The sequence below is a fragment of the Ovis aries genome, chromosome 5, assembly GCF_016772045.2.
Source record: "Ovis aries strain OAR_USU_Benz2616 breed Rambouillet chromosome 5, ARS-UI_Ramb_v3.0, whole genome shotgun sequence".
NCBI classification, from domain to species: Eukaryota; Metazoa; Chordata; class Mammalia; order Artiodactyla; family Bovidae; genus Ovis; species Ovis aries.
The window spans coordinates 47,157,886-47,362,508 of record NC_056058.1 but is presented as its reverse complement, the minus strand read 5'-3'; the positions used below and the strand labels follow the sequence as shown (position 1 = coordinate 47,362,508).

At 41.0% G+C, this 204,623-nt stretch overlaps 7 protein-coding genes, 2 long non-coding RNA genes and 3 other non-coding genes across 25 annotated transcripts; 7 read left to right on the top strand and 5 right to left on the bottom strand.

Annotated features, from left to right (window-relative positions):
- The first annotated feature begins 1,987 nt into the window (after positions 1-1,987).
- GFRA3 (GDNF family receptor alpha 3) lies at positions 1,988-52,404 on the top strand. 2 transcript variants are annotated; one of them, XM_060415815.1, is made up of 8 exons: positions 1,988-2,147; positions 10,512-10,799; positions 14,451-14,543; positions 15,840-16,152; positions 18,357-18,460; positions 18,627-18,761; positions 19,175-19,263; positions 50,317-52,404. In XM_060415815.1, the coding sequence occupies exons 1-8, from the start codon at positions 2,075-2,077 to the stop codon at positions 50,572-50,574; spliced, it is 1,353 nt and encodes a 450-aa protein (XP_060271798.1). In that variant the 5' UTR covers positions 1,988-2,074; the 3' UTR covers positions 50,575-52,404. The 2 variants fall into 2 exon arrangements, with proteins under 2 accessions (XP_060271798.1, XP_004008880.1); XM_004008831.6 differs by lacking the exon at positions 50,317-52,404 and adding an exon at positions 19,476-28,521.
- On the bottom strand, positions 7,730-19,629 carry LOC132659824 (uncharacterized). The gene is made up of 3 exons (XR_009600693.1): positions 19,538-19,629; positions 17,246-17,408; positions 7,730-13,952 (listed from the first exon to the last, which is right to left on the bottom strand). It is a non-coding gene; the product is annotated as an uncharacterized LOC132659824 (long non-coding RNA).
- Positions 10,000-10,071, bottom strand: TRNAE-UUC (transfer RNA glutamic acid (anticodon UUC)). The gene has a single exon. It is a non-coding gene; the product is annotated as a tRNA-Glu (tRNA).
- Positions 52,405-59,610: 7,206 nt separating the features above from the next.
- CDC23 (cell division cycle 23) lies at positions 59,611-81,034 on the top strand. Of its 4 annotated transcripts, none has more exons than XM_042250925.2 (16): positions 59,611-59,791; positions 59,877-59,949; positions 61,726-61,863; positions 63,225-63,267; positions 63,790-63,895; positions 63,990-64,122; positions 65,902-66,079; positions 66,163-66,260; positions 66,400-66,481; positions 75,494-75,647; positions 75,902-76,021; positions 76,623-76,698; positions 77,003-77,064; positions 78,454-78,532; positions 78,610-78,729; positions 79,928-81,034. In XM_042250925.2, exons 1-16 carry the CDS (start codon positions 59,631-59,633, stop codon positions 80,024-80,026), a joined length of 1,722 nt encoding a protein of 573 aa, XP_042106859.1. In that variant the 5' UTR covers positions 59,611-59,630; the 3' UTR covers positions 80,027-81,034. The 4 variants fall into 4 exon arrangements, with proteins under 4 accessions (XP_042106859.1, XP_004008879.3, XP_060271793.1 ...); XM_004008830.6 differs by lacking the exon at positions 79,928-81,034 and adding an exon at positions 78,931-79,879; XM_060415810.1 differs by lacking the exon at positions 59,611-59,791 and having other exon boundaries at positions 59,884-60,409.
- LOC114115099 (small nucleolar RNA ACA64) lies at positions 62,135-62,249 on the top strand. The gene has a single exon (XR_003589596.1). It is a non-coding gene; the product is annotated as a small nucleolar RNA ACA64 (small nucleolar RNA).
- On the bottom strand, positions 80,363-88,747 carry KIF20A (kinesin family member 20A). The gene is made up of 19 exons (XM_004008829.5): positions 88,638-88,747; positions 88,004-88,186; positions 86,583-86,672; positions 86,362-86,481; positions 85,377-85,515; positions 85,089-85,276; positions 84,874-85,003; positions 84,500-84,694; positions 84,283-84,394; positions 84,110-84,178; positions 83,748-83,891; positions 83,440-83,605; positions 83,164-83,328; positions 82,895-83,034; positions 82,650-82,752; positions 82,182-82,377; positions 81,845-81,936; positions 81,475-81,612; positions 80,363-80,924 (listed from the first exon to the last, which is right to left on the bottom strand). The coding sequence occupies exons 2-19, from the start codon at positions 88,163-88,165 to the stop codon at positions 80,607-80,609; spliced, it is 2,667 nt and encodes an 888-aa protein (XP_004008878.1). The 5' UTR covers positions 88,166-88,186; positions 88,638-88,747; the 3' UTR covers positions 80,363-80,606.
- Positions 88,748-89,201: 454 nt separating this feature from the next.
- BRD8 (bromodomain containing 8) lies at positions 89,202-109,927 on the top strand. Of its 4 annotated transcripts, XM_042250921.2 has the most exons (22): positions 89,202-89,229; positions 90,403-90,499; positions 94,514-94,583; positions 96,183-96,232; positions 96,468-96,590; positions 96,706-96,786; positions 97,229-97,293; positions 97,928-98,064; positions 98,602-98,820; positions 99,214-99,358; positions 100,214-100,423; positions 100,804-101,084; positions 101,407-101,859; positions 102,172-102,268; positions 102,474-102,520; positions 103,299-103,513; positions 103,692-103,784; positions 103,972-104,040; positions 104,982-105,159; positions 107,327-107,431; positions 107,908-107,952; positions 109,553-109,927. In XM_042250921.2, exons 1-22 carry the CDS (start codon positions 89,211-89,213, stop codon positions 109,610-109,612), a joined length of 2,859 nt encoding a protein of 952 aa, XP_042106855.1. In that variant the 5' UTR covers positions 89,202-89,210; the 3' UTR covers positions 109,613-109,927. The 4 variants fall into 4 exon arrangements, with proteins under 4 accessions (XP_042106855.1, XP_042106857.1, XP_060271791.1 ...); XM_042250923.2 differs by lacking the exon at positions 98,602-98,820; XM_060415808.1 differs by lacking the exon at positions 98,602-98,820 and having other exon boundaries at positions 107,908-109,927.
- Positions 109,928-111,035: 1,108 nt separating this feature from the next.
- LOC121819719 (bromodomain-containing protein 8-like) lies at positions 111,036-123,449 on the top strand. 4 transcript variants are annotated; one of them, XM_060415811.1, is made up of 8 exons: positions 111,036-112,062; positions 112,498-112,773; positions 113,567-113,833; positions 114,450-114,607; positions 120,856-120,945; positions 121,044-121,112; positions 122,317-122,494; positions 123,046-123,449. In XM_060415811.1, exons 1-8 carry the CDS (start codon positions 112,054-112,056, stop codon positions 123,094-123,096), a joined length of 1,098 nt encoding a protein of 365 aa, XP_060271794.1. In that variant the 5' UTR covers positions 111,036-112,053; the 3' UTR covers positions 123,097-123,449. The 4 variants fall into 4 exon arrangements, with proteins under 4 accessions (XP_060271794.1, XP_060271795.1, XP_042106862.1 ...); XM_060415812.1 differs by having other exon boundaries at positions 111,036-112,773; positions 113,567-113,773; XM_042250928.2 differs by having other exon boundaries at positions 111,036-112,773.
- Positions 123,450-123,806: 357 nt separating this feature from the next.
- Positions 123,807-148,021, top strand: NME5 (NME/NM23 family member 5). 3 transcript variants are annotated; one of them, XM_042250930.2, is made up of 6 exons: positions 123,807-123,863; positions 124,298-124,469; positions 130,057-130,262; positions 131,219-131,319; positions 138,044-138,162; positions 147,800-148,021. In XM_042250930.2, exons 2-6 carry the CDS (start codon positions 124,341-124,343, stop codon positions 147,872-147,874), a joined length of 630 nt encoding a protein of 209 aa, XP_042106864.1. In that variant the 5' UTR covers positions 123,807-123,863; positions 124,298-124,340; the 3' UTR covers positions 147,875-148,021. The 3 variants fall into 3 exon arrangements, with proteins under 3 accessions (XP_042106864.1, XP_027826080.1, XP_060271796.1); XM_027970279.3 differs by having other exon boundaries at positions 123,840-124,469; positions 138,044-138,136; XM_060415813.1 differs by having other exon boundaries at positions 123,840-124,469.
- Positions 148,022-169,944: 21,923 nt separating this feature from the next.
- On the bottom strand, positions 169,945-176,533 carry WNT8A (Wnt family member 8A). Its single transcript, XM_004008823.5, has 6 exons — positions 176,267-176,533; positions 176,137-176,170; positions 175,768-175,906; positions 174,500-174,625; positions 173,380-173,522; positions 169,945-172,192 (listed from the first exon to the last, which is right to left on the bottom strand). The coding sequence occupies exons 1-6, from the start codon at positions 176,470-176,472 to the stop codon at positions 171,647-171,649; spliced, it is 1,194 nt and encodes a 397-aa protein (XP_004008872.4). The 5' UTR covers positions 176,473-176,533; the 3' UTR covers positions 169,945-171,646.
- On the top strand, positions 171,667-181,637 carry LOC114114879 (uncharacterized). 2 transcript variants are annotated; one of them, XR_006060058.2, is made up of 4 exons: positions 171,667-171,923; positions 172,697-172,796; positions 176,082-176,200; positions 179,380-181,637. It is a non-coding gene; the product is annotated as an uncharacterized LOC114114879 (long non-coding RNA). The 2 variants fall into 2 exon arrangements; XR_003589439.3 differs by lacking the exon at positions 176,082-176,200 and having other exon boundaries at positions 179,380-181,636.
- A 5,479-nt stretch (positions 181,638-187,116) lies between these two features.
- LOC114115088 (small Cajal body-specific RNA 11) lies at positions 187,117-187,251 on the bottom strand. The gene has a single exon (XR_003589586.1). It is a non-coding gene; the product is annotated as a small Cajal body-specific RNA 11 (non-coding RNA).
- Positions 187,252-204,623: the final 17,372 nt, after the last annotated feature.

Here is a 204,623-nt window from a genome sequence, read left to right as displayed (position 1 = left end):
ACAAAGGACATGGTTGGTGGGGAGAGAGTGTGCTGGAGGAGCTGTCAATATTAGTCTTGGAGTCGTATTTATTTGCAGAGGCTTCCTCAACCCTCCACTAGCCTTGGTTACCAATCCTCATTAAAGGCCTGATGATGTCAGGCTCTTTACCACAGTGCCCAGACAGAATTATGCTCCAAGCATCTCATTTACTCTCAAACAGAGGCTGGTCTTTTATGGGTGGCTTTGGATATTGCTTTCAGCCCATCAAGTTGACCTTGTTCCTTTTGCTTTCCTGGTTCCTTTTGTGGGGAGAACATTGCATAGACCCACTGAGTAGGTACCCTGAGCAAATGCCTTTTCTAAGCCTGCCATCCTATCCCAAACTGATTTGCCTTGGTTGCTGAAGGAGAGAGCGGAGGTGACACCCCTTGATCACCTCCCACATCTTTGTTGATTCATAGCACCCTTTCCTAGCATCCCAATCACCTGATGTTGTTACATTTTGCCTTGTAAATCCCATTTTGGAACTATTGCCAGAGCGAAGCGGAGAGTGGGGTCTATCAGCTCCCTAGCCAGAAGTTTCCTAATCTTACTGGAGGGAAGGACTTGGGAAAGGTACACAGAGGTAGGGTGGGACTGGTGGGGGTTGGGGGGAATAGGCCCTGTATAAAAGCTGAGTAGCCAGATGTTCACTTTCACAGCTCTCCTGTAAGACTGGCAGGGCAGATATAGATTAAAATGAAGCACAAACTCCATTTAAAGTGCATTACAGCCCAGGAATCAGCTCCCCCTGGGCAGGAGAAGGGAGGAAAGGGCACAGGAGGCCACATAAGTCTCTTTTCTTATCTAGCACCACATGTCTCTCTCCTAGCTTTGTGAAGGGTGATTTACACCCTGGCTGGAATGACTCTCTTTCTGAGCTGATTACATTGGCAAATGCCCCCCAGAGGCCACAGCAGGATGGCCATATTCAGAAGCAGCAGCCAATAAATCTCAGAGGTATATATTGCACTTCTCAGTACCCTCCCTCCTGGCCCTCTGCCAGGTGGGCTGTGGAAGTAGGAGAGGGCTTGGTTGGAGGAATTGGGGGAGGACACCCTTCAATACCTTTCATTACCATCTTCCCTAAGTACTGTTTAGTTCTCATTCTTACATGCCATTCTGCCTCTGTCTTTATCCAGGGAGCAGGTGGGAACCAGCCCAGTAAATTGATCTAATAAATAACCCTTATCTTTATGGGTAGAAGTCCTGGGTTTCTTCTAGGTATTTGCTCTTGATAGAGTAGCTTGCTCTCCTAACCCTCCTCTGAAAATGATAAGGCTCCTAAATGATCTCTCCAACCACCTTTCTCAATGATCTTTCGTCCAGGGAAATCTCTGCAGTTTAGTCTGAGGGAGGTTTGATCCTTCCATCCTTCCTCATGACACTGAAGGGGCTGAATTTTGGAGGCGTCTAGTCTGGCAAAGGTCCTGGGATCTGGCCCCAGGTCTGTCCCCAGCAAGGTCATTTCACCTGTCTGCAGAATCTTGGGGTTAATAATACAACGGAATCCCACCCCTGAAGATACTGATGTGGGGAAATGATATCAGAGATGTGCAAATTCTAAGGGGAAAAAAACCCCCAAAACTTGAAATGCAAGTGCCCTCGTGCGTTTGTTACAAGATCTCATTTGGGGTGGTTGTTTCTTGGTGGTAGAGCGGATTCCGGAAAGTGAGATAGGATGCTTTTTTAAAAAAAAAACAACAAATATTTGGACCCCCGAGATGGCGAGTTTCCAGTGGCAGCTCCTACAATGACTTGGTTGCTCCACGGCGCGTACCCTGCCTGGCTCGCCCCAACCCCCGCAGCCCTCTAGGCCTAGTAGGAGAGGCTGCGTGGTGCGTCCCTTGGCTTTGGAGTTGGAGGGCGGTGCCCGGGACCCTGGTGGGAGAGTGTCGGCTCCGCCCTCCCTGCGAGGATGGGCGGGAGAAGTGGTGGGAGGTGCCGGTGGAGGAGCCCGGTTCTCAGAGCTCCTGTGCTAAGGAGAGAGGGTAACGCTGAGTCGGGTGCAGGCAGAACACCCGACGTCGACCGCTAGCACGCGCACCCCACCATGGCGCGCCCGCGGAACCCGCGACCTTTGCCGCCTGCGCTCCTGCTCCTGCTGCCGCTGCTGCTCCGAGCTGGTGAGTGTCGTTGGAGCCGCCCCGGCCGGGGAGCGAGGGGATGGGGCTGGTGGTTACAGTAAGTGGGGTGCTGGCACCAGAGCCCAAAGAGGTCTCAGACCCCACACTGCTGCCTGGTGCCGGGCGTCCGTCCTAGCCTGGAGAACTGGAGGAGGAAGCCTAGGGTGTCAGGAAGGGCTGGGTTCTACGCCTAGTCCAAGTGTCTGAACTTTTAGACTGAGTGTCAACCGTGGCCAGGGCACCCAGGCATCTCCTCGCTGCCGGTTCCCCCTCTTCCCTCTTTTGATGTGCTCCTATACAGTCACGGAACAAGCTGCAGCCAGGCCACTACCAAGACAGCATTTCTAGGAGGCGGGTAGAGTCAGAAGCAGGACGCCTTTTGCTCCACATGGGCTTTACGACTTCCACCCTGTGTAAAGACTGGGAAAGTGGCCACTAGGTACAGATGACAATATTGAAGTTTTTGTTAGAACTAACTTGTCACTGGGAACTCCCTGGTGGTCCAGTGGTTAGGACTCTGAACTTTCACCCCCCCCAAAAAAGAAAGAAAGAACTGACTTGTCACAAATTAGGGTTGAAAACTGCTGCCCAGAAATCGCCAACACCATTACTGAGTGGTTGAGAATATTGCTCACCATCAACAAACCCCCTCTTCAGGATGTACTTTATTATTATTTTAATTGGAGCAGAAAACTCACTATTGGGTAAGATGGCCTTTCTGTATAGGCTGCCCAGCACAGTGCCTTGCCCTGTTATAGATCCACAATAAGTGTTTGTGTAGTACATGGTGCAATGCCTGATTTTAGAACTATGCCATTCCTCTAAGAAATCTCACTGTGGGGCTCCCGTCCAGAGCCTGGCTGGAGGGACTCATGAGGCAGAGACCAGGTACTTATCTGCACATGACCTCTTCCACAAAGTAGGACTGCAGAAGTGCAATCTTGGCTGAGAGACAGATAAGGAAGGAAGGAGGGAAAGTACTGACCTGTTCAGACTGACTTTGTCAGTAAATCAGAGCAACAAGACATCACTGATCTGATTGAGCTGCCCAGGAAATTTCACTACCCTAACAGTATGGCTGTATGTCAGAATCCGGTAAATTTTCAACACCTTCATCATGACCAATTTAGTGGAACAAGTTACCCTCTGTTAGTGATGAAATTTAACATGACCCGCACCTTCTTTTGTGGAGCTGCAATGCCCCCACATCTACCACTGCTCAGACTTGGTGAACTGTATCAGCTAAGAAATTAGAGAGGTTTACTTTTGAAAATTGTTATGACTCAATATTTAATATTTAGTCTAGTTAAAGCAATGAGACTTGAACCTGCTACATTTCTTTCAGCAAGCACTTTCTGGGTACCTACTAGAAGTAACATCTTAAACATGCAGCATTTTTCAAACTGTTTAAATCCATGTCCCTTTTTTGATAAAGATAAAAATCTTATGTCTTCCTTAAATAAATTTTGAAATTTCAAAAGTCCTTTTGTTCATCTTTCACATATAAAATTGTTATATATGCTTTTTTGTTTTTGTTTGTTATCATTGTTGTTTTGGCTATGCCATGATCCTAGTTCATGTTTTGGCCATGCAAGATCCTAGTTCCTTGATTAGGGATTGAACTTGGGCCCTCAGCAGTAAAGGCACAAAGTTTTAACCACTGAACTACAGGGAATTCCTGTCAAACATGCCTTTTTGAACCACAGGTTCCCTTTGGAAATTCTGATATGTCCCTAAAAGGGTCCCATCCTCTCTCTTTCTTATCCCCTGCATTGAGAAATTCTGGTTTAGTCCAATCCCCTTTTTAAAAATCAAAATTATGGACTTCCGTGGTGGTCCAGTGGCTGAGACTCCGTGCTACAAATGGAGGGGGACCGGGTTTGATCCCTGGTTAGGGAACTAGATCCCACATGCTGCAGCTATAATCCTGCATGCTGCAGCAAACATTGAAGAGTCCATGAGCTGCAACTAAGGCCCAGTACAGCCAAATAAATAAAGAAATTTTTTAAAAAGTCAAAATTAAGGACTTCTCTGGTGGTGCAGTGGATAAGAATCTGCGTGCCAATCCATGTGACACGGGTTTGATCCTTTGGGAAGATTCCACATGCCACAGAGCAACTGAACCTGTGAGCTACAACTACTGAAGCCTGCACACTCTAGGGCCCTCAAGCCACAACTAATAAGCCCCTGTGCCACAACTACTGACGCCCACATGCCCTAGAACTGACAAGTCACAACTACTGCACCTGCATGCTACAACTACTGAAGCCTGTGCATCTCGAGCCTGTGCTCTGCAACAAGAGAAGCCACCACAATGAGAAGCCAAAATACTGCAACAAGAGAGTAACCCCCATCTCTGCAACTAGAGAAAGCCTGCATGCAAAAATGAAGACCTAGCACAGCCAAAAATAAACAAATAAATAATGACTAAATAAATATAGCAGTGTGTACATGTCAAAAAGTAAAAATAAATGCCAAAAAATCCACAATGAACAAAATACCAAAATTTTAAAGGAAAAGTAACAATGCCATGTTGAGGCATATTAGAGCCTGAAGCAAAAGGAAAAACCAGTACTGCTCACCCTGCCCTTTTTTGCACATTGGATATGGCATCAATTGTCAAACTTTAAGGGGCATCATTCTCTCTAGTGAATTTGCTAAAATTCAGATTCCCAGGCATTATCATGAGAGATTCTCGTTTGGTAGTTTGGAGCTAGGGCTCAGAAATGTACATTTTAATAAGTAATCTAATTGATTATTATATGATTGGAAGAGACTGTTGGACTAACTAAACTTGGAGGCCCCTCCTAATTTTGGGACTCTGATTATAAGTAGAAGGTGCTCAGAGAAGTTATTGGGGTGGCTCATAAAATATCTGTTATCTGGTTATTTTTAAAATATTAGCGGGAGCTTACAAAGAAAAAGCACTGTTCTAAACACTGGTAACAGAGTGGTGATAAGACAGACATGGAAATCTAGCTGGGAAGAAAATTTTAAAATGGAGTAAAAATATATCAAATGGTGATAAGTACTATGCAGAGAATTGGAATAACAGTATGTTAGAGTAGCTGGGTGTCTATTTTACTTTGGTTGGTTGGGGGTAGCCTTTGTGAGATGCCACTGAATGACCAGAAGGGTCCAGTCATGTGAAGATCAGGTGGAAGAGCATTCCAAACAGAAAGGTTAGGTGGACACAAGCTTGTCTCATTTAATGGCAACCAGAAAGAAGGCCAGTGCAGATGTAGGGAAGTGGGAGAGGAAGAAAGAGCTAGGAGGGAAGGTTAGAGAGTTGGGCAGGGCCAGATCTCTACAAGGCTTTGTAAACCAGACTTCATAAACTAGATCTTGACCTAAGTGCAATGGAAGCTGGTGGAAGGATTTAAGCAGAGAAATTAGATGATCTGATACACAGTTTTTAAGTTGATCAGTTCAATCACTCAGTCGTGTCTGACTCTTGAGACCTCATGGACTACATGCCAGACTTCCCTGTCCATCACCAACTCCTGGAGTTTGCTCAAACTCATGTCCATCCAGTCGATGATGTCATCCAACCATCTCATCCTCTGTCATCCCCTTCTCCTTCTGCCTTCAGTCTTGTCCAGCATCAGGGTCTTTTCCAGTGTTGGTTTTTCGCATCAGGTGGCCAAGGTATTGGAGTTTCAGCTTCAGCATCAGTCCTTCCAATGAATATTCAGGACTGATTTCCTTTATGATTGGCTAGTTTGATCTGCTTGCAGTCCAAGGGACTCCCAAGAGTCTTCTCCAACACCACAGTTCAAAAGCATCCATTCTTTGGCATTTAACTTTCTTTATACTCCAACTCTCACATCCATACATGATACAGGAAAAACCATAGCTTTGACTAAACGGACCTTTGTTGGCAACATAATGTCTCTGCTTTTTAATATGCTGTCTGGGTTGGTCATAGCTTTTCTTCCAAGGATCAAGCATCTTTTAATTTTCATGGCTACAGCCACCATCTGCAGTGATTTTGGAGCCCAAGAAAATAAAGTCTCTCACTGTTTCCATTGTTTCCCCATCTATTTGCCATGAAGTGATGGGACTGGATGCCATGATCTTTGTTTTTTGAACGTTGAGTTTTAAGCCAGCTTTTCACTCTCCTTTTCACTTTCATCAAGAGGCTCTTTAGTTCCTCTTTGCTTTCTGTCATAACGGTGGTGTTATCTGCATATCTGAGGTTATTGATCTTTCTCCCGGCAATCTTGATTCCAGCTATGCTTCATCCAGTTCAGTATTTCACATGATGTACTCTGCGTATAAGTTAAATAAGCAGGGTGACAATATATAGCCTTGACATACTCCTTTCCCAATTCGGAACCAGTCTGTTGTTCCATGTCTGGTTCTAACTGTTGCTTCTTGACCTGCATACAGATTTCTCAGGAGGCAGGTAAGGTGGTTTGGTATTGCCTCTCTTGAAGAATTTTCCACAGTTTGTTGTGATCCACACAATCAAAGACTTTATCATAGTCAATAAAGCAGAAGTAGATGTTTTTCTGGAACTCTCTTGCTTTTTCTATGTTCCAACAGATGTTGGCCATTTGATCTCTATTTCCTCTGCCTTTTCTAAATCCAGCATGAACATCTGAAGTTCTCAGTTCACATACTGTTGAAGCCTAGCTTGGAGAATTTTGAGCATTACTTTGCTAGCGTGTGAGATGAATGCAACTGTCTGGTAGTTTGAACATTCTTTGGCACTGCCATTCTTTGGGATCGGAATGAAAACTGACCTTTTCCGGTCCTGTGGCCACTGCTGACTTTTCCAAATTTGCTGGCATTTGAGTGCAGCACTTTCACAGCATCATCTTTTAGGATGTGAAGTAGCTCAACTGGAATTCCATTATCTCCACTAGCTTTGTTCATAGTGATGCTTTCTAAGGCCCACTTTACTTTGCATTCCAGGATGTTTTGCCAAGAGAACAGTTAAGAGATGATCCCATATAATGCTGCTGCTGCTGCTAAGTTGCTTCAGTCATGTCTGACTCTGTGTGACCCCATAGATGGCAGCCCACCTGGCTCCCCCATCCCTGGGATTCTCCAGGCAAGAACACTGGAGTGGGTTGCCATTTCCTTCTCCAATGCATGAAAGTGAAAAGTGAAAGTGAAGTCCCTCAGTCGTGTCTGACTCTTAGCGACCTCATGGACTGCAGCCTACCAGGCTCCTCCATCCATGGGATTTTCCAGGCAAGAGTACTGGAGTGGGGTGCCATTGTCTTCTCCCATATAATGCTAGTTAGCATTAAAATTATGTTATATTCACACAATGGAATGCTATACAGCAATGAAAATAAGCTATTTGCAACTATACTTAACAGTTTGAGTGAATTTCAGAAACTTAATATTAAACAAAAGGAGCCAAGACACCAAAAACACATGTATGATTGAAAAACAGGCACGACAAATTACTAATGTCAGAAATCAAGATGTTGTATTTGCTTTGTTAGGAAGATGGTGACTGGCAGATAGCTTCTGGCATGCTAGTAATGTTCTGATTCTTAATCTGGGGATCTGGTTACACAGGTATATGTACTTAGAAATTCATTAAGCTATACATTTTTGATTCATGTATATTTCTATGTTATACTTTATTAGCAAACATGATATACAAATGACTAACAAAAACATGAAAATATGCTCAATATCATTAGTTATTAGGGAAATGCAAGTGAAAACCACAATGAGATACTAGCTTACATCCATAAGGATGGCTGTAAAAACAATAAAAAACAGAAAACATGAGTTAATAAGTATGTAGAGAAATTGGAACCACCCTCATGCACTGCTAGTAGGAATGTAAAATGATACCAGCTCCTGTGGAAAACAATCTAGTGGCCCATCAGAGAGTTAAACATAGAATTATGTGACCCAGCAATTCCACTTCTAGAGAAATACCCAAGAAAAATGAATACAGGTGTTCAAGCAAATACCTGTGCATAAATGTTTACATAGCTCTATTCACAGTAAGCCAAAGATGGAAACTACCCAAATGTCCATCAGCTAATGTTTACATAAACAAAACAAATTATGGTATCCATGCAATAAAATATTATTCATAAGAAAGAGTGAAACACTGATATATACCACAATGTGGGTGAATGTCAAAAAAAGTATGTTAGATGAAAGACTCTAGATACAAAAGTATATATTTTATGGTTCCATTTACATGAAACATGTAGGATAGGTAAGTGTGTAGAGACAGCTGACTACCAGGGGGAAGTGAGAATGGAGAGTGACTGTTTAATGGGTATGAGCTTCCTGTGGGGGTGATGAAAATGAATTGGATTTATGAATTGGAAATGAAGTGATGGTTGTACAACACTGTGAATATACTAAATGCCATTTACTTGTGCCCTTTAAGATGATTGATTTTATGTTGCATGATTCTTCTCTCTCTCTCTTTTGTCTAAATAGTTTGCATCTTTTGACTACCTTCATCCAGTTCTTCCTTCCAGCCCTCTGCCTCTGGTAGCTGCAAATCTGATTTCTTTTCCTATGAGATTGTTTGTTTTTGAAGTATAATTGACTTACAATGCTATGTTCCTAGTGAACAATATAGTGATTTGCTATTTCTATACATCTCAGAATGATTACCAGACATGAATTTTACTTCAATAAAAATGTTTCACAACCTAAAATAGTTTATTAAAAAAGATGGATGCAACAACAGAAAATGGTAATTATGTGAAGTGAAAGATTTGTTAACCAATTGTGGTAACATTTTACAGTATATACATGTATCAAATGATCATGTTGTACATCTAAAACTTAAAAAATGTTGTATGTCAATCGTATCTCAATAAAGCTGGAAAACAAAAAAGATGGCTGAGTGGTAAGGAAGAATGAATTTCGAAGATGGAATCATGGAGACCAATAAGGACTCTCACGTAGTTCAGACAGGAATTGATGGTGGACGCTTACTCCTTGGAAGGAAAGTTATGACCAACCTAGATAGCATATTCAAAAGCAGAGACATTACTTTGCCAACAAAGGTCCATCTAGTCAAGGCTATTGTTTTTCTAGTAGTCACATATGGGTGTGAGAGTTGGACTGTGAAGAAAGCTGAGTACTGAAGAATTGATGCTTTTGAACTGTGGTGTTGGAGAAGACTCTTGAGAGTCCCTTGGACTGCAAGGAGATCAGCCCTGGGTGTTCTTTGGAAGGAATGATGCTAAAGCTGAAACTCCAGTACTTTGGCCACCTCATGCGAAGAGTTGACTCATTGGAAAAGTGATGCTGGGAGGGATTGGGGGCAGGAGGAGAAGGGGACGACAGAGAATGAGATGGCTGGATGGCATCACTGACTCGATGGACATGAGTCTGAGTGAACTCCGGGAGTTGGTGATGGACAGGGAGTCCTGGTGTGCTGTGATTCATGGGATCGCAGAGAGTCGGACACAACTGAGCGACTGAACTGAACTGAGCTAAGGAAGGAGTGATAGATATGGAGAGAAATGGAGAGGTTCCAGATATGTAGTGAAATTGACAGGATTTGCTGGATTGAACATAGGATGTGAAGGAAAGAAAAGAATTCAGAATGACTCCTAGATGTCCTGCCTTGAAAAACTGGGGGATGATGGTGTGTTGTTGCCACTAGACAGGGACCCTAAGGCCTAGAGCACAGGGCCTTTCTCCAGGGCTGACCTATAACCAACCATGATATTCTTGAGTAAGTAACTGAATCAGTAAAAGTGCCCTACCCCAATCCCAGTAAGTTCCCACTATAAGGGTTTTTATTATATATATTTTTTAAGTTTTTAATTTTGTTTACACTATGTTATTTTTAAGTGACTTTTTTTTTTTTTTTGGCTGTGCTGCAAGGTTTGCAGGATCTTAGTTCCCTGACCGGGGATTGGACCCGGGCCTCAGCAATGAAAACACTGAGTCCTAACCACTGAACTACCAGGGAATTCCCTTAAGTGACTTTTAATGGAAACTGAGAGTTGTTGCTAACTGTCCTTTAGCACTCCCATGTACATTCTCAACTCTCTGGTTATGATGCTAGCCTTGTTCATAGCATAACTCTGCTCAGGGCCCTCTTCCCAGTACCTGGCAGGGTCATCAGGCTCAGCTTCAAACAGTTGTTCCCCTTCCCTTCCCAGGAGGCTGAGCAGCCTTTCTTTATCAAACCTCTACCCTTTCTTGAGCCTGATCTCTTCTGTCCGGATTGTGACCACGGCAGACCCTCCTGCTGGACTTCTTGTTCCCCACTAAAGGCCTCTGTGCTACCCCAAAACTTTCCTGCTAAAGATTTCATCCAGAATCCCCTCATCCTACCTTATGACTCGGTTTTCTCAGACAGCTAGTCTGACCTTATGTGAGCCTCTCTTGACCTCTCTCCCTCCATAGGGGACCATCTCCCCACAGAAGGCCGACTCACAAACAGCTGTATCCAGGCCAGGAGGAAGTGCCAGGCTGATCCCACTTGCAATGCTACCTACCACTACCTGAATTCCTGTGCCTCAAGTATAAGCACCTCATCACCTGCAGAGGAGCCTTTGGTCCCTGAGGACTGCATGGAGGCAGCACAGCAACTCAGGAATAGCTCTCTGATGAGCTGTACATGCCATCGGCGCATGAAGAACCAAGCTACCTGCCTGAACATCTACTGGACCATTCATCCTGCCCGCAGCCTTGGTGAGGCTCCCATCCTAGAGTGGGCTAAGCTAGGGAAGATGGCTCTTGGGAGTTGATTTTTAATCCTGTTGGATATGGGCCACATGGTAGATTCTGACAGGGCTGATAATGAAGCTCTGCATTTGACATCGGTAAGAAATGCAAGGAGCAATTGGCTGTATCCTTTGGGTCCCAGAATACTGCCCTCCCTTCCCACTACTTCCCCCTTTCTTTTACCTGGAAACATGTGGCTGCCTCTTGGAAGATCTCTGAACCAGGCTAAGGCCCAACATGGGAACTCCTGAAACAGATGGATATGGAGAGGAAGTGGAGGGAAATGGTCTTAACCCATAAATATAACATACAAATACAAGATAATCCATAGGTTCAGAGAGGCTGGGAGGCTGTGTCCTGGTGTAGCCTTTAACAGAGAGGATACTCATTAACCAGACAAGAGATGGTAAAAGACAAAGGGCACTGGAAGACCAAAGAGGAGCTTCCTCTGACTCTAAAGATCCCTTTTTATATAGTCAATTTTACTGGACTATGCCGCAATAATGAAATGGGGTCTTGTAAAACAAAGGTTAAGTTCTTACTCAGGTTTTGTCTTGTCTGTGTCATGTGTCGTTTTTGTTCTGGGATCCAGTTCAGCCTCTACCTGGGATGTTCCTTTCTGATGGCAGAGGGAAATGAGCACTGGCAGAATCATTCGATGCCTTTAAAAGTTTCTGCTCAGACATCACATGAAATACTTCTCACATTCCATTGACAAGCAGATCACACGGTCAAACCTGATGTCCTCTCCCAGGGGACTCTAAAAATCTCATGGCAATAAATGAGGATGTGTAGTCTTACAGGAAGGGTAAAAATAAGTAGAAACAGTACTGCAATCTACTGTAGTTCATCACTTGGTCAAAACATTCATTTCCCTACCTTCCACAAGCAAAATATGACTACTCACTATCTAAGGAAGGTGCCTAAGTATTCTATTTAAGCAGAACATCAGACTCCAAGATCCCCGACTTGGATATTATCTTGTGGCAATTTCTGTATAATGTCTGAATGTGTGGTTCCTCTTAATCTAGAAACCTATATACTAAAAAGTCATCTGCTTCCCATATATACTCAATATATAGTAAACAGGGACAGGAGAGGCACAACAAACTCAGAAAGAGGAATAATGGGAAGCACACAGCAGACATTGATTCATAGCAATTCTGAAGTCCTGCCATACAACTGATGCAAGGGCTGTCTTCCCTGGGAGTAGGAATTGCTCTTTAATAAGGCCCTGCTTTTGCTCATTGGGGAGCAAAAGCCCAGGAGTTTCTCAGCCCTCTGGGACGTCCTTTCTTTTCCATTATTTTCTTGGGCTACATCTGAAAAGGGCATTGGAGACTATGACCTCCTTAGGGACTGAATAGCATTCTCTGCTTGCTTCTTAGTTGAGGAATGTTGGAGCATCTTAAGTCTCAAATAGTCAGTCTCTTTTAATCCAGGCTGGTGGCTCTTAGCAGTACAACTCTCTCAATACATAATTGTGTTTTATATCTTTTGATTTCTGTCACCTCATGTGCCAGTAGCTGTTCCTATAATCCTTTTCAAGACATACATCTCTTTCCAGACCTAATTAGAGGTACCTTGCCCTTATCAAACTTCTGTGCCTGAGCCACTATCTCAGTCTTTTTTCCCTGAGCATATTTGTCCAACTGGCAGGATTTATTGGATACTGTCTTAATCGATGCGATCTCCACAAAGGGCATGATAGCCACGAACTTGAATTTGTCTTTGCCCCAAGGCTGAGTTATAATTGAGCTTATTACTCAAAGAACTTTTCAGTTTTATCTTTTACCATTAGAATATGAGAAGCAGTTGCATTTCTTAATCCTGCAAGTCCTAGAATTTCCATATTCTTTCTTCTCTGTTTGCTCCTTATTGGTTAACTGGTCAGTTCTCTAAGCTTTTATCTTTCTTGTGGTACCTGGCCAAATATGAGCATTCACGACATACTAGTAATCTTCCTTTTCTTAGCTTCTTCCTCTTAAAGCACAAGCTCACTGGTACATCATCTTCCTTCCAAGTTATTGCAGGCAACAATTTTACCAAACATTGTGCCACTGCATAATGAGAGCTGCCAGCCCCCAATAACAGCTTATTCACTGCCCAGTTCCAAAGCTAATACTGTTTATTTTAGATTTTGTTACTTCAGCACTGCGCTTCTAGATACCAATTACATGTTTAATAAGAGTTTGCTAAATTATTCAACCAACCGCAAAATCCTTGGCTTTCACCAACAAAAATGTAACTTTTGTTCATGTTACACACATCTGCCATGGGCTTCCATGAGTTGGCTTTGTTTTTGCTCCGCCTGTCTTCTTCATTGAGGATCCAGGATGGTAGGTGGAAAAGAACCACAGCAGGACCACGTGGTAGTTATTAAAAATTCTTCTTAGAGGTGATTAAGTCTCTGAAGCTCACAATCCACAGACCAAGGCAAGTCACATAGCCAAACCTTACAGTAGGGTGGGAAAGTACAGTACTCTCCTAGGGGGCCTAGAACATGGCAACAGGTAAGGATATATAATCATCCTCCAGCAAGCAACTGGAAACAGTAATGCAATATACCACTCTCCTTGTTCCCTAATTTCCTCTCCTCATCCTAATCATCTCACTTCTAGAGCTTCACCTGAACCCTCTCCCTAAATCCTCTTGCCTTCCCCCTCTTTTCCCTTGGGAGCTCCCAGGTCTCCCCAGGCATTCAAATCATCCTTTCCAATTTGCTTGATACTATCCATATCCCTTCTCTACTGAAGACATACTCACAGAATGTCCCTGCAAGCTCACCTCTGTCTTTAAACAATAGCTTTTAACCAGCATTTATTAAGCACCTTGTGTATGAGCTATGCAGTGATTTTCTTAAAATTGAGGTACGGTTGGTTAACAACGTTGTGCATGCAGTGATTTTATAAGATCCTGTACATCTCTCAGGAGCCCACAGCCCCATGAGGGCATCTGACAGAGATGTGTTTCCTTTGAAATCATTGTCTCTCCCTTCTCTGCTTTTCTCAGTCAGTTTCATTCTGGGCCTGGTCACGTTTCCATCACCTCAGCATGTGATAAATCTCCATAGCCAAGTGGTTGGTCCTGGAACAGAGTTCACCATGGCCCCTTCCCCAACTGCAAGAGCAAACAAGACAGAATCCCTTTACTTGTTTACATACCCACAGGCGATATGTGTAGTAGTTAAGAGTGGAGACTCTGGAATCAGATAATCCAGATTTCAAATCCCAGCTCCACTTAGCTTATGTGAGCCTGAGCAAGTGAATTAAACCTCTTTTATCCTCAGTTTCCTTTTACCTACCCAAAGACTTCTATGAAGACTAAGTGAAATTGTATATATATAAATATATAGCATATTTATATATATAATACCATAGTACCCAGTATACAGTGTGTACAACAAACAGTAGCTTTATTATTCTTACCATTAAACCCAGTTTATTCATCAAGCCTAGCCTGTACCTTAATGGCCCTGTTTTTTTTCCTCTCTTCCGCCCAGGATGCAGCTAGTTGGGTAGAGATTGTGCCTTTGCCTTTTCCCCAGGAGCTTCAGCCCCTCCTACTCTCATCCCAGCCCAGTCCTCAGGATTCTGATGCATCCTACCTTGTCTCTAGGTGACTATGAGCTGGATGTCTCTCCCTATGAAGACACAGTGACCAGAAAACCCTGGAAAATGAATCTCAGCAAACTGAACATGCTCATACCAGGTGTGCAGGGCCAGCTGGGGCTGGAGTATGGGAGGGCCTGGACCCTGCGGGAAGGGTGGCTAGTGGGGAACACAGCTGGGTAATAAGAGGGGAGAGTTCTAAACTGCCAGGTGACTAAAGAAGCCCTGTCATGGTGAGAGTCTGAGCTATGGGGCATAATCTAGTCTCACAAATCAACAAAAAGCAATAGTTATTAAGGAGATAATCGAAGAGAGCCTGTTAGAGCTTCTAGCTTCCAAAGGGTGGATCACTACAAAGGGTTAGAAGGGAGTGGCAGCAGTTCCAGGGAAAAAATGTGCTGAAATGGAGTATTTACCCTAATTTGAGGCAGCCAGGAAAGTAGCTTGTGGTCCCTGAAGACCAGGAAATTGCTTGTTTTCAACCATTCTAATGGGATGGGCGAGGTGTTGGGCAGGGAATGGTGAGAGAGAGTGTGACTCCTCAGGAGTGATTCAGGGTGGGGAGCCATCTGTCTGGCAAGGACTATGATGCATGTTTTTCAAGAAAGTGAGGCTGTTGTGTTAATTGGAGAGGAAGACACACATGCACTCTCTTTTTGAGAGAGATGTGAGATTTGTTGTACCGTCAGTTCTTCATATTAGAATTTTGAGAGAAAAGTATAGAAATTTCTATATTAGAAGCTCTAGGTTACAAGGAATCTGGGAATAACCTATTCCAGTTACTTCATTGTTCTGACTGCTGAAATATTCTGTTAATAGAAATATCACCATGATTTCCCAAGACTCAGAGTATGGGTTTTTTTATGCATGCATCAATCAAAGAAAAATGGACAGAATACAGATACAGAACCAAAATCCTAAGTAGAATTTGGTTGCATCTGTTGCAGACAGTTCAGAAAGTATACTTTTCCACACCAGGAGGATTGTGGGATCCTAGTTCCCTCACCAAGGATGGAACCCCTCAGAAGTGAAAGACTGGCGTCCTAACTGCTGGACTTCCAGGGAATTTTCCAGAAAGTACTTTAGAATGTTGTAGGGCCTCTTGGTTACAGTTTCCACCATGGGATCTCACTCATTGCATAGGATTGTGAAAAGGATTTGGTTAGATGTATGTGGCTTAAAAGCAAACAAAACAAAACAAAAAAACCTAGGCAAGCAGAGGAGCAGGATTGGGGAGGCTCATGAATACCAGTGTTGTTTGAGGCTAGAGGGCAAGGCCTTTTTCAGGGCAGTCCTCCCTGACGGTCATGCCCTCCCACTACCGCCCTTGATAAATCAGAGGCTGGGCTGCAGGTCTGTGAAGAGGACTGCTGACTTGCTTCCCCTCTCCCCCTAGACTCGGACCTTTGCCTCAAGTTCGCCATGCTGTGTACTCTCAATGACAAGTGTGACCGGCTGCGCAAGGCGTACGGGGAGGCGTGCTCTGGGTCCCGCTGCCAGCGCCACACTTGCCAAAGGCAGCTGCGCGCCTTCTTCGAGAAGGCCTCAGAGCCTCACTCGCAGGGCCTGCTGCTGTGCCCGTGCGCGCCTACCGATCAGGGCTGCGGGCAGCGCCGGCGCAACACCATCGCCCCCAGCTGCGCGCTGCCCCCGGAGGCCCCCAACTGCCTGGAGCTTCGGCACGTCTGCGTATCCGACCCACTGTGCAGGTGCGGGTGCTATATGCTGGGCTCTAGTGAACGGGGTGGGTGCCACTCCTTCCGGGCTTCTTCCTGGGCAGGGTTGAATCTAACCTAGCCCAGGGATCCTGGACTGACTTCACCACGTAGCTACTCTCGATACCTTTTGAAACTCTTTTCTAGGGGTAAATGTGTGTGTGTGTACACACACACACACACACACACACACACACGGTATAAAAACCTTAGAAAATATAAAAATGTCTTAAAATATCACCCCAAACCCATCACCTGGAGTTAATCTAACATACTTTTGGAGAGCATTTCCTTCCCATCTTTCTTCTCTATAGATAAACAAAATCAGACAGTTTGAGAATATATTTGTCTTGCTTTTCTTCCGCTTACGGTACATATCTGGTGAGCATTTTCCGATGGAAGCAGTATGGAATAGAGATGAAGACAAGCTCTGAAGTCAGACATATGTGAATTTAAATCCTTGTCTGTGTGACCTTGCATCTATCACTTAACTTAAAATTCTGTCACTTAACCCAAGGTTCCACTTGCTGCTAAGTCGCTTCAGTCGTGTCCGACTCTGTGCGACCCCGTAGACGGCAGGCAGCCTACCAGGCTCCTTCGTCCATGGGATTTTCCAGGCAAGAGTACTGAAGTGGGTTGTCATTGCCTTCTCTGAGGTTCCACTTACTCCTCTGTAAAAACTGGGATAATAATGCAGACCTCTAGGGATTCTGGTGAGAGTTAAATTACATAATTTATGTAGAGAGTTAGCTTACTGGTGCAGTTAAGTAAGCACTCAGTAAATGATGGTGCTTATTTTGTCATTTACTGTTCTTTAACAACTTACTTTTTAACTGTGTACATTGTATTTCACCTTATAGATGCCCCATATTTTATTTAATAATTTCTCTATTTATAGATATTTAGGTTGCTTTCTTTATTGCTATAAATAATGCTGCAATAAATATTACTGTTATTCATTCATCTTTGTGCACAAATCTAATTATTGCTTAGGTTGTGTTGCTACAAATGTCATTACCAAATCAAAGAACATGAAGAATTGTAAGGTGTCTGATCAAAATTTAAGCAAAATTTTAATCTGGCTTACTTTGACCTTCTCACGCAAACATTCATCAGATTGAAGTTATCATCCTTTCAAGTGATATTTGTTGACAGTGAGAGTCACACCAACTTTGTGTTGCAGCTTGGTTCTACCACTTAGTTCTCTGTAACCTTGGGCAAGTCACCTCTCTTGAGTCCCACTTCCTCTTCTGTAAGATATTACATAATAAAAGCTCTTAGTTAACATAATATTAACACTTAGTAATTACTATGGGCTAAGTACTGTTTTAACTACTTAACATCTAGTAACTCTTCTAAAATTCATAAGAACTCTGTAAGATTGTTGTTATTATTATTATTTTTATCATCCTCAGTTTACAAATGAAGAAACCACAGCAGAGAAAGGATAAATAGCTTACTCAAATTCACCCCTAGATAGTAAGTCAGGTTTGTTAATGAAGTTTAGAATGAAAGAAGTCTGGCCTAGAGTCTGCTCCTTAAAGGCTCTGCTATGCTGCCTGTTGTTATGCTGGTAGCTGTTACTATTACTATCACAATCACATAACAAGTGCTGGGCTAGATGACTAAGATATTGTCCCTCCCTTCAAGGAGTTTGCAGTTGAATGGGGATGACAGAGAAGTAAACCACTGATCTAACACAAGGCAAAATGCAAGGAAAACTGCACATATATATAGAAAAATATATTCATAATTCCATTGCCTAAAGATAACCAGCTTTACCTATTGTAGGATGAGTGTTAAAATAATACTATCTGGCATTTACTGAATGCTCACTGTATACCAGGACCTAATAAATGCTGTACATTTAATGCTCTTACTCCATCCTCACAAAAATCCGCAAGGTAGTGCTATTTTTGTCTCTATTTACTGTCAAGGAAACTGAGGTTAAAGGAACTGCCTGAGGTCTCATAATTAGAGATTTTGGAGCCCAAGTTAAAAGTGATATGCTGTGGAGACTGGGGTGATAGTATATTTGACTGTGACAGGAGCAGGTCTCACTCAGGAGTCCATGGCTTAGGCTCTGAAAGGCAGAGGATGATTTGGTATGAAGATAGGCACGTCAGCTAAAGGGGCAGCAAGTTGATGGCTGCAGGCCAGACTGTCAACAGGGACTCTTGAAATTTCCTTTTTTCCAGATCACGTCTGGCAGATTTTCAGACCCACTGCCATCCCATGGACATCCTAGGGACCTGTGCAACAGAGGAGTCCAGATGTCTGCGAGCATACATGGGGCTGATTGGTGAGGCTGGGGGACATGGGTAGGGAGCCAACAGGTTGGCCAGCCTGGCGGGTGAAAATGCTCTCAAGCTGAACCCAGATGGAGTGGTCCTGAAACAGGTGGGAGACGGATGGGAGCTGAAGGTGGGGTTGGCTTAGTCACCGATAATCTTCTCTTCACCCCATAGGGACTGCTTTGACTCCCAATTTTGTCAGCAATATCAATGCCAGTGTTGCCTTAAGCTGCACCTGCCGAGGCAGTGGCAATCTGCAAGAGGAGTGTGAGCGGCTGGAAGAGTCCTTCTCCCACAACCCCTGCCTTAGTGAGTACTTGCCATCTGCTCCCAGTCCCTGTGGCTGGTTCAGCTCGACCCCAGGAGAGTGAAGGGGTCAGCTCTGTGGTCCAAACTGGTTCCATCCATCTTCTGCAGATGGAGCAGCCCCCTCCTCAGCCCTTAGCATAGGCTTACATCTCCTCAGCCTGGGCCTTTCTGCCTTCTCCCATTCCGTAAATGACCACCCTCCTGCCCCTGCCAAGCTGCCTCTTCACCTGTCTGAGCCCCAGGGACACTCTTCAGCTCAAGGAATAGCAAGCAGAGTGAGATAATATCCCATTCCCACCTGCCAAACACCCACCCTCATATATGCCAGGATCCCTGAGACATTTCCTTTCCTTCTTTTGGAGCCTAAGAAATCTCCAACATCTGCCTGCTCTCTGTCTTCCTTCTCTCCTCAGTGGAGGCCATTTCAGCTAAGATGCGTTTTCACAGCCAACTCTTCTCCCAGGACTGGGCAGCCTCTACCTTTTCAGTGATGGAACGCCAGGTAGGGGCTCCTCTGTTATACCCCCTCCTGCCTTTTCTGGACCATCAGGGGAAACCCAGACAAGGGGGACAAGAGACTGGGGGTGGTGTGAGTTCCTTTTGGTCATGAGGACTGTAGGCCTCTAATGGACACCTCAGGGGAGGGGAACAGGCCTTGATGGAAGCTGAGGTGGTGCAAAGGGTGGAGCTGACTCCATTTCATTTTTTCCACAGAACAAAAACCCTGCTCTGAGGCTACAGCCTTGGGTGCCCACTCTTTTCTCCTGTACTCTTACCTTGATTCTGCTCTTGAGCCTCTGGTAGCTGGACTTCCTCAGGGGCCCTCTTCCCTTCTACCACACCAGCTGACCTGCTGCCTGCAATGGGTGAGGAAGGAACAGCATCAGGAAGGAGGTTCAGTCTACCACGTGGCAACCCTGACCTCTGTCCAGTCAACTCCAGATGAGGTCATGGTAGAAGCTGACTAGCCGAGTTCTCATGCCCTTCACTTCTTTTTTTATTTTCTTGTTGTTGTTTGGCTGTACCACACGGCTTGTGGGATTTTAGTTCCCCAACCAGGAATTGAAGCTAGACCCTCCCAGTGAGCACTCAGAGTCCTAACCACTGGACTGCCAGGGTCATTCCCGTCACTTCTTCTCGGGCTGCCCCTTCTTAGGACTTCAGTGTATCATCTGGTGGCATCCAGCTCTCCCGGGTTCTCTCCTTATTTCTTTCTCCTGCCCACCCAGGATCACTTAGGCTCTAACAAACCAGTCACAGTCTCTGCATTCTCCAGGTAGGCAGAGTTGGGTGTTCTGAAGTGACCTGGAAAGACATTCCTCATGGTAAGGAAAGCTGGAGGAAGACTCCTATCTATCCCTTGATTTCTCCTCTGAGTGGGGGATGGGAACCTACTGCCAGCCCTGCCCCAGGATCCTACACAACACTTGAGCATCGGGAGCTGGAGCATTTGGGCCTTGCTTTCTTCCTGTTACTGTCCTAGAGTCCCCTTAGCCTCTTGGATTATGATTAAACATTTTGACTTAAAACTTTTCTGTTTTCCCATTGTCCCACATTGTGAATTTATATAGAATGAGGGATGTTACAGACACAAGAGCACAGGCCAGGTTATCTAAGAGACACAGTGACCCTGCCACCAGGTTCTATGTGACCCCTGGGCAAGTTTCTCAGCCTCCCTGTGCACTTGACATGGAGTTGGAAGAAAAGTAACGTATGTGAGGCTGTGGACCAGGTGCTAGTCCCAGCTGCTGCCTAGGATCTGCTACTCCCTGTACATCTGTGCACATGAGAACCTATAGGTATGTATAATACTTTGTAAGTAAGATCAGGCACTGCCTGTCAAAGTGTAAGTCACAGACCCCTTTCAACATCCATGAGAAGAGCTTGAAATACATCATCCTTTTCATCAGCTGCGTGACATGGACTTGTATGAATGCATATTCCTACATACATAGTTTATTTAACAGTTCTGTATTGATGGATATTTGTTTGTCTTCACATTTTTCTCTGAGCCAAGTTTTAAGGCAGTGAGGAGGTGACTGGGGGTAGTATGTGCAGAAGAGCTGCCAGAGCAATGGGTGGCATAGGGAAGCCACTCTCTAAACATTCTTGTATCCACATACCCCTGTCCCAGGAAATGCCCAGCCAACCTGCCATCCTGTACACTTCAGTGGGGTACCTGGTGGACCTTCCTTTTTCTCCCCTCCCAGGAAGATCTCTGAAGCATCAGGGCCTCTCCATTTGCTTTGGTTCCATTGTCATGGGGCTGAGGAGTTGAATGGTACAGTCATTCCTTGCTAAGTGCTTGAATTAGACTAATAGGTCATCTGTACTTTTCTCTGAAGGAGGTCCAAATTCCTGGTAAACAACCAGACCACTCTCCCAGCCTAGGGCCCAGAGCTAGGACCGGTGTGGGGGTGCACAGTGGCTGGACTGAAGCTTTTAATGGTATCCTGGCTGGCCAGGGTGGTTAATGCCATTAGACTAGTTTCTGGGTAATGAGGTGGGAAGGTCTGCTGGCAGCAGTGGTAAGCAGAGAATGCTGAATTACAGGTCTCTGCGTGGCTGCGGTGGAGCAGACTGTCTTTTAAACAGCTATCTTGAAATTGACCCATTCAATCTTGTATTCATTCAGCAAACCTTAGCAAGTGCTTGGTCTGTTCCAGGCTGTATTTTTCAAGATCTGTCCCTTCCTATTCATGAGCTAGCATTTTGGTGAAGGGGCAGCCTACCCCAGGACTTTGGCAACTGGACCTCGGCTTTAGGCACTTGGGACTTTTCAGTTATCCTGGCTGATTGTAACACTCAGCTGTTTGACCTTGTGAAATACTCTTTATCCCTCTGAACCACCATTTCCTCATCTCCAGTAGGGATGCCCATAAGAGTACTTAAAGGGTTGCAGTTTTGCTTTTGCTTTTGTTTTAAATAAATACATTAGCAATTTAATTTCAGTTAAAAAAATTAGCAACATCAACTAATGTTTATATCAATTTAAATGGTTTTGGTTGGCAATGTTTTTGGCTTCTTATTTCTATAAAAGCTTATAAGCATGAAAATTTTATGCTTATTTTTATCTCCATGTATATTTGTTAGATAATAGTAAAAATATTTAGAACTAACAGGGTTGTTTGAAGACTAGAAATAATTGTAACATTTAACATAGTGCCTGATACAGGATGAAGAGTCAATAAATGGCAGCTGTTACTATTACTACTTCTGGGAGGGGATCTGTGGGTACTATGTATTCCACTCCCAGCCCTGGAACCATGGCTGGCTCTGCCATGGTGATGATGCTGCCTCTGCCTCCAACTAGGAGCTGAATTCTGGGTGGGGCTGCTTCTGGGAGATTGGCTATTCAAGCTGTGAACTCCAGGATGGAAACCAGAGCTCTGGGTTTGTAGCTCAGGCCCTGAGGGACCTTGGATCAGTTGTGGAGTCAAAGACAGTGTCTCAGTCAAGGATCTTATGGCTGCAAGTAACGGAAGATCTCCTGGAGGAGGAAATGGAAACCCATTCCAGTATTCTTGCCTGAAAAATCCCATGGACAGAAGAGCCTGGCAGGCTATAGTACATGGGGTCACAGAGTCCAACAGGACTTAGCAACTGAGCATGCACGCACACAACAGAAACATTAGAATTACTTAGTAAAAAGGGAATGTCACTCGATGTAACTCCAGGAAGTTCAGCTGGACCTTGGCGAGCTAAAAAGTCAGGAGCCAGTCTTCAGCTCCAACTGTTGAAGGCCTAGACATGGGCCATCGACTTCATTCTCTCTACAGACCTACTTCCTTTGCATAACCTTCCAGGGCCAGCATCTTCAACCAAATGACCTCCCATCCCAGTTCCAAATTCATGAAAAATCTGACTGTGCATAGGTTTTAGATTGGCTTTTCTGGATTGAGGGTCCATCCCAGGCCTATCAGCTGGGTAACAGAAACACAGACACACATGCAACTAAAGTAATTACAGGGTCCCAGGCCTCTTAGCCAAAAGCAGTTCTCAGAGAAGCAGTGTGTCTCAGCAAGACCCAAGAGCATAGACACTTGGCAGGGACTTGAGGTAGATTTTAATCACCCAAGGTCCAACTTTACTGTTTTTGTGGCTTCCTTCCTGGTGTAGGAGTGTCTTTGAGCTTCCTTCTTGGATGCCATGAAGGATGGGAGTTAGGGACAGAGGCCCAATGTTGTGGCTCCTTTGGGTCTGAGAACTATCCTGAGAACTAGATGGAGGTTCTTTATGGCTGCAGAAGGAGGCTTGGCTACTGTGGAGCTTGCTATCTTTCTGGTCCTGACAGTTGAAGAGTGAAGCAAAGTGAAGGGGATCAGAATATGCCACTTTAAAATATGCCATTTTGGCATAAGGATTATTTTGATCTGAAGGCAATTAAGAACCAACAACAAGGTCTCTGTCTTCCCCTTAGCTGCCTGAAAGGGCGTAAATGAAGATGAGGAGTCAACACCAAGATAAGCTTGCACAAACAGACCTTACAAAAATAACTGTTACTTCCAATTAGTTTCCCCCATGTATTTCTTAGTTTCTTCTGCACAATTTATTGTTCCTTGGGGCCCAAACTCTCTATCCTTTGTTAAAAGGGTACATAAGGCCCCTAGTCTAATCTCAAGTCTTATACAAGTTTCATTTCTTTTCTGTAAACTCCCATGTAGGTGAATATTAATAAAAACTGTACCTTATCTCTTGTTAATATGTCTTTTGTTAGCTTAATTCAAAAGCCTCCAATTACTGACCGTAAGAGAGTAGAAGAAAAGGATTTTCCTCCCCAACAGAAGCATTGCTACTTCTCTGGCTGATAACCCTCCATTTGTGCTTCTATATCCCATCTTATTTCCTATTTGGAACCAGTCTGTTGTTCCATGTCCAGTTCTAACTGTTGCTTCCTGACCTGCATATAGGTTTCTCAAGAGGCAGGTCAGGTGGTCTGGTATTCCCATCTCTTTAGGAATTTTCCACAGTCTATTGTGATCCACACAGTGAAAGGCTTTGGCATAGTCAATAAAGCAGAAATAGATGTTTTTCTGGAACTGTTTTGCTTTTTCCATGATCCAGTGGATGTTGGCAATTTGATCTCTGGTTCCTCTGCCTTTTCTAAAACCAGCTTGAACATCTGTAAGTTCACGGTTCATGTATTGCTTAAGCCTGGCTTGGAGAATTTTGAGCATTACTTTTACTAGCGTGTGTTCAGTTCAGTTTAGTTACTCAGTCATATCCGACTCTGCAGCCTCATGAATTGCAGCACGCCAGGCCTCCCTGTCCATCACCAACTCCCGGAGTTCACCCAAATTCATGTCCATTGAGTCGGTGATGCCATCCAGCCATCTCGTCCTCTGTTGTGTGAGATGAGTGCAATTGTGTGGTAGTTTGAGCATTCTTTGGCATTGCCTTTCTTTGGGATTGGAATGAAAACTGTCCTTTTCCAGTCCTGTGGCCACTGCTGACTTTTCCAAATTTGCTGGCATATTGAGTACAGCACTTTCACAGCATCATCTTTCAGGATTTGAAATAGCTCAACTGGAATTCTATCACCTCCACTAGCTTTGTTCTTAGTGATGCTTCCTAAGGCCCACTCAACTTCACATTCCAGGATGTCTGGCTCTAGGGGAGTGATCACACCATTGTGATTTATCTTGGTCGTGAAGATATTTTTTGTATAGTTCTTCTGTGTATTCTTGCCACCTCTTCTTAATATCTTCTGCTTCTGTTAGATCCACACCATTTCTGTCCTTTGTTGAGTCCATCTTTGCATGAAATGTTCCCTTGGTATCTCTAATTTTCTTGAAGAGATCTCTAGTCTTTCCCATTCTGTTGTTTTCCTCTATTTATTTGCATTGATTGCTGAGGAAGGCTTTCTTATCTCTCCTTGCTATTCTTTGGAACTCTGCATTCAGATGCTTGTATCTTTCCTTCTCTCCTTTGCTTTTTGCTTCTCTTCTTTTTACAGCTATTTGTAAGGCCTCTTCAGACAGCCATTTTGCTTTTTTGTGTTTCTTTTCCATGGGGATGGTCTTGATCCCTGTCTCCTGTGCAATGTCACGAACTTCTGTCCATAGTTCATCAGGTACTCTATCTATCAGATCTAGGCCCTTAAATCTATTTCTCACCTCCACTGTATAATCATAAGGGATTTGATTTAGGTCATATCTGAATGGTCTAGTGGTTTTCCCTATTTTCTTCAATTTAAGTCTGAATCTGGCAATAAGGAGTTCATGATCTGAGCCACAGTCAGCTCCTGGTCTTGTTTTTGCTGACTGTATAGAGCTTCTCCATCTTTGGGTACAAAGAATATAATCAATCTGATTTCAGTGTTGGTCAGTTGGTGATGTCCATGTGTAGAGTCTTCTCTTGTGTTGTTGGAAGAGGGTGTTTGCTATGACCAGTGTGTTCTCTTGGCAAAACTCTATCAGCCTTTGCCCTGTTTCATTCCGTATTCCAAGGCCAAATTTGCCTGTTACCCCAGGTGTTTCTTGACTTCCTACTTTTGCATTCCAGTCCCCTATAATGAAAGGGACATCTTTTTTTCGTTTTAGTTCTAAAAGGTCTTGTAGGTCTTCATAGAACCGTTCAACTTCAGCTTCTTCAGCGTCTTATTGACGGTCAAGCCTCTCACTCTCATTCCTCTCATGGAATCTCAGGTTCTCAAAAATTCGCGACTCTTTTCAGCACCTCTGCTTCTCTCAGGAGGAAGCCTATTCACATGGGAGACTTGGTCCAGTAAAGTTCTGTCCTCAGAGCAGAGCTGGTCAAGGCTTTATCTGACATACTGTGGGAGTTGTGGAGGTGGAGGAGAGACAAAGACAATAATAATAACTAATATTTATTAAGAGTTTAATGTGTGCAAAGCACCAGGCTAATGGCTTAAAGAGCATTATCTCATTTACTTTTTAGAAGTATCCTCTTTTATTTTCCTTGTTTTACAAGGGCATTGTAGCAAAGCTAAGCAACTTGTCCAAGATTACAGGGCTAATATGTGTCTGATCCAGGATTCAAACCTCAGTCTCCCTGACTCCCAGGTGCAATCTTAGATCCAGTGATCACGTTTGTTGGGGTGAGATCCCACTACCTAAATTTCAACAGAAACCATGATGAGCAGCGTGGGGTCTCATAGGGCTCTTTTAGGCTCTAAACATGACTTCCTCAAAGAGAAGGTATTTGGACTGGATTTTGAATGAATAGGGTTTATCAGGTAGAAGTTGGGGAAAGGGCACCCCCAAAATCAGAGTGGGCAAATGCAAGCTGGAAAGAGAGGATAACAAGATGTCTGCTGTGACTAGAATTATTTGAGGGAAGGTGCTCTCAGGTCTTCCTGTCACTCAACTCCATATCCCACTGTCCTGGGGAGGGTTCTCCTCAGGGGACATACCCAACTGCAGAGCTGCTGTTGTGAAAGCCAGGCCCTATGAAGCAGGCAGGAGTCTTGGGGAACTGGTGTGCAGAGTTCTGGCTTGGCATGCTTGGCATCTCTGGTCATAGGGAGCCCCATAGCTTCTTGACCCCTCGGTGACATCCAAGGGTACAGAGGTCATCACTGTATAGGTCAACAGATAAAGTGAGACTGTGTCTGGCCTGGAACAGTGAAAAGCAGGAAGGGATAGCCCATCCCCTACAGAGGGATACCAGCAAATAACCACTCCCCACCCTTCCCAACCCCCACACCCATGATCTTCCAGTTGCTGTAGTCAACTGCAGTGTCAGGGCATTCATTTCAAGAGTCTGGTCTTCCCAGACTTTGGTTGGCTTTGGGGTTCCCATGGAGGCTTCTGCCTGCTGTACCTACTGTGGAGTAGGTATGGCAGGCAGTAGGTGTGTGTAGAAATGAAGACAAATTTTGTGATGGAGATGAATAACAGAGACAGCATTATTTGAGCACTTGATATGTGTTGAACATTGCACTGAGAGTTTTGCATGTGTATCTTTTTAAAGCTAAGTTGCCTCATGGGCTTGTCTCCACATGGTATCATCTGGTATCCATAATATTTGAAAAAATTTAAATAATTATTGTGCAGTCTTTTGAAAAAAAAAAAAATTCACAGCAAAACTGAAATCCTTTCCCCCATCTGTCTCTATTGTATACACAAAGCAGCAGCCATCTCCACAGAATCTCTTCTCTCTCCATGAAGCTCAGAGGAGAGATTTACAGCATGAATATATGTAGTTAATATTTTGTCTTTGTCTCACATATGTAATACAGTTTAAATTTCCTCATGTCTCTCTAAGGGCCGACACTATTATCCCCATTTTACAGATGGAGAAACAGATGTCCAGAAATGAATTATTGCCCACGGTCACATAGCTAATCACTGGCAAGTATCTTTTAAGCAGAATTTGTGCTTGCTGTGAAAGTACATGTGATCTAGGGTCTGTGAGGCTCTTGAGGAAGAGGCAGTTCATTCATTGTGGGGGGCTTCATGGGGAGGCAACATTTGAGTAGAACCTCAAAGGATAAAGAGAAGCTCAACAGATAGAAAATGACAGTGGAAGTGTTCTTTAGGAAGGCAGGAAAACCTGAGAGGTGAACATAGCAAAGTATGGGATGTCAGATGAGAGGCAATCTCATTTCTCCCTATCTCATGCCTCCCTCTCAGTAGTGGTGGGTCTGGCATTTAGGAGACTTGCCTCATTTCCCAGCTTTGCCCCAGGCACATTCTGCCTGTGCCCTTTAAGAGCCTCCATCACAAAGCCTCCTTGTGTCTTCTGAAAGAGACCATCTAATTCACACTGGTTTCCTACCCACCATTCCCCTCCCTAACATAGGGGAAGAGAGAGAGATGTAGTGATGGAACACAGAAATGAACCCCCTCTTAGGCCAAATCAAATACACTTATTTCTTTAGGAATTACATGTCAAGAGTGTCTTAGGGAACGCAGCTCTCTAGCTGTTCAGTGGAAGCATGTTGTAGTGAAAAGAGCGCAGTGGAAAGTGGATTCACCCTTTGCATCTCAGCAGAACTACTTATCAGCTAGATGACTTCAAGCAAATTGCTTAACTTTGCCAAGCTTCAGTTTCTTGATCTACAAGAATTATGGGCCTTATTGTCAAAAAGTGGTGTCAGAGAGGGAGAAGAAATGGCTGGCTGGGAATATACTGATCTGATAGTTACTTTAGTACTGGGTGTCAGGGACTTGTTAAATCCAGATTTCTCCTGCAGGAAGTGGACAGTATAGGCCAGAAACTTGCATTGTTACTTCATGTGTTTAATTTTTAAATATATTTTTCATATTCTCCCTTAGCCCAGAAGAGATTTGAGGTGGCTTATACAAAGACACAATACCACAAAATGAAAATAAAGGCACAAAAACCAAGATGGAGAGAGAACAGTGAGTGATAGATCATTTCAGTAATCTGTAATGCATGTGAGCAGATCTTGCCCAGATGAATAACACTGGCACAAAACCCTTAGTGTTAACATATCATGCTTGCAGGCAGTAGGGCTTAGAAAGTATATCTTAATGGAGCTAAAGGTAATACTTCTATTTTAGAAATGAAACTGAGGTGAAGTCCTGCCCTGGTTCCAGCATATACTGTGTGTGTGCCTGCATGAGGGAGCAGGAGAAGAAACCCTTTGTAAATTATACAAAGTTTGGGTGCCCTGTGTTTGACAAGAGACCAGAGGCAGCTGCCTCTGCTTTCTCTGCTGCCCAGGGAATCACAAAACCTGACCACCTGATTGAAATGGCCAGCCAAGAGAGGGGAGGCAAAAGAGAATAAACAGAAATTAGCATTTCAATAAATTATCCTGCCACTGAAATGTGTGGAGTGTTTGTTATTCAGCCTGCTCAGCCCTTCACATTTAGTATATTTCATGTTAATGTTGTCTATATTACATGTTAGAGGGAGCTAGCCTAGGAGCTAAGGGCACAAGCTTGGGTAAGAGGGGTAGAGCCTCGTCTTCCTCACTGGCTTGCTGCAATCCTTGGTTGATTATTGCCTATGTTCTTTCACCTGCGGACCCCACTTTATCCCTTTCTTGGGTCGTGGTAGCGAATCTGTAAGCTAAAGCATGACACAATATTAGTATGCAGTAAACAACATAAACAGCGGCAAAAGTTTTTTGCCTTTTAAGGATGGCAGGAACATCCAAATCTTGAAACACTACCCCCCTCCCCCCCCCCCCGCCACCTCCACTACCCCCACCTCCCAGGCCCCTCGGTTTGGTTAGGGTGGTAACAGGCGCGGGTTCTCCCCCCCACCCCCACACACACCCCCGAGCGGGCTCCGCGGGGCGGGAGGCAGGAGGCGTGGGAAGCCGCAGGCGGCGTGCAGAAGAGGCGCGCCGCCTAATGCAGTTGGCAGTTAATTAGAGGGAAAGGTTATGTCATTAACGGTGGGATCGATGCAAAGGGAATTAAGAGGCTCTGGCAGTGCTGTTGCCGCGCTCTGTGCGCGGGCCACAGGCCGAATTCAAGCAAAACTCAATACGCATTAGCGCACTATCTGTGGCTGCTCCGGGCACGGGGGCGGCAAGCACGGGAATTGCAACATCCAAGTTGGGAGGCCCTAGCGGGACCCGGTGCCTTGCTGGGAAGCGCCAGTGCCCCAGCCTGGGCTGCCTGGAGCCCCTGCGAGGGGTGGGATGAGGGATGTACCTCCCTGGGGAGGCTGGGGGCAAGGCGGCTGCCTCCTTCCAGAGGCCCTCCCGTGACCTTAATCACAAGTAAGCCAAGTTGACTTTCCCAGACTAGGCCAGGCCATGGTGTAACCCACCCTCCCAGTGCTGACTTCTTCGTGGCCTTTATCATAGCGTCATTACATGGTGCTCTGTACATTTTTATCAATGTGTTTTCCCCAACCAGACTGTCAGCTCCAGGAGGGCAGGGACTGTGAGGGTCTGCCTTGTTTAACTGCACTCACAGAGCATGGCATGGCAAGTGCTTAGTGAATACTTGCAGATGGAGTGGATCTCTAAAGCAACCCAGTGAGCTGTAGAGTGAGGAAACTGGGCCTGTCACTTCATTTCCTTGTGCCTCAGTTTCCTCACTGTATCAACTCATTGGGATCCCTGCACAGACTCTTTCCTTGAGCAAATGACCTCCTCTGCCTGAATCTTATTTTCCTGTCTAGGGAAAATTAGTTGCTGCTGCCTCCGAAGTATGTTCCAGGGACTGTGTTAACACTTAGATTTGTTCCTTTAATTCTCACAACACTGTAAAATAGAGATCATTTTATAAATATGGAATTTGATCATTTTATAAACATGGAGGTAGGCCCATCCTTTGCCTGTTCACACTCAGATCCATTGCTCCCCTACTGATAGTCCATGTCACAAATGGGTTTCCCTGCCAGCAGGCTTCATTACCCAGGCTTCCTTGTCAGCTGAATTTTGTTTGGGAGCCACTGGCTCGGGATTAGGGGATTGAGGACAGGAGGAACCAGTACGCCTTCAGCCTTGGCAGCTTCTGGGCTCCGTCCCCCTTCCTTTGACCTCCAGACCAGGGATGGTAGTGGCTTCCTGTTCTTGCTAATCTCTGGGTCACCTCACTTTCCTGTTTGGCTTCTCAGTTCTTCTATTATGTGAGTGGTCATAGTATTAAATTGTCTGTATTAAATTCCCTCTGTATGAAATACTTAAGAGTGAATTCATTTTCCTGATTACTCTAAGAGTCATGATTGGAATCCAGATCTGTCTGACCACAGAAGTGCACTTAAAGTTTTTGTTTCTTTTTTTTAATGGAAGATGATAGTGGGGCAGGGCACTAAAAGTGATAACCATTTAACGACCTGCCCAGAGAGCTCTTCCCAGGTCCCTTTTGTGAGAGAAATTAGTTTTAGAGATGGTTATCCACTCATAAAGCCTATTTATAATTTATTGTGTTTAAGAAATTCTAAAAAAAAAAAGGAAATCCTACTTTGCATAGCTAAAATATTGTTTATACCCATAAACAAAGATTACTTACCAGAGTTGTTCTGAAGATTAAATGAACTAATGTATGCCAAATACCTGGTACATGGTGGATGTTCAGTGATAGCTTTAAAACCTGGATAATTTTTAGTACCTTCAGTTTTCTCAGCTTGGTGATCCTGGAGTGTGGAGGACAGCAACTCTGTCTTTCATTCTCTCACATTCTCATTGCACAGTAAATTAACCTTGCCCATTGGAACAGTGAGTGAGAAGTAGTAGTCAGATGGCTGGCCTGGCAGCTGCAATACACAGAAGATGTGTGCAATGAATGTTAGATCTAAGAGAATGCTTCTAAATCAATTGGACCACCCTAGAGACTTGGCTGGCAATGAATGAGGGTGTGAGGTGCTTTTGACACATGCATCCAACATCTGATTTGAGCAAAGATGTCTGCTCAGTGGTCCCGAGGGCAATTTTCTCCTGATTGATTTGGAACTTTCAATCTTAATGGAAAAGAAGCCAAGTATAAAGGAGGTAGTTTTCTCCATGGATCAGAAATCTTTGTGCTTTCCTTTCTAAACTTGGGTACCATCTCCTGTTAGCTGCAAAGGGGCTACAGAGGCCAAAGCTTACTAAGGAAGGGTGTTTAAAGGTGGGGGTGGGAGTTGGGGAAAGGAGCTTCTTAATCCATACAACTCCCAATGACTAGGGAAAACCAGGAGACCAGAAACTGCCCTTGATGCATCCTGGTTGTAGACAGTAGTTTAGGTCTTCAGCTAACATAGCCTAGAGCCTGGGGCTGGGAATCCCACCTGTGCCCTTGGCCAAGGCACTTCATTCGAGCCTGCCTTGATCACTGCATAGGTTGCTGGGGCCTCATATGAGTCACTGATGTAAATGCAATTTAAAGGAGTTTATTGACCTTACAAATGTATTTAAGGTTATGGTTTTAAGCTAGATAAGTAGCTGAAAAACTGCTTTTTACCATAATTGCATAAGCCTCCTACTCCTAGAAGTTAAGAGCACAGGATTTGGAGTCAAATAGACCTAGGTTCCAATCCTAGCTCACTGTGACGTGACTACTTCCCACTTACCCTTTCTGTGCCTCAGGTTCATCTATAAGACACGAATGATAATACCTCTCAGGAAGGGTTGTGAAAATAAAATAAGATACTAAGGTAAGGTGAGAGCTTAAGAAATGTTAGCCATGTTAGAATTGTTCACAAATTTATCTGCCAACTAATATTTTGGGACAGAATAGGGAATCTGGACCATTATAGTCTTCAGGATTTTCTAGTATACATGCTTTGGTTTGTCATCTATGGTCCACTTCTCTAGTAACTGTTCCCAGTCATTGTTGTTCAGTTGCTAAGTCATGTCCGACTCTTCACGACCCCATGGACTGTAGTATGCCAGGCTCTTCTGTCCTCCACTATCCCCTGGAGTTTGCTCAAATTCATATCCATTGAGTCGGTGATACTCCTAACCATCTTATCCTCTGCTGCCCCTTTCTTCTTCTGCCTCCAATCTTTTCCAGAATCAGGGTCTTTTCCAACGAGTCAACTCTTTGCTTCAGGTGATCAAAATATTGGAGCTTCAGCTTCAGCAATAGTCCTTCCAATGAATATTCAGGACTGATTTCCTTTAGAATTAACTGGTTTGATCTTGCAGTCCAAGGGACTCTGAAGAGTCTTCTCCAGCACCACAGTTCAACTTTCTTTATAGTCCCAACTGTCACTTTCATACATGACTACTGGAAAAACCATAGCTTTGACTATAAGGACCTTTGTCAACAAAGTAATGTGTCTGCTTTTTAATATGCTATCTAGGTTCGTCCTAGTTTTTCTTCCAAGCAGCAAGTGTCTTTTAATTTCATGGCTACAGTCACTCTCCATGGTGATTTTGGAGCCCAAGAAAATAAAATTTGTCACTGCTTCCACTTTCCCCCCTTTTACTTACCAGGAAGTGATGGGACTGGATGCCACAATCTTAGTTTTCTTTTGGATGGTGAGTTTCAAGCCAACTTTTTCACTCTCATTTCACCCTCAACAAGAAGCTCTTTAGTTCCTCTATACTTTCTGTCATTAGAGTAGTACAATCTGCATATCTGACCTTGTACTTTGTTTAGTCACTCAGTTGTGTCCAACTCTTTGCAACCCCAGGGACTGTGGCTCACCAGGCTTCTCTGTCCATGGGATTTCCCAGGCAAGAATACTGGAGTGGGTTGCCATTTCCTCTCCAAGGGATCTTCCTGATGCAGGGATCAAACCCATGTCTCCTGCATTGCAGGTGGATTCTTTACCACTGAGCCACTGGGAAGCCCATGATCTGTGTATCTGAGGTTGTTGATATTTCTCCCAGAAATCTTGATTCCAGTTTGTGATTCAACCAGCCCAGCATTTCACATGATGTACTCTGCATAGAAGTTAAATAAAAGGGTGACAACGTACAGCCTTGTCATACACCTTGCCCAATTTTGAACCAGTCAGTTATCCCATGTCTGGTTCTAACTGTTGCTTCTTGACCCTCATACAGGTCTCTCAGCAGACAGGTCTGGTACACCCATCTCTTTAGGAATTTTCTACAGTTTATTGTGATCACCACAGTCAAAACTTTAGCATAGTCAATGAAGCAGAAGTAGATTTTTTTTTCTGGAACTCCCTTGCTTTTTCCATGATCCAGTGAATGTTGGCAATTTGATCTCAGGTCCTCTGCCTTTCCTAAACCCAGCTTGTACATCTGGGAGTTCTCAGTTCACTCACTGCTGAAGCCTAACTTGAGGGATTTTGAGCATAACCTTACTAACACGTGAAATGAGCACATGAAATGTCCCCTTGCTATCTCCAATTTTCTTGAAGAGATCTCTAGCTTCTCATTCTATTGTTTTCCTCTACTTCTTTGCATTCATTAAGAAGGCCTTCTTATCTCTCCTTGCAATTCTCTGGAACTCTGTATTCAGTTGAGTGTATCTTTCCCTTACCTTTCCTTGCTTCTCTTCTTTCCTTAGTTATTTGTAAAGCCTCTTCAGACCACTTTGCCTTCTTGCATTTCTTTTTCTTTGGGATAGTTTTGGTCACTGCCTTCTGTACAATGTTATGCACCTCCATCTATAGATCTTCAGGCACTCTATCAGATCTAATCCCTTGACTCTATTCATCACCTCCACTGTATAATCATAAGGGATTTGATTTGACTTAGGTCATATCTGAATTGCCTAGTGATTTTCCCTGTTTTCTTCAATTTAAATCTGAATTTTGTAATAAAGAGTTCATGATCTGAGACACAGTTAGCTCCAGGTCTTGCTTTTACTGACTGTATAAGCTTCTCCATCTTTGGTGCAAAGAACGTAATCAATCTGATTTTGGTATTGACCATCTCATCTGGTGATGTCCCTATGTAGAGACGTCTCTTGAATTGTTGGAAAAGGGTGTTTGCTATGACCAGCATGTTCTCTTAACAAAACCGTTAGCCTTTGCACTGATTTATTTTGTTCTCTAAGGCCAAACTTGTCTATTATTCTGGGTACCTCTTAACTTCCTGCTTTTGCATTCCAATCCCCTGTGATGAAAAGGACATCTTTTTTTGGTGTTAGTTCTAGTTAGGTCTTGTAGGTCTTCATAGAACCAGTCAACTTCAGTTTCCTCGGTATCATAGACTTGGATTACTGTTATGTTGGATGGTTTGCCTTTGGAAACAAACTGAGATAATTCTGTCATTTTTGAGATTGCACCCAAAAACTTCATTTTGAACTCTTGTGTTGACTATGAGGGCTACACCATTTCTTCTAAGGGATTCTTGCCCACAGTAGTACATATAATGGTCATCTGAATTAAATTTGCCCATTCTCATCCATTTTATTTCACTGATTCCTAAGATGTTGATGTTCAATCTTGCCATCTCCTGCTTGACCATGTCCAGTTTACCCTGGACCTAACATTCCAGGTTCCAGTGAAATATTGTTCTTTATAATCATCAGACTTCACTTTCACCACTAGATATATCCACAACTGAGTGTTGTTCCCAGCATTGCTCCTGGCTGTTGGCTCAGCTGGAGCTATTAGTAATTGCCCTCTGCTCTTCCTCAGTAGCATACTGGACACCTTCCAACCTTGGGGGCTCATCTTCTAGTGTGATATATTTGTGCCTTTTCGTACTGTCCATGAGTTTCTCCAGACAAGAATGTTGGAGTGGTTGCCATTTCCTTTTCCAGTGGACCACATCAGAACTCTTCACTGTGACCTGACCATCTTGGGTAGTCCTGCCTGGCATGGCTTATAACTTCATTGAGTTACAAAAGCCCCTTTGCCAGGACAAAGCTGTGATCCATGAAAGGGGTTCCCACTCATAGTTCTTCCCCCAAAGCTAGACCTGGACAGCCATGTTTGTGCCATATGACCCTGTCCTCTTGGCCATTTTTGGTGGGACCTCAAGTGAACACTTAAGCTGGACAAATCAGATTCCTCTCCTAGGAAGTGGGGAGTCATGTAGAATCCAGAACTAGTACAGCTGATGGAGGAGCTGAGGAAACTGATGTGGAGAAGTACAGAAAGATGTACAAAGAAGAGGCAATTTATCTTGTAAAAATGATGGAAATGGCCTTGTTCCTGATGATTTTTCAGTTCCATAAGGCCTTGCTATGCTAATTTCCTGTGCTTGGAGTCTATGCATTCTGCATACCCAACTGCTAGTGCCCACCTTTTCTTATACTGGCACAAGTGCACCTGTTTTCTTTGCAACTCAAAGAGACTATTCTAGGATAAAGGTGTTGTCCCTTTATAAGATAAAACATATTTCTTTAAAAACCTGAATGGTTTTCTTAGAAATGATCTTATACACTCAAAACACACCTATACCTCAGTTAACTATATGCCATGTGCTAAGTTGGTTCAGTCGTGTCTGACTTTTTGTGACCCTATGGACTGTAGCCCATCAGGCTCCTCTGTCCATGGGATTCTCCAGGCAAGAATTTTGGAGTGGGTTATCATGTCCTTCTCCAGGGGACCTTCCTGACCTGGGGATCGAACCTGCATCTGATATGTTTCATGCATTGGCAGGCGAGTTCTTTACCACTAGCGCCACCTGGGAAGCCCCTCAGGGCCTTCAGTTAACTAGTAAGCACAAATCAGTGAGAGCAGTTATAAACCAGAGTATCAACGACAAATTAGTTGAGAAACCTCTTTTCCCCCCATATTTTCTTGAATATCTTGTCATTATACTGAAAGTCTCAAAATGTTTGATTTGCAGCAGCACCTGGATATTCTAAAAAATTCCATTATATGATCATGTAGTTTCTAAAGGGATGTTGAGGACCTAAGGGTGGTTGGGATTATAGGACTGAGTGAAGGCTGAGTGCTGAAGAATTGATGCTTTTGAACTTTGGTGTTGGAGAAGACTCTTGAGACTCCCTTGGACTGCAAGGAGATCCAACCAGTCCATTCTGAAGGAGATCAGCCCTGGGATTTCTTTGGAAGGAATGATGCTAAAGTTGAAGCTCCAGTACTTTGGCCACCTCATGCGAAGAGTTGACTCATTGGAAAAGACTCTGATGCTGGGAAGGATTGGGGGCTGGAGAAGGGGACGATAGAGGATGAGATGGCTGGATGGCATCACCGACTCAATGGACATGAGTCTGAGTGAACTCCGGGAGATAGTGATGGACAGGGAGGCCTGGCGTGCTGCAATTCATGGGGTCGCAAAGAGGTGGACATGACTGAGCGACTGAACTGAACTGAACTGAACTGAAACCAAAGAAGCAGGGAAGGGAATTTCCTGGCAATCCAGTGGTTAGGACTCCACACTTTCACAGTTGAGTGCTCAAGTTCAGTCCCTGGTCAGGGAACTAAGCTGTATGGTGTGGCCAAAAAAAAAAAAAAAAAGGGAAAAGAAACAAACAGGGAAAAGGAGGGAAAAGCTATCTAAGCGTATTATCTTTCTACCTATCTATAATAAATGTCTATTATCCCTATCATAAAGTGGGGATAATAATGGACCTACTTTGTGTCATTGATCCAAGTAGTGAATGAAACAGTGCATACAAAATTCTTTGCTGCCTGGCATATAGATTAAAACCCATAAATTTTTTTAGCTATAATAATCATGAAAATGTGACAAAACTTGGTGCTGGAACCAGGTTTTAAAGGAAAATGCTCTAAAATCAAATTAAAATTAAAGTAAATGCTTGGACACTCAGTAGCTTTGTGTGGGTAGGTACTGGGTCTTGGTTGCTGTGGTTTTCTTAGAGCTTAGTGCCTATTCCATAAGTAGTTTTTTGAGCAACCACTGAGCCCTCAAGAGGACATCACAGGGCTGAATAGCAGTTTGAAAGCACTGGAAAGTAAAATGGTGATTTTGAAGAGGATTCTAAATCTGGGGTAGAAGTATTGAAAAGTAGGTAGATGAGAAGAATGGAGAGGAGGAGTTCATGGACTTAGAAAGCCATCATGAAGACACACACATTCTTAAATTTTCCAGAGTCTGAGGTCATGAGCTTAGTCAAGAAATAATAACATGATATGGGTTGTATTGCACTCCCTCAATTCATATGTTGAAGTCCTAACTCCCCAGTACCTCAGAATGTGACTTTATTTGAGCACAGGGCCATTTCAGATATGGTTAAGATGAGGTCTGCAATAGCCAAGATAAGGAAGCAGCCTAACTGTCCATCAACAGGTGAATGGATAAGTAAGATGCTTTATATACATATATATGTATATACAGTGGAATATTGCTTAGCCACAGAAGAGAATGGGGCTTCCCTGGTGGCTCAGTGGTAAAAGAATCCGCCTGCCGAGCAGGAGACCTGGGTTCACTCCCTGGGTCAGGAAGATCCTCTGGAGGAGGAAATGACAACCCTCTCTAGTATTCTTCCCTGGGAAATCCCATGGACAGAGAAACCTGGCGGGCTACAGTCCATGGGGTCACAAAAAGTCAGACATGACTTAGTGACAGACCTTGACTTTCATAGGAGAGAATGAAAGAATGCTATTTATTATTTTTTAAATTTGTTTATATTTATGCTTGTGCACACAGGCTTTCTCTGGCTGGGGGCTACTTTCTAATTGCAGTGTGGAGGCTTCTCACTGCAGTGGCTTCCCTTGTTGCAGAGCATCAGTTCTAGAGCGTGAGGTTCAGTTGTTGTGGTGCACGGGCTTAGTTGTTCCACAGCATGTGGAATCTTCCCAGACCAGGGACTGAACCCATGTCCTTTGCATTGGCAGGTGAATTTTTATCAACTGTACCACCAGATAAGTCTGAAATAATGCTGTTTGCAACAACATGGATGGGCCTGGAGATTATCATACTAAGTGATCTTATCATACTAAGTCTGATAAGTGATATCAGACAAATATTATATCACATATATGTGATATAAAAAATGATACAAATTAGCTTATTTTCTAAACTGAAATAGACTCACAGACACAGAAAACAAATTTATGATTACCAAAGGTGAAGAGGGGGCAAGGACAAATTAGGAATTTGGGATTTATAGATATACACTGCTGCTGCTGCTGCTGCTTCTGCTAAGTCGCTTCAGTCGTGTCCGCCTCTATGCGACCCCACAGACGGCAGCCCATCGGGCTCCGCCGTCCCTGGGATTCTCCAGGCAAGAACACTGGAGTGCGTTGCCATTTCCTTCTCCACTGCATGAAACTGAAAAGTGAAAGTGAAGTCGCTCAGTCGTGTCCGACTTTTAGCGACCCCATGGACTTCAGCCTACCAGGCTCCTCCACCCATGGGAGTTTCCAGGCAAGAGTACTGGAGGGGAGTGCCATTACCTTCTCCGAGATATACACTACTATATATAAAATAGATCTACAAGGACCTATTGTATAGCACAGGGACCCATATTCAGTATCTTATAATAACTTATAATGGAATCACTTTGCTATATATCAGAAACACTGTAAATTAATTAAACTTCAATTAAAAAATATGAAGTCAAACTGGAGAAGGGTGAACTTCTAATCCAAAAGCTCTATGTCCTTAAAAAAAGACAAAAACTGGACATAGACAAGCACACAGGGAGAATATCAGGTTAAGATGAAGTTAGAGATCAAGGTTGTGATCCTAAAAGCCACGATCACTGAAGATGACTAGCAAATCACCAGCTAGTGGAGAAGCCTGCAACCCATCCTCTCACAGCCCTCAGTTCAGTTCAGTTCAGTTGCTCAGTCGTGTCCGACTCTTTGCTACCCCATGAATCACAGCACGCCAGGACTCCCTGTCCATCACCAACTCCCGGAGTTCACTCAGATTCACGTCCATCCAGTCAGTGATGCCATCCAGCCATCTCATCCTCTGTCGTCCCCTTCTCCTCCTGCTCACAATCCCTCCCAACATCAAAGTCTTTTCCAATGAGTCAACTCTTCACATGAGGTGGCCAAAGTACTGGAGTTTCAGCTTTAGCATCATTCCTTCCAAAGAAATCCCAGGGTTGATCTCCTTCAGAATGGACTGGTTGGATCTCCTTGCAGTCCAAGGGAGTCTCAAGAGTCTTATCCAACACCACAGTTCAAAAGCATCAATTCTTCAGCACTCAGCCTTCTTCACAGTCCAAATCTCACATCCATACATGACCACTGGAAAACCATAGCCTTGACTAGATGGACCTTTGTTGGCAAAGTAATGTCTATGCTTTTGAATATGCTATCTAGGTTGGTCATAACTTTTCTTCCAAGGAGTAAGCGTCTTTTAATTTCATGGCTGCAGTCACCATCTGCAGTGATTTTGGAGCCTCAAAAAGTAAAGTCTGACACTGTTTCCCCATCTATTTCCCATGAAGTGATGGGACCGGATGCCATGATCTTCGTTTTCTGAATGTTGAGCTTTAAGCCAACTTTTTCACTCTCCACTTTTACTTTCATCAAGAGGCTTTTAGTTCCTCTTCACTTTCTGCCGTAAGGGTGGTGTCATCTGCATATCTGAGTTTATTGATATTTCTCCCGGCAATCTTGATTCCAGCTTGTGTTTCTTCCAGTCCAGAGTTTCTTATGATGTACTCTGCATATAAGTTAAATAAGCAGGGCGACAGTATACAGCCTTGATGTACTCCTTTTCCTATTTGGAACCAGTCTGTTGTTCCATGTCCAGTTCTCACTGTTGCTTCCTGACCTGCATACAGATTTCTCAAGAGGCAGGTCAGGTGGTCTGTATTCCCATCTCTCTCAGAATCTTCCACAGTTTATTGTGATCCACACAGTGAAAGGCTTTGGCATAGTCAATAAAGCAGAAATAGATGTTTTTCTAGAACTCTCTTGCTTTTTCCATGATCCAGCGGATGTTGGCAATTTGATCTCTGGTTCCTCTGCCTTTTCTAAAACCAGCTTGAAGATCAGGAAGTTCACGGTTCACGTATTGCTGAAGCCTGGGTTGGAGAATTTTGAGAATTACTTTACTAGCATGTGAGATGAGTGCAATTGTGCGGTAGTTTGAGCATTCTTTGGCATTGCCTTTCTTTGGGATTGGAATGAAAACTGACCTTTTCCAGTCCTGTGGCCACTGCTGAGTTTTCCAAATTTGCTGAGCCCTCAGAGGGAACCAACTCTCCTCATACCTTGATTTTGGACTTCCAGCCTCCAGAACTCTGATACAATGAATTCCTGTTGGTTAAACCACCCAGTTTGTCGTACTTCGTTACCACATTTGCTAGGCAGCCCTAGCAAACTAACATTAATATGTGAAACAAACAAATCCAGAAATGCTGCCCCTCTAGCTTTCCCTGTGGCAATTCCTGCCCAAGCCCAGATAATTAGACCTATATGAGCTTTCCCCAAACCACTTCTGTTAGAACAACTCTTGCCAGGTAGGCTTCCAAGCAGCAGGCAGAATGATGTGGAATGCCGTTGACCTATTAGTCCCAAGGAACACAGTAGTTTTAAGTCTGATCAACTGCAACCATGCAATTAACAACAACAACAAAAATTCCTGCCTAGGTCTGAAGAGCTTAAAAAAAAAGTTTGCAATTTAGCTATTTTATCCTAATGGTATTTTAATAAGTAATAACTGCTATACATTGATTGATTATTATTATGGGTTAGGGAGTTTGCTAAACACTTTATACCCATCATTTCTTTAAACCTCTCAACAACCTTAGGAAATAAGAATTATTATTATTTACATTTTATCAAGGAAGAAACTGAGACTCAGAGGATTAGCTTGTCTGTAAATGCCTAGCTAGTCAGTAATGGAGCTGACCTCAGACCCAGAGTCCATGATTTTTCTTACCACACTCTTCTGTCTCCTGAGAGGGTACTGGGCCTCTATGCAGAGAAAGCATATGGAACATTAGATCCCTCTCCTGTCTCCTTGTAATTGACATAAAAGCTACTGCTTGTTTTGCCTGCATTTTCAAGCTCAAAATGAAAGAAAAGTGACTGGCACATAGTAAGTGCTCAGTAAGTGTTAGCTATTATTACTATTAATATTGCATTATACATATTCTTCTCTGGCAAGGGAGGTGAATCCCTAGTCTATTGCTAACAATGAGTACTTAGAATTTTTCCTGAATGAACAAGACAAGTGGAGTGGGGGCCTGGAAAGTTAAGTTGATCTAGGAAGAAAATGAGAAGTGAGGGTAGGGAGCTTAGGGCTGGGGATGGGGGTGGTGAGGGACAGAGAAAGTAGTTGGCAGAAAGCCAGATACCACTTTGCTTTTGGTGTGGCTACCCCTGGGATTTCAGAGGTGGGGGTTGTAAAGCCTTTCTACTTCTGATTGGTCAGTTCACCTTGTTTTATCCTGTATTTTCTCCCTTTTGGGGTATTGAGAAGGCTGCAGCTTGAGGTTACTTATAGCTTCCTGGAAGAATTTCAAGAAGAGGAGACATGCATGGGGTGCTGACAAAGGTTCTGGGAGTGAAGGACTGTGTGAACAAGAGTGATTGTGCACTGTCCATCTGCACCATGGCAAGGCCAGAGGGCAGTGGAATCGGGCAGATTTAGGTGGAAATTCCAGCTCTCCCATTTTAGCAACTGTGTGACTTATCTTCTCGCGTCTGTTTTCCACTTCTATAATAAAGATGGTAATGATACCTATTGCATAAGCACTTAAAAGCCTAGTTGAATGCCTCATAAATAATAGCAGCTACTACTGTTATTGTTATTAAGGGTCGAGTTTAATATCCTCTCTGTCTCCCAGCCTTCTCTCCCTCCTATTCCCTCAGTCCTAAAAATTTGAGTCAAATACCTCCAAGTGCTCCTTGATACCTCTGCTTTCCCCTGGTCTTTCCGGTAGGGCCAGGCCTTCAGGCACACTTGGGCAGCCCCAGGATAATGGAAAGCATCCCTTCATTACTCTGGGATGGTCCTTTCTCCCTCACAGCCTAGGGAGGGTTGATAAAAGTCTTATCTGAGTCACATTCCATTACAGGATTAAATCAGACTTGCTCTGGGGCCTTCTGTCTGCTACCCTAGGCTGCATACCGGCAGCTCCTTGTTACTGCCTTTAGCCCAATCTGAGGTCATCACACTTCTTTGGGCCCAAGGGACCCTTGGAGGCAGAGGCTGAGGAGAGGCTCTGGTCGCCATTTGGGATCCATTTCAAGTAGCAAGGATTGACTAAGCATGGAGTTCAACAGCCCCGCACATACTAGGCACTTTGGTTTGCAGACTAGGAGGAAGGATGCTCACCTAGTCAGGTCCAACCTGAGGAGAGAAATGGCAGGCTCCACGAGGGCAGTCGACAGGGATGAAGGAGATCAGCAAACAAGAGGTAATGGGGCAAAGGAATAATTGTGTGACTGCAGGCCAGTTGCTAAATTTCTCTGAGACTTAGTTTCTTCAACTCTGAGCTCATAATACTAGCATTTACTGCAAGAAGTTAATTTAGATGGATATACGTGTTAAAACAACCAGGTTTTAGAGATAAACCTGAGTATGGATTCTGGCTTGGCCACCTTGTGCCATAGCTATTAACTTCTCAGAACATCAGTTTTCTCATGGGTAAAAAGGAGGAAATAACACTTCCCTCCCAGGGTTGTACAGGTTAGAGAAATTTATGCATAGCAGTTAGTACTTACTGGTGCACATGCATACCCTATCCACTGTGCTAGAACTGCTCAATGAATGCATACTCATGATTCTTCTTAGGCAATGTAGGCGGGAGTGGGTTCAGCCTTCTGGTCTACCTTCTCAATTAGAGAGGCAGCAGAGAAGATCCATTTCTCTTGCCCAGGTCTCAAGTGTGTATGTATGGGAGATGATGGGGTTTGGGGGAGAAGGTTGAGGATGGGATGCATGTCTCTGTGTGTCCCCTGGCAGAAAGAGCCTGGACTGAGCCAGATGCCACCTCAGTGTGGGATCAACACCATGATATGTATACTGGACTTGGGACCAATCTCAGCTTGGAGGGCACAGCAGGAAGAGAGAAAGTGGGATTTCATTAGCCTCCAACACCCAGGAGGGCCTTAGAATGAGTGTGTACTCAGTCATGTCCCATTCTTTGCAACCCCATGGACTGTTGCCCTCAGGATCCTCTGTCCATGGAATTTTCCAGGCAAGAATAGTGGAACAGGTTGCCATTTCCTCCTCCAGGGAATCTTCCTGACCCAGGGATTGAACTCGCGTCTCCTACATTAGCAGGAGGATTCTTTACTACTGCACCACCTTGGAAGCCCAGGGCCTTGGAGTGGACAGATGAAAGCTGGAATCTGTCTGTGAGACTATCCAGCAACAGGGAAGGCCTGAATGCTCAGCACCCAGCTGCCCCAGCAAGGGCTCATTCCCGAGTCTGAGGTGCCACCTTAGGAGCTCCCAGCTAGTACTTCAGTCTCTCTTTGCTCAGATCTTTCATCTTTCTGGCTCCCTTTTCTTTCTTACTTCTTATTTTTATTTGCCACCAATCCATAATTTTATTGTGATTCTTTCCTGATCTAGGCCAAGTGGGTATCTGGCAAATGTGAAGGGACATCATACCCTATGCCTGTGGGAAACACAACAATCTTGGTGTAATGACTGTCTGCATGCCATCACCTCATCTCATTCTCAGAGTAACCCTATGAGCAAACTTCTATTAATACCTTCCTTGTAGTTGAGGAAACTCTCATTCTATGAGACAAAACAACTTTCTCATGGTTATTTGGTTACAAAGTGGTTGAAGCAAGACTTGTTCAAAGATGGAGTGATTTTTCCACTCCAACTCCAGGTAAAGAGCATTCTCAAGTCTAAGCTGCGCTTTCTACACTCATGGATCCTGGGGAAGTGTGAGAGCTGAGCTGTTTTCTCAGGGGGACACCGCAACCTCTGTGGAGTGGGCACTGTGCCTCTAGAAACAGTGGGTTGATGGAGGGTCCTCTGATGTCTTCCTTAGGGGGCACTGAGCTCACAGGAGTGGGTATGCTGAAAGTGTAGATGTCTTCATCCAAGTTTTAAAAGGGAGCCCAGAGGTTCCTGAGGAACAGAAGAAAAATAAAGCAAAAATGGTGGAGGCAGTGGGTTACTTTGAAGTGAAGCCAGTGAATGCCCCCTGTTGTGGTAGCGATAGGGCTTCCCTAGTGGCTCAAACAGTGAGCATTCCATGAACAGAGGAGCCTGGAAGACCACAGTCCATGGGGTCCCAAAGAGTCAGACACGACTGAACGACTAACATACACATGACGGTGGTTAGGCACATGAGCCTTGTAGTCTAACATTTGGATTCAAGTGTCACATTGGCACCTGCTTCTGTGGGTGATCTTTTTACAAGGCATTTAAATTCTCAAAGCCTCAGTTGCTCCATCTGTAAAATGGAGATGATAGTGGTACTTTGTTGTTAAGATCAAATGATATCATGTTTCATAAAGCTCTTAGCCTAATGCCTGGACCTCAGTCAATTTATTTATAAAGATATTACTATTAATAAAATTAGACTAAGAGTAAATACCTGTCAGAAGTGTTCTTTATCTTGATCTGAGTGACGGTTATATGAGTGTGTGTCTATGTAAAAAAAAAACACTTTGAATTGTACACGTAAGATCAAATTACTTTTCATGTGTGAAAATTAGTACGTTCTATATTTTACTGTACATATCTTATACCTTATCAAAAAAAAAAAGAATGAGAAAAACAAAAGGAAGCTCTTACAAGCTAGAGTTAATAGAATGAAATGGTTCAAATAAAAAAATATTGCAGGCTAAGATGTAGAAAAAATGTATTGTGGAGGTATGTCAGGAAGTTAATAAAAACATTTTCTTCTCCTCAGATTTTGTAATGGTTATGGGATTTATCAGGGGTTTTTTTGTGTTTTTGACCACACTGCATAGCATGTGGGATCTTAGTCCCGTCCCCTGCTCCCAAGGATTGGACCTGTGTCTCCTTCAGTGGAATCAGGAAGTCCTAACCACTGGACCACTAGGAAAGTCCCTGTCAGTTTTTTTTTTTTTAATGTGTAATTTCGTGTGTTTTCTTTTATTATCCTAAGTAAATATTCACTGTTGTAGTGGAAAAAAAAAAAAAGTGAATGAGCCCATCTTTGGTAGTGCTGTGCATGGGGCCCTCTTGGGAAAGGAGAGAAAGCAGAAGTTGCCAGGCTGGATAAAGACAGAGTCACACCCAGCCTGCCCTTATCCCTCAACTGGTTGGAGCCAATAAATGGCCTGGATGTGGCGTCCTGTGGTTGTCCTGGGGGAAGCCTGCCTGATGGGAAGCCTGCTGTGATCAAGCTCAGCTTTTTGCCCCTAGAGAAGGAGCTCCCACTGTATCATCTTCCCCAATGGGAACAGCATAAGCAACACTGTGATGTCAGCCCAATCAATTCTCCCTCCTAACAGCTCTCAACAGCGACCTGGGAGGTGAGGCATCCTTAGGGGGACTTTATTGAGTAATAGGAATTAAGAACACTGAGAAGAGGGGTCACCCAGGCTCTGGGCCCCTGATTAACAGGGCTGGTAGCAAGGCCTCCCATTACATCCTGGAGCTATTACCTCGGGGAAATGGAACTGGACAAGCCTGCCTTCCCATTATGCAAAGAAAGGGCTTTTCAAGTAAATTTCCATTTAAGTATGAGCTTAGATCAGTGAAGATGGGGCCATAATAGCTGAGATGGTCATCACGGCTATTAAAAATACATTTTTTAACCATGTGCTCAGGCTGCCTTGTCATCTTCATATCATTTATCCCCAGAAGACTGTGACTCAATCTTTCCCAAGTTTCTCAGAGGCAGGTTAACATCCATCTGTATTTTCAACTTTTTAATTCTTTGACATACATCCTGAGTGAAATTTACATCCTTGACACAGCCTATGGATATATTCAGAATGTGATAAAAAATTGGCCCTGGATTGAGATGTAGATGGGTGGTGGGCAGTAAGTAAGGCACTCCACTCACTGGTCATCACCTGTGGTGCTGGGCTTACCTCTCCATTTAGACCATCTTGTTCTGCTGTTCCCTACACAGGACCTCAGACATACATAGTTCATTTTTAGCTCAATGCCTTCAAATGGTTGTCTCTGCTGCCCTGGATACTCTTCCCCCATGCTCTATCAGGCTGACTCCCACTTATTCTCCAGGTCTTAGCTTGAACCTGTGTCTTCAAGGATGCCCTCTGACTCACTCCCCACCCCCAAACATGGTTAGGACTTTCAACTGGTTTTCTATCTTTGAGTAACAAACTCCCCTGAGCCATTTGCCCATGATTCTGCAGTTTGATTGGCTCAGTCTTGCCTGGATAACCACTGTAGCTGCAGTGAGTTATTGAGTTGATTGACAGCTAGCTATTCCTGGGTAACTTTGCTCATATGTAGGGAGCCTCAGTCAAATTGGTGTAAGAAGCTGGGACAGCTGGAATGTCTGGGAAGCTAGGATGCTAACCTGGGGCTTCCTTACATGGTGGCTTCAGGGTAGCAAGAGAGTGTAAGTAGAAGCTGCCAGATTCCTTAATTCTGAAGTTCAGAAGTCACATAATGTCACTTCTACTGCATTCCGTTACTTGAAGAAAGTCCTAGGGCCAGCACAAATTCAAAGGCAGAGAAATAGACTCATTTCTTGATGCAGAGTCACCTTGCAAAAGGGCAGGTATCCAGGGATGGAGGGCTTACTTTGTCCATCATTTAGTACAGACTTAGTTCCCTAAGCATTTCCTTCAATGCTCTTATAACTGGTGTTGACTAATATCTTGTATGATTGTTTACTTGTCATTTTTATTTCCTACTAGACAATAAGTTCTATGAATGTAAGGACTGACTATCTTGTTCATCACTCTATTCCCAGAGCCTGGAACATAGGGCTTAGTTGCTCAGTTGTGTCCGACTCTTTGTGACCCCACGCACTGTAACCCGCCAGGCTCCTCTGTCCATGGGGATTCTCCAGGCAAGTAAACTGGTGTGGGTCACCATGCCCTCCTCCGGGGGATCTTCCCAACCCAGGGACTGAACCCAGGTCTCCCACATTGCAGACAGATTCTTTACTGTCTGAGCCACCAGGTAAGCCCCAGTGGAAACTAAGTAGTTGTTAAATTAATAGATGGATGAATGAATGAATAAATAAGGTTCCAGGTGTCCCAAAGTTGCAGCTAAGGCTTTGGAGATAGTCTTGGGTTTAAATCCTTGTTTTATCACTTCCTAGGTGTTTGACCTTAGACAAGTTAACTTGATCTCTGAGCCTTAGTTTCTTTATATTCACAGATTAAAATAAACTGCACCTCAGAGTCCAGTCCTAACCAGAGGGTTTCAACTCCATGCTTGCTTTCTTTCCTCTTCTTTGTGACCCTCTTAGCTTTCATACTCAATAGGTAAGGTTTCAACAGGTGCTAGTTTCCTTTCCCCAACTCCCAAGCACTGGAAACTGGGCTTTCAGGGCAAGTGGCCCTCAGAGTACCTCCTTTGAAGGTCCCCAGGAGTCTTTTTTTGTTTGTTTGTTTGTTTGCAGTGCCGTGAGGCATGTGGAATCTTAGTTCCCTGACCAGGGATCAGACTAGTGACCCGTGGAATGGAAGCACGGAGACAGGAGTCTATTTTATATAGACCATTGCCCCAAGACTATTAATGGCTATAAACCAGTGGTTCTCAACTAGGAGTGATTCTGCCCCTCAGGGGATATTTGGCAATGTCTGAGACATTTTTGGTTGTCACAGACATTTTTGGTTGGGGAGAGGCATGCTCGAATCTAGAGGCCAGCAGCTAAGGATGTTAAACATCTTACAATGGACAGCCCTCTCCCAGCCCCAACAAAGAATTGTTGATCCAGGGGATCTTCTCAACCCAAGGATAGAATCCAGATCTCCAGCATTGCAGATTCTTTGCCGTTTGAGCTACCCGGAAAGCCCCAACAAAGAATTAAATGGTTGAAGGCAGGAGGAGAAGGGGACGACAGAGGATAATATGGCTGGATAGCACCACCGACTTGATGAACATGAGTTGGAGCAAGCTCCCGGACTTGGTGATGGACAGGGAAGCCTGGCGTGCTGCCCTCCATGGGGTTGCAAAGAGTCGGACACGACTGAGCGACTAAACTGAACTGAAACTGAAATACCGTAGAGCTGAAACCATGATAGGAACTGACTGTTCTTTCCATCCTGATAGGGTTTAGATGTACTAGATTTTACTTGGTAGTAGTCAGCCTTCATCCTTCTTTAGCTCTGGTGTCTGGTGATGGCTGCAGTCCTGGACCTCACAGCTTTTGATTAACGGATTTTCTGCTTGGCAAGTTTGTTGAGGGGAAGGAGGAAATGACTCCATCTACTGGCCACAGCTGGGATCACAGAAGGAGAAGGCAATGGAGTTTTTTTCTGGCAAAGGCCTCATGTGTGTCAACCTTGAGTTCAGTTCAGTCACTCAGTTGCATCTGAGCAAGCGTCTTTTATGACTGCAATCACCATCTGCAGTGATTTTGGAGCCCAAGAAAAGAAAGTCTCTCACTGTTTCGATTGTTTCCCCATCTATTTCCCATGAAGTGATTGGACTGGATGCCATGATCTTAGTTTTCTGAATGTTGAGTTTTAAGCCAACTTTTTCACTCTCCTTTTTCACTTTCCTCAAGAGGCTCTTTAGTTCCTCTTCACTTTCTGCCATAAGGGTGGTGTCATCTGCATATCTGAGGTTATTGATATTCAACCTTCACCGTGTTGCAAACCCCTAGGGTTCCTGAAGAATGTTAGTTGGGACAGCACACAACTGGACGAAGTTGTTACTGAAGATGTCGTGTGTGACAAGCTTGGGGTTAGAATCTAGAGTTGAATTCAGTAACTTCTTGTTCTTTCTTTTTTTTAAGAAATTGTTTTAAGTTATCCCAGGGGTCCAGACCCAGGAATGGACATGATCCTAGAACTTCATTTTCTCAAAGGGGGTTAGTGTCCTGGGTTTAGCAGCACTTCAGCCAGGAAGGTGCTCATAGCTGCCTAGTGGGTGCTTGGTACACAGTTGCTGAACTGAATCCAGAATTTCGGCGAAACTGCACCAGCATGCAGCTGCTTTTAATAGCCCTGTTGGGAAGAACATTTACTCAACCAGAGAAAGAAGAAAAGGATAGAGGGAGGGAAAGGTGTTAAGTGATGCCTGGGTACTACATGTGTCATTTCATCTGATCCTCGTAACTACTTTGTATGGTCAATTACTGACCATTACTATCATCACCCCCATTTTATGTAATAGATGGAGAGGTTTAGTGACTTGCCTTAAGCCACTGCTAGTATATAATGGAACCACAGTTTGAATCCAGGTCTTTCTGGGCCAAAGAGACTAAAGTCCTATTTCCATTATACCACAAAGTTCTTCCATAACAGAAGTGGTGTTTTTTTTTTTTTTTCATTTTTATTTATTTTTTTGACCGTGCTATGTGGCAAGCATGAATCTTAGTTTCCCAACCAGGGATAGACCCATGCCCCCTGCAGTGAGAGTGGGGAATCTCAACCAGTGGACCACCAGGGAAGTCCCAAAATGATTTTTAAATAATAATAAAAATGTAAACAACTACTATTTATTGACTTCCAACCATATGCCAAGGTCTGTACTAACATTTCACACAGATTATCTCATTTGAACCCTCTTATTAAATCTCACCATGAGCCTGTAAATTAGGTATTGTTCCTATTATTCCCATTTTATAGATCAGGATACTGCTGAAGTTCATAAGAATTCAGTGTCTTGCTCTAGGTTTCATAGCTGTGAAATAGCAGAGTGCAGGGGAAAAAAAGGAATTTTTTCAAAGGATCAGAATGGAAGAAAGAATGTAAAGAAGAAGGAAAGGAAAAGAGCAAAGGGAAAGGAGGGGAGGTGGAAAGAGAGTGTCACTGGAGGGGCTTCTCAAGAACTGGTCACCTCTTTGGTCTTGGCCAGAGGAGAGGTGAGGAAAGCGATATCAACACTGGGAAAGCATCGCAGTAAGGTGCACACACTGCTGCCTCCCACCTTCAGAAGCTGACCTGCGGCAAATGTGGCTACCTGGTCAAGTGGAAGAGAAAATACAATGGAATGCCAAGTCTAAAAGACGAAATACTGCCTCAGCCAGTGAATGAGGCACCTAAAAATTGTATGATGCAGATTCAGGCATGAATTCCATGAAGGAACACTACCTAAACCTAAAGATGGCACCTTTGCAGCATCTTTGAAGCAACTTTCGCGTTTCAACAATTAGTCAGGAATTGAGTGTTCTGATTTTAAATTTTAAAAAAATAAATAAAAATGAAGATTAATTGTTGCTATATACTATATGTTATGTATAAGCATATTTATATACTATATCTGATATAATTGTATCATATCCATAAAATAGGGATAATAATATCTGCTTTGCAGGGTTGTCATGCAACGGATGAGCTTCCCAGGTGGCTCAGTGGTAAAAAATCTGCCTGCCAACGCAGGAGCCATAGGAGATGCAAATCTGATCCCTGGGGTGGGACGATCGCTTGGAGGAGGAAATGGCAACCCACTCCAGGATTCTTGCCTGAAAAAGTCCAAGAACAGAGGAGCCTGGTGGGCCACAGTCCATGGGGTTGCAAACAGTCAAACATGACTGAGCAACTGAGGAGACACACATGCAAACAAGTGATCTGATATGTAAAGATGCCAGCAGAAAGTAAGTGTTCAGAATAGCTTACATGTATCCAGTGTTCATTGTGTTAACAATTGTTCTGAATATATTACATGGATTATCTCATCCAGTTCTTACCCCAAATGAATAGCATGAATTATTGTTAAGATCCTCATTTTACAAACGAATGACCTAAAGGACATAGATTAAATGATACTCCCAAGATTTTCAGAATGGTGGAATTAGGGTTTGAACCTAGTAATATGGCTCAGGGCCTGAATTATATAGCTCTCCACTCAACTTGGAGAAGGAAATTATATAGCTCTCCACTCAGCTTGGAGAAGGAAATGGCAACCCACTCCAGGACTAGTACCTGGAAAATCCCATGGATGGAGGAGCCTAGTAGGCTACAGTCCATGGGGTTGCAAAGAGTTGGACACGACTGAGCGACTTCACTTTCACTTTCCACTCAACTATCTTCCAAAGAACTCACTATTACCAGCATTTTACCTCCTGAGAGAGAAGAAGGTAAAAGGAAGCCTAATGTCAATTTGGAAATAAAATACCTTTGAACTGGGCTGAGACTGGTAATGCTGGAAGTGCAAGGAGACAGAGATCAGGAGTTCACAAAGGTGTTGGGAAGGGGTCCACATTACTAAAGCTGACGATCATGATTTTAATTTTTTAAAAAACATTTAACAAATAAGATAATTATTTAAATTTTTTCTCATGATAAAAGGGAACAGTTTGAGTCTTGAGTGAATGAAAGAATGAATGTGGGGTGGTTCCTGGTGATCAGAGGAACATGGAACAGTTTACAGCTGACCCTTGAATAACATGGGGGTTAGGGGTGTCGACCCACTAGTCAAAAATCTCAGTATAACTTTCGACTCCTCCCAAACTTAACTGGTAATAACCTACTCTTAACTGGAAACTTTATCTGTAACATAAGCAGTAGATTAACATATTTTGTATCTTATAGGTATTATATAGTGTATTCTTAGAATAATAAGAGAATAAGTTAGAGGAAGAAAATGTTATTAAGAAAGGAAGTGAAACACATTTTACAGTACATATATATATTTATTGAAAAAAATCTAAAAAAAAAAAAAAAAGATTTGCATGTAAGCAGACCTGCACAATTCTAAACTATGTTATTAAAAGGTTGGCTGTATTACTCAACTGAACACTGGAAGCCTCCATGGTGGTTTTTACTGTTGTACTGTTTATATCATATATACATTAAAAATTTACCATCAATGGATAATGGTTAAAGTCTCTAAGCATAAGGAACCCTGATACTGAAATACTAGTTAATGAGGAGTTTACAAGTGATACTGCTACAGATTTGCCTTAAGGTACTCTTCACATATATCTGTGAATTGTATTCATCTAAAAAAAAAAATCTTGTGTAACACAAGAAATCTCTGGGGCTTAACAAAGCAGTGTTGCAATGAGAAATATATCCAGGGTCCACAGGGAGGGGAGAGTGGGAAGTGATGCCAATGGGTAGGAGGATTCTTTTTGAAGTGATGAAAATGTTTTGGAATTGGATAGTCATCATATGCTAAACCACTCACCTTTTTACTCTCTCCTTAGTTTTGCCTTTTCCAGAATGTTACATAGTTGGAATCATACAATATGTAGGCTTTTCAGATTGGCTTCTTTCATTTAATAAAAGGCATAGAAGTTTCCTCTCCAAGTCTTTTCATGGCTTGATAGCTCATATCATTTTAATGCTGAATAATATTCTATCTTCTGGATATACTAGTTTATTTATTCATTCACCTTCCAGAGGACATCTTGTTTCCAACTTTTGGCAATTATGAATAAAGCTGTTATAAACATCTGTGCACAGTTGTTTGTGTCGATAGATGTTTTCAGTTCCCTTGGTTAAATACCAAGCAGCAAGACTGCTGTGTCACATGGTAAGTGTATGCTTAGTTTTGTAAGAAACTGCCAAACTATTTTCAAATGTGGTTGTACATTTTGCATTCTCACCAGAAATGAATGAAAGTTCTTGTTCCACATCCTTGCTAGCATTTGATAAGCAGAAATCTAGATTTTGGCCATTTCAACAGGTATGTAGTGGTATATTTATTTTTATCCATGAATACTGTATTTTTTAAGTTTTCTGCATTGACCATACATTATTTTTGTAATAGAAAAATGTGCTATCAAATAGTAATCTGCAAAGTCTTTGTAATAGCAAGGAGTGGCGGCATGGTGGAGAAATAAAAATTATATAGCATTACAGTGAGAAACATAATACAAAGTAATGATAGTATCAGAACAACTATGGCTTTAAAAATGGTTACAAACATGTGACAGTTATATCTAATTTATCCTTTCATTCACTGGGACAAAACACTCATTCACTGGCTACACCCAGAATGTGTTGTTTGTAGAGAACTGCCTGCCAGAAGCATATTGAAATCATTTCTATTTTCTTGTTACTTAAAAACAAAACATAAAAATTATAAAATTATAGACAATTATAAAATAAACAATAACATATTAAAGGGCAAAGTATAATAATTATAAACAAGTGATAAAAGCATTATCTATCTTACTACCTATAATACCATAAACAGTTACATTTCATATTTATTCAATTTATATTCAGTACAGTCCATGGAATTGCAAGAGTCGGACATGACTTAGTGACTAAACCGCCACCACCACCATATATCTATATCTATATCTACACACACACAGGTAGATATGTGATATACTATAATTTTTGTGTTTGCTAACAAATCATTTTGTTAAATTATAAATTTAAAACAAATATAAAGTGTGCAACACTTGAAACAAGAAAAAAATAGAATTTTGACCTCATTTACTATATAGTATGGTGGGAAAAAGTTGACTTTAGAATAGTCTTTAATTATACACGTTAGGGACTTCCCTGGTGGTCCAGTGGCTAAGACTCTGAGCTCCCAGTGCAGGGGGCCGAGGTTCAATCCCTGGTCAGGGACCTAGATCCCACATGCTACAATTAAGACCCAGAGCAGCCAAAATAATAATAATAATAATAATAATAATAATAATAATACAAGTTAATCTAAACATGCTTTACATAATTTCACTTATATATAACACACAAAGAATGGGTTCAAGACATTCCCAAGGGAGTTCAAAAAACTATATATTACTATGAAAGTGTTAAAGATAAAACAAGGTTGAAAATGTTCATGTAATACTTAGTAATGTTCATTTAATATTTAAGGGTTTTGGAATCAGAGCAGGGTTATAATCTAAACATTCTCCTTAGAAGACTGATTGAAATTCTGAACTTTCGTCTTGTTTCATCTGTAAAATTGGGATGGTGCAAATCATGCTGCTGCTGCTGTTTAGCCACTAAGTCGTGTCCAGCACTTTGCGACCCCATGGACTATAGCCTTTCAGGCTCCTCTGTCCATGAGATTCTTCATGCAAGAATACTGGAGTGGGTTGCCATTTCCTTCTCCAGGGGATCCTCCCAACCCAGGGATCGAACCTGGGGCTTCTGCATTAGCAGCCAGGTTCTTTACTGCTAGCGCCAGCTAGGGAGCCCTCAACAAATATTAGTTATCTTCTCCCCTGCCCCGGGGTAAGAAAGAGGCTGGATAAAAATAAAAATTCAGACAAACTGAAGAAAGTAGGGAAAACCACTACACCATTCAGGTATGATCTAAATCAAATCCCTTATGATTATATAGTACAAGTGGGAAATAGATTCAAGAGATTAGATCTGAAAGACAGAGTGCCTGAAGAACTATGGATGGAGATTTGTGACATTGTACAGGAGACAGAGATCAAGACCATCCCCAAGAAAAAGAAATGCAAAAAGGAAAAATGCTTGTCTGAGGAGGCCTTACAAATAGCTGAGAAAACAAGAGAAGTTAAAGGAAAAATATATCCATCTGAATGCAGAGCTCCAAGAATAGCAAGGAGAGATAAGAAAGCCTTCCTCAGTGATCAATAAAAAAATAGAGGAAAACAATAGAAAGGAAAAGACTAGAGATCTCCTCAAGAAAATTAGAGATACCAAGGGAACATTTCATGCAAAGATGGGTACAATAAAGGACAGAAACTATATGGACCTAACAGAGCAGAAGATATTAAGAAGAGGTGGCAAGAATACACAGAAGAACTGTACAAAAAAGATGTTCATGACCCAGATAATCACGATGGTTTGATCACTCACCTAGAGTCAGACATCCTGAAATGCGAGGTCAAGTGGGCCTTAGGAAGTACCACTACGAATAAAACTAGTGGAGGTGATGAAATTCCAGTTGAGCTATTTCACATCCTAAAACAAAATGTTGTGAAAGTGCTGCACTCAGTATGCCTGCAAATTTGGAAAACTCAGCAGTGGCCGACTTCCCGGGCAGCTCAGATGGTAAAGTGTCTGCCTACAAAGAGGGAGACCCAGGTTCAATCCTTGGGTCAGGAAGATCTCCTGGAGAAGAAAATGGCAAACCACTCCATTATTCTTGCCTGGAAAATCCCATGGATGGAGGAGCCTGGTAGGCTACAGTCCATGGGGTCGCAAAGAATCACACACAACTGAGCAACTTCACTCACTCACTCACACCAGTGGCCACAGGACTGAAAACATCAATTTTCATTCCAGTCTCAAAGAAAGGCAATGCCAAAGTTCAAACTACCATACGGTTGCACTCATCTCACATGCTGCCAAAATAATGCTGAAAATTCTCCAACCTAAGCATCAACAGTACATGAACCAGACATTCAAGCCAGATTTAGAAAAGGCAGAGGAACCAGAGATCAAATGGCCAACATCTGTTGGATCATAGAAAAAGCAAGAGAGTTCTAGAAAAACATCTACTTCTGATTTATCAGTTTAGTTCAGTTCAGTCGCTCAGTCATGTCCGACTCTTTGTGACCCCATGTATTGCACCATGCCAGGTCTCCCTGTCCATCACCAACTCTCGGAGTTTCTCAAACTCATGTCCATTGAGTCGGTGATGCCATCCAACCATCTCATCTGCTGTTGTCCCCTTCACCGCCCGCCTTCAATCTTTCCCAGCATCAGGGTCTTTTCAAATGAGTCAGTTCTGTGCATCAGGTGACCAAAGTATTGGAGTTTCAGCTTCAGCATCAGTCCTTCCAATGAATATTCAGGACTGATTTCCTTTAGGATGGACTGGTTGGATCTCCTTGCAGTCCAAGGGACTCTCAAGAGTCTTCTCCAACACCACAGTTCAAAAGCATCAATTCTTCAGTCCTCAGCTTTCTTTATGGTCCAACTCTCACATGCATACATGACTACTGAAAAAACCATAGCCTTGACTAGGCAGACCTTTGTTGGCAAGATAATGTCTCTGCTTTTTAATATGCTGACTAGGTTGCTCATAACTTTTCTTCCAAGGATTCCAAGGAGCAAGCATCTTTTAATTTCATGGCTGCAGTCACCATCTGCAGTGATTTTACTACTAAGATTTGCTCAGTCGTGTCCAACTCTTTGCAACCCCGTGGACTGTACCCCACCAGACTCCTCTGTCCATGGGATTCTCCAGGCAAGAGTACTGGAGTGGGGTGCCATTTCATTCTCCAGGGGATCTTCCCAACCCAGGGAATGAACCCAGGTCTCCTGCATTGCAGGCAGATGCTTTAACCTCTGAGCCACCAGGGAAGCAGTGATTTTGGAGCCCCAAAAATAAAGTCAGCCTCTATTTCCACTGTTTCCCTATCTATTTGCCATGAAGTGTTGGGACCAAATGCCAAGATCTTAGTTTTCTGAATATTGAACTTTAAGCCAACTTTTTCACTCTCCTCTTTCACTTTCATCAAGAGGCTCTTTAGATCTTCTTCACTTTCTGCCATTAGGGTGGTGTCATCTGCATATCTGAGGTTATTGATATTTCTCCCAGCAATCTTGATTCCAGCTTATGCTTCTTCCAGCCCAGCATTTCTCGTGATGTACTCTGCATATAAGTTAAATAAGCAGGGTGACAATATACAGTTTTGACGTACTCCTTTTCCTATTTGGAACCAGTCTGTTGTTCCATGTCCAGTTCTAATTGTTGCTTCCTGACCTGCATACAGATTTCTCAAGAGGCAGGTCAGGTGGTCTGGTATTCCCATTTCTTCCAGAATTTTCCACAGTTTGTTGTGATCCACACAGTCAAAGGCTTTGGCATAGTCAATAAAGCAGAAGTAGATGTTTTTCTGGAACTCTCTTGCTTTTTTGATGATCCAGCAGATGTTGGCAATTTGACCTCTGGTTCCTTGACCTTTTCTAAAACCAGCTTGAACATCTGGAAGTTCATGGTTCACGTGTTGTTGAAGCCTGGCTTGGAGACTTTTGAGCATTACTTTACTAGCGTGTGAGATGAGTGCAATGGTGCAGTAGTTTGAACATTCTTTGGCATTGCCTTTCTTTAGGATTGGAATGAAAACTGACCTTTTCCAGTCCTGTGGCCACTGCTGACTTTTCCAAATTTGCTGGCATATTGAGTACAGCACTTTCACAGCATCAGCTTTTAGATTTGAAATAGCTCAACTGGAATTGCATCACCTCCAGTAGCGTTGTTTGTAGTGATGCTTCCTAAGACCCACTTGACTTCACATTCTAGGATGTCTGGCTCTAGGTGAGTAATCACACCATCGTGATCATCTGGGTCATGAAGATCTTTTTTTGTACAGTTCTTCTGTGTATTCTTGCCACTTCTTCTTAATATCTTCTGCTTCTGTTAGGTCCATACAATTTCTGTCCTTTATTGAGCCCATCTTTGCATGAAATGTTCCCTTGGTATCTCTAATTTTCTTGAAGAGATCTCTAGTCTTTCCCATTCTATTGTTTTCCTCCACTTCTGTGCACTGATCACTGAGGAAGGCTTTCTTATCTCTCCTTGCTATTCTTTGGAATTCTGGATTCAAATGGGCACATCTTTCCTTTTCTCCTATGTTTTTCAATTCTCTTTTCACAGCTATTTGTAAGACCTCCTCAGAGAGCCATTTTGCTTTTTTGCATTTCTTTTTCTTGGAGATGGTCTTGATCCCTGTTTCCTGTACAATGTCACAAACCTCCGTCCATAGTTCATCAGGCATTCTGTCTATCAGATCTGTCCCTTAAATCTATTTCCCATTTGCACTGTATAATCATAAGGGATTTGATTTAGGTCATACCTGAGTGGTCTAGTGGTTTTCCCTACTTTCTTCAATTTAAGTCTGAATTTGGCAATAAGGAGTTCATAGACTACACCAAAGCTTCTGACTGTGTGGATCACAACAAACTGGAAAATTCTTAAGCAGATGGGAATACCAGGCCACCCTATCTGCCTCCTGAGAAATCTGTATGCAAGTCAAGAAGCAACAGTTGGAACCAGAGAGGGAACAACAGACTGATTCCAAATTGGGAAAGGAGTACATCAAGGCTGTCCATTGTCACCCTGCTTATTTGACTTATATGCAGAGTACATTATGTGAAATGCTGGACTGCATGAAGCATAAGCTAGAACAAGACTGGGGGAGAAATATTAATAACCTCAGATATGCAGATGACACCACCCTTAAGGTAGAAAGCAAAGAGGAACTAAAGAGCCTCTTGATGAAACTGAAAGAGGAGAGGGAAAAAGTTATCTTAAAACTCAACATTCAAATAAACTAAGATCATGGCAATTGGTCCCATCACTTCATGCAAATAGATGCGGAAACAATGGAAACAGTGAGGCTTTATTTTCTTGGGCTCCAAAATCACTGCAGATGGTGACTGCAGTCATGAAATTAAAAAATGCTTGCTTCTTGGAAGTAAAACTATGATCAACTCAGCTGCTGTTGCTGCTAAGTCGCTTCAGTCGTGTCCGACTCTGTGTGACCCCATAGATGGCAGCCCACCAGGCTCCTCCGTCCCTGGGATTCTCCAGGCAAGAATACTGTTGTGGGTTGCTATTTCCTTCTCCAATGCATGCATGCATGCTTGCTAAGTTGCTTCAGTCTTGTCCAACTTTATGCGACCCTCTGGACAGCAGCCCACCAGGCTCCTCTGTCCACAGGATTCTCTAGGCAAGAATACTGGAGTGGATTGCCATTTCCTTCTCCATGACCAGCCCAGACAGCAGATTAAAAAGCAGAGGCATTACTTTGCCAACAAAGGTCCATCTAGTCAAAGCTATAGTTTTTCAAGTAGTCATGTATGGATGACAGTTGGACTATAAAGAAAGCTGAGCACTGAAGAATTGATGCTTTTCAACTGTGGTGTTGGAGAAGACTCTTGAGAGTCCTTTGGACTGCAAGGAGATCCAACCAGTCCATCCTAGAGGAAATCAGTCCTGAGTATTCATTGGAAGGACTGATGCTGAAGCTGAAATTCCAATACTCTGGCCACCTGATGTGGAGAACTGACTCATTGGAAAAGATCCTGATGCTGGGAAAGATTGAAGGGAGGGGTAGAAGGGGAGGACAGAGGATGAGATGGTTGGATGGCATCACCCACTTGAAGGACATGAGTTTGAGCAAGCTCCAGGGAATTGGTGGACAGGGAAGTGTCTGGCATGCTGCAGTCCATTTGGTCGCAAAGAGTTGGACACGACTGAGGGACTGAACTGAACCGACAGAGGAAGAACTCACCTGTGGCCATACATCTTACTTCTTAAAAAAAAAAAAAAATCTATAGAGTATATCAGACATCCTTGCTAGACACCATACCTCACTGTCATTCAGCGGCAGAGAATCTGCCCAGGAAGTACACTCCATCTTTAGTCCAATCACATCATCCTTAAAGTGCAGGGTAGGGCTCTCTCCCCTCTGCAAATTCTTGCCCTCCCATCCCTAGTTTCCAGTCCACCTTCTCTGTCCACCTTTCCATTCACTCATTCCTCTCTGCCCCGCCCAGAAATCGTGGCTTTGCCCACTCTTTTTTGTTCTAACTTTCCCGCCCCAGTAGTTTTTCGCCAATCGGAGACGTAATTGTCTCTTCCCTCCCGACCTCTTAGTGACTTTACGAGAAGGAAGGTTTCTGATTGGTTTTTCTGTAGCAAGAACTCGCCAATAACAGACAGACTTTTTTGGTTCAGCGGATCAGGCAGTATTTTCGCTGATGATTGGTTGGGGTGGCCGAGACAGGAAAATGGCTGCGAGCTCCTCTATAGTGTCGGTGGCCGCGACGGCTTCCTCGGTTCCCGTCCTGCCATCCAGCTGCGATTTCTCAAATTTGCGGGAAATTAAAAAGCAGCTGCTACTTATCGCGGGCCTCACCCGGGAGCGGGGCCTCCTGCACAGTAGCAAGTGGTATGATGTCGCGGTCCGAGGGGACCAGGGTTGGATCCTCGGCCTTGGGGGGCTTGGGCTGATTCAGTTTGTGTGGCTGTTCTAGGTCTGCGGAGTTAGCCTTCTCCCTCCCGGCATTGCCTCTGTCTGAGCTGCAGCCGCCGCCGCCTATTACAGAGGTAACGACGTATTCACAGCGAGTGCTCCCCAGCATCAGAAGAGATACTGAGTGCCCTGTCACCAGAGGGGAGCACACTGTTTAGCAGGGATGTTTGTAGTGGAAGTTCAAGCCATTCACAGAGATGGATATTTTAAGCAATTTTATCTGTATGTGTTTGCTAAGCTTGGAAAGACTTGGTGCTCCAACTTAAGCTTTTGGAGGAATTAGTAAATAATGCTTGCTTAAGATTTCAACCTTGTAGATTTTTACAGCTCAACCTCGACAGTATTCATAACGAGGAGAAGCATCGAAGGTTTTTACAACAGTGCGAAACCGATTTTGGATCCAGACGGTTCAGGGCTCAAATCTCAGCCATACCAGTGACTTTTGTCAGTTTACTTAATTAACCTCCTGAAGCACAGTTTCCTCATCAGTGAAATGTATATAATAGTATTTACTTTATGGGGATACTGAGAGAGGTAAATGAGATATGAATACATTTTATGTATAATCTATAGTACATATGTTTACATAGTCTGTGTAGTCTGAAAGATTTTTGTCATAATCCATTGTTTTTCCTGAAGACGCCATTTCTTAATTCCACTGCTCCTCCAACCACACACACACACACACACACACACACACACACACACACACACTTAAAAGCAGTAAATATTCATTAATCCAAAAGGTACAATGCATGACATATATACACTACCATGTGTAAAATATATAGCTAACAGGAAGATGCTGTATAACACAGGGAGCTCCACTCAGTACTCTGTGATAAATAGAGGGATGGTATGGGAAAGTGGGAAGGAGACTCAGAGGGAGGGGATATATGTGTACTTCTGGCTGATTCACTGATGTTGTATAACAGAAACTAACACAAAATTATAAAGCAATTATATTCCAGTTAAAAAAAAAGTCACACAGAAAATGTATAATGCAAGTGAGAGAGGTGGAAGAAGAAATAAGCAAATGATGAGTATATGTGAAAAGGGCCACCAGAATCCTAAGCTTGAATGGCCACATTTAGTACATGTTCATCCAATGAAGAAAACATGAATGTAATTTTGGTTCCAGTTTTGTGCTGGCAATATTTGGGCAGGAAGGATGAAGAGAAAGAAATTATTAAAGTTTTAATCAACTTATCCCTAGAATTTGAGGGAATTGTATGTTTTTACCTCAAGCATGTATCATTTAACTTTTTACATAGAGAATGTAGCTGTGTTTTTTGCTTTTACAGTATTAATATGTCAAAACTTGAAGACCAAAAAATACAATTAATTCCACAATATATTGCATTTATGTGGACATTTAAAAGTCTGGAGAAGGAAAGGAATGTCAGATATTAATGCTAGATATTTTATCATGACTTTTACTTTTTCCTTATATCATATGTGTATTATTGGCTCCATTTTACAGAAGAAGAAGTGAATACTCAGAGAAGCTAAGTAAGTTCCCTACTAACATCTTGAATCCAGGAAGTCAAGGAGTCAGAATTTAAATCTAGGTGCCTAACACTAAAGCATATGCTACTTCTCACTACATTTGTAGAGACAATACAAATTTCTGAGTGCTGGTTTAGTTTTTTAAAGTTCTTTCCCCAACTTTTTATTTTGAAAGAATGTACTTTTACCTTACTTCATAAACTAATAAATAAGTATTGGGTTTGGGGGAGGAGGAAAATAATTATTGTTTCTTACATCTTGAATTTAATAAATATGCTTCTTGGATTTGAACTTTTGTTATCCTGTTCTTAATCACTAACATAAGCTTGTCTCTTTTTTAGGAAGATGCCCAGGATATGGATGCTTATACCCTGGCCAAGGCCTACTTTGATGTTAAAGAGTATGATCGGGCAGCACATTTCCTGCATGGCTGCAATAGCAAGAAAGCCTATTTTCTGTATATGTATTCTAGATATCTGGTGAGGGCCGTTTTAAGATGTCATTCAGTTATCAGCAAAGCATCCATGTTTAGAATACCAATAGAAAAAATTTAATCTTCAATAGTTTAGCAATAGTCTACTTGGTGAATATACTTTATAAATACTTAATAATAATAAAGAAGACATCATAAGAAAAGTAAAAAGAATAATGGTACGAAAGAAAATATAAAAATATTGACAATATTCATTATTGATAAAGGCAGCGGGCAGTAGACCGTCTATTTCAGGAGTAAAACTATATAGTTTTGGCATTGGTTGAAAATCACCTGTGACTATGGGTGAAATTTGCTGCCCAGAGCCACTGGTAGCCTCAGCTCACCACCCACGCCTCTGTGTGGGAAGGTGAAACCCAGACCCTGATTGTGGACTGCTCCTCTGGGCATGTGTGCATGCTGTGTGCTCAGATGCTGTCGTGTCTGACTCTTTGCGACCCCATGAACTGTAGCCTGCTAGGCCCCTCTGTCCATGGGATTACCCAGGCAAGAATATTGCAGTGGGTTGCCATTTCCTCCTTTAGGGGATCTTTCCGACCCAGGGATTGAGCTCATGTCTCCTGCTGCTCTGGGCAGATTATGTCAGTTTGAAATACTATGCCCAAATAATTCTTGAAAAAACTTCACTTGTCCAATAGAAATACTTCAGTATGTGTACAGGGATATATGTACAGAGCTGTTCATTGAAGTATTTTTTGTAGTAGGCAAAAAAATTAAGAACCTAAATAACCATTAGTCAAGAAATTCATTGTTAATTTTTGCCTGAAGTTTTCCTTATTATAATGTTGTGAAATGATCTACTCCAGGACTCTCTTGAGAAGTAAATTCTACTCTAAGCAAGACCCTAGGATTTCCCTGGTGTTACAGTGGCTAAGACTCTCTGTTCCCAATGCAGGGGGCCTGGGTTCAATCCCTGGTCAAGGAACCAGATCCCTCATGCTACAACTAAGGGTTTGCATGCTGCAGCTAAAAATCCCACGTGCTGCAGCTAAAAAAAAGATCCTGCATGCTGCAACTAAGACATGCTGTAGCCAAATAAATACATAAATACTTACTTTTTAAGCATATTTTTCCCTTCACTTATTTATGTATTTATCTAGTGTCAGTATGGACTCAAGGATACCTATTTTTTTTTAATGGTTTATAATTCATTATTGTACTTTATCGTTTTGGTACTCAAATTATTCCAGATTTGCAGTGGGAGCTCCTAAATAGTTGTTTAAAATCAGTGACCAATAGTAGGTTTCATTTTGGACTTGAACATTTCAGGTCAATTCAGGCTGCTAATTTTAGAACAGGTTTCAGAATAAACTGAAAAAAGACCTACTTACTGATTTTCTCTTACAGTCTGGAGAAAAGAAGAAGGATGATGAAACAGTTGATAGCCTAGGTATGAATTTCTTTCTCTTACCTTTTGGACTAAAGCAGAAGTTGCAAATTCTAATTCCTGTAGGAGCCAGGCAGGTAATATAAATGTGGGAAGTGGACTGAGGAGAAGTCTGCAAGCTGGAGGGCACAACTGACTGGTTGTCACCCAGCTGCCTCTGAGGGCTCCCTTGTGGGAATGTGGGCTTGGTTTTGTCAGGGGCTTTCTTCCCTTGGCCTTACCCTGTTCCCTGCAACCTGAACCTGGAAATTTAGATTTTTAGTTGAGGCTTCTGATATTTAAATATTGATAATTAACTCAAAATTTTAAAAACCTGGTGAACCTAACAGAATATGACTGCAGACCAATTATCAGTTGCAGTTTCTGTAATAAAGTAAATGGACTGTGTAAGATGTCATTGGCCATTGGTGAACGTTGGCTGGAAGTTCCAGTTGTAACTTTGGTTGACGTCAAAGGGAGTATCTGAGTCTGTGAAATAAAAAGCAGCAGTCTACCCTTAGGTCAGAAACTCTGTCTCTTTCCTAGGCCCTCTGGAGAAAGGTCAAGTGAAAAATGAGGCTCTTAGAGAATTGAGAGTGGAGCTCAGCAAAAAACACCAGGCTCGGGAACTTGATGGCTTTGGCCTTTATCTGTAAGTGTTAGAGTAATTTGGAACTTCTGAGAGAGATTCTTCTGAGTAGAGGGGAGATGTTATTAACTTCTGTGATCATTCCCTTCTTTTCTAGGTATGGTGTGGTGCTTCGAAAGCTGGACTTAGTGAAAGAGGCCATTGATGTGTTTGTGGAGGCTACTCATGTTTTGCCTTTGCACTGGGGAGCCTGGCTAGAACTCTGTAACTTGATTACCGACAAAGAGATGGTAAATTTGAGATGAGCTATGTGAAAAATCTTTTGCTTCAAGTCTTATGTAATTCTTTAATAATCGGGTAGGGGGAGAAAAATTTTGCTAAACCTTTCATTATAGCTACCACTTTGCTCCCTCTCCTATGGTCTGTTTCACTGTTGGGATTTAGGTCTTTATTTGAAAGACTAATGTCTAGCTCTTGTTTGGTAGATGCTGTTGGATTTGCATCCAGTTGTGTTAGACTATCTTTTCATATTCATGCTTTGAGGTTCAAGTTTTACTGTAACTTGTTTTATAGACTAAATGCTATTATAGTTTCCTAATTCCAAAGATGCTATAGGAATAATTTCTCTTAAATCAAGAATTGTATTAAAAGCATATTTAATATCTCTTCTGAACTGCCATAGGACTCTGTTAAGATTTAGAAATTTGTTAATTAATGAAAGAACGTATATGAAATTGCTTTCTAAACTGCAGTTGTTTTATTAATCATTGTTAGAGAACAGTGTCTACAGAGTTGTCTACAGAATTTATTTTGCTGTTCTTCAGTAGTTAATAGAAGCAACAACATACTTCCTTTTGTTGACTCTAAGGGACCAAGGGCTGGGTTGATTTCCCTTAATAATGACACATGCTACTGAAAAGTCTGAAATCTTAATCTTGGTTTACTTCTATTCACTTATCTCTAACTGCCTACCAGCCTTTCACTGAAAGTTTGTTTAGCTCTGAACTTAAAATACGTAAAACCACATTTCTCATCTTGCCTCTTCAGTTCTCTTTCTTCCTCTCAACGTGATGGACTCTCAGTTACATTACTACTTCTCAAAATGTACTCAGTCTTGATGCCTCAAAGTCATATTTTGTCTCTTCCCTTTTTTTTATCTCCCTGTATCCAGTCAGTCATCAGACATTGCCATGGTTTCCTTCTTGTCTGCATCTCTTTCTCTTGGTTCCCTTTGCCATCTTGGTTATCATCTCAAAACTAGATCACTTAAAAGGAATAGACACTTTCTATCTAGCTTTCCTACTTTTGTACTTCCATTTCCAAGCTATCCTGCATACTGTTTCCAAACTTACCTTAAAGCACTCATATCATCATGTCATTCTCTTAACAAAAATTGCAGTGTTTTCACATTGCATCCCATTTCTGGTTGTAGCATAGCACCCACTCTTAGTTCAGTCTTTTTTTTTTTACAGCTTCCCAACACATAGCCTCCCCTCAAACTGAACTAGTTGTCTCATCCTGTTTACCTACACTCATGACTTTTTCCTCTGTTGTTATCCTTATCTAGAATGTTGTCTTTTTTCTCTTCCTCTCCCTTTTTCTATTCAGTTTCTACCCATCCTCCAAGACTCACCTCAAATCCTATCTTTTTGAAGCTGGACCATTCTTCCCTATTCCCCCTTTATGTTTGTGAGTCCTATTCACTTAATCGAACAGCATCTCAGGTGGTGCTAGTGCTGAGGAACCTGCCTATCAATGTAGGAGACAGAAGAGATGCGGGTTTGATCCGTGGGTTGGGAAGATCCCCTGGAGGAGGAAATGGCAACCCACTCCAGTGTTCTTGCCTGGAGAATCCCATGGACAGAGGAGCCTGGTAGGCTGCAAACTGTAGGGTTGCAGACTTCAACTTGACTGAAGTGACTGAATACACGCACACACCTGCTCATTATTAGGTGCTCTAATAAAATTTTGGTGATAAATTCTTTTAGAAAATAAAGATAGTTCCTTGATGTTCATTTGGGGGAGAGGTCACAGTATATTAAGTATCTCCCTCTCTCTCCTGCTGCCAGCTGAAGTTCCTGTCTTTGCCAGACACCTGGATGAAAGAGTTTTTTCTGGCCCATATATACACAGAGTTGCAGTTGATAGAGGAGGCCCTGCAAAAGTATCAGAATCTCATTGATGTGGGCTTCTCTAAGAGCTCATATATTGTTTCCCAAATTGCAGTTGCCTATCACAATATCAGAGGTGAGTGAATAAGAATAGCAAAGTACCATCAAATCCTGAAGGTAGCACTGTATTGTTTTCTGAACTCTGTCTTATTTCTGCAGATATTGACAAAGCCCTCTCTATTTTTAATGAGCTAAGGAAACAAGACCCTTACAGGATTGAAAATATGGACACATTCTCCAACCTTCTTTATGTCAGGGTGAGCTGCTTCCTTTGCTTGGGCTTGATTAAGCTCTTGTGCTTTGAATCTCCTGGGTTGGATTATCACCTTGTAGCATTAGATACAAGAAAAATAAGGGTTTCTTTTTCATGCTTAGATCATCTTTCTTTTCTTTCAGAGCATGAAATCTGAGTTGAGTTATCTGGCTCACAACCTCTGTGAGATTGATAAATACCGTGTAGAAACATGCTGTGTAATTGGTAAGAGTCATTTTTTTCTTTCAAGATTTATGTTTATTGTAAGTAATCCAAATAACAACAATATAAAAATATCAAAAAAAAAGGGGGGGGGGCAGTAATCTGGCAGTCCAGTGATTAGGACTCAGATTCCACTGCAGGGGGCATGGATTCAACCTCTGGTCAAAGAATTGGGAGCCTGCCCGAAATAAAAGTGTCAAAGGTAATAAAATTATATACAGTAGAATGTCGAGGATCACTATAATCCCACTCCCAAGACTGTTTGGTGGATACAACTCCAGAATATTTTTCTGTGTAAATAGTAAAGATGGTATATGTGTAGGTATGATTATTTACAAAAATTGTGTCATTATATACACTGCTTTGTAATGTCCTTTTTTTTTTAACCTAAAATATATCTTTTTCCATCTTTTCATGGTATTACATCTAGAGTTGTATTATTTATGATGGCTAGGTAATATTTTATTATATTGATGTGCTTTTTAAAAATTTAATTAACTTTCTATTGTGTAAGTTGTGGCTAGTGTTTCTCTTCAAGAAAATTAGAGATACCAAGGGAACATTTCATGCAAAGATGGGCACAATAAAAGACACAAACGGTATGGACCTAACAGAAGCAGAAGCTATTACGAAGAGGTGGCAAGAATACACAGAAGAACTATACAAAAGAGATCTTCATGACCCAGATAATCACGATGGTGTGATCACTCACCTAGAGCCAGACATCCTGGAATGTGAGATCAAGTGGGCCTTACTTGAAGCATCACTAAGAATAAAACTAGTGGAGGTGATGGAATTCCAATTGAGCTATTTCAAATCCTAAAAGATGATGCTGTGAAAGTGCTGTGCTCAATAGGCCAGCAAAGTTGGAAAAGTCAGCAGTGGCCACAGGACTTTAAAAGGTCAGTTTTCATTCCATTCCCAAAGAAATGCAGTGCCAGAGTATGTTCAAACTACCACACAGTTGGACTTATCTCACATGCTAGCAAAGTAATGCTGAAAATTCTCCAAGTGAGGCTTCAACAGTATGTGAACCAAGAACTTCCAGATGTTCAAGCTGGATTTAGAAAAGGCAGAGGAACCAGAGATCAAATGGCTGACATCTGTTGGATCATAGAAAAAGCAAGGGAATTCCAGAACAGCATCTACTTCTGCTTTATTGACTACGCCAAAGCTTTTGACTGTGTGGATCACAACAAACTGGAAAATTCTTCAAGAGATGGGAATACCAGACCACCTTAACTGCCTCCAGAGAAATCTGTATGCAGGTCAAGAAGCAACAGTTAGAACCAGACGTGGAATGACAGACTGGTTCCAAACTGGGAAAGGAGTACATCAAGGCTGTATATTGTCACCCTGCTTATTCAACTTTCATGGAGGGTACATCATGTGAAATGCCGGGCTGGATGAAGCACAAGCTGGAGTCAAGATTGCTGGGGAAAACATCAATAACCTCAGATATGCAGATGACACCACCCTTATGGCAGTAAGCAAAGAGGAACTAAAGAGCCTTTTGATGAAAGTGAAAGAGGAGAGTGAAAAAGCTGGCTTAAAACTCAACTTTCCAAAAACTAAGATCATGGCATCTGGTCCCATCACTTGTGTCAAATAGATGGGGAAACAGTGGCTGACTTTATTTTTTGGGGCTCCAGTATCACTGCAGATGGTGGTTGCAGCCATGAAATTAAAAGACGCTTTCTCCTTGGAAAGTTATGAGCAACCTAGACAGCATATTAAAAAAAACAGAGGCATTACTTTGCCGACTAAGGTCTGTCTAGTCAAGACTATGGTTTTTCCTGTGGTCATGTATGGATGTGAGGATTGGACTGTAAAGAAAGCTGAGCGCAGAAGAATTGATGCTTTTGAACTGTGGTATTGGAGAAGACTCTTGGGAGTCCCTTGGACTGCAAGGAGATCCAACCAGTCCATCCTAAAGGAGATCAGTCCTGGGTGTTCATTGGAAGGACTGATGTTGAAGCTGAAACTCCAGTACTTTGGCCACCTGATGCAAAGAGCTGACTCATTTGAAAAGACCCTGATGCTGGAAAAGATTGAGGGCAGGAGGAGAAGGGGATGCCAGAGGATGAGATGGTTGGATGGCATCACCGACTCAAAGGACATGAGTTTGGGTGGACCCTGGGAGTTGTTGATGGACAGGGAGGCCTGGTGTGCTGTGGTTCATGGGGTTGCAGTGAGTTGGACATGACTGAGCGACTGAACTGAATTGAACTGGACTACAAGGAGATCAAACTAGTCAAGGAAATCAATCCTGAATATTTATTGGAAGGACTGATGCTGAAGCTGAAACTCCAATACCTTGGCCACCTAATGTGAAGAACTGACTGATTGAAAAAGACCCTGATGCTGGCAAAGATTGAAGGCAGGAGAAGGGGATGACAGAGGATGAGATGGTTGGGTGGCATTACCAACTAGATGGACATGAGTTTGAGCAAGCTCTGGGAGTTGGTGATGGACAGAGAAGTCTGATGCACTGCAGTCCATGGGGTCACGAAGATTCAGACACAACTGAGTGACTGAACTGACTGTTTGTTAATATATAAAAATTACTTTAGGAAGCATTTTTGTATGTATGCATTTATTTTGTTTGTTTATGTAACTGTTTCTTTTTCAATTTTAATTTTTATTTACTTACTTTTATTACACTGGGTCTTTGTTGCTCTTCATGGACTTTCTCTAGTTGTGGTGAGCAGAGGCTACTCTTCTTTGTGGTGCACAGGCTTCTCATTGTGGTGGCTCCTCTTGTTGTGAAACACAGGCTCTAGGTGCAGAGGCTTTAGTAGTTATAGCACATGAGTTCAGTAGTTATGGCTCACCGGCTCTAGAGCACAGGCTCAATAGTTGTGGCACATGGGCTTAGTTGCTCCTCAGCATGTGGGATCTTCCTAGATCAGGGATTGAACCCGTTTCCCCTCCACTGGCAGGCAGATTCTTATCCATCGTACTGCCACGGAAGTCTTTTATGCAACTCTTTCTGTGTAATAAGTTCCTTGCAGTGAAATGCTGGATCAAAAGGGTGTGCATTTTAAACTTACTAATATTACTAAAATGTTCGTAAGAATTTCCAATTCTATGAAAAAAAAAAAGAGATTACCTCTTTTTGCTATACAAGGGTGTCTCAAGCTTGGCTCTGTTGACAGTTTTGGTTTTAATTTCTTTTTCGGGAGGCTGTCCTATACACTGGGGCTTCCCCCGTGGCTCAGTGGTAAAGAATCCACTTGCCAATGCAAGAGCCTTTGGGAGATACATGTTCATTTCCTGGGTTGGGAAAGTCCCTTGGAGAAAGAAATGGCAACCCACTCCAGTATTCTTGCCAGGATAGTTCCATGGACAAAGGAGCCTGGCAGGTTACAGTCCATGGGGTCACAAAGAGTCGAACACGCCTGAACGACTGAGTCCACATGCATGTCCTGTACACTGCAGGGTGTCAGCAGTGTATCCAGCTTCTAACCACTCAGTGTCAGTAACCTCCTTCTGGCAGGTGGGACAACCAAAAATGTTTGCAGGTAAAGCCAAATAACCTCTTGGGGTTAGAATCATCCTCCACTGAGAACTGTGGTCCCATGTATTTGGTCACCCTAGTGTAGCGTGATAATCCGTTGACACAAATAGATGAATGGCCACTCTTGGATAAAAGTAACCTTGGTTGTCTGTGATTGAAAGCCCAAGTTTCCTGGAGATGAAAGACCTTGTTTCTGGGTCTTCGGTGATATGGCGCTGAGAACGTTGTTGTTAATAAAGTGATAGAATTTCAGTTCAGTCATTCAGTAAGCATTTTTAGACCTTGAAGAAGTTGTAGTCTAGTATGGAAAATAAACATTAAAAAAAAAAACCCTAGACCTGGGTTTGATCCATAGGTTGGGAAGTTCCTCTGGAGAAGGGAATGGCAACCCACTCCAGTATTCTTGTCTGGAATCCCATGGACAGAGGAGCCTAGTGGGCTACAGTCTGTGGGATTGCAGAGTTGGACACAACTGAGCAACTAATAATAAAACAACAATGGAAACATAGGTAAGAGGAACAGATGATCTTTTCAATGTCAGAGCATTATGAATGAAGCATAAAGTCCATTAAGGTGAGGATGGAATTCCAGTTTATTCAGAAAACACCCTTTCAACATATTCTGAATACCAGGTACTGTAATTTTTGTTGCAGTACATACCCCATTACCTACTGAGGAACATCAGTAAGAAACAATGATATAGTGGGTTGAGTGTTACGATCGAAGTAAACATAGGATACAAAGAGAGTGCATAGGACAGATAGCTAGCTAATCCAGTCTGATTAGGGAAGGCATCTTGAGAAGGTGAGATCTGAAGGAATGAGAGTTGACTAAGGGGGAAGATGGATTGACTTGGGAGGTGTATTGTGGTGCAGAGGCACTGAAGTGTGAAACAGACAGTGATCCTGAAGTACTGTATGGGAGGAGGGAATGTACAAAAGGGGCCAGATCTTGAAGAGCCTTTTATGCTTTGCCAGTTTGGATTTTATTCTTAAGACAGGAGAAATCTTCTGATGGATTTTAGACCAGACAGTGATAAACTTTTTCAGATTTTTATTTTCAAATGATAACTGGAGACTGTACTGGGAAGATTAGCAAAAGGGTAAGACTAGATGCAGGTAGACCAACTAGGAGGCTTTTGCAATAAACCAGTCTAGAGATGAGCCCAAGCTGAGGTATTGACAGGAGGAATAAAGAGAGGTGATTAGACTTAGAAGATGTTTAGGAATTAGAACCAATAGAAATTGATGAATGGGTAACTAGATTTACAACAGTGTCCTTTACCTGAAGAAAGGAAATATAAGTAGGGGAGATACTGTTCTTTTTTACCCTACTAACTTAAAACCAGTTAAAATCAAAGGAGACATACGTATGAAGAGTAATGCTTTAGGAGTTTCTGGGTTTTTATTTATTTATTGTTTGGCCGTGCCACACAGTTTATGGGATCTTAGTTCCCCTAGCGGAAAAGGCACTGGCGACCCACTCCAGTACTCTTGCCTGGAAAATCCCATGGATGGAGGAGCCTGGTAGGCGGCAGTCCATGGGGTTGCTAAGAGTTGGACACGACTGAGCGACTTCACTTTCACTTTTCACTTTCATGCATTAGAGAAGGAAATGGTAGCCCACTCCAGTGTTCTTGCCTGGAGAATCCCAGGGACGAATGAGCCTGGAGGGCTGCCATCTCGGGTTGCACAGAGTCGGACATGACTGAAGCGACTTAGCAGCAGCAGCAGTTCCCCTAGCAGGGTTTAAAGCCAGGCCTTTGGCAGTGAGAGCAAGGAGTCCTAACCACTGGACTACGAATTCCCATCTGTTTTTGAAAATAATTGTTTGATTGGTAAACTTTTTAAATTTATTTTTGTTTTTGTTAAACTTCTTAATGAACTGTTTTTGTTTTCTCTTCAGTATATCTGTGCATGCATATATGCTCAGTATATGCGTATATACTTTTTGCAAACCCTTGAACTGTGGCCCACCAGGCCCCTTCGTCCATTGTATTCTCTCAGCAAGAATACTGGAGTGGGTTGCCATTTCCTCCTCCAGGGAATCTTCCTGACCCAGGGATCAAACTGGCATCTCCTGCATTGCAGATAGATGCTTTACTGCTGAACCATCCTGTCCTTTGCCCCCAGTATATCTGTAATGCCTAACAAAGTTCCTAACATATGGTCAATAAATGTTTGTTGAATTCAGCCCACCTATTTTAAGAATAAGGAACGTTAGATAAGATAAAAAGTATAGTTCAGCTTCCATATTATAGCCAATTCAGAGGAAGTGAAAGGAGTAAAAAGGGTGGAGAGAGAAGAAACTTGAGGACTTGAAAGAGAATGAAACAATAGAGTGATGAATAGAGTGATGGCAAGAAACCCCTACTTATTTATTTGTTGCTTCTGATTTTATGTCTTGATGTGAGTGGAATGCTTCCTTTTGCATCTTTTCTGGAGTTCTAGTCTCTGAAGGCAGCTTTACACACACACACACACACACACACATATATATATAAAATGAATATATATATAATGAATATATATATATATATATATATTACTGTGTAGCATGGTGAAGATTTGGACTCTGGAACCAAACTGCCCAAGTTTAAGTCTTGGTTTTGCTATTCACTAGCTGTGTGACAGTGGATTTAAATTCTCCTCATCCATAAAGGGATTTATCTGTAGAACTTTTTCCTATGTGTTTGTTTTAAGGATTAAGTAAATTAATACATACAAAGCACTTATAGCAATGTTAAGTTGCCCAGCACATTGTAATTATACAATACATTGTAACTGTTCCAACTGGTCAGAAAAGCTCATCTACTTAATCTTTGCACAGTTCAGTTCAGTTCAGTTCAGTCACTCAGTTGTGTCCGACTCTTTGTGACCCCATGAATCACAGCACGCCAGGCCTCCCTGTCCATCACCATCTCCTGGAGTTCACTCAGACTCACGTCCATTGAGTCAGTGATGCCATCCAGCCATCTCATCCTCGATCGTCCCCTTCTCCTCCTGCCCCCAATCTCTTGCCTATTCTAACTTACTTAGCATCTCTTGTGTCATCCCGACTGCTTTAGTAGTTAAAGCTTATACTCCTGCTACCACTGCTCCACTTCTGTTCTATTACAGAAGTTAACCCTTGGACAGTCTGCTTAAAGTTTGGTTATTTTTCTGTATCTAGTTCTGAGTCAGTGGCAGAAGCAAAGGTATCTTTGTATACATAAAGATCTCCCATCTTTTTTCCAAAGCGAATATCAACTTGAATGATCTTATGTAATACAGACAGTTGTTATAAATGATTTTTCCTGAATCAAACTGACACCTGAATCTAGACAAATTAAAAAAAAAAAGACAAACACATATATAGAAATAGTATTACTTGTTTTTTACCAGAGTGGAATCATAAAATTTCTCACAATTTGCTTTTCCATTTGACAGTTTATCATGATCTCTGTAAGTTAGTATATACATATATCTAAATCCATCCTTTTATTTAGTTTATGCACATACAGTTTTTACATAAAGGAGTTTTTTTTTTTTTTCCCCCCTCACTGCACCCTTCATCCTTTAAAATACTTGTGTTAGCATGTTCTGGTACCACATGAAAAATATACATACACATATGTGGGGTTTGGGCTTCCCTGGTGGCTCAGTGGTAAAGAATATGCCCGTCAGTGCTGGAGAGGCAGGTTCAGTCCCTGTGTGAGGAAGATCCCCTGGAGAAGGAAACGACAATCCACTCCAGTATTCTTGCCTGGGAAGTCCCATGGATAGGGGAGCCTGGCGGGCTACAGACCATGGGGTCATAAAAGAGTCGAACACGACTTAATGACTAAACAACAACAACAATGCAGGGTTTGATGGGCTGTTTGGTTACAAAAATAGGATCATATTGTACCCATTTCTCTGCATTTTACTCTTCTCATTCAACACTATCTCCTGAGAAATCATTCAGAAGTCTTGGTATATCTCTAATTTTTTTCTTCTTTTTAAAATAATTGAGGTATAGTTGATCTACAATATTATATTGGTTTCAGATATATACCATAGCGATTCTATATCTTTTCTGTACAGATGATCATATAATTTTTATTTTTCATTTTGTTAATGTGCTATATATCACATTGATTAATTTGCAGGTATTGAACCATCCATGCATCCCTGGGATGAATCCCACTTGATCATGATGTATGATCCTTTTAATGTATTATTGAAATCAGTTTGCAAATCCTTTGAGGACTTTTTTGTCTATGATCATTAGTGATATTGGCTTGTAATTTTCTCCTTTTGAGATATCTTTGGTTTTGGTATCAAGGTGATGCTGGCTTTGTGGAATGAGTTTGGAAATATTCCTTCTGTAATTTTTGGGAATAATTTGAAAAAAAAAATTGTTAGCTCTTTTCTAAATGTTTGATAAAATTCATCTGTGAAGCCATCTGGTCCCAGACTTTTGTATGTTGGGAGTTTTTTTAACTACTCATTCAGTTTTATTACTGGTAATTGGTCTGTTTATATTTTCTATTCCTGTTTTAATTTTTGGAGATTATATATTTCTAGGAATATGTCCATTTCTTCTAGGTTGTCCATTTTATTGGTATATATTAAAGATAGCTTTATTAAGGGATAATTTGTATACCATAAAATTTACCCATTTTAAGTTTACAGTTCATTGAGTTTTTGCTAACTTACTAAGTTGTGTAACCATAATTATAATCCAGTTTAGAAAATTCTGTCATAACCCCAAATTCTCTTTAGTCTATTTGCAGTCAGTCCTACTCCCATCCCCAGCAGATCTGCCTTCTGAGTGTGCAGTTTTGCCTTTTCTAGAAATTTTAAATGGAATCTTGGAATATTTAGTCTTATTATGTGGCTTTTTTCACAGAGCTGTTTTTTGAGGTTTGTCCATGTTGTAGCATATGTCAGTAGTTCTTTTCTTTTTACTGTCAAGAAGTATTTCATTGTCTGGATATATACCACATTTCATTTATGCATTTACTAGTTGAGACAAGTCAGATGGTCTTTATTCCCTTTCTTCAAATACATTTTTAAATAGAATCCTAAAATCTTTCATGTACTCTTTTTAAGACCAGTGATAATAGAACTTCCTTGATTCTTGTGGAAGAGAGGAGTTCAGAATTCTACATTTTTAACCTTTCAGGTACTTCCTTAGGGACCTTGGAACATAGTTGGAAAACTACCAATCTGAAGCATACTCTAGGAATATCTTACCCTTTATTAAGAAAATATATGTATAAATGCTAATATCCAGAGGAAATAAAGTGAAGAAAACCTTTGTGGTGTTAGGAAACACTTTTTTTAAAAAAAACCAGAATGTGTGATAGATCAAATATATTTTCCAAGGAAATGATGATATTGTCTATACAATTTGGCTTTTCTGCAAGGACTTTGGGGGAATGAGTTCATGCCTACCTTGTGAAATGCTGCCTATTTTAGTGACTTATTTTAATCTTTTTAGTTGTTCACATATTTTTTTTTTCCAATCAGGCAATTATTATAGTTTGCGTTCTCAACATGAGAAAGCAGCCTTGTATTTCCAGAGAGCCTTGAAATTGAATCCTCGGTATCTTGGGGCCTGGACGCTGATGGGACATGAGTACATGGAAATGAAGAATACGTCTGCTGCTATTCAGGCTTATAGGTAAGGTTTTAGTTGGACGGTGAGGTGGAGCAGATTGTTGTGATTTTAGGAACCTCTGGGAAGATCACCTGGAGAAGGAAATGACTTCGCACTCTAGTTTTCTTGCCCATGGATAGAGGAGCCTAACAGGCTACAGTCCGTGGGGTCCAAAGAGAGTCGAACACAGCTGAGCAACTAACACTTTCACTTTATTGAGTCTGCAAGTCGCTAATTTTGATTCTGCCTCCTTACCAGTTTTCTCTTCCATTTCTTAGGCATGCTATTGAGGTCAATAAGCGGGACTACAGAGCCTGGTATGGCCTTGGGCAGACCTATGAAATCCTTAAGATGCCGTTTTATTGCCTTTATTATTATAGACGGGCCCACCAGCTTCGGTAAGTCTGACCACCACCTGATGATATGTTTGTTGTGGGAAGGACTGACACTTTTCTCTTTGGATAACTACTGAAGAATCACAGTGAATGGTTTTGACTTTTGGAGACCTAAGTTTAAACATGCCATATGTTGTTTGGTCATTTTTATGTAGTGTATTCTACTAATATGTTAATAGCATAACTGTGGGGACTTCCCTGGTGATCTGGTGGTCAAGAATCCGCCTTGTAATACAGGGGATGTGGGTTCGATATGTGGTTGGAGAACTAAGATCCCACATGCTGTGGAGCAACTAAGCCCAGGCGCCACAACTACTGAGCCTGTGCATCACAACTTGAGTCCCTGCCCTGCCGTGAGAGATCCTGCATGATGCAATGAAGACCCCCCCCCCCCATGCTGCAACTAAGACCCAAGGCAGCCTAAGTAATTAATTAATTCATTTTAAAAGTAGGATAATTGTGAACATAAAATAATATATGAAGTATTGGATTAAAGCCCATTCCTTTCATAGGTTTGAAACAGTTGTGGTGGTGGTTCCTCAAGGGAGGACTTCAGTTATCTTTAAAGTCTTTGCTCAGGTTTCCTATTTCTCGTTCCTCACAGGCCCAATGATTCTCGTATGCTGGTTGCTTTAGGAGAATGTTATGAGAAACTTAATCAACTAGTGGAAGCCAAAAAGGTACCTGAAATTGGGTTCTGGAGAATTTATGTGGAAACCTAATGTTTGGATGAGGGGTCAAGCTATTGGTGCTTAATTTTCCTTCATTTGTATCTGTCTACATAGGGAAGTCTGAATATTTATAGGCTCATCGTGTGTATAAAGCAAAGCAGGGCTGACATAGTGGGAATGTTAATATGTAGCCTGGACCTCAGATCTAGTAAAAAATGCTTTGTATTCTCTTAAGGCTGAACTTCAGGGACCTGCATGAGTCATGGCACATGGGGCAATGGTTGAAGTGACTAGTTTCTTTCTTTATTGACAGTGCTATTGGAGAGCTTATGCCGTGGGAGATGTGGAAAAGATGGCTCTGGTGAAACTGGCAAAGTGAGTGAAAGAGTGAAATGTTAGTTATATTTCTATTGGCTTCTATGGTAGGTGGATCCTGCATGTTCTAGAGCCTCTTATCCATCATCTACATGAATGAGGGGATGTTCAGTTCAGTTGCTCAGTCGTGTCCAAATCTTTTTGACCCCATGGACTGCAGCACGCCGGGCCTCCCTGTCCATCACCGACTCCTGGAGTTTCCTCAAACTCATGTCCATCGAGTCGGTGGTGCCATCCAACCATCTCATCCTCTGTCGTCCCCTTCTCCCACCTTTAATCTTTCCCAGCATCAGGGTCTTTTCAAATGTGTCAGTTCTTCGCATCAGGTGGCCAAAGTATTGGAGTTTCAGCTTCAGCATCAGTTCTTCCAATGAATATTCAGGACTGATTTACTTTAGGATTGACTGGTTGGATCTCCTTGTAGTCCAAGAGACTCTCTCAAGAGTCTTCTCCAGCGCCACAGTTCAAAAGCATTAATTCTTTGGCGCTCAGCTTTCTTTATGGCCCAGCTCTCACATCCGTACATGACTACTGGGAAAACCATAGCTCTGACTAGACTTTGTTGGCAAAGTAATGTCTCTGCTTTTAATATGCTGTCTAGGTCGTTCATAACTTTTCTTCCAAGGAGCAAGCATCTTTTAATTTCATGGCGGCAGTCACCATCTTCAGTGATTTTGGAGCCCCCCAAAATAGTTTGTCACTGTTTCCAACTGTTTCCCCATCTCTTTGCCATGAAGTGATGGGACCAGATGCCATGATCTTAGTTTTCTGAATGTTGAGTTTTAAGCCTAACTCAGGGTTGTAGTACAGTATATGAATACTGATCTGGAAACTTAGTCGTCTTGACTCAAGAGAATGCTAGTACTTTTTGAAGGGGAATTGTTTTCCCATTTGGAAAATTCAAGAACTAATTGAAAGAAATGGAATTTTATGTGAGAGCAGTCTGGAGAAACTAAGTTAGGTATCAGTCTCCTCCTAAGCCCCAGGAAAATACAGAATAACTCAGAAATGATAGGGAAAGAGGTTCTTAAATGCAATTTCATTCCTACTAATTATTTTCTGGATTCTTACAAAAAATCTGAATTGCTTGGTATCTTTTTGACCTGACTTAGGTTATTACCAGGCAGTTTTTGCAATGGTATATTATCCAGCTTAAGTATTTACTAACTTTCCCTCCATCACCAGAAGCAGAATGATTTGAAACTTTGATGAAGTAACCATCACTTCTGGGCACTAATATTATTCTGGGTCCCACTGTGTCATTTATGTCAAAATTTGTACTTGTCTATATATTGTCATTTTTTGATGTTACTTGTGTACTTTTACTTTTTTTTATCGCTAGCTTGCTTTTCAATATGATTTGTACCTAAAGACCAATTTCTTTTGTAGGCTTCATGAACAGTTGACTGAGTCAGAACAGGCAGCCCAGTGTTACATCAAGTATATCCAAGATATCTATTCATGTGGGGTATGTGTCATTAGCATGAGAATTGGGTTGCTGATCTTATTCTTATCACCTCAGTCATTCCTGCTTTCCTTATCTAGGAAATAGTGGAACACTTGGAGGAGAGCACTGCTTTCCGCTATCTGGCCCAATACTATTTTAAGTGCAAGCTGTGGGATGAAGCTTCAGCTTGTGCTCAGAAGTGTTGTGCATTCAATGATGTAAGTATCAGTACTTTAGTGAAAGACTTGGATTTTAAGTTTGAGGACATGACTTTACTGTGATCTGGGTGTGGAAGGTGGTTAAAAGGGTGAGTGGAGAGGTTACTTTGTTTTGAGGAACTTTATAAGTCAGTATTTTAGAACCTGGTTTTGAGAATAACCTTGGATATATTTTGATACATTTGCTTGACCTTGTTTCAGACCCGGGAAGAAGGTAAGGCCTTGCTCAGGCAAATCCTACAGCTTCGGAACCAAGGCGAGACTCCCTCCACTGAGATACCTGCTCCCTTTTTCCTCCCTGCTTCACTGTCTGCTAACAACACTCCCACACGCAGAGTTTCTCCACTCAACCTGTCTTCAGTCACACCATAGTTGGCTGCTTTCAAACCTGAACATTGCCAGACCCATATTAAGCCTTATCTCCATGTAAAGAACAGCCACGTCTATTTTTCCAAGGACCTCTTTGTTTGTACAACTCCTTGGGGACAGTTTATAGAATCACCTTCAGAGTAGACTGACAGAAGAATCCTGGCAGTAACAGATACTGTCTTTTGCCAGTTTGAAGCACTTCTATCTCCCTTCTGTTCAGAGTGGCTACAGATCTTGGCCTTTTCCCCAGGTCTTTTGGCACCCCCACAAAACAACCCTTAACAGCACTTTAGCACAGGCAAGTCTACAGGAACAAAATTTAAATGCTGCTGGGAGTGGGAGATTTCTCTAGAAAGGGAAAGAAGAAAGCCTGCCACTTTACCCTCTGCTGACAATAGGGCACTGGATACCCTAGGAAGGTCAGGGCACTGGATAGATACACATGACTCATCATTCTTTGATGTGCTGAGCATGACTACTCTGATATCAGAGATTAGTTTTAAATGGATTCGAGCTGTACTTTTGTTCTCACTAGGAAGACATTCTTCCAAAACATGATTTTGGGGTGTCTCCTAGAAACTTTCAAATTGGAAGTAACAAGTAGAGTTGAACAGAGGGGCAAAAGGACTGAGTGTGGAACTGATGGCCCCTACTAAGGGGAAACGATGTCTAGAGTTAGCTATACCCTTACTAAAGCAGAGCAAGAGTTTCACAGATATTTGGGTGTGTAACTTTTGTGACTATACAGATAATAAACTCTAAGTTGGTCTGTTTTAATAAATATTTTTGACATAATTGTTTGTGTCTCTTCCCCCTGCCCCATCTCCAGCAGAATGATAACCTTCACCTGTCAGACAAGTTAAAAGTAATCATTTCTGCTGTATTCTTGGAGTTTCGGGCCTGTGCTCATGTGTTCCGTAGGAGGTAATATGCTGTGATTATGTCTGCTGTGATTGGTTTGTACAGTGGATACTATGGGTTATTCTGAGCTCAGGGCCCAGCCTTCCTTGATTCTTTTTCCAGAATAAGTTTGTTACCCATTCATCTCCTAATATATGACATTTCACTTTTTATTAAGGAAGGTTTAGAATATCTAATGTCCCTTGAATTCATTTCTTAACAAGATTTCTTGAGTTAGCTATATACCAGTTGCTGGTCTCCACTGCCATGCCTGTGCAAAGTTCCCAGGAGCCTGGATGATATTTGATTTTCAGTTTTTCTGCCCCTTTTATAATTTACTTCAATGATAATGCTAGACTTGGAATTCAGATTTAAAATGTGAATAATATCTTTATTTTAATATAATTTTTGTGTGCACAGAAACCATATAAGTAAAAAAGTGTAAGATTACATAGGTGATTATATTACAAAAGGGAGAAAAACTACTAGTGTCTGAATATTGCATTTTAGATAGAGTTTCAGGTATATATATGGTAAAGCTTTAAAGAAACCTATTTCTTAAACTGAGCAGCAGACCCACCTGAGGGAAGTGCTCTCTCCTCACAACCTTAGTATTTTTTGCCAAAAGGCCCAGATTTGAGTAAAGGGGAACGCCGTGAGCGCAGGATTCGGGCATAAGGGCTGCAGTCTGTGGAACTTTGGCAGGTGGGTGTTCGGGGAAGTAAGTTACGAAGAAACGGTTTCTTCCCTGGGGGCTGCTGGTTTGGTTGCTGGTTTTCCTGGTTGGCACCAAGGCGCTTTTTGGTAGAAGCCTGGCCTTGGAGTTTCAGTACAGTATGATACTGCTCCGCGATGCATGCTGCCTTCTTCCTAAGGTCCAGTTTTACTAGTGTCATATTATTCTGCAACTCAGCCAGCGTCTGATCCTAAGGAAGATGAACAGAGTTATAGAAAACATTTCTGTCTGATCTATTAGAGAAACTCAAGAAGGAAAGGTAATATACGCTATAGTTAATAAAACAACTTTTTACAAAGATTAGCTCTGTATGGTCAGAGCTTTAATTGAATGGTGTGTATGTTGGGGGTGGGTATTGGTTTTTAAGACCCAAACAAATAGCACTGAATAGGAGGACCTTTTCTAACACATCAGGTGGTATGAGCCTGAATTTTACTTAACCTCCAAGAACCTCAGTTCCTGGGTGGGTATCAAATTAGGATGTATTTTTTTACATTTCCATATATCTGGATGGAATCAGGGTGCATTTATTGATGACAGTGTCATAGGTTAATTGTTAGTGTTTTGTTTTACTATTGTATGTTACAGTTAAAGCATCTTGGATGAAATATGATAATATCTCCCTCCCTAGGATAGTTATAACAGAAAAAGCCTATAATAACTTAGCGTAACGCCTTATCTTCCTCACATATACTCTGACATGGGCTGATGGGATAAAGCGATATATAGGCTGCCCCAACCTGTTTGATTAAGATGTCATCACAAGTGGCCAAGGCTTGGCGAAGTTTTCCTGCTCCAGTGTTGTGGCAACAGGCTCTTTCCGCTGACTGGAGAGACTCACCAAGTTTCTGAAGCTCTGTCCGCAGTAGCCTTATATTCTGAAAAAGGAAGAGTAGGAACCAAATTGTGGCCAAGACGTCACACCAAATGACCTATAGGAGTCAGAGAACCAACCGTCTGAAGAGAAGTAAAATTAGAAAGGCTAGCCATAAGAATGCAGTAGCCACTCTCCAGGATGGCACAGAAAGCATCTTGTCCTCACGTAAACCAGGGATACAGTGCTGGAAACTGTCTTAGGTGAGAGCTTTGGTAATGGAGAAAGCTAATTACCTTCTGGCCCTCCTCTAACTTCTTGTCCACATCAACAATGAAAGGCTTGGCTGAGGGTGGGGGTTCTAACATTTTCTGGTACTTCTGCAGCTCTGAAGGGAAAAAACAATAACCTCACATGTGTAGGCTTTCTAGCCTTGGACTTACCTCTTTAACTGAATTAACAGTAGTTTGCAAAAAACATAACAAGTGAGGCCATGTGCATCCTAGAATGAAAGGTCAGGGGGATGTAGCTTGGCAGTCAAGGAAATTATGTTGGAGTTGGCCCCATAAGGCCTAAGTTTGAAGAACAGCTCTCCCTGAAATACTTCTGCTTGTGCCCTCTCTCCCTCTTCACCTTCAGTGGTGGAGTTTAGCTCTGCTTTGCATTGTTCCAGTTTAGCTTTAATCTCGTGGAGCTGTTGGGTGGAAACAGAAGCCAATCTTTGTGATCGCCGTAGGGACAGTTCAGACTCTGAGGGTTGATGGGCCACATGCTGCTGTCTGGCTTCCTGCAGGAGAGCTTCTAACTCTTTAATCCTCTCATCTCGCTCCTAAAGGGAAACAGAGAACACAATTCTATTCAGAGTCAGACAAATCCTATAGGTATAGATGACTGAAGGATGAACAAAAATTTCCCTGTAAATTAGCATTTACACCATTTCTTGGCCAGTCAAACTCTAAATAAGTTCATCAAATATAGACTGACATAAAGCACTAAGGGGGCGAGAGAAAGGTGAATTACACATTCCGCCCCTACTTTATCTCAGGCAAGCTAGTGATGGGAATCTGAGAAGCTACTTGGGGCTGGTTCAGGGCAACTCACCTGAAGTTCTTCTTGGTAAAAACTTGTCAGTGACTCCTTGAGGATTGTTAGTTTGTCTTCATACAGTTCCTCTAGTAGTTCCTTTTGTGTGTCCAAATGTTCACTGTCAGAGGAGAAAAGAGAAGTCAGTGCAGATTCTGAGGAGTGAGCTTGGAAAGCAGATCTTGAGGCACTACTCCACCCTAGTCTCTACTCCCTACCCTATGGTCTCAGTGATAGAACAAGAGGGGTTACTTGGCTGGTACCTGCACCACTGTTCTCGTTGTTGCATCTGCTCCACCATCTCATTGCAAATTTCATCACGGAGCTGCATCTCCAGCCGCAACTTTTCCTGCCGTTCTTTCAAAAGCAGTGCTTTCATGGCTTCTACCACCTGTAGGAGCTCCTAGGAGGGACACACAGGTCAGAGGTCATCAGAAGTCCATGCCCTAAAAAGGTACAGGTCCACTTGGAACATAGCATGGAAAATGTATAGTCATCAAGCTGCTGCACCAAAGTTTTCCTGCATTCTTACCTCCTTCCCATATGTGGAGATGTCAACTTCATTTTCAATGTCATCACCAAGGCCTGGGTCAGTCTTAGCTCCAGTCTCTAAGCTGGGAGAAGCGCGCAGACTGTGTTCCTTGAGGAATGAATGGATCGATGGAAATCCCAGTTGCACAGGTGGAGCATGCACAAGCTAGTGAGGGGAAAAAAATCTTAACTGAATCCATTACTAGTTCCTAGTAGCTTTCTGAAGTACAGGTACCAGCCCAAAGTGAGCACAATCATCCCACCTATAGCTTCGCACCTGGCTAGCAATGGCTGAGAACTTGGCCACATGAAGGGTCTCATCATAGGTAGATGCACAGGGATTCACATTGACAATCATGCAGGAGCGGCCTCGGCCTGTGAAGAAGCCTTGAAACACTCGAGTCAGCTTGCTGTCACGGAAGGGAACCAGGTTCTGCTTTGACCTGGCAGGGAATTAAAGAGAATAGTGCTGTGAGCAGAGCTCTAGCCCCTGAGGAGATACTAGCACTAGCCCCTGTGATGATCAGGAAGTCTCTTAGCAAACTGCAGAGTGCCAGGCCATCTGGCTTGTAGTGAAAAGCTTACCGGTTCTGCTGGTTTTGGCGCAGAGCAGCAATACAGCGGCCCAGGGTATGCAGAGAAGTGTTAATGTTTCCTGCTTCCTTCAGCCGCTCACCACTCTTTTGATCTTTGCAGCGCTCTGAGCCAGCGAGATCGCAGAGTGATAACCTTGAGTGATGGACAGGATCTGACATTAGGACCCCACGTTATATGCTTTTTAGCCCCTTCATATAGTTCTAGGGAGGGGAGGACCTATGAAGAAACTCTGTACCCAAGGAAACAGAACATGAATCTAATGGAAGTAATTCCTCTGAGGACTGTCTTGTCCCCTCCCCCAACCACCATTTAAGGCCCCAAAGCCCAAATTTCTAAATGGAAAAACTTACTCGCTAATCTTGGGGATTATATCTCCTTCCCCCTGAAGGTGCAGGATCCGGATTGAGAAGATGCTATGACTAGAAGTTAAAAAAAATAAAAGTCACTGCATATCTTCTATGACCAGTTGGAGGACTAATGTTTCCTGAAACACAGTGAAAGGCTGACTCATTAACCTACTAACCTGCGGCTGGAGTTGTGGTTCAGGTGGGTGCTGGCAAAGCTCTGGTTTTTACGACCCACTTTCAGGAGCTTCCAGGCCTCCTCAGCATCCTGAACATGAATCCAATTGAGATCTGACGTAAAGATGAGCATACATAAGATGGGAGCAACTAACTCTTTTCCAAGTCTCTCCCAAGGTCCCCTCCAGGGTTCATGCCAGCCACTGTGCTTTCCCATACCTTTTACATAGGGATTGCCATTCTGATCCTCACACAGCCGCAGAGTCTGCCTCTTGCGCTGCTGGCTAGGCGGTTCTAACAGGTCATAAAGCAGTTCATTGTAGATCTCAAAGAAGGAGATCCAGATGGAGAAGCGAAGATCTGCAGGGACACTTACAGGGGCAGTGTCTGGTTGTGCCCATCGGTGACTCATTTCTGGGGAAAAAGCCAATGTCCAGAGCATCAACTCAAGGGTAATCCACCTCTCCTTTAGCCTGCAGGGGCCGCAGAAAGTGGAACACAGGTTACAACCTCTGATCTTTACCCTTGAGTTTTGGGGAGCAGAAAATGGATTCCTACTGTTGGTTGGCACAGAGCCCAGTCATGGTACATACCATCCAGCTGGCTACTGCTGGGAAACTGGCTACTGGAGGAGAGCCCTGCAATGCCACTGTCAAAGCTGGTGCTGGTACCCATCCGGCTGTCAATGTAGACACTTTTCTTCAAGGAGGTGGACAGCTCCTCCTGGAGGGGTCCAGGGATAAGATAAGCACAAAACTTTCTGGAGGTTTGTCCCCTATCCCTGCCTCTGTGAACACCAACACTTTACCTCTTGGAGGCCTCCATTTAGTAGGGCCAGTTTCTTTAATTCCTCCTGCCGGATCTGCTTGCTGTCTAGCCACATTACCTCAGTGGAGAACAAGGGCTTCAGATTAGGTGTTGGATGAAGCTGGCCTTGGAGGCTATTGAAGATCAGAGCCAGGGACCTGGGCAGGATCCCACCATCCTTGATGGTACCTGGAGGCATGCGAAAGATTGACAGTTGCAGCAAGCAGTGTTCAACTCAGAGCATCAAAAGCCAAGGACAGTCAGCAGTTCTGTGAGGTCTAATACTCACCTTGAATTGTGTAGGTTTTCCCTGAGTTGGTGACTCCATATGTATAGATGAGCCAGTTCTGTCCTTTAAGTACATCCTTTACCATCTCCTTCACAGTCAGGTTGAAGAAAGATGCTTGTCCCACTTCTGGTCCAAAGATCTAGGGACAGACTCAATTTCTCAGAGGCCCATCCTTCATCTGGAGAAGGCAATGGCAACCCACTCCAGTATTCTTGCCTGGAAAAATCCCATGGATGGAGGAGCCTGGTAGGCTGCAGTCTATGGGGTCGCTAGGAGTTGGACACAACTGACCAACTTCACTTTCACGTTTCACTTTCTTGCACTGGAGAAGGAAATGGCAACCCACTCCAGTATTCTTGCCTGGAGAATCCCAGGGACAGGGGAGCCTGGTGGGCTGCCATCTATGGGGTCACACAGAGTTGGACATGACTGAAGTGAGTTAGCAGCAGCAGCAGCATCCTTCATCTCCCACTTTTCCCTGTGTCAAGCCAGAAAATACATCCCTTCCTGGGTGGTTGGCTCTGGAGACTACTCAAGCAGCTTCTTCCTGCAGTGCTACCAGTTGCTGCCTAAATACTCTCTGCCAGTCCATCTTTCATCCAAATCAACAAATACTTACAGAATGCTATCCACTAAGTCCAATGCTGCACACAATATGGAGCAACATAATGGTCACAAGCATGGGCTTGGTAGATAGATGAATCTAGATTCAAGTCCTAACTCTACCAATGACTAGCTACATGGCCTCAGGAACATATTCAATGAGTCACAATATCCTTACCAGGAAAATAGGAACAGTGATGATAGTAACAACAGAGTTGTTGGGAATTAATAGTACATGACAAACTCACAACACATAAGGGTCCCCAAAACTGTAGACATGCATATATAATAAACTCAGTCAAGTAAAATGCTTTCCTTCTGAAGAGGGAATAAAGTTGCCCCTACATGTTGGTCCCTTGTTTACATATCAGTAACTCCATACCTGGGAAAAGGTGAATCTGTGGGTGGCCTGTCCAATTCCTCGTTCGTTGCTCTTCTGGGCAAAAGAGTCCTTGGGTGCCTGAAGGGCAAGGGTCTCCATATTCTCAATACAGACACAACCCTGAGATGGGGGAAAACAGTTGTCACAGAAGGAAACAATTCTGGGAACCTCTGCTGTACGTATCATTCCTTCTTTTAAATCCTCCCTCCTCAGAAACGTACCTGATCCTCCTGTCGTTCTAACTCCGAAGGTAACAAGGGCCTGACCCTCAGGTATACTTTCACCTTCTCTATACCATCTTCAGATGGAACCTGTTAGTAGAATTCCCAGTCAGAATCACAGATTAATCTCAGTTACTTCTGAGCAGATGGGCAAACACAACATAGTCTCTGGGAATCATGCTAACACTATCCCAATTAACTTCAGATGACTCTGCCATTACTCTGGTTCCATAATCATTCCAACCCACATGGAGGTTTTCAGTAATGACCATTCCTTGTCTCTTCAGTATCCTGCAAACTTGGCGTACCACAGATTATCTGCATCAGAAGTGGCTGACTGGTATGAAAATCAGTGTGTAATATTCACAGTAGTGAAGCACTTTGCGTGTGTGCTAAGCCACTTGTGTCTGACTCTGTGACACTATGAACCATAGCCCGCCAGGTTCCTCTGTCCATGGAATTTTCATGTGCTCTGTCCAAGAATACTGGAGTGGGTTGCCATGCTCTCCTCCAGGGGATCTTCCCGGCCCAGGGATTGAACCCATGTCTCTTACGTCTCTTGCATTGGCAGGTGGGTTCTTTACCATTAGTGCCACCTAGGAAGGCCCAGTTAAGCACTTTGGAGGCAGACATACCTGAATTTGAGTCCCAGTTTCATCATTTAGTAACTATGAGATCTTAAATAATCACACCCACCATGTTCATTTAACAAATATTTATAGACATCTACTCTGGCCTAGAAATTCTAAGAGGCTCTGGTAGCCCACAGTGAAGAATATTACCAATGCTTCTGCTCTCATGAAACTTCTACAGAAGAGAAGACTTCTGAGTGGAGCTGTTCTCAACTATGGCCATTTCCCTTTCAAGAGACATTTAATAATGTTAGGACAGGTTTCCTGGTTTTCACAAATGGGAAGGAGCTACTGAATTCTAGTCGGTAGAGGCCAGGAATGCTGCTTAACATCTTAAATTGCACAGGATAGCCCCCATAACAAAGAATTATCTGGCTCCAAACATCCATAATGCTGCACCTGAGAAACAGCTCAGCAGAAAGTTAGTTTCCTTAAATGGAAGGTACGGTTGATATTAAAACCTGAATGTACATTTCACCTACTTAATGGTGATATGACCTTGTGCAAAGTAACTAAAATGTCTGGGCCTCATGGTGAAGGAGAGACAAGGACTGCCTTTCCTCATAGGATAAATTGAGAGTAAGCGTTCAGTTTCATTAATGCAACGCAATTAATAGCTTTCTTATGGACACACAACTGTACATTTTTTACTTATCATGCTCTTAATTTTGAGTTGACCTGTCAAACTCTAGAATTGCTGGGTTTTTTTACCTCATGCTTCTCTGTATGGACAGCTAGTAGGCTGATTATATCACTTTCAGTCCCCAAGCCACTCTTCAACTCCTTTACCTGCTTGTCTTCCAGGGAGGTGGAGATGACAGAGCAGTCTGACAGCAGGTCCTTGCGTATAACAGATCCCAAATCTGCAGCTGTGGACTCAAACATGGGGGAGACTACGACCTCCTCATCGGACAGCAAGCCAGCTGGTGGAGAAAGGATCCCTTGCGACATGGCAGCAGGGGCAGTTTAGGTCTAAAAAGAGACAAGAGTGGGTAGGGAGGAGAACCTTAAGGGATAAAAGGGGCTGAAGAATTCGCCCTCTTTTCTAGGTAAGAAACAATTCCCTTGCCCCAGGGCAACCTAGTCTCGCTGCCTGAATTCCTACTCCCTTCTCCTTTCGACTACCAGCAAACGGGAAAGAGAGAAAGAGTTAATCATTTAATCCAATCTGAGGCAGCATTTCGGACCGCGAACAGGAATGAACAGATATCTAACTCCGAAAACATAAGGCCAAGTTCCAAGTAGGGAGCCTCCCTCAGCCGTGTCAGAAGCCCTAGGCTCATTCTCTATACCTCGCTTCTAGGCCCACGGTGAGGACAGAATTATTAAGAAAAACAGAAATGGCGGCAGTTCCGCTTTCTGAATGCCTAATCCGCCAGAGCAAAGGTGCCCCAACTTGACTCAAGTTCAGCCGCACACTTACCTAAAGACGCCACACTTCTACGGGACCGGCTCACTCACACCCCACAGCCGAAACTGGGCTTTCGGCAGCTTGAGAGGACAACCCCACCCACGAAGCGCACCTTTGTTTCTGATACAATGTTTTAAATTGCGCGCTGAGTTCGTTCGGCCAATCAGATAGCGAACCTTGCACCTACCAATCAGTGCAAGGGGGCGGGCGAAACCCGGAAACGGTTTTCTTAGGCTTGACCTCTCTGCTCAAATGTGGGACGGGTTACCAACTGTTGGATTTTGGAGCTGGGTCAACTGGAACTTCTGTTTATCAGTTTTTCTTGAACCCTAGGCATTTCTTTTCTAAGAAGCCTGAAGGAAATCCTAAGGCTTCAGCCACCATTCTCTGTTCTTTCGCACATTCCTTCTCAGGAACTCACAAGAATACCTGATTTGGGGCGCTGGTTCATCCTAGGGTGGGGAGAGGGGACTACATTTCCCAGGACGCACCGCGAATAAACGCTGGAACGCTATCTCCCAGAATTCCTTGGGCTTCAATTCGGCCAGAAATCTTCCTTCGGGGGTTGGAGACGTCGGGGCCAAGATGGCGACGGGAACGGGCAGTAAGTATCTGCCTTGCTCTTGCGTGGAAGGTGTTTGTAGAACCAAGGCCAGGCAACAGATCTGTCACACTCTTAGGGAGTAGAAGCAGTGATTCACCTGAGAGCCCAGAGCCATCAGAGACTTGGGCTCGAGCGGCGCTGTTAAGGCCAGCGGTTGGGGGTTGAGGGCCCAGAAGCGTGAAGTCTTACACTTAAGTAAGGCCGCGGAGTTTTTTTGCTTTTAGAATTTTTATTTATTGGCTGCGCTGGGTCTTCGTCGCTTTCCGTGGACTGTTCTCTAGTTGCCGCGAGGAGTGCTCCTCTCTAGTTGTGGTGTGCAAGGCCACGGAGCTTTGAGAAAAGCAGCCTAAGAAAATTCTTGTATGTTTGTCAGCTCTGCGGGGTGAGAGGGAAAAAAGGTGCCTTAGAGGCTCCGGCGTGCGGACAGAGATGCTGTGAGCCATATGGAGTGGCCGGGGTCCCAAAGAGTCATTTTCTGACGAACATTTGTGAGGCCTGTACTCACAGAGAGATGGGACATGTTAATCGTGAGCTTTTTCTGCCACTAGGGAAAAAATACATTTCCTGTATCTCAGCCATTTCCCTCTGTTTCAGGGACTGAGAAGGTCTTGTAGGCCTAACAGCTTGAGGGGAATGGGTGTAACTGAGAGAAGTAAACAAGTTTATGCTAAGAAGGAGGCGGGGCAGTAGCGGGGGTTGGCCGCTCGGAATCCTGGGAAATAAGGCCTGGGGTCCACTTTGGAATAAAGCATTCTTTTTTTTTTGGCCAGGGCAGAGCTGGGAGGTTGGTGGTTGGCAGGATCATGGGACCCACGTCCCCTCTAGGGAAAAGGCACAGACTTAACCACTGGACCACCAGGGAAGTTCCTGGAATAAAGCATTCTTAAAACTGGGTTTTTTGGAAGAACTGCCCTAAATTAACTTGACTTTTTTTTTTTTAAATATGGTAGAGTAACCATGGCATTTACAGAAAAATGTTTTGCCAGATAATCAAGTGCAGTTCTCAAGCAATGAATAGGCACCATCCTAGTGGTGGTGTTTACTAGAGAGGTGAAAATCAAGATTTGGTGATAGTGGCTCACTTTGTCCTTACAGGTTAGGACATTTTTGTATTAGACTTTTAATCCTCCCTTTGGGACTTAGTGCCTCAGTGGTTGTCTCTAAATCTTTCAGAACATAAGCTGCTGAGTACTGGCCCTACAGAGCCATGGTCCATCCGAGAGAAGCTGTGTTTAGCGTCTTCTGTCATGAGGAGTGGAGATCAAAATTGGTAAGGTATTTAGGATATCTGCTTCCTTGGGTATTAGAAACCGTTTTTTTTTTTTCCCCTTCATGTAAGTACCGGTGGATTCCAGTAGTTAACGTTTAAGCAGTAGTTAACAGCCTTCTTGAGATGCAATTACATATCACAAAATTATATTCACAGAATTCCCAGTATATTCACAGGATTTAACTTAATTTATTAAAATTATTAAAACTTATTAATATTTAATTTATTAAATTCACATAATTTACATAGGACCAATGCTAGAGTCTAATTTTACATTTTAAATACACTTGAAAGAAACCTCTTACCCTTAAGGAATCACTCTGCAAATCTCTTCGCCTCTCTAATATTTCCGCCTCCCTCACCAAACACTCATCTACTTTCTGTCTCTCTATAGCTTATTCTGATCATTTCATATAGATGGAATCATATACTTTGTGGTACTCTGGGGCTTAGCATAATGCTTTCAGGGTTCATGCTGGAGTATGCATCAGTACTTTATTCTTTGTTTTGATGAAATTGTAGTTCCTTGTATGGGTTTACCACATTTTGTTCATTTGTTGATGAACATTTGAGTGGTTTTTACTTTGCTGAATATTAATGCCGCTGTGAACATTTGTGTACAAGCTTTTGTGCAGGCATGTTTTCATTTCTCTTGAAAGAGTGGAATTGCTGGATCATAGTTGAGTTCAGTCACTCAGTCGTGTCCAACTCTGCTACCCCATGGACTGCAGCACGCCAGGCTTCCCTGTCCATTACCAATTCCTGGAGTTTACTCAGACTCATGTCCATTGAGTTGGTGATACCATCCAACCATCTCATCCTCTGTTGTCCCCTTCTCCCGCCTTCAATCTTTCCCAGCATCAGGTCTTTTCAAATGAGTCAGCTCTTCAAATCAGGTGGCCAAAATATTGGAGTTTCAGTTTCAACATCAGTCCTTCCAGTGAATATTCAGGACTGATTTCCTTTAGGGTGGACTGGTTTGATTTCCTTTCAGTCCAAGGGACTCTCAATGGATCATATTATAACTCATATTTATCTTTTTGAGGAACTGCTTTCAAACTAAAAAGTGGCCTCACCGTTTTACATTCCCACCAGCAATAAATGAGGGACCCAGTTTTTCTGCATGCTTGGCAAACATTTAGTCTTTTTGATTATAGCTATACTGCTGAGTGTGAAATGGTATTGTATTGTGGTTTTAATTTGTGTTTCTTTTAAGTACCAGAAAGTAGGACTGTGTGTGTTTTCCAATCTTTTTTTCTACCAGGACATAGTCTCATTTTTAACATTTGGTCTCCCCGCCCCCGACTTTTTTTTTTCTCTCCGTATCTAAAGTTACCTTTTAGTTGTCTTAAGTGTTAAAATTACTTAATAAACAAATTTGCATTTGTAGGGTTTATCTCTACTACTTTAACCATTCAAATGAGTTTATGAAAGCACCATTACTGATCACATGTAACACTTCTACAATTCTATGTATTTTTCAAATAACTTTTCAAAGAGAAAACCAGAATACTCTAGGTAGCAGCTATTCTTGAGCTGGTAAACACTGACAAAACAAAGCATGGTTATTTGCCGAATCTCAGATTGAGCTTAAATATAACTCAACTATAAACTGAATTCATTTTTATACAAAATATTAATATCAAGTAAACTGGATTGAAATAGAATCCAATATGTATATTTTATTACAGTTTTCTTTAGTTTAAGAACATTTAAGTAAAAGTTTGAAATTTTGAATTGTGTTTATGTTTTGAGGAGGTTCTTAAGATATAAAGTTCAAAATTCAAAATGGTATACATCTATATCTTATCTCCCAGGATTAGCAGTTCCTTGTGTGTTTCTCTGCCATTAAATTTTATACTTGAACAAATAAATATTTTCTTTTTTTCTCTCCTTTAAAAAAAAAATCCTTTATTTATTTTTGGCTGTGCTGGGTCTTAGTTGCTGTGCACGGGCTTTCTCTAGTTGCTGCGAGTGGCGGCTACTCTTCCTTGGAGTGTGCGTTGTGGTGACTTCTTTTGTTGTAGTCTGGGCTCTGAAGGCAGGGCCTTCGTTGCCCCATGACATGTAGAATCTTTGCAGAGTGGGAATTGAACCTGTGTCCCCTGAATTGGCAGACATATTCTTAACCATTGGACCACCTTTTCTCTCTTTAAACACAAGTGGCTCTGGAGTAGGAAATGGCAACCCTCTCCAGTATTCTTGCCTGGAAAATTACATGGATGGAGGAGCCTAATGAGCTACAGTCCATGGAGTTGGACACGACTGAGCACTCATGCACCCAAGCAATGTATAGTATAATTTTTACTGCTGTGTAAAGCAAATAAAGATCTTTCTCAAACATAACTGGTTATATACTATGCACCTTTTACTTTGGCACTGCTGCCTTTTTTTTTTCCTTCAACTTAGTATTATACCTTATAGATCATTGTATATCTTCATATGAATATCTAGGTCTTTTTAAAACAGCTGCATGATACTGTTTTATGGATATACCATAAGTTATTTAACTAGAACTTTGTTGATGGACATGTGCTAATAGAAATATAGTGTTGTATAGTTATTTGTGGATTTGTATCTTAGACAGACTGAAAGTGGAATTATTGATTCAAAGAACATACAAGTTAAAAAAATTTGTTAAGCATTTCAATTGCCCTACTCAGATTTGTTTCAGTTTATACTCCCACTGGTGATATGTCATACCTATTTTTCTGTGCCTTGGCTCATAGAATGTGTTGTTATGTATTTTTGATCATTGACAGTATAAGATCAAACTTTGAAATAGTTCTTGTATCTTTCACTTGCATCTGTCCTATGATGAGTGAAATTAAATATCTTCTGTTAAAAAGACACCTGTATTTCCTTTTCTGTAAATTGTCTATTCCCATTTTTCTGACTATTAGTCTTTCTCTTTAATTTTACTGGTAGGGTGGGGAGGGTGAAGGTAGCTCCTTATATATTAGGGAGATTAGCCATTTATCTACATCTTGGGGTACATTTTTTAAAAACTAGTGTGCTGTTTGGCTTTATTTGATGTAGTGTTTTTACGTTAAGGGTCTAAAATATAGTTTATTTATTAAAAGTTTTCTCTTAGAGCTCCTGGATTTTGTGACTTAATTAGAAAGTTCTTCCCTAGTCCAAGGTTATAAAATACTTTTCCTTTTTTTTCCCTAGTACTTCTGTGTACATTTAAAAAAATATTTAAATCTTGATTTGGAGGCTTTTCTTGATTTAAAGAAACTTTGTTATAAATCAGACTTTATTTTTTGCTGATAGTTGTCTACATAACAATGTTAAAGTGAATTTTTTAATAAACAAACTCTATGAAAGCATTATCCCAACACAGAATTTAAAAAGTCGTATAAGTGCATCATAGCAGAAAATTGTCTTTTTTTTCCCGAAAATACTGTTATAAATATGTTCTGTATCACCACATATATTTCATAGTTACTTTTATGGGTGTAATATTTTCTTGAGGGGAAGTACCATAAGTTAAATGTGCTGTTACAGGCATTTAGGAAAAACCTAACTGTTCATCAGTCTGATCAGCACACTTGTGGTTATCGCAGGGAGGATGTCCGTGCCTTCTTCCTGGTGCTTCTTTTGTTGAAATTATTTTCATATATTACATTCTTAAGAACTGTATTAGTAGATCAAAAGATAACTTTTGGGAGTCTGGAATATTGCTTCTCAAAAGACAGATATTTTCTAAAAGAACCAAAGAAAAAATTTCCTAAATGAACAGAAATGATACCTTAGTGTAGGTCCTCATACCTTCACTTTACTCAGGAAATACATCATGTAGGGAAACCGTTTATCAATGATACTTTCCCTCCAAAATGACTTTTCAGTAGCTGTGTCCTTTGCCATAGTCATGTATTGCAGAATGTTTCCCAGTAGCAGTTTTTTCTCCAGATTTTGTACTCTAAACCTTGAACTGTGGATGTATACCTTCTCTCTCTCTCTCTCTTTTTTTTTTTTTATTTAGTGTGTGATGCTTTTCTCATTTTGTAGGGTATCAGTTAGCAGAGCAATCAAGCCCTTTGCAGAACCTGGCCGCCCTCCAGACTGGTTCTCTCAAAAAGTAAGTTCCCAAGTACATGTTCTTTTAGAGCATTTTTTGGGATGTAAAGTGGGTTCCCTTTCAGGTCCTGCCCACCCCCCCTGCCCTTCCACCCCTGTTTTTGTTTTTTTTTTTTGTCTTTAAGTATCTTGCTCATTTGGGCTTCCCTGGTTGCTCTGTGGTAAAGAATCTGCCTGCCAATGTAGGAGATACGGGTTGGGCCCCTGGTTGGGAAGATCCCCTGGAGAAGGAAATGGCAACCCTCTCCAGTATTCTTGCCTGGGAAATCCCATGGACAGAGGAGCCTGGATGGGCTACAGTTCATCAGAGTTTGACAAAAGAGTTTGACACAACCTGGTAACTAAATGACAACAACATCTTGCTTATTTATTTATTCTTATATTTGTTTCTTTTTTAAATATTATTGAAGTATAGTTGATTTACAATGTGTTAATTTCTCCTCTCCACACCCTCCCCCTGATAACCACAAGTCTGTTCTCTGTATCTGGAAATCTGTTTCTGTTTCATACATATGTTCATTTGTATTGTAGTTTAGATTCTACATATAAATGATATCATATGGTATTTGTCTTTCTCTTTCTGACTTACTTTGCTTAGTATGATCTCTGATTCTATCCTTGTTGCTGCCAATGGCATTATTTCATTCTTTTTTATGATTAATAATTCCATTATGTGCATACATACACACTTCACTTTCTTTATCCATGCATCTGTCGATGGACATTTAGGTGGTTTTCATGTCTTGACTGTTGTAAATAGTGCCGCTATGAACATTGAGGTGCATATATATTTTCAAATTATTGTTTTGTCTAGATATATGCCCCAGAGTGGGATTACTGGATCATATGATAATTCTATTTTTTATATTTTGTGGAACCTCTATACTGTTTTCTATATTTACATTTCCAACAATAGTGTTAAAGGGTTCTCATTTCTCCATACCCTCTCTAACATTTATTATTTGTAAACTTTTTAGTGATGGTCTTTCTGACCGCTGTGACCAGGTCCTGCCCTTTTAAATCACAAGGCTTTTGTACCATGAAGAGTAGTTGAGAATACTTTTCCTTTTTCTCAGTATTTGCCAATCCATCCATGTATGCTCACACTATTACAAACTATTCTTTTCAGTGTAGCATAGGAGTGAAAAACCCAGTCTTGTACATTAGACAGATCTGAGTTTAATATGATTTTACTTAAAACTTTGAACCATGATCCTTAGTTTTCTGATTTGTAGAATAGAGATAAAAGTTGATTCAAGCTTGTTTAAAAGATTTTGTTGAGATAATACCTAGAAAACATTTAGTTCAGTGCCATGTATATGGTAACTACTCAGTAGATATTAAATATTGGCTCTTAGCTTGTCTCTCCCCAATACACAAATTCCATGCCAGAATTTGTATTACATATTATACAAATACATATTTGTATTCTGTATTATGGTGTTGATTGTTTTGAACTGATTTGATTGCAAAGTAATTTGTCCTAAGCTACTCATACCTTAAATATAGCTCTCCTGTCTAAACCTTAGTGTATTATGTTGAAATTTTAAAAAGTCGTCCGTTTTTAGGCTTGGTCATCATGTTTTCACTTTTTCCACAGCACTGTGCTTCCCAGTACTCAGAGCTTCTAGAGACCACGGAGACCCCAAAGTGAGTACAGAGCCAGGCATTTGAACCAAATCTCTTTAGTGGAGAATATTTACTGTAGAAGTCTGCTTTTTTTTAAAACAAAGAAATTATTTATATTATGGTATGAAAAAATTGTAAAAATATAATAGTAATAATCTTTGGTTATGTGGTGAAGATGCCTCAAAGAAAGCAAGTGGGAGTAGAAATAACGTTCTTCTTATTCAAGTCTGTATGTGTTTTTTAAAATTTTCCATAGGCGGAAACGGGGTGAAAAGGGAGAAGTGGTAGAAACTGTTGAAGATGTCATTGTTCGGAAACTGACTGCTGAGCGAGTTGAGGAACTAAAGAAAGTGATAAAAGAAACCCAGGAAAAATATAGGTACATACCAGAGAGAATGCAAAATGGTTGGGAGAGACAAATGGGGCTACCTTACTCTAGTCAGAAATTTTTAAATAGATTGAAAAACCTAGTCTACCCACCTCTCATCCTACAGACGACTGAAAAGAGATGCAGAACTAATTCAAGCTGGGCACATGGACAGCAGATTGGATGAACTTTGCAATGACATTGCGATGTGGGTTATATTATTTTTCCATCTATACTCCTTCTCTTTTTGCCCTCTTTACTCCTTATGTAATCTGGTTTATTTCCTACATCTGCTACCCCTTTAGACTTGAGAGATTTTTGGAAAGGGACAGCTGCAGAGTGGCCTGGAAGCTGGGAGGGGGTGGTGAGTCTTAGAAGGTAATGTGATAGAACATTTCACGTGAGAACATAACTTAGTTCTAACTTAAAAGTGGCTCTAGTTTGCTGAGGTAAAGAACTGGTAGTTAGGTAGTATACTCAAACTTCCCTATTTTGCTGATAAAGTTTGTGTGTGTGTGTGTTTTTTTTTTTCCTTTAGGCTTTTCCTCTAAAAAGAGCTAGCCTGGCAAAAAAAAATTTCCTTGTGAGGGCACTATGAACTGTGGAGGAGCTAGAGTCGGCTAGGATCTAACCCTTAATTTTCTCTTTAGGAAAAAGAAACTGGAGGAAGAGGAGGCTGAAGTGAAGAGGAAGGCTACAGATGCAGCATATCAGGGTAAGGTGAACCTAATGACTAGCAGTTGACTGTGCAGTACTGCATGTTGATGGCAGGCGGAAAATATTTGTTAACACAGAATCCACTAATTCCAATTTACTTGCACACTTTCCTTTGTCATCTTCTCTTTCATCAGAATAAAAGTGTCCCTTTGTGTCCAGGAAGAAGCTCTTAGAAAGTGAGCTCTATTCAGAACTCACTTGACCTTGTGTTCTTTTAAGTACAAAAGCCTGATAATAACCTACTGAACATAAACAAGGTTTTAGAAGTCAGATTCTGTAAAAAGACTGAGAATAGCTCAGTCACTGGATAAGGGGGGAAACTTAAGCATTTATAACTCCAGGATTACATGCTCTGAACCAATAAGGTCTTTCCTTGTTTAAAGCAGAATCTCAAGTTGTTGTAGAGGATACTGAAGGATGTTTAAACTACTTTCCTACTCTAGGAACTTTTACGGTATACGAATTTGCTCATAGGAAAAATTAGGCTAAAAACTTGCAAAGAAAGCTTTCTAATCTAGATTCTTAACACTGCTTTAGTAATACAACATCTCTATTTGTCTTTTGTTGTATAATAGCAGAGTCTAGTTTTATTTTTTTAATCTTGAAGACAGAAATCCTTTTTTATGTTCTAGCCCGTCAAGCAGTAAAAACACCCCCTCGGAGGTTACCTACTGTGATGGTCCGCTCTCCTATAGATTCTGCCTCCCCTGGAGGTGATTATCCACTTGCGGACTTGACTGCAACCACTATGGAAGAGGCCGCCTCTGGGGTGAGTGTATTTCCATCCACAGGAATTGATCAGCAAGGGGCAATAAGCCAGCTGAGAGCTGAGTAATGAGGAAACCACTTTTGGCTTAAAGACTGTTTCCTCTCTTGGTCTGAATGCTGAAGACTCATCATGTTCTGTGCTTTAGGATAAGAATGGACCTAAAAACATTGAGCCTTTTGAACCGTTCTTAGAAATAGGTAAAAGACTAAGTTAAGGAATTACTTGTAAGTGTACTGGTCTTATGAAATTCTTGCTGAAATATAGGATGACTTCTTTGTAAATACAATATTGGTAGTGGGTAAGGAGTTTATAAAAGGCAAGTTGGGTGGAAAGATTGGGTCATTTTGGGTTTGAGTGGGTGGAAGAGAAAAATTTGGGAGGGAGAAAGGTGTGATTAAGAGCAAGAGGGGTTGAGGGTTTCTGGGCAGTTCCGCTCAGGACTAATACAGTAATAGTTAGATACACTAACCCATCCAGATTAGTAGGGAACCTTCCTGAGTTTGAGAAGTCAGATAAAGGTTCTCTGTTGTCTCTTAGGTAACCCCTGGGACTTTGCCGAGTACCCCAGTCACCTCGTTTCCTGGAATTCCTGACACCCTTCCTCCAGGCTCTGCACCCTTAGAAGCCCCCATGACCCCAGTAACAGATGATTCACCCCAGAAAAAGATGCTTGGACAGAAAGCAACTCCACCCCCTTCCCCTCTGCTGTCAGAGCTCTTGAAGAAGGGCAGCCTCCTGCCTACTAGCCCCAGACTGGTATGGAGACTTCTGTGGGTGTTTGAGAGCTGTGGTGATTTAGTAATTTGGAAGGGAGTGCCTGGGACCTAAAATATAACCTAAAATATACATGGAAAAAAAGTTCAAAAGAGGAAGAGATCTCCTAGTTAAATGTTAATTTAAAAACAAAACAAGTAGTTGATAGTATCCTTGGGTCCTGAGGTATCTGAAACCATAATTATTTTGGTTCTCTTCTCCAGAGGACTCTTGTTCATAACATTTGAAAATTAGAGTTTCCCCGGGTCTACAATTATTTTCTTTGGATATTAACTTTTAGTTTCATGAAGTTTGGCCAACTGCTGGAGCTTTTTTTGGGAAGTGGTAATAAAGGAAAGCTTGAGTGTAGCCTTCGCCTTTGTTCTTCCCTGGTAGGTCAATGAGAGTGAAATGGCTGTGGCTTCTGGCCACCTGAACAGTACAGGTGTCCTCTTGGAGGTAGGCGGGGTCCTTCCCATGATACATGGTGGGGAGATGCAGCAAACACCCAGCACTGTTGCAGCCTCCCCTGCTGCCTCAGGTAAGTCACTACTTTTCCGTTATCTACTTTGTTTTAGAAATGTTGAATATGGCATTGATTGCCCTTGGTTTCTAGCCTTTGTTATTAAGCAACTGTGAATCCTAGATTTAAAGCCCAACCTTGGAGCTGCATTACCTCTTAAGCCACATGGAGCTCAAAATTATAAATCCATTTCATCTTCAAATTACTGAATATCTTAGATGAACATGGTATAGATTGTATTAAGAATAGTGAAGTTAATGGTCAAGGTGCAAAATCACAGAAGGGTGCTAGGGATACCTGAGACTAGTATAGGGAGACAAGATTTGGAGCTAAAACGCTAGACTTAACAAGTTTCAGGCCTGCCATGCCCTGGGTTTGTGGCCTTGGATAGGTAACTTTAACTCTCGAGTCTCAATTTTCTGTTTTATTAGTTGCAATATACATACTTCTCAAGGATGTAGTAAGAATTAAATGAGGTAGAAAATGTAAAGCAAAAAAGAGTTTTATAAAATGCCAAACGTTAGATTTTGGTGTTTGAGTGATGTTACATTTGAGTGGTTTATAGCATGCTTAACTTTAGCAGAAGTGACAGATTAACTCATACTGTTTTTGTTTGTTTGTTTGTTTTTAAATTGCCTCTCATCTTTCATATGAGTTGTGTATTCTAGTGCTTTGAGTCATTCCTAACTTGGCAGAAGATCTTAAGTGAGATTTGGAAAAGTAAGGATATAGATAATGAGCTTATTTAACAGAAGAGTTGCTTTCATCCTTTGAGACTAAAAATTTCCTTGTTTGAGTCTTAAAGTGGCTGTTATTTGCTTCTTGTTCATGTGCTTTCTTTTTACCTCGTTTGTGTGCCTCTTTGTCTGTTAGGTACTCCCACTCTTTCCCGGCTTTTAGAAGCTGGTCCTACACAGTTCACCACACCTCTTGCTTCCTTCACTACTGTTGCCAGTGAACCTCCAGTTAAACTTGTGGCACCCTCTGTAGAATCTGTATCCCAGGCTACCATTGTCATGATGCCTGCGTTGCCAGCACCATCCTCTGCTCCGGCTGTCTCCACTCCTGAGAGTGTAGCTCCAGGTGCGTCCTTGACCCACGCCCTGAGCAGCAACTAGATCCAAAGTTTCATTTTGAGCTTCATTTAGAGAAAGGTGACCAAGAGCATTAGCTTCTGTTCTCTATAGACATGTACTATCTTTATCCTTACAAAAACAAGGATATGAGAAGAAGTGGGTGGGCATTTATTCATTGGTGAAAAGGACTAAGTGTACACATATAAGTGGGCTTGAGAATGTGTTCTCACCTTTCTAGTTAAAACTGAGGAGAAGAAAATAAAGGCAGATGTAAGATAACCTACTGAGCTTAGGTTTATGGGTACTTGACATCTGAGCTTTGCCGTGATCTCCAGTTGGGCAGTTGATAACAAGCTTCTAAGATGGTTTTCTTTTCCTATTATTCAGTGAGTCAGCCTGACACCTGTGTTCCCATGGAGGCTGTAGGGGATCCACATACTGTGACTGTTTCCATGGATAGCAGTGAAATCTCCATGATTATCAATTCTATCAAAGAAGAGTGTTTCCGGTCAGGGGTAGCAGAAGCCCCTGGAGGATCAAAGGCTCCCAGCATTGATGGGAAGGAAGATTTAGATCTGGCTGAGAAGATGGATATTGCGGTGTCTTACACAGGTGAAGAGCTGGATTTTGAGACTGTTGGGGACATCATTGCCATCATTGAGGACAAGGTAACTATTTACCAAAGCCCCGAGGAATGTCTCATGGGTCCTGCATAGACTTCTCTCCTCAGCTTCTCCTTGCAGTAAGGATTACATAAACAGCTCTCCTTCCTCCCATCTCCACCTCTATAGTATCAAAGCCCTTTGATGCTGACATACTAGTCATCTGCCCAACCTACTGGTTTGCACCAGACAGGTACCTGTACATTGGTTGCTTCTACCTGGAGGAGATGGAGAGAGAAGCTCAGATTCAGGCCATCTCATTGGGTGCTAATGAATTGAGGGACTTGGGCTTCTTTTTGTGACTTCAGCAGTGTGTATTATGGGACAGGTAGATGACCATCCTGAAGTGCTGGATGTGGCCGCAGTGGAAGCAGCACTGTCATTCTGTGAAGAGAATGATGATCCCCAGTCACTGCCTGGCCCCTGGGAGCACTCTATCCAGCAGGAACGGGATAAGCCAGTACCTCTCCCTGCACCAGAGTTGGCAGTCAAGCAAGAGAGGCTAGACTTTGAAGACACAGAAAGCAAAGGAATCCATGAACTGGTGGACATCAGGGAGCCCAGTGTTGAGATCAAAATGGAACCTGCAGAACCAGAGCAAGGCATTTCAGGGGCTGAAATGGTATCTGGAGTTGTTCCAACCACAAATATGGAGCCACCAGAACTCAGGAGTCAGGACTTAGACGAGGAACCCCGAAGTATAGCAACTGGAGAAATTACTGAAGCAGATGTTTCCAGTAGGAAAGGTGATGAGACTCCACTTACAGCAGTGAAGACAGAGGTATTTAAGATCAGGGGCTTGGCAGGGGGTTGGGAGAGGGTAGAGGGTTATACCTTATGTAAGAAGGGACAGTTTGGGCCTTTGGTTTTCCTGTTGTATTCCTGAGTTCTGACATGTTGGTGTCCAAAGCCCGTAGGTATGATCAGTGCTATATATATTTACTTAATCCTGTTCGTATTAAGGTGACCATTAGAATCATATTTCATGGGTAAGACTTAGAATTTCTTGTATAGTTTCATTATCATTGAAGAATAAAGTAGAAGCTATAGCAATTTACCAGGACTTAAGGTACTTATCTTTTTTGGTCTTCAGGCATCCCCTGAAAGCATGTTGTCTCCATCACATGTTGTCTCAAATACCATTGAAGATCCTTTAGAGGCAGAGACTCAGCACAAGTTTGAAATGTCAGGTAAATAAATAATAAAGCCAGGACATATATACTCTATAACTAACTTTAAATCATTTGCTTTGGCTTCTGAGGGATTGTGGGTTGTGGGCAAGTAGAGGAGATAGAGTAGGTCAGCATGGAAAGGAGAGCTGCAGGGGATTATTGTCCATAGGAACGGGAGGGCTAAGGTGGAAAAATCTTCAGGTAGTCTTTCTCTCCTCTGCAGACTCATTGAAAGAAGAATCAGGGACTATTTTTGGAAGCCAGATAAAGGTATTTCAGACTTTTCTTTATTCCTCTTGCTGTGTGACTAGATTTCCCTATAGCACTACCTTTTTAATGAATTTGAGTAAACTCACATCTTTATTCTCTGAGATGAGACTGGTTAAGGAGTTGCATGGGGAAAAGCTGCAGTGGACAGTTAGGCATAGTGGGAATACTGTGGCAACATGTGCTTCCTATCTGGAAGAGTTTATAACTATCACACAGACCCTTCTTTGTGTATAATGCACAGAGAAGCTTTGATACATTCAGAAGATTTGGAGTGAGTAGGGATACCAGAGCCAGGGAAAGCATACAGGAAATCAGATTATTAGTTATATTATACAGAGAAAGTCATCCAAAGTTTTCTCTTTAGAATTACTAAAGCAGTAGTAACAAACAGACTTAAAGTAATGTGATGTGAGCTTGCTCCATCAGATGAGACACAAAATAAAAACTATTTTTGATAATTTGTACCCAGGGTCAGAGTTCCTCTCAAGAGCAAGGGGAAAGAAGGAACGCCTCTTAGCTTAGTCTTAAGTAAGTAGCTTTTTTTTTCTTCCTTTTAAAAAGATCCTGGGTCTTATTCTTTGTCCAGGTTCTAAATTACTTGATCAGTCAGTATCTGTAAGTAGATGGTAGTATAAGTGATAGAGGGCTCAGTCAGGAAATAGTGTGAGGCCATTTTCTAGAACTGATCTGACCCAAAAGACAGATCACGTTTAATGATGCTTTGCTGGATAGTTTTGCTCTCCTTTCAATTTGTTGACTGGAACACACTATGTCTAAGGATGCCCCAGGTGAGGATGAGGAGGAAGATGGAGTCAGTGAAGCGGCAAGCCTAGAGGAGCCTAAGGAAGAAGATCAAGGAGAAGGCTATTTGTCAGAAATGGATAACGAACCCCCTGTGAGTGAGAGTGACGATGGCTTTAGCATTCACAATGCTACACTGCAGTCCCACACACTGGCAGACTCCATTCCCAGCAGCCCTGCTTCTTCACAGTTGTGAGTATTAGCAATTCTTTCTTTGGGGTCAAGGCAGTGAAGGTGAGAAGTAGGAGAGGATCTTTTCTTTAGTCTTACTTTTTCATCTTCACTTTCTTGGCCTGAACAAACATTTGATAAATAGTTAGAACTTTTTTTCTGGACTTATACCAAGTGGGACTCTCCTGTTTTATTTCAGCTCTGTCTGTAGTGAGGATCAGGAAGCTATTCAGGCACAGAAAATCTGGAAGAAAGCCATCATGCTTGTATGGAGAGCTGCAGCTAATCATAGGTGAGTGGGCTTTACCAGTTAATAGGAACATTTCCTCCTGCTCTTTTGGTAACTAGAAAAGTCTAAATAGGCTTATATATGATTGATAGCGTTGGCTCTTAAAACCTTCAGCCCTTTAGATCAAGTTCCATTACTTGAGCTTCTTGGAGGAAAAGTCAGTAATTGGCACCAAATTCTTTTTGGACAGGTATGCCAATGTCTTCCTCCAGCCTGTTACAGATGACATAGCACCTGGCTACCACAGCATTGTACAGAGGTAAGCCATGACTCATTCAGCCTGCTGTCTTGGCCTGAACTTTTCCAGTCTTAGTGGACTTTTCTATAGACAGAAAAGTCTTATTTGATGTAAGGATGACAGAATACTAAACCAATTATTTCATTGACTGGATCATTGAGTCTAAAAAGAATTAACCCCCTTTATTACCTTTCTCAATACTTATTTGACTGACTGTTTGTTTTTATGTTAAGTACTTGTTTGGGTTTTAAGTACTTGTTTTCAGTTCAGTTCAGTCGCTCAGTCGTGTCCGACTCTTTGCGACCCCATGAATCGCAGCACTCCAGGCCTCCCTGTCCATCACCAAATCCCGGAGTTCACTCAGACTCGTGTCCATCGAGTGAGTGATGCCATCCAGCCATCTCATCCTCTGTCGTCCCCTTCATCTCCTGCCCCCAATCCCTCCCAGCATCAAAGTCTTTTCCAATGAGTCAACTCTTTGCATGAGGTGGCCAAGGTACTGGAGTTTCACCTTTAGCATCATTCCTTCCAGAGAAATCCCAGGGTTGATCTCCTTCAGAATGGACTGGTTGGATCTCCTTGCATTCCAAGGGACTCTCAAGAGTCTTCTCCAACACCACAGTTCAAAAGCATCAATTCTTTGGTGCTCAGGCTTCTTCACAGTCCAACTCTCACATCCATACATGACCACAGGAAAAACCATAGCCTTGACTAGACGGACCTTAGTCAGCAAAGTAATGTCTCTGCTTTTGAATATGCTATCTAGGTTGGTCATAACTTTTCTTCCGAGGAGTAAGCGTCTTTTAATTTCATGGCTGCAATCACCAGGGCTTTATATTTGAGTCCTGGCAGCTGGGACTGAAAGTATATATTAGGAAGTGTATGTGATAATAACATATTCAAAGATCCTATTGAGTCCTCTTTCCCTCTCTGCTCCCATTTTCCCCTGCTCTGTTTTTTAGGCCTATGGATTTGTCAACTATTAAGAAAAACATTGAAAATGGACTGATCCGCAGCACAGCTGAATTTCAGCGTGACATTATGCTGATGTTCCAGAATGCTGTGATGTATAATAGCTCAGACCACGATGTTTATCATATGGCAGTAGAAATGCAACGAGATGTTTTGGAGCAGATCCAGGTACTTTGAGTATCCTGAGTATTTTAAATTATTCAAGAGAAGGATTTATGTTGACATTGGGAAGGGGTGCTGGGATTTTTACTTGGAATAGCCATCAGGAACACAGTTACAATTTTCTTCTTGCTGTATTTATGTTGGTTTTCTCATGTTGGTTTGCTAAACAAGTTGTGAGGAAATAGTCTACCTTTCTTGGGCATATATCAATAAAATTTTTATAAAATGGTGAATGTATATTTTTAAGTGACATAAAGTATGTACATGGTAGACAGCCCTTTTCATTGCAGGGAACCTACGTTTATTCTGTAGTTGCATTACCAGGTACCCTTTGGGTATTGAGCTTAAAAGGATGTTGTCTGTCTCTACAGAAAGATAGTGATTAGTGCCTAGTGATTACTTAAGTTGCTTCAGTTCATCTAGTTTTATTCTCATTTTCTTTCTTAGAGCATATAGATTTGTTTTTAAGGATTTTTTAAAATTGAAGTATATAGTTAATTTATAGTGTTGTGTTAGTCTCAAGTGGACAGCAGATTGATTCAGTTATATATATATATATATATATATAATTAGTTTGGTGCAAAAGTAATTGCAGTTTTGCATTATTGAACTTTGCCATTTGATATTGGAATACATTCTTAAATTTGTTAAATAAATGTGGTTATGTTATACATCATTTCAATGCACGTTTCTTGCTTTTTGTTTTTTTGCTAATGACATTACTTGCCGTGTGTTTTATATTTGTTTTAGACTATGGAAATGATGTTAGACAAAAAGCAAATTCAAGCGATTTTCTTATTTGAGTTCAAAATAGGTCGTAAGGCAGCAGAGACAATTTACAACCTCAACAACGCATTTGCCCCAAGAATTGCTAATAAACAGTGCAGTGGTGGTTCAAGAAGTTTTGCAAAGGAGATGAGAGCCTTGAAGATGAGCTTAGTGGCTGGCCAATGAAAGTTGACAATGACCAATTGAGAGCCATCATCGAAGCTGATTCTCTTACAACTACGTGAGAAGTTGCCAAAGAACTCAGTGTCAACCGTTCTATGGTTGTAAAGAATTTGAAGCAAATTGGAAAGGTGAAAAAGCTTGATAAGTGGGTGCCTCCTGAGCTGACCACAAATCAAAAAAATCATTTTGAAGTGTTGTCTTCTCTTACTTCACACAACAACAGCAGACCATTTCTTGATTGGATTGTGGCATGTGATGAAAAGTGGATTTTATACAACAGCAGGCGACAACCAGCTCAGTGGCTGGACTAAGAAGAAGCTCCAAAGCACCTCTCAAAGCTGAACTCGCACCAAAAACAGGTCATGGTCACTGCTTGGTGGTCTGCTACCTGTCTGATCCACCACAGCTTTCTGAATCCCTGTGAAACCATTACATCTGAGAAGTACGCTCAGCAGATCGATGAGATGCACCATAAATTGTAACTCCTGCAACTGGCATTGGTCAATAGAAAGGGCCCAGTTCTTATCCATGACAACACCCAACCGCAGATCACACAACCACCACTTCAAAAGTCGAATGAATTGGGCTATGAAGTTTTGCCTCATTTGCCATATTCTTCTGACCTCTCGCCAACTTATTACCACTTCTTCAAGCATCTCAACAACTTTTTGTAGGGAAAATGCTTCTACAACCAGTAGGAGGCAGAAAATGCTCTCCGAGAGTTTGTTGAATCCCAAAGCATGAGTTTTTATGATACAGAAATAAACTTTATTTCTCATTGGCAAAAATATGTTGATTGTAATGGTTCCTATTTTGATCAATAAAGATGTATTTGAGCCTGGTTATAATGATTTAAAATTCATGGTCTGAAACCACAATTACGTTTGCACCAACCTAATATATATGTTCTTTTTCAAATTCTTTTCTATTATAGGTTATTGTAAGATAACTAAGTATGGTTCCGTGTTTTATACAGTTAGAGCATAGAGATTTTGATGCTGTATTATAGCAACAACAAAAACTTAGAGCCATTTGGCATTTTCTGATTGTTTATCATACCCAAGAAGAATTAAAACCTAATGTGCTAAACTTCTAATTAGTAGATGTATTTGAATGGTGTTTGCAGAATGGTACCATAGTCCTATTTACAAAGCCTAAGGTGTCTTCGTTCTTCCCTGATGGATCAGGTCTCTAGGGCCAACTCTGTTTCTTCTCCCTACAGCAATTCCTGGCCACACAGTTGATTATGCAAACCTCTGAGTCTGGGATCAGTGCTAAAAGTCTTCGAGGCAGAGATTCTACCCGCAAACAGGATGCTTCAGAGAAGGTGAGGAGACCAAGGAAGAGCATGTGTGCCGGTGTTCCAGTGATAGAAGTCTGAAGCATCCAGGGAACCTTATGTTACTACTTGGTACTGCCAGGCTTCTACATTCCAGTGGTATACAGACATCAAGATCTTAAAATGGTAGTTGTTTGCTCCCATCAAACATTGAAGAAACCTGCTGTGACTGAAAGACACAGTCACATAGGAGAAATTGTGGGCTGAGTGAATGAATTATTATCTCCTCTGGAAGAGTGCTCACAAGTTGGGAGAAATGACTTAGCTTGTAGCATTTGGGGACCATCAGTTCCTATTCCAGAGGCATAATGGCCAGATTGCTTTTGGATCTCTTTCCTCTTATTCTTGAGTTTTAAAATTTTGTCTTTGTGTGTGTGGTGCTTGTGTCTCTGTCCTGAGGTTTGGGTTGCTTGCAGCTGAGAGTTTCTGTGGAACCTGATCAGTGTTTGTTTGTCCTCTAACAGGACAGTGTCCCCATGGGCTCTCCTGCCTTCCTTCTCTCTCTCTTTGTAAGTATTGAATGCTGCAAGGGGTGGTGTTGCCACAAAGATTCTCAGCTCTTGCTGGGGGTGGGTGGCAGAGGGAAATCCAACGTGCAGACTGTGGCAATGTCTCAGACTTTTGTTTATTCAAGTCATCAAATAAGAAACTGCCTCTTCTGCATTCCTGTCTTTCTGCATGTGTGTGTGTGTGGGCTGGGTAGGGACTGTTTCAAGACTTCACTAAGCTGAAATGAGGTATTCTTGGTAAGGATCTAGGATGCACGTGCTCCTCATTTCTTGACTTCACCTTTTGATAGTCCTTTTTTTTTTTAATAAATAGAAGATTGCTCAGAGCAGCAGCTGCTAACTGGCATTTAAAAAGATAACTCTGCGCATGGGTTTTTTTTTTTTTCTTTTCCTCTAATAATAAGTTGCAAGAGTGATGCCTGATACATAAACATCCAGTAAAATTTAAGATAAAGATCTCAGTAACAATGACCCCTACCTTTAGTAGTGGCTGGTGGAATTAGAGATAAACTTAATAAAGCTAACCTAAAGGCTTCTTTCTTTTCCTCTCTGATTTGAACAAACCTTTGACTGTGTTCATTACGAGGCACTGATTCATGATATAATGAAGGGATATCAGCCTAGAAAACCATATGATTTTAAAACTCACTGAATTTTTTCATGGAGCTTTGTTTTCCTTATCTGTGTGATGGAGATAATATTATGAGGTACCTGTCCAGCCTACCTCACAGGGATGTTGTGAGGATAAAATGAAATAATAGGTGTGAAACTGGCTTGAAAAAAAAAATTAAAATGTTCTACAAATGCAAGGGTGTTATTTTTATACTTAATGTTGTCTCAGAGGCAGCTTGTGTTCATGAGCTCTAAGAAGTCCTTGCATATTAGAAATGTAAAAATGGCCTGGCGCAGCTGAAGTGTTCACTAGCTCATCTTACCTACAGGCCTCAGCCTGTACAACAGACAGAACACTGTAGTCTCCATTCTTTCTTACTGGCCTGCAACAGTGACTGTGTCCCGAACCAATTGACTGGTTGTTGCAAGGCTGGTTAATAGAATCTTTTATCTATTGAAGACAGCAAAGTATTGCACAAGAGGAAGGAGCTGGGCTGCAGGGAGAGAGCAGCAGATGGAAAGAAGCTTTCTGATTGTCCTGATCTCATGGAAAACAACTCAGGAGGTGCTAGGGAACTAGTGCCAGGGTCAGTCTGCAGGAAAGGCCTTTCTTATAGGGATCAACAGCTGGACAGGTATGTTAGCCAAGAATCTCACTATCCACTGCCCTTTCTGGCTCTCACACCCATCTTTTACTCTTGTTCCTTTGCACATCATTTGGGGCCTGGGTGGGATGACTCAGTCATTCTGTGGGACCCCAGGGCAGGAGCAAGGTACTCTGTCCTTTATTTCTTCTCACACACTACTCAAAAGTGCTTTTTAGCCCGCTCTGTGGAAGGACAGATAAATGCCCCTCATTCCCTGGATTTTTCTGTTGATTCTCCTCCCTCTTTCCTCCTAAAACCAAATCCCCAGCATTCTTGTTGCACCTCTCTTACATCATAGGTAACTCATTCACACTCCCTTTCTTTATCTGCCTGTCATCTAGGATGGGGGAACCAGGGGGCGCCGCTGTGCCATTGAAGCAGATATGAAGATGAAAAAGTGAAGCCTCAGAGTATCTGCATTGAGCTGAACCTGAAACAGAAGTAAAGATAACGCTTGGGCTTGTGGCCCAGTTTCAGAAGTTGAAGTTACAGAAGAGGAGGTGCCTGGGCCACATGACATACTGGGAAAATCTCTCTCAGAGAGTTGGAGTAGCACAATTGCCTGTTTTAGGGCAAAAATCATGGTCTGTGTTAATATCCTGATGTGTTGCTAGCAGATTGTAGCTAGTTTGTACTGTCTTGTGAAGTGTACAGACTTTAAAAACAAAAACCTGTGAAATGTGTATGTACACAATAAACTCTGAAAGATAAGAAAACTCTAGCCTTTGTTGTGTTCTTAGAGTATGTGAGTGGGAGTGTGAAACTTAGGATTTGTTCTGCATGGTAACTAATCATTTATGGAATGAGATTGTTAGAGGGGGAAAGTGGTCTTATAATATGAACTGTTCTACTACAGGTCAGAGTTTGTAATATTTAAAAGTATTGCATTATGTAGTCAGGACTGTCTTACTCAGCTTTTCTTGAATGATTGGGGAAACAAGGTTTTCAGTGTTCTGTTCATGGCATTGTTTAAAGAAGATTAAAGCATGAATACAGATACCATTTTTATCCTCAGCATTTATTCTATTTATTGCTATCTTTGCAGGTGGTATCTTATTTAGTTTCAGCTGCACTGGGTCATTGTTGCTTTGTGTGGGTTTTCTCTAATTGCGGAGAGTGGGGGCTTCTCATTTTGGTGGCTTCGCCTTGTTCTAGGCGTGCAGGCTCCAGTAGTTGTGGCTTGAGGATTCCAGAGTGCAGGCTCAGTAGTTGTGGCGCACAAGCTCAATTGCTCCTTGGCATGTGGGGTCTTCTGGACCTAGGGATCAAACCTGTGTCCCCTGCACTGGCAGGTGGGTTTTTATCCACTGTGCCTCCAGAGAAGTCTTGTAGGTGGTATTTCTTGAATAGTATATTGTTATTTTCTTTCTATATATTTCTATGTGTAGGATTCTTGTATATTTTAGAATTCATAACATTACTATTTGAAGATTTAACTCAGTAATCAAATTTATCACCTGAGTTTATTCCAACTTTAGTTCCTAAATAAAAATTAGATCAGTGAAATGAAGTATTTGTGAGCTTTTTATTAAAAACAGTTGGAGGTTCATAGGGTATATCTAGTATTTTGAGCATTCTTGAGAAAGATACGGAACTTTATGATTGGAAATCATAGATCTTCTTTTGGCTTAAATAAAAATATAAAGCTGGTTAGAATGCTAAGGACATAGAAGATACACATCTTGGTGAGTGATAGAAAGTTCAGTCAATCCAGGAGTTAGAAAACTTTAATTACAGTATATTTCCAAAGCAATATACAAACATGTATGTGATATAAGTCCTAAAAGTTGGAGAAGTTTGTGGAGGAGGAGGTCCATTAAAGGACACAGGTTTTGGGTTGGTAGAGAATGTGATTCATAAGCTTAAGCAAGCTAAATTAAGGTAGAGGCATCTGAGGTGGGAATAAGAAGAAGACAGGATTGTATTAAGGAATAGTGAATTACAGGAACCAGGATAAAGGGACAAAATTGCGCTTGATATATGGAGGACTTTGACAGACTGAGAAATTTATATTTGAGGTATCTATTGTAAAGCATTAAATAGGGAGACTATTTGTTCAGAGCAGGTTGGATTAAAAATAGAGAAACTGACCAGGAGGCTATTACATTTATTCAGGAATAAAGGATGGGCAGTGAGAAAAATTACTGTGAAAGAAAATTGGGAAGTGGACTTGTTTAATGAATGTAAAAGAAGAAAGACTCAAGACTGGACTAAGGAAATAGTGATGGTAGGCATAAGGAATTTCGGGAGAGCAAATGGTTGCAGGGTGGGGGGCCTTCCTTGATAGCTCAGTTGGTAGAGAATCTGCCTGCAATATAGGAGACCATGGTTCAATTCCTGGGTCAGGAAGATCCCCTGGAGAAAGAGATAGGCTACCCACTCCAGTATACTGGCCTGAAGAATTCATGGACTGTATAGTCCATGGGCTCACAAAGAGTCAGACACAATTGAACGACTTTCAGGTGGTTTGTGAGATGTTCAGAAAAGTGATTTTAGTGTTTTAGAAGAGTTGAAGGAGATGGTAGGGCACCTGAAGGGAATCAGCCTTTGGGTACATGGAGAAATGAGGCAAGAATGCATACAAAAAGTAAAAGTGGAGAGATTTGGAAGCCACCTTAATAAAGATGAAATCTCAAAATAGCTACATTTCTTCTTCTTTTTTTTTTTTTAAGACACAGTAAGGAAGCAGAGGCCCAAACAAGAACATAGAAAGTTGTAAAGGGAGAGCACAAAGTGGTAAGAAAACCAGGAGTGCAGTGTAATGAAAGCAAGGAAAGCTATTTTAAAAACTTGATGTTGCAGTTCTCTTTCTGAGAAGTGAAAGCTGAATATCACTAGAAGGATGCTGCAGGTAATTGTAAAACATGCTTTGAGGATTTAATGGCTGATAGGTTAAAAATGTCTATAATGCTGAGGAAAATACCCCATGTGCTTCTGATTTGTTGCCTTGCAATTGAGTTTAAGGTGATTTGGGATAGAGGAGTTCAGCTAGCTATGCTCCAGTTTTTTCTCTTCTTTCAGAGTATGAGGAAGTCTTAAGAACAAATACTTTCTGGGTAGTATTTGTATTGCACTGTTTGACATAGGGCTTTTTCTTTATTCCCAATAACAGATCACTTTTTTCTCCTGATGTCTCCCTTCAGCTAGATATTACTCTTCCTAATGAGGAGTAGAAAAAAATTTCTGACCCGTTACTTTTCTACCAAAGTTGGGAGATGGAAATGCCATAGAAATACTGATTTGAGTGTATGTAATGCATTTTTTTTTTCTGTGTATTTATTTACAGATGGGGCATGACTGGGGTTGGTTGGATTCTGAACAAGACTATCCCAATGACTCTGAGTTGAGCAATGACTGCAGGTCCCTCTTCAGCTCATGGGACTCCAGTTTTGATCTTGATCTGGGCAGCTGGAGGGAAACTGAGAAGCCAGGGGCTGAGGAACTAGAGGAAAGCAGCCCAGGGAGAGAAGCTAGTGAGCTGCTTGTGAGGGACGGAGGCAGTGAGGAATCTCAGGAAGAGGCAGAGCAAGTCAGCCGCCAGAACCTCCTCTTTCTTTCTGAGGTAATGGGGAGCCATTATTTCCAAAGGTGGAAGTCTCAGCTTCCTAAGAGAATGCTTACCCATACATATTTCTACCACTCTGTATATTTACCAAAATATAAGGTCTATGTTGGCAGGAATTGAGCTGATTGCTATGTCTCCTGCACTTGGTGCTGATAAAAAACATGTCCCAGATAATGTACTTTTTGACAATGTTCTAAGAGCCCAGTCATTATGAGCCTGAATCATAGGAATTTCTGTATGTAGGACTGTCTTAGGAGGAGCCTTGCAATTCATTCTTTCATACTCACGTGAGGTGACACTTGCCCAGACTCCCCTTTAAGTTTATAATGTTAAGACTTCTGGGCAGTATTTCGCAGTGTTTTTATTTCCCTGGTTAAGGGCTGAGGACCAGGAATAAACAGAACTGGACAGAGAGTTTATGTGGCAACTATACACATTTAGGAGAACCTAGGTCAAGATCAGTAAAAATCTAGTTTGTGGCAGAGTTTTCAGCAGTTTTTTAGATAGTCATTACCAGTTGATTAGAGTTGACACTTGGGATGGGAAAATTAGAACTTAAGCTTCTTGAGGCAAGAATCCTGTCTATCTTGTTTACTGTTAAGTCCCTACCAACTAGCCCAGTGCCTATGTATATAAGATATTTGACAAATTTAAAAAGACTGAATGAATCAATTAACCCTACCATTTCAGACTTAGTCGCAGTGGCAGCATAATGATGTGGCATTATTAATATGTAGATGATCATTTCCACTGATGTTCTTATACATCTGACAATAAACTGTGGTTGCAGGTAGCTTATTTAATGGAGCCGTTGTGCATTAGCAGCAAAGAATCAAGTGAAGGCTGCTGCCCTTCATCTGGTACCAGACAAGAGGCAAGGGAAATTGAAGCTACTGAAGGAAAGGGGGAGCCCAACAGAGAACCTGAAGAACTTTCAGCCAAGGAAGACCACTTAGTCGCTGAGAAGTCATCACTGGGAGAAAATGGAAGGCCAGAGGTGACTCCACCTCCCTCAGATATTTCAGCACTTCAGGAACAATCTGTAGAGAGCAAAGAGGTATAAGTGAATAACTTAAACCAGCTCTCTGATCGATCCTGTGCACAGACAGCCAGAGCAGAATGTTTAGAGCACATAGGCTGACTCCAGAGTTCAATTACTTGGGTCTTAAATCGTGGTTTTAGCATCAGCTATGTAGGCTTAGGCATGTTAGTGAATATTTTAGAACCTCAGTTTTCTCTGCTGAAATGAAGTAATAGTGTTCTGTCTCAGATGTGCTGTGAGGATTAGATGAATAATTCATGTGCAGCACTTAGCACAGTACCTGGCTCATAGTAAGCCGTCAGTAAAAGAATGCCATTATCATTAATATAATCTGAGCAGCTAGAGTGGTTAGCTCCAGGGCAACAAGTAATGACAGTTTTAAAAGAAAACAGCATCTAGACTTGAGTATATTGCTTTTTCATTTCTTGGGGGGCTATAGAGTCAGAGTTCTCTAAGAGTTCTCCATTGCATTAGGTCTAGCTAAACCACCTTTTTCTAACTTATTCTATAACTTTATTTAACTGACCTCTTCTTACCTTAAGATCAGCCTTCTTTTACCCCATGAAAGAAAAATTACCTTGAAGATAGTAAATACCTTTCTAAACTTTGCTTTGTTTCTTGGCATTCCCAGGGGGGAGTTCAGCAAGAATCCAAAGAGGAGGACCAGGGTGAAGGGTATGTGTCAGAAATGGAGGACCAGCGTTCTTCAGGTGAGTGTGATGATGGCTGCAGCGCCCAGGAGACTCCTCTGGTGGATATCCTTTTCAGTCGTGCTACCTCCTCAAAGCTGTAAGTATAGATTTTTATCCAAGATTGTTAGGATTCATACTTTTACTTGTCTTTATGCCTATTTGAATTTGTTGCCATGAGCATTGATTACTTTTGTAATTTGAAAAATAGAATTAGAGTTGGAAAACACTAGAAATAGAATTAAATACAATTCTACTATATAAATAGTAGTCTCTATGCTTTCACCTTATAAAATAGGACTGTTTCATCAACATTAAGAATCTCTTTCATAAGTAATGCTTGTCTCTGTTTATTCAGGAAATATTGATGAGTCAGCTTGTCACTCAAGTCTAATATATAAACTGTACTTTTAAAAATACTAAAACATCTCTTATTAACTTGAAGTTAAAAAGTATTTCTAAGATATTATGTCCCTTGTTACTTTTTATCACAGGTCTTGGGAAATTGTTTATAATTTTTTTTTAGCATAAATAACTCTAAGGCCACAGAGCACATTTTAGAATGTTAATTTTTTTTCAGTGAAGTGAATTTCTTTTTAAATCAGAAAAACAAGGTATTTCTAGTTTTAGTAACAAATAGTTCCTCTTCTGGGCCTAGTCTGGTGTCTATGTATTGAGAGAAGATAGCACGAACTGTTTTTTCTTCTTCACTACATCGTAGATCCATCCACATTATCTGTGGTAAGGCAAACCAATAATTATTTTAGCCTAAGGTCTACCACTGAACCATGCATATATATTCTTGTAAATAGTAGATTTCAAATTTTTGTTACACAAATAGAATACAGCTAAAAACTTAGATGTTGAAGAATTACTTCCTTTGCTTTTCTGTAATTGCCTTTGTAAGTATGAGCAGATGGCATGTGATGACTATCCCCCAAACAGGAAATCGCTAATCTGGGACGTTTTTTCTCATGACATGTCAGCATCTTGAAATGCAAACTCCACACTCTTATCTTAGAATTTAGGTTAAACATAAAATCTTTATTAGAAAGCTGTAGATACTAGTAATTGAGTCTTCTTGACTAGATAGCTTAAGGGGAAACAGGTATTTGAGTTCAGTGTTGTCATTGTGGAAGCTTAAAACTACTTTGGAAGATAGGCATTCCCTTGGTCCCTCTCTTCTGGCTTCTTCCTTAGTCTGTACTGACTCTCGGGGTAAAGTAGAACTTTTGGAGTACCACTGTTAAGTCTGCAGGTCCTTTTTACTCCCACAATTTTACTTGTAGTTGCTTGGCATGCATTCCCAAATAGATGGAAATAAAGGTAAGCAAGGGGTTGTTTCTTAAAATATTGCAAAGGTGATTGATTATGAAGTTATCGAGCTTATCGCAGTACATTTTACATAATGGAAACTTAATATCTCTTTTGTGGATATATGAACAAAACTGTATCAGAACTAGGGACTTATTGTTTATTCTGGCTGACTGACCAGAAACAAAGGAAGAGGTTTGCTTTGGGCTTTAAATGTCTTGTTCTTGTAGGGTTCTGGGCTTAAGGATAAATTGATTTTTGTGGTATATAATTTAGATACAAGTGAGATAGTGCATCATGAAAATGAATTGTTATATGGAGTTGTTCAAACTGGAGAAAGATGAAATATGAGTTGTGTTCAAATGGATGCACACAGTATGGTACATAAAGCAAAACGAGGGTGTAAAACCTTATGTGTGAAGAGAGTCCGTTTAGACAGAATAAGGCAGTGTATAAAGTATGAAGTGTAACATGATATTTAACTTTGGAGTAAATAGAAAACTTGCCAACTGGGAAAACTATAAAATGAAATAAAACGAGCAGTTGTACCTCTAAAGAAAAAACTAAATAAATTAGGCAGTTTAGCCCAGAGAAGGAAGGACCATGAGGAGAAATGAATTTGTCTTGGTATTTTTTTTTTTTTAAATTTTATTTTTTATTTTTTTTATTTTTTTTTTTTAATTTTTTACATTTTAAAATCTTTAATTCTTACATGCATTCCCAAACATGAACCCCCTCCCACCTCCCTCCCCATAACATCTTTCTGGGTCATCCCCATGCACCAGCCCCAAGCATGCTGCATCCTGCGTCAGACATAGACTGGCGATTCAATTCACATGATAGTATACATGTTAGAATGTCATTCTCCCAAATCATCCCACCCTCTCCCTCTCCCTCTGTGTCCAAAAGTCCGTTATACACATCTGTGTCTCTTTCCCTGTCTTGCATACAGGGTCGTCATTGCCATCTTCCTAAATTCCATATATATGTGTTAGTATACTGTATTGGTGTTTTTCTTTCTGGCTTACTTCACTCTGTATAATCGGCTCCAGTTTCATCCATCTCATCAGAACTGATTCAAATGAATTCTTTTAACGGCTGAGTAATACTCCATTGTGTATATGTACCACAGCTTTCTTATCCATTCATCTGCTGATGGACATCTAGGTTGTTTCCATGTCCTGGCTATTATAAACAGTGCTGCAATGAACATTGGGGTACATGTGTCTCTTTCAATTCTGGTTTCCTCGGTGTGTATGCCCAGAAGTGGGATTGCTGGGTCATAAGGTAGTTCTATTTGCAATTTTTAAGGAATCTCCACACTGTTCTCCATAGTGGCTGTACTAGTTTGCATTCCCACCAACAGTGCAGGAGGGTTCCCTTTTCTCCACACCCTCCAGCATTTATTGCTTGCAGATTTTGGATCGCAGCCATTCTGACTGGTGTGAAGTGGTACCTCATTGTGGTTTTGATTTGCATTTCTCTAATAATGAGTGATGTTGAGCATCTTTTCATGTGTTTGTTAGCCATCCGTATGTCTTCTTTGGAGAAATGTCTATTTAGTTCTTTGGCCCATTTTTGATTGGGTCGTTTATTTTCTGGAGTTGAGCTGCAGGAGTTGCTTGTATATTTTTGAGATTAGTTGTTTGTCAGTTGCTTCATTTGCTATTATTTTCTCCCATTCAGATGGCTGTCTTTTCACCTTGCTTATATTTTCCTTTGTTGTGCAGAAGCTTTTAATTTTAATTAGATCCCATTTGTTTATTTTTGCTTTTATTTCCAGCATTCTGGGAGGTGGATCATAGAGGATCCTGCTATGATTTATGTCTGAGAGTGTTTTGCCTATGTTCTCCTCTAGGAGTTTTATAGTTTCTGATCTTACATTTAGATCTTTAATCCATTTTGAGTTTATTTTTGTGTGCGGTGTTAGAAAGTGATCTAGTTTCATTCTTTTACAAGTGGTTGACCAGTTTTCCCAGCACCACTTGTTAAAGAGATTGTCTTTACTCCATTGTATATTCTTGCCTCCTTTGTCAAAGATAAGGTGTCCATATGTGTGTGGATTTATCTCTGGGCTTTCTATTTTGTTCCATTGATCTATATGTCTGTCTTTGTGCCAGTACCATACTGTCTTGATGACTGTGGCTTTGTAGTAGAGTCTGAAGTCAGGCAAGTTGATTCCTCCAGTTCCATTCTTCTTTCTCAAGATTGCTTTGGCTATTCGAGGTTTTTGTATTTCCATACAAAGCTTGAAATTATTTGTTCTAGTTCTGTGAAAAATGTGGCTGGTAGCTTGATAGGGATTGCATTGAATTTGTAAATTGCTTTGGGTAGTATACTCATTTTCACTATATTGATTCTTCCAATCCATGAACATGGTATATTTCTCCATCTATTAGTGTCCTCTTTGATTTCTTTCATCAGTGTTTTATAGTTTTCTATATATAGGTCTTTAGTTTCTTTAGGTAGATATATTCCTAAGTATTTTATTCTTTTCGTTGCAATGGTGAATGGAATTGTTTCCTTAATTTCTTTTCTACTTTCTCATTATTCGTGTATAGGAATGCAAGGGATTTCTGTGTGTTGATTTTATATCCTGCAACTTTACTATATTCATTGATGAGCTCTAGTAATTTTCTGGTGGAGTCTTTAGGGTTTTCCATGTAGAGGATCATGTCATCTGCAAACAGTGAGAGTTTTACTTCTTCTTTCCAATTTGGATTCCTTTTATTTCTTTTTCTGCTCTGATTGCTGTGGCCAAAACTTCCAGAACTATGTTGAATAGTAGCGGTGAAAGTGGGCACCCTTGTCTTGTTCCTGACTTTAGGGAAATGCTTTCAATTTTCACCATTGAGGATAATGTTCGCTGTGGGTTTGTCATAGATAGCTTTTATTATGTTGAGGTATGTTCCTTCTATTCCTGCTTTCTGGAGAGTTTTTATCATAAATGGATGTTGAATTTTGTCAAAGGCCTTCTCTGCATCTATTGAGATAATCATATGGTTTTTATTTTTCAATTTGTTAATGTGGTGAATTACATTGATTGATTTGCGGATATTGAAGAATCCTTGCATCCCTGGGATAAAGCCCACTTGGTCATGGTGTATGATCTTTTTAATGTGTTGTTGGATTCTGATTGCTAGAATTTTGTTGAGGATTTTTGCATCTATGTTCATCAGAGATATTGGCCTGTAGTTTTCTTTTTGTGACATCTTTGTCAGGTTTTGGTATTAGGGTGATGGTGGCCTCATAGAATGAGTTTGGAAGTTTACCTTCCTCTGCAATTTTCTGGAAGAGTTTGAGGAGGATAGGTGTTAGCTCTTCTCGAAATTTTGGTAGAATTCAGCTGTGAAGCCATCTGGACCTGGGCTTTTGTTTGCTGGAAGATTTCTGATTACATTATCAATTTCCGTGCTTGTGATGGGTCTGTTAAGATTTTCTATTTCTTCCTGGTTCAGTTTTGGAAAATTGTACTTTCTAAGAATTTGTCCATTTCTTCCACGTTGTCCATTTTATTGGCATACAACTGCTGATAGTAGTCTCTTATGATCCTTTGTATTTCTGTGTTGTCTGTTGTGATCTCTCCATTTTCATTTCTAATTTTATTGATTTGATTTTTCTCTTTGCTTCTTGATGAGTCTGGCTAATGGTTTGTCAATTTTATTTATCCTTTCAAAGAACCAGCTTTTGGCTTTGTTGATTTTTGCTATGGTCTCTTTTGTTTCTTTTGCATTTATTTCTGCCCTAATTTTTAAGATTTCTTTCCTTCTACTCACTCTGGGGTTCTCCAACTCTTCCTTTTCTAGTTGCTTTAGTTGTAGAGTTAGGTTGTTTATTTGACTTTTTCTTGTTTCTTGAGGTATGCCTGTATTGCTATGAACTTTCCTCTTAGCACTGCTTTTATAGTGTCCCACAGGTTTTGGGTTGTTGTGTTTTCATTTTCATTAGTTTCTATGCATATTTTGATTTCTTTTTGATTTCTTCTGTGATTTGTTGGTTATTCAGAAGTGTGTTGTTCAACCTCCATATGTTAGAATTTTTAATAGTTTTCCTCCTGTAATTGAGATCTAATCTTAATGCATTATGGTCAGAAAAGATGCTTGGAATGATTTCAATTTTTTGAATTTATCAAGTTTAGATTTATGGCCCAGGATGTGATCTATCCTGGAGAAGGTTCCATGAGCACTTGAAAAAAGGTGAAATTCGTTGTTTTGGGGTGAAATGTCCTATAGATATCAATTAGGTCTAACTGATCTAATGTATCATTATTGTGTTATTGTTGATTTCCCTTTCATACTTGTTAGCATTTGTCTTACATATTGTGGTGCTCCTATATTGGGTGCATATATATTTATAATTGTTATATCTTCTTGGATTGTTCCTTTGATCATTATGTGGTGGCCTTCTTTGTCTCTTTTCACAGCCTTTGTTTTAAAGTCTATTTTATCGGATATGAGTATTGCCACTCCTGCTTTCTTTTGTCTTGGTATTTTAAAGTTACTATACAGAAAAGAAAATGAAACAGAAAAATATTTAAATTGTATAGCATTCAGGTGAAGTTTGAGAGAATTCCTTGGGATATGAAACCAAGTTTTTTCCCCCACTATGGAAACATGGGAGAAATACTTATTAATGTGACATATTTCTGTATAAAAAGAGGACCAGATTCATGTATCAAATACTCCTTTGAGCACTTAATATGTGCCAGGAACTTGGGAGACATCAGTAAACAAAGACTACACTCATAGACCAGTTGTTTAGAGTCATAGGTGCTGAAGTGCAAGATTGCAAAAGGCACAGGCAGTTGCTTATAAGAATGTTACAACTTCATTTGCTAATAGTGATCAGTAGAGAATACTTATAGTCTAGGGTCCTTTATGGAAGCCTTAAATATGTTTTCATTCCTGTGATGTTATTTCCTTCAGATGTTAGCTAGGGGCACTATGTGTTGGGGAAAAGTCATTGCTCATCTAGGGGGACCAGAACACCATATGTGAAATTACTGTTTCTTTTCTGTCCTATTGTATCCCGTAGGTCTGATCTATGCCATGGTGATCCTGTTCAGGATCACTTGCTATTTAAGAAGACTCTCCTGCCAGTCTGGAAGATGATAGCCAGTCACAGGTAGGACTCCAAGCCACTCTGGAAATTCACAACCACTCTTCTCATTTAGGGTGACTTTCTAGAGTTTCTTCATTCTCTCTGGATTTGTCCTTTATCAGGTTCAGCAGTCCGTTTCTGAAGCCTGTGTCAGAAAGGCAGGCCCCAGGATACAAGGATGTGGTGAAAAGGTCAGTGGAAAAGGGGTCAAGAAAGGTTGGTTGCTTTTATATCTGTCTTTTCATACTTTATTTTGCATCTGTTAGATTATTTCCTTATTTCATTTACATTACTTAAGCTCAAGATATATTTTATAGCTGAATAAGTTCATAAAGTTATGATAAGCTCAGTCTTTATTTGAGAATGTAAGGAACAACAGGATAAAGAGGCTTTTTTTCATTATTGGCTTTTCAGTAATATGATCCTTTTGTTATAATCTTACATTAGCCTTTGGTAGTTTTTGACACTTATTTTGGAGGAAAACTTTGAAAAGAAAACTGTATTCCTTCAGGCAGTTACAAGTATGCAAGGCAAAGATGGTAATCCAAATGGATTTTACAAACACTGGTTGATTGCAGTATTTTGGATTTTTATATCATGGTTCATCTAAAATGCTATCATAAACTAGTGTGTCAATGTATAAAAGATCATAAAAGAACCTTTGGAGACAGACTCCTTAATTCTGTAGATGGGAAAACTAAGACTCAGAGATGATCATCACTTGTCTGTGATGAAAAGTGAATAGCAGAGCGAAAACTAAACCGGAGTCTCACTTACCTCCCCAGTCCTCTTTCTACTCTGCTGTGTCTTCTCTTATACATCCACTCTCTATTATGTCCCATTATATAATATTTATCCTAATATTCACTTTGTCTTCATGAAAGGAGAAAGAACTCTGAGATTTTGATTATATAGTAAAAACTGTTGATTAAATACCTAGTGTATGACTACACATTGTAAACCGACAATAACTCCCATGTGACAAATTGGAGCTTTTTACAACTTTGATACCACCAACTGTAAAATGTAATGGCTGGTCGTTTGGGCTCTGGAGTCAGGCTGCTTCTGAATTAGAATCTAAGTTGTGTGACTTTGGGCAAGTACCTAACTTCTTTAGATCTCAATTTTCTCATTGCCAATTGTGATCATGGTACTTACCATATAGGTTTATTGAGAGGATTAAGTGAGTTAATATAGAAAATACCTAGTATAGCACTCGACTTATTGTAAGCAGTCGTTATGTTAGCTGCTATTGCTATTTTATATCTAATGGGGATTGTTATCTTTACTAGTTTTTTCATTAAGAGCTGGTTAGTTTTTCAAGAAAGCATGTTAGGTCACCACATGTTCCACATGAAGGTTTGATTTCCTCTGGTTTCTCTTGGCCACCTGTAGACCCATGGACTTAACTAGCCTGAAAAGGAATCTGTCCAAGGGACGGATTCGCACCATGGCTCAGTTCCAGCGGGACCTGATGCTGATGTTCCAAAATGCTGTGATGTACAATGACTCTGATCATCACGTATACCATATGGCTATGGAGATGCAGCGAGAAGTCTTGGAGCAGATTCAGGTACTGCAGGTAGAGAGCTGCAAGAAAAAGGAGTGTAGTTTCTAGAATCTGATTTTAGAAAGTCTTGTGAGAATAAGGGTGATGTTGAAATGACCTTGTTCTCCCAGAGTTTATGTTTAGAGGTGATTCAAGGCCCTGAAGGGTTGATATTGTTACTGCTCCTCTGTGGAACCAGCTTTAATAGATGGTGAAGTAAAATACTCTAGGAAGGCAGGCAGCAGTAAAGAGCTCTTAGTGACCTGGGGATAGATAAGGAAGTAATGGGTGCATCTACTTCCAGAGCCTCAAGTCAGAGGGCTAAACATGAACACCTGAGGCTGGAGTCACTGTCCATTTTTTGACACTATGTTGGTATTAATATATGTGCACATTGTCCCATCTGTAGAAGATAAGATATGGTAGCCAGAAGACATTTGAGGGTTTGTTTTTTGGGCAGCATCTTATTGATACTTTAAAGAAAAAAACATGGTTGAATCTCTGCAGAGAAAGAAATAAAATTGCATTCAAACCTCCATAAAGATTCATAGCTGCTATCTGCCTTGACCCTGTAGGTGCTGAGTATTTGGTTAGACAAAAGAAGAGACTTAAATAGTCTGGAATGAAAACTAACCAACCTATGGATGATGGAAAACCTGTTTGGCTAACTTGGAGCTGCTTTCCTGAACTTTTCTGGATTTTGGACCTTTCTTTGAGACTCTGACTTATTGAAGATCCCAATACTTGCTTACCATTTTTCTGTTGTCTTTTCTAATAAGAATTATACCTTAACTTACAACCAAAGAGTTAAAGGTGCTTGTGGACATGATATAAAGAAAACACAGAAAACTGAGATTTGGGGTTATGCCATATATGTTGCCCACATTTTTGTTCTGTAAGGTTAATTTAGAGATAAATAGATTAAACTTCTTTAAATAAATACTGCTCTTTAAATAAATGTTAATTCACAAGTCAAAAATTACCTTTTAATGAGTATAGAAGCTGGCAGTAGAGGGGATAACATTGTCTGGTGAAATATGGAAGGTATCTGACACAGATTTTCTTACATAGAATGGAAGGTGCTGGGGGTAGGATGAGGGAGAGCACCAATGATTTATCTCATCATTTGTAAAGTGGAGATAATACAAGTGTCCTTTGAATGACTAGGAGGATGAAATAAAATAAATTATGAGGAAAATGTTAGAAAACATCTACTGCTTTTAAGATTTGCAAGGGGATAAAAATCCCTGTGGTGGGTTCCCTTTCTTGGCTAAAAGGAGCTAGCCAAAGACTGAAGTGCTCTACTGGAATTGGCCCTCTGCAGCCACCGTCTCTAAGCTGGGTTTCTGGTCTCCTGGCAACAATCTGTGACACTAAAGGAGCCCAGGCTAAGGTGAGTGCCCAGATGAGGGCCGGACTCTGAAGAAATCTGGGGTGCAGCCCACAGAGATCCAGGGGACCCAGGAATTCTGCTTTCCAGCCGGGCCTTACCCTAAGCCTCCTGGTGGCGGGAGGGGGTGGAGAGAGGGTGTGTGTGTGTGCACTGTGGAGGGTGGTGCTGAGTGGCGTGGAGAGTTGCAGACCTAGTCTCCTCCTGGGCTCCTCGAGTCCTCGGCTTTGTCTTGCTCCTTGGGCTCTCCTAACTTAATGAAAGCACCTAGGAAAACCCATGGCAGGAGACAGAGTAAAAATCTTATTATTGAGACACTGCTTGTGGAAAAAACTCCGACAGTTTCCAGCTTTATAAATTAATAAAAATCAAGCACCTGATAATGCTGTTTAGTCACAATTACATTAAGTTGGGGGTGCGGGTGCATGTCATTGCAGTTGATTCGCGTGAAGGACCTTAAATTGTAGCTCAAAAGCCAGAATGGAGCTATCAATGCCCCCACCTCAGATCTACGTAGAAAAGACTCTGGCTATTATCAAACCAGATATTGTTGACAAAGAGGAGGAGATACAAGATATTATTCTCAGATCTGGATTCACCATTGTTCAGGTAACTTCTGGGCAGTATGATCATGTTTTTTCCCTCTCTACTGAACTAGACTTTTCTGCCTTAGCTTTTAGCTAAAATAGAATTAAAAATTCACTTTATCTTAAATAAAAGGTATGTTTGAAAGCTCTTCTTACTCATAGAGTTATATCCCTAAACTTGTTTTAGAATACCTTTGATTTTACCTTTTGAAAATGTTTATGTATATGTGTTAGCCCAGTTCAATCCTTCGTATTTAGCATGAAATTTAGGTTTACTCTTCTGAATATAAAAGTTATATGTGATAATTTTCCAAAAAGTATTTTCACAGTTTAAAAATATATAAAATGAGAAGTAAAGCTTCTTTCTCCCATCAACTCTCAATCTGCAGAGACAATCACTTGACACTTTATTTTCTTCCAGAATTTTTGTGTGCATTTACAAATATGTTTCCCCCATAAAGTAGGACAGTCGCCCTCCCTGGACCCTCTTTACCCTCCCTCAGATAGCATGCCAGATCATTACTTCTGAATCTAACTTCTGTGTAAATACTCTTCTGTCCTAATAAACCACAGTTTATTTACTTGATCTTCTCTTGATGAATTTTTAGACTGTTGAGTTGTGTTTTTTTTTTTTAATTTAATGTTTTAAGCCTTTTCCTTGTTCTGCAGTTAGTAGTTTGAATATATAAAGACTATCAAATAGAATGGAATATTTTTAATTTTCCTTTTTTGTACCATTCTTATTTGAAATTTCACTTTTTATTATATTTATTGACTGTCATATTGCTTGTTGAGTCTTTTAAAAAATAAAAAAGATAACTTCAGTCTTCAGAAGATGGGTTTTTAAATGAACTTAGAAGGATACGTGGAGGCTGAGGGTGAGATGCTACAAGAAAATTTAAGGGAGTAGTATAAGGGAAAGTATAAAGAAATAATATAATTAAAAGATTCAGATAAAGATGAGCTTTTAAATAAATGTTAGGAAACTGGGTAGCCACTTAAAAAAAAAACTTGGATTCAAATATTACACTATATATACCAGGATAAATTCCAAATGAATTTGACATTTAAATATTAAAAAACTAAACCATATAAACTCTAGAAGAAAAATGGCTGAATTTCTTTTTATTCTCGGAAGGGAACAGCCTTTTTACTGGGTACTGTAAAATAAAAGATTGATAAAAATATAAACATAAAAAACTTGAGCATGGCCAAATAAGCATAATAAGCAAAGGCAAAACACAGGTGACAAACTTGGAAAAAATACTTGTAACTCATAAAGAGTAATCTCCCAAATGTATAAAAAGCTCCTAAAACAGGATAAAAATTCGGTTGAAAATGGGCAGTACATGTGGATGGTCAAAGAAATAAAAATGCTTCTAAAACATGGTAAAGGATGCTCAATCTCTAAGCAGGAAAAAAGCAAATTAAAATGACACTGAACTACCATCTGGCAAGAATATAAAAGTAAATGACATAACCCCTATGGAAGGGAATCTGGCGATTATCTATCAGTATTTACAGATGCATCTTCCCTTTGACCCAGCAGTACTACTTCTGGGAATCTCTCCTATAACTTGTGTATTAATATGCAGTGACATATATCTAGGTAATTTTTTGTAGCATTGTTTATTTACAAGCAAAAAATTGAAAATAACCCCACATTAGGAAATTGGTGAAATTCACCCTGACGAATTTGCCAAATTGAATACTATGCAACTAATTATAAAAAGAGCAATGAAGAACCTCTCTGTGTCCTGCTAGGGAAAAAAGCAAGATGCAGAACAATGTGTAGCTTTTTTCTATGATAGAAAGAGAAAAAGTAATATATATTCATGTTTGCCAGTATTTACAAAATGAATTTAGAAGAATTTAGAAGAATTTACAAAATGAATTTTAAATAAACAGTAAAAAATGATTGCATATAGAAGGTAAGGAAGAACAGGCTGAATTAGGACAGGAATGGGAATGAAATTTTTCAGTATGAACCTTTTTATATTGCTTTGAATTTTTTAATCCCTGAAGTATGTTACTCATTAATTTTAGAAGAAAGACAAAACATACAAATAAGATAAAGTTTCCAATTTGATTTTTAGAAGTTTGAAAAGAATTAGTGAAAAAATAATTAAGCAGCAAGCAATAATTAGAAATTAAAACTTCTTATAAAAAAACAGTGTAAATGTTAATATTTAACACTTTCTCTAGTCAGCAATAAGTTTTAAACCAAAGAACATCTTGGTGTGTAGTATGCTTCTTTTTGGTTTAATTATGATAAAATATATACAACATAAAATTTACTGTTGTAACTGTTTCAGTTCAAGGGCATTAGAGTACCTTCACATTGTTGTGCAACTGTCACCACTGACCATATCTAGAACTTTTTCATCATCTCAAACTGACACTCTGTACCCATTAACAGCTCTCAGCTTAGCCCTCTCCCCAGTCCTTGGTAACACTATTCTACTTTCTGTCTCTGACTTTGCTGTTCCAGGTATCTCTTGTCAGTGGAATAATTTTTGTCCTGTGTATTATATGCTTTAAAAATAGGCTTTATTGTAGTTGAGAGTTCATTGAACTTGAAGCTTTCTTTTCCTATCTAGGAAAAAACCTTCTAAAAAATGATGTGTTCATTTAGTAGGTGGCAGTCTTTCCTGTGTTAAAACAAACTATTGGTTCCTTTTTTTTTTTGATATTTAATTTATTTATTTGGCTGTGCTGGGTCTTAGTTGTAGCACTCAGGATCTTTAGTTGCTGCATGCAGGACCTTTTTTTTTTTTTTTTTTTTTTTCGGTAGGGGCCACAGCAAACTCTTGTGGCCTGTGGGATCTAGTTCCTTGACCAGGGATTGAACCAGGGGCCCCTGAATTGGGAGCGCAGAGTCTTACCCACTAGACCAACCTCCTTTTCTGATATAAAGTTCACTTCTCTTTGTGAAAATACTTTTTTTTTTGTTTATTTATTTATCTTTTGGCCGTGGCTTGCAAGATTTAGTTCCCTGACCAGGGATTGAATCCATGCCCTCTACAGTGAAAGCACAGCATCCTAACCACTGGACTGCCAGAGAATTATCTCGTGAAAATATTAATCTAAATTACAAAAAAGTTTATCTGATCTAATTTGGAAGTAATTGATGGAATCGTTGATTCATTATCAGCTTTACTTTAAAATGAGCCCTCAGGTTTTAAAATTATGCTACATTAGCTGGCATACCTGCAAAAGATAGCTTCCCTTGCTTGTTAAGGGATATGTGGCAGTTAAGTGCTTACAGTGCAACAGATGAGATTTTTAACCCAGCAACAACAAAATTACTCAAACCAGTAAGCATAAGAATCACAAATACAGGCATGTCTTAATTTTAAAATAATAGAATCAATGATTATACTAAATCAAGTGCTGTTATCACTTCTCAGATTTCTTCTATTTCTTGACTATATGAATTTTAATATGAAAACAGATGTCAGTACCTTTTTTTATTTTAGTAGTACTAGAGCTTCCCAGGTGGTGCTAGTGGTAAAGAACCTGCCTGCAGGAGACGTAGAGACTTTGGTTTGATCCCTGGGTCAGGACGATCCCTGGAGAAGGAAATGGCAGCCCACTCTAGTATTCTTGCCTGGAGAAATCCCATGGACAGAGGAGCCTGGAGGACTACAGCCCATGGAGTTACAAAGAGTTGACATGACTGAAGTGACTTAGTCCATAACTTCCATCAGCTTCCATAACTGATCCTTGACTGTGAGAATGTTAGTTTTTGTCCAGTAGAGCCTATTCATAGTAGTGCTGAACTACCTAGTAAGCATCTTTCCAGGCTTCTTGAACTGGGGCAGTTTAGATCCCTCTCTACAAACCAAGCAATTTTATCAAGTTTCTGAAACCTGAAGACATAGGATAGTTTTGTGGGGTTTTTTTGGAAATAGAAATTCTTTTATTCCAGGTGTTTAATGAGCAATAAATGTGGATCTTAGATAGCTGAATGATGGTAGATTTGTCATTTTTGCCTGTGATTAGATTTGGTTTCTCTAAACAGCAATTGAGTAAGCAGGAAGTGACTTGTGAATGGAGTTAAGATAGAAAAATTGGAAGAATGACTGACTTGGCTTCTATGATTTTTAAAAATTTAATAATTCATATAGCTTCTCATTTGTGAAAAAAATTAATATTTCTTTGTCTCAAACATTTTATTTTCTTTCAAATTAACAAGCTTAATGCTAACTACTTATCTTAAGCTCTTTCTGAGTCAACATATTTATGGCAGAACCAGAATAAGGAAACAAGTGAAAACCTTGTTTACTGCATCATGTTGCACCATAATGAGACCGGTTCTCTAGAATAATGTAGGGAAATTTCACAAATAGTTAGGGAAAGATGAATTTGGAATATTCTAAAGTATTTTTTACTCTATACGAAATACGTATTAACAAGATATTGAAGATTGGCATGTTTTTACTTTAAGGAGAGAAGATTATTTTGTCATTAATATTGTTTTTGTTTTTTAGTCACTAAGTCCTGTCTGACTCTTTTTTGTGATCCCAAGGCCTGTAGTCCTCCAGGCTCCTCTGTCCATGAGATTTCCCATACAAGAATACAGGAGTGGGTTGCCATTTCCTTCTCCAGGGGATCTTCCTGACCCAGGGATCGAACCTGTTTCTTCTGCACTGGCAAGTGGATTCTTTATTGCTGAGCCACCATTAACATACCATAGGTTGAAGGAGGCTGCCAAACAAGAGTAGTTTTTCTTAAGTAATAATTCTTATTTAAAGCCTACATTAAAAAAAATTTTATTTAATTGGAGGCTAGTTACTTTACAATATTGTAGTGGTTTTTGCCATACATTGACATGAATCATCCATGGGTGTACATGTGTTCCCCATCCTGAACCCCCTTCCCACTTCCCTCCCCATCCCATCCCTCGGGGTCATCCCTGTACTGGCCCCGAGTGCTGTGTCTCATGCATTGAACCTGGACTGGCATTCTGTTTCACATATGGTAATATACATGTTTCAATGCTGTTCTCTCAAATCATCCCACCCTTGCCTTCTTGCACATAGTCCAAAAGTCTGTTCTTTACATCTGTGTCTCTTTTGCTGTCTCACATATAGGGACATCATTACCATCTTTCTAAGTTCCATATAGATGCGTTAATATACTGTATTGGTGTTTTTCTTTCTGACTTACTTCACTCTGTATAATAGGCTCCAGTTTCATCTACCTCATTAGAACTGATTCACATGCATTCTTTTTAATAGCTGAATAATAGTCCATTGTGTATATGTACCGCAGCTTTCTTGTCCATTTGTCTCCTGATGGACAGCTAGGTTGCTTGTATGCCCTGGCTATTGTAAACCATGCTGCAATGAACATTGGGGTATACGTGTGTCTTTTGTGGTCAAATTGGTACTATTTCAAGTTATTAGTGACTTGGGAAAGTCACTCAGTCGTGTCCAACTCTTTGTGATCACATGGATTATACATACAGTTCATGGAATTCTCCAGGTCTCCTTCATTGCAGGTGGATTCTTTACCAGCTGAGCCACAAGGGAACCCCATTAGTGAATTAATGAGGTGTTACTGAACTGTCAATAATGCTTTTGTTGACTTTGTTTCTCTTTTAGAGAAGAAAACTACATCTCAGCCCTGAGCACTGTAGTAACTTTTATGTGGAACAATATGGGAAAATGTTTTTCCCCAATTTAACAGCTTACATGAGTTCTGGACCACTTGTTGCCATGATATTAGCTAGATATAATGCCATCTCTTACTGGAAAGAACTCTTGGGACCAAGTAATAGCTTAGTAGCTAAGGAGACACACCCAGACAGGTAACTTTCCTAGGGGAGAAATGGAATACAACTATGAAAATGAAAAAAAATCTGATTTCATTGTAATAAGAATTTACTTTAATTTGAAAGTTTTCCTGAATAACCTGATTTTTTTTTTTTTTTTTGGTGGTGATGCAGGGTTGGGTGGGGAAGGTCCATTCTGTGTTTTAACTACATAAATGTGTACTTTAATATCAAATACCACAAAAGGTCTTAGAGAATGTTTGATTTATGGTTGACTAGCCTTATTTTTCTCTCATTCTTGAATTAAACTGCCACCGGTATAGGAATTTTCATGGGAAAATTGGGATGGTATTTCGTTGAATGTTAGTAATAGAGATTAGAAACTCAGATTTTCAGCATTATCTTTAATGTTTAGAAACCAGAGGACATTGAGTTCTTGACACTTTTGAAAATACCATTGTTTTTTCAATTGTTACAAGATAACACCTCTTTTTCACCCAGATAACTATTTTTCCAGTATATCTCTCCTACATATTTAAATATATTTGACCCTCATGTAGATACTACTGGTGCTGCTAAGTCACTTCAGTCATGTCCGACTCTGTGCGACCCCATAGACGGCAGCCCACCAGGGTCCCCCGTCCCTGAGATTCTCCAGGCAAGAACACTGGTGTGGGTTGCCATTTCCTTCTACAATGCATGAAAGTGAAAAGTGAAAGTGAAGTCGCTCAGTCGTGTCCAACTTTGCGACCCCATGGAATGCAGCCTACCAGGCTCCTCCATCCATGGGATTTTCCAGGCAAGAGTACTGGAGTGGGGTGCCGTTGCCTTCTCCGTCATATAGATAGATTTATGCTTAAAGTCAAAATAGATTAAAACCTCCATATGTGAGAAGTGGAGATGCTTCTGTAAAATTTCTAAGTAGAATACATAAGTAAAAAGTAAGGAAAGAATGTCAGATTGGGTGGTCATCATTTCTAACTTGCTTTCAGTCTGAGGGCGATTTATGGCACAGATGAACTAAGAAATGCACTTCATGGAAGTAATGATTTTGCTGCAGCAGAAAGAGAAATTCGATTCATGTTTCCTGCAGGTGAGTTACAAATGAGTAATTAGTTAATTGCATTTACTTGTTTGCCTTCTTTCTTAATTTTGGAGATGTAGCTGGGAAAGAAGATAACAGGGTTTATCTCCAGTATATTCTGTTGTATTTTCAAGTTGTAGTGACTTAACAATTTGAAGCCAAGAATAGAAAACTTAATGTTTTTCTCAGAATGAAATTGTGACCTCTAGGGAATCTTTTGAAAGAAAGGAGTTTACCTTTCTTTCCTTTATTTTGGACTGGGCATATTAAGGGTTTTTCTTCTTCTGTGTTATTACTCCTTTTAGTTATCCCTAAATGCATTAGTCAAATTTGTTACAAATGAAAAGAGACTCTTCTTTGGCACTTTTGATGGATTTGCCATATTCTCTAATAACAGTTTACTGTTTATCTAACAAACACTCATGCTTTTATGAAACTCATAGTTCTCCATCCCCTTTTTTTTGTTTCTATCCTGTGAAGTTATAAACTTTTTAGAAGTGGGTATCATGAGGAATGACACTGATGTTCTTATTTTTAGAGCAGAAAAGAAATTTGGTGATTTTCATTATATAGAAAAAAGTCAAAGCATTGGACAGTTTTGAAAAAATTTTTTGGCCTTTTATTCCTCTCAGTAATTTAGACCTATTCCTCAGTATTTTTCTGCTAAAGATTTATTCAAAGAAAACTGAAAATTGTCTTGGAGATTTAAAAGTTTGGATTTTTGAACAAACAAAAACTGTTTTAAAGATATCTATACACAAAAGGATTTGCTTACTACATACTTAATTCCTACTGTGACAGAAATTTCTGTCGTATCTATCTCCTTAAGGTGTCTTTTTCTTTGGAGCTGTTTTTATTTTGGAATATTTACACAAAAGGAGATAGCATAGCAGCCATGAAATTAAAAGATGCTTGCTCTTTGGAAGAAAAGCTATGACCAATCTAGACAACATATTAAAAAGCAGGGACATTACTTTGCCAACAAAGGTCCATCTAGTCAAAGCTGTGGATTTTCCAGTAGTTGTGTATGGATGTGAGAGTTAGCCCATAAAGAAGATTGAGTGCTGACAAATTGATGCTTTTGAACTGTGGTGTTGGAGAAGACTCTTGAGAGTTCCTTGGACTGCAGGGAGATCCAACCAGTTCATCCTAAAGGAAATCAGTCCTGAATATTCATTGGAAGGACTGAAGCTGAAGCTCCAATACTTTGGCCACCTGTTGGGAAGAGCTGACTCATTAGAAAAGACCCTGATGCTGGGAAAGCAGGAGGAGAAGGGGATGACAGAGGATGAGATGATTGGATGGCATCACTAACTCAATGGACATGAGTTTGAGCAAACTTGGGGAGATGGTGAAGGATAGGGAAGCCTGGCATGCTGCAGTCCGTGGGGTCACAGAGAGTCAGACGTGACTGAGTGAACGACAACAAAGATCACATAGTATAATAAGCCACTAATGAACCCAGCATTCAGTTTCAATGATTTTGGTCTGTCTGCTTTTTTTAAAAAAAATTGAAGTATAGTTGATTTAGACCAGTCTTTTTTCATCTGTCACTCCTGCTTGTATTTCTCCTGCTTCTGTATTATTTGGGGCACATCTTGAACATGAGATGTTTTTTGATGTGGTAGATGTTTAGATCTTGTCCTACTAGTGAATTAGACTTTTTCTTCTTAGCTTTTAACTAAAATAGAGTTAAAAACTCATTTATCTTAAGTGGAACAAATTTTTTAGAAGCCTGTGTTACTCATAGGGTTATATCCTTACGCTGTTAGTTTGTATTGCTTTTGATATTATTAATTAATCGTCTTAGACATTTGAGAAGCAGCAGTTGTAGGACAGATACAAATGATTACCTACTACACTACAGATGTCTTGCTATGAGAATGTGAAGTCCTTGAGAGAAGGTTTTTGGAGTTTGTGATATGAGCTCCTTCTTGCTTAGCAGTGAGGAACTACGTACAGAACCCTATATGATAAGTCACTAAAGCAAGTTACAAAGATTCAAAGCTTTACTACATTCCATTCATTCAGCAAGTTTTACTGAGTTGTGCCAGAAATACAAAAATGAATAAGATTTCCCTGCTCTCTCAAGATGATTTTATTTGAAAAGGCCAGAAAAATAAATATACAGTGCAGTGTATAACTTCTGCCATGTAAAAGCCTTTAAAAGTACAGTGAAAATTTATTTATGTGAGAAACATGAAGCACGTTTTAGTTTCTCATTAATTCATCCAACTCTGTTGTCAAAAATCAGTTGGCCATATATGTAAGTATCTACTTTTAGATTCTCAGTTCTGCTTCATTGATCTTTATAGTCTGTTCTTATGTCAGTACCATACAGTCTTAATATTGTGGTTTCATAATAGGATTTTTCTTTTTTGTATATCTATATTTGTTTCAACTCTTAAGTGTGTGGCTTGAATACTACATTTCCACTCACAAAACTTGTTCTGAGTTATTTTTCAAATGGCTTTGCAACATGCCTAGGTAGGCTTATAATTTTGCTATTCTAAATATTATTTTCCTTCATAAAACAATCCCTATATATGGATAGTGACTCCCATCAAGTTGGTTCAGTTTAACATACTAATTTCTAGGGTCCTGGCATATGCGGTACTATGACTGTAGGGGTTGGAAGGTTTAAAAAGTAGATCCCATTAAATGAAAGTTGCTTTAATGAGTACTTTTCTTTTAAATATCAAGGTGTATACTTCAGAACACTTTAGTGATGAGATTTGGTCCACTAAAGAATCTGCTTGATACCTAAACACTTCAGACTGAGAAGTTAACATAGGTTACATACACCTTACAACAAACACTACTTCTGTCTGTTAAAATAAGCCAACATGAAACTAGGAAAAAAAGCTAGCTCTACTTCAGTGCCTAAAGTATCACGCTTAATAGAAATCTTAACTTTCCCCTAAAGCAATTGTCATGCCATACATATTTTTAAATGCTAATAAAAATAAATACTTGAAAACATGTTATCAGAAGAAATGGAGACAGAGTGTTGAACACGTAACCACGTAATCCTCAGGCAGAGCTTAGTCTACTTCTTCCATATGAGAAGGGTCATCATCTCCTTCCAAGGGCGACATCTCCTCAGTTATGGCAGCATTGCTGTTGTCAGTAGTGGGGTCATTCTCGTGGATACCAAGACCAAATTTGATCATTCTGTAGACCCTGTTAGCATGGGTCTGGGGATCCTCCAGACTAAAGTCAAGATAGGAGAGCCACTTCATACAGTAGGATTACCTGGTCCTTCAAAGACTTGTCATTATTATCAGCCTTTTGCTTCAGGGTCTTGATGATGAAATGGTCTAGGGTTTACCTCCAGGTGCTTCTTTGCTGCCAGGGCTTCCTTAGTGGCTCAGATGGTAAAGAGACTGCCTGCAATGTGGGAGACCTGGGTTCAATCCCTGGGTCGGGAAGACCCCCTGGAGAAGGAAATGGCAACCCACTCCAGTATCCTTGCCTGGAAAATCCTATGGTCAGAGGAGCCTGCAGTCTACAGTCCATGGGGTTGCAAAGAGTCGGACACAACTGAGCAACTTCACTATCGCTATAACCTATTGTTGAGTTGTCTCTTAGGGCTTGAGCCTTCATGATTCTTTCCATGTTTGCTATCCAGCTGTGCGTGCTCGTGACAATGCAGCACAGGGATGTCACCAGTAGGTTTGATACAACCATCTTTTTTGCAGAGGGTTTGAAACTTTTTCTTTTCCTGTTTCTTATTTATTTTGGGCTGTGCTGAGTCTTTGTTATTGTGTAGGCTTTTCTTTACTTGCTGCAAGCGGGTCTGCTCTCTAGTTGCAGTGCATGGGCTTCTTATTGTAGTGGTTTCTCTTATTGCAGAGTATGGGCTCTACAGTGCACAAGCTTCAGTAGTTTCTGCATGTGTACTCAGTAGTTGGAGTTCCCAGGCTCCAGAGCACAGGCTCAGTTTGGCACACGGGCTTCGTTGCTCTATAGCATGTGGGATCCTCCTGGACCAAGGATCAAACCCTTGTCTCATGCACTGGCAGATGAGTTCTTTACCACTGAGCCATTAGGAAGGCCCTCTTCCTATCTCTTTTTCTCCTCGTCTTCTGGAAGTTCCAGGCCCTCTTCAGTGACTGACACTGAGGTCTCGCCCTCAAACTTTAGCTGTTGCACGCAGTACTCATCTAGTAGCAGTTCCAGAATCTGGGCCACACTATTACTGCTTGGGTGCCTGACCCCTTCAATCATTAAGTAGTCAAGTAACCAAGAACAGGACTTCTTTTGAACCATAGCTCCAATTCATCAGTTCTTCTCAGAGAAACATCAGTTCATCTCAGAGATACCAAGCATGGATAGAGCCAATGTTCCCAGGAGGAATTCTGATATTATTTGAAAATCCAAGTCTCCCAAGCCTCAGGGTACCAGCCAGGGTTGGCCTCCCTTCCCCAGCAGCCAAGTGTCAGTTGTTCCTCATTAAAGGTTTTGAAATCAGGTTAGTGGAAAGTCTCCAAAATTCAAATAATAAATGGCCAGAGACAAATAATAAATGATTTTCAAAAATAGAGAAACAATCCAAAAATGAAGATAATTTTATCTACAATAGCATCAAAATCAATAAGATATTTAAGAAGAAATTTAACAAAAGAAGTGCAGTTCTTGTGCACTGAAGAGTACAAAACAATATCTAAATAAATAGACATCCCCTTTTAGGGGCTTCCCTGCTAGCTCAGGTAGTAAAGAATCTGCCTGCGATGTGGGAGACCTGGTTTCGATCCTTGGGTGAGGAAGGTCTCTTGGAAAAGGAAATGGCAATCCACTCCAGTTTTCTTGCCTGGAGAATTCCATGAACACAGGAGCCTGATGGACTACAATCCATGTGTTTGCAAAGAGTGGGACACAATCGAGCAACTAACACTTTCCTGGATCAGAAGAGTCAATATTGTCAAGATGACAGTTCACTCTAATTTGGTGGATAAATTTAATGTAGTCCCTATTAAAGTCTATGCATGCTTTTATGTAGAAATTAACAAGTCAATTCCAAAACGTATATGGAATTACAAAGTATCTAGAAGAGCTAAGGCAATTTTGAAAGTGAAGAACAAAGTTGGAAGACTTCCACTAGCCTGATTTCGACCTATTATGAAACCACAGTAATTAAGGCTGTATGGTCCTGACGTAAGGATAGACATAAAGATCAATGAAGCAGGATTGAGAATCTAGAAGTAGATTCTTACATTTATGGCCAATTGATTTTCCATGAAAGTGCCTAGACAATTTGATGGGGAGAGGGTGATCTATTCAACAAATGGTGCAAAGACAACTGGATATCCACATGCAAAAACAAAAACCAGCATAGACCCTTGCTTCACACCATACACAAATAGACCTAAACATAAGAGCTAAAAACTAGCTTTGGTTTTTAGGAAGAGCACCAGCTTTTTCAAGGATTAGGAATATGTCCTAGAATATCTTTATAACTTGCTTTAGTGACTCATCATTTTGTGGGGTTTTGTATATCATTCCTGACTGACTGCTAAGCAAAAGGGAGCTCATATCACAAACTCTTCTAACTGGAAGAAAATATAGAAAATCTTTATTACCTTGAGTTAGACAAAGAGTTCTTACATATGACATCACAAATATGATCTGTAAAATAAAATACTGATACATTGGACTACATCAAAATTCAAAGCTTTTCTTCTTAAAAAGTCATCATTAAACATATGAAAAAATAAATCATAGACTGGGAGAATATACTTGCAAATCATATATCAGATAAAGCACTTATCTAGAATATATTAATATAAAGAATTTTTACAACTCAGTACAAACAACTGAATTAAAAACTGTGCAAAAGATTTGAATAGGCATTTCACAAAAGATAACAGGCTAATAAGTACATGAAAAAGTGCTCAGTATAATCACTGAGGAAATGCAAATCGAAAGCATCATGAGATACCTTTGCTTACCCACTAGAATAGCTATAATCAATGGCAAGAATATAGAGATACTGGGACCCTTTTTGTTTCTGGTAGAAATATGTTTTTTGTTGTATTGCAAGTCTGGGTCACCTATAGTGTTCAAAGAAAGCTGAAAAGACTAAAATTTCCTTAAATCTATATAATTTATTTTAACAATTGAAAGATAAGCCGCAATATTAATATATACTATCATATAAATAGGACTTATGTGTATATTCAATAGTTTATAAGAGAGCAAGAAGCATGTATTATTCACTCATATCTGTGAAGTGAAGTCAAGTCACTCCGTCATGTCTGACTCTTTGCAACCCCATGGACTGTAGCCTACTACGCTCCTCTGTCCATGGGATTTTCCACTGTGCAAACTGCCTCCATTTTGTTGACAGGAGTTAATTTTTGTGAAGAATTAATCTAGATTATATATATTCTTTCAGCTTTTCAAAACATTGTCCATTATGTATTTACTGTTAAAAAATGGAAATGGAAATGCAAAAAAGGAGATTGTTGAAAACATAATCAGAATCTTGTGTGTGAGCACTATCAATATATTGATGTATTTTTTGCTATTTGTATGAGTCTTATTTGTGTGTGTGTGTGATTGTGTTTTTGAACAAACTATTCACTATGTATCTATTTCTGTTTACTTTTTTTAAAAAAGAAAAACTAAGTATTTCTCATGTCATTAAAATTTCTTTGAATGTGTCCTTTTTAATGACTATAATATTTCATCATTTATGTTAGCTTTAATGGGAATACATTTGTATTTGCAGTGATTGTTGAGCCCATTCCAGTTGGACAAGCTGCTAAGGACTATTTAAATTTGTATGTAACGCCAACTCTGCTTAAAGGACTCACAGAACTTTGTAAGCAAAAACCAGCAGATCCTTTTGTAAGAAATCTTTTTATTCATACTGAAGAATACTGTCTATAGCTTTCAGAATTAAAATATTCTTTGAAATATATAGAAAGTCACTTAAAGCTATTTTATATACATTTTAGATACTTCCTTTTGTATAACATTTGATTACAGTTGACCCTTGAGTAAGAGTAGGACTTAGGGGCGCTGACCCTTTGCACAGTCAAAAGTCTGGCATACTAAGAGCTCCCATGTGCAACAACTAAGACCCAGTGCAGCCAAAATAAATAAATACTTAAAAAAAAATCTGGCATATAATTTATAGTAGGAACTCGTATCCTCAGTTCCTCTGTATCTGTGATTTCTGCATCTTGTGTTCAGCCAGTTGTGAATTGTGTAGTACTGTCGTATTTACTATTGAAAAAAGGCTCCACGTAAGTGGACCCCTACAGTTCAAATCTCTGTTGCTCCAGGGTCAACTGTGCTTATTTTCTTGCTGTGTTTTGACTCTTAAAAAACATTTTAAGTACATTTTCAGTCATTGCATCCTTCAATTGCTCAGCATTGTTTTTGTGTATAATTTATATAATCAAATGATAAAATTAGATATATACTTGAATTTTGTTCATCATTTTTATTTCTCGTGATATCTAAATTTTCTGAATAGAAGATTTGCATTTATTCACATACTTGATGCCTCAACATTGCTCATTCAGGTGGAAGAACTGTTGAGTATGAGGACTTAGGATGATGATCCAGGGCCAACTGTCAGCCTGGATCCTTCCTTATAGATACACCCGCCCATCTGAAGAGTCTTAGAGATAATCAGGGAAGGTTATTTTAATATCAGCCCTACCAAAATAATATGTTTGGCCTTTGTTAGAATTCTCAAAAGGAATCCTTTTTGAAAGACAAAAGATTTAATCTTTCCCACATGTTAACATTACCACTTTTACCAAAAAGGAAAACATTGACACGTTATTTCTCTAATAATTCTCTTTCATTGTGAAAATAGTATTTATTTTAATTTAGTAAGAAACCTGAAACTACTGAAAAACGTAAAGAAGAGAAGAAAAAGATACTCATGGTTCCATTTCCTAAACATTGTCTTGAAGTCATCTTGCCTGGACTCAACTCTAATTCCAGACACCTAAATTCAAAGATGCTTGCTCCTTGGAAGAAAAGCTATGACCAACCTAGATAGCACACTGAAAAGCAGAGACATTACTTTGCCAAAAAAAGGTCTGTCTAGTCAACGCTGTGGTTTTTCCAGTGGTCATGTACGGATGCTAGTGAAGAAAGCTGAGTGCCGAATAATTTATGCTTTTGAACTGTGGTGTTGGAGAAGACTCTTGAGAGTCCCTTGGACTGCAAGGGGATCCAACCAGTCCATGCTAAAGGAGATCAGCCCTGGGTGTTCTTTGGAAGGAATGATGCTAAAGGTGAAACTCCAGTACTTTGGCCACCTCATGCGAAGAGTTGACTCATTGGAAAAGACTCTGATGCTGGGAGGGATTGGGGGCAGGAGGAGAAGGGGACGATGGAGGATGAGATGGCTGGATGGCATCACGGACTCGACGGACGTGAGTTTGAGTGAACTCCGGGAGATGAGATGGACAGGGAGGCCTGGTGTGCTGTCTAGGTTGGTCATAACTTTCCTTCCAAGGAGTAAGCGTCTTTTAATTTCATGGCTGCAGTCACCATCTGCAGCGATTTTGGAGCCCCCCAAAATAAAGTCTGACACTGTTTCCCCATCTATTTCCCATGAAGTGTTGAGACCAGATGCCATGATCTTCATTTTCTGAATGTTGAGCTTTAAGCCAACTTTTTCACTCCTCTTTCACTTTCATCAAGAGGCTTTTTAGTTCTTCCTCACTATTTGCCATAAGGGTGGTGTCATCTGCATATCTGAGGTTATTGATATTTCTTCTGGCAATCTTGATTCCAGCTTGGGCTTCTTCCAGCCCAGAGTTTCTCATGATGTACTCTGCATATAAGTTAAATAAGCAAGATGACAATATACAGCCTTGACGTACTCCTTTTCCTATTTGGAACCAGTCTGTTGTTTTATGTCCAGTTCTAACTGTTGCTTCCTGACCTGCATATAGGTTTCTCAAGAGGCAAGTCAGGTGGTCTAGTATTTCCATCTCTTTCAGAATTTTCCACAGTGTATTGTGATCCACACAGTCAAAGGCTTTGGCATAGTCAATAAAACAGAAATAGGTGTTTTTCTGGAACTCTCTTGCCTTTTTGATGATCCAGCAGACATTGGCAATTTGATCTCTGGTTCCTCTGCCTTTTCTAAAACCAGCCTGAACATCTGGAAGTTCACGGTTCTTGTATTGCTGAAGTCTGGCTTGGAGAATTTTGAGCATTACTTGACTAGTGTGTGAGATGAGTGCAATTGTGTGGTAGTTTGAGCATTCTTTGGCATTGCCTTTCCTTGGGATTGGAATGAAAACTGACCTTTTCCAGTCCTGTGGCCACTGCTGAGTTATCCAAATTTGCTGGCATGTGGAGTGCAGCACTTTCACATCTTTCATCGTCTTTCAGGATTTGAAATAGCTCAACTGGAATTAACATCGCCTCCACTAGCTTTGTTCGTAGTGATGCTTTCTAAGGCCCACTTGACTTCACATTCCAGGATGTCTGGCTCTAGATGAGTGATCCTACCATCATGATTATCTTTGTCATGAAGATCTTTTTTGTACAGTTCTTTTGTGTATTCTTGCCACTTCTTCTTAATATCTTCTGCTCTGTTAGGTCCATATGATTTCTGTCCTTTATTGTGCTCATCTTTGCATGAAATGTTCCCTTGGTATCTCTAATTTTCTTGAAGAGATCTCTATTCTTTCCTCTATTGTTTTCCTCTATTTCTTTCCTTTATTGTGCCCATCTTTGCATGAAATTTTCCCTTGGTATTTCTAATTTTCCTGAAGAGATCTCTAGTCTTTCCTCTGTTGTTTTCCTCTATTTCTTTGCACTGATCGCTGAGGAAGGCTTTCTTATCTCTTCTCGCTATTCTTTGGAACTCTGCATTCAGATGCTTATATCTTTCCTTTTCTCCTTTGCTTTTCACTTCTCTTCTTTTCACAGCTATTTGTAAGGCCTCCCCAGACAGCCATTTTGCTTTTTTGCATTTCTTTTCCATGGGGATGGTCTTGATCCCTGTCTCCTGCACAATGTCACGAACCTCCATCCATAGTTCATCAGGCACTCTATCTATCAGATCTAGTCCCTTAAATCTATTTCTCACTTCCACTGTATAATCGTAAGGGATTTGATTTAGGTCATACCTGAATGGTTGGTGGTTTTCCCTACTTTCTTCAATTTAAGTCTGAATTTGGCAATAAGGAGTTCATGATCTGAGCCATAGTCAGCTCCTGGTCTTGTTTTTGTTGATTGTATAGAGCTTCTCCATCTTTGGGTGCAAAGAATATAATCAGTCTGATTTTGGTGTTGACCATCTGGTGATGTCCATGTGTAGAGGCTTCTCTTATATTGTTGGAAGTGGGTGTTTGCTATGACCAGTGCGTTTTCTTGGCAAAATTATTAGTCTTTGCCCTGCTTCATTCTGTGTTCCAAGGCCAAATTTGCCTGTTACTCCAGGTGTTTCTTGACTTCCTACTTCTGCATTCCAGTCCCCTATAAAGAAAAGCACATCTTTTTTGGGTTTTAATTCTAAAAGGACTTGTAGGTCTTCATAGAACCATTCAACTTCAGCTTCTTCAGCATTACTGGTTGGGGCATAGAGTTGGATTACTGTGATATTGAATGGTTTGCCTTGGAAACGAACAGAGATCATTCTGTCATTTTGAGATTGCATCCAAGTACTGCATTCCGGACTCTTTTGTTGACCACGATGGCTACTCCATTTCTTCTGAGGGATTCCTGCCCACAGTAGTAGATATAATGGTCATCTGAGTTAAATTTACCCATTCCAGTCCATTTTAGTTTGCTGATTCCTAGAATGTTGATTTCACTCTTGCCATCTCCTGTTTGACCACTTCCAATTTGCCTTGATTCATGGACCTAACATTCCAGGTTCCTATGCAGTGTTGCTCTTTATAGCATCAGACCTTGCTTCTATCACCAGTCACATCCACAACTGGGTATTGTTTTTGCTTTGGCTCCATCCCTTCATTCTTTCTGGAGTTATTTCTCCACTGATCTCTAGTAGCATATTTGGCACCTACTGACCTGGGGAGTTCCTCTTTCAATATCCTGTCATTTTGCCTTTTCATACTGTTTATGGGGTTGTCAAGGCAAGAATACTGAAGTGGTTTGCCATTCCCTTCTCCAGTGGACCACATTCTATCAGACCTCTCCACCATGACCCACCTGTCTTGAGTGGCCCCACAGGGCATGGCTTAGTTGGGACTGCCCTAAGAAAGCTCATCTGAGCACCAGGCACACATGGGACTCACAGCCAGACATTGCTGGCGGGAGCTCACACCTCGTGTGGCACAGATGTTGGGCCCTCCAATGCTGATGCCCGCCAGCGCCCCCACCACCAGCACCGTAGCCCAGAGCCGCCACGCTCACATCTTGTCAGCCTGCCGCCGTGCTCCATCTGGGCAGCGTCCTCTATTAAAAAGCATAGACATCACTTTTTCAACAAAGGTCTGTATAGTTAAAGCTATGGTTTTTCCAGTGGTCGTGAATGGATGTGAGAGCTGGACAGTAAAAAAAGGCTGAGTACCGAAGAATTGATGCTTCTGAATTGTATGCTGGAGAAGACTCTTGAGAGTCCCTTGGACAGCAAGGAAATCAAACCAATCAATCCTAAAGGAAATCAACCCTGAATATTCATTGGAAGGACTGATGCTGAAGCTGAAGCTCCAATACTTTGGCCACCTGATATGAAGAGCTGACTCATTTGAAAAGACCCTGATGGTGGGAAAGACTAAAGCAGGAGGAGAAGGAGGTGACAGAGGATGAAATGGTTGGATGGCATGTGATACCTCTAGCTTTGTTCTTGTTTCTCAAGATCATTTTGGCTATTGAATGTCTTTTGTGTTTCCATACAAGTTTTGGAATTATTTGTTCTAGTTCTGTGGAAAATGCCATGGGTATTTTGATAGGGATTGCATTAAATCTTGTGGTTAGTATGGTTATTTTAACAATAGTAATTCTAATTCATGAATGGAACATATTTTTCCATTTGTTTGTGTTTTCAGTTTCATCAGTGTAATAACAGTTTTCTTAGTACAGGTCTTTTACCTCCTTAGATTTATTCTTAGGTATTTTTTTAAGGCAATTGTACATGTGATTGATTTCTTAATTTCTCTTTTTGTTGATAGTATAGAAGCAACACATTTCTGTACTGTGCAACTTCACTGAGTTTATTAGTTCTAACAGTTTTTTGGTGGTGTCTTTAAGGTTTTCTCTGTATAATATCATGTTATCTTCAAATTGTGACAGTTTTACTTCTTCCTTTCCTGTTCAGATTTCTTTTATTTTTTTAATTAATTTTTTCTGATTGCTGTGGCTAGGGCTTTTAACACTATGCTGAATAAAAGTGGAAAAAGTGGGCATTCTTGTATGATGTTACTGTGGGCTAGTCATATATGATCTTTATTATGTTGAGGTATCGTCCCTTTATACTCACTTTGCTGAGAATTTTTATTGTAAATGGATGTTGCATTTTGTCAAAAGCTTTTTCTTCATCTGTTAAGATGATTGTATGGTTTTTATACTTCAGAATGTGATGTATTACATTGATTTGCAGGAATTGAACCATCCTTGCAGCCCTGGAATAAGTCCCACTTGATCATGGTGTATGATTCTTTTAATGTATAGAATTCAGTTTTCTTTGAGGATTTTTGCTGCTATGCTTATCAGTGATACTGACCTATAATTTTCTTTTCTGGTGTTGTTTTGTCTAGTTTTGATGTCAGGGTAATCTTGGCCTCTTAGAATGAGCTTGGAAGCATTTTTTTCCTCTTCAGCTTTTTGGATTAGTTTGAGAAGGATAGGTATAAGAATTCTTTACGTATTGGTTATATCAAGCTTGTTCTATTAGCTGCAAAAATATTTCCTTTTTGTTTAACTTCTAATTTTGCCTTTTAAATAATATTCAATAAGTCAAACCTTAATTTTTTTCTCATTGTGAGTTTTACTTTATCATCTAAGTTTAGAAAGTTCTATTCCATTGAAGGTTTTGCTAAATATTCACTTTTATTTTCTTCTAGTAATAGTTTTTTTTCATTTTTAACTTTCCTATGTCTCTGGAATTTACTTTTATATATATCACAAAATGAAGATCTAAATTGATTTTTTTTCTGATCAGTTGTTCTTGTACATTGATTTATGAAGCCACATTTATCACATATAAAATTCTATATGTGAGCATGTATTCCATTATGTTGAGCTGTATGTTCTGATAACAGTACCACAATAAACAATTGTTTTTAACATTATTTTCAGTACTTCTGTATATACTTAACATTTTTTTTGTTTTTTTGGTGATAAATATAAGATAAACTTTGTCATTTTAACCATTTTCAAGTGTACAGTTCAGTGGCATTAATTATAATCACAGTTTTGTATAGCCATCATGACTACCTATTTCCAAAACTTTTTCATCACCCTAAACAGAAACACTGTAACCATTAAGTGATAACTCCCTATTATCTTCTTCTGCCACCCTTTAGTAACCTCAAGTCTTTCTGTCTCCATGAATTTGTCTATTCTAGATATTTTACATGTTGCATACAAGAATTATATAATATTTGTTTTTGTGTGTGTGTCTGACTTATGTCGCTTGTCATAATGCCTTTGAAGTTCATGTAGTAGCATGTACTAGAATTTTATCCCTTTTATATTGAATAATATTTGATGATTATATATATATATGTATATATATTATTTATCCATTCATCTGTTGATAGAAACTTAGATTGTTTCTCCCTTCTGGCTATTGTATATAATGTTGCAGTGAACACTGGTGTATCTGTTTGAGTACCTGTTTTCATTTCTTTGAAGTATGTACTCAACAGTGAATTTTCTGGGTCATATGATCATTCTGAATTTAGCTTATTGAGTAACCACTAAGTTATTTTTCACAGCAGCTGCACCCGTTTACATTCCCACTAGCGATGCATGAGTGTTCCAGTTTCTCCATGTCTTGGCCAACACTTGTTCTTTTCCATTTTTTTTTTTAAAATAATTGTAACCAACTTATTAGATGTGAAATAGCCTGTCATTGTGGCTTTGGTTTGCATTTTCCCTAATGACAAATGATGTTGACCCTCTTTTCAAGTGCTTACTGGCCATTTGTATGTTTTCTTCAGAGAAATGTCTGTTCATATTCATATTCTTTGCTCATTTTTAATTGTTTTTGTTGTTGAGTTGCAGGAGTTCTTTATGTGTTATAGATTTTAAATCTTTATATGACTTGCAAATATATGTTCCCTTTCTATAGGTTGTCCTTTCACTTTAAAAAATAATAATTTTATTTATTATTTTTGGATCTTCTTTGCTGTGTGGGCTTTTTTCTAGTTGCAGCAAGAGGAGGCTACCCTCTAGTTTCAGTACAAGGGCTTCTCATTACGGTGGCTTATCTTGTTGGGAGCACCATGCCCTAGGGTGCTCGGGCTTCAGTAGTTGTGGCACGTGGACTTAGTAGCTGCAGTTCCCAGGCTCTGGAGCACAGGCTCAATAGTTGTGGCACACAGGCTTAGTTGTTTCACAGCATGTGGCATCCTCCCAGATCAGGGATCGAACCCATGTCTCCTGCATTGGCAGGCAGATTCTTCACTTTGAGCCACTAGGGGAAGTCCCATGTCCTTTAACTTTGCTGATAATGTCCTTTGATACATGAAAGTTTTGAATATTTAATAAAGTCTGATTTACCAATTTTTTTTGTTGCTTATGCTTATGGTGTCATATCTAAGAATCTGTTGTCAAATTCAAGGTCATAAAGATTTATTGCTTTATTTTCTTCCAAGATTTTAATGAGTTTAACTCTTATATTTATGTTATTGACAAACTTTGAATTAATTTTTTATATTAAGTGAGATAGGGGTCAACTTCATTTTTTGCATGTGGACATCTAATTTCTAAGTACCATATGTTGTGGAGACTGTATCTTTTCCATTGAATGGGCTTGGAACCATTGTCAAAAATCTGTTGGTCATATATATGGGTTTATTTCTGACTCTCAATTCTATTCCATTTATCTGTGTGTATATCTATATACCTCATTGTCTTGATCACTGTACCTTTATAGAAGATTTTGAAATTGGGAAGAACAAAATTGGAAAATTCTCCAGTTTGGTTTTCTTTCATGACTTTTTTAGCTATTTGGAGCTCCTTGAAATTCTGTATGAGTTTAAGGATTGACTTTTCCATTTCTGCAAAAATAGCAGTTGGAAATTTGATGCAAATTGTGTTGAATCTGTAGATCACTATGAGTAGCATTGACATCTTAGCATCTTAACATTATTAAATCTTTCTATCCATGAACATGAGATGTCTTACCATTTATTTAGATCTTTCAGTTTCTTTCAGCAATGTTTTGTGATTTTCAGGACACAGGTTGGTTAATTAACCCTAGATATTTTTTCAAGGCTATTATAAATGAAAGTGATTTCTTAATTTCCTTTTTGAATCATTCATTGTTGGTATGTAGAAACACAACTGATTTTCTGTATTGATCTTGTAAGCTGCAACTTTGCCATATTCATTTATTGGCTCTAGTAGCTTTCTTAGATTCTTTGGAATTTTTTATACAGGCATACCATGGACATGTTGCCAGTTAGGTTCCAGAGCACGACAGTTAAGCAAGTATTGCAGTAAAGGAAGTCATATAAGTTTTTTGGTTTCCCCATGCATATATAAAAGGGTTACACTATTCTGTAGTCTATTAAGTGTACAATAATATTATATCTTAAAAAACACAATGTGTATAACTTAATCTAAAAACTGTTAACCATCATCTTAGCCTTCAGTGAGTCATGATTTTTTTTTTGCAGTAAGATCACTGATCATAGACCACTATGTGTGTGTTAAGTCACTTCTGTTATGTCTGACTCTTTGTGACTCTATGGACTATAGCACACCAGTCTCCTTTATCCTCTTGCCCATGGGATTCTCCAGGCAAGAATACTGGAGTGGGTTGCCATTTCCTCCTCTGGGGGATCTTCTCGACCCAGGGATGGAACCCACGTCTCTTATGTCTCCTGCATTGGCAGGTGTGTTCTCTACCACCACTCTACTTGGGAAGCCCTAGACCACTATAACAAATCTAACAATAATGAAAATGTTTGAAATATTATGAAAATTAGCAGACACAGAGACATGGAGACACAAAGTGAGCAATTGCTTTTGAAAAAATGATGCTGATAATCTTGCTCAATGCAGAGGGGTCAAAAACCTTCAATTTATAAACAAAAAAAAAGCTGTATCTGCAAAGTACAATAAACTGGTGGAGGAATATTATACCTGTATATACAAGGGTCATGTTATTTGTGAACATAGTTTTACCTTTCTTTCCAATTTGAATCTATGCTTGACACATATTGTCTAACGTAATATTTATTGTTTCAATTTTTAGTGGTCATTTTCTTATTCTTAAAGTGATTTTGGAAACTTAAATTGATAGAGTATATATTGAAGAAAGTATGTGAACATTAATTAACATAAAGGTTTTTTTTCTTTTCCATAGATTTGGCTAGCTGATTGGCTGCTGAAAAATAATCCCAACAAACCTAAACTGTGTCATCATCCAGTTGCAGAATAATCTTACTAAAATAAAACCCTCAAAGAACAAATCATGAGCAGTCTTACTATAAAAGGCATGCTTCTACTTAAGAAAAAAGTAACTCCTAAGGGTTTATGTAACTACATGTGAAATTATTTCTTAAAAATAAATTTTAGAAAGAATATCTATTTTGTGCAGCAGATAACATTATCTAAGACAAAACATTAGTTTGGGGTATTATTTTTTTCTAATATGAAAATGGTATTAACATGAGAAGCACTTAGAATGTCAATAAAACAATTGCAAATTTTTATTTTTGCAGTTACAAAGTGGTGTTCAGTTAAGAGAACAATAATTCATATAGGATGCATCAGAGACAATTGAAGATGGTAAAACTACCATCCCTATATAAAATTGATATTTGCTGTGCACCAACAAGAACCTACTTTACATTTCTTTGCCAGTGTATTAATACAACTCACATAATACATGAGGCAAAATTAGTATCTATTGAAAATACCACCAGGGCAGGGCTAGCTAAAGATGCATTTGGTAGTATGTTAACTATACAGTTTAAAAAAGTCTTGTACAGCTTTACAGTTCTTTTTTCTTTAGAAAGAGTGAGTTGTGCACAGGGAGGTTAAATGCTTTTAGACAAGCAGGAAACTAGAATCAATTTACTTATTATCATCTTCAACTTCCTTCTCTTTCTCTTCCTTCTTTTCAGCCTTGATGACTATCTTTTTTGCTCCATGTTTTTTCTTTATCTTAGTAGGCTTCTTTTCATAAAGCTGTCTGTCATCTGCTGAAATGCTGTTCCACGTTTCTCCCAGTTCCTTTGCAACATTGCCAATTAGTATGCTGGGATATTCTCTTTTGATTTGGAAGAACAGGAGAAAAACTGAAGGCAGCCTCTTGTATGCATTGGGATCCTTGAGCTTCTTTTTTGTTTCTCCTTTAGGAGGAATGTAGGTTTTTATTTCTCTGTTATAAAGGCCTTGTCTACCTTTACTATGCCTTCAAAATTTTATTTTTCAACTGACATGGTCTTCCATCTCTCTGAGCACTTTTGGAAAACTCTGAGAAGGTGACTGTGTACTTGTGCTCCTTCTGGCAAGTTTGCCCAAAGAATGCATATGATGGTGCTTTGTGGTCTCTTAGGGCGTCCTTTCCCATGCTTAGTTATTTTTCCTCCATGAGTCTCAAAGTCATCCATCACCCATCTAGCTCTCCCTTGCCCTCATGCTGTCTTTATGGAGGTCATTTTGTTGCAATGGCTGTCAGTTTAGGATATGATTTTAACAGTGATGTGGAGAAGGCAATGGCACCCCAATCTAGTACTCTTGCCTGGAAAATCCCATAGATGGAGGAGCCTGGTAGGCTGCAGTCCATGGGGTCGCGAAGAGTTGGACACAACTGAGCAACTTCACTTTGACTTTTCACATTCATGCATTGGAGAAGGAAATGGCAACCCACTGCAGTATTCTTGCCTAGAGAATCCTATGGATGGGGGAGCCTGGTGGGCTGCCGTCTGTGGGGTCACACAGATTTGGACACGACTGAAGTGACTTAGCAGTAGCAGCATTTAGTAATAGAAGCCTGATATAAGATATTGCTCATTATTTTTTAATTTTGAGATGTGGCATTTTAGTTATATTTTCCCTAGCCTATATTCTGTATTTACATGCATAATTAATGCATAGTTCAGAAAGCTTAGTTTAAAAAATGTTAAGTAGGGACTTCCCCAGTGGTCCAGTGGCCAAGACTCTGAGCTCCCAATGCAGAGGACCTGGGGTTTGATTCCTGGTCAGGGAACTAGATCCCACATGCCATAACTAAGACCCAGTTCAGTCAAATAAATAAATAATAAAATATTTTAAAAAATAAAAAATGTTAAGTATATAAATAATTAGTTTTCTTCTGCTATCCTATGGGCGTGCCTGATAGCTCATTTGGTAAAGAATCCACCTGCAATGCAGGAGACCCAGATTTTATCCCTGGGTTGGGAAGATCCACAGGAGAACGGATAGGCCACCCACTCCAGTATTCATGGGCCTCCCTGGTGGCTCAGCTGGTGAAGATGCATCCGCCTGCAATGCAGGAGACCTGGGTTTCATCCCTGGGTTGGGAAGATCCCCTGGAGAAGGGAAAAGCTACCCACTCCAGTATTCTGGCCTGGAGAATTCCATAGACTCTATAATCCATGGGACTGCAGAGTCAGACACAACTGAGCAACTTTCACTTTCTACTATCCAATAGTAGAGTATTCCTATGAAATCTCTCATAAGCAGAAAGAATGTAGAGTGAAGACTCAGTTACCTTAGTTAGTTCACGTCTTGTTAACTGAAGCACAAAGTAAATTGAGATAAAGCCCAGATGCTCACTGACAGTTAAAAGCTATGCTGGCTTGATGCTGGGATGCTGAGTGTAGTTCCTTAGGAAGGAGCCTGGTGGTGCTACTCTTGTTGCTCAGTATGCACACTGCTTCTGAATTCAGTTCAGTTCAGTTCAGTCGCTCAGTTATGTCCGACTATTTGCGACCCCATGAGCCGCAGCACTCCAGGCCTTCCTGTCCATCACCGACTGCCGGAGTGTAGCCAAACCCATGTCCATTGAGTCAGTGATGCCATCCAACCATCTCATCCTCTGTTGTCCCCTTCTCCTCCTGCCCTCGATCTTTCCCAGCATCAGGGTCTTTTCAAATGAGTCAGCTCTTCGCATCAGGTGGCCAAAGTATTGACGTTTCAGCTTCAATATCAGTCCTTCCAGTGAATACCTGAGACTGAGCTCCTTTAGGATGGACTGGTTGGATCTCCTTGCAGTCCAAGGGACTCTCAAGGGTCTTCTCCAACACCACAGTTCAAAAGCATCAATTCTTCGGCGCTCAGCTTTCTTCACAGTCCAGCTCTCACATCCATACATGACTACTGGAAAAACCATAACCTTGACTAGACGGACCTTTGTTGGCAAAGTAATGTCTCTGCTTTTCAATATGCTATCTAGGTTGGTCATAACTTTTCTTCCAAGGAGTAAGCGTCTTTTAATTTCATGGCTGCAGTCACCATCTGCAGTAGTTTTGGAGCCCCCCAAAATAAAGTCAGTCATTGTTTCCACTATTTCCCCCTCTATTTGCCATGAAGTGATGGGACCAAATGCCATGATCTTAGTTTTCTGAATGTTGAGCTTTAAGTCAACTTTTTCACTCTCCTCTTTCACTTTCATCAAGAGGCTTTTTAGTTCTTCCTCACTATTTGCCATAAGGGTGGTGTCATCTGCATATCTCAGGTTATTGATATTTCTCCTGGCAATTTTGATTCCAGCTTGTGCTTCATCCAGCCCAGCATTTCTCATGATGTACTCTGCATATAAGTTAAATAAGCAGGGTGACAATATACAGCTTTGACGTACTCCTTTCCCTATTTGGAACCAGTCTGTTGTTCCATGTCCAGTTCTAACTGTTGCTTCCTGATGAGCATACAGATTTCTCAAGAGGCAGGTCAGATAATCTGGTATTCCCATATCTTTCAGAATTTTCCACAGTGTATTGTGATCCACACAGTCAAAGGCTTTGGCATAGTCAATAAAGCAGAAATAGGTGTTTTTCTGGAACTCTCTTGCTTTTTCGATGATCCAGCAGATGTTGGCTGGTTCCTCTGCCTTCTCTAAAACCAGCTTGAACATCTGGAAGTTCACAGTTCACGTACTGCTGAAGCCTGGGTTGGAGACTTTTGAGCATTACTTGACTAGCGTGTGAGATGAGTGCAATTGTGCGGTAGTTTGAGCATTATTTGGCATTGCCTTTTCTTTGGGATTGGAATGAAAACTGACCTTTTCCAGTCCTGTGGCCACTGCTGAGTTTTCCAAATTTGCTGGCATATTGAGTGCAGCACTTTCACAGCATCATCTTTCAGGATTTGAAATAGCTCAACTGGATTTCCATCACCTCCACTAGCTTTGTTTGTAGTGATGCTTCCTAAGGCCTACTTGACTTCACATTCCAGGATCTGGCTCTAGGTGAGTGTGAGTGATCACACCATCGTGATTATCTTGGTCGTGAAGATCTTTTTTGTATGGTTCTTCTGTGTATTCTTGCCACTTCTTAATATCTTCTGCTTCTGTTAGGTCCATACCGTTTCTGTCCTTTATTGTGCCCATCTTTGCATGAAATGTTCCCTTGGTATCTCTAATTTTCTTGAAGAGATCTCTAGTCTTTCCTATTCTGTTGTTTTCCTCTATTTCTTTGCATTGATCATTGAGGAACACTTTCTTAAAATCTCTCCTTGCTATTCTTTTGGAACTCTGCATTCAAATGGGTATATCTTTCCTTTTCGCTTCAGTTCGTTTCATAGCTTTTGTAAGGCCTCCTCAGACAGCCACTTTGGTTTTTTGCATTTCTTTTTCTTGGAGATGGTCTTGATCCCTATCTCCTGTACAATGTCATGAACCTCCATCCATAGTTCATCAGGCACTCTATCTATCAGATCTAGTCCCTTAAATCTATTTCTCAGTTCCACTATATAGTCATAAAGGAGATTCTGAATTTCCTCACTACAAAACAAATACTGAGTTCCCTATTTCCCTTTTGACCTGTTTTCATAAAAGCAAAAATCCTCTTTGATTGATTTTGATTAGTGAAAGCAGATATGTGTAGGAATTTTTAAATAGCAGAGTTACAAAAGAACATAAACTTTTAAATAGAGGGGAATACCTAATGAAAAAGGTTGGAGCTCCATTATAGTTTTAATCAGTCATATATAACTATTTTCTCAGTGTGAGTCTGTGCCCTCCACGGGTGACCAGACCATAGAGTGACAACTCATTTCTGTTTATATCACTGAAAATCCTGCACCCTGGGAGGCCCCTTAATCCTATGCAAAATGAAATGATTGGTCCCTCTACCAAAGTCTTTAATATTTCTCAATTATGTTTTTGTGATGAGATACTAGTTTCCAAAAAATGAAATATTATCAGTTATTAAGAGTAAATAATTGGCCTCATCTCTTCTAAAAGCTAATGTCATTATAAAACTGAAGATGGAAATGAGGGCGACCAAAGAAGACACCTTAACCAAAAGCAGTGAGTAGATCTTGGCTGGATACTGGTTTTAAAAATCAATAAAAGACCTTTAGGGGCAATTAAGGAGGTTTAGATTTGGAAATGGAAGAAGGCAATGGCAACCCACTCCAGTACTCTTGCCTGGAAAATCCCATGGGCGGAGGAGCCTGGTAGGCTGCAGTCCATGGGGTTGCGAAGAGTCGGACACGACTGAGTGACTTCACTTTGACTGTTCACTTTCATGCATTGGAGAAGGAAATGGCAACCCACTCCATTTTTCTTGCCTAGAGAATCCCAGGAACGGGGGAGCCTGGTGGGCTGCCGTCTCTGAGGTCGCACAGAGTCGGACACGACTGAAGTGACTTAGCAGCAGCAGCAGATTTGGAAATATTAGGTGATGTTAGGAAATAATTGCCAAATTTCAAGAGTCAAAATTATATGACCATGAAAAGAGAATATCATTATCTTTAGGTGAATGCATTCTGATATATTTAGGGGTAAATTGTTTTATATTTGCAACTTATTTTCACATGATTCAGCAAGAGTTATTTTTATACATGTAAAGATAAAGTTAGCAAAATATTAACAATTATTCAGTCTAGTTGGTGGGCATCTTAGTTTACTATTCTTTTCATTTTTCTGTGCTTTAAAACTATTCACAAATGAAGTTGAGGGGGAAAGATCTATTATCATAAAAATCTAGTGGTCAGTTTTTCATATTCTTGATAGGGAAACATTCAGATCCTATATAGCTCTTGATTAGATATAGAAATGAAACATACTAATCATTTATGATATGTTCTAGCCAGACATGTGTACCTTAACATTATCTAGCCTTTAGGTCAACCTTTCTTCTTACAGTAGTAGGAAATAATGTGGTCATCTAAAGAATACCATAAAGAAGCAAAAATTTACAAGATAGGATGTTCTGTAGGACAGCTGCCCCGGTCTTTCAACAAATTGGTGTTAGGAGAAATGGGACTCTCAGAATCAACACTTGTTTCCAGATTGAACCCTCATTTAGGCAGACAAGTGGCAAAGGACATTTTTGAGACAACTGGAAGATTTGAATCTAGATTAAGTATTAGATAAAATGAAAACGTGTTCAAAAGGTAAAGATTGTTAATTGAAGAAACATATTGCAAAGCAATATGTACAGAGTAGTCTCATTTTGATAAATACATATATGTGCATATGTATGGATTAAGTTGTAGAAGGATGCCCACTCAAATGTTACTGTATAATCTCTAGATGGTGGTAATATACTGTTTTTTTTCTTATGTTTATTTAGCTATATTTAAATTTTTCTACAATGTTCATATTACTGCTTTTGTCATTTTTTAAAAGGGTTTGGAAAGATAAGTGCCTCACTGGTTGCAACATTAAAAGGGTTAGCAACACTTCTTTACTAATAGACTATCTTCAAGGTATATGTACAACTAAGATGCTTCACAAGTTCTCGGTCCTGATGTTTATATGAGTTTTGGAACATATTCCTCCTGGAACTGGTGTGTCCACTGTTTTTCAAAATACCTTTACCATTCATGTTGGAAAGACAAGCTAAAAATCTTAAAAATACAGATAAATAGTGGATGGCTGTATTTTGAACAATGGCCAAGAGCATATAGGAAAAAGCAAATAATTTGTTACAATGAGATTCCATCTTCAGGAGGTTATTTCCCCCACAAAAGCCTCCTCTTGTGCAAAAAAGTGGCTGCATTGTATATGGCAGGAAAATTCTATACTGCAAGTCAGCTTCAGTCCCCATATCTGCCATTTGTTTTGTTTTTAAGTGGAAGAAAAAAAGAAAACAAACTTAATTTGAGACATGTTTTAGGAAAAAACAAATACATACAAATGGAAAACAATGTAGTTAGCCATAGGATTTTTAAATTTGGGGCATGTTTGAGGTCATTATTTCATAGATCAGTGTAACATAGAGTGTAACATAGAGTGAATAAGAAAAATAAGAAGACTGCCTTCTGACATAACCTGCGAGGTAATAGGTAATACCAAAGTCCTGTGTACACATTTGTTACTAAGTAATGGTAATTTAAGTAATTTAATGCATTTATCTTGAATGATAGTGTGATATTCTTATTAATCAAGATACACCACTTCATTTAGTTCCTTTCTCTAGGACTCAAAAAGACCATAAAAGCAAGCAAGCAAGCAAGCAAGCATGCAGTTCTCTTATGACTTGAGATTAAATAGCAGTTTAGATCTGGGATGGCATCTAGAAGTGCCTCCCCCTACTCTACCCAACCCCCGCTGCCAACACGCATACACCCTTCACGGTCTTCTTAAACTTTGCCGAGAAATATGGTACATGTCTAACCTGGGTGTACCTACCTCAGCTTCTGAAGGGTTTTGAAAAGTAAACTAATGCTTAGTGTATCTGCCCTAGCTTAAGGGTGACACAGTTCAACTTGATTTGAAAGTGTCACGGTTACTTATATATATATATATATATATATATATATATATATATATATATATATATACGTATATAATTTTGGGCTTCCCTGGTGGCTCAGCTAGTTAGGAAGCTGCTTACAGTGCAGGAGACCCAGTTTTGATCCCTAGGTCAGGAAGATCCCTGGAGAAGAGAGTGGCTATCCATTCAGGTATTCTTGCCTGGAGGATTCCATGGACAGAGGAGCCTGATGGGCTACATACAGTCCATGGGGTCAGAAAGAGTTGGGCGCAACCTTTTCACTTTTCATGTATGATTTTCTTTATTTATTTATGGCTGTGCTGGGTCTTTATTGCTTTGCTTGGGCTTTCTCTATGCAGTCTGTGGGGGCTACTCTTCATTGCGGTGCAAAGGCTTCTCTTTCTGGTGGTTTCTCTTGTTACGGAGGACAGGCTCTAGGCACACAGGCTTCAGTAGTTGTAGCATGCTGGCTTGGTAGTTGTGGCGAGGCATATGGAATCTTCTGGGACCAAGGATCAAACCCACATTCCCTGCATTGGCAGACAGATTCTTATCCACTGTACCACCAGGGAAGTCTGTGAACTGTGAACAGTTACTCTCAAGAAGTACTTTCCCATCTCAGAAATAGTGCCGCTTCTTTCTTGTAGGTAACTCTATATAAAAGTATTTAGGTTAAGCTTTGATTTTTCATTCAGAGATGAATTTCATTCATTCTTTCTTCCTTGTTTGCTGCTACTTTTACTTCAAGTGCTTTTTCTTGAGTTCCTTATTTTTGTTAAGTTTCCCTGGTGGCTCAGATGGTAAAGCATCTGGCTACAATGAGGGAGACCCAGGTTTGGTCCCTGGGTCGGGAAAATCCCCTGGAGAAGGAAATGGCAACCCACTCCAGTACTCTTGCCTGGAAGATCCCATGGATGGAGGAGCCTGGTAGGCTACAGTGCACAAGGTCACAAAGAGTTGGACAGTCTGAGTGACTTCACTTTATTTTTGTTAGTCTGCTTTCTAATAACATTCACTAATATATATACTAATTATATATACTAATTGTGCTAACATTCACTATACTAGCCTTGGGAAGGACTGATGCTGAAGCTGAAACTCTAATACTTTGGCCACCTGATGTGAAGAACTGACTCATTGGAAAAGACCCTGATAATGGGAAAGATAGAAGGCAGGAGGAGAAGGGGACAACAGAGGATGAGATAGTTGGATGGCATCACTGATTTGATGGAGATGCGTTTGAGCAAACTCTGGGAATTGGTGAAGGACAGGGAAGCCTGGTGTGCTGCAGCCCTTGGGGTCACAAAGAGTTGGACATGACTGAGCAACTGAACTGCTACTTTGTGCCTTTCATTTAAGATCTATAATTGCTTTATAAAAGTTAATTAAATCTTAGAAACCCCTGGACTTATGAGAGCCTTTTAAAAGAGAAATTTACTTCTAAAGGTAGAGTCCAGTGATTTCTGGCAATTTCAGATAAAGACTATAAGGAAGATAGCTTTCACCTCACTGAAGGACGTGACTAAAGAAAAAGAAATCCTTGTGCAGCAGTTCTGCATAGCTTTCTTTAGTCCATTGGAAAGGGGAGATGACTAAGTAATATGATGTCTGTTCCATTCCTGCATCCAAAGTGACCCAGAAAGTTCTCTCTCCTCATTCAAGGGTTGATGACACTGCTGAGATTGATGCCTTTTGTTCCCAGACCAAATTGTTTTTTATAGCCCACCCCCTGCCAGCACATTCCAAAGTGCCACTGCCATCAGCTCCAGAGGGAGCCCCTTCCTCAGGCTTCCTGGCCAGCAGCTGCACTGTGATGGCAGGGAGCTCGGATGGGAGGAGAAAGCAGCTTGCAGACAAATGGGCAGCTTATCCGACCAACAGCCCATCACTAGAACCATAAAAAAAATTCCTTTTTTCCCCCTACTTGCCTCATCTGCATTTCTTGGCTGAGGTGGCGATGGAATGCTCCTTGGGAAAGTTATGGTTTCACATGGTCTATCAAGCAACCTCAAATTTCCCCCCCTTTTTCTTTCTCAAACAATTCTGCTTAGTTACCCTAGTATTGTCAAATCACTACAACCTTACAGGTAGTAAAAGAACAATAAGGGAATAGTAGAAACAACTTTTAGCAGCAGCAGAAACAACTTTATGCCAATGAGATTGACAAATTAGATAAAGTCCTTAAAAGACACAGCTACCAACAGTGTCTCATTCTAAATGAGAATTTCTGGATCCTTCTTTAAACTTTGTGTCATTGTTTGGATCTCTCAGTGTTCAACTTTAGTTTAGAAGCAGCCCTACTGAACTTACTTAATAAGCATTCTCAACTGTTCTACTAAGATCCAGTTGCTTTTCACCACAAGTTTTCTATTTTGGGGATAGAGAGGGTAAAGCTATTTTATTAGAATAAAATTAAAAAAATTTTATAAGAACATCTCAGGGATTAATCTTATTTTAATCAGGATTGTAAAATTCTGATCCTTCTGGGTGGCCTTTATGTTAGAGCCAGGATGACAACCTCACTGGTCTTTATATAGTTTTCCTAGTCCTTGACAATGTGAGAACATTTCAAGGTGTCTTTAACATATATATGTGATTAGAGCCTCTTGCACCATAAAATGGTTAGCCACGGACCCATATAAAACAGTCAGCCTACAATGAGGTTGAAGCTTTGGAAACATTACATCCTTTTCAGTGGTACTTGCTTTTATAGTGTCATTTAGCAAATGGACTGTGAAGAATTAGTCATGCCAAACTTCTAACCATCCGATGACTAGCTACAGAATAAACATCCCTGATGAAAATTTTTAGATTTTAAAGCTTTAGTCTTTCTTTTCAAAGTTTCAATTAAAATAAAATACTATATCTACTAGGACCCCCAAGTTCTCATCTAACTTGTTTGCACCTTTCAGAGGTACAAGATCAGCACTTACGTGCTACACATAAGTAGCATACCATTATGAGTTCCTTCACGCCTCTCAGGGATGGTTTGAGAAAATGGAATCTTTGAAGCCACTGTAGTCTTTGTGGTGAGAAACATAATATGCTAAATTAAATCAAAATGTGATGCTGTTAGGCACATTAATGAAATCACATTGTTATATTCCTCTTTCTGTTATGCATATTGTAGGTCCCAATCTGAACACCGTATTATATGTAGGAAGCCAGACCCTCTGTCTAGCTTCCTGTAGGTCTGGATGCCCTCAACTTGTCCTTGTCTCTTCAGTAGTTACCTAGGTCTGAGGCCTGACTCTGGGATCTCCTATGCAATCTGAGCTGGCCTTTTCACTGGATTCCATGCCCTTGTATCTTCTTAGAATACTTTTCCTTTTTAAGATCCATCTTTTTAACTAGCCTTTTCTTGATCGTTTACCTTTATCAGTGAGTTTGGTATTCCTGACTTCTACATAAGCTGCTATAAAGATTTTGATATGTCAGTTATAGATTTTTTAAAAGATTTTTAAATTCTGAAACACATCGCAGAGTAAGAGTTTTCTTCCTATTCTAATTGATCAGGGGAACCTGAGTGGGATGTACACATTGCCCATATAGAAACAGGTTTCCTACTTCATGAGTAGTTGTTTGAAATTAAATTTCACTTTGTGACAGAAAATACTATCTAGTGTATATATAATATGCTATAAAAATATTTTATAGTTGTTAATCTGGCATTCAGGGCTCCCACAGACTGGTCAGTGTTTATCTTTCAAAACATGTCTCCCCAGAACCTGCCTTATGGTTGCTGCTCTAGCTACAGTCATCTGTTTGCTCACGTTGCTCATTACTCACTTTGTTCATTTGCTAAAGCCATTCTCTTCCTTTACTCTGCTCTCCTATATCACGATACTAGATTCTTCTGTTCTTTTAGGCTTGTACGATTCCTAGCCTAGGAGACAGTTTCCTGTAATTTTGCTCTAATGCGTGCTTGTCTCATGTGCATACAAACTACTCATGCTTAATTGCTGACTTATCTGGCACATAATAATGTACTTTGATATAATGTGCTGGACATAATGGTGAAATGATTTAGCATTTGGCCTTTATAAACAGCAAAGCAGTTTTATATCATAACTCCATCATGACTTCCTAGCTCTGTGACTGTGGGAAAAATTACTTAACCTCTTTGAATATGCTTCCTCATCTCTCTACTGGGGCTAATGATAATACCTACATTGAAAGTGAAAGTGTTAGTTGCTCAGTCATGTATGACTCCTTGAGATCACATGGACTGCCTGCCAGGCTCCTTTGTCCATGGGATTCTCCAGGCAAGAATACTGGAGGGGGTTGCCATTTCCTTCTCCAGAGGATCTTCCTGACCCAGGGATCTAACCTGGGTCTCCTGCATGCAGTACCTACCTTACCAGAATTGTTTTAAGGATTAAATGTGATAATATATGTAAAATTACCTAACAGTGCCTCGTGATGCTGAGTGAGCACTCAGTTAAAGTTAGCTATTATTTTTTACCTTGTCTTTTTTTTTTTTTTTAAACTTATGTATGGACTATGTTCCCATCATTAATGGAAGGATTACTATCTATTGTTATCTATTATGTGCCAAGCACTGTGCCAAGCACTTTCACTTATGTTATCCTATTTAATTTTCACAACAATCTTGAGGTTAAAGTGATTTGATATATAGGCCATATCTGGGAATTATTAGAGCCAGGGTTTTGAACTTAATTATATTTGCCTCTAAAGCCTTTTTATTATTTAATGGTGCTTTTTCATAGACATGAAATTTCTTATTTTTCTCATAGGGTGAACCAAGTGTGTGTACAAACCAAGTTCATTCATTTAATGGATTTATTGTGTATAAATAAATGAAGTGGAACTTGGGGTTTTACTCCATTTATATTATCGCTTTTTGTGGCCAACAGTCATATGTTCTCTTCCTTCTTCACTCAGAAAGTGCTTCCAAATTCCTTTTCATTCTCTGTAATACTTAAGGCACTAGTACCTTTATTTACATGTAACTACTGCATGCTCTTGTTTATCTGCTTAAAACAAAAACCTTTGCTAATTAATTTTAAACCTCCTAATCCAATCCCTTTATTTATAATCGAAGCAAACAAGGCTCAGAACAGCTAAGAGACCTGCCCAAGGTCACACATGAAGCTAATGGCTGGTGATCCAGGTTCTTGGCTCATACCCAGAGTGCTATTCATTATACCAAGAGCCTCTGGAGAAGAACCACTTGAGAATAGTATTGTCATAAGCAGTTGAAAACCTCCACCTGCTGTCTTATTTGTGGTAGTAATTTAATAGTAAGATTAAAATATAATGTAAATGACAATATGTAAATATATAATGTAAAATATAATGTACAAAGAAGCTTCCATCTGCACAGAATTCAAATTAGTAAAATCTAATCATAAGACTCTATGTACATGAAGAACATCTGACTGTTGCTATTTTACAGCCTATCTGTTTCTAGAAACCAGAAGGGATTCTAATTTATTCTGTATGGCAATTGGTATGGGACATCTTATGAAGGCCAGAACTGTCAGAATAGAGAAATTTAGAGGCTAGAAATAAAATTTTAGAATTTGAAAAAAAAAATCATGAATATCTAATGCAATCTAATCAAATTCCCTTCTTTTTTATAGTAAAAATTTTGAAACAGAGAAAGTGGCATAGCTTTACAGTAAAATCTGTGGCAAAATTAGCATCACTTTCTCACAGTAATGAATTATCTCTCTTGGTTACCTCAAATTGTCATGATTGTCATAGAAAATTGCAGGAATAAATCCTTTTGGAAAAATGTAAGGCAACCTTCATGCAACTAAAATTAAACATTACCTTAACCTCTTTTGGAACACAAACCCCGTTATTATTCAGGCAACTTCATTGCAAGCGCAGATTTTCTTGGCTTTTTGATAGTCCTTATGTATTACTGGTAGAATTGATTTTTCACCAGAAATATCAGAATTCAGAAAAAGAGAAAATGGAATTATTTCAGCTAAACAGGAACTTTGAAAATCTCTTGATGTGATGTATTCCGAAGTGGCCTCAATTTTTCAGCAACTTCTGAACGTGGAGAGGAATTGGAATGGGAATCATATCTAAGAGAATCAACAGTTCTTTTCTAATGTCTTAGCCCTAGAGACAACAAAAATGTATGGCTGTTCATTAGAACTTTAACAAAAGTTTCATCCTTGCTGTTTTCTTTAGGTTGTGAGGTGAGTAGGTATACCTATTGGAGCGCAGAATTTGAGAGAAATTTTGTATTATTGTTAATTTTTAAAGAAAATTTCATTCTTCCCAGTTTGTGCTCCTATAGATTCCTGCCTGTTGTTGTTTTTTTTTTCCTGTTACACCATGCCACCCAGTCTAGGTATGAGAAATCAGGATGAGAAAATGGCAATCAGCATATGACACAAGGAGGAAATGCATCCATACCCTCAGCTCAGCCCTATCCTTCAAATTCTGGAGATTGTTTAGAGTCAACCCCAGGACACTGGTGAATGTGGGAAGCTCTTGAGGGGCCAGAGGTGGGAGGGTGCCAGGGGCCTGAAAGATCGAATGGAGCTCCCTGCCAAGCTGGCCTGGGATTAACCCATGGTTTCCCAGCCAGAGCTAATCCAGCTGTCTTGCTTTCCTGGGGTCTCTCATCTTAATCTATGAAATTGACCAACTGAGTTTGACCGTGACTGGCTTTGTTTTGCAAAACAAAATTGGTAAGGCAGGCCTCACGCTGACTGACTGAATGGTGTCATCAGCCCAATTCAAGGGGTGCCACAAAAGCAAGGAAATGAAACTTCAATTTCCTCCTCATGTTAAATGATAGTTTATCATACCGATTATGACCCTTATGCAGCTCAGGGTAAAGTATTTTATTGCTTTTTTTTTCCCCCCATGAACAACCATAAACCACTCTCTCCTTCCACTTTTTCCTCTAACCCCTGCCCCCAACAACACACCTGATTAAGGCTCATTGGAAAGGATTGCTCTCTATTGCCAAAGGACAGACAACCCAAACTTCCTTTCTTAACCCTACCAACCTGTCGTAATTTTATTTTGATTCTAGGAAGTACAAGATTTGTTTTAAGGCAAAACAGAAACAAGCCAACATCCAGGGTGGGAGGAAGTCTGTCTGGCTTCAGAGTACCTTTTTAATGTTCAGTTCCTCTCACTACTTGGATGAGCTCACTTCAGTTCTGGGCCAGGCAGAGATGGTTTGCTTTCAGCTCTATGTTCCTACTGCCCCAATAACAGTATACACTTTTATTTGACTGTTTTATCACACCACATTATTATGGGCACAGGTGTGCTTTCCTTTTTGATCAGGAAGAACTGTGTCCCTTCTTGTTTACCTCCTACATAGGCACCTAGCCCAGTCCATAGAAGACATTCACTGAATGAACAGATTGACGGAGGCTCCCCACAAAGATTAACTCCTCTATTTCCCTACCTGCCAGCAAATCTATACCTATCTATTCCTAAAATAAAAAAGAGGTTCAGTTGCTCAGGTTACTCATTGGGCACGTGTAGACAACAATGGGAGAGGTGTGGTGTTTCTTTGGACTTGGACCTCTGTCCTCTTCCCTTCACTTCCTACTCCTTTTAGGAAATCTCATTTACTCCCGTGGCTTCAGTATTGGTGACTCCAGAATTTGCATCTCCTTCTCAGAGTTGTTCTCTAGTTTATTTAGCCATTTCCCCCAGCCAATTGCCTGCTTAATATTTCCGCTTGAATGTCTCAGAAAAAATTTAAAGTTAATATGTTCGAAATGGAACTCTTGATCTGCATCTTCCCATTATCCCTAACCTGGTCCTCGTTTTGCCTGTGTCTGTAAATGGCACCACCGGCCACTCAGTTACTAAAGCTTGGAAACTGAAGGTCATCCTAGATCCTTCTTCTCTCACCTGTCACATCCAGTCCATCAGCAACTTTTATTGGTGCTACCTCTTTTGCCTGTACTGTCCATGTCTCTTCTTGCCTCTGTTCACTTTATCCCTACCTTGGTCTACTTCACTATCAGCTCTTGCCTGGCTTAATGCATCTGCCTCCTTGTCTTCAGGCTTCCACCCTTGACCATCTCTGGTTCATTTTCCATATAGTAGCCAGCATGAGTTTTCTTACAAGGTAAATAGGAGCCTATCACACCCTAACTTAAAATCTTTCAATGGCTTTCAATTTCTCTGGAACAAAATAAAAACATTTCACTGTGACCATCTGGGTCTTGGATGATCTGGACCCTGCTTACTTTTCTAAGTTCATCTCATGTCACCACATGCAAAGCATTCTCCAGTCATACCAAACTTTTTATCGCTTCTTGGAATTTCCCAAGCTCTTTTCTGCTTTGGGCCTTGCTGCTTGTTAATGCTTCTCTCTGAAATATGTTTTCTTGAAGCTCTTACAATTAATTCCTTTGGGTATGAGTTTAAATGTCAACCTCACAGAGCTCTGACCAGTTTTTCTTAAGATGTTGCTGCCTTATTGTAAGAGCCCTACAATTTCCATCATGACACTTATCTCAATCTGTAATAGCCTATTTTTTTTAACTTATTCATTGTATGTGTGAAAATGCTAGTTCCATGAAGGCAGAGACTTTGTCAGTGTCATGGAACTTTTTCATCCCTCGCATTAGTGCTATGCCTATAACAGAGTATATGACCAAGAAATGTTTGTTGAATGCATGAAGTGAAATATAAATAGGAGCACTATATGATTGCCATCAAACAGTACACTTTCTGGAATGAAAGGCACCACAATTACAATTATACTTGGAATAGCAGGTATAAACTATGAAACAATAGAAAGAGCACTGGATTTCTAGAGATGTCAGCATTCAAGGTGACTCTGATTTTGTGCCCTTCAACATTTTTATTTAGGTGAAGCCAATTTAAGATGAATATGAAGGAGGGGAGAAGGGGTATGTGCCATGAAGGTTAATGTAGATGGGAGAATAGGCTGACCTTTTCCTTTGCCTTGGGCTGAAGTGATAACGGTATGTTTGAGAACCTCAAATGTTCTCTTTCATTCTCTTTAGACTTAAAATTTTCTTTTTAAATATCACATACCATATACAGGGGCTTCCCAGGTGGCACTAATGATAATCTGCCTGCCAAAGCAGGAGATACAAGAGGCACAGTTTCAATCCCTGGGTTGGGAAGATCCTTTGGAGTAGAGGCAACACACTCCAGTATTCTTGCCTGGATAATGTACAGAGGAGCCTGGCAGGCTATTCCATGAAACTGCCAAGAGTCATACATGACTGAGTGACTGAGCACGCACATACCATATGCAAGCCCTCCCCCACCAGTTAACCTGTCTAAAGTTACTGCACAGCTGATTGGTCCTGAGAGTAGTTTGGACCACTAACCCCAACTCCAAGAGCAGAGGACCTAGAAATTGATTACATTTGAAATTAGAAGACCTGAGGTCTATTCTCAGCTTGACATTTAACTAGGCAAATGACCTTGGGCAAATTTCTTTCCTCTTCTGTGAAGTGAGAGGTTTACAGGAGATGACTGCTAAGGTCTCTTTCATCTCTGAAATTCCACATCCTGTACAAATCACCCACCAAAGGCAGAGTGTCATGAGAGGCTGGCAGAGGCACCAAGAGAGGTAACAAGGCCCTACTTCCAAAGAGGAGACTTGACAGGTCTATCATTGAGGCATAGAAAAATACATAATGTCTAGATATCATAGGCGGTAAAATTTAGTTTGTATCAAATACAAGGCAGGCAATTTCAAAGAGCAGATAGACCTTAAGGAGGAAAATGGTTTTAACTGAGATATGGAAGTTGCATGGAAATGGTGTATATAAGAATTATCATAACCTAGTCTAGCTGGAACTGAGGAAACAAGGGATAAAATTGAAAAAGCAAAATAGGCGTTGTTACCTCTGGGAAGGGTGGTAAGCTGGTGGGAGAAGGGAGTGAAGGTATTACTAGTACTCACTTTTTGGTCTGTGTATTTCTAAATTTTTTGGATATTTATGAGATTGTGTTCATTGAAAATTTTTTTCAATATTTACAATAAGATTGTGTCAAATTTAGACTTGAGATGTCAAGCCACATAATTGGGACTGTTTTCACTAGGATAGTGGTCCCCAACCTTTCTGGCAACAAGGACTGGTTTTGTGGAAGAGTTTTTCCATGGATTGTGGGTGGGGTGGATGGTTTCAGGGTGATTCAAATACATTACATTTATTGTGTATTTTTTATTATTACTACATCAGTTCCACCTGAGATCATCAGGCATTAGCCCAGAGGCTGGAGACCTCTGCTCTAGGACGTTGTTGGTTTTCCTTTTAAGTCAGGTTATGATGTAGGTAGTGTCTTAGTAAGAAAGTATGATAGCATTGTGTTGGGTAGAGAGTTGAGCGCAATATCAGTTATTGAGTTAGCACAAAATTCAGGTGCAATATGAAAAGTTGAGCAGAGGGAGAAATCAAGGATGACGCATTAGTAAGCCTTAGTCACTCAAAGTGTCGTTAGGTTACTGATGGAAGTAGAGGAATCATTTCTGTCACTCAAATAGAAATGGCTTGTGGAATATTAGAGCTGTGGTGCCTGGAGCTTGCACAGAAATGGAGATTTTGGAATCATCAGCACAGAAATAAAACTGGTATTTTAAAGTAGCTAAATGCTTCACAGGTGAGAACAGAGAAGGAAGTGTGTCCTGACTGTCAGTTTCATGTTCTTGCCCCTGCACTGCCTGCAGGCCCCTAGGACAGGAGGATCTTGTTGATTGAGGTTCTGGCTGAAGTGGAGGGGTTAGAAATGAACTTGAGCCATGGAGAAATGCAAGTGGGGCCTGATGAGACAATCAAAGTTCTGTGACAGCCAAGAATAGGTAGATTCTTCAGATACTTGAGGGCAAAGGTAAAGGCAGTTGGGGTTTAAGAAGTGTATCTGCTTACACCCTACCTACCTCCTCACCAAAACCCAAAGCAAGGTCAAGGAAAAAATAGTGTAAGAGAGAACTAGTGAAAAACTGAAGTAATTAGGGTTATTTAGGTTGGATAAAAGGAATGTTTGAATGCCCAAATCCATGATGAGGGGTCCTAGAAGACTTGGTAGACTTAAAACACAGCAGTGCTGATTCAGGTTAGGCAGGTGGCAAATGTCCTGATAGGTACGTTATCCTGGTAATGAAGTATTAGCTTCTCCCTCTATCCCTTTCAAAACAGAGTGTAAGACGTGCTTCTCTTCACTAGGCCTTTGGGAGCTCTCTTGTTAAGAAGCAGATAGCTGAATCAAGTGATCTCTTATAGATTGCCAAGAAATGGCAAGGGACCATCTCACCATCCCCTAGACCTGTCATAGGTATACTCTGGTACCTGGGAATCTGAGGGGAATGTGTACCAACTTTCCGTTACCCACATCCCACCCATCTCCTACCATATTCAACCTCACTTACCCACTGCCTACCTCCTCCCTCCCTGACCAAATGCAGTCTGAAGCTTCCCAGAGCCTTGGCCTAATTTCCTCAATGCTTTCATTAGTCATCATACATTCATTTTTTGATAAAAAGGGCAGCCTGGCAGGGTGGGCAGAACACCAGCCATGGAGAGTGTTCAGGGCCTTGGAATCTAATGTTCAGCTATCTCGCTTGGTGATACTGGGGGTTGGGAGGCAGGGGGAACTTTCCTCCTCCAAAGCTAACTTTCCTCCTGTGGTGTGTGTGTGCTCACTCAGTTGTATCGACTCTTTGTGACCCCATAGACTGCAGCCTGCCAGGCTTCTCTGTCCATAGGATTTTGCAGGCAAGAATACTGGAGCAGGTTTCCATTTCCTTCTTCAGGGGATCTTCCTGATGCAAGGATCGAACCCGCGTTTCTTGCATCGCCACGTTGGCAGGCAGGTTCTTTACCACTGTGTCACCTGGGAGTCCCTTCCTCCTGTGGTAGGGAATGCAGTAGAATTAGAGGATATAGAGCACTAGTCTCACCCAAAGGTCTTTAACTTCTTCTAGAAGTCTTTGCTCTGATCTTTGTTTTTATCCCCCTCCCACCCACCCAAACATCTTTATCTAGGCCCTGATCACTATTTTGAGATCAGTTATATGAGTAGTTTGTGATCTGGGGCTAGAAATTTGTCTTTCTCTGGATCCTGTATTTTTTAACTCTAGCCTCTAAAATAAACACCTCTCTTTTGACTTTCCTTTGAAACTTTGACCTCTACTGTAGACCACAATGGTTAGCCTTTTTCTTTGAGTACCCCCTGGAGAACCGGGATTCTGCCCTCCCAAGTCAGCGGGAGCCAGGCTATCTGCTTTATCATTCCAAGGAAGGCCTTTGCAAGTCAAAAGTTAGGTTTCTTCTCTCTGGAGAAGGGCTGAGAAATGTGACTCTCCTACTTGTAGAAGAGGGAGGAAAAGGACACCTTTCACTGCATATAAATGGAGTCCTTCTACAAAGCTGTCATGACAGTTAAGAATGTCGCCAGAGATTCCTGGGGTCCCAGAGTGTAAGTTGTGTAAAGGAAGAATATAAATTTATATGGTAGTAAGTCTGAATTCAAATCTACCTCCTTATGTTTAATTTTAGGTTGGTTGCTTAACTTCTCTGAGCCACACTTTCCTCAGTAGTAAGGGGAATAATTGTAACTCTAACTGGGTTGTTCTGAGGACTGGAGATACATATTAAGCATTGACACTTAGTAGATGCCCAGTTACTTCCTTTCCACCCTTATGATCACACACCAGCAAGCCCTAAGAAGATTGGCGGGAGACCATGGGAAACTCTGGGAAGAGGCCTTAGGGTTTTCTTGTTGTTGTTCAGGTGCTAAATCATGTCTGACTCTTTGCTACCCTGTGGACTGCAGCATGTCAGGCTTCTCTGTCCTTCACTGTCTCCCAGAGTTTGCTCAAGCTCTTATCCATTGAGTTCTTAGGAGTCATTAATTCTGCTCATGGCAAAGATGGGGAGAAGAGGGAGAAGGAAGAGGAGGTGAAGGAGGAGCAGGAGGAGAAAAAGTTTTGTAAGGGCCTGGCAAGCCTAGACTGAGAAAACAGAAGCTTCTATTCTCCAGGCAATGTGGAGCAGTGCCTGGATTTACTGAAATATGGGGCTTGGCTCATGGACAGGTTTCCCTCATCGAGTTGATTCCTTTTTCAGCAGTTTTTCAAGATCCACTATCAGATTGTGACTGCCAACCTGCCTGTCTTGGGCCCTGAACCTATCAAACATGAGGATTTTTTACTGTTCTGTCACCTTAATGATAGCCAGCTTGTTAAGCATGAGCCAAAAGGGTAGGAGTGTCAGGTTGTAATTATTGAATCTGAATGCCACTGTAATGCCTAGGAACGACTCCCTGACAGGAACGTGATGGATGCAGAGAAATCCAAATTCCTTTAGTTTGTTGCCCAGAGTCCATGTGGTTGATTGCCATGAGGGTAAAATGAAAGAGGTTGGAAGAAGCTTGGAAGGATTAGGACTACGAGCTTTGAGGGGAAGTAGGCAAACTGTTCATGGAATTCTCAGTTTCATTAGTGAAAATCTGAGATACAAACCCCTAGAAAACATAAGGCATGTTCTCCATGATTGATAGCTGGGTTGGGAAGATCTGCTGGAGAAGGGATAAGCTACCCACTTCAGTATTCTTGGGCTTCCCTTGTGGCTCAGCTGGTAAAGAATCCACCTGCAATGTAGGAGACCTTGGGGTTGGGAAGATCCCCTGGAGAAGGGAAAGGCTATCCACTCCAGTATCCTGGCCTGGAGAATTCCATGGACTATGTGATCCATGGGGTTGCAAAGAGTCGGATATGGCTAACTCACTTCATCAGGCATCAGGAATGATTTTATTTCTGAAAATCTCCCCTAAGACCATTTGAGAATGTCAGCAAGGTCCTGGGGAAAATGTCAAAGCATCAGATACCTGGGTCTTTGGATGGAGATTCAGTTATGGATGAAAAGAAAAGTCTAGTTTGTTCAATTCCTTAGCAGTTTCATAACTCAGATTTCATGATGAGTAATTTGGCATCTTTATTTATTGAGGGTTTAACCTCAAAGTCAGATAACATTCCCTCTGAGCCCCAGGAAAATAATCTTTTCTTTTGGTTGCCTATTACTTCACCACAATTTTTGTACTTAGATGATATCTCTTACATTCCCTCTTCTACTACCACCTCTTTCTCTCTCTCTCTCTCTCTCTCTCACACACACACACACACACACTTCTTTGTTGATACTGTAGTGTATGTGTGTTTTTACCTTCCTTGAAGGGAGGTAGAGGAAATCTTCCATTTCCTTGACATAGGCTACATTTTAATGGATTTCTTCTTGTCTCTGGTGTCTGACATCTGTGATAGTTGGTAGTTTTAAGTGCACAAATGATTGAGGGCAGGAGAAGGGGATGACAGAGGATGAGATGGTTGGATAGCATCACCAACTCAATGGACATGAATTTGAGCAAACTCTGGGAGATAGTAAGGACAGGGGAAGACTGGTGTGCTGCAGTCCATGGAGTCACAGAGTCTGACATGGCTTAGCAACTAAACAACAACAACAAAACAGAGATAAGGGTAGACTTGCAAAGAACCTGCTTATGGTTTTTCTTGAGATGCCAACTTCCTTAATAAATATTTTACCTTCTTTTTCACTTAAACAAAAACGATGGATTGGTTATTCCCTGTTGGCATTAAAAATTAATGTACTATTAATTCTTTTTGAAGACAAAAAATTTGTTTATTGTGGACAAATATAAAAATACAGAAAAACACAAAAAGGAAAACTAACCACTCTATTTTGGTATTACATGATAGCTAATATTTTTCTCTTTTTAAAACAAAATTGAATTCATTCTGAACATGCTGTTTTGGAACTTCATTTACTTAATTGTATCATGCATGTTTTTCATGTTACCAAATATTTTTCCAGAATATTATTTTAATGGCTAATGTTCCATTATGCAGCCATGACAATTAGTTTGCCCTGATGTTGAACATTTAAATTGTTTTTTTAAATTTAAAACATTAAGAATGTTTCCCTACTCTTGGTGATCAGTCATTTTACTTATTTATTTAACATAGCTGAATATCTCTTCCCTGTGGGGTGTTTGGCCTTTGCAGAGAGGGGAGACTCTAAAGGCTGAGATGCTCAGATTTAGGAGACCAGTGGCTGAGCCCCTAGGGCTCCCCCCCCCACAGATTACCAGTGGAAGATGTAGAAGTGCAAATGAGGAAGGGAGAATCCACAACTTTCCCAGTCTCTTGCCTTGGAGCCCAGCTCCTCCGTGTACAGACACCCCAGGAAACCTAAGTTGAGAGAGCAAACACACTTTGAATATGGTTCAAGTTCAAAGGGCTTGCTTGTTCCTCAAGTTGCTTAGGTTGCTTTAAAATAATACCTTCTAAATTGAGAAATCTGGATTATTTTCCTATAGGCCAGTGCTTGGGCCTGAATTTTATTATCTGATATCTAACACTAATATCAAGGGGTTGGTACTTCCAGTTTCTCTTTTAGATTTGTACATCATTGGAATATAGAAGTGGGGTTTCTCATTCCCTTTCTGGTCCTAAGGTTTCCAAGGAGAGAAACAAAAAGTCTCAAATATGTATACTAGAAGTATTTATTGCAAAATGAAGTTGAGTTCCCAATTTGGGAAAATAACAAAAGAGAGTTGTTCCACAGCTCTTTGGGGAAAAATCCCTCTTGGGAGGCTTTGACTGGATGAGTTGTAGTCACCTGTGCACTTACTGTGCCAATCCCTTCTCCATGGCTCCAGAAATGGTTTCTGAGTTGGAAAAGTTGTCAGGTTATATGAGGTACTGGTTTCCCCAGGAACAGGTAGGGAGAACTTTTCAAAAATGTGCACTGTTAAAAACGCAGCACCAAGAATACCTCCCTGTAGGCAGGCGTGTAGTCTCTGACTCACTTATCTCTATGAACTTATAGCTGACCCTTCCGGAGCTAGCCAGAGTAGGGGAAGGTTACTCTTTCAGGAGTCTGGACAGAACTCTTCCATTTTTGGCTTCCATTCCCTCTGATTCTTAGCCATACAGCTGGATTGGTTGTGGTCTGAAACTCCAGGGGCAAGTATTTTTAAGGTCTTTCTGGACATAGACCCCAAATCAAACTTCCCCTTTAGCAAGCTATAGAATTATAGGCAGGAAGACCAGGAAGTAACTTTCAGAGAAGATGAAATGGGGTCTACCCAAATTAAGAGGCCCAGATTCCCATTTTAGCTCTGTCAAGAACATGCTGTATCATCTTGGGCCTCCACTACCCCATGTACAGCAGATATCAAGAGGATAACAGATCAACCCTGTGGTTTTCCAATTGTTTTCCTTACCTCTTCTCTCCAAGAGAGAAGCTGTGTCCCCTCCACTGTCATACAACTGAGCAGTAAGCTCCTGTGGGGTGCTGTCAGGCGCTGCCCTTGCCCCAGGACCAAGCACTGCCTGGGGAGCGCGTGCAGTAGTACTTGCTCAGCACATGCCTACACTGGTCACACCTGACAGTGCAGCACCACTGGAATTTGCAGTTACAGCTGCTGATAGCCTCAGTTCTTCTCTCTCCCACCTGCAGGCCGCATTCTGTGCACAAGTGCCCACAGCTGCGTTGCTCCCATCTGGATGTGTTGCGACTGTTCTGCAGACACTCCCGACCTTCTGTGCCATAGATGCCCAAGCTGGAATTGCGGGTACAGTAATCCGGTGATTCCTCTAAAAAGATCAGCTCAGCTTCTGCACTAGGAAGGAAGGCCTCAGTGGGTATCCAGTGGCCCTCGGCACTGTTCCCAGCCCTTAGCTGCCGTTTATCCATCTCAATTTTCAGTGCCCGTTCATACTTGGCCTTTAGGTAGTTACCCAACTCCCTGAAGTTAGCTAGCTGTAGCCAGCATGTCTGGATGCTACAGCTGCCCGAGATGCCATGACATTTGCAAGTTCTCTTCATGGTGGCTCTCACTGCCTTCAGAGAAAGAGAGAGGGAGGACAAAAGGAGATTGGCTCTGGGTAGAGAAGATCAAAAGCTAGCAATTAATGGAATATTTTAGAGTTCTGTTTCTTAACTTTAGAGTACATCAGAATTGTGAGGGAGGCCTGTGAAAAATACTTATTCCTGGGCCCTACCTCAGATCTTCTCAATTAGGAAGTTCAGGGGTTTAAAGGCTTTGATATTGGTGATTTTAATGCTCTTCTGCATGATTCTTATGGAAAAAGCCAGGCAAGGGTTGAGAAGGTGACTGGAAACAGGAAACCTAGGCTTAAGGCCCAACTATATCGCTTGTGAGCTTGTTTCTCTTTCTGCCCATAAGATTAAGAATGATCAAGAAAGTATTTTTTTAAAAAGAAGATGAAGAAGAAGGTACTCTGTAAACTAAAAATGAAAAATATGATAATTGGCACTAAGTGTTGCAGCTGAGGGCTAGAGTGTTTGTGGATGTTTGGATTTGTCTTTTGGGCTCTCTTCCAGAGGGAAGGAAACCTGAAGTCTGAAGCCCTGTCCCCAAGGTGATTACCCATTATTTTCGCTTTGAAAACTCTTCGCTACACTGGGCAGCCAGGACATCTAGGTATGGGTTCAAAGCAAAATTTCTATCCTCTTAGCTCCAAATACAACTAGAATCCAGATTTGAGTTCAGAACACTCCAAGGATTTCTACGCACCCCAGAAGTCTTGGGGGACAGTTGATCTTCCAGAGAAGCTTAGATCAGTCCCAACCTCTCCAGACCCAGAAAGACATTAGGACATAAGTTGTATGATAAACCCTTGCTAATATCCTAGAACATGCAGTTGAAATGGTTAAATTTTAAGCCATGGAAGCAAGGCCTTGGATCTGTATTGTTTTATGTTCTCAGAAACCTGCCTGTAAGAAGGAGTTAGCACATAAGGTTTAGTGATAAAAGGACTATACTGGAAGATCTGTGTTCATTGCCTGGTTCTGATGCTAATTTGTTGTATTGCCTTGGCCAAGTGATAGTTCTGCCTTAACTGGTTTTGTCATCCAGAGAATAGGAGTAGCTATCCTAGCCCTGCTGGGTGGTGTGGGATGAAACATGTTTGAGACAGCTCTTGACAAGTTGTGAATGCCTGTACCGATGTGAGACTGTTGTAAATGCTCAGCCTGTTGGCTCCCTGGTCAACTCTTATACGTACCAGCCTGCCTGCTCTGTTGTTATGAAGATTCATCAGGGCTCTGGCATCCTTCCCTTTCTCCAGGCTGTCCACAAAGAGTTTGGAGATTCTTTCCCCAAATTCAACATTGTCACTACAACCTCCCCAGATCCAGCCATGGCCTCCTGCACATAAGGAAAGAGTAAGTTCTGTGTATAGCTTCCAGCTGAGTCTTAGAAGAAGACTCACGGTCATTTTAGCTGACATAGCCAAACCATCCCCAAGAGTTGTAGAAGTGTGTAAAGCTGTAGCTAAAAGTGAGACAGGGAGGGAATTCCCTGGCAGTCCAGTGATTAGGATTCCGTGCTCTCACTGCCATGGCCTGGGCTCAATCCCTGGTCCCCACAAGCTGTGCAGTATGGTAAAAAAAAAAAAAAAAAAAAAAAGTGGAACAGGGAAATGGAGGTATTTAGGGTGGGAATGGGGGTAGGGGGCAGTCCTATTTCTAAAGTCAACTGCCCACCTTCAGGTACTCCCCAGCTCTAGACAATGCAATTCCATACCCAAAGTGAAATTAAGATGCTGGGGCTGGCCCAGATGATCTCAAAGGTTCATTGCTGTTCATTCTAGAATTCTGTGCCATTATTGTACAGTAGTCTTATTAGAGCTGTCTCCTCCCTCATTACTGACAAATCTGAATAAGGATTTTCCAGGCAAGAATCCTGGAGTGGGTTTCCATTTCCTTCTTTAGGGGATCTTCCCAACCCAGGGATCAAACCCAGGTCTCCCGCATTGCATGCAGACTCTTTACTGTCTGAGCCATCAGGGAAGGCCTATAAGTCTCTTAGGCTATCTGCAAATAATTTGATAGCTGTGGATTATGGACAAGCCATTCTAAGCCTGAAATACGAGGGTTAGCTTTAAACTCTCTTTGGCTTCCTCCTTCCTACATGCCTTGTTGATTTTAGAGCTTGGTGCTACTTGCTTATCCTCTAATCATCTTAGCAGAGTCTTGATCTAGGAGGACCCACCGAGGAAATTTCTGCTGGGGTTTAGGGGTTTGAAGAAGCTGTGTCTCTCAGGCTTTCTCTGGAAGACTTTAGCTTATGCTTAGCTCTAAACCCCTTACCTTTTCCCACACCCATCAGAAGGCACAACTTACCTGTTTTACCATTTTTTGACTCATCACAGCCACAGTTTTCAAAGTCACCCATGCTACAGTTCTTGGTAATGGTGTACATGACTCCAGCAGAGCTGATAGCGTGAATGAAAGAAGTCTCCCTGGTAGCTTTGAAAAGAAAGAGGGAACTAGAAACCAGGACCCTGATGACCCAAAGCAGGGGCTTTCAAAAAGCAATGCCATTTCATGTCTCTCTCCTATCCCCCTCCCTCTTTGGGTTTATTAAGAGGATGTTATTCTGCTTGAGAGAACAGTACATGCTTTCCTAGCATCCTTACTTCATATAGGCAGGAATGAGCATCCCCATGCTACAGATGGGGAAAGTAAAACCCAGAGAGAAAGTGATGAAACTGAGGCCACTCTCCTCACCAGTTATGGCATTGGGACCAGGACCCAGTTCCCCTGATAATCCAGCCCAGGCCTCTCTGTTCATAAGCCATTGCTTCTGATCCTCAGACAGTAAGGATTCAGGGCTATGAGGCTGGCTTATGAAAGAGAGAAGAGCATTTTTCTTCTTTCTGAGATGGAGCTGGAGCCATGTAATAATTATAATGATAATACCTACCACTTACTGAGCTCGTATCTGACTAAGGCCTTATAAACATTGTCCCATGTTTTTCTCACCCTATTTGTTGTATACCCCACAGGAAGATACTTTTCCCCTCATTTTCTTTACCCCATTCCCCTCAACTTTCCTCAGGAAACTCATTAGTCATTTCTACATAAATGACTTTCTTGCAAACTACTATGCATAGTTATAAACAGCTGCACAGGTACAGCATGCACACACACCACACACACACACACACACACACCACACACACTCCACATGAGGCATGGCTCAGTGTGATCTCTCAGCTTCTCTGTTGTTGGGATTTTATGACAGCTGAAATTCCCTCAGGGGCTACGAACACTGACTCTTTTCCTCATTTTCATTTCATGCATATGTAAGTGGGTACAAACACAAATACAACATGAATTGGAAAATAGAGTAATTACACTTGTATATAAATACCTTTGTATTCACCTCATTCAACCCTTACAACACTCCTGGTGAACTAAACAGCTGACCTTATTGACCCCAAGGATAATACTGAGGTTCAGAGAAGGGGAAATAACCCACAACAAGGAAGTGGCAGATCACCGATAATGTTTTCATTTCACTGCACACATACATGTTACACATACATACATACTGCATGCCCAACTTCATGGACATATACCCCCTTGTACAGGTTGCACAGACTTACCACTTCTTAGCCTGTTGTGAGTGGAGAGCTGGAGAGCATTTTCAGGGCAGTTCCAACGTTCCCAAGCAAATTGGAATTTGCACTCCTCGATGCCACTCTGGGCGCCCAGGGCCACACTGGTGGTGTAGGTCAGATAGGCCTGGCAAAGGGAAAAGGGTGCGAGCTTCAGCCCTGCCACTCATCAGGTCGTCTGGGTCAGAAGGTACAGACAGGAATCAAATGGGTTAGCTCTCCATTAGGGAATGATTGGTCATAGGTTCCTCTGCGTGTCTGACTTCTGACACTGTCTCCCCTCCCATCTTTTCTTTCCCCAGAAGAGTTCCCTCAGGAACATGAATGGGTAAAAACAGGAGCCGGAGACCATCCTACCTTGGGCCCTGTTATCAGGAAATTGTTCACTGACCTACCAAAAAGAGAAAAAGTGAGGCAGTTGGTGAGTGGGGATGAGACAGTGGAAGCTTCCTTGGTGAGGAGTGAACAGTGGGAGGGAAGGACTTACCAAGCAGAGGCACTGAAGGTTACATAGCATATGCCCACAGCCACTCTGAGCATAAGTAGGTCCCCCATGGCCCTTCCCACCTCCAGAAGACCAAGTCTAGCCCAGGGCCAAGTCCAGAGAAGTGAGGAGAGGGCAGAGTCTTTCTCAGTATTTATGTAGGGAAATGCTGAATGGCCAAGGGGTGAAAAATCAACAGCCCTTCTCATTTGTCCCTCACTGGCAGGGCTGCAGGAGTCACTAACCCAATGAGGGACCAGGGAGGAGGGATTCAGCCCAAAGCCTGCAAGGGAAACCCCGCCCTGCCCCGCCCTGCCAACCCTTCTGCCCTCCCAGGCTGACAGAGGAGCTGAAACTTTTCCCTACTCAGGAGGTTTCTACCCTCTATAAGTCAGACTTCTTTCTCTTCCTACTTGAGGGCTCATTAATTAGAATTTTGTAGCCCAGAGAAGGCAAGTTTCCTTGTCTCTGCAGAATTAACTCTGCTAATTCTGAAGACAGGTCACCTCTCCCTCAAAGTTATGGGGTTCTCACTCATTAATGAGACCCCACTCCTTACCCTGCCTTTTTCTTCAGGGTGTTAACAATTGTAGAGGAACTCTATCTGGAGCTCTCTCCTACTTGTTCTACCCAAGTAAACAAGTGCACCATTCTTGCCTCCTCCCTGATGACTGTAAAGTGGTGTAGGACCCAGGAGCAGACACCTCTGCAACAGTCCCTTCTACCATATTCTACCAGAATAAGTGCAAGTAAATGTCCTTCATTCCTAGTAGGTCTGCAATTTTGTATTTGTTAGAACTCCAGTTTGTTATTGTTGTTCAGTCACTCAGTTGTGTCCAACTCTTTGAGACCCCATTGACTGCAGTTCAGCAGACTTCCCTGTCCTTCACCATCTTCTGGAGCTTGCTCAAACTCATGTCCATTGAGTCAGTGATGCCATCCAACCATCTCATCCTCTGCTGTCCCCTTCTCTTCCTGCCTTCAATCTTTCCCAGCATCAGGGTCTTTTCTAATGGGTCGACTCTTCACATCTGGTGGCCAAAGTATTGCAGTTTCAGCTTCAGCATCAGTCCTTCCAATGGATATTCAGGGTTGATTTCTTTAGATGGGAATGGCTACCCACTCCAGTATTCTGGCCTGGAGAATTCCATGGACTGTATAGTCCATGGGCTCACAAAGAGTCGGACATGACTGAGCAACTTTCACTTCACTTCCTTTAGGATTGACTGGTTTGATCTCTTTGCAGTCCAAGGACACAAGAGTCTTCCAGTTTGTTAACTGCCTGTGTATGTAAGAATCAACCTTTGGGCCACCCAGGGCTATATTTGAAAAGACTGATGCCTTTCTTTCTGATACCACTTTGTTGCTAGGACATAAGCACAGCCATTATTAGGTAGGGCTGGGTACTGCAATGAAGGGATGGAGATCTTCCTTGCTTGGTGAAACTCTTTCCTGAGGCTGAGGAAGGCAGGCTAAAGGGATGCAGAGAAGTTCAAGCAGGAAGTTACTGTCCTGACTCAGTACTCTGTGACCATAATCCAGATCACTTCATAGCACCCTGGACTGGATTTGGATGAGAAAGGGAGGTCAGAAATCACCCACCAAAAAAAAGAAAGATCCCCCACCAAAGGAGTTCCAGGAGCCAAGATGTCCCAGGGCCTTTTTAGTGCAGTATACTCAAAGTATGAACTGGGGTTAGTGTCAGCCAGCAAACTGTTATCTTTATGTGACAAGATAAGTACAGAAATGAGAATGTTTCGAGATTTTTGTAGCAGTTTGACAGAGTGATTTTATGTATGTTGAAATCTAATAATAAGAAATTTGGGCTTCTATTCTGTCTTTTTTTCTATTTCATTTCTCTAGGAGGATGAGTATGAATATCTCAAATGCCAAATGTCCTTAATGCACTACAGCTTGGGCTCTTAACCCAGCATGTTCTCTTCCTTTGCTTGCTTGTAGGGTTCTCTCCTTGGGGAAAAGAGATGTCCCACACTGGGTCACTTGGGAAAAGCTCACCAAGTTTGCCTCAGTGGGCTCTTCCCTGTTTTCTACCTTTCCCAATCAAGAATCTAATGTTCATACCTGTCACTGATATAATATTGTTAAGTCAGTGATACTTAAAAAAAAAAAGAATCTATTGTGTAACTCTCACTTAAGACAGTGAGGTTGATTTCCATGCCACTGTCTATGTGGTCAGAACAGGGGTCACGTTAGACCTGAGGAATTCCACATTCCCCTTGAAAGAGTTTTAGGAGTGATTCCACATTCCCTTCCTGCATATGAGTCACTGGATTGTATTCTTCTGTGCTCCCCATAGCACCTGGCATTTCGTTGGTACTCTATAAAGATAGTCTTTAATTTTCTAGGAAGGAAGGTGGTGGTGAGCCTTTTGTGTGTAAACTTTGTGCTTGTCCCTGCTCACATTTTCTGAAGATCATATAATTTCTCTAAGTGGAATTCCTAAATGGAATGTTAGGAATGTTAAAGAAGGGTCTTTAGGATGTTAAAAAAAGGTCTTTCCTTCAGGTATTAGGAACTTTGGACATTGGCCACTAACTTGTTATGTGACCTTGGGCAAGCCATTGACTATCTCGTGAACTCAGTTACTTCATCTGTAAAATGGGGCAGTTGGGAAGATGTTGAACGTTGCATGACCTCTAAGGATTTTACCAGCTCTCTTCCATGCCATTATCCTAGTTTTCAGATTTAAGAGATTAATTAATCCTGGAGGTGATTGTACGCCAGAGATGGGAAAGTCTTGTCTTCTCTGTCAACATGGTACTCATACATCTTTAAATCCTTTGGTTGGCCAGCTAGATAACCCTATAAGATGCATACCTAGAGGGCAACCAATGTCTTCTTCAGAGTCCTTTGGGAGCCTGTCTACAGAAGACCTCTGTACTAGACTGACCAATAGTCATGTGGTAGAAGGTCTCCTGGAAGGAGAGAAAGCCAGAGATGGATACTCCACACTGAAGTCTACTTATAGCCAACCTGTGCATCCATTTCTTTAAATTCAGCTTTATCATCTCATTAGGCTTTTGTTTTATTTATGTGAACCATTTTAAAAATCTTTATTGAACTTGTTATAACATTGCTTCTATTTCCCCTACCAGGAATTGAACCCGTATCCTGTGCATTGAAAGGCAAAACCTTAACCACTGGACCATCAGGGAAGTCCCTCAGTTTTTTTTTTTTTCCTTTTTTAGTATTGTATTCACTTATTTATTTTTGCCTGCCCTGGTCTTTGCTGCTTTGCATGGGCTTTTCTCCAGCTGCAGGGAGTGGGGCTACTCTTTGCTGCAGAGCACGGGCTTCTCACTGCAGGGGCTTCTCTGGTGCAGAGCACAGGCTCTAGGCACTCAAGCTTCAGCAGCTGTAGCTCTTGGGCTCAGCAGTTGCGGCACATGAGCTTAGTTGCTCTGTGGCATGTGGAATCTTCCTGGACCAGGGATCAAACCTGTATCCCTTGCACTGGCAGGTGAATTCTTATCCCCTGAGCCAATTGGCTTTTAAATGATGATTCAATTCTTGGTTTCTCTCTTAGGAATGGAAATCAGGAACTGAAAAAGTGGAAACAGTGACAGATTTTATTTTCTTGGGCTCCAAAATCACTGTGGATGGTGACAACAGCTACGAGATTAAAAGAAACTTGCTCCTTGGAAGGAAAACTCTGACAAACCTAGACAGTGTATTAAAAGCAGAAACATCACTTTGCCAAAAAAGGTCCATATAGTCAAAGCTGTGGTTTTTCTAGTAGTCATGTACAGATGTGGGAGTTTGACCATAAAGAAGGCTAGGTTCCAAAGAATTGATGTTTTTTAACTGAGGTGCTGGAGAAGATCCTTGAGAGTCCCTTGGACAGCAAGAAGATTAAACCAGTCAATCTTAAAGGAAATCAACCCTGAATATTAAATGGAAGGACTGATGCTGAAGCTCTAATGCTTTGGCCACCTGATGCAAAGAGCCAACTCATTGGAAAACACCCTGAGGCTGGGGAAAATTGAGGGCAAGGGAAGGAGTGATAGAGGATGAGATGATTGGATGGCATCGCTGACTCAATGGACATGAGCTTGAGCAAAGTCTGGAAGATAGTGAAGGACAGGGAAGCCTGGTGTGCTGCAGTCCATGGGGTCTCAAAGAGTCCGACACAACTTAGTGACTGAACAACAATGACCGGACAAACAGGATAGCGGTGTCTCTGAACTAGGGGTGTGCCGGCAGATATTCAGCAGCCAGTTTCAGTGTGACAGAAGCCGTGCTTGGTAGTGCTTCCTGATTTGCATGGAGTACATACTCCTACCATGGTTGATTTCAAACTGCCAATGTGGACTTGGAAAGAGATGAATAGTTGCACATTATTATACAGTTATTTTTATCATACATATAATAGATGTAAATAACCTTAATGGTATAGATAATAGTGAAGTCTAGTAAAATAACTAGGAAATGATAAATTTTGGGTTTTTTTGGCTGTGCAATGTGACTTATGGAATTTTAGTTTCCTGACCAGGGATCAAACCCTGGGCCCCAGCAGTGAGAGCACTGAGTCCTAATCACCAGACTACCAGTGAATTCCCTTTTTTCCCCTTTGCTTTTACTATAATTTATTTATAAATTAATTATAAACAATTAATTTGTTTTTATTATATATAATATATAAGTAAGTAAGTGTTAGTCGCTCAGTTGTGCCCGACTCTGCAACCCCATGGACTGCAGCCCACCAGGCTCCTCTGTCCATGAGATTTTCCAGGCAAGGATACTGGAGTGGGTTGCCATTTCCTTCTCCAGGGGATCTTCCCAACCCAGGGATCGAATCCAGGTCTCCTGCACTGCAGGCAGATTCTTTACTGACTGAGCTACAAGGGAAGCCCTATAATATATAATTTATTTATAAATATATATTATTATATAAATAATTTTATAAATAAATTAATTGCTCAGTTGTGTCTGACTCCTTGCCACCCCATGGACTGTACAATTCTCCAGGCTACTGATGTTGGTAGCTTTTCCCTTCTCCAGGGGATCTTCCTAGCCCAGGGATCAAGCCCAGGTCTCCCACCTTACAGGCGATTCTTTACCAGCTGAGCCACAAGGAAAGCCCATTTATTTGTAAGCTTAACTGTAAGTTTATATACTTTAATTTTAATAACAACTGTGTTTAACAAGCAGTTTGCAAAATTCTGGTCTGTGTTGTTGTTTAATCACTAAGTTGTGTCTGACTCTTTGTGACCCCATGGACTGTAGCCCTCCAGGTTGCTCTGTCCATGGTATTTCCCAGCAAGAACACTGGAGTGAGTTGCCATTTCCTCCTCCAGGGGCTCTTCCCCACCCAGGGATTGAACCTGCATCTTCTGCATTGACTGGTGAGTTCATTACCACTGAGCCTCCAGGGAAGCCCATATCTAACTGTATGTAGAACATCAAGTGGTAAGTGGGATGCAATTAATAAATGCACTGGAATGGTATTCATAGAGCTAGAGAGGAGTAGGACAGGATAATCCTGAAGGCCCCTTCCACCTCATGTTCCAGGATGTTGAGATTCCAGGAGTCTCAAGGGAACACTGGGGGCAGTAATCAATGAGTAAGCCAGAGTCACCCTTGCTGTGCCCAGCTTTCAGGAAATCTAGAGACTATTTATAGAGCCACAGAGTGTCTAAGCTAGAGGGTCCCATTTTTACAAGGATATAACTGAGGCCCAGAGAAAGAGAGAGAATTTACTCAGGGTCACAGAGTGAACTGGGGCAAAGAGACCTTGAGGATACCATCCTGGTTTGCCCAGGATTGAGGTGTTTGCAGTGGTGTGGGACTTTCAATGCTTAAACCAGAACAATCTTGGGTAAACCAGGACGGTTGTTCACCCTTTGGTGACTATAGTATGTCTTCCTCTTAATGTGCTTTCTCACTAAACTCCCCAAACCCCTAGTTCCCCCTCATTTCTTTTCCAGGCTCCTTTGCCAGAACTCTGAGATTAGAGGGGCTGTTTAGACTGTGGAGCAAGTTGCGGGGTGTGTGTGTGGGAGTTGAGTGAGAGGGCGGAGGTGGTTGGAGAATACCAGAAGAGAAAGAGGTAGGATTTCTGACTTTTAACACTCCTCTGCTAATTAGATAAGGGGCGGAGATGGGGGGTGGAGAGAATGAGCCTCCATGCATATTCTTCTGAGCAGTGACACTGAGCAGAGCTCAGGCATTTTTAATCTCTGATCTCCACCCCTTCTCTCTGGAAGCTTGTCTCTTCCCACCCCCTGGTGACTCCCAGTCCAAATGCCACAGCTGCTTGAGCTCCTGACCCTCCCTTTTAGCTCCTGATCCCCCAGTTTAGCCTCAATGACTTGCAAAGTTCCTCAACAATATGCCCAGGGAAGGAAGAGGAGAATATTTCAATTTTCCCTTTGAGATCTCGGGTTCCAGGTGTGGGGAAGAAAACAGGCCTTCCTGTGTGGAAAATGGGAGCAGTTGCTGGAACACATAGGCCTGTGAGGGCTGGGACACATGAGAGAGGATAAATCTGCAAGCCATGACTGGATGTTTCTAGCCTGAAGGTGTATTTCTTTCATCACTTGGGAAGCTCCTTAGGACTTGGTATTGTCAATCCCAACCATATAGGAATCTCTTCAAGGATAGTAGCACATTCTCCTGTCAAACTGAGGTGCCCAGATGGCAGAAGCTGGATCACCTCAGTTCAGTTCAGTCGCTCAGTTGTGTCTGACTCTTTGTGACCCCATGGACTGCAGCACGCCAGGCTTCGCAGGCACCAACTCCCAGACCTTATTCAAACTCATTGAGTCAGTGATGCCATCCAACCATCTCATCGTTTGCCGTCCCCCTCTCCTCCCGCCTTCAATCTTTTCTAGAATACGGGTCTTTTCCAATGAGTTGGTTCTTCGTGTCAAGTGGCCAGAGTATTGGAGTTTCAGCTTCAGCATCAGTCCTTACAATGAATATTCAGGACTGATTTCCTTTAGGATGGACAGGTTGGACCTCCTTGCGGTCCCAGGGACTCTCAAAAGTCTTCTCCAACACCATAGTTAAAAATAATCAGTTCTTCGGCACTCAGCTTTCTGTACAGTCCAACTCTCACATCCATACATGACTACTGGAAAAACCATAGCTTCGATTAGACAAACCTTTGTTGGTAAAGTAATGTCTCTGCTTTTTAATATGTTGTCTAGTTTGGTCATAACTTTTCTTCCAAGGAGCAAGTATCTTTTAATTTCATGGCTGCAGTCACCATCTGCAGTGATTAGCCTGAAAAGATTTGAGATTGGAGGGGCTCATCCTAGGAGAGATTTCAGTTGGCTTAAAACCCCTTTATTGTATCTTGTATTATGTCACTGTTCAAAATGCCCATCTCTGGACATTGGATATGACACAGAAATTCTCAGTTAATGTTTCTTGATTGATAGTTGGGGAAGAAAGTATGGAGATGATTGGGGGATTTTATTAGTTTTCTGAGAATATACATCCATCTGTTTATTCTAAAGATACCTGCCTACTTAGTTCTGGCTAGTATTCCACAGTTATGGTCTAAGATGAATTATCATTACTTGTTTTTATCCTGGGGGAGCTCTTAGTTCGGTCTAAGAGAGAGGAGCTTAAACAATTCATACTAATACAGTGAGATAAAGTACTCTGGAAAGGTTTGGGGGGTGTAGGGATAATCAGTTTGGAGAAGGCAATGGCACCCCACTCCAGTACTCTTGCCTGGAAAATCCCATGGATGGAGGAGCCTGGTAGGCTGCAGTCCATGGGGTCGCTAAAAGTCGGACAGGACTGAGCGAATTCACTTTCACTTTTCACTTTCATGCATTGGAGAAGGAAATGGCAACCCACTCCAGTATTCTTGCCTAGAGAATCCCATGGATGGGGGAGCCTGGTGGGCTGCCGTCTATCCGGTCGCACAGAGTTGGACATGACTGAAGCGACTTAGCAGCAGCAGCAGCAGCAGCAGGAATAATCAGTTAACGCCATAGACAAGGACTTCTGATAGAGACCTGCCATCTGGTGGCAATGAATGGTATAACATGGCTTTGTTGCTCTGATGAGGGATCAGTTCAATTCAGTTCAGTCGCTCAGTGGTGTCCAACTCTTTGCGACCCCATGGATTGCAGCAGGCCAGCCTCCCTGTCCATCATCAACTCCTGGAGTTCACTCAAACTCAGGTCCATCGAGTCGGTGATATAGGACCTCAATTTCAACCTTTACTGAGGCACCTGCCTAATGGGTAGCCAGCCCAGTGGTTGGCAGTGTGATGCATATACATATGCATATTGCTTCTAAGATGACTTTGGTCTTTAAAAAATTTGCAGTGTGCTTGTTGATATAAAATATAATTGAAAATGCTGTCACGCAAATAACATTTTTTATACATGTATAACACTTGATATACACACATGAACAAATATACTTGAAATAATATATAACTGATTAATACTTGTTACCAAAAAGGTAAACAAATGGAAACATGTAATGTAGAAAATGAGAGTCTCCCCTGTCCCACTTCCTGTGAGTAACCATTATCAACAGTTTAGTATGGATTCTTTTCTCTGCAAATACAAATGTTTATAAATACCTACCTAATTTAAAAATAGAATGGTGCTATAATTCCTCAATTTGGTTTTTAAGCTTTTTTAATATTTATTTATTTGGCTGCGCCAGATCTGAGTTGCAGCATGTGAAATCTTCGATCTTCATTGTGTCAGGCGGGATCTTTCCTTGCGGCATGTGCAATCTAGTTCCCTGACCAGGGATTGAATCCAGGCCCCCTGCCCTGGGAGTGCAGAGTCTTAACCAGTGGACCATCAGAGAAGTCCCGGTTTTTAACCTTCCTTTTACATCATGGACCTTTTTCTGTGATACTACATGTCAGTCTAACTTGTTTTCTCTTCATTTTTATATTAAATCAAAAATTAAGCATGTTATAATGAGTAAGTAGTCTATAAGATTTGTTAAGAAAAGCATTGAAAGTGAAAGTGAAGTCGCTCAGTCGTGTCCAATTCTTTGCGACCCCGTGAACTGTATAGCCTACCAGGCTCCTCTGTCCATGGCATTCTCTGAGCCACCATACCCGCATTGTCCTCTCGAGAAGCTACAACTTTCAATTCTTTTATCTGGTGCTATTAGCATTATCTCCATATTTCTAAAAACAAACAAACCTATTTGTGTCCTATTTATTGATTTTTTTTGTTTTAAGTATTATTTGTTGTCTTCCCACCATGGATAATGAGAATTGGCCTCTGTTTTCTTTTCACACTTATCAAATCCAAATGCATCTTTCTCATCTTTTCTTACCCCATGGACTACTGTGGTCCATCAGGCTCCTCTGTCCATGGAATTCTCCAGGCAAGAATACTAGAGTGGGTTGCCATTTCCTTCTCCAGGGGATCTTCCTGACCCAGGAATCCAACCTGGGTCTCCTACATTGCAAGCAGTTTCTTTGCTCTCTGAGTCATTTTCTAGTTCAGGTAAATTTACTTAGGTCAGTATTGAGTTATTTACATTACAATCGTGTATACTATTTAGAGGAGAGTCATGTAACAAATCAGGCTTACTGTTTTTTCTCTATATGTCTTTTTGTTTTCCCTGGAATTAACAATATCATTTTTTGTTGTTGTTTGCTTAGTTTTCTATGCAGTGTCAGCACTTTAGGCCCCAATTCTGCCCTTAGCTAAAAGACCTCTTGTTTAGCTCTTGGACTTGCTCCAATCTGGCTTAGTTACTTCTCTATATATTGCATAGCTATCACCTTAGCGTCTTCTTTCACCATCAGGATGAAGGTTCAGTATATTTCTTCCCTTTGTTGCACATCTTGTTTCTTAAATTTTGTGTCTTTCTATTTTTGTTTACTCCCTCATTTTGGTGGATAACATTTTGGTGGCTTCCTGAGAAAGGGTCATAGGAAGCAAATTTTTTGAGAACTCACATACCTGAAAAATTTGCTCTCATTTGATTGATATTTAAAATCTTTAAATTACTATTTTGGTAGAGTTTAGAATTATAGATTGGAAATATTTTCCTATAGAATGTTGAGGTAATTGTTCCAATGTCTTCTAGTTTCCAGTGTTGCTGTTGAGAAATCTTATCTTGTCTTGGATGCTAGTCTTCTGTAGCTTACCTGTTCTCCCCTCCCCCTACCCCTTTAGAATCTTTTAGAAACGCTTTGTTTAGCTCCACCACAGTGAAATTTCCCAATGATGTGGCTTTGGTTTAGAACTTTTTAGTTTCTTGTGTTTAGTACTCCTGGACTCTTTCAATCTATAAATATGTTTTTGTGGCCTGATAAACTTTCTGCATCTGGGGTGGACTGAGTAAAATCAATTCCTGCAGTTGCTTAGCAGACACCATCTTCCAGCAGGTGACCTCATGTCCCCCTGCCCAACTCAGGAAGTAGAACCAAGGACAAATCAAGGCAGATAACGAAAGGACCATTCTTAAATATTTGAAACTATTGGAAAATGGAGTAGATAAAATATTTTGGTATTAACATTATAGTGAACAATGCTTACATCTAAATGTTTACAAACTTCTCTTAACTTTTTCTTTCACACTCACCCTTCCATTGAAACTGCTTTAGATTACCAGTGATCTCCATATTGTCAAGTCCAGATTGATGTAGATGATTCACTCTTCAACTTGTAACTTCTGTTTCTTGCAGCTTCCAGGACTTCAGAGATGATTGGTTTTCCTTTTATCTCTGGTCACTCTGTTTCCATCTGCTTGTTCCTCTTCATTTCTCTGACCTACTAATGTTGGAAAGTCTTGAGGCTCCTTCCTTGGACATTCTCTATTTTTCATCTGTATTTACTCCCACATGGTGACCATCCCAAAATTATATCTTTTTTTTTTTTTCTTAAATTATCCCCTTTTGCCTTCAAGAGTTAGCCCTATTCTTAGGGCAGACCTCCTGAGTGGGAGATTGCTGCATGTCCTGCCAGACTTCAGAGTTATATCTTTATACCTCACCTAAGTTATAGCTTTATAAGAGACCTCAGCTAAGCTCTAAACTTTTTTTTTTAAGCTCCAAACTTAAAAAAAGAATTTGTTTATTTATTTTTGTCTATGTCAGGTCTTTGTTGCAGCACTGCCATGCGAGGGCTTCTCTCTGGTTGTGGCTCTCTCTGTGGGCTCCGGAGAGCATATAGTTTGTCGCATGTGGGCTCTCCAGCTGAGGTATGTGGGCTCAGTAGTTGTGGTGCATGGGTTAGTTGCCCCGAGCCATGTGGGATGTTAGTTCCCTGACCAGGGATTGAACCCCCGCATTGGAAAGCAGATTCTTAACCACTGGACCACCAGGGAAGTCCCTTTGAACTTGTATATCCAACTGCCTACTGGACATCCTCCAGGAAGGCCTTATTGGCTATCGAGCAGGCATTTCAAATGTGACATGTCCAAAACAGAGCTTCCTGTTCTCTTCCTCCTCACTCTCAATCTGATCCTCTAACAAGTCTTCCCATCTCAGTAAATGGCAACTCTATCCTTCAGTAGTTAAGGGCAATTTTAGACTCTTTTTCCTCACACCTAACATCTACTCTGATAGCAAACCTCAGCACTAACAGGCTAGATATTTTACAGGCTAATCTTTACTGTCTGTTTCCCCTAACAGAATATAAACATCATCAAAACAGAATTTTGTCTATTTTAGTCATTGTTGTATCCTCAGGGCCGACAATAATGCTGAGTACATAGTTGACATTCAGTAGATATTTGTTCAATGAATTTTAAAAGATACACATTCTTAGGAATGTTTAAAAGTCAAATTTAGTAAGGCATAACTTACACACAGTAAACTTTATCCTTCTTAAGTATTGATATATAAAAAGTTCTAACAAATATGCACGGTTATGTAGTAACCATCACAACCAACACATAGAACATTTCCATCACTCCAAATTCTTCTGTGCTCATTATAATCAACCCCTCCCCCATCATAGTCCCTGGCAACCACTGATCTTATTTCTGTGTGCATTTATGTATATACATATGTAATATTTTTTAAAGACTTAATTTTCTTAGGGCAGTTTTAGATTTACAAAAAAATTGAGAGAAAAGTACAGAGATTTCCCATATATCCCCTGTCCCCATACACATGTAACTTATCCTGTTATCAGTATTGCTTACCACAATGGTACATTTCTACTTACACTGACCCTTTGTAATCACTCAAAGTCCATAGTTTACATTAGGGTTCACTCTTGATGTTGTTCATTCTATGGGTTCAAACAAATATATAAGGACATGCATCCATCATTATGGTAGCAAACAGTATTATTATTATCCTAAAAATACCCTACAATAGACTGACCCAGACTTGCCCGTGAATGTCCAGGAGACTCCAGTGGAGGCATGGGTTGGTGGTGGCCTGCTACAGGACTGGGGACACTGAGTGTAGCAGTACAGGCCTGGGATCTTTTGAAGGAGGTCGCCATTATCTTTATTACCTCCACCATAGTTTGGTAAATAGCAGGGAGGGAACACAGCTCCACCCATCAAAAGAAAATTGGATTAAAGATTTACTGAGCACAGTCCTGCCCATCAGAACAAGACCCAGTTTTCCCCTCGGTCAGTCTCTCCCATCAGGAAGCTTCCGTAAGCCTCTTATCCTTCTCCATCAGAGGGGAGACAGACTGAAAATCACAATAACAGAAAAACAAACAATCTGATCACATGGACCACAGCCTTGTCTAATTCAATGAAACTATGAGTCATGCCATGTGGGGCCGCTCAAGATGGACGGGTCATGGTGGAGAGTTCTGACAAAATGTGGTCCACTGGAGAAGGGAATGGCAAACCATTTCAGTATTCTTGCCTTGAGAACACCATGGACTGCAGCACGCCAGGCCTCCCTGTCCATCACCAACTCCTGGAGTTTACTCAAACTCATGTCCTTTGAGTAGGTGATGTCATCCAATCATCTCATCCTCTGTCATCCCCTTCTCCTCCTGCCTTCAATCTTTCCTAGCATCAGAGTCTTTTCAAATGAGTCAGCTCTTCGCATCAGGTGGCCAAACTATTGGAGTTTCAGCTTCAACATCAGTCTTTACAATGAACATTCAGGACTCATTTCCTTTAGGATGGACTGGTTGGATCTCCTTGCAGTCCAAGGGACTCTCAAGTGTCTTCTCCAACACCACAGTTCAAAAACATCAGTTCTTTGGTGCTCAGCTTTCTTTATAGTCCAACTCTCACATCCATACATGACTACTGGAAAAACCATAGCCTTGACTAGACAGACCTTTGTTGGCAAAGTAATGTTTGCTTTTTAATAGGCTGTCTAGGTTGATCATAACTTTTCTTCTAAGAAGTAAGCGTCCTCTAATTTCATGGCTGCAGTCACCATCTGCAGTGATTTTGGAGTCCCCCAAAATAAAGTCTGCGACTCTTTCCACGTTTCTCCATCTATTTGCCATGAAGTGATGGGATGGGATGCCGTGATCTTTGTTTTCTGAACGTTGAGCTTTAAGCCAACTTTTTCACTCTCTTTTACTTCCATCAAGAGGCTCTTTAGTTCTTCTTTGCTTTCTGCCATAAGGGTGGTGTCATCTGCATATCTGAGGTTATTGATATTTCTCCTAGCAATCTTGATTCCAGCTTGTGCTTCATACATCTCCACTGGAGATCAGTGGAGAAATAACTCCAGAAGGAATGAAGAGATGGAGCCAAAGCAAAAACAACACCCAGTTGTGGATGTGACTGGTGATAGAAGCAAAGTCTGATGCTGTAAAGAGCAATAGTGCATAGGAACCTGGAATGTTAGGTCCATGAATCAAAGCAAATTGGAAGTGGTCAAACAGAAGATAGCAAGAGTGAACGTCGACATTCTAGGAATCAGCGAACTAAAATGGACTGGGATGGGTGAATTTAACTCAGATGACCATTATATCTACTACTGTGGGCAAGAATCCCTTAGAAGAAATGGAGGAGCCATCATAGTCAACTAAAGAGTCTGAAATGCAAACTTGGATGCAATCTCAAAAATGACAGAATGACCTCTGTTCATTTCCAAGGCAAACCATTCAATATCATGGTAATCCAAGTCTATGCCCCGACCACTAATGCTGATGACACTGATGTTGAATGGTTCTATGAAGACCTACAAGAGCTTCTAGAACTAACACCCAAAAAAGATGTCCTTTTCATTATAGGGGACTGGAATGCAAAAGTAAGAAGTCAAGAGACACCTGGAGTAACAGGCAATTTGGCCTTGGAGTACAGAACAAAGCAGAGCAAAGGCTAATAGAGTTTTGCCAAGAGAATGCACTGGTCATAGCAAACACCCTCTTCCAACAACACAAGAGAAGACTCTGCACATGGGCATCATAGATGGTCAATACTGAAATCAGATTGATTATATTCGTTGCAGCCAAAGGTGGAGAAACTCTATACAGTCAGCAAGAACAAAGACTGGGAGCTGACTGTGGCTCAGATCATGAACTCCTTATTGCCAAATTCAGACATAAATTTAAGAAAGTAGGGAAAACATCAGGTATGACCATTCAGGTATGACCTAAATCAAACCCCTTACGATTATACAGTGGAAGTGAGAAATAGATTCAAGGGATTAGATCTGATAGACAGAGTGCCTGATGAACTATGGATGGAAGTTTGTGACATTGTACAGGAGACAGGGATCAAGACCATCTCCAAGAAAAAGAAATGCAAAAAGGCAAAATGGCTGTCTGAGTAGGCCTTACAAATAGCTGTGGAAAGAGGAGAAGTGAAAAGGAAAGATATACCCATTTGAATGCAGAGTTCCAAAGAATAGCAAGGAGAGATAAGAAAGCCTTCCTCAGTGATCAGTGCAAAGAAATAGAGGAAAACAATAGAATGGGAAAGATTAGAGATCTCTTCAAGAAAATTAGAGATACCAAGGGAACATTTCATGCAAAGATGGGCTCAGTAAAGGACAGAAACGGTATGGACCGAACAGAAGCAGAAGATATTAAGAAGATGTGGCAAGAATACACAGAAGAACTATAAAAAAAGATCTTCATGACCCAGATAATCATGATGGTATGATCACTCACCTAGAGCTAGACATCCTAGAATGAGAGGTCAAGTGGGCCTTTGGAAGTATTACTATGAACAAATCTAGTGGAGGTGATGAAATTCCAGTTGAGCTGTTCCAAATCCTAAAAGATGATGCTGTGAAAGTGCTGTGGCCACAGGACTGGAAAAGGTCAGTTTTCATTCCAATCCCAAAGAAAGGCAATGCCAAAGAATGCTCAAACTACCACACAATTGCACTCATCCCGCACGCTATTCAAGTAATGCTCAAAATTCTCCAAGCCAGGTTTAAACAGTACATGAACCGTGAACTTCCAGATGTTCAAGCTGGTTTTAGAAAAGGCAGAGGAACCAGAGATCAAATTGCCAACATCTGCTGGATCATTGAAAAAGCAAGAGAGTTCCAGAAAGACATTTACTTCTGCTTTATTGACTATGCCAAAGCCTTTGACTGTGTGGATCACCACAAACTGTGGAAAATTCTTCAAGAAATGGGAATACCAGACCACCTGACCTGCCTCTTGAGAAATCTGTGTGCATGTCAGGAAGCAACAGTTAGAACTGGACATGGAACTAGACTGGTTCCAAATAGGGAAAGGGGTACTTCAAGGCTGTATATTGTCACCCTGCTAAACTTATATGCAGAGTACATCATGAGAAACGCTGGACTGGAAGAAACACAAGCTGGAATCAAGATTGCTGAAAGAAATATCAATAACCTCAGATATGCAGATGATACCACCCTTATGGCAGAAAGCGAAGAAGAACTAAAGAGCCTCTTGATGAAAGTGAAAGAGGAGAGTCAAAAAATTGGCTTAAAGCTCAACATTCAGAAAACTAAGATCATGGTGTATGGTCCCATCACTTCATGGCAAATGGGGAAACAATGGAAACAGTGGCAGACTTTATTTTTTGGGGCTCCAAAAGCACTGCAGATGGTGACTGCAGCCATGAAATTAAAAGACCCTTACTCCTTGGAAGAAAAGTTAGTTTGACCAACCTAGACAGCATATTAAAAAGCAGAGACATTAGTTTGCCAACATAGTCAAAGCCATGGTTTTTCCTGTAGTCATGCATGGATGTGAGAGTTGGACCATAAAGAAAGCTGAGCGCAGAAGAACTGATGCTTTTGAGCTGTGGTGTTGGAGAAGACTCTTGAGAGTCCCTTGGACTGCAGGGAGAGCCAACCAGTGCATCCTACAGAAAATGTTCATTGTAAGGACTGATGCTGAAGCTAAAGCTCCACTACTTTGGCCACCTGATTCGAAGAGCTGCTTCAATGAAAAAGACCCTGATGCTGGGGAAGATTGAAGGTGGGAGGAGAAGGGGATGACAGAGGATGAGATGGTTGGATGGCATCACCAATGTGATGGACATGAGTTTGAGTAGGCTCTGGGAATTGGTGATAGACAGGGAGGCCTGGCATGCTGCAGTCCATGGGGCTGCAAAGAATTGGACACAACTGAATGACTCAACTGAACTGAACTGAACTGTATAGTCACTTACATACGTTAAAACCCCAAAAGTCAGGGTGAAGATTAGGATGAGGCATTCTGTGCTCCGAGAAAAGTGACATAACAGGCCTTCAGATTGTTAGATATTTTCAGGATACATTTTTTATGAACCTGGATTCTTGGTTCTTCCCATACTTAGAAAAGTACTAAAACCGCTAAGATATCTGTTCCTGTTACCTAGCAGCAGTCTTCCACAAGACTTGTGTGCTTGCTTAGAGGTGACTTTTGCCCGTCACATACTAACCGCATCCTTTATTCTTTGAAACAGTCCTCAGAACTCTCTGAGAAACTCTCTCCCAGGTTATAATCCTCAATTTGGCTCAAATAAAATTTTCCATTTCTTTCTTAGATTGCCTATTAATTTTTTATTGTTGTTGATAGTACTTACCCTTGTCCCGCATCCTTGATCCCCACCTCAGTGTCAGCATTTTCCACCCTTTGTGACTGGGGAGAGGCTGGCAGTCTCAACCTGGGCAGTCAGGGCTTCACTGAGTGAGAAAGGTGATGGCAGCAGAGCCCCATGGAAAAGTCTCTTTGGTAGTTGGAAATTTGGTTAGCAGCTGGGGAGAGAGTACAAAATTATGGAGGTCTCGATTTGGGAGTCATCTGTGGGGAGGAAATAGCTGAAGCTGTGAGACTGTGTGAGGCATCACAGAGGCGGAAGGAATTGAGACAAAAGAGCAGGAGGCCAAGGACCAGCTCTCAGCGAAGTGACCCCAGCAAAGGAAGCAAGAAAACGAATAGGGAGTAAGGTTGGGCTACCAGGGCAGTATGGAATCCCAGGACAATTTAAGTTGAGGGGGGGAATGCCAGCTGAATGATAAATTCGTAGCTGTGTCACAAGGGAGGAGCCATGGTGAGCTGCAGTACTCAGGAAGGCTTGTGGCAGAAACAGGACTGGAAAGGTAGATAGACTAAGTGGATGGAGATAAAAGTGGGGGAGCCATCACTGGCTGTGAAATCCCACCTTTGCAGGAACTCTCTACCTATACAGAGGCCAGTTCTTACCTTCCATGGGCTGTGAGGGACACTATTTCACTCTCTGAATATCATTTGGACCATTCAGGTTTTCTTGGATTTATAGAGATGAAATCACTCTCTCTTAGTTCCTAAATGGCCATCACCCTACTTACCCTGCAAACTCTGCTTTCCCAGAGTAAAAAAGAGAGAGGGGCATGAAGAGAAATGGGCAGTAGTAGGAGGATACAGCCTTAACAATTCTGCATGAAACTTGAAAGGGAAGTCAAAGGATACAGACGAAGGTTTTTCCTGAGGTTGGGGCCAGGAAGGAATGGTGCAGCATCGTGAAAATATTTTAAGAAGCAGTGGATAGCCAGAAATAAGAGTCAGAGTAACCAACTCACCCTGCTTCTCCCTCAGCTTGCCCTATGTTAACACCAGAAGTCCCACATTTGGGGAAATTTGGGACAGTTGATCATCTCGTCAGAGGAGAGGAGACCTCAGCTCTAACTTTGTATCTGCCATTAACTTCATTCCCCTCTGAGCCTCAGTTTCCTCCTCAAGTGGTAAAGTAATGTACCTGGGCAAAATGATATCAAAGAGCCCCTCCAATCCTGATGGAGGAATCCAAAAATTTGCTCAGGCTGCCTTGTCATCCAGACAAGGATGGAACCTGCCTTGAGTTTGGGCAGAAACATTCTCACCACAGAGGGTGCACCTGAAGGCTCCAGGTACAGCAAATTCTTATACAGACCCTCCTTTCCTACAGATCCTTCTGTTAGTGACATAAGTTAATATCAGCATACAATGTACATCCCCAGCTGGTTCAACTTAAGATTTTTCGACTTTACAATGATGTGGAAGCAATATGCATTCAGTGGAAACCGTACTTTGAATTTTGTTCTTTCCCCAGGCTACTGATTAATACTTCTCATGATGCTGGGCGGTGGCAGCGAGCCACAACCCTGAGTCAGTCACATGGTCTCAAGGGTAAACAACTTACAACCATTCTATACCCATACATTCTGTTTGCTTTCAGTATGGTCGTCAATACATTACAAGAGATATTCAACACTATAAAATCGGCTTTGTGTTAGATAATTTTGCCCAACTCTAGGCTCATGTTAAGTGTCCTGAGCACGTTTAGGGTAGGCTAGGCTAAGCTATGATGTTCAGTAGGGAGATCCATATTATAATTGTTAGTTGTCACCTACAAAATAAAGTGAAGGTGATTATTCCAGTTTTCAGATTTTCTCAAGGAATGTAAACTATATGTAAACCAAAAATAAGAAACTTAGTAAGAAAAAGAAATTTCGTAATGCTCCCAACTGGCACTATGTTCATTGAAATTATACCCTATATAATCAGGCTGGAATGAAATGTGTTTATCATTTCTGTTTAGGATTTAACTTGGCTACTAAAAGAATGATTTCTGTCTTTTGATTTCTATTAATATAAAACAGAAAATGTTTCTCTGTGTTGTAAATCTTCTCAGTACGTACTGTTCTGAAAGTAGCCTTTTATGTTAGCTTTACAAGGTCATCATCTTTTGGCAAGAATTTTAAAACCAATAAATTTGAAAATAGTTACCTTGGACTTTTCCAGAGTCAGTGGTGGCATAACATAAGAGCCTAGACCTTGAAACCAGAATGCCTGGGTTTGTATCACAGGTTTGTATCAAGTACAATCTGGTGTTTCTATACCTCTATCTTCAGCTATAAAATGGGAATGATGTTAATAGTACCTACCTCATAGAGCTGTCATGAGGATTAAATGAGTTGATATATCTACAAGTGCTCAGACCTCTTCTTGGCACAAGGTAAGCACTAAGTGAGTGTCCCAGTGCACCGTCAGATCCTTTAGTTCAGAGATTTTCATTTGTTTTGTTCATTTACATATCCCCAGAACTATGTGTTCTATGTGTGCCTAGAAGTATGCTTGGCTTGTAACAAGCACTCAGTAAAAATTTGTTGAATGAAAGTATGTATCTTGGTAATAGGTATTCAACTTGTGGCTATTCATGAGGTTTTTTAAAGTCCATGGGATTTATCTATTTTAAACCTGTGATTAAAAAAAAAAAAACAACTGAGGCCCAGAGAGAATGAATCTTTTCAATGTCACATGAGCTTTCCTGGCAATAAAATTAAACACCAAATACTTGTCATAAGAGAAACACACTAGATAGAACCTCTGTTTTCCCCCTTCATCTTTTTGTTACCAGGTGCTCCTGTCTTAGTAGTTATCAGAACATCTTACATAGAGACACTCAGCTTTTGTCTGAAAGGATGCCATGGTACATGAAGGCACAAGATCTGTTGCAGCAGGCAGAATCAGTTTTATCCCATGAGAACAAAGTGCCTTGCACTGAAAGGATAAGGGTAACTATGTCCATGCTGTGTTCTTGGCTCCTGCCTGCTTCTCTTTCCTTCCTCAACAAGCTTGGGACTCACACGTATAGCTGAAACTCCCACAGCCAAGCCAGAAGCAAGCATCACACTGGTTTTGTACTAATCCTGGTTTCAAATCCCGTTTCTGCTACTTACTACCTGCTGTACTACTTGTGACCTTGTTGTGTAAGTTATTTCACTTCTGTAATCTGTGCATGTCTAAAATGGGCATGCCAGCATACAGTGGAGGTAAATGTTAGCAAGAATACAGGGCCTACTGATTTGTTCAACATGATGAGTGCAAACAAGACCCACAGCAAGGCTTGTTGCAGCTGCATGTTGGGTTCTCTGGTAGGAAACTCTCTGATGAAGGGCAGGACACTTAGGAGAGTGCTCTTGGGATCATAATCTGTGGAAGGAAGGGGAAGGAGAGGGCAGAGGAAGAAGTTGGGTAGTTCAGGCCCAGTGAAGACCCCAGCTGACCTCTCACAGGGAGCTCTACAGCTGGGATGGGTGTGCAGAATTGTTGCCAGTTGAGGTGAGAAAGCTGGACCTTCACCTTTCCCCTGACCGTGTTGTCAGTTATTTGATACAGTCTGGTCCTGGACATTTTCTTCAGCCAAGGCATTCTCTAAAGAGGGCTGAAAGCTGAGGATCATGGCAGCATTTCCAGAAATTGGGGCAATAACTGTATTCCTGAAGGGGCATCTGGTTAGTGCTACCCAGCTTCCATCACTTCCAAACTCCAGAACCAGGCATAAAGAAAAGATCCTGAAAGCTTCTAGATGGGAAACACAGGGCATCCACAAAGGGACAAGAATAAGAATGACATCAGAAGTCTTAAAAGCACATTAGAAGAGGCAATAGAGAAATGCCTTCAGATACTGCATAGAAATCAGTTCCTAAACTAGAATTCAATTCTGAGCCAAACTATCAAATTTGAGGATACAATAAAGACATTTCAGACATGCAGTTTTGACTTTTGACTTCCCATGTGCTGTTCCTTAAGATGGAATTGAATAAGGGATTCAGGAAGAAGAGGATCTTCCAAGAAGATTTGAAGGGCAGTCTGAGTAGAAGTGTTGAGCCGCAGCCTAGAGACAACAGGGGAGCCTAGAGTGGGAGGCTGGGCCCTGGAGGGAAGCTGTTAGTAGTCAAAACCACATTTTACTTATGACTGTCAACAGTTGGTAAATCTGTGGAGAAAAATAAAGAAATGATGATTATAAAAGTCAAGATAGAGTTCACCTCTAGAAAGGAAAGTGAGGGGAAGAAGGGCTTTCAAGTGGTGATGTTTCGTTTTTTGATCTAGGTGATGGTGATATGGTTATATTTGCTTTATTAGCAGTGGTATAACTATATATATATATATATATACACACACATATATATGTGTGTGTGTTTTATGCCATTTTCTATGTATATATTTTACAGCAAATTATTTTAAAATATTAGAAGAAGATAAATAATAAGGGTAGCCCTCAACACAGTTCCTGTTGGAGCTCTGTTCCTGACCTCGAGCACATAGTACAAGTCCAGTAAGTGTGAGCTGAATATCATCATTATCATCATCATGATCCTGCTATCCATTCCTGAACAAATACTTTCAGTTTTTGGTTTCTATAAGGGTGTGAGACGTATTCCAGAAGAGCATGCAAAAGAGGGGACGATTAACACTTGGCCAGGAAATAGTTTGATGTTTGCACTAACAAAGAAATTGAATCCAGGGCTTCCTGTTCTGAAAATGTATCACTAGCAGAGACAAATGAAGAAGGCGATGGCACCCCACTCCAGTACTCTTGCCTGGAAAATCCCATGGATAGAGGATCCTGGTAGGCTGCAGTCCATGGGGTTGCAAAGAGTTGGACACGACTGAGCGAATTCCCTTTCATTTTTCACTTTTCACTTTCATGCATTGGAGAAGGAAATGGCAACCCACTCCAGTGTTCTTGCCTGGAGAATCCCAGGGACGGGGGAACCTGGTAGGCTGCCTTCTATGGGGTCACACAGAGTTGGACACGACTGAAGTGACTTAGCAGCAGCAGCAGCAGCAGAGACAAAATTAAGATATTTCCTATTTCCCCTGCTTCTTCTACAGCTGTCAAATGGACAGGAGGATGGGAAGAGTTACCTCCTGTTTTCCCAACAACAGCCTCTGAACTTTGGTGGGCACGTCCTTTGCCTCTGACCAAATGTGAACCCCAACATGCAAACTTCTCATGGGGCAGATGTATCTTGGACTCACTGTTGCCTCCTCTTACACTCATCTATTAGGGAATCAGGCTGATGGGATAGAGAGAGCTCTCCATCAGGAGTCTGGGGGTCTGGGCTCCAGCTCAGGCAGTATGTGTCTTCGTCATCTGTAAAGCCACAGTTCTGGGACTAGGTCAACCCTGAGATTCCTTCCAGCTCTGATAGTCTGTGATTGTAATATCCTTCAAAGGTAGTGAAAGAGGAGAGAGGTAGCATAGCTAACAGGAAGAGCATGTGAGTTTTGAGTCAGGCAGACCTAGGTTTAGATCCCAGCGCCACCATCTACTACTTATGTGAACTTTGTAAATCAGCCTCAACTCCCAGATCTATAAAAGTGAAATAGTACCTGCAGTGCAGAAATGTGAAGATGAAGTGAAATGGTGTATGTCCGTTGTTTCCAAACTATATGTTGAAGCACCCTAAGGCAATGCAGTGAACTTACATGGATACCGCCACTGGATATTTAAAAAATGAAGGGAAGGGAGCTGGAGGTAAAGGAGCTGCAGTCAGCCCCTGCGAACTGGTGGTCCAGGACTCCGAAGTTACTGAGGATGACATGAGCAACCCCAGAAAGTACCTAACACAGGATCCAGCACAGGAGAGCCTTTATTTATATCAACATCAATGTGCTCAGTGAATACCTATCCCTACAACTCAAGGTCGGCTGCCTCTGCCCTCCAAAATTCAGTTTCTGAAAAATGGCAAGCTGAAAGAAGCACACGGCCAGATCAGCGCACTCTCTTTAATGGAAAGGAGATTCTCATTTCTTACAGAAACAGAGCTGGTGAAGATGGGATGGAGGTGGAAGTATCATTGGCTACTTCTAGAACAGATGGAAATTCAGAGCAAGTAAACCAACAGAAAGAGGAACATCTGCTTTTGGAGCCATGTAAGAAGTCTGACTCCTCCGAGGCCACCACACTGTGAGGAAGCTGGAGCCTTGGGAGGAGACCATGTGAACGCTGCTGATTGACACTGCTGCATGAACCCACTTCACAGTTACTCCAGGAGCCAGGCCTGTGAATGATGATCTTGCGGGATGACTCCAGCACCCAGCTGTTCCAGTTTTCATAGCTAAGGTCCCAGACCTCATAGAGCAGAGGCAGGCCTTCCCTGCTACGTCCTGTCCAAACTCCTAGCTCAAAGAAGCATTGAATATAATAAAATGGTTGTTTTCATTAAAAAAAAAAAATGAAGGGAAACACCGTGATATATGTTGGGTACCAGAAGAAAGAGTTTAAAAATTAGATTGGCTACCTTCTATGATGTCTTATGTTGCACCCTCACAAAGCTGGGTTTTCAGTGTGATAAAAATCAAGTGCCATGTAAAAATCATCTGATGAAGAAGTTGAACAGTGTGAAATAGGTGCACACATCTCATTAGTAACTAGATGTAGTTATTCAAGAAGAAAATATACACAACAGTTTCTTTCAATTTTCATGGATCATTTTTTCAAACAACTTCTTAATTATTCATATATAAATGCTTCTTTGCTTCTTTTGATTGAATTATTTAGTAAATGGAGCTATTAGGTATTTCTTTTGGCCTAAGGAAATGGTGGAAAGCTTCCTGAAACACTGTTGGCTCTGGGAAAAGAGAAAGTTTGGGGACCTCTGAGCATTATTCTCAGTGAATGATATACATTCATAAAAAGCGATATAATGTTTATATATAATAATGTAACTATACATTCTCAAAGCAGTTCACAGTATCTCTTGATAATACTTCAAAAACACACAGTTTTTACAACCACATTCTTATCTTTAGAAATTCACCCAAATGAATAATTTTTAAAGAATCAAAATTGGTATATATCAAATTTAATGAGAAAAGCAAGGCTAATTAAGTAGTAATGACTCTATACTAGCTTACTTATGGGAGTGTGTCTTTGTTGTGATGGCCAGTTTCCCCCTTTTTATTTTTCTTCATCTTATTCTTGAGCAGATTTTGGTATCAATCATACATTTATTAATTTATTTATGTACCTACTCCCATAAAATAATTTCAGACAATTTATATTATTCCCAAAGAATTGATGCTTTTGAACCATGGTGTTGGAGAAGACTCTTGAGAGTCCCTTGGACTGCAAGGAGATCCAACCAGTCCATCCTAAAGGAGATCAGTCCTTAGTGTTCATTGGAAGGACTGATGCTGAAGCTGAAGCTCCAATACTTTGGCCACCTCATGCAAAGAGTTGACTCACTGGAAAAGACTCTGACGCTAGGAGGGATTAGGGGCAGGAGGAGAAGGGGACGACAGAGGATGAGATGGCTGGATGGCATCACCGACTCGATGGACATGAGTCTGAGTGGACTCCGGGAGTTTGTGATGGACAGGGAGGCCTGATGTGCTGCGATTCATGGGGTCACAAAGAGTCGGACATGACTGAGCAACTGAACTGAACTGAACTGAACTGATGTATGGAAAAGTATTTGGTACACAGTAGGTGCTCAATAGATAGTAGAAATTATTAAGGAATCTTGCATAAAGGAATGCTGAGTCGTCTTTTATAGTTTATGTAGTGGTGATGGGAGCCAAACTTGAATCAAGAGGAGTTGACACATTTTTATGATAATAGCACATAGAAGGCACTGATTAAAGGTCAGCCGAATGAGTGAAGATGTCAAAGATAAAAGGTTTTACAAGGCACCTGAGACATGACTATCAAAGAGAATAACCATTTTTTCCAGAGTCCTTTTGTGTCCTCCTCATGGCCTATACTTGAATAATTTTTCCCTGAATCAGAATCCATTCTCTCCAGAGGATTTTGGTCTTTAGTCCCATTTTAAACATGGTTAAATTGCTGCTATAGAATTCCAGTGTGAAGACTTTGCCACAGATTTCAACATGTTTGGAACCTGCTGATTACAGTCTGGTCTGGGCTCAAAGTGGGACTGGCTACAAAGCAGAAGAAATCTTGAGTGTGAATTACATCATACTACTACTACTACTACTAAGTCTCTTCAGTTGTGCCTGACTCTGTGCAACCCCACAGACGGCAGCCCACCAGGCTCCCCCGTCCCTGGGATTCTCCAGGCAAGAACACTGGAGTGAGTTGCCATTCCCTTCTCCTTGGAGAAGGAATTACATCATAGGTATGGTAAACTAGTCACTGGTTTGTACTACTTCACTGAAAAATAGCTGTTTTAAAGCCCCCAGGAAACCACAGCAAATCTGCCCCTTACCGTCCATCAATTTTAAGTTTAAATCAATTTAGAATAAAAGATTTAATTATGTTCCCAAACAGTCTGCCTAAGAGCTTCCCCAGCGGCTCAGCCTGCAATGCAGGCAACATCCAGAGTTCGATCCCTGGGTGGGGAAGATGCCCTGGAGGAGGAAATGGTAACCCATTCCAGTTTTCTTGCCTGGGAAATCCCATGGGCAGAGAAGCCTGGTGGGCTACACTCCATAGAGGTTGCTGAATCGGACATGACTGAACACACACACGCAGCAATAATATGGGAACAGAACTCCCTTCTCAAATAGTCAACTCTCAATATTCGAAATTAGACTTGTTTTCATGGCATTCTTTGTAGATCAGTTCTTAGGTGACAGCTAACTTTTATGTGATAGAAACAAATCTTAGATGTGCCTTCCTTTCCCTTTAACCACTAAATGCAAACAGTTTCTGAAGCACACATAAAACAAACTTTTGTTCCTGGTTCTGTCGAATATGGGATTTTGATAGTGGGAAGACAGGTCTACTGAGAGGTTTATTTATTACTGGATTTAAATCACAAACTAGAACTTTCGCTACTAATATTTATTTGCTTTAACAACAACAACAAAAAAACCAGGATAACTTTTGGCAGTTTTCATTAAAAATGAAAATTGTAGCTATGAGTATAACTTTAAAAATAAGCTGCAAAACAAGTCAGTGTCTTGTCAGTCTGCTCTAAGGTGTTTTAATTTTTATTATTCTTTTTGTTTCTTTGCCCCTCTGACAGCTCCCTTTCAGGTTCAGAACATGACTGATAATTCACTCTCTTTGCCGCCACCTCTCCCAGGCTCTCTTACCAATCTGTTGCAGGTGCCCACCGCCCCCCTCCCCCCTCCTTTTTGTGTGTCCAAAAGGCACAGAATAATAATTTTGAGGGAGAGAAGATCTAAACCTTCTCATAACCACTGAATAACTATGTATGCTTATGAAACATGTTAGGCAAAGGTCTGTTCCCCATCTACCCTTTTTCTTAATTTAAAAATAAGAAGCAATAGGGAAGGAAAAGGGTCTCCCAGTGGGGTATGAGTTCTTGACAAGGGTTAATTTACTCCCGTGAAAGCTTTGCCAGTAGTAATTTCAGCCAATGGGAGCTCACCCTGATGAGGTAATGCTTTCAACCCACACTTGATTGGTTGCTCTCTTTCTTACTTGGTGTACTCCCAGAGGCTGAAAAGTGAAGCTGGTTTGTTTTAGGAATAATGTGAGCTTTTTTCTCTGGCCATTCACTCAGCTCCACTAAATCCTTCTGTAGCATGGCTGGTGCAGGGAGCTGCTGAAAACAGGTGGTGCTTATAGAAATGCTTAGAGCCACTGGGGAAAATCTCAGGTTCCCCTTCTCAAGCAATTAGATATCCTGCAATTTGAGCTAGCTCTTTTACCTGGGGCTACAGAGGTGTCTTCTAGTCTGACCCTTTATCCCCATCTTGTCAGTGACTAGAGTTCTCAACAATGAGAATGTGAGTGAGATGAGGCTGATGCTAGACTGTGAGGAGCTGAGAGAAAAGTCAGCCTGTCCTGGGATAAATATATCCCATAATGCTTGTTACACACCAACTATGGAGCCCAGCAGTGCTTCACTTCTTAATGCTCTTTGGCTTGGGAGCAGTAGTGCTGTCTGTGAGTCAGGCTGATTGCCTCTTTAGCTCCCCCACAATGCTGAAGGGGTGAGATTAGGGGAACTGGGGCTTCTTTCCAGCCATCTTACCTCTGTCTATTGCTTTTTACTATGTTTAGCTCCAGAAACAGACCAGTCTTGGGTTTCCCTGATGGCTCAGATGGTAAAGCATCTACCTGCAATGCAGGAGACCTGGGTTCGATCCCTGGGTGGGAAAGATCTCCTAGAGAAGGGAATGGCAGCTCACTCCAGTATCCTGGAGTATTACATGGACAGTGGGGCCTGGTGGGCCACAGTCCTTGGGGTCAGAAAGAGTCGGATATGACTGAGCGACTAAGGTGCATGTATCAAGTATGGCTAAGCTCTCTGAAATTTTTCAGGGCTAACTGGTTAAGAGGAGGACATCTATACACATGAATAGGGCCCTAAAACCACATGGGGAGAAATTAGTGGGGAGAAACTTTTAAAAGAGAATTGAATCAGAACACATCCTGTGGACTTTCAGAACTGAGGATGACAGCATTCTGAAGGTAAATGTATTACTTGGGGAGCTCTGTGGAGAGGGTAATCAATCTGATTTGAAACATAATTTTGATGTAAGCATCAGTCCTCTGCCCTTTGTGTTTGAGCTTCATGGAATAAGATTCTAGAGTCAGACAGAATGAAATTTTACTCCATTTTGTTATCTAATCCTGGGAAAGTAGCTCTTTTTCTGTGACCCATCTTAACAGTCTTCAAAAAGGAGTATCAACCTGAATTCAAGGGAAGATTTTTTTGAGTGAAAGGTTTACCCTAAGTGTTTAAAAGGGTGGAGACGGCACTTAAGATTCTGATAATATTCTCTGAAACACCCTGAAACTAACTCCACCCACATCCTTATCCACAGGATAAAGGTCTTTTCCTTATCTTGCTCACCCCTCCCGCCCCCAGCCACTATCCATCTTGTTAGAGACTGGACCCTCTAGATTAGATTTATCCCAGAGAACAAAGACCAGGAAGAAAAGGAAGTATAAAAAGTAGGAGACTTCTAGGTTCAATTTGCAATTATGGTATGTTTACAGAATAAAGCAGCTAACACATATGAAAGTTACCATGGTAATGGAATGGATTACTCTCTCAGAAGAATAGGAGCTATGCTGTATTCACTGCTAAATATTCAGTGCCCAGCCCAACGTCTGACGCAGGTTTTTTTTCTTTAAAATTTTTTTAATATTGCAAACTTTTAGTTACACAAAGTGAGACAGAATGGTTTACTGTATCTCTCTGTGGTCAGTTTCAAACTGTTACCAATTCATTAGATAAACATTTAATTAATGTTTTTTGAAGGAAGGGATTGTTGAAATTTCTTAGATTTAATTTACCTCATCCTTCTTTTCTTTAGAAGATTATGGTCAGTATCAGTATGAA

What these genes read in the sequence shown, in the direction of transcription:
- GFRA3 (XM_060415815.1), top strand. Translation starts at nt 2,075, where the DNA reads ATGGCGCGCCCGCGGAACCCGCGACCTTTGCCGCCTGCGCTCCTGCTC. An exon ending in CTCCCACAACCCCTGCCTTA is followed by an intron (nt 18,762 to 19,174) that starts GTGAGTACTTGC and finishes TTCTCTCCTCAG; the next exon opens with TGGAGGCCATTTCAGCTAAG. An exon ending in TTTCAGTGATGGAACGCCAG is followed by an intron (nt 19,264 to 50,316) that starts GTAGGGGCTCCT and finishes TCTGCTTTGCAG; the next exon opens with GGTTGTCATGCAACGGATGA.
- CDC23 (XM_004008830.6), top strand. Translation starts at nt 59,631, where the DNA reads ATGGCTGCGAGCTCCTCTATAGTGTCGGTGGCCGCGACGGCTTCCTCG. An exon ending in GCTGCTATTCAGGCTTATAG is followed by an intron (nt 75,648 to 75,901) that starts GTAAGGTTTTAG and finishes TCCATTTCTTAG; the next exon opens with GCATGCTATTGAGGTCAATA. An exon ending in AGACGGGCCCACCAGCTTCG is followed by an intron (nt 76,022 to 76,622) that starts GTAAGTCTGACC and finishes CGTTCCTCACAG; the next exon opens with GCCCAATGATTCTCGTATGC.
- KIF20A (XM_004008829.5), bottom strand. Translation starts at nt 88,165, where the DNA reads ATGTCGCAAGGGATCCTTTCTCCACCAGCTGGCTTGCTGTCCGATGAG. An exon ending in CAGCAGTAGCCAGCTGGATG is followed by an intron (nt 84,695 to 84,873) that starts GTATGTACCATG and finishes CTTTTTCCCCAG; the next exon opens with AAATGAGTCACCGATGGGCA. An exon ending in TGGCAATCCCTATGTAAAAG is followed by an intron (nt 84,395 to 84,499) that starts GTATGGGAAAGC and finishes TCTTTACGTCAG; the next exon opens with ATCTCAATTGGATTCATGTT.
- BRD8 (XM_042250921.2), top strand. An exon ending in TGGAAGAGGCCGCCTCTGGG is followed by an intron (nt 98,065 to 98,601) that starts GTGAGTGTATTT and finishes GTTGTCTCTTAG; the next exon opens with GTAACCCCTGGGACTTTGCC. An exon ending in CCTTCCTTCTCTCTCTCTTT is followed by an intron (nt 107,953 to 109,552) that starts GTAAGTATTGAA and finishes CCTGTCATCTAG; the next exon opens with GATGGGGGAACCAGGGGGCG.
- LOC121819719 (XM_042250928.2), top strand. Translation starts at nt 112,465, where the DNA reads ATGCATTTTTTTTTTCTGTGTATTTATTTACAGATGGGGCATGACTGG. An exon ending in AAGATGATAGCCAGTCACAG is followed by an intron (nt 120,946 to 121,043) that starts GTAGGACTCCAA and finishes GTCCTTTATCAG; the next exon opens with GTTCAGCAGTCCGTTTCTGA. An exon ending in AAGTCTTGGAGCAGATTCAG is followed by an intron (nt 122,495 to 123,045) that starts GTACTGCAGGTA and finishes TTGACCCTGTAG; the next exon opens with GTGCTGAGTATTTGGTTAGA.
- NME5 (XM_042250930.2), top strand. Translation starts at nt 124,341, where the DNA reads ATGGAGCTATCAATGCCCCCACCTCAGATCTACGTAGAAAAGACTCTG. An exon ending in AAGGAGACACACCCAGACAG is followed by an intron (nt 130,263 to 131,218) that starts GTAACTTTCCTA and finishes ACTTGCTTTCAG; the next exon opens with TCTGAGGGCGATTTATGGCA. An exon ending in AAAAACCAGCAGATCCTTTT is followed by an intron (nt 138,163 to 147,799) that starts GTAAGAAATCTT and finishes TCTTTTCCATAG; the next exon opens with ATTTGGCTAGCTGATTGGCT.
- WNT8A (XM_004008823.5), bottom strand. Translation starts at nt 176,472, where the DNA reads ATGAGAAGGGCTGTTGATTTTTCACCCCTTGGCCATTCAGCATTTCCC. An exon ending in TCCTGATAACAGGGCCCAAG is followed by an intron (nt 175,907 to 176,136) that starts GTAGGATGGTCT and finishes TCCCTTTGCCAG; the next exon opens with GCCTATCTGACCTACACCAC. An exon ending in GTCAAAAAATGGTAAAACAG is followed by an intron (nt 173,523 to 174,499) that starts GTAAGTTGTGCC and finishes CCTTATGTGCAG; the next exon opens with GAGGCCATGGCTGGATCTGG.